Source organism: Cervus elaphus, chromosome X (assembly GCF_910594005.1).
Source record: "Cervus elaphus chromosome X, mCerEla1.1, whole genome shotgun sequence".
NCBI classification, from domain to species: domain Eukaryota; kingdom Metazoa; phylum Chordata; class Mammalia; order Artiodactyla; family Cervidae; genus Cervus; species Cervus elaphus.
Window position 1 is genome coordinate 136542829 of NC_057848.1, and position 288358 is coordinate 136831186.

At 41.1% G+C, this 288358-nt stretch overlaps 2 protein-coding genes, 1 non-coding gene and 2 pseudogenes across 3 annotated transcripts; 4 read left to right on the forward strand and 1 right to left on the reverse strand.

The window, feature by feature from the left end:
• Positions 1 to 46015: 46015 nt before the first annotated feature.
• On the forward strand, positions 46016 to 50048 carry LOC122690497 (annotated as a pseudogene).
• Positions 50049 to 76517: 26469 nt separating this feature from the next.
• TSPAN7 (tetraspanin 7) lies at positions 76518 to 203920 on the reverse strand. Its single transcript, XM_043895691.1, has 8 exons — positions 203778 to 203920; positions 100776 to 100964; positions 96485 to 96559; positions 93574 to 93669; positions 91561 to 91716; positions 85585 to 85668; positions 77732 to 77804; positions 76518 to 77480 (listed from the first exon to the last, which is right to left on the reverse strand). Exons 1-7 carry the CDS (start codon positions 203856 to 203858, stop codon positions 77736 to 77738), a joined length of 750 nt encoding a protein of 249 aa, XP_043751626.1. The 5' UTR covers positions 203859 to 203920; the 3' UTR covers positions 76518 to 77480; positions 77732 to 77735.
• Positions 133828 to 133900, forward strand: TRNAG-UCC. The gene has a single exon. It is a non-coding gene; the product is annotated as a tRNA-Gly (tRNA).
• Positions 203921 to 209109: 5189 nt separating the features above from the next.
• On the forward strand, positions 209110 to 209726 carry LOC122690498 (annotated as a pseudogene).
• Positions 209727 to 272456: 62730 nt separating this feature from the next.
• LOC122690192 (ferritin light chain-like) lies at positions 272457 to 273815 on the forward strand. Its single transcript, XM_043897221.1, has one exon. The coding sequence runs from the start codon at positions 272495 to 272497 to the stop codon at positions 273029 to 273031; it is 537 nt and encodes a 178-aa protein (XP_043753156.1). The 5' UTR covers positions 272457 to 272494; the 3' UTR covers positions 273032 to 273815.
• Positions 273816 to 288358: the final 14543 nt, after the last annotated feature.

Below are 288358 nucleotides of genomic sequence, written 5' to 3' on the forward strand. Positions count from 1 at the left end.
TATTATTCATATTTCCTGAGTCCTGCCAGTATATTATATTTCTTACTCAGGACCTTATCATCCCTTACTATCTCTTCCTTGAGCCCCTTTCCTTTTCCTCTTTAAAGACATGTAACTTTTTAAAAAACATTTTTTTGGAATATATTTTATTTACAGTGTTGTACCACCTGAAACGGTGTACAGCAAAGTCAATCAGTTATACATATACACATGTCCACTCTCCTTTTAGATTCTTTTCCCATATAGGCCATTACACACTGTACTATAAGGTAGGTCCTTATTCGTTACCTGTTTTATATATAGTATTGTGGAGATGTCAACCCGTCTCCCAATTTGTCCCTCCCTGCCATACCCCATGGTCACCATAAGTTTGTTTTTGGTATCTGTGACTCTACTTCTGTTTTGTTAATAAGTTCATTTTTACTCTTGTTTTAGATTCCACATATAAGCAATATCATATGATATTTTTCGTTCTCTATTTGACTTGTTTCATTCATTATGACAGTCTCTAGGTCCATCCATGTTGCTGCAAATGGCACTATTTGTTCTTTTTTATGGCTGAGTAATGTTCCATTGGGAGAAGGCAGTGGCACCCCACTCCAGTACTCTTGCCTGGAAAATCCCATGGACGGAGGAGCCTGGTAGGCTGCAGTCCATGGGGTGGCGGAGAGTCAGACACAACTGAGCGACTTCACTTTCACTTTTCACTTTCATGCATTGGAGAAGGAAATGGCAACCCACTCCAGTGTTCTGGCCTGGAGAATCCCAGGGACGGGGAAGCCTGGTAGGCTGCCGTCTATGGGGTCGCACAGAGTCGGACACGACTGAAGTGACTTAGCAGCAGCAGCAGCGATGTTCCATTGTATATATGTACCACATATTCTTTATTTATTCCTCTGTCAATGAACATTTAAGCTGCTTCCATATCTTCGCTATTGTAAATAGTGCTTCAGTGAAAATTTGGGTGCATGCATCTTTTTGAATTATGGTTTTCTCTGGTTATGTACCTAGGAGTGAATTGCTGAGTCATATGGTAGTTCTATTTTTAGTTTTTTAAGGAGCCACCATCTGTTCTCCATAGTGGCTATACCAATTTACATTGCCACCAACAGTATAGGAGGGTTTCCTTTTCTCCACACCCTCTCCAGCATTTATTGTTTGTAAATTTTTTTGATGATGACCATTCTGACCAATGTGAGGTGATACCTCCTTGTAGCTAAACATGTAAATTATTTAAAATTATACATTTCTTCTTAATTAAAAACAGTTGTATTTTTCCAGTTGTGTGTTTTTTACTTCTTTACGTCTCTCCTAACTTCCAATTGAACTCATCAATAAATCACTCTGGCTGAAAGTTCAACATATCTCCAGGACATGATTTTATACCCCCTTGCAGCTAGGTGAGGTGAGGTCTGGCCAGTGACACAAAAGATGAAATTTCTCAGTGACTCTCAGGTAAAACTTTGTAAAAGAAAACAGACCATACTGACATCTGCCTTTCACCTTTTTCTATTTGCCCTTCCTCCCTTCTTACCATTGGAATAGCAGCTTCCTGCCTCAGATGCAGCATCCATTTGTCACCATAAGGAAGATAACCATATATGCCTATAATAAAGCATGACTCTGTAAGAAAGGTGTGTGGTCAGTGTTATGATATGTGCAGGTGAGCACCATCTTGAATGATGAACACCATGGATGGAGTATATGTTAGTTTCCTGTGGCTGCCATCACAAAGTACCACAGGCTTGGTGGTTTAAAACAGAAATCTATTCTTTCACCGTCTTAGTGGTCAGAAGTCCAAAATCAAGGTGTCAGCAAGGTTGCTTTCTTCTGGACGTTCTGATGGAGACTCTGTTCCAGGATTTTCTCGTGGTGTCTACCAGCTGCCAGCAATTCTTGGCTTGTACGTGCATTACTTTGGTCTCTGCTTCTTCATGTGGCCTTCCTCTGTTTTTCTGTATTGTCCTTTGCTGTCTCTCATACAGACACCAATCTTTAGATTTAAAGTCCATCTTAATCCAGGATGACATTATCTTACAGATCCTTACCTTAATTATAAAGACCTTTATTCCAAATAAGGCCATATCCTGAGATACAGAGTGGATATACATTTGATGAGGGGTACTATCTAACTCACTACATGTGTGTGTGTGTGTGTGTGTGTGTGTGTGTGTGTGTGTAGTGTAGATGGGATAATATACATGTATTTTTTGTTTTAGAGCAGTCCTTTCATTTATGAATTTATTTCTTTATATTTTACTTTTTGCTTAATTCTCCTTTTCTCTCTTCTGACATTAAACTTCATCACACTGATAATCCATAAATCAGGTTAGACTATTGTAAATACTTTTATTTTATTCACAGAGATCTAATCCTATGCAAACACAATGTATATACACAGATAAATGCACACACACAGTATTGGTCAGCTAATCTGCATAATGAACTACCCCAAAACTCAGTAATTCAATATGGCAGCTACATAATATTGTAGTTCATAGCTCATGAGATTGGGATTTGGTTCCTCTTGGGTAGGTTCGCTCATACATCTCAGGATCAGCTAGGGACTCTAGGTTCGGTTTGCCTGGCTTTTATCTTTGCTAGAGTTGCTCTGATTCAAGGATCCCTCATCATCCTCCTAGAATCAGTGAGCTAACCCAGGAATATCCTTCCCATAGAGATAGGAGAAATATAGGCAGGCAAGTTCAGTCACCCAGGCACTTTTTCAAGCGTCTGCTTGTGCCACATCAGCAAACATCCCTTTGGCTTATGTCATAATCAGTGGACAGGGAAATCTGTTTCATCTCTTTTTTTTTTTAAGTTTTGGGGTTTTAAAAAATTTTTTTTAACTTATTTATTTTTTAATTGAAGGATAATGACCTTACAGAATTTTGTTGTTTTCTGCCAAACATAAGCATGAATCAGCCACAGGTATACATATGTATTTCATCTCTTGATGGAAGAAATTGTGAAGTTACATGGCAAGGGCATGCGTACAGGAAGGAGCACAAAATTGGAACCATGATGCTATCTATCTTATACACAGATATGGTAAACAAACATACATGCCTTCATCTGGTGAGTGTTTGCTTTACAAATGATGTTGTTGTTTAGTTGCTAAATCTTGTCTGACTCTTTGCAACCGCATGGACTGTGGTCTGCCAGGTTCCTCTGTCCATTGAATTCTCCAGGCAAGAATACTGGAATTGGGTGCCATTTCCCCGCCCCAAGGGTCAAAACCATGTCTCCTACATTGGCAGGTGGATTCTTTACCGCTGAGCTACCAGGGAAGCCCTTACAAACATAGGTTTACACTAACTTGTTTGCATCTTTCTTTTCTCAGTGATGCTCATGGAAATACCTCCAAGTCATTTTCCTTTCTCTGACTCAATTTTTTTGGCTGCATCCCATGAGCAGTTTGTGGGATTTTTGTTCCCCAACCAGGGATCAAACCCATGCCCCCTGCAGTGGAAGTGTGGAGTCCTAACTACTGGACTGCCAGAGAAGTCTCTCTGATTCAATTTTTAAATGCTGCATATTATTCCACTTTGTAGATGTACTATAATTATTTAACCATTTCTCTCCCAATGGATATTCAATTTGTTTCCTTTTTTCTGGTTATTCATTTTGAATGATACAGAAAAAAAGTCTCTTCTGGGTAAAAGGTTATTTGTATTGCTAATTTTAATAGAAATTTCCAGGTTACTTTTTAAATAAAGCTGCAGTGCTTCAGTTTAATCAACAATTTATGTCATTCTTCCCTACATTACCCCTAAGAAGTGGGGGCATTGCTCTTTATTAATCTTTACCACTTTGTTGTATATAAAATGACTACTGCTTCATTTTTCCGTTCTCTAACTGGTTATGAATTTGAGCATCTTTTCATATGATTTCACCATTTGAATTTGCACTTCTGTTACTAGTCTGTTTATATCCTTTCCTCAACTTTCTATTGAGTTGTTTTTCATTTTCTTATCAATTTATAAGAACACTTTGTATATTATAGAAACTATACCTTTGATTGTCTTATGCCATATAGTATTTTTCTGGCTCTTTGTTTATTCACTTAGTTTTTGGTATCCTTTGTCATGCAAAAGTTTTGTCTGAGGCTGCTTTTACTGTTTAAATACTTATTGAACTAAACGGTTCTAGAAACACCGCCGTACTCACTAAGCCAGTGTAATCATTAGAAGGCTGAGTGGGGGAGGTGGATCATCTCTTGACACTGTGCAGAGCTTCCCCCAAATTCTCAGTGCGTGCAAAAGAGAAGTGAAATAGGGCATTTCAATTATACCTCTACAAAATTGAAAAAGGAGAGAGATAAATGAGAAGTCACAGGCAAAGGACATGTGACTGAAGCCCCAACAAGTGTTATTTAATGGAAGAAAGCCCACTTGGGTTAACTAGACCTGAAGGAGGGGCTCAGCTAGAGCACTGTATTCATTTCCTGGGGCTGCTATAGCAAAGTACCACAAACGGGATGGTTTCAAGCAACAGGAATTTATTGTCTCACAATTCTAAACATCTGAAATCAAGGTGTTAGCAAGGCTGTTTTTTTCTGGAGGCTCTGAGTGGGAGGATCTCTTGCCTCTCTCCTAGCTTCTAGTGGTAGCTGGCAATCCTTGGCTTTCCTTAGCATGTAAACACATGACTTCAGTCTCTGCCTCCATTATCTCCTGGCTTTCCTCCCTGTGTGTCTTCACATGGCCTTCTTATAAAAACACCAGTCATTGGATTTAGGGCCCACTATAATACCAATATCCGCTGGATCATCGAAAAAGCAAGAGAGTTCCAGAAAAACATCTATTTCCGCTTTATTGACTACGCCAAAGCCTTCCACTGTGTGGATCACAATAAACTGTGGAAAATTCTGAAAGAGATGGGAATACCAGACAACCTGACTCACCTCTTGAGAAACCTGTATGCAGGTCAGGAAGCAACAGTTAGAACTGGACATGGAACAACAGACTGGTTCCAAATAGGAAAAGGAGTACATCAAGGCTGTATATTGTCACCCCACTTATTTAACTTGTATGCAGAGTACATCATGAGAAACGCTGGGCTGGAAGAAGCACAAGCTGGAATCAAGATTGTCGGGAGAAATATCAATAACCTCAGATATGCAGATGACACCACCCTTATGCCAGAAAGTGAAGAGGAACTAAAGAGCTTCTTGATGAAAGTGAAAGAGGAGAGTGAAAAAGTTGGCTTAAAGCTTAACATTCAGAAAACTAAGATCATGGCATCTGGTCCCATCACCTCATGGGAAATAGATGAGAAGACAGTGGAAGCAGTGTCGGCCTTTATTTTGGGGGGCTCTAAAATCACTGCAGATGGTGGTTGCAGCCATGAAATTAAAAGATGCTTACTCCTTGGAAGGGAAGTTATGACCAACCTAGATAGCATATTAAAAAGCAGAGACATTACTTTGCCAACAAAGGTCCATCTGGTCAAGGCTATGGTTTTTCCAGTGGTCATGTATGGATGTGAGAGTTGGCCTGTGAAGAAAGCTGAGCACCAAAAAATTGATGCTTTTGAACTGTGGTGTTGGAGAAGACTCTTGAGAGTCCCTTGGACTGCAAGGAGATCCAACCAGTCCGTCCTAAAGGAGATCAGTCCTGGGTGTTCATTGGAAGGACTGATGCTGAAGCTGAAACTCCAATACTTTGGCCACCTGATGTGAAGAGTTGACTCATTGGAAAAGACCCTGATGCTGGGAGGGCTTGGCGGCAGGAGGAGAAGGGGACGACAGAGGATGAGATGGCTGGATGGCATCACCGACTCAATGGGCATGAGTTTGAGTAAACTCCGGGAGTTTGTGATGGACAGGGAGGCCTGGCATGCTGCAATTCATGGGGTTGCAAAGAGTCGGACATGACTGAGCGACTGAACTGAACTGAAGTGATAGTGCATTATGATCACATGTTAACCTAACCAGTTATATCTGCAAAGACCATATTTCTCAATAAAGTCCCATTCTGAGGTTCTGGGTAGACATGAATTTTTCAGGGCCACCACTCATCCCAGAAAAATCTATCCTCTGCCTGCACCCTCTTCTAAAAATATCACATCAGTCTTATGTGCAAATACATACCCAAAAGTCTTGTCACATTTCAGCATTGACTCTAAATCCAAAATATCATACAAATACTATCAATTCAAAAAGTTCAAAATCTTGGGACTTCCCCAGTAGTTTAGTGACACCAAACATTTGGGTAACCACTAGCCAAAATTAAATTAATTAATATAAAACTAATTAAAATTAACTGAAACTTAAATTCTGGAGAAGGAAATGGCAACCCACTCCAGTATTCTTGCCTAGAGAATCCCATGGACAGAGGAGCCTGGTGGGCTGCTGTCCATGGGGTTGCACAGAGTCAGACATGACTGAAGGAACTTAGCAGCAGCAGAAACTTAAATTAATTACATATCATTAAAAATTTAGTCCCTCAGTTGCACTGTCACATTTCAAGTCCTCCACAGCTACATGTGGCTGGTGGTTATCATACTGAGCAGCTCAGAAATAGGGCATTTCCATCATTGCAGAAAGTCCTATTGGACAGTGCTGCTCTAGAGTATGTGACTTTTTTGTTTTTGAGGCTGTTTCTTCTGATGTAAATTCTTCTTCCAACTTGTGTTTTACGTTTATTTTCTTCTTTTTTTTTTTTTCTAGTTTTTCAGGTGCGGGAGTAGAGGTGGTACTAATATTGATATAGGCCATGCAGGGTCCTTCCTTCCTTTTGCTTATCTTTACATGGTGGCAGTTCTGAAAGAGACCACTACTTAATAAAAGCGTGACAGAGCTTTAGGCTTTCATCCATGCCAGACTAACTGGAAATGAACTTAACATCCATCATAAAACACTAAAAAACTGGACAATATATAGGAGACAAGAGTTTGCTGACTTAAGACCACGGGTGGTAGAGATGGATGATCCTTGAGAGGATGGAAACACAGGAAGGGAGCCTCAAATTCACGTCTCCTTTCTGACTTAAGAGTACTTTTTGGATCATGGTGCAGACCAAGCAGAAGATGCCCATGTTACTGAGTTGCGGAGGTCAGAGTTTGGGGCAGCTGGAGCATATGGAATTTTCTGACAGAGTACCAAAGAGAGATCAGAGCAGAACAGGACCTAGAATAGCCAATATAGTCTTGGGATTAAAAAAAAAAAAAGAGTTGTAGTACTCAAACTCTTCAAGTTCAAATTCAAACAGACAAAGGATTAATCTCAAAAATATACAAGCAACTCCTGCAGCTCAATTCCAGAAAAATAAATGACCCAATCAAGAAATGGGCCAAAGAACTAAACACACATTTCTCCAAAGAAGACATACAGATGGCTAACAAACACATGAAAAGAAGCTCAACATCCCTCATTATCAGAGAAATGCAAATCAAAACCACAATGAGGTACGATTACATGCCAGTCAGGATGGCTGCTATCCAAAAGTCTACAAGCAATAAATGCTGGAGAGGGTGTGGAGAAAAGGGAACCCTCTTACACTGTTGGTGGGAATGCAAACTAGTACAGCCGCTATCGAGAACAGTGTGGAGATTTCTTAAAAAACTGGAAATAGAACAGCCATATGACCCAGCAATCCCACTTCTGGGCATACACACTGAGGAAACCAGATCTGAAAGAGACACGTGCACCCCAATGTTCATCGCAGCACTGTTTATAATAGCCAGGACATGGAAGCAACCTAGATGCCCATCAGCAGATGAATGGATAAGGAAGCTGTGGTACATATACACCTTGGAATATTACTCGGCCGTTAACAAGAATTCATTTGAATCAGTTCTAATGAGGTGGATGAAACTGGAGCACATCATACAGAGTGAAGTAAGCCAGAAAGATAAAGACCAATACAGCATACTAACGCATATATATGGAATTTAGAAAGATGGTAATGATAACCCTATATGCAAAACAGAAAAAGAGACACAGATGTACAGAACAGACTTTTGGACTCTGTGGGAGAAGGCAAGGATGGGATGTTTAAAGAGAATAGCATCGAAACATGTATATTATCAAGGGTGAAACAGATCACCAGCCCAGGTTGGATGCATGAGACAAGTGCTCAGGGCTGGTGCACTGGGAAGACCCAGAGGGATCGGGTGGAGAGGGAGGTGGGAGGGGCATCAGGATGGGGAATACATGTAAATCCATGGCTGATTCATGTCAATGTATGGCAAAAACCACTACAATATTGTAAAGTAATTAGCCTCCAACTAACAAAAATAAATGGAAAAAAAAAAGAGTTGTAGTACTCAAACTATTCAAGTTCAAGGATTAATATAAAGCTACTAAATCAAGACAGAAATCAAGGCATAAAGACAATAATAAATTAATAAATAGATTAATAAATCTATTAATAAATAGATTAATAAAACAAAGTATAATACATAAATACATATAGATACCCAGCCAAATCATTTATGATAAAGTGTGCTGTCTGCTAAGTTGCTTCAGTCGTGTCTGACTCTTTGAGACCCTGTGGACTGTAGCCCACCAGGCTCCTCTGTCCATGGGATTTTCCAGGCAAGAATACTGGAGTGGGTTGCCATTTCCCCCTCCAGGGGATCTTCCCAACCCAGGGATTGAACACGTGTCTCCTGGGGATCCTGCATTGCAGGCAGATTTTTTACCGCTGAACCACGGGGAAGCCCTATGATAAACCCTATGATAAAGAGGCCAAGACAATTCAATGGAAAGAAGGAAAGTCTTTTCAAAAAGTTTTGCAGAACAACTATTCATCCCACTAATTTTTTTTTTGCCTCTAGATGAAACATAGACCTAAGCAAACAAGCTAAAACTATAAACTTTTGTAATTAAATGTAGGAAACTATCTTTATGAATTTAAAGAAGCAGGGATTTCCAAATCAGGACACAAAAGAAACTAATCATTAAAAATTGTAAATTTAGTTTCATTGAAAGTAAAAACTTCTCATCCAAAGTAAGTTAAGAAAATGAAAAGGCAAACTATGGTCTAGAAGAAAGTATTCATAATGTATATGTCTCACAAGGGATTTATATCCAGAATTCATAAAGAATGCCTTCAATATTAAAATAAGAAGCAGCCCAATTTTAAAATGCATAAAATACTTGAAAAGACACTTTGCAAAAGAAAATATATGAAGACCAATAAGCATATGAAAAGATATTCAACATCATCAGTCATCAGAGAAATGGAAATTAAATCACAATATGATACTTCTTCATACCCACTAAAATGGCTCAAATCTAAAAGTCTGAAAACAGTAAATTTTGGTGAAGATGTGGAATAATTGAAATCCAGCATTACAGCTGGAGTACAAAATAGTACAACCACTTTGAAAAACTGTTTCTTGTAATGTGAAATACACACCTGTGCTATGACCATTGATTCTACTCTAGTTCATTCAAAGAAATAACTTATGTCCACAAAAAGATTTGTTTAAGATCATTTACAGCCCTTTTTATTCATAATGACCGAAAATTGAAAACCATACAAATGTCTGTTGACGGAAGACTGGATAAATAAATGTGGTATATTCACATGATGGAATACCAGTCAGCAATAAAAATGAATGAATTGCTTATACATGGAACAACATGAATGAATCTTAAAGACATTATGTTGAGCAAGAGAAGCCAAACACAAGCAAGTACATACTCAATGATTATGTTGATATGAAGTAGAAGAATAGGCAAAACTAATTGATAGTGATAGAAATCAGAACAGTGATTGATTGTATTGGAGGGAGGGGAAAGAGGAGTAGAAGTTGACTGCAAGGGGGCAGAAGAGTGCTTTCTTGCATGATAGAAATGTACTATTGTATTCTTGATCAGGATGGGAATTACAGAGGTGTATACATTTGCCAGAACTCATTGAATTGTAAATTTAAGATCTGTGCCTTTTATTGTAGGTAAATTTTACTTCAAACAAACAAAAGGAATATTGTGAGAACAATAAAAGGAAGTATGCTGTGGTAGCCTGCAGCTTTAAATTGGGTATGATGGCTTCGAAAAAACTGACCAAATCTCTCTTTCTTCTATAGGATAAGGGGTAGATACTGTTTACTAGAGAGATTGGTTGGTTTAACTTTTCAGCTCATTGGAATTTTTTCTTTCATCAATTTATGTTTTTCGTCTTGTTTGATTTGGTTTGGTTTGGTTTGACTTTTCTTTGCTATACAACTCTGGCTACCAGCTGCCTTATGGCAAGCTGTTATGACTCCTGCCTCATCTAGTGAAAATTTATCTGGTTTGGGGGAAACAAAAATGGCATATCCATGGTGTTTTTTTGTTTTTGGCCATGTTGCATGGCATGCTGGATCTTTCCTGACCAGGGATCCAGGGATAGAATCTGTGCCCCCTGCAGTGAGAGCACAGAATTTTAATCATTGACCACCAGGGAAGTCCACGCTGTCTTTTCTTTACTGCTGCCTTCCCTGTAATTCTTCAGCATGGAAATAAGTCTACTCAATGATGGTCTCTAGTCCATCATGGCCCACTCACCCCCTCAGCTCATTCACAACCAACCCATTACCTGTAGATGCCTCAAAACCTTCTCACTTATGTGCAGAACCCTGCTTGAAATCTGGAGAGTTATTTCTTAGCTCCCCTCACTCCCCTGGCATTGGCCCATAATTTTGCCCAAGGTTCCCTTTACATGGCAAATATCCTTCACTGTGCTGTATGGGGGCACTATAGTAATCATGTCTTACTTTCAGCATGGGTGGAATTTTCTTTTGTTTTCCTTCATTCAAATCTGCGGGCTTGGAGCAAAATGGTGTAACAAATATACATTTACTTCACCATCCTTTGTTGGAAACTCTGAATCTGGTGTGAGCTTTTAGAAATCCAGATTTGGCACTGCCCCTCCCATGGCAAAAGCCTTTGACTGGCCTCCCAGTGCCAAAGGTAGAGTCTCAAAGCCCTGAGATAGCTTACAAGGCTTGACGTGGCCTGCCTTCTACTTAGCTCTCCAGTGTCATCTCGCTGCTAGTCCCCCACATCTAGGTTACCCCAGTCATTCTTTTTTCCTTTTAAGATAAATTTTACTGTTCTTTTTCAAATGATTAGAGGAACTGCATCCTGTGGTAGTGAATTGGAAATACAGAGAAGTATAAAACAGAAAAGAAAATCACCTTTAATCATGCTTCCTAAAAGATATCACTGATAACATTTTGTCTTATTTTATTCCAGTGTTATTCCTATGCATAACATCCAGATATTATTTTTATGTTATATTATATATACATATATAGTATAAAATTTTAAGGCAATTAGAGTCTTTTAGACTTCTTATTTCACTCTACACTTTGTTATAAGCATATTCCTGTGCTATCATTTGCCATCATCATTATATTTGAAGTTCTAGTGAATATTAATAAGCATTTACTCCGTACCCAGTACTGCTTGGCTAAGTGCTTGACATGAATTTTCTCATTTAATCCTTGGAACCATCTGTGAGGTACTAGGATGTTCCCATTTCACAGAGAAGGAAATAAGGGCTGAGAGTGGTTACATAACTTGCTCAGACTCACATAGCTGGTAAGTGTTGGAGCTGGGATCTGAATCCAGGTAAAGAAAATCTCAAAATTCTCCTGATGTGTCAGTAGAATAGTCTTTTGAACATTGATTAAATATTGAAGAGATTGTTGTTGTGTAGTCACTAAGTTATATCTGACTCTTTTGCAATCCCACGGACTGTAGCCCACCAGGCTCCTCTGTCCATTGGATTTCCCAGACAAGAATACTGGAGTGGGTTGTCATTTCCTTCTCCAGGGATCTTCCCCACCCAGGGATCAAACCCAAGTCTCCTGCATTGGCAGATGGGTTCTTTATCACTGAGCCACCTGGAAAGCCCATTTATATCTGGGCTGAATTCTTTCAATAACCTGTTAAGCAGCATCCTTGTTTCCAGTCTCTTGGCTATATTTGCCACCAATTTGGTTCCTTCATTAAACTGATTTTAATGATCTAAAATATATTTCCATTTCCAAAGTCAAAGTAATTTAACAAGCTGTGTTCAGAAAGTTTCACTTCAGTTACTATTTCCTCCACCCTGCTTCCTTCCTCTCTTCTATAGGTAAATATTTTTCTTAGTTTCTCATTTGTCTTTCCAGTGATTTCTTTTTTTGGCAAATACAGCAAAAATGTGTATCTGGACATATGTTTAGTCATATTTTCTCCCTTTTTAAAATATAAGATAACATGGTAAATACACTGCTTTGTATCTTTATTCCTTAATGAAAAATTCTGGAGATGTATTATGTATAGAAATTGTCTTCATTCATTTTTATGGTGGCTTAATATTCCATTGTGGGGATGAACTGTTCTTTTTCCAACCAGTCTCTGTATTGAACATTTGGGTTATTTCAAATCCTTTTACTGACAACAAATTTAATAAAAATACAATTGGTAGTCATGTCACTCCCTGCTCAGAAACCTCTATGGCTTTCCATTGCTTGCAAAAGTCAAATGCCCTAGGAGGCTTTCTAAAGTCTATCACAATCTACCTTCCCTAACTTGTTTCTCCCCCATCCACCTTGTAATTCTGTGTGGCAGCCACAGTGGAACCTGCCCACTCCATTCTCCAAATGTACTGCACTGAGCATTGTTCATGCAGTGCCCTCAACTGAAATTACCCTTCCCTACTGCCCCTCCCTCTCCACCTCTCCCCTGCACATTGGTTGGAATTTTTTCTCAATCCCTAGAAGGAAAACATCTCTCTGGCACTTCTTCACTGACCCCAAACTTCTTCACTTCCTGTCCCCACCCACACCTTCCCCCAAATGAAATTAATCTCTTCACCATGGTCTTTCCAAAGCATTGTGCATTGGAATAACCTGTTATTTTTATATTTCACTTTTTATCATTTACATCATGCAGTGTTTTCTGGTTATTTATGTACAGTTCTCCCCCCACGCTCACCCCCTTACCTGTAGATTATGGAAAAAGCCATTCCTACATAGAGCTTTTACATAGTTAGGTACTCTATACATCCTCATTGAATTGTTTGTTTTTATTAAGTGTCTGTAAAAATAAAGCACACATAATAACTAGAGCCAACATAGCTTATGGCTTTGAAAAACAAATGAATCTCACTCATCCATTTACTTGCTTTGTTTTACTCCACTGGGTGGTCAGGTGAGGACCCAAAGCAGTTCCTGAAGAAATAAGGATTCTCGGAACAACTGAAGGTTGTTATTTTTGTTTGTACAGCATATTAATGTAGTTTTAAAATTACCATGCTTTGACACATCAACCTTCCTCTTAATAGCTTTTTGCCAGCTACACTAAATTTCAAATTAAGTTAGTTAGGTTCTATCCAGAATGACTGCCAAGCACGTGTAGAGTTCAAGTGGTTTACTGATAACTGAAAATCAGCACTTAAATTTAAGGACATGAATTACTATTTCCCAATGAAATTGATACGGCAGATTCAAACCATTTATTGTTGTTGTTCAGTTGCATTGCTAAGTTGTGTTCAACTCTTTGTGACCACATGAAGTGCAGCACACCAGGCTTCCCTGTTCTTCACCATCTCCTGGAATTTGCTCAAATTCATGTCCACTGAGTCGGTGATGTCATCCAACCTTCTCATCTTCTGTCGCACCCTTCTCCTCCTGCCCTCAATCTTTCCCAGCATCAGGGTCTTTTCCAATGAGTCAGATCATTTATGGGGTCTCTTTAAAAGGTATACAGATCTAATCTCTTGAGAATCCACTAGAAAATCCTTGGAAATATTTGATTAACTTCTTTCTGTTGTAAGAAAAGAATCCTCAAATTTTATTAAGCATAATAAGAAAGCATTATAATGAGCTCTTTCAAGGGAATTTTATAAAAATTAAGACAATGCTGTACAGAGTTTCTGATTCTAGTCTTTTCAGGCTTTCTGGAAGACCTCAAAGATTACATCAACACTGATGGGATTCTGTCAGGTTCTAATTGACATGAATATTTCTCGTTTGTTAAATGTCACTTGTGTGTCACCAATTTAGTCCATGTATAGAACATGAAGTCTATACCTTAAAAAGCTTATAATCTCATTAGATATATAAAACCTCTCAGTGTGAGAACTGTCAAAGAATGTGTGGCCATCTTTAATCCACCACAGACTTGGTCCAGGATAATGACTATGAAAATAAGCAGATCCCAGGCCTAGCTCAAGCACAAAACCCCCATTTGTAGAATTGTTCCTGTCACCTAATATATATTTAGTGACTTAACAAATAGATATTAGAGATATTGTAGAGGAAAAAATTAAACAGCTGGGCTTTGTAGTAAATTATATGTGGGAAGCAAAGGGTAAGACAGAAACAAAAGGGATGAAGTTCTGAATTTGGGAAGCTGATGGGCCCTTTGATAGCAATCTCAAGAAAAGAATATTATCTCATTAATCATTGTGATGGATTAACTTTCAAACAACCACTGAGAGACCATCCCCAGAAATAGTAAGCCTCAAATAATAAAAATAATAATGTTAGATCATGTCTTCAAGATAAGGAGCATAGGGGAAGATTTGGAAATCCCAGAATTACCAGCAATGGTTAAAAATGAAACAAATGATTTCATCCCTGGGAAGGATCGTAGCAGGAACGATTTTAAACAGTCACTGAGCAGCTCTGTTAATGAACACTATTACAAGAACATTTTTGTTGACCTTATAGGGGTTGTTCTCCCATTAGTGGTAGTAGGGGCTCCATAGAGATGGGTAGTAAAGATACCTCAATTCTGAGAAAGAGCCATTTTCCTTCCAGAACTTCAGAGGCTTCCCCAGTTGTCTGTTAAATTTGTTATCAGATGAAATATGGGTGACTCATATTCCATTCCACGTTTCAAGTTTACGTTTTTCCATAAACGTTGATCTGGCTGGCTAGAAGGCAGAGGAAGCAGAAACCTCTTATGAATCAGAGCTGATCTGGCTGAGGTTTATGGAGGGGCCCTTCTAGCCTCGCGTTTAAATCCCTCCCTGCCTTCCTGGAGTGCAAGTTGTGAAGTGCTCCGTCACCCTGTGACCAGGAGAAATGAGAAGCTCTGCGGAGACTGTAATCTCGCTCTAAACAGGTCTCCGGTGAGTGGTGATACATCACGCCAATCACTCCTCTGAAGGCGCCCGGTGTCACCTCCGCGGGGCTCCTCCTCCCAGGGGGGAGATAGAGCATCCAGGGAGCATCAGATTGAGGTCTCCCATGGGCAGCACACACAGTACGTTAGCCACTGAGCCGTGGGCCTGGCCCGCAGCCTAATTATTAACATCTGAAAGTCAGCTGCTGGGCAACTGCACGAATCGCTCGTGTGACATTTAAAAATATGGATTTTTCTCCTCCTTCCTACTGGACAGGCTTATCGCATATTAGTTTCTGGATATACCATCAATGCGTCTGAAGAAGCCATGGCCACTGTGACTTCTGTCATTATTGATTGCAGCTGGGATGGGACACGTTCTTCTAGGGACAATAAACACATATTGGGGAAAAAATGAAAGAAAGATTCATATTACTATCATTATTTAGTACTATTACTAATATTATATTTCTTTAACCATTTAGGTTCTAAATTCTATAACTTCACATCGGGGTGCCAGGGTGTTGTGCCAGGGCTGGGGCTTCAGAGATGGAGAATACCTAGCCCTGGGGGAGAGGACAGTCTAGGAAACACTTGTAGACAAGTAATTAGCACTGAGCCCAAGACTCAGTGCCCTGTGGCTGAGTAAGGCTGCACGGGAGTTCCGGGCAAGCAAACCTCTAGCAAAACCCTATCACTTTACACAGTATCCCTGCCCATAGGACATTTTCTGTTCTGTTTAGATAAAGCAGACAGATGTGTTAGAACTGCAGCCCACACATTCAATCAATAGGCCATGATGATTCATAAATAGAAAGTTCACTGAGAAATAGGACCTCCCAGCCTCTGAAAAAGCCTTCTGAGTTCCAAGAATATGCAACACAAGTATACATTTAAGAGAGTATTTGGAGCTGGATGTATGATTGAATGCTAGAGAATGTGGGTTACCTTTCAGAAAAGGAATTTCCTCCATGCCCTGTCCAACAAATGAACCTAGACTGAACATGGCTCTGGCAAGAGACAAGGGGTGAGTTACGCTCCATGTGACATTTTCCCGCAGTCACTGACAGATTCTAAGATAAGTCACAGCCAGAGTGTGGCTAGCGCTGGCGTGTTGCTCCTTTCTTCAGGGAAGCCAAGGGCCAGCATCCACTGAGCATTCAGCCGATCATGGGAAGGAAGCATCTGTTACAGAGATGCGCCCAGTGAGATGGTTTGGATCCTCTCTTCTTAACTCTAGATCACTCTCTCATTAAGGGCTGGTGCTTGCCTGATCTCCGGCTCATTGATTTAAAAGTCATTTTGTACTGTGGCCACAAGGAGAATAGAGACATGTTCCAAGTTATTCACTTCATTATCCTATGACTCAGCCATTTCACCTGAAAAGCTTAAAAAAAAATAAAAAAAGAAGAAGAAAAATCAGAGGAAGAGTACCCAGCCCAAAGAGGCTATTAAAAAGTAACGAGGGCTCCCCTGGTGCCTCGATGGTAAAGAGTCTGCCTACCAATGCAGGAGACACAGGTTTGATCCCTGGTCCAGGAAGATCCCACACGCCATGGAGCAGCTTAGCCCATGCGCCACAACTACTGACCCTGTGCCCTAGAGCCTGTGCTCTGCAACAAGAGAAGCTCCCATAATGAGAAGCTTGCTCACCACTGCTAGAGAGTAGCCTCCACTCACCACAACTAGAGAAAGTCTATGTGCAGCAATGAAGACCCAGCACAGCCAAAAATAAATAAATAAAATTATTAAAAAGTAATGAACAAATATTTTAAAAAAACTTTCAAGTAAATAGTAATAAAAATAATAATTTACATCTATAGAAGAATTTATACTAGGTCATGCTTTGTAAGTCACATTTATGCATTATATGGGACATTTAAATCTCCAAGCCAACCTACATAGTGTACCAATACCTTATAAGTGATAAATAACTAATACCAGAGCAAAGTAGCTTAAAAATTAACTTTATAGCTGACATTATTTTAAATGAATAGAAAATCATTCTTTTAGTAGTTTAACATTGGCACCAATACCCCAGAAAGATAGACTATCTGACCTTAACTTTAAAGTTGTCTTCATTGTTAATTTCCATAAAAACCTTAACATTTGTCTAATTATAGGGTTCTGCATTCATTGATCTCACTAATTCAACTGTTTTATCTGAGTGCCTCTCTTGAATTGATATAATCTAAATTGCACATTTTCTAAACTGCTAAGCTCAGGAGAAATCTTGAAGGTGGCACAAATGGTTGTTGCATCTTTTGCACCCGTCTAGCACCATCTACTGTAACTTTGTAATACTGGATTTATCGTTCTTTTCTCAAACCCATGATATTCAGATTCCTTTACTCTGTCCTGGCAATCCTCAGTCCACCAAAGGTGTGTATTCATGGTTAAACTGAAAAGCAAGCAATTGGCTGGCAAAACATATAAAAAGGAATTTTTGCCATTAAAATGAGTTTTAATAATCCAGTTGCATTTTATTATCAAGGAATGTCAATGGTGTGTAACCATATTTTTATAAAAAGGAATTTAGACTTCATGGCACTGTGCAGTTTTATCATCAAGGAATACATTTCTCACATCTTGCTTGTCTTTCAGTCTGTTGTGTCATAAGCTATATTTCTGCTACCTTTCTAAAAGGAGTGAGTAGTTACCTACGAAAAAAATTGTGGAGCCCTTGCAATTGCTTTGTCTGGGGAGAATGTGTTCACATGATTCACACAACTTATTGTTTTATCATTTATCTACCTCCCTGGAAATAGCAGGACATAAAGAGAATGAAATCAATATTCTTTTCTACTTGCCTAGCACAAATGGATACTTACTTGGGGTCAATAGTCCTTTTTGAGAGTTTTACGTAATGTTCAAAAATACCTCTACTCCAGGTAGGGAGAGGCCAGAGGATGGAATGATGGGGAAAACATAGAGTGAGCTGTAGTTATTACCAGGGTCCTGGCTTTTGTTTGGAACTGTGGATTCGCAGGTGATTATTTTTCAAACTAACCAAGTAAACAATTTTTTAAAAAACTAATTGAAGTAGACCAGGAATGGACAAATAATAGAGTCCATTGTGGACCAAGGATTATGATAAATCCAGTTTCTTGCTCCCATAATCCATTGTGAAAATAAAAGAAAATATTCCTACTTTGGTTTGAATATTAGAAACTGAAGACTTTCTGCTTAGTAAGATTTTGACAAGTGAGGCAACATCCTGAGTCAGATACTCAAAACTAGTTAGGAGTAGCCCAACTAGTTTCTTGATCTTCCAAGGAGTTTCTTTGTCACTAGTGTCTACATAGGCTACTCCTCATTCAGGTGTTGCTGTGATGCTGCCAACATTAGGAGATGGTATGTGCATCAAGAGACAGGCACAAGAAGGTTCCTAGAAGCACCATTCGTGATGGCCCCAAACTAGAAATAATCCAGATAGCCATCAACAGTAGGGTGGATAAATGTGATATATTTACACACAGGCATACTCCAGAGCAATGAAAATCAATGAATTACAGCTACCACAGCAACGCAGATGAAGCTCAAAAATACACCACCATGTAAGAAGCCAGACACAGGAAAGAATATATACTAACTTATAGCATTTATATACAGTTCACAAAACAAGCAAAATTAAACCATGTTTAAGGAGTGCATGCCTAGGTAGTAAAATTATTTTAAAAACAAAAGGTGTCATTTTCATAAAAGTCAGATTAGTGGTTACCCTAAAGGGGGTGAGAGAATGACTAAAAGGACTCATGAAGAGAGGCCTCTGAGGCACTGGGAACATTCTGTTTCCTGGGTGGTGATTTGAGAGGTGTTTGTTGCTGCTGTTGTTGTTTAGTCGCTAAGTCATGTCCGACTCTTTGCGATCCCATGGACTGTAGCCCGCCAGGCTCCTCCGTCCACAGGATTCTCCAGGCAGGAATACTAGAGTGGGTTGCCATCTCCTCCAGGGGATCTTCCTGACCCAGGGATCAAACCTGAGTCTCTTGCATTGGCAAGTGGAGTCTTTGCCACTGAGCCACCTGGGAAGCCCCTGAGAGATGTTTGCCTTATAATAATTCCCTTAGCTAAACTTATGATTTATACACTTCTCTGAATTTTTATATTTCACAATTACAAAAAGAGTTTAAAGACAAATAAAGGAAAACCCTGCTATGTGTCTCCACTGCCCACACATTGCCTTGTCTTATTCATCAGAGCTCCTCATCTGCTCCCGGTTCCTGGCCTTGTCGGGTCCCCTCTTCTCCTCGTCATGTAATTCATGTTCTGATCATATTATGCTCTTCAGTGACTTTGTACTTTTTCCACTTCTGTGCCTAAGTGGACTCCTTTTCCCAACCCCATTCCCACCAATTGAATTCACACCCATCTTTCAAGGCATAGTCAAACCAAGACTTCCTTAAGGAAAGCGTCCCTGAATTCCTTGGCCAAAGTAGTGTCTTCTTTTGAGTTCTCATTTCCATTTGAGCCTCTGTTACAAAAACTACTATATTCTTGTTGTTCTGGTGGTGTGTGTGTGTGCGCCCTCTTTGTTCACAAGCGAAATGATTTTGAGTTTGAGCACAGTAGGGGTTCAATAAATGTAGAATAAATTCATTCTTCAATAGATGAATGATTATCCATTTGGCTATTTGGGACTTAAAACAGAAGCTTGTCAACGGGAAAAAAAAAAAGTCATTGTTTGTTATGGGCACACTGAAGAATAACTCAACCCCTGCAGGAGACTTTACTGGTTATTATGTGAGCTGGGTTGCACCATTGTGGGAACTGGCCTTCAGCCCTCAACTAGGTTACACAGGTCATTCTGTGCTGCTCATTCGGGGGGCGGGGGGCGGGTGTGTGTTAAGTCACTTCAGTCTTGTTCGACTCTTTGCGACCCCATGGACTATAGCTCTCCAGGCTCCTCTATCCATGGGATTCTCCAGGCAAGAATACTGGAGTGGGCTTCCCCCCTCCAGGGGATCTTCCCGACCCAGGGATCTAACCCACGTCTCTTACGTCTCCTGCATTGGCAGGTGCATTCTTTACCACTAGCGCCAGGTGGGAAGCCCTGTCCTGGGCTAAGTGACCCAAATCAGTTTTGTGGAACATATTTGAAAGGCTCTAGAAGCCAATGGGTAATTCCTAATGCATATATTAAGACACTTTATCTGCATGTGAGTGAACATTTAGAGATCACACAAAGAGCCACCACTTTGTATGTTGGGGGTGGGGGGTGCATGTGTGCAATCACTTGGTAAATCCACAGCTTCCAAATGTCTATGACCTCCACCTTGCCCCTCTCCCCAAAGTCTGTGGATCAGTGTGAGAGGAGGGTGAAACTGGGCAACAGAGAAGACTCTTAAGGCTGCTAACAAAAGCAGTTGATGCCATCCCTGGTTGGCTGTTTGTATGTATACAAGATTCATAAGTTAGGCATTTCTGAGTCAAGAAATACCTACATTATGAGTATGTATGTTTATGTTTATGTGTACATGTTATGGCCGGTACTTGGGAACCTGTTCACTAGCAAACCAGCATCTCTATTTTCATTGCTTCAGAGAATCATGCAAAAATAACTCATGTCACCAGATTTTGAAGGCAGGCTTGTAGTGATACAAATGTTGACTTGGGTAGAACTTAAAGCTAAACAGAAAAAAAAAAACAACAAAGCAATGAATCATTTAGAGAAGATTCTAGAGGACTGGGCTTGGGTAACTTTGAAAGGCTCATAAAGTATCTTTGGATGATAAATCCTGTTAATCTGTTTAGCTCCAGTCAGAATCAATTGTTCAGATTTGGGAGGAAGGGAAGGTTGACCTGAGTGGTTACTGGGCAGGGCCATTGCTAGAGTTATAGGATCACAAATAAGTTAGTTTTACATGTGGACTCCAAATTGCATTATACACATACGAAGTATTAGATGCAAAGTGTAGTTAATGGCTAACAAATGTTTGAAATTCAAAGCTATTCCAGGAAAGGAGGAATGAAATGAGTCCATGTTATATTCATTAAGCAAAAGGCCTCAAAAGAGGATATGTTTTCCAAACATTCTGTGAATTGCTGACTTTAACATGTTGCAATTTTGTTGGTTAAAAAATTATCAAGAAAATTCAATAGGAGTCATCAAAATGATACATGACACAATAATCCATGGAGTACTTTTAACTTAGAAGTCGTAGAATACTCCCTGCGCTTTTTCTCAGGTCCTCGATGAAATATAATTCAGGAAATGAAGTCATGCAATTAAAAAAATATCATTCACTTTCTTTGTATTATGTCATGATAACTCTTCGTGGCTTGTATAGTTTCTTTATAAGTCCCTTCTGCAAACTAGAAACCAAATAATTATTTCTGTTTTGGAAAAATTTGGAACTGCCAGTGAATTTTATCTAGTTGTTCATAAGGAATCACAGAAAAAAAACTTAGATGACTGTTTGATTTTACCTTGAATTTGTTCGTTTAAAAGTATTCCAGCTGCAATTTTCATTGGGGTTCTCTGAAGAAATGTGGAGTTTTGATTTTGAATTTCAAGTTTGTCTTCTCTTTCTTTTCCTTCTTTCTTTCTTGCCATTGTCATTGACTATTTACAAGTATTTTTCGGTTGTGGATGCTGGAGAAAATGAAATAAACTGTAATAAAAATAATTTTGTCCAGGTGGTACATAAATCAGTTGAGGAAATACAGTTCTTTGTGGCAAATAAAAAACATATGTATTACCTAGTGCACCAAAATGTTATTATTCACCAAATGAATGTTGGAGATGTGTTAGGATTTAGAGACGTAAAGAAGAATATTAGGGCAGAACACAGTCATGTTGCATATTTTTGCCTAATGTGGAATAATTGGAAACAAATACGTGGGGAATTTTACATGAATTTGGCAGAGCTGAAGTTCATTTCAGGGGTATACAGGGATTTCCCCATTAGGAAGATTATCTGTTATTTCCTCTTAATTTACAATTTGTTGAATACTGCCGAATTACTATCAAACACCAACTAGAGAATTCAAAAATAGAAACTGCAGTGGATACAGTTTTAGCTAGAAAAATACATGATTATCAGTGTAATCTGGAAGCAATAGGAATGTCTAATTATATGTATGTGCTTGTGTATGTGTGTATGTTTAGAGTGTATATGTATACAATACATCTTTTTTTAATTTGGTTAATTACTAGGGTTTGTGAATTCTTTCTCTAACCTGAGATCAGACATTTCCATCTATGTTTTTTCTACATTTGTATAGACAGATTATGCTATATTATTTTATATTTCCATACTAATGTATTATTTTATAATCTCCTGGTTGTTTTATGTATATTAATTCCCAATTTAGTTTCAACTTAGAAATGATTTGAAGCTTCTTTTGTAACCCCCCCATCTGCTACTCCCATAAAATACTAAATACACAAGACATGTAGGTACTTAAATCTGCTTTTAAACAAAGGAATGACTTATTTTTTTGCTGTTATTTACCATTGAGTTATCTTAGTAGATTATACTCAGAGTTCGAGGAATTGGTGCAGGAATATTAAAAAAAAAAACTTTAGAACACTATAGTTTCCTGGCTTTAGTTACAGCAATCATTTTCATATTTTCTTCAATTGTTTGTGTTTTTGTTACATTTTTATGCCAATATTGCAAGAAAGCTAGATGTTTCAGACTTTACTGAAAGTAAATGAAAATATAATTTTGCTCCTTTTTTATGACATTTACTAAGCAGGAAGAGTCATTTCCATTTTAATTTTTAAAATGCTTTTCATGCACCATTTTCATACTCAAAATACTCCTTGATTTAGTGAGAATCATTGTCATGTATCAGAAAGTCCAGCCTCTGATAACAACTTTTTTAAAATGGAAATTTTTTAGTGGTTTTTCTCTTAAACCCAAATCTATAAATTATTTTGATGAATTTAATGTTGATTAAATGAATACTACCATCATTTACTTTTTTTAATGAACTTAATGTATTTATCACTTAAAACAGAGGTTTGACCTATGTCATGTGTTGATTGAATGCACATTTGTTATTCACAAATCATTTCTTCTTTGGTAATAAATTCCATCTCTTTAAATTTCACCCTCTTTCTCCTTCTCCCCCTCCTCTTCCTCCTTCTCCTCCTGCTTCTTGACCTGCAAATCATAAAGGGGGCAGAGGTAATAGAAATAAATTCTCAGAGGGTTATGAACATTTTGAAAAATAATATGAGTTAGAAAAGACCTGTATGAACAATGACCTAAAACGAAACCAGAATGTTCTTTTTCGTGTAAGAATGTTTTACATTAAGACACATGTTTATTCATCTCAGCACATAGGTCAGACTGTGGTTAAAAAAATATTCCATGATTTAATACAATCAATTAATACAAGTGAAAATGATCACATGCACAAAATTATATCTTCTAACATGAGAGTTTTTTATGTAAACCTATCATGATGTGACAGTTCAGATCTGAGGAACATGTGTAGCCTCTGTGGTTGTCCCTAAGTGTGTGAACATGTCACATGGTCACATATCAAATGGGGACTTGATTGAAATAAATAGTCTCACTTGATTTGTCACATAGTCAACTTAATGTAACACTGGGTTTAAACGGGAAGTCAGCTAAGGGGGAGGGGTTTGGGGAAGGGATAGATGGGGAGTTTGGGATTAGCAGATGCAAACTAGTATATATAGGATGGATAAACATCAAGGTCCTATGTGTAGCACTGAGAACTATATTCAATATCCTGTGATAAACTATAATGGAAAAGAATATGAAAAAGAATATATTTATAACTGAGTCACTGCTCTACAGCAGAAATTAACATGACATTGTAAATCAACTGTACTTCAATAAAAATTTTTTTAAAAACTGAAACTGGGGGGCTTCCCTGGCAGTCTAGTGGTTAAGATTCCACACTGCCAATGCAGGGGGCATAGGTTTGATCCCTAGTTAGGGAACTAAGATCCCACATGCTTCACAATGTGGCCAAAAGATTAAAAAAAAAAAAAAAGTGAAGTCAGCTGGTGATTAGGCTATCTTGGCTGGAGTATTGATCCTGATTCTATTTTAGTACTTAGAATATGGTCAAATGTGCAAAATAAATGAACTAATGTTTGTCTGAGGTGTGGGTCATTTTTTAAAAAAATTAAGATTGGCCTATTACCCTTCACAATTCTGCATCCTTATTTATAAATAGAGGAGATCATCAATTTTGAGAGTGCTTTATGAAGTTGACATTTGGTGTGTATTGTATCATGTGTGTGGGAAGAGTAATCATGACCATTCCATTTACTTTGGGGACCAGAAAAGGAACAGCAAGTGCTTCAAGGAACTTGAGAGATTGAAGAGCTGACAGCTTCTTGGTGGTTCAGGGCTCTCAGATTTTATGACATTTTCAACATCCTCTAGTTCACATAAGAAATGTCACAACATGTCAGATCAGTGGTCCACCAATCTTGTGTTCTCTATCTGAAGGTGATACCACTCCTTTGTAAGAAAACGGCAATTTGCATCCATGACATCAACCTCAGGGGCTAAGGATGTAACTTGAACTTCCCTAATTTCCTCTTAGTGAACTGTTAAAGGTCTGTTATCCATGAATTGGTCCAAATTCTCCTTGACCACATTTACCTTCTCATCCTGCCCTGCTTTGCAGATATAATGAATTCCATGTGTTTACTTGTCACTGCCTAAACAAATTCTCCATGTTTGTTCTGAAACCATATCCCATAAGTTTTAGGGTACATTGTACAGTCTATACTTCCATCGTAAGCTCATCTTCATGCTGGCCATACTTTCTTGATGTCTTACATGTTGATCCTATTCCCTCTGTTTTAGTGGAGAATTGTACAAGGGAATTAAGATGTTCTAAGACAGTGTTTCACAGCTAAGCCCAAATAAAATATATCCATGGCTTCAGAGTTCTGAAAAATTCTTTTAGAATGGAAGTTTTTCAGTGTTAGAGTTTCAAAACTCCTGGTGTGCTTACAATAGATTGGTTCTGTGACAAAGAAGAAGATTTGGTATGCAAACATGCCTAGCCAGAGCACATACTTTCATAATTCACTCAGATATAGCAGTCTAACCCTCAATATGTGATAAAAATTGATTATCCATTTAAAGTTGTTTCATGGTCCATGCATGTGTTTCCACTGGTGTTTTAAGTGGCTTTACACAGAGTGAAATAGCATTACTTAAACAGTAAAGTATAAACATAATATGGCTCGTTTATTAAGGTCCCAATGCTGCAGCTGGAAGGCATCCCAGGCAGTCTTGATGCATAGAAAATGTCAACGTCCTTGGCTTCATAGCTGCTGAGACAATTGAGACACCTCGATGTGGACTGGGACCCTTTTTCCCTCCTCTTCAGGAATAGATGAGACACTGTGCTTTCATCTTTTCCTTTGTCTAATCCATTTCTTGTCAGCTGTGTGTTGTTCACCTGAGTTGTTTGGTAATAAGTATTCTTGTTAAAATTTCAGGTGGATTGAAATCCATTTCAGTGTAAAAGGTTGGAGTCATCTTTGTGAAAAATCATGGATCACATCTTAGAAATATTCCACCCAATGTAGGTATCAGCTGGGGTATTAGTCAGTTTCCATTGTTGACTTCCTGGCACTGGCAGTCTGACTGACAGGTGAACCAAGGAGGCTCTGGCTCCCTTGCCCAAAGGCAAAGAGTTGCAGATGTGATCAGTTGAAGGCCATCTGATTGGCTTGCACAGGAATGTTGAATGCCCAAGGGATACAGGTGGGCCCTAAAAGTGTCAGCTACAACAAGTGTCCTGGTGTTTTGGATACAGCCAAGGCTCACAAGACCAGATGTGGGAAACCTCACTAGGATTTTATGTGAATACTCAATAGTTTTTATTAACCACTTGTTTTCCATGATTTTGCTGACCACACTCCATCCTTTGACAACAACCATCAACAAAGATGACTGCTCAATCACACATGTCTTATTGGGTGTCTCCCCTCCCCCACTTCCCTATTTTTACCCCCTGGAATTCTTGCTCAGAAAAACTCCTTGCTCTCCCATTTATATCAAGGTCTGATTCTAAGAGAATCCAAACTTAGACAACTAAAAATATGTGTATATATATATACACACACATATATATAAAATCTGGTTTAACCTCAAATCAACTGCATCTGTATCTCAGGGAAGTCAGTTGCAATAAATCCTTATTTTTAACACATATAAGTGATCCTCATGTGTAACCCAGTTTGGGAAACACTACATCCGTTCACCACAATCCCTGTCTCCCAGCAGATCTCAACAGTGAGAAGGGAAGCTAGGAACGGCTTCCAGAACATAGCAGCCATCAATGGAGTTGTACTCACAGTGGTAAAATATGGCTTCCAACACCTTCTTCCTGCTAGGAATCCCACAAACTCTAGGGAACTATAGATGAAATTTGGATTGGGGAAACCTGCCCTTGTATTTTTTAAGACTTTTATTTCCACTTGGATGCCATAGGTTAAGTAGAAGGTTCTGAGTTGCCTACATACCAAAATCACCGGGATGTCTTAAAACTGAACCACATGTTTAGAATCGACTCTGGTTCATCTCAAGAAGCAAGATGGTTTTCTACTCTGTCTTTCAAGGTAAAAGTCCTTACTACTTAACAGTGAAGAGTAATGCTAACTGAATTTAGGGGCAAGAACCTCATTGGGCCTGTTAATATCTTTTAGTAACCAGTAGGAAAAGTTACCCAAAGCTGACCCCAAGCCTGTGTCAAACTTCATTCAGGAGTAATGAAGCACTGATGGTTCAGAACTCGTTGAGGTCTTTCCTGACTCCTTAACACTAAAGGTTTTAAAGTAATTTCAAGAAGTCTGAACAAAATCACTGTGTAACCTAAAGAATGAAAATATAGTTTCAATATAGTTTCTGAGAAAAAAATAGAAGGAATTATGTTTATTTAGGGCTTCCCAGGTGGCTCAGCAGCAAAGAATCTGCCTATAATGCAGGAGACACAGGTTTGATCCCTGGGTTGGGAAGATCTCCTGGAGGAGGGCATGGTAACCCACCTCAATACTCCTGCTTGGGAAATCCCATGGACAGAGGGGCCTGGCGGACTATGATCCATGGGGCCAGAAAGAGTCAGACAGGACTTAACAACTGAGCATGCATACATGCATGTTTGCTTACTCTGAAGAAGATACTCCTAATGGGATAGAAGAGTAAATTGTCATCAAACTAGGTCTTGGAGGATCCATAGGATTGTTGTAAACATATATTTTCAGTAGAGATTCATTCATTTAGTTCAACCCGTGCCTTTGTGTTGCTAATCAGGACCAGGTGCTATGTTAGACACAGGGTTCCAAAGGTAAGTCAGGTGCAGCGCTGCCTTTTAATAAACTCACAATCTAGGAGACAAAATGAACATCTCATTTTTGGGGGCATATGAACTGATAAAGTGTTAACATTCCTGTAAGGAGCACAGTGCTATATAACTACAGAGGAGAGAGTAGTTAATTAAGATAATGTATGTAAGAAAAGGTATGCGTAATTGCTTTTAAGCTGTAAAGCACTACATAAACGTTATTATTATTGAGAACAGCTGTGCCTGGGGATGGGCTCCCAAAGAAGATTTCAGAACCACAGTGACTTTGGTGCCGGGGCTTGAAGAGGAGAAGGCTTCCAACAGGCAGGGGAGAAACGGAGGCAGTTCAGGGTGTGGGCCCAGTGTGGCTGCTGCTGGGAAGCTTGTATCTGGGGCCTCTTACTGACTGCCAATCAAATTCTGCAAGTTCTAAACATTTTCCATTCTCTCAAAGACCACCCACTTCTTCCTGCCTCCATTTTTCTCTCCCCAGCATCACAAGACAGCTCTGTGAACTTGCTGACTTGTCTTTCTCACCACTTCAACATCTCCGGATCTTTTTCCACCTCTCCTCACCAACCTCAGTGATGACATGTTCAGAAAGCCTCGACTCAGCCCTCCTGCTCTCCACCATGGAGAGGTATCCTCTGCTCCAAGACCAGCCCCTTCCTCTGTGTCCATGATGTCATTTACCCTGGCCGTTGTGATTTTTGAGCACTCCCTCAATCCTGTCTGTCATCTTAAGTCTTTCCTACTCCACTGATTTTTTGTTTTTGCTTTTTGTTGAATTGCATATTCAAAGTTTCCCCTACCTTTTGAAACAAGACCCTGCACAAACACCATTCCCTTTCTCTTCCCTCTCCTATGAAATGCTAGCCCATCTCCCCAGTCTTCTAGAAAATTTCATCCATACCTGCTGCCTCTGCTTCCATACCCACTCCCTCTGTCATTTCTTGTAACTTCCTCCCACTTCCTCATAACCAATCTTTCCTCATGCCCCTGAGCTGTGCATTCTTTCAGGGCTCACCAGGGACCCTCTATGGGTTTCCTGTCACCATACGAATTGGCGTCACATGCATCTCCCTACTGTTCTCTGGTCTGTCTCTACCCTCAGCTTTAAGGGGTGGAATTCACTCCTTTGTTGACTAAAAATCCTAATTCTACCCTGTCCAGCTTCTCTGCTGCGTGCCAGCTTGATGCATATGCAAATGAGCTTCTTTTAACCTTAAGGTGCTCGCCCTCAGACCCCAACACTCGTGTGAATGTGTTGAAATAAAAGTATGTGCCGAGGATGCCTAGGATGCTGAATAGGCTGTGATTGTCAGCCTGGGTTTGAAGAAGTTTGGGGGATGACCCCCCCAGGGCAGCTGTTGAGTAAATGGCAGTATAGACAGCCATGCCACTAACAGAAGTGGGAAGGCAGGAGAGAAAGCTGTAGTGTGTGGGTGGTGAGTTCACGTTCAGCTCTGCTGAGTGTGAGACGGCAGCTGGCCATTCAGGAAGTCGAACCAGTCCGCCTGGTGCAAGATACCGACCAAAGAAGTAGGTTTGCTTGTCACCTGCTGAGGGGATGGCTGACACCAGGAGAGCTGGCGAGATCACTGGGAGACAGGGCTACAGCAGAAGCAAAGAGAGCCGGGGGTGGGGCTTTGTGGTGAGGCAGAAGACAAACTAGTGATGCTCTGAAGGTGGTGGTGGTGGGGAGGTATCTGCTCTCTCTCCACATCCTCCTCCACGCCATCCTGAGAATGATGGATTGGAAGCACAGATGTGTTCTGACCATTTCCTTCCTTAGAAACCCTCAGTGGCTCCCATGTGGCCTACTAGATAAAACAAACAGAAAACAATATCTCCCTAGCACAAAGCGCTTCAAGGTCTAATCCCTGCTAGGCTTCTCTTGTCTATCACCCCTCCCTGGCAGGGGCCATCCTCTAACCCAGTGGATCTGGACCTTAAACATGCATCAGAATCACATGGCAGGAAGGACTTGTTAACACAGGGACAGCTCAGCCCTACCCCCGAAGTTTCTAGGTCAGTAGCTCTAGGGTGGAGCCTGAGAATATACATTTCTAACAATTTCCTAGAGATGCTAAGGCTGGTGACTGGACCATCCTTTTAAGGACCATTGCTTTAATCCCTGTAGGTTCCCCTGGCCGAGACAGAGCTCTCTGCCTCTGTGTGGATAATATTCTGGGCCTATAATTCCACCTTCAGAGGCTTCCTAAGTGGCTCAGTGGTAAAGAATCTGCCTGCAGTGCAGGAGACACGGATTCAATCCCTGGGTCAGGCAGATCCGCTGGAGGAAGAAATGGCAACCCACCCTAGTATTCTTGCCTGGAGAATCCCGTGGACAGAGGAGACTGGCAAGCTACAGTCCATAGGGTCACAAAGAGTCAGACGCAGCTTACCAACTAAACAACAGTTTCATCTTCTCTTCATCGCCCATTGCAATGTTCTAGAAAACTTCCTGGACCAATTCTCCTCAACAGCTGAACACCTTGATTCCTCCCTCCCTCCTGCTGATAGTTATTCTGCATTTCTGACAAGCAGGGACTTTGCTAGATTTGATCTGCCCAGGCAAATCATGGAGCAATACCAACTCAGCGCAGAGCCCCTGGGTGGAGCCAGTCTTGGTATGCTGATGTGCTGCCTGCCCGGCTCAGGACCCTGGGTGGTCCCACGGCTTGCAGGGGGTGAGGGAGGAAGAAGGGACTAGCAGCTCTAACTGTAAGGCTCCAGAGAATGAATGATTCAGGGTCTGATGGTTGACAGTAGTGGCACATTTGTCTTTTGTCTCCCTCTAGAACACAGATTTCTTAAATGCCAGAAGAAAATTCTCTTTGTATTCTGCACTGCCTACAACTGCCTTGTACATAAGAAGTGCTTATTCTTGAATGAATGAAATGAGAAAGAGCAGTGTGTCCAATTTGTTATTGGCTTCTATGTTTATTTCAACAAAAGAGGCCATGACAGATGACATCTGTGCCATATACATTTGTCACATTTATGTCACATTTATGTTAACATGCAGCTTTTGAAAGTACATTTCGTACTATCTCCATTATCTTCTGTTATCCTCCCGTTTTTATCTGATCAATTAGGAGGTAGCTTTTGACCAGCTGGCCATTAGGCAAAGAGACATATATTTACCTACTTGATAGAGCCTAGGCGACTGAGACTGTCCAAAATAGGGCATTTCTAAACAATGATTTTTTAAAAATAAGATATTAACTCCACATAGAACTTTATTTTCCAAAAATAAACACTGTTTTTTCAAAGGACAGTTCAATGGATTTGGATTTGGGGGAACACTTTTATACCAAGCTTTTTCAGATCACAGCACAGTAACATAGCACCATTTTGCCATCTAGTGTTGCAGGTCAGTATTACCTGTGATGGAAGCACCATGTACTTTGCTTCAGCCTTTATGAAAGCTTGCCAAGACGTCTGAGTCTGTAGGAGGTAAATATATCTTAGAACCCCAAGTATCAATGTCTAAAAAGTCAGTCTTCTTTCTCATCCTTCCCTTCTCAAAGTAAACCAAGTGAACAGCCAGGCTGAGCTAACTTCAGACCAGATGGCAGTTGTGTCCTTAGAAATCACCCACATGCGTCTGCTAGATTTCCTTCTTGACGGGACTTGATGGTGGAGAGGACAGAGCAGCAGCCATGGGAACTGAGCATGGCTTTGGAAGGGAACCTCAGTTGATGAGGAAGCCCGGAGTAAGAGTTTACACAGGTTGCTTCCAGGCAATGCTTTGTTGCTGTCATTCAGTCGCTAAGTCGTGTCCAACACTTCGTGATGGCAAACCAAGTCCCTCTGTCTTCCACTATCTCCTGGAGTTTGCTCAGATTCATGTCCATTGAGTCAGCAGTGCTACCAGGGTTCAAATCCTTGTTCTGCCTTTGGACAAGTCATTTGTCCCTCCTCTGTCAGTTGGGAACCATGATACTGGTTGTGGTGAGTACCAAATGAGTTCATACATGTAAAGAATACATGTTTCCCGTTGACTATATAATCTTGTTTGAATCTTTGGTCTCTTACTTGCTACTTGTGTGGATTTCAGGAAATTTCTTCACCTCTTTGAGCCTCAGTTTCCTTATTTATGGGGAGGATAGCTTTCGGTTCTATGCATCACATACCTATCAATACTTGACACCCAGAGCACATTATTTTTAAATCTCCCTTCCTCTATGGGTTTCCCAGCTGGTGCTAGTGGTAAAGAACCTTCTTGCCAATGCAGGAGACATAAGAGACGTGGGTTTGATCCCTGGGTCAGGAAGATCCCCTGGAGGAGGGCATGGCAACCCACTCCAGTATTCTTGCCTGGGAAATCCCATAGACAGAGGAGCCTGGTGGGCTACAGTCCATGGGGTTGCAAAGAGTCGAACACAGCTGAAGCAACTGAGCATACACTTCCTCTATATGATAAAATTTTTTCAAGTAATAATTATGAAATAAAACAAATGATTATAATGGCCAACAAAGAAACACAGAGAGTGAAAATCTAGCTTTTGTTGAACTTTCCTTCTAATAGAAATAGAAAACTGAATAAAAATAAAAAATAAATTATTAAATGAATAAAGATACAAGTAAAATAAAAATAAATAGTGCCAAAAGGAAAAAGAAACAATTAGTTGGATTAATGTTTTATTTATGTTAATGTACTTTTTAAAAATTTTATTGGAATATAGTTGACTTACAACAATGTGTTAGTTTCAGGGGTACAGCAAAATGATTCAGTTAGACATGCACATATATTCATTCTTTTTCAGATTCCTTTCTCATATAGGTTGTCATACGTTAATGTCTTTTTGAAGGAGGGGGAAACCACATGAAAAAACATGTCCAATAGAGTAAGTCCCTCATGGTTCAGAGTCACTGCCCCTAGAATGACAGATTGAAGCAACTCAACTTCTGTTTCTTCATGTTCACAGTCACAGTGCTATCGTGTTTCTGAATCCCCCATTTGAATGAAGAAATCTGTAGTACCACCAGGACCGGAGACACAAACTCAGCCCAGGTAAGCCCACACAATTTCAAACCAACACAATCTTACTCTAGAATCAAATGTGTGTATAGCTGAGATCACTGTGTCCATCCCCTACTATATAATTGGGGCTCTCTGCATCACCTCCCATGCAGAAAACAATGTTTCTTACAGGATAAGTAATGAAAATGTGCTCATCTGAAGCTTATATATTATTATTTAAAGTTCAACAGTAACTTCAGCAATTTTAGAACTTTAATAAGGTGTTTGGGATATGAGGGGAGGAATATTATGACTTACATTGTTTAGAATTACTTGGACATGTTGATAATAAAAGACGCCAACTTTTAGTAGGTTTTATTATTTTTTTTAAGTTCTCTACAAACAATGAATTCTCTTCTGGCCTGCATATGGGGCTGACTGCTCCCACAGCCCTGCTCTTGTTACCCATTGCCTGCAACCACTAAATGAGAAAAGCAGCCAGGACAATACATCCAATATTGAGTATTTAACACATCCAATATTCTCCTTCCACGAGTTATCTCCTTGTTCCCTTCCTCCTACCCACCCAAAGCCTGCTCTCCATCCTTCCATATATATGTGCATGAACAAATGATTTTGAGCCTTTAGCTCAAGCGAACCAACCAACCCAGTGGTCTATACTGTTTGATGATAAATAATCAACAGCTTAGGTCTTCATTTAGAAACATGGGCCTTCTATGGGTTTCCTCTTGAGACATGTCTCAACGTCAAAAGATAGAGTTGGTCCAAGTTGCCTTGGCATTGGGGTGTGGAGGCAGCCTTTCAGGATGGGGCCCACGAGTCTGTCATTTGCCTCTTTGCTCTCAGATCTCCTCCCAGCCTTCGGTATCTCTACTCGGTATCATGAAGCACTCCACTTCCCTGGCTTCTGGGCAGGTCGGGGCAATAGGAGACCCAGGCAGGAGACTGCAGGGAGAAAGGAAGGAAGAAGCCCAGTGATCGTCTCCTCCCCTTTCCACCTCAGGCAGTGTCTCTGCAATAGCTCTATCTCCTCCACAGAGATACATTTTCTAAAAAGTTAATGAAGCCTAAGCTCCAGGGCCTCTCCCTTGCACAGGCCTCTTCCAATGCCCTGTGTGTATAATTTTTTAACAGCTTTATTGAAATATCATTTATAAACCATGAAAATCACCCATTGTCAGTGTACAGTTCAATGGTTTTTAGTACATTTAGTGAGTTCTGCAAGTGTCACCACAGTCCACCCCCAATTTCCCTTGTGACTTTTCAGTCAATTCTGGCTTCCAGGCCCTGGAAACCACTAATCTACTTTCTTATCTCTCTGGATTTGCCTGTTCTGGACATTTTCATATAAATGGAGTCAAATAGTATGTGGTCTTTTGTGACTGATTTCCTTTGCTGAACAGCATGTTTTTGGGGTTCATCCATGGTGTAGTATGAATCAGTACTTCATTCCTTTTCATTGCCAAATAGTATTCTATTTTATGGCTCTTCCCCACTTTGTTTATTCTTTCACCAGTTACTGGACCTGACCGTGATTTTATATTTGTAATTTTTAATGCTTTATATTTCAAGGGCTCCCCAGATTGCATAAGCTGTGGACCCCCAAACCAAAAGCTGCCTGTGCCTCTGTGGCTACAATCCTGTGATGGGCAGCCTCTAAGATCTTGCCTCCTGCCATTCATGCCCTTGGTGATCCCTTCTTCTTGAGTGTGGGCTATACCTAATGACCCCCTTCTTACAAATAGAATATGGCTAAAGTTTTGCCAATGCAGGGGAGGCAGGTTTGATCCCTGGGTTGGGAAGATCCCCTGGAGAAGGAAATGGCAACCCACTCCAGTATTCTTGTCTGGAGAATCCCATGGACAGAGTAGCCTGGCAGGCTATAGTCCATGGGGTTGCAAAGAGTTGGAAACAACTTGGCAACTAAACAACAACAATCTCTGTGTTGCTTGATGGACCACTCTGGCTTCTTACTCTTCTGTGACCCACATAATCAGCTACTGGTGTTAACCCCTCTCTGTTTGAAATACCTAGAGTGGTTTCTAGCATTGCAGGGGGAAACATTTCATCTTCTGTGACACACAGGCTCACTTGAGCCTTCACAAGGCTGTTTAGAGAGAGAAAGAAATTAGTGTGGGACTGAGAGCCTTGTAGGTCCTAGAATCAGTCTTCATGAGTAAAATAGGTTAAGACAGAAAGCCACCTGCTGAGCTACCACATAGCACAGTAACAGCTCTGAAAGGTGATGACAGAGGGACGGAGCAGCCCTTCTCACATTCCAGTCTGCAGTGAGCATTCTCGGCCGGGGAGAGAGGGTATGTGAGCCGGAGCATGTATTCCCCAGTGGCTGCAGCTATCCTGGGGATTCCCCTTTGCCAAGGCTCCCTGAGGCTCCAGTAGGGTGAGAGGAGGTCTCACAGCTGTGGACACAATCAATCATGATCCTAGGAAGCAGAGCCCACCTCCTCTGGGACTTAGATGGCTTCACTTGTGGGCTCCATACTGCTTACACGTGGCCCAGCTGCCCTGGGGATGGAGTTCAGCCTGCAACGTGTTGAAACCGTTTCTCCAGACTGCTGGAGGACTTGTGCCCTGGCAAAGGTGCTGTCTTCTTTATCCCTACTGGACAAAGAAGTGGCTCTTGGCCAGACCAACCGGGAAAACAGCAGAGAAGCCTTTGGGCTAACTTCCTCATCTCTCAGTCCCTAGCTTGGGCGAGTGCGGGGGCTCTTGGCTGGCAAACTGTTTTCCTGGGAGACTATTTTTGCTTCCAGCCCCTAATGCTGTTATCACGTCTTTTGAATGGGGGTTTGAGAGTAAACTGAGCAACAGACACAGCCCTGGGCATCTTTTGGCCCCTCAGGGGCTCGGTGTCCTGCACAACCAGCTGTCATCCTCCACACACCCTGCAGCCCGGGATTCTCTCCCCCCTGCCTCTTCCCCCTGTGTCCCATGTAGTTTCATGGACCAGCACCTTCACACCCACCCCCAGCTCTGACTGAGGAATTTGCAGGTTCTTTTGACACAGCGGGCTCAGCCACTCTTCCCACTTTGCAAAGGTGTGGAATTGCCCTGGAGTCATCATGTCCCTCTCGAAGGGGCAGACACCCAGGTAACACAGGGACAGAGTGTTGGCAGTTGGCAAGTCTAATGTCAGAAACCCTCCACGGAGTTTGTTTTGGCGTGCACAGAGAGAACAGAGAGAAAGAGTGGACAAAGAAGGAAATTAGGAATAAAATGGCTAGGAGGATTCTAAGATTGATTTCAATCGAGCTGCAACTGTCAGCTGTTAGGGGAATCTGAGCCAAGGCCTCAGCTAGAGCTGGGGAGAAGTTAGAGAACAATGGCTCATAAGAAAGACAGTTCCTGCCTCTACAGACCACTGCTGCTCTCTCTGGCTGGAATAGATTTCACTGAGCAATTCAGTATTGACTCTAATAATTTACATCTTCATTAAATATTAATTTGGTATCCTGTAATTGTTCATTACTTTTCAATCTGGGCTGGATTCAGTGAGACACTGCTGATTTCTTCAGGATGTCATCACCAACGGCTGTTGGGCAGGGGGCTTAGATCCAATGCAGGATACAAGCTCACAAGCAAGGAAGTCCCTCAGTGCCCACCAGTGGGCTTGATGGTTATTACTCCTGTGATGATGGGGAGGGGCGGACATTATACAGCCTCTCAGGGCTCTGCCAGTGAATTACAGATCACTTTGTCCTTTCCCCCGTTAACACATCCATAAATTACAACACAGCATGTGCAGAGCTTATATGGAAAAATACCATTTAAAAAAGTATTTTCTAATGCCTTAATTGGGGTGGCACAAATCAATTAGTCATCATAAACATTTAATTAGTTGAGAAAGAGGAACCATCTCAATTTTGTGGATGAAGACTTGAGGACACTCAGTGGTGAATGTGGAAATGGGTGGGGGTTTGGAAAGGGCCCGTTCCCTTCAGTGGCAACTTCTGCACATTTTGTCCAGCACATTAAAGTAAAACTGGGTTTAGGTTCTATTGAGATACTTGAAAAGGAGAGAGCTCCTTTAATATGTATTAGTTAAGCTTTTGGCTGTAGATAATTATATACCCAACTAAAATTGCTTCACCACTAGGATACTTCTTATTTAATCAGTTCAGCTCAGTTCGTGTCCGACTCTTTGCGACCCCATGGACTGCAGCACGCTGGGATTCCCTGTCCATCACCAACTCCTGGAGTTTACTCAAACTCATGTCCATTGAGTTGGTGATACCATCCAACCATCTCATCCTCTGTTGTCCCCTTCTCCTCCCACCTTCAATCTTTCCCAGCATCAGGGTCAATTCTTCACATCAGGTAGCCAAAATATTGAAGTTTCAGCTTCAGCATCAGTCCTTCCAATGAATATTCATGACTTATTTCCTTTAGGATGGACTGGTTGGATCTCCTTGCAGTCCAAGGGACTCTCAAGAGTCTTCTCCAACACCACAGTTCAAAAGCATCAATTCTTCAGCGCTCAGCTTTCTTTATAGTCCAACTCTCACATCCATACATGACTACTAGAAAAAATATAGCTTTGACTTATTTAATACACACAAAAAATCCAGAGGTGGGTGGGATCAGAGTCAGTTCAGTGGCTCTACAATGACACCAAGAACTCAGACTCCCTTCATCTTTCTGCTCTGTCCCCCTCAGGGTACCTAGGCATGTCCCCTCATGGTTGCAAAGTGGCTGTCATGGTCCCAAGCATTGAGTGCAAACATAATAATGCCCAACTAAAGAAAAGAGATGTTTCTACTCATGAAGTATTTCTTATTCGGGAGGAAGTCTTCCCCAGAAGCCCCCTTCCTCAGTTATCATTGGCCAGAATTGAGTCACATGTCCCTGTCTTAGTTGCAAGGGAGGCTGGAAAGTGAGAAGCTGGCATTTTCAGTCTCTAGGATGAGAGGTTCTCTTCCATCAAGAAAGGAGGAGGAGATGGCCTTTGTGCTGATAATCAGCAGTGTTATTCTACACTTAGATTCAACTTTTATTGAGGTCTTAGCCCAGGCTTCACACGCTGCTAAGCACCTTACATTACTTACCTAGTTAAGCTGTAATCAAGTTAGAATGGTCAACAAATTACCTGTTGGGGTCTTAGAGGCCACTTGTTAATCTGTTTATCTCTGAACCCCTAAGCTGTTCATTGGTGAATGAGAATACTATCCAACCTATTCTAATAATCAAGTGAGCTAAAAATCAGTATTAAAAAGAAAGACTAAAAATTTCCGTTAACATGGGTTCAAACAACCTAGATTGTTAAGACTTGGATTTTCTTTGTTTCTAGCAGGAAGTTAAGCTAAAGAGACTGAACAAGCCACTCCTAACATCCAGAGTAAAAGTCAGAAGCTAAAAGGTCTTAATTCTAATTCTTTTAAATTGGGTCCAAATCAATGTTGGCCCCAGATCTAGACCCACTACAAGAAATGGCTCAGAGATAAAGATCCCAAGCACTCCCATGTTCCAAAATGTATTAGCTTAGGACAATCCCATTGGCTGGGCTTATTTATTTCAGCCAGTGAGAATATACTGCCGTTTACCTACATTTTGCATTGGAGTTTCTGTCAACAAGTAATCAAGTCTCTCCAGATGTTTCACTTGCTATAACAAAGCTACTGCCACAAACAATAACACACAGATGTTCCCTTTGAAAAGCAGATTAAAAATGTTTTTGTTAATGTTTTCAAATTATCTAATGAATTGCAAAGAATATGGATGCAGAATTGGTTGCTGGAATATCTCCTTGAAGCTGGATTTTTAAAAAATTAATTAACTATAACCTCTTTGGGTAAGATTAATCAAACTTCAACAAATAAAGGAGAAAAAACAAACTTCATGTTTTTTTGTCAAGTAGGATTCAAGTGGTTAGAGGGTATGAAATTTGCTTTTCACAAAAGGATTTTATTTCTGTTTGTTTCATTTTCTTTTCTTATCCCCTATTTCTCTTACTGTACTTCACATGGAGTCTACTCCTGTGTTACTTTGAGTCTTTGTTTCTGAAATTTATTTTTTCTTTATCTGCTCATTCGCCCCTAAGTCCTGAAAGCTCTTTTCAGTCCCTCCTTTTGGTTAGCCAGAGCATTTCAGAGCTTTGTCATTTCTGATTTTCACTGCTTTTGTAACTGAGTAGGACCCTATGAGGGTCTTCCTGGGACAGATCTCTCCCCTATATCCTCTGCTTTAGCTCCTCTCTGAAGTACCCAGATAATACATTAGTTATTGTGTTGTTTAGTCGCTAAGTCATGTCCAACTCTTTTTTGACCCCATGGACTATATCCTACCAGGCTCCTCTGTCCATGGGATTTTTCAGGCAAGAATACTGGAGTGGGCTGCCATTTCCTCCCCCAGGGGATCTTCCCAACCCAGGAATCGGATACAACCCATGGCTCTGCGTTGACAGGGAGATTCTTTACCACTGAGTCACCTTGGCAGCCTGATTCATTTGTATCTGACGCTTATTCCCTGATTTTTCAGCTGCTAAAACTACCACCAAATGGAAGAAATTAACTACTTAATGATCATGAGCACCTTGCCTTTAAAAATGTTTTGCTGAAACCCTTCGGGGACTTGCAATCAAAAGAGGAAATGATGGGAAAATCCATACATTTTGAGGTGTGGGGAAGTAATTCTGGCTTATACCTGGTTTAACTTAAACTTTGCTGATCAAAGTAGCCTGTTTTATAGTCTTTTGAACATGCACTGTACATCTGCTTTTGGGCCTTGAGATGGGGAATGCATTTGAAAATCAAAATGGAGTAGCTGTGGTTCAGACATCCCAGGTAAAACTAGGTTGCCATTACGGACATGATTTCTGGCACATTCCTATATTGTTGAGAACTCGAATTTTCTGAGTTGTGTCATACGTAGGACCCCATCAGCCATTCTCAAAGCAGTGTCTGATGGCAGATGGCAGCTGCAAGCTTACAATCTCAAGGTCTTCTCTTGTAACTCTTAAATTTTTAGACAATAAAATTGTTTTGGATCAGATGTTAGCAGAAAAAAGGAGACATGTGTAGTGACCATCAGCTCCTGTTATGTATATGTTAATACCACATCAGAAGTTAAAATCAGCTTAGACAAAAGTAGACAACTGGCTCCCCGGCTACAAGTCTCCCCCAAACTGCCAGGTCCAGACTGGTTTTCAGACTTATTCTCTTGAAGTCTTCAGGAAATGACATCTATCTTGGTGTAAGGTCAGGCTACTCAAAATGGCTGCCATCTTGCTCTCTGTACACCCCCTGCCCAACCAGTGCCTGCTTCACCTATATTAGACCCACATGACTGACATTCCTGTATACTTGTCCCAGACCCCAACTACTGACTGTTCTTATACTGGTTTTCCTGGTAACTGATGAGCCCAGCTGAAGTCAATTACCCTATAACTGGTAATTTACCCTTCTCCCTGGGAGCAAAAACTGCCACCATGCCCTGCCCACCATCTGCTTCACATGGTGGGGTGTTGCTCCAGGATCTTGCCTCAGACGTGTGAGCTCCCCAACCCATTAACCCACTGATGTCTCTGGTGCTGTCTCCAGGCCCTTTCTTCGGTCTTAAAACTGGGCAAGTACAGGCTTTGTAGGCCTGTAGGATGCAGCCCAACACTTGTCTATTAAGTTTCAGTTGTCACTCTTCCAGCTACTTCTAATTGGGTCGGCTGGCTCCAAAAGGGTGGACTAAGGGACTAAGGGGAGAAGGCAATGGCACCCCACTCCAGTACTCTTGCCTGGAGAATCCCATGGATGGAGGAGCCTGGTAGGCTGCAGTCCATGGGGTCGCTAAGAGTCAGACACGACTGAGCGACTTCACGTTCACTTTTCACTTTCATGCTTTGGAGAAGGAAATGGCAACCCACTCCAGTGTTCTTGCCTGGAGAATCCCAGGGACGGGGGAGCCTGGTGGGCTGCCGTCTATGGGGTCGCACAGAGTCGGACACGACTGAAGCGACTTAGCAGCAGCAGCAAGGGACTGAGATTTTAATTATACGAGATGTGGATCTAGGACCTGAAGCTCGGAAATGTTTCCAATTCTGTCTCCATGTTACTGCACCAAACTTGGGTCCACTCACCCCATGCAGTGAAGCCAATCTAATGATACCAGGTTGTGGTGAAGAAAAAAGGAGCATTTATTGTAAAGGTGCCAATACTAGGAGGATAAGCAGCTGGTCCTCTAAACCCCCAAATTCCCCAAAGGGTTTTAGCAAAACATTTTTAGAGGTCAGGTGAGGAAGGGTGTCCCATGGTATGTGATCAACTCATGCACAATTCTCTGATTGGTTGATGGTGATCTATCCTTAGGTTCCAGAAGCTCAGATCATCAAGCAGTTAATTTCTTCCATTTGGTGGTGGTTTTAGCATCTGAAAAACTCAGGAAATATGCATCAGACACTATTATCTAGGTACCTCAGACAGGAACTAAAAACAGAGGATGTAGGGGAGGGGTCTGTTGGGGAAGGCTCCATAGGGTTCTGCTTGGTTACATCCGTTCCCCAAGTTGAGACAGGACTACACCCCATTTGAGCAGGGAGTAGCCAAAGGAGTTCTCTCCCCATCCCCTGAAAGATTTGGGGAAGGATGAAACAGGATTGGAGATTGAAACCGAGTTTCTCTGCCGAGTTTACGATGAACCTCTATCCAAAGTATTATTCCCTTTCTTTATATATATATTTATTTATTTATGTACTTGGCCGCATCAGGACTTAGCTGCAGCACTTCAGTGAATCTTCACTGAATCATGCAGGATCTTTCGTTGTGGCGCACAGGCTTAGTTACCCCCGCGGCATTGAACCTGTGTCCCCTATATTGCAAGGCAGGCTCTTAATCACTGGATCACCAGAGAATTCTCACATTACTCCCTTTCTTGTCCAACACCTGTTCTCCTCGAGATTGAGGGGTACAAAGTAAAGGGAGGAGTTATAACTGAGCAGAACCCTACAGGCCCTTCCTAGGACAGACCCCCGCCCCCACCAACACACACACACACACACACCCTCTTCTGTAGCTCCTCTCTGAAGTACCTGGGTAATAGTATCTGATGCATATTTCCTGAGTTTTTCAGATGCTAATACCACCACCAAGTGGAACTAATTGACTAGTTGACGATCCTGAGCCGCTGGCCCCTAGGCCTTCTGGCACCTAAGTGATCACCATCAACCAATCAGAGAATTGTGCCCCAACTAGTGTCACCTGACCTTTGAAAATGCTTAGCTGCAACCTTCTGGAAGTTGGAGGTTTTTTTGAGCACAAACCACTCAGTCTCCTGCTCCAAGCTCTGACGTTTTGGTTTGTTTGGTCTCACAGGGCGAGGGGCACAAGAACTTCCATTCAGTAACACTTTTCCATAGCTTTATTACTTTCTTTTAACCTCATTTTGTATTATTACCTGAAAGGTTTTGTATCATAATTTTCTGCTGTGCCTTCATTATCTGTTGGCATGTTATTTGATTTTTCTTTTTTCCTTTGTTTCTTTTTTTAAAAGTATTATTATTCTTTTGGCTGCGCTGAGTCTTTGTTGCTACACACAGGCTTTCTCTAGTTGTGGAGCGGGGCGGGGCTCCTCTCTAGTTGCATGTGCGGGCTTCTCATTGTGATGGCTTTCTTTTGTTGTGGAGCATGGGCTCAAGGGCAAGCTGGCTCAGTAGTTGAGTTGCAGGATCAGTCCCTGCGGCATGTGCAAAATTTCCCGGACCAGGGATCGAACCCCTGTCCCCTGCCTTGGCAGACGGACTCTCATCCACTGGACCACCAGGGAAATTCGCCTCTTTTTCCTTATTATATCATTGTAAAAGGTTTGATCATAATCACTGGTCATGTTTAAAGTAGATGGGTTTTCCTGTGTGTTTAGGAGATGCGTGCTAAATAGGGAAGAGGCAAACCAGAGCTGCTTTTCTAGCTTCCCTGCTCAAGGGTTCCCTTTTCTGCTTTGGCTCCAAAGCAGGGCTGGCTTCATGGATATGTGGCCTGTGCAGCCACACAGGGTCCTGCTCCAGGTTTCATGTTCTCCCGTTACCATCTTGAAATTTTTAATCACTTGTGAACAAGGAGCTCTGGCTTTTCACTTTGCACTGTGCTCTGCAAATTACATAACTGATCCTGCCAGGGATTGTTAAAAACCATGGCCTTTCTGTAGCCACCTGCCCAGTTCAGAACCTCTCCTGGCCAGTGTGTGAAAACTTTCTGTCTCCCACCAGTGTTTCTAGCTTGCTCAATTCAGATTCCACTCCCAACAAGTTTCTTTTTCAGAGAGAGTCTCAGTTCTTCTGGATGGGAGATGTTATTGTGTATTTTTGAAGTTCTTATAGGTTTAATTTACCTTAGTACTCTATGACAGACCTTAGTGGGTTCTTGTAGTTCTTTCGGGATTTGCAAATGGAAACTATGAAGATGTTTCTCAGGTTGTTCTCAGATTTGCCTACTGAACCTTCCACTCAAAGTGGAGTACTTCTTTTGGAAGGATTTGTTGACAATTTCTGTGTCCTGGGTCTGCTAAGATGATCAGAACGCCACTTTATCCTCCCTCTATTAAACTCACGCAGCTATTAAACCCATAGGGATCCTGCTGATGTCAGAGTTTGGACTCACTCCCCCATATTCTGGAATTCATGGGTGTACCAGTCACTTGCTTTGCTTGAAGATGTTGCCTGTAGACTTTCTTTTGCTATCCTAGTTGCTATGAGGTGACTTGGAGAGATTAAAAAACTATATTGCCATCATGATCTTGCCCCCAACTAGAAGCTTTGACAAGAATGTCCAGGTTTGATGTATTTATTACAGGATCATTAACCATTAGGTAAGTATTATACCAAATTTCCCAGGACTGCTTTCTCAAACTGTCTTTATCCAGGCATATATTATCTAAGAGGCTGAAGTAAACAATAGGAAAAGTAGTGTTATTGTAACTGGCAGGGCACATGTGCTCTCATTTATATATTGAACATTACAATTTTAAAATTTGGTTTAAAAAATAAAAACCTTCATTAAAGCTTCCATTTATGGGTCTTGTTAGCTGAGAACATAAATATGTCCATTACAGTCTCCAAATCTGGCAGTAGTAAACCCTGGGATAACTAAAGCAGATAAAAGCCACCCAATCAACACCTAGAAAAAGACACACCATTGTTTTAATTTTTTAATTGACATATAGTTGATTTATAATATCATGTAAGTTTCAAGTATACAGCACAGCAATTCAATACACACACACACACACACACACATATACATATAAACATACACAGGCTTCCCTGGTGGCTCAGAGAGAAAAGAATCTGCCTACAATTCTGCAATGTGGGAGACCTGGGTTCAGTCCCTGGGTTGGGAAGATCCCCTGGAGGAGGGCATGGCAACCCACTCCAGTATCTTGCTCGGAGAATCCCCATGGACAGAGGAGCCTGGCGGGCTACAGTCCATGGCATCACAAAGAGTCAGACATGACTGAGTGACTAAGCACAGCACATATATACATATACATACACTTTCAGATTCTTATCCCTTATAGGTTATTATATAATATTGAGTATAATTTCCAGTGCTATACAGTAGGACCTTGTTAGTTATCATAGTAGTATCTGTTAATCCCAGCCTACTAACTTATATATCTCTCCACCCCCCTTTCCCCTTTGGTAACCACTAGTTTGATTTCTGTATCTGTGAGTCACTTTGTGTTTTGGAAATAAATTCATTTGTGTTGTTTCTTTTAGATTCCACCTATAAGCAATATCATATGATGTTTGTCTTTCTCTGCCTATCTTCACTTAGTGATAATCTCTAGGTCCATCCATATAGCTGCAAATGGCATTATTTCATTCTTTTTTATGGCTGAGTAGTATTCCAGTGTGTGTGTGTACCATATCATATTTATCCATTCATCCGTCGATGGGCATTTTGGTTGTTTCCATATCTCGGCTATTGTAAACAGTGCTGTAATGAACATGGGGTGCATGTATCTCTTCAAATTATGGTTTTCTCCAGAAATGTGCCCAAGAGGACACAGCATTGTTTTTTAAAAATTATATCACAAACAAAATGAGGCAGTAATATATAATTTTCACTTAGTATATACAATGATATTTTGACAGAGTAAGACTGTAAAATAGGTACTTGACAGAAAGTGTTTAAAATCAGAATACATGATATCCCAACAAAGTCCTCCTTCAACCAAAATTCAACTGCCATTTATTCATTCACTGATAAATGTGAAATGTACCATGTGCCAGAGATGCTTAGATAAGAAGACAGAGCCTCAGTGGAGTCCTGGACTCTAACCTCGGCCCCTCCTCCTGCACCTTTTGCAGGAGTGCCACGATGTTGGTCCTCAGCTTCTGCAGCTTCTCCTCCGTCTCACGCAGCTTTCTCTCGGAGGTGCGCAGGCTCTCCTCAGAAGCCTTGGCCCGCGAGTCAGCGCGGCTCTGGTAGGAATGGCACAGGTTCTGCAGCCCGACTTCATACTGCTTGAAATTCCCAGTTATCTGGGACATAGACATTAACACAGACGACGAGCTGGATGCCTACATCGAGGACCTGATCACCAAGGGGGACTAGGGCCCGGAGCCAGAGATCAGCTCCCCTGCCCCTCAAGGCAGAGCTCCTGAGGGTGGCGTTTCATTTATGGGTTGATGGACTTACCTTGGTTTGACTCATGGGATATTTGTGCTTTTGGTGGGAAAGAGACTCTGATTCTTTGAATCTTCCACCCTAAGTTTATAAATATTTATTTTTTGAAAGAAAAAAAAAAAAAAAAGAAGACAGAGCCTCTGCTTATTAGAAACCAGGCAGGTAGTCTGGTAAGTGCTCAGAAAATGTGATGGATGCTTAGTTCAGTTCAGTCACTCAGTCATGTCCGACTCTTTGCGACCCCAGGAACTGCAGCATGCCAGGCTTCCCTGTCCATTACCAACTCTCGGAGCCTACTCAAAGTCATGTCCATCACATCAGTGATGCCATCCAACCATGTCATCCTCTGTTGTCCCCTTCTCCTCCCACCTTCAATCTTTCCCAGCATCAGGGTCTTTTCCAATGAGTTGGTTCTTCACATCAGGTGGCCAAAATATTCGAGTTTCAGCTTCAGCATCAGTCCTTCCAATGAATATTCAGGGCTGATTTCCTTTGGGATGGACTGGTTGGATCTTCTTGCAGTTCAAGGGACTTTCAAGAATCTTCTCCAATACCACAGTTCAAAAGCATCAATTCTTTGGCACTCAACTTTCTTTGTAGTCCAGCTCTCACATCCACACGTGACTGCTGGAAAAACCATAGCTTTGACTAGATGGACCTTTGTTGGTAAAGTAATGTCTCTGCCTTTTAATATGCTGTCTAGGTTGGTCATAGCTTTTCTTCCAAGGAGCAAGCGTCTTTTAATTTCATGGCTACAGTCACCATCTGCAGTGATTTTGGAGCCCCCCAAAATAAAGTCTCTCACTGTTTCCATTGTTTCCCCATCTATTTGCCATGAAGTGATGGGACCGGATCTAAGTTTTCTGAATGTTGAGCTTTAAGCCAACTGTTTCACTCTCTTCTTTCACTTTCATCAAGAGGCTCTTTAGTTCTTTGCTTTCTGCCATAAGGGTGGTGGCTTCTGCATATCTGAGGTTATTGATATTTCTCCTGGCAATCTCGATTCCAGCTTGTGCTTCATCCAGCCCACCATTTCGCATGATTTATTCTGTATGTAAGTTAAATAAGCAGGATGACAATATACAGCCTTGATGTACTCCTTTCCCAATTTGGAATCAGTCTGTTGCTCAATCAGGGACCAAAAGAAGGAAAGCTGTATTAGTTTGGGAGGTCAGAGAGGGCTCGGGTCCACACTCTGACTTTGGTTTCTCCTATTTTCTAAACTCAAGCTGCCCTCCAAGCTGAATTAAATCATACTCTTCATCAAGTCTTAGTGATTCTACTTACCAGTTAAGCCTTACCTCCTCAATACCATTTTATAGCAACATTGCCCTTTCTTTGAATTCTGAAGTCCACACACACAACACACAGTTTCATTTGTCTATATATGATTGTAGAACCAGTCTACAGTTGTTTTGAGTGTTTACTTGTATATTGCTTTTCTCCAGCTGAACTATAAGCATTTCCACAAGAAAAGACGGTTGAAGATGTAACTTCTATCTTCTCTAACATAGAATGTGATGCTGGGCACACAATGGACATCTAATAAGTGCTTGTTAAAAAGGGAAGAAATAAGTGAGTAAATGAAGTTAGAGAGCTCAATTGCTGCAAACTAAAAAGTAAGGTTAGTTTATGTTCAATTAAGTTTGGTTTGCTACCTGAAATTTGATTAAATTGTTCGCACATATTTCCAAATGTGGGAGAGTGGAACTGCTTCTGAGATTTAAATGATACAATCATATTGGCCCATATTGGTTTTCTTTTGCAAGGTAAATAAGGATTCTGGTACTGATACAAAATGTATCAAGTGAGTTAAATTCCTACCTCAGAATATACAGCTTGTAGAGCATATAGCAAAATCGTGAAGTAGGAAGAATATAAGCCTTGGAAGAAGGGGCACCTAGAATCAAATGCTGAGATGTCATTCACCAACTAGGTGGTCTTGGAGAAGTTAATGAGCATCACTCAATCTGCCTCATGTCTTTATGTGTATTTTGTGTACAATTACAGGTTTGCATTCTTTTTATGGTCTCAACTCAGCTCAATATAATAGGTTTACAAGTCTCAACATTGTGTATCAATTGATACTGTTACACAATACCACAACAAGTGGTACAATAGTACAATACTATTATACAATACCACAACAAGCTTTGCATTGACATTCTAAAATTGTGTTAGGGCCCCCGAAGTTTCTATAGTTATGGGACAGATCTAGAGAATGTCTTTAGCTTCCTGTCACATAGACGAGGTCTTTCCTCCCAAGCCCCCATCACGTACCATTAGAATATTGTTTGAAAATTGTAACATCTGAAACTTTTTTAAAAACATAGTCCTAATTTTTAAACTTGTCATACATGCAAAGCAGTAATTATAGGCTTCAGAACTGTAGAATTTTGTTCTGAGTTTGATGTAAAAAGGAGCAGAAGCGTCTTCCTACCATATCAATACAGCAACTCATCCTATGATAAAGAAAGAGGTCAGATTCAATTCATTATTTTGTTTGCCATCATTCTGCCAATACAGGTTCTCTTAGGCCATCAAGTTAACAGTTCTAATATCAAGAGAGTATTTAATAAAGAAATCAGTTTCTCTTTTCCAGCTATTTTCTTCTTAGACTACAAAGCTAATGAGGCTGTTTAAATATGTTGACAAGAAAGAAAAAATATTTTTAAGAACTCTAATTTTTGTCTTCTATCCTCCATTTCATCCTGCTACCAAAACTTTCGGTTGAGGTCAAACTGAGAGCTCACAAATTTCATTCATAGATATGTAGAACAAATGTTTCCAACACCACCCTTCTGATGAACAGCTGAAAAACACAATGAAAATAGCAACACATGGATGGTGAATCATACGAGACAGTTATCTCGAGCAAACAGGAAAAAATAACCTTTCTTTTTAGAAAGCTTTCCATCTGTTCTCCAAAGATATGTGCATTTGGTGTATATACACATGCATGTGTGAACAAACACTAAATAAGTCAAATGGTAGATGATGTAAGATAGTGTAATGATTGCTATATCAATTTTTGCCTCATAGTGAGATACTATTTGACATTTTAAATTATTATATTTCTTTTTTGGTTACACTGGGTCTTCCTTGCTGCTTGCAGTCTTTCTCTGGTTGTGGCGAATGGGGGCTACCCTCTATTGCGGTGGCTTATCTTGTTGTGAAACATGGGCTCTAGGGTGCTCAGGCTTCAGGAGTTCTGGCATATGGGCTCAGTAGTTGTGGCACATGGACTTATTTGCTCTGCAGCATGTGGAATCTTCCTAGACCAGGGATCAAACCCCCTGTCTCCTGCACTGGCAGGCGGATTCTCAACCACTGGACCACCATGGAAAGTCCTATTTGACATTTCTGAGACTTTTAAAAAATACTCTAGAGAGATTTTTTATAATTAAGTATGTAGTCAATTTTTGTAAGCAGTCTCCAGTGTTTGAGAAAAGTATGTATTCACAAGCTGTTGGGTCTGGTTCTACATAATCCATTAGCTCAAGCTTGTCAATTGTGTTGTTTGACTCTCCCATACACTTAAGTTTTCCTCTTCTTAATCTATAGCTCTCTGAATGAGGTGTGTTAAAATTCTCCACTAATTGAATAGTTTTAGAATTTTTTAAATTTAAAAAATAGTTTTAAAATTCTCTATGCAGTATTGGCTTTTTCTTCTTTTTTTTGCTTTATATATTTAGAAGATCTGTTAGATGTGTTCCAATTCATGACTGTTATAGATATATACATATATTTCCTTTTTAATACTATGTAACAAGTTACTTTGTCCCAAATAATGCCTTTTTGACTTGAGGATTATTTCATTTGACATGCATATTGTGGATATCTCATTTCTTTCTGTTCCTGGGTTGGCCTATTTTCTTCATCTCTTTTGTCATCATATTTAAAGAATTTTTATTGATTAAAAAAAATCTAAGGTGATGCACACCCTGGACACCATGGGCTTGGCTGAGAACCAGGACCCAGGTGGAGGAGATGCAGGATGTTGACAAGTGCAGTGTGTCCACAACCAGCATCTATTTCCGCATGGTCAGACAATTACTCAGCAAAGGTCCTGTTTCAATGACCAGGAACCCCTTAACTCTGCCTTGTCAGGAGGAGCTGGTGGGGGCTCTGATGAATCTCAGTAAGGTCTTCTGCTTGGTCCCTGGAAGACTGTCCATCTGCAGCTCTGCATGGAAATACAAAGTGACAGTTGCTGAAGTCCTGAGTGACTGTCCCCGCCTGAGTACTTAGATGCATCATTACTAGTAGGTATTCTTGCATATGCGTGTGAAGTCACTTCTGTCATGTCCAACTCTTTGTGACCCTATGGACTGTAGCTCTCCAAGTTCCTCTGTTCATGGGATTTTCCAAGCAAGAATACTGGAGTGGGTTGTCATTTCCTTCTCCAGGAGATCTTCCCCACCCAAGGATCTAACCTGCATCTCTTAAGTCTTATGCTCTAGTGGGCAGGTTCTTTACCACTAGCGCCACCTGGGAAGCCCCAGTAGGCATTCTTAGAAAAGCCAAGTGTAAAAATGTTGGCCAGTCCTTGCAGGAGAAGTTGGACAAAACGAGTTGAATCTTCCAGCCCAGGGACAGAAAACTACTCATATCACCCCTCACATCACCCTCCTGACATCTTTAGTAGAAGGTGAGGCTGTTCGTCTGGCATAGGACTTTGCCCTTGTCTGCAAAGCAGAATTTCCTAGTAAATCCGTGGCTGTAGTATTTAACCAGACCTCATCTCGGAGGACAGCATGTGATGGCAGCTAGGAAGAATATGCTGCTGGCTGCACATCAAGTGTGTAAAGGATTCACAGACCTTCTCAATCAAGACTGAACGCCCAGTGGGAACAACCAGCCCACCCCATTCCTAGAGACCAACATCCAGAACTGCTTGTCTCATTTCAGCTTGATTACCCATGGATTTGGCAACCAGGCCATCTGTGCTGCTGTGTCTGCCCTGCAGAACTACATAAAAGAAGCCCTGAGAGTCAGAGACCATCCTGGAGACCACAGTCCAGCCAATTCCAGCACAACCCTAGAGAAGATGGGGAAGCACGAGAAGTAACATGGTGGTGAACCAAGGGCCAAACAGTCTAGAAGGAAAAGGACTCCCAAACCATCTCCACCAGGGCAGACGGGCACCTCGCTTGCCTGGGGGACAGAGTTGTTATCCACCTTCCTATGAAAAAGGCCTCAGTTGATTTCCAGGTCTTCACATGCCCACCTGGATTCCTTAGTAATTAAGGAGTGCTGGCGTGTCTCCATAACTCTGGACGAGATGTCAGAAGGTGATAAGTTCTGGTTCTTTACCCATTAAGCTTATATTTGATTTTTTGTGGAACTCCATTCTTCCTTTCTCTGAAAGTGGTGGTACAAGTTTTAGAACCTTTGAAATAAATTCCCCGGGCTAGCAAAAACCCACACACACTCGGCTGTTGAAATATCAAATTGATATGATTCAGATCAACAATAACTTTCAGTGTTAAGGTAAAAGTATATAGCTTCTTCAGTCTCATCTTACATACCATAGAAGGCAAGGATCCTATCCACATAAGAAGTGGTTAATAGGTGGTATTTGACGCACTTTAAACCCCTTGTTCAAAAGGGCCCTTTGGGTTTTATGAAACTTGTAGAAACAAAGCCTGCTGATGATTCTATGTTTTCCTTCAAAAAAAAAAAATCTTTGAAAGTTAACTCTTCAAATAGGAGACTCTTTGAAATGACATGTTTTTTTTTAAGGTACAGAAGCTTTATTCTGCATATTTATTTCACAGCTTGGTGTTTCGAAGAAACTTGAAAAGGGAGGCATGAAGCATTGTTTTTTGCTGTCTGTCATGCCCAAGTCCCAGAGGAGGCTCTGTGTTTTAAGAAACTGCATTGAATGTACAGATTTTATTTATGTATAATTTAATGGGGTCTGTAAATAAATGGGTGTACTTCTCATGATGTTTTGAGAAGTGGGATTTGATTTTAATATTAATTTTTAAAGGTGACAGGGTAATCTAAGGTACATCGTTAGGTTTTATTCATGTGTACACTCCTATTAAGAGTTAAGAGGATCCTGGGCTTTGTTCTTGACTCTGAAAGACCTATTTAATTGAAGCTTTCAGTTCACAAAGCAATAACTTTGTCTCATTTCTGTTGGGCTGAACCCAAAGATGTGTGTGTGGGTGAACAAGGAGTTTTAGAATTGAACTCCTTGCCTCTCAGTGTTCCCTAAATAATTGTTGTATATATGAAACCTGTGTAATAAAAAGTATTCTCGATAGAAAAAAATCTGAGGTGAGAAACTATAGCTGAGTTGAATAACTGCATATATTTGTGACTACTAATAGCTTTATTTCTAACATCTTTTTCATTTTCTGTGTATCATGCCTTCTTGTGGTTTCTATTTTTTACTGATTTTTAAAAATTTCTTTCTTTTTTCTCATTTGTAAGTTATCGTTCCATTTCTTTCTTTTAATGCAAACCCTTAAATGCTTAACATGCATACTTGGCCTAAAAAGTATCTTTACCCTCCACCTGAAAAAAAGATCTGGGAACACAAACTCTAAGCATAATCCTCCTATCTTCTATGTTTTTGTTGTCTAGTATTTAGTTGCCCCTTGTTTCTTAACCTCTATTGTTATTGTTTTTATGGTTCATATTTATGTAGATTTGAACTCCATGTTGAGCAATGACAACTCATATTACTCTTACATCCCAGTTCTTTATCTTGGGTTCAGTTTCCTTCTTATTGAAATATATCCTTTAGAGTTTTTTCAGCAAAGTTCTATGCATGCCAACTCTCTCATTCTTTGTTTTTCTAAAATTATCTTTGTTTTGACTCAGTCTTGAATGAACTCAATCTTGCTGACAATAGAGTTGAAGTTAACAGTTGAAGATAGTATTCAGTTATCTTTTGACATTATTGTTAAGTCTCAGTCTAATTTTTGTTCTTTGGTCTTTTTTCCTGTTTTACCATATTTTTGGTATTTTGTAGTTTCACTGTGTTTACCTCTACCCCATTCTCTCTAATCTCTCCTATTGGAATCTTATTAGATGTGTATCGTACCTTCTTATTCTTGCCTCCATGTTTCTTAGTTTTTTTTTTTGGCTATATTTTCCCACTCTTCATTTCTCTTTGCTGGATTATATGTAATTTTCACAGGTTTGTTTTCAGCTATCTTTAACATAGACATTAAATTTCAATTTTGATTACTCTTTTTCAAATAACCCTCTTCAGATACTATTTTTTTCATGTTTTCATTATTGTTTTAACTCCTATTTTAAAATGTCTCACTTTAAAGTCTCCTTTTATGTATAGCTTAAAAGTCAGTGCATTACTCCCTCAATAATAACTTCATTAAGTAGTTTGCTATGTATCCTTCTAGTGTTTCTTTATACAAATATAAGAATTTTTAAATGTGTATTGATTTTTCTCCCTTGTTTACCATAAGGCAACTTTATACACTATGTTAACATTGATCTGTTTTGCTTTTTGTATGTAAAAACATGACCTCACTCCTTTATGCCTTTACGTAGCATTCCATTGTGTGGATATATCATGATTCAGTTCAGTTCAGTTCAGTCGTTCAGTCGTGTCCAACTCTTTGCAACCCCACGAACTGCAGCATGCCAGGCCTCCCTGTCCATCACCAACTCCCGGAGTCCACCCAAACCCATGTCCACCGAGTCGGTGATGCCATCCAACCATCTTATCCTCTGTCATCCCCTTATCCTCCTGCCCTCAATCTTTCCCAGCATCAGGGTCTTTTCCAATGAGTCAGTTCTTCACATCAGGTGGCCAAAGTACTGGAGTTTCAGCTTTAACATCAGTCCTTCCAATGAACACCCAGGACTGATCTCCTTTAGGATGAACTGGTTGGATCTCCTTGCAGTCCAAGGGACTCTCAAGAGTCTTCTCCAACACCACAGTTCAAAAACATCAATTCTTCGGCACTCAGCTTTCTTTATAGGCCAACTCTCACATCCATACATGACCACTGGAAAAACCATTTAATTTAACCAATACCCTACACTTGGATTGTTTTTAGTTTTTGTTGTTGTTGTTGTTTTACACTTAAAGATAATATTGTATTGAATGTCATTTTAAGAGCACTGAACTATATGGGATAGAGTCACAGAGTGGGATTGCTGGGTCAAAGTGTAACTATATTTGTAATTTTAATAGATATAACTCAATTGTTCTTCATAATGGTTAGAACATCTTGTGCCCCACAAACAATCATGAAAGTGCCTTCCTGATTCTCCACAGTATCACTAATAATGAAAGTGTTAATCTCTCAGTTGTGTCCGACTCTTTGCGATCCCATTTACTGTAGCCCACCAGGCTCCTCTGTCCATGGGATTCCCCAGGCTAGAATACTGGAGTGGGTTCCCATTCCCTTCTCAAGGGGATATTCCTGATGCAAGGGTTAAACCCAGGTCTCCCACATTGCAGGCAGATTCTTTACTGTCTGAGCCACCAGGGAAGCCCATATCACTAGCAGAGTGTGTGTCAAATTTCTTTAATGATTAATTTTTTTCATTTTATATTATAGTTGATTTAATAATGTTGTGTTAGTTTCAGGTGTATAGCAAAGTGATTCAGTTATACGTAAATATTCTTTACCACCCTGAATGCCTGATCTCATCTTTAATCATTTAACATACATCACATTATCTCTTTTAGATTATTACAATGTCTCTAGTTCTTAGTATCTTCCTGAATATTGTTTGTGGACTTCTCCCTCATTGAGGATCCTTTCTTCTCATGTTCATAATTTGTGTTAGGGAGCATCTCTTCCTCAGATTTTCTCCCCCCACCTTTTCTGATTATCTATTGCTACAAACAAATTACTCCAGAGCATAGTGGTTTAAAATGACTATGTTGCTCATGTTTTTGTGGGTGAGAAATTCAGGAAGAACTTGACTGAGTAGCTCTTACTTGAGTTCTTTCATGGTTTGGCAGTTAGATGCCAACTGAGCCTAGGGTCATCTGAAGGCTTTACTGGGTTAGACATCCAAGATGGCTCACATTCAGGGCTGGCAGTTGGTTCTGGGTTCTGGTTATCAGTTAACAGCTCAGCTGACATGTAGCGTGGGAGCACCTACATGTGAACTCTCCAACATGGCAGTCTCAGAATGGTGATACTTCTTTATGCAGAGGTTTAGGGCTCTAGCATAAGTGGTTCAGCAAACAAGGTGGTCAGTTCAAGACTTCTTTTTGTTAATTTATTTATTTTTAATTGGAGAATAATTACTTTACAATATTGTATTGGTTTCTGCCATACATCCTCATGAATCAGCCACAGATTTACATATGTCCCCTCCCTCTTGAACCTCCCTGCCACCTCCCACCCCATCCCACGTAGCCATAGCGATCAGAGAAGGAAAAGAAATAAAAGGAATCCAGATTGGAAAAGAAGTAAAACTCTCACTGTTTGTAGATGACATGATGCTATACGTAGAAAACCCTAAAGATACCACCAGAAAATTCCTAGAACTAATCAATATAGTAAAGTCACAGGATATAAAATTAATACACAGAAATCCCTAGCATTCCTATACACTACCAATGAAAAATTATAGAAATTAAGGAAACAATCCCATTCACCATTGCGATGAAAAGAAAAAAATATACCTAGGAATAAATCTACCTAAAGAGACAAAAGACCTGTATGCAGAAAACTATAAAACACTAATGAAAGAAATCAAAGATGACACAAACAGATGGAGGCAGATTCTTTACCGCTGAGCCACCAGGGAAGCCTTGTATACACACACACACACACACACACACACACACAATAAAATATTACTCAGCCATAAAAAAGAATGAAATAATGCCATTTGCAGCAACATGAATGGGCCTATAAATTGCCATACTGAGTGAAGTAAGTCAGAGAAAGAAATATCTCATAGGTAGAATATAAAAAATGATATAAATGAACTTATTTATAAAAACAAAAACACAGACTTAGAAAATGAATTTATGGTTACTGAGGGAAAGGATGGGGAGGGAGGGAAGGATAGACTGGGAGTTTGGGATTGACATTTCACACTGCTTATATTTAAAATAGATAAGCAATGATGACCTGCTATATAGCACAGGGAACTTTGCTCAATATTCTGTAATAACCTAAATGGGGAAAGAATTTGAAAAAGAATAGACACTTGTATATGTATAACTGAATCACTTAGTTGTATACCTGAAAATAACACAACATTGTAAATCAACTGTACTCCAGTATAAAATTAAATTTTTTTTAAGAATGAAAAAAAATAATGTAGCATCACTTCAGCTGTACTCTGGTCAATGCAGTCATGAGCCTGCCCAGAATTAAGTGGAATATCAAGAATATTTTGACCAATATTTTTCAAGCCATCACGTTTCTGAAGACCCATGTGTCCTGGATTGTAGAAGGATCCCTACAGGATGTGTTTCCATTTCTTTCAGCCAGGTGGCTTGGATTTTATTGGTCTGAAGCAAATATTGATTTTTCAGCTCAGGGATTCTCATACCATATAAGTAGTGAAAATTCATACTACATATCTAGCAGAAACCTGTGGCTTCATTTTCTTAGAAACTTTAAATCCATTTAAAGTTGTGGGTGGAGACCACCTCCTTGTTAAATCCTTGAGCCGATCAGGGTTCTTCTACCCTCAGTGAAGGGACCACTCTTTTGGAAATCTGGTTTTAGAAAACAAAAGACATTCCATCTCATCTTTCATTGACCCAAGGCCATATCTTCTGTCCCTATATGGCCATTAAATCCCAGTACTTGGCCACAAGGAACTTTAGCTGGATCAGATGCTGTACCCATCCCCAGCCCAAACCCGTGGAGCCTTGTTTTCGATTTCCTCTTAGTTTTGCATTGTAAGAATTTGCTTTCCTTTATTTGAACTAAGCTACATATTTGCAAGTTATTGTTCATTTATTCTATCAAGCATCTCTGTGTGTCTGTAGTGAGAGGGTAATCTATAGTACCTCAGTCCAAGATGGTCCCCAGAGGTCCTCAGTTCTCAAACAAATTTCGAGGTTAGAAAAAAGGAGCATTGTTGAATGATTGTCCTTGAAGGTAAGTTTAAGAGGTCATCATTAGTGGACAAGAACAAGCATTTTCCCTCCACTAGCCTGCTTTTCTGTAAAGGCATCTCTTTCTTACTTTCTGATCTAGATCAATGGGCAGATGCTATGTTAGCCAACCTCAAATGGCAGCTGAAGCATGTGTAGTCACTACCTTTTTGCCATCCAGCGCAGCTATTCTTCTTGTCATAGATTTGGCAGGATAATCAATAGGACCCAAATGGCAATCAATTTTATGTGATTGCACTTGGTTTCCCATCGATTTCAGTGCTGACTCTATGGCAGAATAATGAGGAAAATCTGATGCCAATCATTGCCTGTGAATGCCACTGCACATCTTTCTAGGTGACTGAACAACGTCAAAGAGAATGGGAGACGGAGACATGCTGGCAAAAAACAGAGTGAGGACCAAGCAAGCCTCTGCTGAAGATGAAGAAAAAGATGTTAATAGAGATGTGAAAAGGAAAGCTTGACTTATGATACCCCTCTGATCCAGAACACCATTGTAAAACCTGGGTTGGTACAGTGGAGGATAAAATCAGCCTCAGGGCCACATAGTCTGAAAAAGATTTCAAAGTATGTTTCCCTAACAATCATGATGTTTAGTGGCTTAATCTTAGAGAGGAAATCCTGGTTTTAAGTTCACACTTGGAAATGATTAATTGCTTTTTGACCATCAAATGTCACTTTCTTGAAGCCAAGAATCACATTTTTATTTACCCACAAAGTACTCAGCTGTCCTATGCCATATAAATTCTCAATGAATAATTGATGGAAATCTATGTTATACATTTTATAGGTAACTTTTTATAATCTTGGACCTAATAATGTACTATAGTATTCCTCACACTTATCCAGCCAATATTGACATCGTCGTTTGACATATGTCAGAGCTATCACACCAAGCAAAGGATCACAAAAGATCTTAATAAGAAAGCAAAGTTAATAAATACAATGAAACACATTTTACTTGGAGCTTATGCTTTAGAAGAAATAGACTCTGCCTTTGTGTTATTTAGCTCTGACTTTGGCAAAAATTTTCTGCAGAGTATGTTTTTAAATGTTATTTCTATTTTTGCAAAGGAAATGCATTCACAGTAGCCAAAAGTTAAAGTAATATGGAAAGACATATATTAAAGCATAATCCCTTCTGCTGTCTTCATCCACTTCTTTCTCACCAGTCCTTTTTAGGCAATCAGTAATCCTACTTAATTGTGTTGCAGTTCTTCTTTATGCAATCACAAGCAAATATGAGTAATTATTCCTATAGTCTCCATTTCTTATACAAAAGGAAGCATACTCTAGATGTTGTTCTGCCTCTCTTTTTTCACAATATAAACTAGAAATTTTTTTCCATATTAGTACATAGAAAATAATACTTTCATTCAATTTGAGCAATGGCATAGTATTCCATTGTGTGGATGTGGCAACATTTATTTAACCAATACCCTATTATTGGACAATTGGGTTGTGTTCAATCTTTTGCAATTACAAACAGTGCTGCAATGAATAATCACGAACATGTATCATTTCTTACATGGGCAATTGCATCTGTGTAATAGGTGCAAAAGGTAAATGTGTTGGTAATTGTGATATTGTCAATTTGCCCTCGATTCAGGTTATAACATTTATATTTCCACATGTACTGTGTGGGCGTATCTGCTGCCCCACAACTTTACCCGTAGAATGTATTGTCAAGCGTTTAGAGTTTTGTCCACCTGACAGGTGAGAAATAATACCTCAGTGTAATTTTAACTTGCATTTCTAAAATGATGACTGAGGTTCAGTATATTTTTACATGTTTTAGGGCCATTTATATTGGGGGGTTTTTTTTGGTATGTGTTAACTGTGTATATTCTTTATTTACCATGTTTCTTGACATGCTTTTATGGTTTTCTTGTTTCTTGCTTACATTTAAATGCTCAATTCATTTGAAACTTATTTAGTTGTACAGTTTGAAATATAGATAAAACTTTGTACTTTTTTTTCAGTTCACAACCCAGTAGTATAAAGTCCTTTATAAGTCTACCTACTAGAGATGATATCTTTAGCAAATACTAACATCATGTACATGGTTTAATTTCTGGATTTCCTAATTCTCTTCCATTGGTCTCATTCTTTATTCAAGCATTTTTTTTTTCTTATTTGGCTGTGCTGTGTCTTACTTGTGGCATGCGAGATCTTCATTGCTGTGTGCAGGATCTTTAAGTTGAGGCATGAGGGATCTAGTTCTCTGACCAGGGATTGAACCCAGGCCCTCTGCATTGGGAGCATGGAGTCTTGGCCACTGGACCACTAGGGAAGTTCACAAGCACTTTTTAAATTGCTGAGACATCCCAGTATGTTTTAATTCTGATAGGGTCAGTGTCCTTTTATGGTCTTTCTCTTTCAGAATTTCACTGGCTGCTCTTGCTTATTTTTAAGTGAGTGTTTCTTATAGTTTTGTTTGTGATCATTTAACCTTGGGTGTGAGGACATGAAAGATGAAGCAAACTTCTGCATATATCATAGAAACTTCTTTATATAGATTATTTTTCTCTCCTTGTATTTTTTTAAAAAACTGAGGCTGGATGTTTTGATGGGGAGTTTTCTTTTGAATCTAAGGTTAAGTTTGCATTGGCTAACATATCCCCAAGGAAGCTTGTTATGAAGAATTAACTTCTCTTACCAAGTAAAAATAGCATAGGTAGTCAGAGTACCATCTTCCCCGGTCCTAGAATGGATCAAGCCAATAAGCCCCTGGCTTCAGGTCTAACAGTCTTAAGGGAAAGGGTTCAGGAAGCAGTTTTTTGGCTCTGAGTGAAAGCTGGGAGAGATGCCTTGACATTTGTGAGTGAATGCTCCACCCAGCCTGGGGTGGGTGTTGCATGCATCCCATACCCTACCTTCAGCCATTGCTTCCTTCGACTGGAAAATGGTGACCCAAGCAGCTGGGCAGGCCCAGGAGGAGCCCATTCACAGCATATCATGTGAATCACAAGCTTTCAACCCGAGGAAAACACGTCTGGGCATACCTGACTGGGGAGGGATCGGGGTTCAGGGTGATCAGGAAAGACATAACAATAAGACAGTGTTGTCCTTGATTTTGATTGACCTTGATTTTGAAGAATGAGAGGGAGTTTTCTGACAGGTGAGATTGGAAAGGGCATGCTGGTGACAGGGGAGACACCTAGCACAAAAACACAGAAGTTCAGGGCTGCCTAGTGCATTCAGGGAGTGGTGAGTAATTTGGTGGAGCAGTAAGGAGATACATGGGGGCATGGGTGCGGCCTATGTGGCCAGATAGATCCTGCAGGGTCCTCTATGTCAATGCCCGGACCCGAAATCTAACTCCTTTCTTTAGTCTGTGGGAAACCACTGAAGGATTTGTTATTTTGCTGTTTTGCAATTAAAAATGGAGAAGGAAATGGCAACCCACTCCAGTATTCTTGCCTAGAGAATTCCATGGACAGAGGAGCCTGGTGGGCTGCTATCCATGGGTTCTCACAGAGTTGGACACGACTGAAGCGACTTAGCAGCAGCAGCTATTAAAAAATCTTGCTTTCATACTAAAAATAGTGCCCATAACTCTTTCTTGCCACACTCCTCCCTTCCAAAAAGACCAGTGCTGCAATTTCTTGTATGTATTTTCTGAGTTTTCTTTCCAGAAACATGTAAGCATTATGGGTATATGCCCTTTTTAAAAGGAGATTGTATTATATTATACTGCAATTTGTTTTTTCTTCTTCTTCACTTAGTTACTAGTCTTTTCTATAACTGCCCTTGAAAAGCCACACCATTTGAGGGAACACTACCTTTTTACAATTGGTATAAAATAATGATTTTCCTCCACAAAACATACTAAATAAATGCAATATAATGAGAATTTTGACACTGTGGTTTCAAAGACATACTCACCAAATTACTTGAATAACACCAGTTTCTAGTTGAAAATGAACTACTTTAAACTGTGTACTGTATTTTGATGAAGCCAAAAGCATCTCGTTTTGTGTATGGGGACCCAGAGAAGGGGATGAAGCAGTGGCACCTCCTGCACATCTTCAGTCTGGAGTTCAGGTGGTCTATTTCCATGTGATCCAAGCACTCTATGTTTTAGCCTTTAGTTCACTTCCACTGTGTTTTTTTGTGCTATGACTTTATTTTTAAGAACAGTCTCAGGGCAAGGTAACTGAGCCACAGAAAAGTGAAGAAAATGGCACAGAAAGCAGAATTTTTAATAGGAATAGCTTCCTTGTGCCCCCTCCACCACCCACCATCCACTATGGGTAAGAATGATAAACCTTAATTATGTGCACACTTCCAAAAGGATGTGTATTATTTCCACAAACTTGCTTTCATAGTTCCATCGATTTCTTCTTTTAATTCACAAAATGTTCGGGGGTATTTAAAGTTAGATTAGAGTACAACACAGTTTACCCCAGTACAATTAACCTAGATACTCTTTCACGAAACAGCTCTTCACTTAGTGGCCAGGCTTTCAGGAAAAAAATCATAGTCTAGGAGGGAGGATGTGATGGGTCTCCAAGACTGTAGATCATAGCCAAGGCCACAATAGCATGTCCTGATCTGTACAGTTTGGTTTATGACTCTCCAGGGCGTCCCTGGTAGCTCAGCTGGTGAAGAATCGGCCTGCAATGCAGGAGACCCTGGTTCGATTCCTGGGTTGGGAAGATCCCCTGGAAAAAGGATAGGTTACCCACTCCAGTATTCTTGGACTTTCCTGGTGCCTCAGATGGTAGAGAATCCATGTGCAATGCAGGAGACCTGGGTTCAATCCCTGCGTTGGGGATATCCCCTGGAGGAGGGCATGGCAACCCACTCTAGTATTCTTGCCTGGAGAATCCCCGTGGACAGAGGAGCCTGGCAAACTACAGTCCATGGGATTGCAAAGAGTCAGACATGACTGAGTGACTAAGCACAGCACAGTGTCTGCAGATAGCATAGTGACTCGGACCAGCCCCCTCTTTTAAGATTTTTTTTTTAATATGGACCTTTTTAAGAAAAAAAAAAGTCTACTGAGTTTGTTACAATATTGCTTCTGTTTTATGTTTTGGTTTTTTGGCCACAAGGCAGATGGGATCTTAGCTCCCCTGCCAGGGATCAAACCTGTAACCCCTGCATTGGAAGGTTAAGTCTTAACCACTGGACTGCCAGGGAAGTCCCTAACCAACCCCCCACCCCCCGCCTTACTAGATGATCTAGATTTTATTTTTTTAAAAAAGTCTACAAAAAATGCTGCAACAGAGAAACTTTTACACATGTATTAAAACCCTTGAGCAATAATATCCTTAGGAGACATCTGGGAGGAGAATTGCTGGGTCAAAGAGTGTTTGCATTTACAATGTGAAAGCCAATGCCAAGTTGTCCTTCCCAGAAGATGCAACAATCTTTAACTGCCATTAACATCGACAAGAGGATGATAGCAAATACTTTCAGATATGAAAGTACCTGTTTTTATATGCATTTCTTTAAATGTTAGTGAAGTATAAGAATGAATGAGAAGCATCTTTCATGTGCTTACAGCTATTTGCAATTGTTTTCTTTGAATTGCCTTGTCATGCCCTTCCCCCACTGTTTCATTAACTTGTTAGCCTTTCTTGAATTGTGAGGCTTAAGGATTAAAATGCAATCATATTTTAGAAAGTTCTTCAGCTGTAAAGCACCCCATTATCACAGTTTAGTCAGGTGAATGATAAAGTACACATATTTAGTGATTTCTGAAGATTATGAGCATAGATTTCTCTGAGGCTGTCTGATGGAGAAAAGCTACTATTAAAAGCATGACGTTTATAAAATCTCACAGGCTCAAGCTCACTGAAATACTATTCTTTTTTTTTTTTCTTCAAGTCTGATGTTTAGGCAGAAAATAACAGTAACCAGTAAACTTGATAACCAAAAGAATTAGGAACTATATCTTCTGGTAAATAGATGAGGAAACAATAGAAACAGTGAGAGACTTTATTTTGGGGGGGGCTCCAAAATCACTGCAGATGGTGACTGCAGCCATGAAATTAAAAGACACTTGCTCCTTGGAAGAAAAGCTATGACCAACCTAGACAGCATATTAAAAAGCAGAGACATTACTTTGCCAACAAAGGTCCGTCTAGTCAAAGCTATGGTTTTTCCAGGAGTCATGTATGGATGTGAGAGTTGGACTATAAAGAAAGCTGAATACCAAAGAATTGATGCCTTTGAACTGTGGTGTTGGAGAAGACTCTTGAGAGTCCCTTGGACTGCAAGGAGATCCAACCAGTCCATCCTAAAGGAAGTCAGTCCTGACTATTCATTGGAAGGACTGATGCTGAAGCTGAAACTCTAATACTTTGGCCACCTGATGCAAAGAACTGACTCATTTGAAAAGACCCCAATGCTGGGAAAGATTGAAGGTGGGAGGAGAAGGGGACGACAGAGAATGAGATGGTTGGATGGCATCACTGACTCAATGGACATGAGTTTGAGTAAACTCCAGGAGTTGGTGATGGACAGGGAGGCCTGGCATGCTGCAGGCCATGGGGTCTCAAAGAGTCAGACACTGAGCGACTGAACTGATACCTTCTGAAAATAAGAATTTGATTTGTCAGACTATTCAAAAGTAGAAAAGAAGAGATACATCAGTATTGTATTAATTTTATAAAAACACTGCTTTCCTTTCTCTATGAGGGTTGGAAACATTTCTTCTTTCTCCTCTTTGGAGAATGCATACTTGGTAGCTGCTTCTTAATGAAGGCAATGTTTTCCTGCTCTGAACTTTCATTTCCCCTGTACACAATCTGCATGACCCAAGTGGTCATTCAGGCATCTTTCAGCCCTGGCTTTGAGCCACATTTCCAGCAGGATCTGTCTCTCTTCTTGAATGTGAAGCGGCTGCTCCATCCACAGTAGACATTACCTTATTGTCTTCTTGGCCTTTGTGGTCAACTTTTCTTTCTTAGGAGAATCTCCACCCTGGCCCCCAAGGTCAGCCAGCTCTTGCTTCTTTTAGAAATCTTGGTTCCCTCAGTCCCACAGGGTCCCTCTAGATCTTGCCCTTCGCAGCTGTTTGCCTCTTCCTTAGGCTTTCACTTCACCTCTTTTAGGAAGTGCGTTTTGTTTTCCCAACTAGATTATGAGGCTCCTGAAGTCAAGAGTCCTGTGGTCGATTTCTTAGTGGCCCCCTCCTGCATGGAGCCTGTCACACTGCTGAGCTTTCAAATAATTATTGACTGGATATGAGGAGGAACTTGGGTGCTTCTAGCCTGTAATCTGAGGTCCTTGTCAGAGCTTCCTACCACAGATGGTTTCTTCTGACCATTTCTTCTCTGCCTCAGCCTGGTGACCCATGTCCTCCACCCATCCCTTCAACCTTGGGGTTCTCTGACCATTCAGTCCTTGCTTTTCTGGTCTACTCATCCTCAGGAAAAATCTCATTGACTCCATATTTTCTGCTAGCAATGACAAGAGGCCTAACCAACCTCTGGAGTTCAACTCAGGCTCACCTGGCTTATAGTCATGTGTTTGTCAGACATCTGCAGGTGGACAGTGCTGAGGCACCTCCAACTCAGCCTATCTAAAACCAGACTCCTTGCTGTCTCCCAGCCCTGATCCTGTGTTCCCTATCACTGCTGGTGGCCCCACTGCCCTCCTCGTCATCCACACTGGAAATCTAAGTGTCATCCGTGATTCTTCCTCACATATCAAACCCTGCCCATTTGAATCCCCCAGTGTCACCTCTTCCCACCCCCACTCTCAGTGCCTTAGCTCTGGAGAATTGTAGCCTCTTAACTAGTCTGTCTGACCTCAATCTCCTGCTTCTCAATTTCTTCCAGAATGATCAAATTTCCCCCATTCAAAACAGTTCCCCAGCTCTCTGTTGCCTACAAGGTGAAGTCCTCAATTCTCAACTGGTTGTATAAGGCCCAGAGAGCTCTGTCCCTCACGACTCCCGCTACACACACAGCCGATGCTATCTGCTCACCCACACCACACCCATGCTATTCTTAGCTCGTCTCTTGTTCAAATGCCTGCCTTGGCGCCAACCTTCTTCCACTTCCCCTTGACCTGGCCAGCTCTATTTGTTCTTTAGCACTGGTCTCTGGGCACTCTTCTTCAGGAAGTGCAGCATTTGTTTATATCTGATCCCTTGTGTTTCAGCCCCCTACTCCCAGCTAAGCAATACCCCATCCAAATCACTGTGATTTCACATGAAATGCAACTTTCTGTTTATCCACGCAGTCTTTCTTTTTCTGTATCTGGCTTCCCATTTGATTGTGAGCTCCTGAGGACAGGGTTTGTATTTTATGCATCTTTAGTCTGACACACATTAAGCACCCAGTCTGCTGAATGAAAAAACAACAGTGTTTATTCCTCCTCAGGATATAAACAATTGCCATGAGTGATATATGGATGAAATTGTTTATGGTGCTTTATAATCCACCTTCTACTGCCTTACAGAACATATGTCTGTGGGTTTATATGGGAGAAAGATTTTAAAATTGGTGTCAATGCCATGTTTTATTACATATATTGGGTACTTGTTTGTTCTTGTGCAACTTTTTCTGGCTACACTTCAACACATCATGACAGAGTGGGAGGCATGAACTCTGCCTGTTATGAAATGACTGTGGTATAGGTTAAATGCGTGTGGCAATAGGTTGCTTATATAATCAAATTTGTCTGGACGTTGTTTCTGGGATAAGAGCAAGTTGCCAAATGTTGAGGGGGTAACCACAAGCATAAGCCAGAATAAATAAAGTGGCTGTCAGGATAAAGAGGACTATAAAACTATAAAACTGGCAATGGAGAGGACAAGAAAGCAAAACAGTAGTGCCTTGTATTCATGTGGCTGCTATCAGTGCTCCTGGGTCAGTATTTCTTATCAAATGGTAACTCTAGCATCAGGATAGAAAAAAAAGAATTAGGCAATTTCATCTCGGTTTCTGGTTCTTAGTAAGGAAATATGATAAAATTTCAGATTCAGCTTAACATATAGGACGCAATTATCAGCAATCTTTCAAGTCACTCCAAGTGTGAATGGGTTCTCAGGGGAACCTGTTGGTCAGCTTCTGTCTGCTTCTGCCCCCTAGTGGTTCATTTGGAGTTGTTGGCACGCTTAACCTTGAGCAGTTGGGGCCCCTTGTGCAGGAAAGGGAAGACAGTTATGCCTAGAAAGGAAGAAAACAGTATCTCTGTATATAGACCCTTGCATTTTTAAAATTAGAATTTATAGAGTATATTTCATTTCTTTTGTAACTATCCAGAAATCACCCACTCCTGAAAGCCTAGTTTAACCTATAGAACAAATATTATCAACCCTTACTTTACATAAGCCTGGCCATGCCCTCAAAAAATATTGTGGCTTCTTGATTCTCGTAGAATGATTGACACATTGATTTTATTACCTTCATCTTGTCTAGAATTATTAATAGTTCATTGTTCTGCTTGATCTTCCTTCCCTGTTAATCTTTGTGAGATTTGTGGTTTGTAATCGTTTTGTAGCCAGCATTCTCAAATAATGTAGTTTTCATTTTATATTAATCTGAAATGGAATGTTATTGGGTAAAATACCCCTTAGGAGTATAATGAAAAGGACGCATTAATTTTCAGGGCAAGAGGGCTAATAACTCCCCTCTCCCTTAAATCTGTATTAATTGCTAATAACTTTTAATAGAATGGAGTACATGAAGCTAATTTCGATTACTTCTTTTCAATGTGCAGCATATCTGAAATGCTTGGCCAGAACAAGAAAAGAAGCTCTAGAAGGTCGAGTACTTAATAAATATGCCTTATGATACTGCAGTTTGTAAATGAGTCCAAATTGAAAGAAATTTGGGGCTTCAAGGGGGAATGCTCATGTTTTTAATTAAAGGGGCATATAATCAGGAGACTTGAACATTTTATGAGCACACATATGAGCAAAACTTCATAGGAGATACTTACCACAGGGGACCCCAACCTCTGGGATCTAATGCCTGATGATCTGAGGTAGAGCTGATATAACGAAAATAGAAATAAAGTGCACAACAAACATAATGTGCTTGAATCATCCTGAAGACACCATCCCCTCCCCAGTCCATGGAAAAATTGTCTTCCATGAAACTGGTCCCTGGTGCTGAAAAGGCTGGAGACCGCTGCTTTATAGCATCATTATAGAAAATAAGCAAGAGGTAGCATAGCATGGTGGCTAAGTGTGTGGTACTGGTTCCAGACTGACTGAGTGAGAGTCCCAACTCTACTGGGTGACCTTGGGAAAGCTGCTTAACCTTCTCATTGCTTAGTTTATTAATCTGTAAAATGGAGATAAAGAGAGTGCTTTCTAATTCATATTGTTGCTGTGAAAATTAAATGGGATAAAGCCTTTAGAACAGTTCCTGACATGAATGTCATCAATCAACATTAGATATTTTAGTACTAAAAGACTTTCTCCTTTTGCATGTCCATGTTCACTGAAGCACTATTCACAATAGCCAAAAGGTGGATATGATCCAGATGTCCATCATGAGACAAATGGATAAACAAAATGTGGTCTACCCATACAATGGAATATTATTCAGCCTTATAAAGGAGGGAAATCCTGTTTCATGCTACAAGATGGATGAACATTGAGGACATCATGCTAAGGGAAGCCAGTCACCAAAAGACAAATACTGCATGAATCCACTTACATGAAATATCTAAAATAATCAAATTTATAGAAACAGAAAGTAGAATGGTGGGGGGAAGAGAAAAATGGAAAGATTTATTTAATGCATATAGCATTTCAGATTTACAAGATGAAAATTTCTGCAGATTGATTGCACTACAGGGCAAATGTACTTAACACTAATGAAATGTACACTTAATAGTTAGGATGATAATTTTTATGTGGTTTTCTACCACAGTTAAAAAAAAAAACTCTCTTCTGAACATGAGTGATTTTCCAAGAAGTTGGGAAAGTTCTATGTCTTGATCTTGGTGCCAGTGATATGAGTGTGTTTACTTAGTCAAAAATCATCAAAAACATGTTTATGATAGGAGTACTTCCTGTTTGTGTCTGACACTTCTATGAAAAGTTGAAAACAAGGATACTCCCTTCAGAGACTTAAGCTTGCAATCTCATAGCCAGGCAAAGCAAACAATTGCTTATGGGAACAGAGTTTTAAAATACTAACATGTACAGAAATGACTATTCAGTCAAATAGAAATGACTGTTTGGCAAAGTAGGTAAGCTCAGAATTCAAAGAATCAAAAAAAAAAAATCTTTGTATAATGTTACAGCCAGAAGAAACTTAAGAAAATGTGACACAAGGAAATGGAGAAAGAATTCTTGCTATTCTGTACAAGGATTTTATTCACTTTTCCAGTCACCCATTCTTGGGGGAAGACTCAGAAGAACTCAGTGACACAAAATATACCTTTTTAAAAATAACAAACAAGCACTTATGATAAAATTTGCCTATTTAAATTGCACAATTCAGTGATTTTAGTATATTCAGAGTTGTGCGACCATCGCCACAAGCAATTGTAGAACATTTTCATCACCTCAAAAAGAAACCCTGTATCTTTTAACACTCTCAGTTTCTCCCCAACATCCATGCCCCCGTCCATCCACCCGTAGGCAACCACTAATCTAATTTCTGTCTCTCTAATTATGCCTGTTATTTACATTTATATAAAGAGAATCATACAACATATGATCTTTTCTGACTGGTTTTTTAGTGTAATGATTTTGAGATTCAGCCATGTTGCAGACACATTTCTTGTGTGATTGTTCTGGCTAGAACTTTCTGAACAAGGTAGAAGAGAAGTGCTAATTCCTGGGATAAAGCACTATGAGTTAAAACATTGTTTTTACATATTGTTGGATTCGCTTTGCTACTGTTTTGTTTAGAATTTTTTTCCATGTTCATTGGGATATTGGTCTGTAGTTTTCTTTAATATCTTGTTTAGGTTTTGGTATAAGAGTAATGTCCTTGCAGAATGATTTGGGAATTATGCAGCCCCCACTTTTTTTTTTCAGCTTTATGGAATATTTTGTGTAGAACTAGTATTATCTCTTTCTTGAAAGTTTTGCAAAATTCACCAGTGAAGTCATCTGGACCTGGAATTTTCTTTGTGGGAAGATACTTTTTTCCCTCCTGCACTCTATTATTAACTTACTAACTGACTTATTTACTTACTTAATTTTTGTGATAAGAACATTTAAAATAAGATCTACCCTTAGCAAAATTTTAAGTAGTCTATGCAGTATTGTTAACTGTAGTCTCTATGCTGTTATTCTAGGAGTTATTCATCTCGTCTAACTGAAACTTTTTATCTTTTGACTAATCCCTCCTTGTTTCCTCCTTCCCCTAGACCCTGGCAACCACCATTCTACTTTACTTCTGTGAGTCTGACTACTTTAAATTCACAATAGCAGTGGTATCATGGAGTATTTGCCCTTCTGTATCTGGCTTATTTCACTTAGTATATTGTCCTCCAGGTTCATCCATGTTGTTGCAAATGGCAGAATTTCTTTTTTTCTTAAGGCTAAAAAATATTACACTGTTTGTGTACATCACATTTTAAAATCCAGGCATCCAATGATAGACATTTGGGTTGTTTCCACGAATTGGCTATTGGGAGTAATGCTGCTATGAACATGGGAGTACAGATAGCTCATTGAGATCCTGATTTCAATCCCTTTCAATACAGACCTAGAAGTAGGACTGCTGGGTCGTGGTAGTTCTATTTGTAAATTTTTTAGGAACATTCGTACTTTTCCCCATAGTGACTGTACCAGTTTACATTGCTACCAATAATAGGTGAGGGTTCATTTTTCTCCACACCCCTGGCAAATATTATGTCTTTAAAAATAATAGCCATCCTAATAGCTGAGATGATATCTCATTGTGGTTTGATTTGCATTTCTTGGGCGATTAGTGATATTGAACACCTTTTCATATACCTGTTGGTCATGGGTATGTCTTCATTGGGAAAATTTCTATTGAGCTCCTCTGTCAATTTTTAAATCAAGTATTTTGTTTTTTGCTATTGAGTTGTAGGTGTGCTTATATATTATATATTTGGATATTAACCCTTCATCATATTTATGGGTTGCAGGCATTTTCTCCCATTTCATCGATTGCCTTTTCTTGTTGCTTTGATGTACTTCCACTTGTTTATTTTTGCTTTTGTTGCTTGTACTACTGGTATCGTATTCAAGAAATTATTGCTGAAGCCAATGTCAAGAAGCTTTTTTTCTGTTTTCTTCTAGGAATTTTACTGTTTTAGGTCTTATATGTAAGTCTTTAATCCATTTTTATTTGACTTTTGAGTAAAGTATAACAGTCCAGTTTTCATACCTGTGCATGTAGATACACAGTTTGCTCAACATCATTTTTTGAGACATTCTATCCCCATTTTATATACTTGGTACCTTTGTCCAATATTAGTTGACCGTAAGTGTATGAGTTTATTTCTTGGCTCTCTATTCTGTTCTATTGGTCTGTCAGTTCCACACTATTTTGATTACCATAGTTTTTTTTTTTTTTTTTGAGGTATAGTTGTAAATATTATATAAGGTTCAAGTACACAATATAGTGATTCACAGTTTTAAAGGTTGTACTTCCTTTATAGTTATTATAAAATATTGGCTATATTCCCTGTGTTGTGCAATATATCCTTGTAGCCTATTTATTTTATACGTAGTGGTTTGTACCTCTGAATTCCCTACCCCTGTCTTGCCCCTCCCATCTTCTCTCTCCCTACTAGTAACCATAAGTTAATTCTCTGTGAGTCTGTTTCTGTTTTTTTTTTTTTTGTTTCTGTTTTTTAAATAAGTTTATTTATATCATTGTTTTTAGATTCTGCATGTAAGTGATATCATATGATATTTGTCTTTCTCTGACTTAGTATTATAAACTCCAGGTACATCTGTGTTGTTGCAAATGGCATTATTTCATTCTTTTTAATGGCTGAGTAATATTCCATTGTATACATATACCATATCATCTTTATCCATTCATCAATTAATGGACACTTAGGTTGCTTCCATGTCTTGGCTATTTATTTCATTCTTTTTAATGGCTGAGTAATATTCCATTATATATATGTACCACATCATCTTTATCCATTCATCTATTAATGGACATTTAGGTTGCTTCCATGTCTTGGCTATTGTAAATAGCACTGCAATGTACACTGGGGTGCATGTATCAATTTGAACCATGGTTTTCTCTGGATATACCCAGTAGTGTGATTGCTGGATCACATGGTATTTCTATTTTTAGTTAAAGAACCTCTGCAGTGTTCTCCATAGTGGCTGTGCCAGTTTCCATTCCCACCAACAATGTAGGAGGGTTCTCTTTTCCCCACACCCTCACTAGCATTTGTTTGTATACTTTTTGATAATGGCCATTCTAACTAGTGTGAGGTGATGTCCTATTGTAGTTTTGATTTGCATTTCTCTAATTAATGATGTGGAGCATCTTTTTATATGCCTCTTGGCAATCTGCATGTCTTCTTTGGAAAAATGTATTTGTGTCTTCTGCCACTTTTGATTGGGTTGTTTGTTTATTTGATATTGAGCCATATGAGCTGTTTGTAAATTCTGGAGATTAATCCCTTGTCAGTCACATTAGTTGTAAATATTTTCTCCTATTCTGTGGGTTGTCCTTTTGCCTATGGTTTCCTTTGCTATGCAAAAGCTTTTGAGTTTCATTAGGTACCATTTGTTTGTTTTTGTTTTTATTCCCTTTAGTCTAGGAGATGTATCAAAAAGGATCTTGTGGCAATATATGTCAAAGTGTTCTGCCTGTTTTCCTCTAAGAGTTATATAGTATGTGGTTTTACATTTAGATCTTTAATCCATTTTGAGTTTATGTTTGTGTATGGTGTTAACCTCAGATATGCAGATGACGCCACACTGATGGCAGAAAGCGAAGAAGAACCAAAGAGCCTCTTAATGAAAATGAAAGAGGAGAGTGAAAAAGTTGGCTTAAAACTCAACATTCAGAAAACTAAGATCATGGCATCTGGTCCCATCACTTCATGGCAAATAAATGGAGAAACAGTGGACACAGTGACAGACTTTATTTTTCTGGGCTCCAAAATCACTGCAGATGGTGACTGCAGCCATGAAATTAAAAGACGCTTGCTCCTTGGAAGAAAGGCTATGACCAACCTAGACAGCATATTAAAAAGCAGAGACATTACTTTGCCAACAAAGGTCCGTCTAGTCAAAGCTATGGTTTTTCCAGGAGTCATGTATGGATGTGAGAGATGGACTATAAAGAAAGCTGAGCACAGAAGAATTGATGCTTTTGAACTGTGGTGTTGGAGAAGACTCTTGAGAGTCCCTTGGACTGCAAGGAGATCCAACCAGTCCATCCTAAAGGAAGTCAGTCCTGACTATTCATTGGAAGGACTGATGCTGAAGCTGAAACTCCAATATTTTGGCCACCTGATGTGAAGAACTGCCTCATTTGAAAAGACCCCAATGCTGGGAAAGATTGAAGGTGGGAGGGGAAGGGGACAACAGAGGATGAGATGGTTGGATGGCATCACCAACTCAATGGACATGCATTTGAGTACACTCTGGGAGTTGGTGATGGACAAGGAGGCCTGGCATGCTGCCATCCATGGGGTCACAAAGAGTCAGACACAAGTGAGCAACTGAACTAACTGGATGGTGTTAAAGAATGTTCTAATTTCATGTTTTTTACATGTAGCTGTCCAGTTTTCCCAGCACCATTTATTTAGGAGATTGTCTTTTCTCCATTGTATAGTCTTGCCTCCTTTGTCATAGATTAATTGACCATATGTGAGTGGGTTTATTTCTGGGCTTTCTACCCTGTTCCACTGATCTATATTTCTGATTTTGTGCCAGTATCATATTGCTTTGATGACTGTAGCTTTGCAATATAGTCTGAAGTCAGGGAGCCAGATTCCTCCAGCTCCATTTTTCTTTCTCAAGATTGTTTTGGTGATTCAGGTTCTTTTGTGTCTCCATAAAAATTGTAAGATTTTTTTTGTTCTAGTTCTGTGAAATGCCATTAGTAATTTGATAGGGATTGCATTGATTCTATAGGTTGCCTTGGGTAGTAGAATCATTTTGACAATATTGATACTTCCAGTCCAAAAACATACTGTATCTTTCCATGTGTTTGTGTCATCTTTGATTTCTTTTTTTTTTTATTTTTTTTTTAATAATTCTTTTTTTTTAATTATTATTATTATTTTTTTCCAGTGGGTTTTGTCATACATTGATATGAATCAGCCATGGATTTACATGTATTCCCAATCCCGATCCCCCCTCCCACCTCCCTCTCCACCCGATTCCTCTGGGTCTTCCCAGTGCACCAGGCCTGAGCACTTGTCTCATGCATCCCACCTGGGCTGGTGATCTGTTTCACCATAGATAGTATACATGCTGTTCTTTTGAAATATCCCACCCTCACATTCTCCCACAAAGTTCAAAAGTCTGTTCTGTATTTCTGTGTCTCTTTTTCTGTTTTGCATATAGGGTTATCGTTATCACCTTTCTAAATTCCATATATATGTGTTAGTATGCTGTAATGTTCTTTATCTTTCTGGCTTACTTCACTCTGTATAATGGGCTCCAGCTTCATCCATCTCATTAGGACTGGTTCAAATGAATTCTTTTTAATGGCTGAGTAATATTGCATGGTGTATATGTACCACAGCTTCCTTATCCATTCATCTGCTGATGGGCATCTAGGTTGCTTCCATGTCCTGGCTATTATAAATCATCTTTGATTTCTTTCATCACCATCTTAATAGTTTTCAGATTACAGACCTTTTGCCTTTTTAGGTAGGTTTATTCCTAGGTGTTTTCTTCTTTTTAATGTAATGGTAAATGGGATTGTTTTCTTCTCTTTCTGGTCTTTCATTGTTAGTGTATAGAAATGCAACAGATTTCTGTGTTTTACTTTTGGATCCTTCAACTTGACCACATTGATTGGTGAGCTCTTGTAGTTTTCTGGTAGCATGTTTAGGATCTTCTATGTATAGTATCATGTCATCAGCAAAGTAACAGTTTTACTTCTTTTCCAATTTGAATTCCTTTTGTTTTTTGTTCTCTGATTGCCATGGCTAGGACTTCCAAAACTATGTTGAATAAAAGTGGCAAGAGTGGACATCCTTGTCCTGTTTCTCATCTTAGAGGAAAAGCTTTCAGCTTTTCACTGTTGAGTATATTAGCTGTGGGTCTGTAATATATGGCCTTTATTATATTGACAATGTTCTTTCTAGACTCACTTTCTGGAGAGGTATTTTTAATCATAAATAGATGCTGAATTTTACCAAAAGCATTTTCTGCATCTATTGAGATGATCATATGGTTTTAATTCATTTTGTTAATGTGGTGTATCACACTAATTGATTTGTGAATATTGAAAAAATCCTTGCATCCCTGGGATAAATCCCACTTGATCACAGTGAATGATCCTTTTAATTTATTATTGGATCCAGTTTGCTAGTCTTTTGTTGAGAAATTTTGTGTCTATGTTCGTCAGTGATATTGGCCTATATTTTTTTTAATTTGTGGTATCTTTGTCTGGTTTTGGCATCAGGGTAATGATGTCCTCATAAAATGAGTTTGGGAGTGTGCCTTCCTCTGCAATATTTTGGAATAGTTTCAGGAGGATAGATGTTAACTGTTCTCTGAATGTTTGATAGAATTCACCTGTGAAGCCATATTGTTCTGGACTTCTGTTTGTTGGGAGTTTTTAAATCAGTTTCAATTTCAGTACTGGTAATTGGCCTATTCATATTTTCTATTTTCTCCTGGTTCAGTCTTGGAGATTGTACCTTTCTAAGAATTTGTGTATTTCTTATACGTTTTCATTTTATTGGTATATAGTTGTTAGTAGTAATCTAAGATTATTTCTGTGGTGTCGGTTGTAACTTCTTTTTCATTTCTGATTTTAATGATTTGGGCCTTCTCCCTTTTTTTCTTGATGTGTCTGGCAAAAGGTTTATCAATTTTATCCTTTCAAAGGACCATCTTTTAGTTTCATTGATCTTTTCTATTTTTTTAGTCTATTGCATTTATTTCTGCTCTGATCTTTATGAGTTATTTCCTACTAACCTTGGAATTTTTCTTTCTCTAGTTGCTTTAGGCATAAGGTTGGGCTGTTTATTTGAGATTTTTATTTGCTAAGATTGCATCACTATAAACTTCCCTCTTAAAACAGCTTTTGCTGTGTCCCATAGGTTTTGGATACTTGTGCTCTCATTTTCATTTGTCTCTTCCTTCAGTGATCCATGAGTTGTTTAGTAGCAATTACAATACATCAGTGGATTAAGTCATCAACTTGTACACTTCAAGCCTATACAATATTATATCAAATACATCTCAGTAGTGTATGCATGCTCAGTCATGTCTGACTATTTGTAGCCTTCCAGGCTCCTCTGTTCATGGGACTTCCCAGACAAGAATACTGGAGGGGTTGCATTTCCTCCTTCAGGGCATCTTCCCAACCCAGGAATTAAACCCATGTCTCCTACACTGCAGGAAGATTCTTTACCACTTGAGCCACTGGGAAGTCCATAAAGCTGGAAAAAAATAATTGACTGTATGTGAAAAATCAAATGATAGGCTGAGAGAAAATATTTGCAATAAATATTGATACATCCAAGTGAGGATTTGCATCCAGAATACATAAAGAATTCCTACAAATCAATTAAGATAACTGAGTTTTCAAAAAACACACAAGACTTGAACACCTCATAAAAGAAGATATCGGGAATTCCCTGGCAGTCCAGTGGTTAAGGCTCCATGCTTCCACTGCAGGGGGCACAGATTCAATCCCTGGCCAGGGAACTAAGATTCCACATGCCACACAGCATGGCCAATAAATAAATAAATAAAGATATCAAAGTAGTCAATGACAAAGTGAATGTTCAGTATTACCAATAATAATGTGAAGTCAAACTGAGATACGTCCATACATTCAGAATGGCAAAAAAACTAAGTCTGAGGATAACAAGTGTTGATGTGAACAAACTGGAACTTTTCTACTCTGTGGTGGGAGTATGAATTAGTATAATGACTTTGGAATAATGTGAAGCAATACCTTTTAAAGCTAAATATATCTTATTTCTGAGTAAGGTTGAAACATCAATACTTTATAGTTTTAAAGTTCAAATAAATCTTAAATGTTTCACACTGAAATTATATAATGGTGAGATCCAAATTCAATTTAAAAGTGTATAGATTTCTTGTTTACCAAAGTATAACAGTATTAGTATACTAGTGAATGCATAGTTTGCAAAAAGGTGAACCATGGATGGGGCTCTATTTAGAATTTTACAGAAAAGCCTCATTTTATTATATAACAAAAGAGAAATGTAAATGAAACTTTGAAAAGTTTTGGGTTATAGAGAAGAGATCTCTAATTCTCTAAAAATGCTGACCTTTTGAAGAGGGAATATCTGAGGGTGTGGGTCAGATATTGTAAGCCTTTTAGGGTTTACTTCCTGTAGAGTTCAGAATAATATGTGGATATAGTTAGAACACCATCTCCATCAGAGAAGATGGAGCTTTCTAGATCTACTTATTTGGGAAAAGATCAATTAATGCTTCTACTAGTTTTTAAGGAAGATCCATTAAGAAGGAATGGAGAAGGGAATGGCAACACACTCCAGGATTCTTACCTGGAGAATTCCATGGACAGAGAAGCCTGGAGAGTTATACAGTCCAAGGGGTCATAAAGCATCAGACATGACTGAGTGACTAACACACATGCACACATATTAAGGAAAAAAATAGATTGCAGATAATATATACTGTACCTATTGCTAAAATGCTCTTTAAATCAAGTATAAGGATTTCATACTTTAGTATTAATAAAAGCCATGGCATTGGAACAACTGAATGGTATGATGTCATCTCTTCTCTAGATTGAGTTTATTCAATCCAGAGAAGAACGAAGGAAGGGAAGAATACATGATCATTAGGAACAATAAGGGGAAAAGTAGATGTTCATTTCCTTTTTTAAAGTGACATTCAGACTTAAAAACTCTGAAATCTTTCTGTTTCTAGCCTGAAATATGAAGATTTTATTTTTGCAGCCAACAATACATCCTGTTTATGATAAATGATTCAAGTTCCTGGAATGTCCATTAAGAAAAAATCTACCCCTTCAATTTTTATACTGTTTAGTGCTATTTAGTGGAGTTGGAGCTTGTAGGGGAGGATGTGTCAGTGTGTAGGGTGGTCCACCTCCAATCCGCTATGGTAGTAGTCCCCAACCTTTTTCATACCAGGGACTAATTTCATGGAAGACAGTTTTTCCACAGACTAGGGGGAAGGCGGGGGGGATGGTTTTGGGATGATTCAAACACATTACATTTATTGCATACTTTATTTCTATTATCATTACATCAGCCTCCACCTCAGATCATCAGGCATTAGATCCCGAGCGTTGAGGACCCCTGTCCTATGGAACAAAATGGAATAGAAATGTGTTTAAAAACTTTAAGAACAAGACCAGAACACAGTAATTTGTAATGACTATTTATTAATACATGTATCACAAATGTTCACAATATCAATGCATTCTTGTTGGCATGCGAGACAGAGGCATTTTTTTAAGATCTTTTAAAAATATCTTGACTTTTGTTCCCCCTTCACACTCATTTTTAAATTGATTTTGATGAGGTCCTCGATGTCTGTAATGTCAATGCAAAGAAAAAATATAGAAAGAAGTAAAATAACACAATAGCAATTAACTGGGGAAAAACAGAAGTCATTATTTCCTTCACAGGAAGCAACAATACAGCTTTGTAACAGGGTTATACAGGCGCACTAAACCCTCTATACGTTCCCAGGCATGTAACAGCAAGGAGCAAGGAGGCCACCCAAAGCTCGATAATCTCCTCTGTGCATGACACATGCCCTTTTCTCCTCAAGGACAATTACAAAGTATTACATGCCCTAGGCAGCCTGAAGAAGGTAGGAAAGAGCCTTAGTAAAAGGGAAAACCCAACCAAAGGAGATTAAGCCAAAAGAACTGATAGCTATCTGCTTATCTATATCTAGGGGGTGTGCAGCGTTTATCAATCATGATCAAGGGCTAACAGGAGCCTCCCACACTACATGCAGGGCCCAGCAGGGCCAGTGATGGTGTGGAGAACCAGTCACCTACAATGAGCTGCAGTTGGACCAAGTACAGATGGAGGAGCTGGCACGCACAGGGCCTTGGGTGGGGTCCCCTAGGACTAGATGCAGGGAACCTGGCTACACTCTGGCACAACAGGGCTTCACAAAATGGAACGCTACGCATGATGCAGGCTGAAAGGTGGAGCAGAGGCTGTGTGGGAGCGTCAGTTGCAGTTGCTCGCAGGGTTGGGTGGGGGTTAGGACGGGTGTATGATGTACTGTGCTCTAACATTCTTTGGAAGTCTTTCAAAGATTGCTGCAGTTCCTTTTGCAAACAGGTCTCTTATTCCGTCATTCTTGAAAGACTAAGAGAGAAATTAAAACACGTAAATGACTCACCATTAATAAGGACTTAAGGTAACAAGTAGAAGAGAACATTTTGATGTTTGCCACGATAGCAATAATCACATCTCTTGCCCAGCACCAGAGAAATGAGGCTTTGGCACATGGCCAAGTGCCACCCAGAACAAGGAGTGAAGTGACCAAGCAGTACCCTCATCCCTTTGAAGGGGGGAGTCCAGGCCCCAAAGGGAGAGCCCTCCCCACCGCCACTCACCTCCTTACACCATCTCATACTGGTTGGCCGTGATGAACCGGGACAAACAGCAGGCCAGCAGCATGCCAATCAGCTGTGGGCAGAAGGAAAAAGACAACAGGCTCGCAAGTCACTGAGGTAACACATTTCTTTGACCTGCCCCCCTCCACCCAGATATAATTTTTATCGGCTGAGGGCTTTTGTACATGAGTGGGGAAAGGGCACTAGGAAAAACAGTCAAGCCTGATTTCAGTAGTGGGAGTGAAGACAGGAAGTCTAAGTGCCGGTGGAGGACAGCTAGAAAGTCTTGAACTGGCCATAAGGTTACAGTTCTAGCTCACTCTGGCCATTGAAAAATGACTTTTGACGTAAGTAATATTAAAATGTGTTCCTATGTTCTGAGCATAATGAAAAAAATTAAGTTACTACAGCAAGGTAGTAGTAACTACCTGGCATTAGTATGGTAGAATTGAATATCAGAATTGAATTTAGAACCATAACCACATGCATTGGGAAGCTGTCTCAGCATAGGCTGATACTCCAGTCATACCTGGCTGACAAGATAATAGTTCTTTCCCTGAGACAATGGGGTGCTATTCTGGACTTGGAGAGTTTGCCAAGTAAGTAAGTCATGAAGTAAGTCATGGTTTGTGAGGTGGGGTGGGGGGTGGGTTTGAACTTCTCTTTATCTCTAAATCATGTAGATATTTTAGGCCTAAATGGGCCCATCTACACCCCATGGACGGAGGAGCCTAATTGGCTACAGTCCATGGGGTCGAGAACGTCGGACACGACTGAGCAACTTCACTTTCACTTTTCACTTTGTTGCATTGGAGAAGGAAATGGCAACCCACTCCAGTGTTCTTGCCTGGAGAATCCCAGGGACGGAGGAGCCTGGTGGGCTGCCGTCTATGGGGTCACACAGAGTCGGACACAACTGAAGTGACTTAGCAGCAGCAGCACACCCAATGTCTACCCCCTGGGTTTTCAGCACAACCAATATCCACCTTCCCAGTCTCCTACCTACTTTGTGCTTTGACTTAACTTCCAACACAAGTGAATCTGATAAAAAGCTGTTACTTCACTGTATCTGTTCTGCTCACTGAAGACCACAGTTCTCATTCCTGACTCAGGAAGATAAGCACTTTTTGGACGGGACTCTGACTGTGCACTTGAGTCTGAATGTCTACAGCTTCTCTTGGCCAGGTGAGGGTCGCTTCTTCTTAAGCAATTGGCCATGTGTTATTGGTTCAGAGGTGGCAATGACCTTGAGAGACAGTCTAGTATAATGTCTAGTATAAAGTCTAGTATAACTTCCCTGGTGGCTCAGCTGGTAAAGAATCCGCTTGCAATTCAGGAGACCCAGATTCAATCCCTGGGTTGGGAAGATCCCCTGGAGAAGGGAATGGCTACCCACTCCAGTATTCTGGCCTGCAGAATTCCATGGACTGTATAGTCCACGGGGTCGCAAAGAGTTGGACATAACTTAGTGACTTTCATACACTTCTGTGGCCCCAGGACCAGCCAAATCAGCATCATCTAGGAGTGGGGCCCAGACACTGATGTTTTAACCAGGCTTCTAGGTGACAGAACCACTCACCCAGTCTATCTGGTCACCCTTATCTTACAGATTACACATTGGGTCCTACTATTGATCAAGGCAACACCTGAACTCTGTTCTTCTTCCTCTCTGCTCAACCCTGCAGGCTGCAGCCCACCTGATTACCTCTCTTGGTCAAATTCCAGATTCTTCTTTTCCTTTATCAAATGGAAATTGTGCTATGAAACCTGCAGATTATAACCTCTGTCAGGTAAGGAAAAGTCACCATCTTATTGGACTCATTTCCTACCAAGGCTCTGGCCATCATTTTGTGCCACAAAATACACAGTACTGTGCCTATACCAAGTGGCCAAAGTAACCATGGCTGTAACCTCCAGAAAAGTGTTAGTTGTCAGTCATGTCTGACTCTTTGCAACCACATGGACTGTAGCCAACCAGGCTCCTCTGTCCATGGGGATTCTCCAGGCAAGAATACTGGAGTGGGCTGCCATTTCCTTCTCCAGGGGATCTTCCTGACCCAGGGATCAAACCCAGGTCTCCTGCATTGCAGAAAGATTCCTTCCCTCTGAGCTACCAGAATATTGTGCCAAATGAGAAAATAAAATTCTCTCCATAAGTACAAGGATTTTGAACCATATAGTTTTTCTCTTTTCATTACATCTGCTATTTTTCAGGACCAACATACACCAGATCACACTTTAGATACTCTCAAAAATCAGATGTCAGCCAAAAACCAGAGGCACACTGAACACTTGGGAATACCGAGTTATTTAATCCCTACTACACACCTGGGCAGTACTACCATCCCAATTTTCCAGATAAGTAAATGGGTTCAGTTCAGTTCAGTCCAGTCACTCAGTTGTGTCCGACTTTTTGAGACCTCATGAACCACAGCACGCCAGGCCTCCCTGTCCATCACCAACTCCCAGAGTTTACCCAAACCCATGTCCATTGTGTCGGTGATGCCATCCAACCATCTCATCCTCTGTCGTCCCCTTCTCCTCCTGTCCTCAATCTTTCCCAGCATCAGGGTCTTTTCAAATGAGTCAGCTCTCCACATCAGGTGGCCAAAGTATTGGAGTTTCAGCTTCAACATCAGTCCCTCCAATGAACACCCAGATTCAGGAGAGGTTAAAGAACCCCCCTCAAACCATACAGGAAGCCCACACAGAGTTTATGGCTCCACCCTCTTCTTCTAACCAAGAAGAGCCCCCTTTCTAGCCTAGACCCTTTCCTCTCCAGAATAACTCCTCTGCCTCTCACCACCAGGGCTCCCTTCCTGCCTTACATTGCAAACTTCAGGGAGAGGGCTTTCAGTGGGCACGTCTTTATTTGATCTCAAGTTCCTAGACACTCCTTTCTTTGTAAAGCTTATTAGCACTTCAGGTTTGTTTTTCACTGACCTCCTGTATGTTTTAGCACTTACAGTAGTCACCATGCCACTTTACAATTTGCAACGCTCCTGTATTCAGTGGTTTGCAGTGCTCTCGGCCCCCATGGCAGTTCATAAGCCACACAGCCAAAACATTCTGTAGTATGTATCAATATTTCTTGTATCTAAAATGCCTGTTTTCAGGGGAATATAGTGTGTCCCTCCACCTTTTTACCCCCAAACAGAAACAGTATCATTTTTAAAGCACTGGTCAGACTTTCTCACAGAAATAATAACTTTAAAAATATAAGTAAAAATAAAAGCTATTTGCTTTCAAACTGTATTTTGTATTTCTAGGGCAAGAACATACCTTCTTCTGTTTGTCCATAGGAGAAGATTTTTAAACAATTTTTAAAAATTATTTTTTAACATCTACTAAGAAATTGTTCCTTAAAAAAGTCCTGAGCTGGGGTATATACAAGCTTTGTGAGAACAGTAGTTTACATATATTGGCTTTTATTCTAGTTAATTCTGGTGCAAGAAAAACTAGAATCTGGGATATGGTGGGTGTTCTGAATTATTTGCAGGGTTACTGATTTCACATTTGCTATAGTGTTTCATCATATTTGAGAGAGAACTTTGATCTCTCATTTCCCTTTATCACCAAATTAAAGGAAAGTGGGGAGGGGGGAACATGCTATACTTAATACCATTTATTAACAGATTATTTCTAGGTACGTAACTGAAAGCCTATTAAAGGTAAACACACAGGCTCTTCCTCAGTCTGAATCAGGACCAAACGCTTGCCACTAGACCCAACTATTCTGTAGATAGAAAAATTCATTCTTATTTAGATGAAACCTTTCTTTAGGTTAAATATATGTAAATTCCTCAAGAACAGAGGTATGCTCTGGGGCTGATGTGTTAAGGCTGGAGTATGTGGGCACAGGGACAAACTTCTGCTTTAAACCCCAGAGAGAGAGACAGGAAGAGGAGAGCTTGCCTCTTCTGCTAAAAAGCCCTCAGGACGGAGATCCAGAGTCACCTCTCCCTCTCCTCCTGGCTGGTGAAATGCCAAATCCCATACAGCCTAGGGAGTTTGAGATCAGATTACTGGTATTTGGTCATCTAAAAGACTTTGTAATTAGCCTTCGTCTAATTGTTGGAAGTAACATTTTATTTCTACCACTCAGCCTTGTCTGTACTATATTCTGCTTTCTTTTGGGTCACGAAAGCCTCTGGGAGGACCTTCACGAACTGAGAAGCTACAGAGGGAAGGAGAGAAAAAAGGCCCTAGACTTACAGAAGGCCGACTCTAGCCTTATCGAAGCTTTCCCACAAAGAGAGCTCCAGTAACAGGGATCGCATCAGTGGGGTTCTGCAGATCCCCAGGAACAGGGTGGAGGCCAAGGGGTAGGGGAGAGGGACTGAGAGAGGGTGGAGTCTAGCTCAACCAAGACCAGGGCTGTCAGAGGCAATGGGGCAGGGGTTATCTTCCCCTGCAATCACCGTGGCCACCAAATGGGCCAGTCCCTAATCCCTGAGGGGCAAAGAGAGGCCAGGTAACAAAGCTATAAAAGACAACTTGCTTAACACTAGGTCTAAAATTTCAATCTTCTCAATTCTTCCCCTGGTGGCTCAAATAGTAAAGAATCTGCCTGCAATGCAGGAGACCTGGGTTCAATCCCTGGGTCGGAAAGATCTCCTGGAGAAGGGAATGGGTACCCACTCCAGTATGCTTGCCTGGGAAATTCCATGGACAGAGGAGTCTGGTGGCCTATAGTCCATCGGGTCCCAAAGAGTTGGACACAACTGAACAGCTAACACTTTCACTTTTCATAATGCCTGTAGAGATTTTATGTTGATGGCCTAACTGGGAAAGTAAATAAAACTTGCCCATCTTTAGGAACATGCCAAGGAATCCGATTTAAAACAAAACCATATAAATACTTTTAGGGACTGTTTCAGAGCCTGAAAACAGTAGGGGAAGAGGCAAAAATTCTGTTAGCCTTATTTGGCCATGTCTCATCGAGGCTACTGACAGCTTTGTCTTGTCCTAGATACAGAAAAGATAAACAAGTCCTGGAAAAGAACCCCTGGTCCATAACAAATCGTGGCAGCAGCCTGTGGGCCCTGGAGGAGGCCCTGCAGAGGAGAGGGTTGGGCAGGACAGGGATGGGTATTTTTTGATGAGTACCTTTCTCCTTGCAATTTCACAGACTCAAACACTTTCATTATAAAGGCACAAACTGCCTTCCATTTAGGTGCTATGTAAGTCAAGAACAAGGGTTATATTTGGCCTAAATGTTGAATGCCGTGGACCAGATGAGATCATCAGAATTGTAGTGGATCTACACTAGTCACCCAACCTCAAGCAAGCCACTCAACTCTCCCTTCTGGAAAACAGCTCTCCTATCCTTACTCAGGACTGTAACATTCTGTGCTTTGGGGGAATTAATCCAGTCTAACAGTTTCCAAGTCTAGTGAAACTGATTACATCAGAGACAGAAGTGCTAAAAACCAAGTTCCAACGCAGTATCACAAAGTAATACCAGTGTCTGGACTTGGATGCTTGGCTTCCAGTTCATGTTAGGGGTGAGGGAGGCGATGGTGTGTGTGTGTGTGTGTGTGTGTGTGTGTGTATGTGTGTGTGTCTGTGTCTGTGTGTCTGTGTGTGTGTCTGTGTGTTCCATCCCCAAGCCCCCTCGAATAAAAGAGTAGCTGCCAAAGATGCAAGGGAGGAGGTACCCTATCAAAACACACTCAACTACCTGCTATAAATTAACAGGGCAGCGGGACCTGCCCATCAAGTCTGGACAAACAGGCTTTGCCTTGAGAGGGTAAAGGCACCTGGGAATTTATGGAGAGAAGTAGTTAATGCCTGCCAAACCCCTACTGTCCAAAACCAGCACTCAAGGTCTTTAAGTTAGCTAAGTTAGTTAACAGGGGACCGAGCACTCACAAGTCTATTAAAAGGCTAGACTTCAGCTTGTCCACTATACCACATTTAGGTACATTATACCACACTTCTGTTTAATTTCTAAGACAAAAGGTATGCAAGACTGGTTTGTTCCAACCAAGGACAGCATGGATGTCATGAGAGCAGCTGAGGAGAAGGGTAAGGAGAAGGTGGGGGCAAGTGAGCAGTCAGGGGGCGGGGGTTCTATTCTTTCCTACCTACTTTGATCTCCCTGTGGCCTCTACTCAGCAAAGTTCGTTTTATTACTGGAAGCTCAAGACATAGGCCAATATGATTGATTTAGCCAACATTTATTTGCTAAGTGTCACTATGACACTTGTCCTAAAATTTCTGAACACGTGTGGCTGAAGCTTTGGTGCCAGGTCAGTGACCAGGATCAGGAGGGCTGGTTCTTCTTGAACAGGCATCTGCTAAGTGGCCACCATGGTCCCAGAGAGGCCCTGGATCTACTGGCATCTGGAAGCCTGCGTTAGCTTCCAGGTTCCCTGAGGCTCCTGGCACCATTCAAAGCTGCAGCTCTCAGTGCATCTGACTACCAAGAGCCACCCATGGCCATTCCTCTCCCTGCCCCAAGGTGAACACGGCAGATCTCAAATCTCTGCACTTGACCAGCCACGTGGGTGAATGCTACTGCCTCTGTGATGCTCCTGGGCTTTGGGTTTGTTTTTTTTATCCCAACGACTCTGGAGTACCTTGATGAGACCTAAAGTCTCTGTGGAGAGAGTCTGTTTCAGGCTTCCTTGGGGCTTCCCTCTCTCACTGCCCACAGGGCCACAGAGCCAAGTCAGTGAGCCCCGCATCAAGGGTTTCTCCTAGGCAGCACAGAAAAACTGTTCGATTTACCTCAGGCCAGGCCCTCCATATGCAAAAACTGCCAGGCTAATGTGCTATTCCTTGATGGTAAGTATACAGATAGGCTCATCTTGTGATAACTTATTAAGCTGTATACTTACAATGTCTGCACTTTTCTGTACATGCCATATTTCAATAGCGAAGTTTTAGGAACAAATTTAAATAGGATTAAAGTGTATCTGTATTGGTTCGGCAAGAAGGAAAGAAGTCTGGGGACTGCGGGGGCAGGGGGATAGTAATTATAGTCTGGGAGGGCTGACGTAGAATTCAGGCAGGTAAAACCAGAGCCATGGCAACATGACTGAGGTGACATTAACTGGGCTTTGTTGGAAAAAATGATCTGTTCATCTGAAAAAATTCTGCATTATATTTTTTTGTTGTTGATGTTAGGTATATATGCTCTATCATTTGACTGGGAGATCAGAAGCCCATGGGACAACACACTGCCTGGTGGAAGTGGGCAAAATTTTGGATTTCGCTTAATCATGTTCCATTCTTGAGTATATGTGGCCTGCTTAGTTTGCTTAATTTCTTCTCTCATTCTTTTCTGGAGGCCAAGTGGAGATAAAGGGATATAACATTTTCTATATACAAATTCAGTTTCCTCTTAAGAAACAACAATCAGACCTTCAGATCAAAATAATGATCACAAGATGAAGTTGGCTACGTTTTTGGTGTTTTTTTTTAAGGACGAGATCTCATTCACAATTCCCAGGAACTAAGAAATCAAAAAGGGACAGGTCAACCAGGAAAAGAGCCTCTCCCCTCTCCCCTCAAATCCAAACCAGCCATTTGATGTTTGGAGTTGTTTATGCTCCAATTAAGGCAGCACTTTGTTCAGCTAACCTCCATTTGACCTACAGAAGAAACGAGTTGTTTTTCTGGAGCTAGTCATTAGTTGAACTGTAACCGATATTCCCTCGATGGCAAAACTTCATTTAAGTTGAAAAAGGAAAATCAATAAACAGATGACCTGAGGACTAATGAGCAAGGAGTTCTGACCCCATCCATCAGCCTTTCCCCAGGCACAGGGAGGCCGCCAGAGAATCTGCAGACCAGGAAAAGTGAGCAGGAAACAGAGGAAAGGCTAGACCCGACCACAGGATTACCTGGGAGAATGCAATCCCAAAAGCCACTCCAGCGATGATTCCCATGTTGGTCTCCATGAAACTGGTCACCAGATCATAACAACCCTGAAAACACAAGAGACACAGTCTCAGAGACATGTTTTATCCAGGCCAAATGGGCCTGGGTTATCTTGCCACACTCACACATACATCCCAATCTTCATTTCACAAATACAATGAAAAATTTCAAACAAACAAGAGGAACAGAGAGTGGTACAACAAACTCCCAAGTGACCCTGCCTCTAACATCACAATGAACATATGGTCAGTCTTGTTTCACTTCAATTGCTTCAAAACTCATCCCCTGGCTGGAGTATCTAAAAGCAAATCCAAGATATACGCTTTCATTCACTAATGTTTCCATCATAGGATGAAATTGAACAAGAAGGCTGTAAGATCTATGAGACCAACGCTGTAGGGATCCAGAGGCAGATTTGAACAGATGAAAAACTATCCTGCATCCTTGATCAGGAAAGCTCAGCATGATAAGCAGTTACTAGCATTTTCACAACAAATGACAAAATCGCAGATAAAGTAAAATCTGGTTAGAAGGAGGTGGTTGAATGCCTGCCAACTTTATGGCACTTTAGGGTTCTTCATACAAAGATTGCTACTTTTTTTTTAGTAGGGAAAAACCTATGTTCTAGAGTCACTTTTTCACAGATTTACTATGTGACCTTGAACAAGTCACTTTCCCTGTCAATAACCTCATTCATAAAATGAAATGAGTGTCCCTTTACCATCCTGTGAAATCTCTACATGTTGTGATTAAGCTGCTGCATTCCCCAGCTGTGTTGTGCTCAGTCGTGTCCAACTCTTTTGCAACTCTATGGACTGTAGCCTGCCAGGCTCCTCTGTCCATGGGATTCTCCAGGCAAGAGTACTAGAGTGGTTTGCCATTTCCTGCTCCAGGGGCTCTTCCTGACCCAGGGATTGAACCTGGGTCTCCTGCATTGCAGGCAGAGCCCATGTTGTGATTAAAACCAACACCAATTTTACCAATTTCAATTGTTTAGTTTAAAATGGATATAATTCAATTTCTTTAAAACAAATGATATGATTTTGATTTTTTCTGGAACTGGGCCAAATCAACCAAGACTTCTGAAGTGATGTATTCAGCTTTGGAAAACGTGGTCTTTTTCCAGTTCTCTAGAAAAGGGCTTCAAACTTGAATGCATGAAGCCCATGAAAAATCAAGACATTCATTTCAAAAGCAGGGTGAAGAGGATTGTAGTTTATCAAGAAAGGCCCACTGAATTGTAATAACATCTGAAGAACAAGAACAATGAAAAACATAACTCCCATTTTTAAATTCAAAATGTAATGGTTTAACATTTCTCACGGAGCCTAGGAAAATCCCACCAATGCTGTATCTTCTAGTAAGTGATATTTTATGCACTCATATTCTGTTTGCAAAGAAAGATGCATTTCTTTAGCAGCAGTGCTTTGACACATGTTTTCAATGCAATGAATAAACTATGCTCCTCAGTTACCTGGTGCAAATTTGAAGGCCAGGGCAGGGGCAGGAGGGGCAAAGGAAGTGTATTGTTGCTCATGGGAAGTTTCAAACTGTGATTCTCTCTTTGTAAGAGAAGCTTGCTCACTAATTTCATTTCTACTAATGAAATTATACATAGCACTCTTTTCCAATAGGTATCAGAAAGGAGGTTGGTTCAGGTTAAGAAGAAGTCAAAGCAAAAAGAGAGGTAGATATTCTATTCATAATAGCACTAATAGCACTTTCTCAAATGGCAACAGCTAAGATAGTGTTTTTCTGTGCTGGTCATTGTTCACTGCTGTATCTCCTCCCCACAGTGATGTGGGGGAGGTGGGGAGATGAAGTTCAGACCACCAGTGTTACATGAGCTCAAAATATAGAAGCACAAGCCCAATAATAGAAACCAGAGAGAAGTCAAGTGGTCTATTTTCTTACTCTGCAAAATATTTTGGAAAAGGTTTGTTTTTAGAATAGAGTTTTGTTTTGTTTTTTTCTGTGAACTTCAGTTCTACACATAAGGTGAATATGTTTTCCTTGGAAGGAAAGTTATGATCAACCTAGACAGCATATTTTAAAGCAGAGACATTACTTTGCCAACAAAGGTCCATCTAGTCAAGGCTACGGTTTTTGCAGTAGTCATGTATGGATGTGAGAGTTGGACTATAAAGAAAGCTGAGCGCCGAAAAATTGATGCTTTTGAACTGTGGAGTTGGAGAAGACTCTTGAAAGTCCCGTGGACTGCAAGAAGATCTAACCAGTCCATCCTAAAGGAGATCAGTCCTGGTGTTCATTGGAAGGACTGATGCTGAAGCTGAAACTCCAATACTTTGGCCACCTCATGCGAAGAGGTGACTCATTGGAAAAGACCCTAATGCTGGGAAGGATTGGGGGCAGGAGGAGAAGGGGATGACAGAGGATGAGATGGCTGGATGGCATCACCAACTCGATGGACATGGGTTTGAGTAAACTCCGGAAGTTGGTGGTGGACAGGGAGGCCTGGCGTGCTGCAATTCATGTGGTCGCAAAGAGTCGGACACGACTGAGCGACTGAACTGAACTGAAAGTATGATTTCTTCTCCATTCAGTCAGTTACATTATTTTTGATAAGCCCATTCCAACCGGTAAGAGAAACCAGAAAAATGAAGTAAGGGCTTTGCATTAGCACAACTGTGGCAAAATCATTCCTTTTAAATCTGGCTCCTCAAAGTGGGGTTTTCTATGAGCAGCAGCAGTATTCCTGGGGAATTTGTTAGAAATGCAGAATCTGAGGCCTCACTCCAGACCTACTGAATCAGAATCAGATCCTGGGGTCACTCATTTTTAACAACTTTTCACGAATGTTAACAATACCTCTAGATGTTTCACATGTCCATTAAAGTTGGAGAAGCACTCTTCTCTAAGTTCCCCCACTACTTTTCACTCCAAAGAAAGAACCAATTAAATTATAGCAGTAAGAGAGTTAGTTAAGATGAGAAGATGAATGTGATTAGCTTCTTTGTTGTTTAAACAATACAAGACCCAGGTTGCAGTAAATGCTTTCTGTCTCCAGTTTTTTCTTGTCATTCACTCTGTGGACCCACAAGCCCAGTTCCCAGGACTTGGCCTAGCTCTGCCCAAACTGCTTTGATCCTACAACCCCGGTGCATGTTTGCCTTCCACCTTAAATTCTCCGGGAAACCACGATCTTATCTGTCCATAACGATCTCATTTCATGTCTTAAAATGAAAGCCTGGTTGTCCAGTGTGAGATCCAGCCACAGAGACCTGCTAAGTGTCCTAAGAAACACCCAGAAACAGCACAGGTAATTTGCTCAGCCTCTCAGCAAGTCTAAATCAACAGGGTCTCTGATGGGAAACACCTGGAAGTAAAAGGCATTTCGGTAGCAAGAGTAGACAGCTGCTACCAGGTAGGCTCTGGGAGGAGGCATCTCAGAATAACTTTCTGTCTTCCTCTTGCCCTGGAGGCTTTAAAAACTGTCAAGGAATTCCTAGGTGGGAGGGGCTTGGTCAGTGCTATTAGCTAACTGAACCTGTGGACATTTCATCATCATGTGTAGCAAAACCAAAACTGTCCTCAAAACAGTAAATATCCTGCTTAACTGTTCTCACCTTTTGCTTGCTCTCTTCCAGTGATTTGGACAAGACTGTCCCACCCCATATGCATCGCCTTTAAAAAAATATTTATATGTTTATTTGGCACCATTGGCTTCATTGCGGCACATGGTCTTTAGCTGTGATGTGCAGGCTTAGATGCCCCATGGCACGTGGGATCTTAGTTTCTCTCAGTTCCCCAACCAGGGATCAAATGCCTGTGTCCTGCATTGGAAGGCAGATTCTTAACCACTGGACCACCAGGGAGGTCCCTCGCCTACCTCTTATAGATAAGGTGTCAAGAGACTCAGACCTGGGAAGTAATTTGTCTGAGAAGTTCAAAGTTCAGCTGGGCATTCAATGAGAATACCTAATGAAACTTAAACTAGGCCAATTTCAGTTGTCACTCACTTTTCTCCAGAGAGGGAGCCAGATAGGAGAGTAAACAGGAAGTGAGGGAAAAGTACCTCTTCGAGGTATCTTGAGATGTTCAGGAAAATGTAAAGTAGGATTGGGGGGATGGTGCTGAGAGCGAGGTCAGTTTGTAGGTTGTCAGTAGAGTGAAAAAAATGCTCCCCAATCTTTCTTTCTGGAAATCACTGTCAGGATTAGAGAGATGCACTATAGAAGCTGCCTCTAAACTTGCTTTTGAATACAAACAAAAGACCCTGGCTCCGAGGACCTGCTACATCATTTCTAATGAAAGGCACAGTGTGGTAGAGTGCAAGATAGATGTCACTGTCATTGTCATGACATTGACACCACAGCTACCATTTAACATGACAGTTAAAATGTTCTTATCCTTACTCTCTACCATGAACTGTGCTTTAGACACTTTATCTCATTCAATCCTATCAACCCTAAGGGGCAAGAATTATTCTCTCCATTTTACAGATGAGAAAAGCAAGGCTGCAGTAACTTGATCAAGATCACACGACCAGCAAGTGGCTGAGACAGAACTTAACTGCAGTCTGATGCCAGCCCTGTGGTCCTGACTTCGAAGTCCTCAACTTTCACAAAAGAAGTAGTTTGAGTGAAATTTTTTTTTAAAAAAGGCTTTTCTCAAGAGTGATGACTGCTGTATCTCCAAAGGATCTCCTGAGGCTCTGCTGTACCAATATCTCATGGCCATAAAGCACATCTTGTCTTTTATACATTGGAGCATCCACTGAGGGCCGGGTCGGCTCAGCACTGCATACAATGGCAGCATAATGACAGATAGGTGATTAGTGGAGGCGTCCAGGAAGAAACCAGGAGTCACCTCACTGTCAAGAGGTGAGGAAAGCCTCAAAAATTCCAGTCAGAACAGATGTCCTCTTAGCTCAGACAAGCAGCTGTCTGTACGGAACATCTTACCTCACCACACCGACAGAAAGTAATAAGCCCAGAATGACAAATTGAGCTTCTAGAATGGCAACAATACCTTGTAGCACTTCTGCTACAGGTATCGACATTACATGGGTAAATTATAGAAACTATCTTTCTACATTCAAATCCTGAAAGGATGGCTATTTTCTGTGAATTATTCAGTAGTTGGCCCAGATCCCATAGGATTTTGAAGATCTTCACTTGACCTTAGTAAGAAAAGAAAAGCTTTACCTGATGGTGGCATAACCATGGATAAACTCAACAGTAGGGTTTTTCTCCCTTTTGTTTCACCAAAACATATTTTCTATATGGCATTTCTCTAAATCTTTAAAAACAGAGATGGTCCTCACAGCTGTACCATGTCCTCAGAATGGAATACAGAATTGATTTTCCTTTTCCTCTGACTACCTAAATTTCATTTCCCTCATTTCTACTATGTACTAACTTTCAGATTTCTCTTAGACAGCTTTTTCCTCTCTCTAATTTCTTTAGGAGTCAGGATGTTGACAGTGAGCTGAATTGAAGTCGTTGATTTCTTTTCCTATAGCAGTGACGTCCCTAAAATCAAGCCCCCCCCTTGCAGAACCACATGCTGTCTGTCAACTCGACTCCCTCTTTCCGCTGAGGACTGGCACCCAGCTGGGAACAATTTCATGTTTTGAAGGTATATTAAGCAGAAGACAGACACCCAGAAAGAAGAAAGGCAGTGTTCCCTGACATCAGCATCAGGGTTAACAGGAACCACTTGCAAACCCTTCCTAACTATGCCTCGGAGAGTCTTGCTGAGGGACAGGAATGCGAGGCGAGCAGAGGCACAGCTTTCTCCTTCAGAAGTGGGGCGCCCAGGGCCTCTCCCTGCCCAGAAAGAACCACAGAGGAAGATTCTTGACTCTCTCCAAGATGACCATTTCTAACCTATTTGTCATCATGTCACAGAGACAAAAAAAGCCCTCTGCAGATGTTCACCACTGAGTCCCATTGGGGCCGAGAGGGAGCGAGTACCTTCTGGTTCACTTTAGTGGCGGCGACAGTCAGGTTGTGCAGATCCTGGGGGTTGCAATCGGTGTCATTCATGCAGCAGCTCGGGGGGATGCCGTGCTCCAGGAAGTAGGGGCTGGGGCTCCAGTTGGTATAGTTCTGCACGCCACAGCAGCTCAGCTGTTAACAGGGAAAGGAAAAGAATTAAGGGTGGCACATCAAAGGCACTGTGGTCTCCGCACTTAGCGCCTTGCAGCTTTTAAAAGAAAAACATGGGCCCAGGCTCTGCGGCGACAGGCACAGCTTTGATGAGCCAAGATGTGCTGAAACGCCGCTAACAATTCTACTTACTGACCAGCCCGTGTGAACTCAGCGAAGGAAGTGAGTTCTAGATGATATGTCATGTTGGTTTCCTTATGACCTCCACAAAGCCAAAGAGCTGCTCTCTGGCCTGGCTAAGCACCAAAATGAGCTAGCGTGTGACTGGGCACTGCTAAAGAGACTGATATAGAGATCAACTGAATCGAGATGGTCGATAGGGAGCTGAGACAAAAATCTTTTACAAAGCTGTCCCCCAGGATCTGCACTAACAGGTACATAAGTGGTTTTGAGCAGAAAAAGATGCACATGGAGGAAGAGAGCTGGTGTGGGTAAACCACAACCCCCCAGCTACCTGGTCTTATAAATCAAGTTTTATTGGGACACAGACATGCCTATGTGTTACATGTTGTCTGGGGAGGCTTTCGTGCTCCAAAAGCAGAAGTGAGTGGCTGTGATGGGCTGCATGGCCTTCAAAGCCTAAAATAATTCCTGCTTGACCCTTTACAGCAAAGATATGCCAACTGCTGACACAGAAGATAGGGAAGCACATGGAGCAAAACATATCATCAGTTGGTGAATTTGGGTAAAAGGTGTTCAGCTCCTTGTACTATCCTTGCAATTTTTCTGGGTAGATTTGAAATCCTACCAAAATAAATAACCAGAAACATAAAAAATAAGAACTTCTCTAAGTGATCCTGATGGGACACCTACTTTCCTCATATCCCCTGTAAAGATCACCACTCAGCCTAAGCCATTCACATGCGTGCCAGATCCCCAGTTTCTCTGAGATCTCCCCACCCCATGCCCACTGTAGCCCCCAAGCCCACGAATGCAGCTCAACTGAGTTCTCTGCCCAGCCTCAAGACACCATTTCCAGAAGGCTGGTCTTAGGGAGGCAACTCAAAGTAAGGTGGTTCTACACTGAGTGCCTACCTCCTTTCCAAGGCTTAAGATGTTTTTTTAATTTATTTTTTAATTGAAGGATAATTGCTTTACTGATGCTGATGTTGAAGCTCCAATACTTTGGCCACCTGAGGCGAAGAGCTGACTGATTAGAAAAGACCCTGATGCTGGGAAAGATTGAAGGCAGGAGGAGAAGGGGACAAGAGAGGCTGAGATGGTTGCATGGCATCACCGACTCAATGGACATGAGTTTGGGCAGGTTCTGGGAGTTGGTGATGGACAGAGAGGCCTGGCATGCTGCAGTCCATGGGGTTGCAAAGAGTCAGACACAACTGAGTGACTGAACAACAATTGCTTTACAGAATTGTGTTGATTTCTGCCAAACACCAACTTGAATCAGCCATAAGTATACATATGTCCCCTCCCTCTTGAACGTCCCTCCCACCTCCCATCTCACTGCACCCTCTAGGTTATTTCAGACCCCCTGTTTGAGTTCCCTGAGTCATGCAGCAAATTCCCATTGGTTATCTATTTTACATATGGCAATTTTAAGGGCAAACTAGCTCTGCTCTCCTTGGGATGCTCACATCCTTACAGCTGCAAAGCAAACCAGATAGGAGTGCTCCTTGATACTAATTACCTGGATCACTGGACCCTGAACAAGTATGGATGTCCACTCTTGGAAAGGGAAGTGAGCCAAGAGGTGGGGAGTGGGGATCAACCGCAAACACTGCCGGTCCAGTGTCACCGGCAGCCCACAAGTCCCCCAACCTCGCAGGCAGTTGCAAGCCCCACTTCCTTGCTGGAACTTACACTGCGCTGCACGTGGTCCACCGCCCGGCTCCTCTCATCGTTGCCATTGTAATTCTGCATGGCGTCCGTGTAAGTCCTCAGGAAGGTGTCCTTGATCTAGGGAAGACAATGAGGGATGGGGTTCTAGTCTACTGCGGCCCAGGTGGACATAGATTTATACCAACTTACACCCTCAAAATAGCTTCTTCTGAATAAATGTAGGCCAGGAAGGGGATGCCTTTTTTCTGAGATAGAAGAGCTCAGAAAATTCACCAAGAGGTTTATCAGCTCAGGAGTTTAAACAAATTGTTTCCATTACCCCCAATTCAGAGGAACCCTGCCTAGTTAAATGAGCCACTGAAAGTGGTCAGTCAGATTCAGAAAGGGCTCTGATGGTTTTTTAGTTATTTTCTTTGAATTGGTTAATGACTATCCTTCTTTCTATGACTTTTTTCTGCCCTTTCTCAGAAGAATGACAAAGAAGCCATTGGCGGGGAAGGGGTTAAGGAGAGGTGGAAAGACTGATATTTTGACTCAAATCAGACCCCTGGTCTCCCATACAGGAGTGAGGCAAAACCAGCTTTCACTTACCTGTCTTTACTGAAATAAAAAATAAAGGCTAAAGGACATGGACTTTACTTGTTAATAAATAGTTAACCAAACCCTTTCTCCTCTGTGAACACATTTGACCTTGGGTTAACTTTCATGTTCTGTTTCCCTGGAAACAGGGAAGGTGGAGCATCAGACTGTGTTACCAAGCAACCCTGCTTATGGTAAAAAAAAAAACTGCCCCCTGATTGGTGAAATGACTCAGGCCTAGAGGAGAGCAAATGACAATTATTACCTGGCAGGAAGTTTAGGGCTAAACATGGAGACTCTTCTAGCAAGGCATGTTCCTTGCTGAAATACTGGACACTATGCCCATGGGACAGTTACAAGAGATTAAAAAAAAAAAAAAACTCCACAGGGAGTTCCTAAGTCAAGGCGGTCGCCACATCCAGTTGTGTCCTCTTGTTTTACTGCATGTGCACTGTCTCTGAGGCATGGGCATGTCTACACAGGCTTGAGCCTGGACCATTTTGAGGACTCCTGATGAAGAAACAACCCACTGCTGCCCTGCCTGCACATTGTACTTCCTTTACTATACCCTTCTCAGTCAACACCGCCAGGTTGTGACCTATTCTCATCATATGTGTTTGCCTATGTGTTCACCATGTGTATTTCACATTCATCATATGTGTTTGCCAAACTGAAGACCACTACTGGTGACCAAAGAGTGGTGTTGCAACCCTCAGCCACCCCTTCCCACTGTATTTTTTTTTTCAGTGAAAAGAGTTTAGGCAGCTGAGCAGGTTCAGGTCCTACATATCAGGAACCATGAGGGGTAAACCCCTACATGGAACCCAGTCCCAACAGCACATGGGAGGGAGCTGGGCCTGGGGTTCACACAGGCATTGGGGGCACCTCTTGGGCTGTCAAGGCTGAAATTCAGGTAGATGAATTCAGGTAAAACCTGAATTCATCAGGTTTTACCTCAGCTGAGAATAAGAATGGGGGGTCGAACTTTGAATGCAGCACCCACATGAAACAGTTCTAGAAGTCCGCCTTGGCATCTGAGAGGCCATGTCTGGTAAAGGCGAAAGCAGGGCAGTAGGGGAAAGGCATGGGCAGTGCCTAAGGCAGGCTCACCAGACTCGGCCAAGCACAAAGGCAGGGCCTGTGAGCAGCTGATGCCAGAATTCAGGAGCCCCAGAAACATGCCACCTCACTGTCTTTCTCACCTCCCTCTTGCTATTTCTTTCCATCCTAACACAGGTATAGCTGCTTCTATCTATACTGTTATCTATAGTAGGGGTCCCCAACCTCTGGGCTGCGGACTGGTACCTCCTGTCAGATCAGTGGCAGCATGAGATGAGAAATAAAGTGCACAATAGATGTCATGTGCTTGAATCATCCTGAAACTACCCCCCTAACCTCAGTCCATGGAAGAACTGTCTTCCACAAAATCGGTCCTTGGTGCCAAAAATGTTGGGGACAGCTGGTTTAGAAGGGACAATAATGAATTTGGGGAGGGGGGTTAGAATCAGAATTTCTTGTAGCATATACACTTTCTGACCTCTCATCAGCATATACACCTGAAAAGTGATACTGCAGTGGCTACAGATCGTATGAGGGCATCCCGTCTCTGCATTAGCATCTCTACATTGTCTAGAGCAGCCTCAGTGATGGTACATGGAAAGACGGCCACACGTGACATAGGACAGCTGGCAGTATCCTTGAAACGGGCAGTTATGATCACCAAACAGGATTTAAAATGATTTTCCACCAGCTGCAGAAATCTCAAATTTTACATGTAAATGGAAAACAAAGTGCAGCTGTAGGGGCTTTCAATCATGACTGTCTTCTCTCCTTTTCCCCATACCACCAAGCAAAGCCACAGGGCTCCTCACCACTGGGGTGTAGACTTTACCCCGGTGGGCAGGGGGCGCTGTGCAGGGACTCTGGGGAGCAGACAGGAGAGCACAGGCTGCTTTGGGGAAATGGAGCACTTTGTCTTTGGCAAACAACTCATCTGGTTTGCCTTTGCCCTCTGAGAAATCCTGATATACAGACACACATTCATGCCTCACTGCAGCAGCTTTTAAGGTATTAAACCTAAATGGAAGGTCACTGTTTTAAAACAAGCCAGAGAATCCTTTTATGTCGCAGCTAAATAAAGAAACAGTGAGGGTCAACAAGTAAGGTTTCAGATTTGGTGAAATTCCTGCATGTAGAATTTTCTGGGTGTTTCAGCTCACAGTAGGTGGCATTTGGAAACTAGCAAATATCACTGGAGATGTCAGCTAGCCTCTCTGTACCCTTTACACATTCCAAGAGGTTTCAAAAGTCTCCCCCCAGAGAGAACTGAGTTCTCCACTTGGTGTATACTCACCTCATGACGAAACACGAACCCTGAAATGCCAGCCACGAGCTCAGCCAGAAACACCAGAGACAGAAACATGGCGTACTGCAAGGCAAGTGGACATGGACACCGTCAGATATGGTGGGAGGGAGGAGACTGCCTCCTTGGACTAAGTTCCTTCTTGTCAGAGGGAATTAGACAAGTTATTCTATTCCCTAGGTGGAAAAGTGGGAAAATCCCCTTCTCCAGATGTCCCCACACGACCCTCCATGTTAGCTTGCATCTATTCAATACATATAAGCATTTGGGGGCACATGGGCATCCAGGGACCAACATCAGGCCTCTCAGGTTGGCTCCACCAGGAGAAATCTGGAAAGGCTTTTTACAACTAAGTATCCATTACTGTGACTCAGATAGCAAAGAATCCACCTGCAATGCAGGAGACTTGGGTTCAATCCCTGGGTAAGGAAGATCCCCCAGAGAAGGAAATGGCAACCCACTCCAGTATTCTTGCCTGGAGAATTCCATGGACAGAGGAGCCTGGTGGGCTACAGTCAATGGGGTCATAAAGAGTCAGACATGACTGAGCGATGAACACTTTCACTTTTCTCATCCTCTGTTCTTCATGTTAGGCTCCTCGAGGTAGAGAGTGCTGGGGGAGGGGGGCATGAGCCCTTTATACCACATTCTTCATCAAGGTCACTTGGAGTCTGCAAGTTGAGAACACTCCCACCACCTGCCCATTGCTGGCAGCGCATTCAGGTTTTAAACTGTTTCGATTGCTAGAAAGCCTTCTTCCCCTTGGCCACAGTGGGCCTCCTTGTAACTTCCACTGGTTGGAGTCAGATCTGCCTTCAGGAGACACCAGAAGCAGCCCAACTTCTCTTCTATGCTACAGCCCTTTGTGTGAGAACCCAGTCACGAAGGGACCCAGCTGCTTCACTCCCTTCGGGCATCCCCTTCCATTTCCTTAAGCACATCTCCTACCAAGTGGCTTCAAACCCCCTTCCTTTGTCAGAGCGGCTGGAATATGCACAGGCGACATGATATCCTTCCTCTCTCTGCCCTGAATGCAGCCCCTGCAGCGATGGGCCTCTTACCTCTGTGTTCTGCGGACTCCATAGCCTTTTGAAAAGCAAATCGGCTACGCTACTGACAAATAATGTTTGCAAGCATCGAAAACCCTCACTGCTTCTTATACATTTCATGCTTCTTGTACTTTCCAAGGCGATTGTGTGTATGTGTGTGTGTATGTGTGTGCATGCACGTGAGCATGCGTGCCCAAGTTCAGGGATATTACACGGTACTTACAAGACATTAAAGCTTTCCATTTTTGTGACTTTGAAAAGCAGATAAAAGGAAAGAGAATTGATTCCTTTCCTACGAGGCATATGTCTTACAATCTGCTTCTTCTCATCCTGAAATGAAATACACCAGTCCCAAATGTTGGGAATGGTCCTTGGTGATGCCCTGGAATTTGGGTACCCTGCACATGGCCATATTGCTTACTTGTAAAGTACACATCTGTGCACAGGATCATAAATTATTTTTCTCTGCTAGGGGCATCTATATTCAAAGGAGGAAATACAGCCTTAAAATGCCAGTTAGTCTCTCTGCACATTGAAAGCACAGGCACTACCAAAAACACAGTAATGAAATGAAGGCTCCATGTATACAACCTCCTCTCTCAACTTGGTACAGTGCACAATTAGAAACACCCTTTACTCTAGGGAGAGTCTCACCCCAGGCCTAGACTCCACGAGACAGTACTGTGAGAGAGTAATTGTTAGGAGGCAGGTGGGAAGAACAACTTTTGACTCTGTGGTCAGAAATCCTCCTGGATTGGAGTCCTGGCCATGTTGTGGAGTAACTGTTAGGCAACAGGCCACTGCTCTGAGCCTCCATAAAGTGAAAATAGTGATTTTTAGTTGTTTTGCAATTAATGAGGTTAAATGAGGACTGTAACATTCTAGAGAGACAGTTAATCAAGTGACTTCTGCTCTGCTCAGCTAGATCAGCAGTTTCGCATCCCTGGGAGCTTCTCTGCTTCTGGAAGCTTCCAGAGAAGAGCTGTTGCTCCTTCAAAAGGTCTACTGGGGACAGCCTGCATTACATTCAGGTGGTAGGGTTCAAGTTTTCTCCAAATGAAAAATACTGCAGTAGAAACAGTCCTGGCTTTGGAAAGAAGCTTTTCTGGGTTCCGAACCCAGGTCTGTGCACATTAGTTGTGTGAACCTGGACAAGGTTCACACACACCTCCAAGTCTTTACCACGTAATATGAAAATACAACCTGCACTTCACAGTGGTGGTGAGGAATAAATAAAATGTAGTACGTCCACAGGACAACACAGCGGGAAACTGGAATCAAGACCAATCCCCACCCCCAAACTTCTCTACTCCCCAAAAGGCTTGCTTGTCAGTAAGCTCACAAGTGTTAGGAGAAAATGGAAGCGTGCTGTGAAACCACCTTCAGAAGAGGCCAGAGTGCAACTGTTCCATTGTTGCATGCCCTGTTCTGCTTCAGTCATAGTCTTTAAGCTGGAAGAAACCTTGGTGATTTAGTCCTATGGTGTTCTTTCATAAATGGGGACAGAGGCCCAAAGAGGTTACATCCTTGCCGTCAAGACTTAAGCCAGTTAGTGTCAGGGCCTGTCAGGGCCTCCAGGTCTCTTCCCTTCTTGTCTGGACAGGTGGAATTGCAGAGGTCTCTCTTTTCTGTGCCTCTGAAGTTAATTCTCCCCTTGCTAATCACTGTACCCAGGAAGAGGGTCTCAGCCCTGGCTGTGCAATAGCGCCCCCCTGGAGAACTTTCAGAAAATATGTGGCCAGACCCTCACCACCAGAGATTCTGATTCCACTGGCTGGGGGTGGGTCCCTAGCAGAGGTGTTTTTAAAAAGCTGCCCAGGTGACTTAGATATGGATCAAAGTTGAAGACTACCAACCCTAGACCAAAGGAAACACTAGTGCCTGTAAGAACTGAAGGTTGACTTGGGGTGCTAGTGGAGGTGACAGCAGCAGAAGTGCCTCACTACGGCTTTTCCACCAACCTGGAGGATCAGTGGTGGCCAGGTATCAGCTTCTTGCATGGTCTGCAGGGCAGAAAGTGGCCAAATCAAGCACAGCCTCCATGAGGCTGTCAACAAAGAGACCAGGAAGATGGGTCCTTTGGAGTGAATCATCTTCACACCATATCTGTCACTAGATGGTATTAAGGGTTACTACAATCTAGGGCTAAACAAGAAAGGACAGGCAACATAGCACTCATGGAATCTCCACTCTCCCTTTTCAGAGAACAAGAAGTCTGAGAGAAATCCCTTTAAATAAAGTTGTCTTTTGAGGAGAGCCTCTTGCGGCCTTTTATCTATGAAAAGTATTGAAAGTGTTAGTCACTCAGTTGTGTCCAACTCTGCAATCCCATGGACTGCAGTCCACCAGGCTCTTCTGTCCATGGGATTTTCCAGGCAAGAATGGGTTGGCATTCTTGTGGGTTGCCATGCCCTCCTCCAGGGGCTCTTCCCAACCCAGGGACTGAACCTGGGTCTCCTACATTGCAGGCAGACTCTTCACCATTGAAGCCACCAGGGAAGTCACTTTTATCTATGAAAACCTTCCATATTAACAGGCAAGAGAGTAGAGAATTAGGCAACTGGTCTACCAAAAAGTTGAGACTTGCAGTAACAGTTTTTCAACAGCCTGCCTTACTCTTTGGGAAACATCACTGCTGTGTTTGTCCTGTTACCACATCCTGGTAGCCAATATTTGGTCCCACATCAACCCTCTATTGAGTGGGGAAGCTCTGGCTTAGTTCAGCTCCCACCACATGGAGCCAGGGGACGCAGATGTAGAGGAGAGCATGCCCGTGCATCCGAGCACAGCCAAGCTCAAGGAGGCAGAAAAGTATTTCTCCACTGGGAACTTGGGCATGAAAGGCTGCTTATGTTCAAGGTGCTGCCTCACCCACCAAGGCTGCACATCACATGCTTTGGGAGATTTCTAAGACTGAATTCAAAACTAGAACAGGCCATCTTGCTATAAATGGCTATAAATGGCTATAAATGGCTTATTGGAACTGCTGGCCACTGCTTTGTCATCACCTATCTCGGGGGACCAGGACTGGATTTTTTGTGCCAGGCTGTGTCTGGGCTTGTCTGTCCCTCTAGGGGACTAAAGGGTAGGTTAGGTAAGAGTCTGGACTAAAATTAGAGTCAATGAATATCAAGGTCTCGTCTGTGGCTTCAAGAAGGGCCACTTCGCTCTCACGTGATTTGCATTTTTACAAAACAGAACCCGAAAGCAGTATTCCGTTGTGACCTACTCACCAGTTTCAGCATCCATGGGCTACCACGGCATGTGGCAAAGCACCCAAACAGGCCAAACACGACGATGGTGGTGCCAGTGCCGATGAGCACATAGGGAGCATTTGTGGAGTTCTCGGCGATAAGGGAGATGTAGGTGCCCAGAGTAAGTTTGCCCCAGACTCCAACGGCCAGCAGGATCACCCCAGTGATCTGAAAAGGGCAGGAGGGAGAAGGGACAGTAAGACTGCTGCTGAGAGACATGAGAATCGACACCGAGCAACGTGGCTAGATTCTGCAGACTCCAGTTTCCGGGAACAAGCAGACACTTGTTGTAGGAGTCCCTGAAGCACTGGGAAAGGCCAGAGGCCATGAGCCAAAGCCATCATACAGGAAAGACACTCTGATTGTGGACAATTAGATCTGCCCCTTACACAATCCCATAGGCAGGTACCATGTTAACTGGAAGTCAAGCCAACATTCAGTTTCAGTTCAGTTCACTCAGTCGTGTCCAACTCTTTGCAACCCCATGAGTCGCAGCACGCCAGGCTTCCCTGTCCATTACCAACTCCCGGAGTTTACTCAAACTCATGTCCACCAAGTCGGTGATGCCATCCAGCCATCTCATCCTCTGTCGTCCCCTTCTCTTCCTGTCCCCAATCCCTCCCAGCATCAGGGTCTTTTCCAATGAGTCAACTCTTCGCATGAGGTGGCCAAAGTACTGGAGTTTCAGCTTCAGCATCAGTCCTTCCAATGAATACCCAGGACTGATCTCCTTTAGGATGGACTGGTTGGATCTCCAAGCCAACATCAAAGAACTTAAAAAAAAAAAAAGCTGCTTAACACATTATTGGACTTCCCTGGTAATTCAGTGGTAAAGAAGCCTCTTGCCAATGCAGGTGGTGTGGGTTTGATCCCTGGGTTGGGAAGATCCCCTGGAGGAGGAAATGGCAACCCACTCCAGTATTCTTGCCTGGGAAATCCTATGAACAGAGGAGCCTGGCGGACTGCAGTCCATAGGGTTGCAAAGAGTTGGACACAACTGAGTGACTGAAAAATAACACCACCACATTATTGATGCCACAGGCATTACCTTCTGTAAAAATCTCTGGGTCAGGTCAATGATGTGTTTGAAAGTACATCCTAATATAGGTCTGAGCACCTTCCCAGGTCTGATCTGAGAGCTGCTGCCCAATACATAGCTGGGCACGGCCGCAGTAAGAACATCAGCTGACCTCTTCAATGGCACATGTGTTCATGGAATATTTTAAGGATATCCTGTATGATGTTTTCGAGAACAAGGTGACCTTCATTGACTATCATGACAAAAATCTCTACAGAAGCAAAATCTTGAAAGTATTTTTGAATCCCTATTGATGTGCTGCCTTCTTTGTGATATTTCATTCACTATAAAACGTCGGAAGAATCTGAATAGTTCCTGGAGTTAGCTATAATATGATTTGTCAAATTGCTCTGATTGGCCCAAAGGAAATCCCCACAGTGTACTAAACCACAGAACCGTCCATCAGTCGGGCCCTTACTTACTTCAGGGCATAGACTTGGGGCTGTGCATCATGTCTGACTCTCCAACCCCTGCAGGCCACGCACCCTGGCAGCCTTAGCTACTAAAGCCAGCTGCTGACTTGGTGTCTCCAGCTTCCCAGTCTGTCTCTCCCTCAGTTTACCAACAGCTGAGCAGCTCATTTGAACTGACATCCCTCCAACTGCCACCACTTCTGACATCTTATAAGGCTTGAAAAGAGGCCTGAGTGTCCAAGGTAACCCTTCTGCACCTTCTCCCACCCTAGCCCCTGATGACCCACAAGTGCTCCCCAGGAGATGCGGGTTCGATCCCTGGGTTGGGACTGAAGGAGGGCACGGCAACATACAGATTCTTCACTTTACTAAATCTATTACCACTTGACAAGTGAGGAGGCAAATAATAAAAAGAATGAACTAATGGATGGAAGTAGAGATGATCATATGGAGTGAAGTAAGTCAGACAGAGAAATCTGCCTGCAATGCGGGAGACCTGGGTTTGATCCCTGGGTCAGAAAGATCCCCTGGGGAAGGAAATGGCAACCCACTCCAGTATTCTTGCCTAGAGAATCCCATGGACAGAGGAGTCTGGTGGGCTACCGTCCATGGGGTCGCAAAGAGTCGGACATGACTGAAATGGCTTAGCAGGCAAGTAAGCACAGATAGGTAGATAGACAGACAGACAGATAAATAGAGAGTGAGGAGGCAAGATGAGAAACTGAAGAAAATCTGTATGAAATAAATCAATACCAGCCTCTCCAAGGTTTCCCCTGTCAATTAACATACCGTTCCTTAATGTCTGTAAGTGAACACAGGCTACACAGCAAATCAAATGCCTGGACCAGTGGATCTCCGGGACTTTCTCTCTTGACACTTCCTTCTACAGTTTAGAGCCATCAAGCTCCACCATCAAATTGTTTCCTTGTGCAGGAAAAAGAACAGACCCTCCACCTTTCCCCATATCAGCTGACAGTGGGCTCCAGCAGTTTGGGGAATGGGATCAGTGGAAACAACCGGAGCTTGTTGAATCTCCCCTACCCCTACTCTGGAGAACCATCACTGTAAAAGACAGAAATAAAATCTTTAAAGTAGAAAAAGGTCAAGAAATTTGTGCTACTTTTATAAGGTGAAGGAATGTGATGCAATTTTGAGGAGAAAGTGTTTGACACTAATATTTGGGAGACAGCGGCCCAATGGAGGTCTACCGCCTTTGAAAAGTCAAAAGAGGGATGGCCTTAGTGAGTTAGGAAAACCAAGAACACATTTGTTGTCAAGAGTTCCAAGTCCTCTACTGACACCTGGTGGTTGCTAAAGAAAGTACCTCCCTTGAACACCTTTTCTGCCACACTAATCCAAAGGGAAACAGAATGCTTTTCATCCACTAGAATCAAAATGGAAGATTCAACCCTACTCCTTAGGGGTAACAATTCAGTGAACAGTAGGTAGTAAGGACAGTGCCATCTTTTATTACTCAATGCTTAGCACAGTGCCAGGCACAGAACAAATACTTAATATTCATTGACAAACACATTTCATTTTTCTGGGTCTTACACCTCATTTTACAATAAAGTCTTTCACATGCCAAACAGTTACAAAACTTTTCCATCAAGTAAATACTGAGAGGTAACTTAAAATGAAACTAAAGAGAATCTTTCTCCCCTACTTCCCTCTTTGGCATTAACTGCCTAAAGATGTAAATATTAATATTATAATGTAAGTGTAATGAACAAAACCAAAAATCCCATTAAACTAGGCACTCTTTAGACTGAATATGTCTCATCCAGACACCTGTGATTTCATATGACTGCTCCCAAAGATTTAGTTACCCTTTATACGTACACTGAGTAGCTGTATTCTATATACTATTATTGCCAGTTATTATTGGAACATGATGGCTTTAATGCAACTGTATACTACTCACCAAGTATAAGAGTTTGATATTATCTTTTACTTCTGTGGCCAGTGATTTCATGAAGTTCACTTAATATCCTAACAAAGATTATATGCAGTATGACAAAGTTAACACAAATCCCGATTTTAAGGCAAACAGTATTAACATTTTTATTCCTTTTCTTTCAAAAAATAAATTTCTGCAAATGCAGTCATTGCTTTGAGTATAAAATGTCTCCTCATATAATATCAACTTGTTAGAATGTTCATATAATGTAAAATATAAAATATTCCTCTTTTAAATTTTTTTGCAAAAGGACTATTTTTGCAGACCTCCAAGGGTACCTCTTAAAGACTGCCACTGGGCAGAAACAAGAAGAAAAGAATAAGCAGACAAGGGGGGGAAAGGGGTTAGGTTGAAATGGACCCGGAAGTGAGTAAAACTGTATTTACTAGAAATAGTGGTGGTGGACTTGAGATGAGCCTTGGAAGAAGATTGCCAGGTAGTTGAAGGGAAAAAAAACACAAGCAAAGTTTAAAGAGGCAATGTGCATGTGAGTGTGTGTGTGTGTGTGTTCAGTCATGTCTGACTCTTTGTGGCCCCTTGGACTGTAGCCTGTTAGGTGACTCTGTCCGTGGGATTTCCCAGGCAAGAATACTGGAATGGGCTGCCATTTCCTTCTTCATGGGATCTTCCTGATCCAGGGATCGAACCTGTGTCTCCTGCATTGGCAGGTGGATTCTTTACCACTGCACCACCTGGGAAGCCCCATAAAACACAACAAACGAGCACTTACTCACATCTTTCCTACTATAATAATGCTTCTTAGCAAGAAAAATAAACATACTATAGGATTTTCTTTCTTTCCTTTCTTTTTTTTTGACCACACCACAGGGCATGTGGGATCTTAGTTCCCCGACCAAGGATCGAACCTGCGCCCTCTGCATTGGAACTGTGGCATCTTAACCACTGCACCACCAGGGAAGTCCCAGGATTTTCTTTCCTTGGATTCTGCTAACACACACAGCAACACTCACCCCTACATGTGCCTTGATGAGCACCCAGAGAGTGCAAAGTAAAGAACAGGTTCTCTTGACCTCTCTCTTATGCACTAGGCTGCAGTGAATAAGTGGCTTCAAAGCTCACCAATGCAATGTTGAGTCTCAGCTATTAAGAGACCTTAAATTCTGAAATCAAGCAGCATGTCACTGACTTGGCTTTCTCATGGAAGTTTTGCTTCCTTTTCAGAAGAATCAATTTGCAAGCAGCCAGTAGCGCGGCCAAGGAGGGGACAGATTAGAGCTGAAACCATGCTGAATGGCCTGGTGAAGGCCCTGCCACCTTCCATGCTCCTACATCGACCACAAACAACGAGGGCAGGCCTGGTGCCCACCACCAGCAGCCAGGCTGAATCTTGGTCTTTTTTTAACTCTCAGCATCTCATGGTGGCTCAATATTTTCTGCATGCCTGCAACACAGCTCAAAATGTACGGGGAGCAGAACACCTCCTGGTACTACTAATTTAGGCTTGGTGAGGAGACTGAGAAAACTGTAATGGTAGCATCAGAGAAGGTAGATCAGAGCTAGAAAAGGTTTGGTGTGATCATTCACATTACTTGAAAATTATACTGAAAGAAAACCATAGATGGGTTTGCCACTATACCATCTGAAATGCTCTGGAAGAGATTTCCTGAGGTTTATGTTCATCTTGAAGTGGATACAGAGGGAGAACAGGTAGCAGGGAGGAATGAGCCCCCTTGCTCCTGACAGGTCAGCACTGCGAACACTGGGAAGTTTCCTCACAGCATCCTTATCCTCAGAGAGCGGACAGGGACATAGCAGTGCCGTCCATTTCACACACCCAGAGGTGTTTTTTTAATTGTTTTATTTTTAAGATTTGTATTGGGGCATAGTTGATTTACAATATTGTGTTAATTTCAGGTGTACGGCAAAGTGAGTCTCATACATATATCTACTCTTTTCTTTAAGCTTCTTTTCCTATATAGGTCATTACAGAGTATTGAGTAGAGTTCTCTGTGCTATACGGTAGGTCCTTATTATCTATTTTATATATAGGATTGTGTATATGTCAATCTCAATTTATATGCCCACATGTATATGATCTCCCATTTTATCTCTCCTCTACCCCTTACCCCCAAATAACTATAAGTTTATGTTCTGCATCCATAACTCTGTTTCTGTTTTTTTGATAAGTTCATTTGTACTTTTATTAGATTCCACATGTAAGTGATATCATATATTTGTCTTTCTCTGTCTGACTTACTTCACTCAGTATGACAATCTCTAGGTTCATCCATGTTGCTGCAAATCACATTATTTTGTTCTTTTTATGGCTGAGTAGTACTCCATTGTATATATACACCACATCTTCTTCATCAAGAGGCATTTTCTTGAGCCTACTCCCTTTCTGCATGCAGACCACAGACCTCCTGATTAAACTGTAGCCACTCCTCTTGTGCCCATGAAAGGCTGTGCCAGGTTTGGGTTTGACAGAGCAAAGCTCACATATTTTCTTTTTCTTTGACTATAAAATATACTAAATAGGAGTTTGTGGCATCATTAGGATAATGTGAAGACGATCATGTAGAAGGTGGGGATCATAAGCCACGTATTATGAAATTAAGGGGGAAAAGATAACCGAAAATTGAACTATAGAAGCACAAGCTATCTAGAAGATGCACCCTTCCCTAAGAAGCTACATGGGATAGAAAACACAGGATCTGCAACTAACGGAAATGAACAGGCAGAAGAAACCTGTGGGCAGAAAGCTCAGCCATTTTAAGTGAAAGCCACAATTCAATTATCCCAGAGGTTTATAGGTTAATTCACTCCACACGACACCCAGATATGGGGATATGTTCTTCCCCCATTCCAGATGATTCTGTAACTCAGGAAAAAATGCCTGACACAGAAACTCCATACACATCATCAATAATGAAAACCCAGGTCCTTGGAAGTTAGAGTTTAAAAGGAAAAGTATCCAACCAACCCTGCTTTCAGTTCATTCTTACGTCTGTGTGTGTGATGAGAGGACGGCGGGGGAGAGCAAGTCTTTGCAGTTTGCTGACCTGATTTCGGAGAGATGGATAAAGCAATCAGAAAGAGAAGCCAGCAGCTTCCACCCATGAGCTGATGGAAGTTTACTTCTTAAGTGTGAAGAAGTAACAGTGCGAAGCTGTCATATTTACAACTTACGCTATTATTATGAGTTATTTGTGTAAATGTTTAATATGTTCAAATAGCCTAAGGACCAGGATTTATTGGGGTTTTTCAGTGGGCTTGAGGACTCACATCAGATGAGCAGCAGAAAGAGATTCAACATATTTAAAAGGCAGGTGGAAAAAAAATAAATAAAATAAAAAGCAGGTGAATGCAAGAGCTCTAGACTTGGGGTTACAATATTAGCACTTCAGATGCAGTTTTGTCACTAATAAGCTCTGTGACTTTGGGCAGACTGCCTAACCTTTCTGGGCCTCAGTTCCCCCTTTAGTAAGATCAGGAGGTGGGAAAACCTGATTTCCAGGGCTTCCTCCAGCAACTACACTCTGATACAAGTCCGAATTTCAAACTTGACATGCCTATTCTCTCTGAAATGCATTTTCACATGTGCCACTGGGCAAATAAGCACCAGGAAGTTTATTAGTTCCTCCCTGTGACTGTGAGCTGTGGGGACAGGAAGGTCAACTCATTTCTGGATTCAAGGCCAGTCGACTGTTCTGCCAGCTTTCCAAGGTGACAAGTGCTTGCTGGGAAAGAGAAAGAGGGTCATGCACTGTAGTTATACCCAGACATCCAAGAATGCGTAAGGCCACCAGCATATCAACAAGCTTTACTTTTTATACGAAGATGACACTGTCATCTTAAGAGCAATAAGACACATGCATTGTGCTATTTCGGAGCCTGGTGGGCTACAGTCCACGAGGTCACATGGACTTAGTGACTAAACAACAATTTCTTCCTAGGCAAGTATGTTAGCCAATTCAACCCTTCTAATCTGTCACTTTTATGTTTATATGTGAATGGGTGAATGTGTATATGTACAGAAGAGGACACACATTCCATGGCAGGGAGGTTAGTGGTATCATTAAAAAGATTTAGGGAAGTTGTGAAGGGGAAAATAAGAGAATTGAGATGCTCTTAAATGCTGACTTGTTAAGACTGAGTTTGCGAATCAACAGGAAACCCGAAGACCATATGGTCCAGGTCCTGTTTTCTGTGGTGTTTGAGGTGACCAAAAGCCATGCAGGTAACAGGTTCAGAAGGCAGTTGTGGATGTGGGACTGGAGTCCGGGAGGGAGTCTGAGATGTAGGTGAGGGCTGAGGCTAGAAGTGACAGTGAGGGAGGGGTATATCTCAGGAAGTGGAAGCAGACCACACTGGTCAATAGCTTTTACCAGGGGCCGGTGTGGTTGGGCTTTGTGCTCAGCCCAGGGGAGTCCAGCCGGGGACTGGTTCATGCAGGTGGCTGGCTGGAGACTGAACCATCTCTCTAATGTCCTAGAGGCGCAGAAAGTGGTGGAAATGGATCAATAGGGTCACAGTGATTTCTGAATTAAAAACTGGGTCTGAACACATTAGAGACACCTAAAATAGGCCTATTACAGAAAATCAGGGCTCTGCCACTGCTCAACTCATAATAAAGACCACTTTATCAAAATACAGCCTTTTACTAGCTGAAAAACTCACCCCCTTTGAATTCAGCCCAAGCAGTTCCACCTGATACTTACTTCCATTATTCAACAAAGGGTCATGGGAAATTTGCAAACATGTTATTAGGGACTCTGTATATCCCATTAGGAAATGAGAAAGAATGGGCAGCCCTGAATTGGTTTCACATTTCCTGGATATTATTCTAAAAGATTCTGGACTTTAGGTCTCCACCCTCTTAAACAAATCTCTTAAGGAAGGCCCCAGAATAATAATAAAAAAAAACCCTCCATGTTTATTAGCACATTGAGAAACATTCCATTATATCAGGCAGCTTTTTCTGAGCCTCTTGGCGTGGCTTTTTATTGGTAAGTATTACTGTTCCTGTAAATGTTTAAAACAAACAAGTTTTTTATTTACACTAATAGGAAGCATCTCACTCTGACTTCCAGTCGCCAGGAGCATGTAAAAAGAAGTGAGCAAACCGGAGGTTAAGACTGTCTGGATGTAGTTCGCACCTCTGGTTTCGCCAATGACTCAGATATTTAAATAGATAGCACATAGGTGAATGCCTGTTAAGAATGGGGGCCAGTACTTACAAGGAGATTTATGTGCTTAGAAATCAGGACCAGCTGCAGTGGCTAAAGTGACAGAAGCTCAATGTTGGGGGGGACTCCCTTTATGCCAGGCCTCCTCCATGGAACCCCCAAGTTGATCTCACTCATATTTAAAATCTGCTGGGCCAGTTCACACACAGAAAGCCGAGAGGGTGGCAGGAGTCCCAAACCTTAGCCTCCTTAGCAAGGGCCAACCAACCAAAGGAAAAGCTGTGGGCAGACACCACGTCCCTTACTTCCATTTCTCAGGTGATCTAGGACTGGATCAGTGCTCTGAAAATAGGGATCAAATTCCACGCTAATAAGAAAAGATATGTTAAAAGAAGTTCACATAGGGTTAACCGTATAAACAAGAGCTACAAGTCTATTATTGATGCGTGTTGACAGACAGTTGGTGCTGACCACGCATTTATCTTGTTGTATTGTATTGCCCTGTATTGCCTTGTATCTTGTTGTGTTGCCCTGTATTGTTAACTGTGTGTCCATCAAGATTCAAAGGGTCTTATGGGAGGAAATAAGGTCCTTTACCTCCTTTGTCTCCACCAAAGCCTCACCCACATCCTGCGCCTGATTTTCCCGGACAACAGGTCAATCAGACATTCTGTCCCAAGGCCTTGGGAGTCACCGCATGGGAACGAAGCCGGCTAAACTAGTCCTAACAATGATTCCTTAAACACAACCCAGAATGCCAATCTGTGACTGAAGAGCACACGTCTCTCTCAGGATTGTGTTGTTGAGCAGATGTAGCTTTGTGGGAGTTCCTTTTGTTTTTTTTCAAAAGTGAAAACATTCTTTGCATAATTTCTATATGGGATCATCATCTTTCAAACATCTACACCTATCCATGTGCCTTATGCTGCTGCTGCTGCTAAGTCGCTTCAGTCGTGTCCGACTCTGTGCGACCCCAATGACAGCAGCCCACCAGGCTCCCCCGTCCCTGGGATTCTCCAGGCAAGAACACTGGAGTGGGTTGCCATTTCCTTCTCCAATGCATGAAAGTGAAAAGTGAAGTCACTCAGTCGTGTCTGACTCTTAGTGACCCCATGGACTACAGCCTACAAGGCTCCTCCATCCATGGGATTTTCCAGGCAAGAGTACTGGAGTGGGGTGCCATTGCCTTCTCCGCATGTGCCTTATACATACAGGTAAAAAGGAAACAGAAGAAGCTGGAAGTCAGTTGGTGAAGAAATCCTGAAAGCCTGTGCTCTATCTGGCTATGTGTTGATGGGGGTGGAGGGGGTGGGGTGTTAGAGGGAACTCATGCCTCTTTGCAGGTGAAATTGGATAAGACATCATGCCAGAGGACCTAGTATTAAATGAGTAAAAACATCATCTGTGGGAGAAATGTGCATGTGGTATTCAATAACAAGATTCTTACATCAACGATGAGATGGTGGTGTTCTTTTAGTGGTCCTAACTTCCTCCTGAGATGATATATGGGGGAAGAAAAAACCCACTCCTATTAGTGATTTAAGTAACTTTCAACATCAAATATCTACACTGTACACACCAAATAAGACACACAGAGAGGGGACTTCCCTTGGTGGTCCAGTGACTAAGACTCCACACTCCCAACACAGGGGGCTGGGGTTCAATCCCTGGCCAGGTAAATAAATGCTGTATGCTGCAACCAAGAGTTCACATGCCACAACGAAGACACAGGCAACCAAATAAATAAATATTTTTTTTAAAAAAGACACACAGGAAAACTTCAGAAGTGGAGCAGAGTATTGTGGGGGAGGGGGATTAACCTCAGTCATCTCAGAAAAGTACAAAGAGACACTTTGCCATCTCCAGCAGTATGACTTAGGCTAAGCCACCATCTCTGCTGTCTCTCCTTGCCTCCAGCTTTGCCCCCATGCTCTCTTTTCAACCCAGTTGGGGTGATCTGTTCAAACCGAAATCCTTTACTCAAAACTCCTCCCCTTCCAATTAAAAATAATTTTTTTAAAAATTCAACAACAAAAAAATTCTTCCAGACATTCCAGGTTTCAGAACCAAAGCCCATGTTCTCAGCCTTGACCTGCAAGGCCCTACTTGACCTGCACCCCTTGATACTCCTCTGACAGGACCGCCACTGGCTTCTCCATGCTTACCACACTTCAGCTCCACAGGCCTCTTTGCGGCCCCCACCACTCCTGACCTGGTTCCTGCCTCTGAGACTTTGAACTTGCTCTTCCCTCTGCCTGGACTTCCAAGATCTCTCATTCAAGTCTCTGCTCCTTGGAGGCCCTTCCCTGATGACTCTTAAAGCGAGAACCCTGGCCTTCCAGCGTTCCTCACTTCCTCCTTTCCCGGCTTTATTTTTCTCCACTGTACTAATCTCCTTTGAACACTGATTAATTTACTCTTTTTTATTTATTTTTTTGGTCACACTGCATGGTATGTGGCATCTTAGTTCCCCAACCAGGAATCAAACCTGCACCCCCTGCAGTGGAAGCGTGGAGTCTTAACCACTGGACCTCCAGGGAAGTCCCTTAATTTACTTTCTCAGTCTGTCTCCCCAAAACGAATGCAAGCTCCGTGAGCACTGGGAATTGGGCCCTGTTTTATTCATGTAGCCCCAGAGCCAAAACAAATGCCTGCTCATAGTAGGTGCTCAGTAAATAGTTAAGTGATTGAATGTAGGATGACAGGCAGGTGAGCAAGGGGGAGCTTCGGAGGCCATGAGATGGGTCGGCACTAAGGAAGCCGTGTGGTGGACTTAACTCTTACAAGGCCCGGGCAGTTGCACTGGGATACAATTCAAGTCTTTGGCCCATTGGCTTCTTATCCAGCACATTGCTTCATCCATGTCTGCTTTTGATCACAAGGGGGCCTAAGTGAGAAAGCATGGAATAGTCCCACCTAAATCCATCACCACTAATGGAAACATAAATCAAAGCCCTAACATCCTGTAACTCCATGAGGTCTATAATTGATGGTTGGGAGTCGAAAGAATGAGCAATGCTTATACCAGCAAAATTTCTCTCTCTTTTAAAAAAAAAATGTACTACGGCAGGGGGTGGGAGAGACGAGCGCTTACTATGTGCTGGGCACGGGCACGAGGCTAAGTGCTTTAATGCTTTATCTAGCTCAGTCCTCCTAATAACTCTATGAAACTAGCCTGAGGTGGTCACCACCAAGTGGCAGAATAGGTACTCACAGTCCTGGCCCTCAACCATTGCCTTCCCTGCACATCCTCTTAAGCGGCCTGCTTAAGTTTCTTTCTCCCAAACCCTCCACACTTAACAAAGAAAAGCTCACAAACTAGTATCCTGCATCCTGGCACAGAGGCCAGGCTGGATTCTCAACCCTGAGAATTTGGCTGCTACAATTAAAAACTCAAGTCCGCAGGCTGGTTTCCAATTTATTTATCTAAAAAATGCTGTCCATTATTTCTCCCATTTCAATCAGGAAAAGCTAGAGAAATGGAAACATGTTCTGTTCCAGCTACAGCTTGATACTTTGAAAATCAGGAGGGGGGGGGGGGGAAACCAGATGTGTATATGGGAATGAGCCAGAAAGGTTAACACTCACAAACATCAGATACAAATCTACATGCTGAACAAGCTGAAGAATCAGTAAAGCTTGACATGCAAACAGAGAACCATAGCATGTTCTGGGGAAAGTTAAGGTACTTTTGGGTTTGGGTTTCCCCCCAGAGAAGAGGAATGAGAGACCATGGCTGAAACACACATGAAGAGAACCACTCTGGAGCTGCGAAGTCATCTGATTTTCAAAGTAGGCGTGACCCAAAGCGATGGGCTGAGTCACCAACTGGGGCAGCGGTATCATATCTGACTGCCCCACAGCCCAGAAGGGGGATGTGATCAGTCCTTCATGAACTAAGGGCACAGTCCAGAAACACACTTAACTGTGTGTACAGGCCTGTGATGAATGGCATTTGCTGAGTAGGTAGTGCAGTGGTAGAAAATCTGCCTGCTAATGCAGGAAACATAGGAGGCATGGGTTTGATCCCTGGGTGGGGAAGATCCCCTGGAGGAGGAGATGGCAACCCATTCAAATCTTCTTGCCTGGGAAATCCCATGGACAGAGGAGCCTGGAGGGCTACAGTCCATGGCGTCACAAAGAGTCGGACAGGACTGAGCGACTGAGCACACATGCATTGTGACGACTGTAAAGGGTTGTCACATTTACTACTCATCTGTTTTGCAGATAAACAGCAGGCTGTGAACACTGAGGCTCTGAAAGGTTCAGCAATGTGCTCAAAGCCACAAAGCTAAGTGGTACAGGCCTGAGTTAAATTCATCTCTGTCCTACCTCAAGGCAGTTTCCCCAGCCATCACCATCTCTGCCTCCTGTGGTGGTATGAACAAAGTGGACCACCTTCTAGAGCATGGGTCCTCTTGGCCCAATATTACCCAGTCCTTGGTCCTCCCCTCCAGGTGAATGGGTGATGGAAAGAGAAGCCTGGTTTTCTTTACACTGCCCCAGGTAGGTAGCTGGAGATCAGTGAAGAAATAACTCCAGAAAGAAAGAAGGGATGGAGCCAAAGCAAAAACAACACCCAGTTGTGGATGTGACTGGTGATAGAAGCAAGGTCCGATGCGGTAAAGAGCAATATTGCATAGGAACCTGGAATGTTAGGTCCATGAATCAAGGCAAATTGGAAGTGGTCAAACAGGAGATGACAAGAGTGAACATCAACATTCTAGGAATCAGCAAACTAAGATGGACTGGAATGGGTGAATTCAACTCAGATGACCATTATATTTACTACTGTGGGCAGGAATCCCTAAGAAGAAATGGAGTAGCCACCATAGTCAACAAAAGAGTCTGAAATGCAGTACTTGGATGCAATCTCAAAACGACAGAATGATCTCTGTTTGTTTCCAAGGCAAACCAGTGCACCTTAAGAGGGCATGATGAGAAAACCAGCTTTCTGAACCAATTTCCACGAGCTTTTTAGGCAATTTCTAATGTTCAACATACAGGAAATATGGGGAAAGGCATGGATGGGAAGAGATGGATCTTACAGACTGCCCCTGGGAGTAATGGTCTTCCCCTTTCTTCTTTCTTAGGGCCTGGGCCTCCCTCCCCTAAGTCCCCTACTAAGCATGTTCCAATGGATGAATGGGGTTGCATTGCAGAAGATTATTGATACACTACTTGTGTGCAACTCAGAATGCATTTTCTGTTGGAAACTGTGTTAGACCTGGTGCCTGTGTTTGCAGGCCAGTCCTCAAAGGTCTCTATTTAAGCCAGTAATGGGGAAAGTTGGAGGGAAACAGACTGTTGTCTCCACACAAGGAAGTCCTATGGATGGGAAGCCAGCAGCAAATGCAGAATTGCCTGAAGAGTCATTCTGAGCCTGCCTAGTGCCCTGGAAGCCTTGTGCTTTTTCTGGCTGATTACCTCCCTAGATTTTCATACATGAATGAACAGTACCTGCAGCAACACAGGAACCAGGGCAACCACTTTCCCAGACTCCAAGCAACCTTTCCTTCCTTTTTTTTTTTTTTTTAAAAGAAGTCTTTTTTTGTGTGTGGACTTTTTTCTTTTTTTTTTTTTCGGTGTTAATTCTAGAAGATCCTGTAGGTCTTCACAGAACCATTCAACTTCAGCTTCTTCAGCATTAGTGGTTGGGGCAGAGACTTGGATTTATTGTGATGTTGAATGGTTTGCCTTGGAAATGAAATGAGATCATCCCAACCATTTTTAAAATCTTTATTGAATTGGTTACAATATTGCTTCTGTCTAATGTTTTGGTTTCTTGGCCCCAAGGTATGTGGGATCTCAGTTCCCCAATCAGGGATCGAACCCTCACCCCCAGCATTGGAAGGTGAAGTCTTAACCACTGGACCACCAGGGAAGTCCCACAACATTTCCTTTGATCTGCCAGCATAAATGCTAGGCCACATACCTCTGTCACATGAAGAGCAAAAGCAATACCTGCTCAGTGAAATGACATCACAACTAACATGAGCTGTGTTCTTTAAAAAGGGGAAATGGCAGTTGAAGGAAGGTTTGCTCAATTATTCTAATCCCACCATCTTCCCCAGGCAAACAGGCACTCTCTCCACAATTTCTCAGCCAGGCATTCCTGGCTGGTTTTCAGCACCAATGAAGCTGGTTTTAAGATAAATGTATAAAAGCTACAGAGGAGGCAATCCTCATACTTTTCACATAGAGGCAAAGATTCTTTTAAAAACCTGACATTGAAAGTAAAAAAAAGAAGGTGTCCAATAAAATGTTACTAGTAATGGTGTATTGCATCAGAAATCTTTTCTCTCTAAAGTAAGTACATAGCTCCTCAGAAGAGCTGTGTGATTAGGACTTGGTTATGTGCGGACAAATACAGCTCCACTATTTACCTGAAGCTCACCCTTGCCTGTCACAGGCTGCTTCTGTGTGCTTGACCCTCCTGCCCCATCATTGCCCAGCCAGGCCCTCCGGGCCCTTCAAACACAACTAAATTGCCCTTTGCACCCAGAGGCCTTCCCTGATGCTCCAAGATAGTAATCATTTCCTTAACACGATTAGGATTCACCATCTATATCATATGACTGCCATTTCACTGGGTTGGCCAAAAAGTTCGTTTGGGTTTTCTATACCATGGTAAGAAAAATGCCAATTTTTTTTGCCAACCCAGTACCCTGCACCCTAAGCTTCTGTGAATACCTCCCCACTGAAGGTGGGAACCCCTTCCCACTGGAAGGAAGGGCTGTGAGCCGGCTACCTGGGTCAGCCTTACTTAAACACTCTGTGGACCTTGCGGCACCAGAACATTCTGCTGGCGACCAAGTCACTGCCCCATTTCCAGCCCAACCCCAGATGTGTCCCTCGTGTGTTAGTAACTATGGCATTGAGCACCTGCTTTCGATGACTAAATGTGATCAGAGAGAGTGCTTTCATAGCACAAGCCTCATGGAGGACAGATCAACAGGCACCTGACCTTAGGTCCTGAGGTTGCTGAGAGGACCTGGGATGGGTGAGGTGGGTGGGGGTCTGGACAAATAAAAAGGACTGAACACACACTGACAGTCAGGTGTGGTACCCGCATCAAATGTTACTGCTTGCCTTCATGTTGTGCTTAGAAACAAACACGACTGCCGTGGGCTCTGGCAAATGAGCCGTTCCGAAAAGTGACCAGGCACCCCAAACTCAGGGGCCACTAATCTAAGTCCCCTCTTTCCCTGACAGTCACCATCTACCTTCTTTTGAAAACTAGGCTTCCCATATATGGGAAAAGACTCTTTAAAAAGAGTAGATATATGTATAACTGATTCACTTTGCTATACACCTGAAATGAACAATAACACTGTACACACGCCAATAAAAATTAGAAAATACAAAAAAATGTAAAGGCTTCCCAGCAAAAAGCAGAGATTCTTCCCCACTGACAGAGTACTGGCTGAAAATGACTGCAAGGAACGTGTAAGGGACGAGATCAGCTGAGGCCCCCATACTCCACATGAGCTAAGGACCAATGACACTCCTTCCTGGGCGCAGGGGAAGCTGTCAGACCTTCTATGTTGGCACTCAACGTCAAGAGCCATTGAAGGCTTGGCACACACTGTGAGTGACTGCCTTGCTGCCCGCGTGGGCCAGCAGGCACCATGGGTATATTGTGACCTCTGAGCCCAATGGCTATTGTTATTTTTGCTAAACTCTTCTTTCAACTCATCTGACCTTGCATTGTTCAACCAGAAAGTATCACAACCCTGGACTACGAGGTTGCAGGGAAAAGTGTTACCAGCCACTTGGAGCAAAAGGGGGGGTTTCCTTGAGGGCCCTGGGCACCCTAGGGGGGGCAGCTCTGAGGACAGGTACCAGGGAGGTGCCCTTTCCCTCCTCTAGAAGCAAGCACTTTGGCTTGTGCCTCCGTTGTACATTTGCCACATTCTTCTCCCTGTGTGTAGACTGGGTCTCTCCACACAGTGACAAAAGCCTCCCTTGAGAACACCACCTAATGCGAACATCCAACAGAGATTGAAGGACACTGATTTCAAATCTGTGGAGGAGAGAATGTGAGGGACCCAGAATCAGGTCAGGTGAACTCTGACACAACCGGCTGTGACGGGGGCAAGACCATGGCCCCATGCCTCATCTTATCTGAGACTTTGAACTTGCTTTTCCCTTTGCTTGGACTTCCAAGATCACTCATTCAAGTCTCTGCTCCTCCGTGGGCCCTTCCCTAGTGACTCTTTAAAGTGAGAACCCTGGTCCTCCAGCATTCCTCACTTCCTTCTTTCCCTGCTTTATTTTTCTCCACTGTACTTATCTCCTTTGAATGGTGCTTACTCTTTTTTTTTTTTTTTTTTGTGACCACACCACACAGCATGCAGGATCTTAGTTCCCCAACCAGGAATCAAATCTGCACCCTCTGTGAGCTGGGCAACCCACTGATCAGCCTGGCCTTCCCCTTCCTCAGGGAACAAAAGAGAGGGGCTGCAACACAGTCTACCTTCTTGGCCTCGCTTTAGATGCTCTATAATCTGTGCAGCACCAGGACATTCTGGGGGAAGAAAAACCAAGTCACTGCCTCTTAAGAGGGTGCCATCGCCAGCACAAGCCTTTGCCCAGAAGAAGCCCTGGGGTAACCTCAGTCAGGCAGCCAGAACCAGCTTACATGAGCGTTAAGTCCTGACCCCCAAACTGAGGTGCCTGGTGGGGAGAATACACTGTTGGCAACTCCCAGGAGGTCAGATGCTGCCCTAAGCTCCTCCCTCAAAATGTGGCTTGGGCCCTTGACCACACCTGAGGCTCACTGCCAAGGGACCTCAAATAAATGAAGTAACAACCCTAATGTAACCTGTAGGTTCCAGAACAGACTCCACTCTATGGACCGAAGCCATTCTCTATTAAATCTTCCAATGGGGCTGGCGGGATCCTTCGGACACCCTCACGTCTACACTGCCCCTATCGCTACATCGGGTTAAAACCCAACCCTCATCTGACTTGCCAGTTCAGCTGACAGTGGCTCCCACTTCTGCAGCCGGGACTCTACCAACACGAGGATGAGAGCTTGGCTGCTGGGAGAGAAATGGGTAACTGTGGAGAATACTGTATAGGAAAAGGCATCCCGCTGTGTCACAATCTGTTAACACAACCATTTGGGAAGATGCAAGAGCCTGAGGATCAAGTACATGTGAAACAAGCACCTTCCAAAGTGCTAGAGGGTATCAATTTTTTAAAATTTAAGTAAATGATACAGTAAAAAAAAAAAAAAAAAAAAGCAGACAAGTCTGAGATTGCACCAGGGACCCCCATTACACCACAGGGATAACATAATATTGGCATCTGTTGATTCTTCAGTCATTTAAATCACAAGAGCCTAAACTAACCTACATTGATAGTGATCATAAGAGTGATTATCCACAGAAGGGATGAGACTAACAGGAGGGGGCACAAGGGGGTGATAGAGATGATCTTTATCTTGATTGAGATGTATTGTGAGGAAGGACTGCAAAGCACAAGGAGAAAAAGAGTAGGGAAAGAAATGGTGTTATATAATCATTAGAGACAGCAGGAGGAAGAAAATGGCTCCTGGATCTTATGTAGGTAGTAACATTAAAATATCACCTCATGTCTGAAATGTGCTTTGCCATCTCGAAAGTATTTTCATTCAGAAAATTCCACTGAATACTTGTAATAACCCCATGAGGCACACACATTTGCAAGAGGCCATTTGCAAGATGAAGGAGCAGGTGCAGAGTCCCACGTTCTGTAAGGGACCAGTTCCATCGCTCAGTCGTGTCCAACTCTTTGCAACCCCAAGACAGAGCTAAAACCCAATGCCCTGGTTCAGAGGCCAAGTCCTTTTGATTATACCATATTAGTAACTTTTATAAAGTAACTTGCCTGACACTTAGTTTAATTCATTTTATTTTGTGTATCTGACTTGGGCCTGAGTTGGTTCTCCAAACATGAAGTTCCTCTTAAGTGAGTTTATTAACAACATCACCCTAATGTACAGGAATCAGGGTTGACAACCTGCTGCCAACTATAGAACTCCATCTGTGCTGAAATCCAGTGTCTAGGGCTCTTGAGTAGTCAAACCCTGAGAATAAAGACTCCAAAGCAAAGAGTTAAAATAAAACCTATTCGATGAACACTGCTACAACCATGTCAGTTCATAAACTGTAGTTTCGATCTGTCTTGAAAGTTTCCAAGTGTCCATCTTGTCATTTTTTTATCATGTCATATAATTTCATTCTTTTCTCTTTTTTTATATCGAAGTATAATTGATTTACAATATCATGTTAATTTCAGGTGTAAAGTGATTCAGTTTTACATATGGTGGTGGTTTAAGTCGCCAAGTTGTGTCCAACTCTTATGACCCATGGACTGTAGCCTGCAGGCTCCTCTCTCCATGGGATTTTCCAGGCAAGAATACTGGAGTGGGTTGCCATTTCCTTCTTCAGGGGATCTTCTCAACCCAGGGATCAAACCTGGGTCTCCTGCATTGCAGGCAGATTCTTTAGCTACTGTGCTACCAGGGAAGCCAGTTTTACATATGTATGTGTGTGTATATATATAAACACACACACACACACACAGAGACATACATATATGCTTCTTTTCAGATTCTTTTCCTTTATAGGTTATCACAAAATACTGAGTACACTTTCCTGTGCTTCAAGGTAGGTTCATGTCGGTTATCCATTTGATATATAGTAGTGTGTGTACGTCAATCCCAACACTTTGTCATCTTAATAACGTGCAAGCAGTGGTGGTCAGGAACTAAGCCACTGTGTTTTACATTTCCCGTAGCCCCCACTATGGCACCCTACTTACAGTACCCACTGAAGAAATGCTTGTTCTATCAACAGATTTGGTATCTTTTCGAAATTAACAGTGTTAAAAACAGAATCTTGTGACACAAAATTCTGTATCACAGAAATGTACTTCAGTAAAACTCAGGACAAATTTACTATGATGGTTTGTGTGTTAATTGTGTGTGTCCTCTCCCTTTAATCCAGGTGGGAGAATAATTTGACAGAGTATAACCAAAGGACTCTAGCTGGTGAAATCAACCTGTCAAAATTTCTGTGTTAGAACAGCAGTGAGGATAATTTTTCAAATGTTTGCATTTCTAGCTGAGCATCATCAGAAGAAAAGCTCTAGTCAGGACAGCCCTTTCCAAACTTCAATGCCTATCTTTTCCTCGGAGCATCTTAATTCTCTCTGAAGGGCAGATGGCTTTGGGGTTGAGTTATCTTTAAGACACACATCAGTTTTGTTCTTTCTAAGTGGAGCACACAGGGATGTAAGTGACCCTAGTAAAGAACTCTGAGTTGCAACAAGCTGCTCTCCCATGGGTATCAATCTCTGGCAACGAATATTCTGGAAGTAAAGAGAGCAAGGATGTTGCAATGGTGCCAGCTCACTTGCTCTCTCTGAAAGGTGAAATTTTTAAAATCGAGTAACACCCCATTCAAATTGCACTTGAATGCAATATTAAAAATTTACAGACATTTCAGTCCATAGGAATGCAAATAATTACAGCATATAAATCACATCATTATGTGCTTAAACTGTGAAGCCACTGGAGCATCTGATCTTTTAAAATTATACTCCTTTTGGCAAGCACAAAAAAGCTCACGCCCTCCTTTAAGACAATCTGGAATTTCAAAAACTCTTCCAAGCAATGGTAAGTGTGAACTTTTCTCCAGCTACACTCATCACTCTCGTCTGGTTTCTGATATCTCTGGTTGAGGCCTCCTATTTTACACACACCCATCCCTTCCCAATCCTTCCACTTAAAGCCACTACCACCTTAGGGAAAGAGTAAAAACAAATGAGTGCTCAGTCGCTCAGTCGTGTCTGATTCTTTGTGACCCCATGAACTGTAGCCCACCAGGCTCCTCTGTCCATGGGATTTCTCAGGCAAGAATACTGAAATGGGTTGCCATTTCCTTCTCCAGGGGAATCTTCCCAACCCAGGCATTGAACCCACGTCTCTTGTATCTCCTGCTTTGGCAGGAGGGTTCTTACCAACTGTACCACTTGGGAAGCCCAAAAGCAAACGCCATCTTCACAAAACCACACAGCTCTACATGTTAATTTCTATGAGCCAACTGGTCACACCAAATTTACTAATAAGATCCACAGCCACATTCCATTCTCCACAAAATTGTGGGGCTTTTCCTTTCATTAGTGAACATGCAATACAAATGCTATTAGAGCAAAAGCTCTATGGTCCTGTATCCATATTTTTTGCCAGAAGACTTTCCCCAAAGCTTTACAGGCTTCATTTGAAAATGCACCACCGATGGCCAGATGAATGACCAATAGTTATAAGCTGCATGAGCTGTTTGTGAATTTTGGAGACTAATCAATCCCTTATTGGTCATATCGTTTGCAAATATTTTCTCCCATTCTGTGGGCTGTCTTTTCATTTTGTTTATGGTACCCTTTGCTGTGCAAAAGGTTTTGGGTTTAATTAGGTCTCATTTGTTTGTCTTTACTCCCATTACTCTGGGAGATGGATCAAAAAAGATAATTGCTGTGATTTATGTCAGAGAGTTTTCTGCCAAGATGTGGTACACATAACACAATGGAATATTATTCAGTCATTAAATGAACGAAATGATGCCACTGGAAGCAACATGGATGAACTTAGAGACTGTTATACTGAGTGAAGTAAGTCAGACAAAGAGAAATATCATATGATATCGCCTGTATGCAGAATTTGTTGAAAATGATACAAATGAATTTATTTATAAAACACACACAGACTCACAGGCTTAGAGAACTAACTTATGGTTATGGGAGGGGGCAGGCAGGGGAAAAGGATAGTTAGGGAGTTTGGGATTGACACGTACACACTGCTATATTTAAAATGGATAATCAACAAGGACCTACTGTATAGCACAGGGGACTCTGCTCAGTGTTATGTAACAACCTAAATGGGAAAAGATTTTGAAAAAGAATAGATACATGTATATGTATAACTGAGTCACTTTACTGTACATCTGAAACTAACACAACATTGTTAATCAACTATACTTCATTACAAAAAAGATTTTAATTAAAAAATAATTTTAAAGTCCATAGTTTTAAGTCCATTTGGCTAATAAAAAGTCTGAAACTTGTCAGTTCAGTAACTCGCTGCCAGGTGACAGACACGCAGTACTCTAAGTTGAACAAAAATTGGGCAGACACCAAAAAACACAACCCTACACTTCCGAGCTCTTCACATGTACAATGGCTCTATTATTTCATAAGGTTGATGAGTGGCTGAAACAGACAATATGGCTAATGTACTCAGCGGCCATTCACGCCTGATAAGCAGGAAATATTATACAAAAATCACATCTATTCCATTGTTATTCTATTAATATTGATCTTCTTAACTCTTTCAAATATTTCCACAGCCATGAATGCTACCAAGAACCTGGACTGCCTAAAATCCTTTTACGTTTCAAATTGCCTCTTGGAAGAGTCTTTCATTCTGTTAAGCATCTAGATAGTTATGAATCCAGAAGTCTGCTCTGGCTTTTAGGGGAAAAAATATAGTTTTTGCAGCTAGAGAATACCCATCTCCTCATTTTCTGCATGGCCAAATTTCTGCCTTCTCGAGAAAAGGCTTGTTTTCATTCAATTTCAAATCCGTGCTAACAAGTTGTTTTAACCTGAGCTCTTGGAACAGGCACAGGGTCTGGAAGCTCCTTCCACAGCAGGTCTGCTTGGGAGTCTTCCACGGGGATTCTGGTCAAGGGGGGTTGGACTCAGCCAGGCAGCAACGGGCTTCTAGGGCAGCAGGACTTAAAGTTCCTAAAAGAACCAGCATCTCAAGAGATGCCACACATCAGGGGAGCAATGAGCCGCCAGAGCGGATTCAACCTGGGATTGTCAGAGGATGAGTGCAGATGAGTGGGGTGGCTTCACTACAAACACTTGAGGTCAGGACGTTTCCTAGCCCTCTGCCCACCGGATACCACATTAGAAGTCACCTATGTCAGCAGGGAAGGAGTGAGAGGCTGGCGGTAGTGGTGGCCATGAGAACAGGCTCAGGGGCAGCTTTCCTGGGTTAGAATAATCATGTCTACATCACTTACCTTCTGAGAGATTTGTTTCAAGTTACCCAAGTGTGTGGCAAGTTACCTGTGAGGTGAGGGGTGATAGTACCTCCTTGACTGCACTGACGGGAGAATTGGGTTAAGATGTATAAAGTACTTGATGTACTTACCTGCTGCATCAGAAGCTTTCAATCGATGTGAGCCATTAACTTCATCAATATCATCACCTACTCTAACTCCCACAATTTGATAAATGAGAAGACTGAGGCCCAGAGAACCAAAATGTTTGCCCAAGATCACACAGCTAGTTAGAGACTGACACCAAAAAACAAAACCCAGAGCCAAGACTAGAATCCAAATCATTCATCAATCCATCCAGACACCTTCAAAGTGTCCCCTTTAAAGGCCTCTAAACAATTTCTTTTACAGAGGTGGGTGTAAGAGAGTTTCTGGAGAACATGGGTAGATTTATCAGGACTGTGTATAGTGATTAACATTTCATATACTCTGAAATTAAAAAATCATCAAGAAATTGCAAATGTCACAAATTAAAATATCAGGACTGTGTACAGTGATACTACTTCATTTACTCTGAAATTAAAAATTTATTAAAAATTGAAAACATCACAAATGTGAAAAGGATTACCATATGTAAATAGGTGGCCAGCGGGAGTCTGATATATGACACAAGGAACCCAAAACCGGTGCCCTGTGATAACCAGGAGGGATGGGGTGGGGAGGCAGGTGGGAGGAGTCACATGTATACCTATGGCTGATTCATGTAGATGTATGGCAGAGGCCATCACAATATTGTAAAGTAATTATATTCCAATTAAATTAATAAATTTTTTAAAAAGACACATTGAATTAGTGAAAACCAAGCTATGGGCATACTGTACAAAGATTTCTTTTGATGTCAGTGTGATTTCTCCCCATTCCCAATCACTGTCCTGCAGTCACAGAAGGTTGTAAAAAGAGATTATATATCTCAGAATCCAAGTCATTATATATCGTATCCCACTCTTTGCAACCCCATGGACTGTAGCCTGCCAGGCTCCTCTGTCCATGGAAATTGCCAGGCAAGGATACTGGAGTTCCCTTCTCTAGGGGATCTTCCCAACCCACAGATTGAACCCAGGTCTCCCACATTGCAGGTGGATTCTTTACCATCTGAGCGACCAGGAAAGCCCATGGTATCACAGACCACCACCAGAGTAACAGTGCTGCTGCTTCTTAAACTCAAGGTCAGAAGCATCAGAGTTTCTCAGCAAAATGATCCCCTAAACAGGTGACTCAGAATAATTTTAACCTATGTGTCACCCTATTGAATCCAAATCTCTCTCCTGTGCATAGTTTACTGAGGTCAGCACAGTCTGAGAAAAAGCAGGGAGTAGTCTGGGCTCCACTCATTTTATCACACCCACTGGAGGCATCCATCCCACACCAAGAGCAAAATTCATACTACTGGAGTGAGAGAAGCATGGAGCATTCCTGGGATACTGTGAACTCTGGCGAGTTACCTCGTTGGTCTTTTATAGCAAAGATACCAAGCAGCCTCTGCCCTTACTTCTAACCTTTCATCATTACCAGGAAAGCAAAACTGGCTTAAATTCCCAATTTTCCCTCCTTAACCTGTGCTTTGTCTTCTTGTCACCAAGTTCTTTCCTCTCATACCCAACCTCCTTCCCAACAATTTTCCTTTCCTTAGTAAAATCAGGGAAACTCAAGTTTATTTTAGGCTATGTCTCAATTCCAAAGATGTCACAAAGAGTCAGACATAACTGAGCAACTGAACTGAACATCTCAATTCCACGTTTTAGCATGAAGTCCTTTCTCCTGAGACTTAGCAACCAACCACGTGGCTGGAAATGTCCCTCACTTGCGATCTTTTTGGTATATTCTTTTGTATTTGAGCCAACAGCCTCAACTCTATTCCTTGGCTCATACACTCTCTGCAACCGGAAAAGCACTCCTTCCTGCCTATCAATATTCTAGCCATCCTTTAAAGCCCAACTTGGGTCATAATTTCTCCTAGGGTTTAAATCCCCTACATTTAAATCTGACATTTAAGTTCTAGGGAGCTGCCCTGTTTTCGCCCTCACAGAGTTATTAGCCAGGGCTGCACACCATGTCCAACCAAGTCAGGGCACACAGTGGGGAATCCTTAATACTTTTCTTCAACAGGCCCTAGAGAGTAGGGGGAGTGGTCTCCTGGGGCCCACAGGACTGACATAACAGCCAGCTGGCCCACTTGGGGCTGGGGCAATCCATTACCTCTTGAGGGGCCTGCAGCATACCCAATCCTGACATGTCCTCTGCCTCATGATAAGACTCAAACCATGGCAACATGAAAAGCGGTGGGTTGTTGTTTTTTGGGTTTTTTTGCATCACTCAACTGTCACAATGTCACTTCCCAGGTGGTGCTAGTGGTAAAGAATCTGCCTGCCAATTCGGGAGAGGCAAGAGAGGTGGGTTCCACCCCTCTGTGGGGAAGATCCCCTGGAGGAGGGCACGGCAACCCACTCCAGTATTCTTGTCTAGAGAATCCCATGGGCAGAGGAGCCTGGTGAGCTATGGTCCATGGGGTTGCAAAGAGCTGGACACGACTGAAGTGACTTAACATGCATGCAGGTGATGCCCTAATGTGTGACCTTGGGCAAAGCCCGCCATCTCTCATGTGTCAGTTGGGGATCATAGACTTAGCTCATGGAGGGATAGTCAGGATGACGTGAAATACGGGCTCACAGGCTTGGGACCCTACCTAAAAGGTAGAAAGTGCTCAAGAAAGGACTGCTCACTGTTGTGATTTACTCCAGAGCCGAGTCTGTCTCAACTCTCAGGCAGGTCTTCTGCTTAATGTAATTTGAGAAGCATGAGGTGGGATCCTGCTCTAATCTTTCCTTCCCAGATAAATGTCAGAGTCCCTGAAATGTCACTTTAAAAGGCATATTTCATAGTTAAATTTTGGCATTAAGGGAGAAAAAAATACCCTTAACAGGCAATAAAACAGCAATTCATCTCAAAAGTGCAAGTGATTTGATCAAGTCAGCCTTGGCAAGGGGGTGGAGAGAGCTTGTTCAGGAGAGACTCACTGAAAGAGTCTCTCTCTTATCCCACACAGAATACTCCAGGGCTTCTCCCTGAACAACAAATGCTGCAGACAAAGAACTTTGGGGATAGGGGGGTATGCGTGTGTGCACAGTGCTCAGTCATGTGTGACTCTTTGCGACCCGAGGAGTCTGCTAGGCTCCTCTGTCCACGGGATTCTCCAGGCAAGAATACTGGAGTGGGTAGCCATTCACTTCTCCAGGGGATCTTCCTGACCCAGGGATCGAACCCAGGTCTTCTGCATTGCAGGCAGACTTTTCCGCTGGGCCACCTGGGAAGCCCAGGGGAAGGTGGGCCTGGAGTCAAGCCAGCTTTATCAGATTGGGGCCGATGTACCCTTGTGCACCACCTCACGGAGCCAGCTTCCATCCCTCTAAAAACAGTGACAAGATGTGATCTTGGGAATGGCCCATTTGTTCCCATATTTTGTTCTTAATGCTGCTTATGAGTTTTCAAAGGTGGGTGGGGGGAAGCCAGAAGGAGCAGAAACACATTGAATGTGGAGCCAGCACAGAGCAGGGGCTCAAGAAATTATAGCTTTCCTTACCTTACAAAGAAAGCTCTCTAGACATCCAATCCTGGTGAATCAAGTTTCAATTACCTTTCAGACTTTCAAAATGCAAAAAAAATCCAGTTTTGATACTGGCATATTTAAACCTCCTTCTATTTTTCCTGCCTTCCTCTCCATTCCCTTTCAAAACTCATGAATATATGTTAACAGCAAAAAGTGGACCAGATCTGTTCATTTTTGCTTGGGTATATATTAAAAAAAAAAAAAATCCCAGTACAGCTGAAGTTCCTAAAAGAACTGGTCTGACAAATACAATCATAAAATCAATGATTGTCATATAAAATCACTTCATAGTGATTCCTGTGAGGTGAAATATTCTCATCCCTCAAGAACAAGAATCATATGAGAGGAATTGAGAGGTTGGGATTAGTATATACATACTATTGATACCATGAATAAAATAGATAAGTAATGAGAACATGAGGGGCTTCTCTGGTGGCTCAGATGGTAAAGAATCTGCCTGCAATGCAGGAGACCTGGGTTCAATCCCTGGGCCAGGAAGATCCCCCGGAGAAGAGAATGACTATCCACTCCAGTATTCTTGCCTGGACAGAGGAGCCTAGTGGGCTAGGCTCACATGGAGTCACAAAGGGTCAGACATGACTGAGCATGAGCACAATGAGAACCTACTATATAGCACTAGAGGGACCTCTACTCAGCATTCTGTAGTCACCTAAATAGGAGGGGAATTCAAAAAATAGGCGATATAGGCATGCATATAGCTGATTCATTTTTCTGTATAGCAGATACTAACATTGTAAAGCAACTATGCTCCAATAAAAATAAAAAATAAAAAAACAGATCACCAGCCTAGGCTGGATGCATGAGACATGTGCTCAGGCCTGGTGCACTGGGAAGACCCAGAGGAATCCGGTGGAAAGGGAGGTGGGAGGGGGGGATCGGGATGGGGAATACATGTAACTCCATGGCTGATTCATGTCAATGTATGACAAAAACCACTACAATATTGTAAAGTAATTAGCCTCCAACTAATAAAAATAAATGGAAAAAAAAAAAAAACAAACACAAGGATCATTGCTCAGAGATGAAGGAAAGGTGGAGCCTGAACTTGAAATTGCCAAAGCAGGCCCCACTGAGGAGGAAAGTGGGTACTTCCTCACTGAAACCAAAGCAGCAGCCAGAGAACCATCCACTGAGAACTGCATTGTAAGAGCAGGTACTACATCTGACAACAGTAAGTCAAACACGCAGCAGAATGTGCCATGCCACGAGAAGGACAAACCCATGCCCCTGTGGGTACAGAGAACAGGAAATCGCTTCACAACAGTTAACATTCAGGCTGGTGCCTGCCAGATGGAATAGATTCTGACAGCAAGGGATAAGCAGGAGAGAACATTCCAGACGAAGGGACTATACAATCAGTATAAAGAGGCCACCCTGCTCCCCATGGCATGTGAGTGCTGGCTTAATGTGCTGGGCTTCCTGCTTTGGCACTCAGGCGTGCAACCTTGGATGTTACTCAATTTCTCTAACACCCAGTTTTCTTTTTCCTCAAAGGGGGATGATGACAGCCACCAAGGAGGGTTGTTAAGCGGATCTGATGAGATAATATGAACTAAGTCACTTAGGCCCATGCCTAACAATCAACACCCAAGCAACTGCAACTGCCACTGTTCTCATTTCATTCTCCTTCTAAAGACTAAACAAATATGTCTTTGAGGATACTTTCTAGATGTGGCTCGGAGGAGCTTGCTAGAACAATTCCTTACCTATGTTCTGGGTCAGAGGCCCAGGGTATTGTACCACTCCTACTAGGAAGGCCCCGCCTATCACAGCATGAACACCAAAGGCGCCAAGGCCTGCCCTTTCCCCAGAGAAGGTCCCGGCCTGCTGCCCACTTTACCCTCCTCCTGGGTTCTAGGGAGACACGCCAATGAACCAAAGTGCTTCCAGTGTTGTGTTGGGGCCCAGTTTTCTTATTAACTGAGAATTAATAGAAAAACCAATGTGTTGTAACTCATAAAAAAAATCTTAAGTCCATGAGTATATCTTTCGCCTCAGAGAGTACAGTGTGGCCATGATTTAATCTGTCTTTGATGATTTAAGACCTAGCAGTGCCCCAGGTTGTATAACTAAGACTGGTTCTGCACAGTGGAGGTTTTGCAGGAGAGAAGCTGGGCCACTTGGAAAAGCAAGTTGATGGGACAGTCAAAGTGTTAGTTGCTCAGTTATGTCCAATTCTTTGCAATTGTATGGACTATAGCCCACCAAGACTTCTCTGTCCATGGAATTCTCCAGACAAGAATACTGGAGTGGGTTGTCAATTCCTTCTCCAGGGGATCTTCACAACCCAGAGATCAAACCCAGGTCTCCTGCATCTCAGGCAGATTCTTTACCATCTGAGCCACCAGGCACTCTGTTTATGGGAATGGGAGACAATTTGAGATTCATCTCACAGTCAAGGGCTTCAGACTTGACCATGATCAATCTATGTAAGATATAAGATTTATATCGAAACCCTGTATATACAATGTAAATGAGGGTTTCTCAAAACAATGCTTACCCTCGCTCTGAGCATGTATCCAAGTGTTTTCTATTCTACTGAAAAACTTTTTTATAAGTAGCACTCCTTGTACCCCAGAGGGTGTCCTGCCCTCTGTGTTTTTAGAGAGTGCACCACATAGAGTTAAGGACAAAACTCCACACAATTTCAATCAAAAACTAGAAGATCAGAGGCTACAGCATTTTGCCAGAACTGGGGAGTGAGAGGGGAGAGAGATTCAGCTCCCAAGGGTGCCCAGTTCTAGAGAGCTGCCCTGTTTTCGCCCTCACAGAGTTATTAGCCAGGGCCCTATGCCATGTCCAGCCAAGTCAGGGCACACAGTGTGGAATCCTTAATACTTTTCTTCAACAGGCTCTAGAGAGTGGGGGGAGTGGTTTCCTGGGGCGGGGTGTACAGCACCAATGTAACAGCCAGCTGGCCCACTTGGGGCTGGGGCAATCTATTACCTCTTAAGGGGCTTGCAGCATACCCTAATCTTGACATGTCCTCTGCCTCACAATAAGCCCCAAACCACAGCAACATGTAAAGCTTTTTTTTTTTTTTGCATCACTCAACTGTCACAAATGTGTGTGGGAACCCCAAGCACAGCAGAGGAACTTCTCCACAAAGAAGCATCTCTCAGTGAAGAGCCTACTGTGCCATGGGCCCCCTGTGTGGCCCAGTCCACCATCCAGGGAAAATCAGCTGCTCGCAACTAGACAAAACCATTGGCAGCCATCGATGCTGGCACAATGCCACGTGCACATGGAGAGATTTCCTATCAGCAAGGGCTTGCTCTCCTGTGGGGAAAGATGGCAGCCCTTCAAGAGGCAACCAGGAAGGAAAATCTGAGTTCAGTGTCCTCAACCATAACAATCATAAAGCAGTGCGTGAAGGAAAACAAGCTCTACTGAACTGGGCCACCCTAGGGACTCAGAATGGAAACGAGGCAATGCCTGTCATGATGTTTCTAAGTCCAGGACCAAAGGTGCAAGATTACATATCTCTTAGATATAGACACCGCCTTGAACATGTAAAATGGAAGCCAACTGGGGAAATCTTGCTACTGCTACTGCTAAGTCACTTCAGTCATGTCTGACTCTGTGCGACCCCATCCCTGGGATTCTCCAGGCAAGAACACTGGAGTGGGTTGCCATTTCCTTCTCCAATGCATAAAAGTAAAAAGTGATAGTGAAGTCGCTCAGTCATGTCTGACTCTTCGCGACCCCATGGACTGCAGCCTACCAGGCTCCTCCGTCCATGGGATTTTCCAGGCAAGAGTACCGGAGTGGGGTGCCATTGCCTTCTCTGGGGGAAATCTTAGCGGAAGCAAATATGTGCCATAGTGTATGAGGTTTAAAGCCACATCAGAGTAAGTGGATTCACGGGAACTCATGGGTCATAGGAATTAAAAACTGCACTTTGGGGTTTTTTTGTTGGTTTGTTTGTTTTAGTTGAAGTATAAGAGACTTACAAGCACTTTTGGAATTTGACAGGAAGGAAATCTGCCCATTAGGATACCCAAAGGCCAGTTGGCAGGATAAAGCAGCAGTAAGCTGAAATCACAGCCAGGACACAGGAACTCCCAGTGTGGCCAGCTAAGGAAAATCCTCTCAGAAAGTCAGGATGCAACAATGATGTTGAGTTATGAAGGGGTAATTTCTTACAGGCACACGCTTTGTGACAGCTTGGCAATGTGCCCTGGGATGTTTCTACAATAGGACAATAGTCTGATGAGAGAAGGAATGGGGAAAAAAATCCCTGCCTGGCCCTCATCCTGACTGTTGGTCACAAGGGGGTACAAGGCCTGGGAGATCCCCGGCCTGGCGCATTCCAGCAGGTACCTCAGCATTGACCTCAATATTGATGTCATCAATGGCCTTGGGGCTAGAGTTTCATCTTTTTCCACATTGTTCTACTGTCTCTGTGTTAATTCTCATCCAAACACAACCTTGGAGATTAGCCTAGTGGTCTCACAGATCCTAAGTGTGTTAAAACATTTGACTGGGAACAGCAACAACTCTTTGGAACAGAGCTTAATCTGCAGTGTTAAATGTTTCTCTACCAGGAAAGGGTGAATAATAGCTATTCACTCAGAGTACTGGTTATGAAACAATTTGAGCAAGGGGAAAAGAAAACAAAAAAGAAACGGCTTCTGTCTTATGGTTAAGTGGCTTGACTTATTCAAGTGTGAAGAGGGCAGATATTCTTAGCTCAGCTAATCAACAGCAAGAGGGTTTTGCACTATTTGGCTCAAATGTGGCCTGTCTGAGGCTAGAGTACAATCTGTAGAAGTTTGGAAAATAACCTCCTAATTAGCAAGTATGTACACAATAGTAGGGCTTCCCTGGTGGCTCAGTGGTAAAGAATCTGCCTGCCAATGCAGAAGACACGGGTTTGATTCCTGAGTCAGGAAGATCCCCTGAAGGAAACAGCAACCCACTCCAGTATTCTTGCTGGGAAATCCCACGGACAGAGGAGCCTGGTAGGCTATATTCCATGGAGTTGCAAAGAGTTGGTCGCAACTGAATGACTAAACACATGCACGCATGCGCGCGCGCGCACACACACACACACATTAGTGGCGCTTTCAGCAAGGAATTTTCAAAGTTTTATCTGGAAATGACTAATTGAATCCTTGACCAGAAATAGGAAGCTTGGCAGTGAAATTTATGAGGGTACTAGTCACCATCTAAGGTCTGTATAGCCCCTCTCTGGAGTTTGCAATGGGGGAGTCACACACTCTCTACCTCAGTTTCCTTTTCTGTTAAATTACTATCTAAAAAGGTAGTATAATGCAAGGTTCTACAAAGGATTAAATGAGATGACACAGTGTGGAGCATACAGTAAGTTTTCAACAAACATTATCAGTATCACTTTTCTCAAGGTTTCCTAAGCCTGCTTTATTTTTCTTTTCTTCCTGGCAAGGACATTTCTAAAAGTGAAATATCATTAATTTTCATCAATAAAGGATGGGAAGTGGTGTCAGTTTCACAAGTGATTTAACCAGAGACCTACACCATCTTTCTCAGGAAAATGGAAATAGTTCAGAAGCAACATCTTTTTCTGACATTGCCTCTGCCCCCAAAAGTCATGCCAAAATTCAACAAAATTTAACAGAAGAGATAGTCCACGACACTTTACTTTCTTTAAAGGTGCCTCTGCTGGAAAATCCTTCCTCCACTCAAGTTTGAGTACAAAATTCAAAGTAGGTCTTGGGGCATGTTTCCTTTAAAATTAATCTAAAATTGGGACTTCCTTAGTGGTCCAGTGGTTAAGATGCTGCACATCCAATAAAGAGGGCATAGGTTCGATCCCTGGTCAGGGAACTAAGATCCCACATGCTGCATGGCATTGCCAAGTAAAAATAAAATAAATAAAATTAACCTCAAATCGATTTCATTGACTAGATTAATTAGCTCTTTTCCAAACTTTGGGGTTCAGGGTAAAGATGTCCTTTATTTTTGTAGTGGGAAATCATAAATCATAGTAGGTTGCCATTTCCTCCTTCAGGAGATCTTCCTGACCCAGGGATCGACCCTGAGTCTCCTGCATTGCAGGCAGATTCTGTAATGCTTGAGCCATCGAGGAAGCCCCAGAAATCGTAGAAGGACCCTCTGTGGAAGGTTGCTATCAAACCAGGAGGATCAGAGAGGGCAGTAATAGAAGCTGTATGGAATCCAGTCAGCAGATATCAAAGTTCCAGGACCAGACCGTGACCCCTGCCTGCATGTTCACGGTGGAGTCAGAACCAGGGCTATGGCCCTGCCTGCTGGACCACACCCTGCTTCTCTTGTGGCCTTTGTCTGAGCTAAGTGTCCTCACCTTTGTTCAAGTGAGCAGAAGGGCTCACTTCCCAGACCCCTCCTGACCACAGCTTCTTATCAGCTTATATGACAGGCAGCCGAGGGTTAGCAGCATCAGACAGCTGACATTCAAGTGCTAGTTTTTACACCTCTGAGTCTCAGTTTTGTGATGTCGCTGGCCTATCTCACAAGGCACCAAGAGGCTGGAAAGAAGTTTTATGAGGACCCTCTGGATACTGTAAAGAGCTGTGTCAATAAATGTGAGGCCCCTCATGAAGGAAAGGGGGCAAGAAGGCAAAAACTCTGGATGCTGAGAATAAGTCCCCAAGCAGACAGAGGAACTAGGAATGCTGCTATCATGGAGACTCTCTCCTGCCCATTCCTAAAAGCCAGTCAAGGGACTTCCCTGGTGGTCCAGTGGTTAAGACTCTGCACTTCCAATGTAGGGGGCACAGGTTTGATCCCTGGTCAGGGAACTATGATCCCACATGCCACGAGCCGTGGCCAAAAGATAATTTTAAATAAAAGTAAAAAAGTGAGAATGACTCATTCTAAATATTTTGATTAGCTTACTTTCCAAGTATTAACCACCATGAACTAGGATAATAGTGCTATCTGACATCAATCTTTTCCTAATATGACTGAACGAGTTCTGACATAGGCATCTGTAAGTCATCTCAAATATAATAAAATTTGAAGGCAGGAGTTAGGTCACAAAATTTAAAAATATATATATTAGCAAAGAGGTAGATATCTAAAAACCCAGAATAAAACATCCTTAAAAATGATACGCATTTTAAAAACAAAACAACAATACAAACTATAGGTATTAAATATATGTTTCCTATGGTCTGCATGAAAGTGAAAGTGTTAGCCTCTCAGTCCTGTCCAACTCTTGACAACCCCATGAACTGTAGCCCGCCAGGTTCCTTTGTCCTGAGGATTATCCCAGGCAAGAACACTGGAGTGGATTGCCATTCACTTCTCCAGGGGGTCTTCCTAACCCAGGGATTGAACACAGGTCTCCTGCATTGTAGGCAGATTCTTTACCATCTGAGCCCCCAGGGAAGACTACTTCATCCAAATTGAGAAAGTATTTGGAAATATAAAAGGAAAACAAAACCTAAGAGACTGGATGACACTAACTCATAAATAAGAAATGCTCCATTAGCTATATGACCCAATAATTAGTTCACAATGACATGAACAAAATATCCAAATTTCAAATTCCATAACAAATGGATAAAAAGAAAAAAGTTTTTTTTTTTTAAAGTCAGAGAACATACTTTCTTTGTGAATGTTGAAGAAATTTCTCACGATGAAATTCACCATCTAGATTTACTTGGAGAAGTAGCTGAATCTCTACCTCAGTCAACACTATAAATTCTATACTAATCAGTTAACAAAAGTTTTCTGATGTAAAAATTACTTCACTGAAAAACATCAGAAGCACTTTTAAAATTTAAATTTATTACCATCTATAGGAGAAGGCAATGGCAACCCACTCCAGTACTTTTGCCTGGAAAATCCCATGGATGGAGGAGCCTGGTGGGCTGCGGTCCATGGGGTCGCTAAGAGTTGGACACGACTGAGCGACTTCACTTTCCCTTTTCACTTTCATGCATTGGAGAAGGAAACGGCAACCCACTCCAGTGTTCTTGCCTGGAGAATCCCAGGGATGGGGGAGCCTGGTGGGCTGCCGTCTATGGGGTCGCACAGAGTTGGACACGACTGAAATGACTTAGCAGCAGCAGCAGCAGCATAGGAGTACTGGTCCACTTTGTAACCACCATTTGTGTACATAGCTTCTATTACTGGACTATGGCTCTTAAAGCCAAATTCAGGTATTATTTAACTTTGTAGTAAGGTCTTATTCAAAGGATGTACTCAATAACTAGCTGATGGTTGAATGAATGAGGATGACCTGCTTCTTAGAAAACTAAAATACATCTTCTCCTTAACAGTTTAAACTGAGCTGGCTTTAGCATCAGGAAATCATTAAAGATCTCTTTTAAAAAATTTTTTATCACATGCAAATACAAGTGAACTTATTCTGCTTTGTACCCCAAAACAAAACCAAGACCAAAAATATAAATGTTTTAAGAAGGCATGTTCAAGAAAATGTCTTTGCAAAATTCTAATTCAAAAAGATACATGCACCCCTATGTTCCTAGTAGCACTAAATACAAAAGCTAAGACATGGAAACAATCTAAATGTCCATTGACAGATGAATGAATGAAGTTGTGTGTGTACACACACACACACATATATATATACACACACAATGGAATATTGCTCAGCCATAAAAAAGAATGAAATAACGCTTTGCAGCAACATGGATGCAACTAGAGCTTATCACACTTAAGTGAAGCAAGTCAGAAAGAGAAAGACAAATATCATATGATATCACTTATATGTGGAATCTAAAAATACAACACAAATGAACCTATCTATGAAACACAAACAGACTCATAGATATAGAGGACAGACTTGTGGTTGCCAAGGGGGAGGGGAGGGAAGGATTGGGAGCTTGGGATTAGCAGCTGCAAACTATTATATATAGGATGGATAAACAACAAGGTCCTACTGTATAGCACAGGGAACTATATTCAATATTCTGTGATAAATCATAGTAGGAAAGAATATGAAAAAGAAAAATTTTTTGCTATACAGCAGAAATTACCAAAACATTGTATAATAAATCAACTATACGTCAATCAATTCTTTTTAAAAGAACAAAACAATAAAATGTCTTTGTAAATAAACCTATAGTACATTGCCTTAGACTACTTCATGGGGTTATATGTGCCCCATCTCTGGAGGTTGGATTTTCCTTGATCCAGGAAACAGTGGGAAAGACTTCTTCAGTAAAAGAAAATCTAAACCAAATGACTCTAGTCTTCTCTCCCTATGTGGCTGAATACCCCCCTGAGGTTTGCCCTCCTACAGATGATTTTTCTTCCTCTTTATCAGTTAACAATCTGGTTTATATTCTTAAATAGTAGAGCAAAATTTTTTCTCATTAATAGTGATGACAATAATGAAATCACTCAATATTCAAATCTTCAAAGTGTCCCCTCCCTGATAAGAGCTATTCACACGTGTCACACTTGGTAGAGATAGCTTCCTGACAGTGTAACACTGACAAATGACAGTCAACGACTATTACGGCATTCAGTCATGAAATCAAACCGGACTTCAACCTTTTCCAAGATTAATTAAATGCCAAAAGGCCAACCATTTCAAACCTTCCTTTCTAGCTGCCAGCAGGCAAATGGAAGTGAACTCTGGAAAGTACAGTAACTCAACAGAATTAGCAGCTAAAATGAACTCTGGCTCTGCTTGTTAACACAATTTTCTTTGCCCCCAGCTCAAACTTACTATTCTGATTATTCTACTTTGTAGATTATCTTGTAGCAGCATTGCTCAGAAATAAAATGGTCTAAAAAGGGTTAATAGCCACTGATTTGGATGTAAAAGGAGAGTCTTATACAAACCAACCAATGAAACACTATTCTGGAATCCTACAGCCCTGTGCTGTGGAATTTTACCAATTAGCATCATCACTGCTACAGATACAAAATGAAGATCAATTGTCTGGGGTGACTTCAGAATGCCAGACTGATGAAACCTTAATGGTATTAGCTCAATTAGATGGCAAGCAGTTTACACCAATTAAGGTAGGTGTAATTTTAGAACCAATTCACTAGAGAATGTTCTCTAACTGATGTATCTTCTACATAGTCCTAAGACTACAGATTTCATTGCTTAAGATACAGCACAGATTTATTAGATCTGCAAAAGCCTTTGGAAGTGTAACACCTATTGGAACCATTATCCTGGACAAGTAACATCATAACACCAATGAAAGCTGAGAGTTTAGGCAAATAACATTCAACTTTATCCTAAGGTATAACAGATCATGTGGGCTTCCCTGGTGGCTCAGTGGTAAAGAATTCACCTGCCAATGCAGGAGAAGCTGGTTCAATCCCCGAGTCGGGAAGATCCTCCGGAGACGGAAACGGCAACTCATTCCAGTATTCTTGCCTGGAAAATTCCATGAACAGAGGAGCCTGGCGAGCTACAGTCCATAGCGTCACAGAGTCAGACACTGAGCGACTAAACAACAATGACAAATAGATCACACAGCCAAGAAGTAACTGCTCTTTCTTCAACCTGCATCTCCCAAGTTAGGAGAGCAATAGAGGTGATGTCTTAAAACCATAGCAACCTCCCCATTTTGGAGAAACTTCCAAACAAAGAAACAATGCTCACTGAATGATCTCTATGCAAATAGGTGGGGAAGTGAAATTTTCAAAAGGACTAAGGCAATTCAAAGGCTGATCCTCACCAGTTCACCTTTAATATGTTCACCCAAGCTTCCTGCCACAAAATGCCCTGAGACCACCACCATTAGGAGGCTAGAATAAAAAATAAACTCATAACTGATGTTTAAAGACTCAGATGGAAGATACTTCTAAGATCAGTGGATTAAAAAAAAATAAGAAAATTTAAAGCAGTTTGTGTTTAAAAAGTTCTTACACCTATGATTAATAAAGAATCTAGCAAACTGATCACTTACTTGATTTAAAGGGAAAAAAATCATAAAATTCAGAAGCAAAAATGCCAGGGTTGGGGGGAGTCTAGCTGTCTCACTTTGCCCCTAAGAAAGGTATAAATGAAGATGAATTCAGCTCTTGGTTCTCCTGCTCTTGCACTGTGTACTTATGGACAGGAGCACTACTGACTTGTCACAGATGGGACATTTCTGCATGATAGCGATGCAGTGTTATAGTGGTCTTCTCCAGGTGACTCAGGAATAATAATAGATCATCTCAATCTACTCTGTGTGTGTGTGTTAGTTGCTCAGTCATACCTGACTCTTTGCGATCCCATGGACTGTGGCCTACCAGGGTCCTCTGTCCATGGGATTCTCCAGGCACGAATACTGGAGTGGGTTGCCATTCCCTTCTCCAAGGGATCTTCCTGACCTAGAGATGGAACTCGGGTCTCCCACATTGCAGGCAGATTCTTTACCATCTGAGCCACCACAGAAGCCCAAATCTATCCTCAGTTCAGTTCAGTCCTTCAGTTGTGTCCGGCTCTTTGCAACCCCATGAACCGCAGCACGCCAGGCCTCCCTGTCCATCACCAACTCCCGGAGTCTACCCAAACCCATGTCCATTGAGTCAGTGATACCATCCAATCATCTCATCCTCTGTCATCCCCTTCTCCTCCTGCCCTCAATCTTTCCCAGCATCAGGGTCTTTTCAAATGAGTCAGCTCTTCGCATCAGGTGGTCAAAATATTGGAGTTTCAGCTTCAAATCTATCCTAGACTATACCAAAAAGAAAACTATAAAAAGCAGAAGGAAAAAATCAGGGGGATTTAGAAGGACAGAAATGCTGGCCCCCTAAATGGTCTAAAGGTATATTATAAACATAAGATAACCGTTTTATCAGAACTGTTGAACTATGTGCAAAAACTGCCCTATATATATAAAGTCCCCATTTAAAGACATATTTTGGTTTTAAACCACATTATATTAAGGATATTGCTACAGCCAGAAACAGTCTTTACCCAAGCATACCACTGTGGCATAATCCTCACTATTGGGCCCAACTTTGAGTCTAAATTAGGGTAAATGTGGTCCTACCATGGGAAATGGAAACACAAACTAAAAGTAAAACAAAACAAAAACACCAAACCCATTTATAATAATATTTCTTAGGCAAGCCCGTGCATTTACCACCCTTTAAACCCACAGTCTGTTGATTTTTAAAAATCATGAATATAAAATAGCTATAGACCAGAGAGGTATATCTGATACCTATTTTCTCCTAGAAACAAGTACACGTTCAGCCATAAATCAAAATCACAAACGTAACAGAGCATCACAAACGTAACACATTTTAGACTAGAGAAAGGACACAACCATTTTCTAAACTGACTTGGACATTGTGGATTGTGTGTGTGGACACACACACAACCACTAAGTCACTTCAGTCATGTCCAACACTTTGTGACCCTATGGACTGCAGCCCGCCAGGCTCCTCTGTGCATGGGATTCTCTAGGCAAGAATACTGGAATGGGCTGCCATGCCCTCCTCCAGGGGATCTTTCCAACCCAGGGATCAAACCTGGGCCTCTTATGTCTCCTCCATTGGCAGGCAGGTTCTTTACCACTAGTGCCACGTGGGAAGCCCTTGTGGATTGTAACTGGACATTAACTAGCTAAAAATGATCGCTTTTTGCTCTTTTCTCCTTTGTAACAAACAATCCAAAGCTTGAAAATGCTTCATTCTTTTTCTCAAGCACCACCACAAGAATCCTAAACCTACCATAGTACAATATTGCAGAAGCTAGAAGTCAGACTCATAACTCTAACTCTAACTATAACCATAACTATATAGTTAGACCAATTCCTGAGTTCTTCTGGCCTCTCCCTTTACCAAAAAAAAAAAAACCCAGTGACATTTATTTTTTCCTCTAGTTCCTTGTGCTAGATGGTAGGTCCTCATTGTTTATTTACTTTATACGCAATAGTGTAGTATATGTTAATCCCAAACTATTCCTCCCCCCACCAATGCCATTTAGAGGAGAACGGCCTGGTTTCCAGCTCTAGAGGAAACTCTACCACCATTGTACAGCAACAAATACTAAATTGAGCAGAGATCTAAAGATGAAACAAGTCTGGGTGGAAAAGCGGCCATTTGAGAAGGGCCAGATTTCAGAAAGTCCTACCTACACGTGTACTACTAGCTTCAGGGCACTGTAGGTCCTTAGGTCAGAGCAGGATTAAGCTACAACAAGTTCTAGTGCTTTTAGATATTTTTGTGCTGAGTATCACACCTCCTGCCCAATTTCCTAAGAGAAGTAACTATAGCCTTGAATCTGTAATCATGCATATGTGGCCACATGAATGCAGTCCTGCATCACAGTGAGATGAATTATTTCTGATTAGCTTTGCCACTCCAAGGTTCTTTCAGAAACAGCAGTGGTTTTCCACAAGATCTCCTCCAAACCTATTCAAAAAGCGACAAGGTGCTGAAGGATAATCAAATGAACGGTGTGATGACTACGGACGTAATTGAGACACTTGAAATGTATCACCCCAAATTTAATCAAAACGATTCAGTTAACAGTAACAAAATATGAGAGCTGTGGTTAAAGGTTCTCCACATGACACACCACCCTCTTAATACTGTCAGGTCTGCGCTACCCATTATAGGAAGAAACACCAGCCACCGTGGCCACCACGCACTTGAAACATGGCTAATGCAAACAGAGATGGGCCATAAGTGTGACCTACACACCGGGTTTCAGAGACAGACTACAAAATAAGAATGAAAAACATTTCATGCATTTTACCTCTTTTTATCTTTCAATGTGGGCAGCAGAAAAATGAGGCTCACATTATATATATATATATATATATATATATATATATATATATATATATATTTTTTTTTTTTTTTTACTTTTTAAATGTTTTTGAACAAATTTTATTTTGCTTATTTTTGGCCATGCTGTGTGGCATATAGGATCTCAGTTACCAGACCAAGGATCGAATCCATGCCCCCTGCAAGTGGAAGCATGGAATCTTAACCACTAGACCACCAGGGAAGTCCCATTTTTTGACATTTTTAAAAATCAAAGTACAGCTGATTTACAATGTCGTGTTAGTTTTGGGTGTACAGCACAGTGATACAGCACAGATATATATATATATACACACATACATATATCTGAATAACTGAATATATATATATTCAATTATATATATTATTTTTCAGTTTGCTTTCCCTTATAGGTTATTAGAAAATATTGACTATAGTTCCCTGTGCTATACAGTAGGTCCTTGTTGGTTATTTATTAGTATTTTCACGTTCTATTTCTATTGAACAAAACTGTTGCAAACTTTAGTAAGAATATAAAAGAGAAAAATTTGAAATACACAGCATAGTTCTTGTCTATATTTAGGCTTCTTAGCCCAAGCCAAAGATTATCTAAGACCTAAAAGTGAATGGCCATCAAAAACAGCTATAAAAATGCAAAACATCCCTCATTCCACTAATTTCCTTAGGTCAGAGGTTCTCATTTGTATTCGGCCACAGGCAGAGGTGCTCTGGGTCTCTCCCAGTAAGGCTCTCATAACCCTCCTCCGCTGCTGTTAGTCCTGTCTCCCAAGAAAGCCAGGCTTCCCAGGTGGTGCTAGTGGTAAAGAACCTACCAATGCAGGAGATGTAAGAGATGTGAGTTTGATCTCTGGTCCTGGAAGATCCCTTGGAGAAGGACAACAACAACACAACAACCCAATCCAGCACAGCAACCCAATCCAGTATTCTTGCCTGGAGAACTCCCATGGACAGAAAAGCCTGGTGGGCTACAATCCATGGGGTTGCAAAGAGTTAGAGACGACTGAAGTGACTTAGCATGCACGCACCCAAGAAAGCCACTCTGGCAGGTGGTCTAGAAAAACAAGTGGGGACAGAATTTAGCAATGTACAGAATTTAGGAAGAAGAAAGCACACTGGGTCAGAGTTCTCAATCTATGCATCTTGGAGATGTTAACATTTTTCAGATTGTCAAAATCACAATGAGGTAATACAGTTGAAAACATCTTGTGAATGATGAACTTAGGGTGTGGCGATAGGTGTGCAGAGATCACCGGCTAACCGGCTAACCACCTGCAGATGAGTAAACACAGCCAAGATTCTCAGAGACATGTTGAGGCATGTCAGGGCCAGATTATCATGTAAAGTCTGGATGTCTCAAACTTATACCAATGCTTTAGTGACTGCAACTGCAGGTCTCCTGGGGCGGGGGGGGGGTAGTCTTCTCAGTGAAACTCAGCTCCTTTGTTAAAGAATAAGCTCCTCTCCCTGGAATGTCCCTTTCAACTCCTGCCCTCTGCAGAACCCAGCTCTCCTCTGAGGATCCCATGTCTTCTGTGGCCTCTGCTCCTATACCCAACACACTCATGGCCATGAAGCTTCTTACAATCTTTATTATGACCCAACGCCACTTCCAGGCCATTGTCCTTCCACTTGTGAACAGCTGATGCTCAGACCACACTCTACCTCTTCCTATAGAGTACCAATCTCTGTATGTTTTTAAAGATTGACAAGTGGTTCGCAGTTTTACTCTCCACTCCATGCCCTAACGGGGCTTCCTTGGTGGCTCAGATGGTAAAGAATCCACCTGCAATATAGGAGACCCAGATTCCACCCCTGGGTCGAGAAGATCTCCTAGAGAAGAATACTCCACTATTCTTGCCTGGGAAATCCCATGGACACAGGCTATAGTTCATGGGTCACAAAAAGAGTCAGACTCGACTGAGTAACTAACACCCACCCACCCATTCCCTATCATCCAGGGTGGTTTCTTACTTTTAGCATCTCAGGCCTGAGGTATCCCCCAACGGAAATGGTCTTTACCTCCATATCACTGCTGCCATCTACTCCTGTGGCCATAGCCCAAAATTTGTCAGCACCTGGAAACACTCACCATCCAGAAGACTAAATTAATATCCCACTCTGTGTCCATACCCTCCCATTTTCCCATGTCTCACTTCCTTAGTGTTACTAATTTATTCATTGGTAAGTCAGCCATTTATTCAAAATCTGCCAGGCACAATGCTGAGCACTGAAAGAAAAACTAGTAGTGAGCAAGAAACACAGTGTGCAGTGACACTTTCACATACTTTCCATCCTTCATGAATTCTTGACACTACCTCTATTATCTCCCTAGTATCTCTTTCCCACTCTCCACAAGGGTTTTTTTCAAACATCCCCTCAAACCACCCACCCCGCCTCATGAAGTTCCCACAGATAACTTATTTCTTAATAGAGCAAGTCCCCTATATACGAACCTTCAAGTTGCAAACGTTCAAGGATGCAAACGTGTGTTCACATGTCCAATCACATAAGGTCACATATCTGGTGAACATTGTCACGTGCATGCATCCTCTACAAGTGGTTGTGCTTTTATGGACTTGACTGCACGTTACTCCATAGAGTACAGTTCAGTTGCTCAGTCGTGTCCGACTCTTTGTGACCCCATGAATCGCAGCATGCCAGGCCTCCCTGTCCATCACAAACTCCCAGAGTTTACTCAAACTCATGCCCATCGAGTCGGTGATGCCATCCAGCCATCTCATCCTCTGTCTCCCCCTTCTCCTCCTGCCCCCAATCCCTCCCAGCATCAGGGTCTTTTCCAATGAGTCAGCTCTTCACATGAGGTGGCCAAAGTATTGGAGTTTCAGCTTCAACATCAGTCCTTCCAATGAACACCCAGGACTGATCTCCTTTAGGATGGACTGGTTGGATCTCCTTGCAGTCCAAGGGACTCTCAAGAGTCTTCTCCAACACCACAGTTCAAAAGCATCAATTCTTCAGCACTCAGCTTTCTTTATAGTCCAACTCTCACATCCATACATGACCACTGGAAAAACCATAGCCTTGACCAGACGGACCTTTGTTGGCAAAGTAATGTCTCTGCTTTTTAATATGCTATCTAGGTTGGTCATAACTTTCCGTCCAAGGAGTAAGTGTCTTTTAATGTCATGGCTGCAGTCACCATCTGCAGTGATTTTCGAGCCCAAAAAAATAAAGTCTGACACTGTTTCCACTGTCTCCCCATCTATTTCCCATGAGGTGATGGGACCAGATGCCATGATCTTAGTTTTCTGAATGTTGAGCTTTAAGCCAACTTTTTCACTCTCCTCTTTCACTTTCATCAAGAGGCTTTTTAGTTCCTCTTCACTTTCTGCCATAAGGGTGGTGTCATCTGCATATCTGAGGTTATTGATATTTCTCCCTGCAATCTTGAGTCCAGCTTGTGCTTCCTCCAGCCCAGCGTTTCTCATGATGTACTCTGCATAGAAGTTAAATAAGCAGGGTGACAATATACAACTTTGACGTACTCCTTTTCCTATTTGGAACCAGTCTGTTGTTCCATGTCAAGTTCTAACTGTTGCTTCCTGACCTGCATACAGGTTTTGCAAGAGGCAGGTCAGGTTGTCTGGTATTCCCATCTCCTTCAGAATTTTCCACAGTTTATTGTGATCCACACAGTCGAAGGCTTTGGCATAGTCAATAAAGCAGAAATAGATGTTTTTCTGGAACTCTCTTGCTTTTTTGATGATCCAGCAGATATTGACAATTTGATCTCTAGTTCCTCTGCCTTCTCTAAAACCAGCTTGAACATCTGGAAATTCTCGGTTCATGTATTGCTGAAGCCTGGCTTGGAGAATTTTGAGCATTACTTTACTAGCGTGTGAGATGAGCACAATTGTGCGGTAGTTTGAGCATTCTTTGGGATTGCCTTTCTTAGGGATTGGAATGAAAACGGACCTTTTCCAGTCCTGTGGCCACTGCTGAGTTTTCCAAATTTGCTGGCATATTGAGTGCAGCACTTTCACAGCATCATCTTTCAGGATTTGAAATAGCTCAACTGGAACTCCATCACATCCACTAGCTTTGTTCATAGTGATGCTTTCTAAGGCCCACTTGACTTCACATTCCAGGATGTCTGGCTCTAGGTGAGTGATCACACCATTGTGATTATCTGGGTCATGAAGATCGTTTTTTGTACAGTTCTTCTGTGTATTCTTGCCACCTCTTCTTAATATCTTCTGCTTCTGTTAGGTCCATACCATTTCTGTCCTTTATTGAGCCCATTTTTGCATGAAATGTTCCCTTGGTATCTCTAATTTTCTTGAAGAGATCTCTAGTCTTTCCCATTCTGTTGTTTTTGTCTATTTCTTTGCATTGATCGCTGAGGAAGGCTTTCTTATCTCTCCTGGCTATTCTTTGGAACTCTGCATTCAAATGGGAATATCTTTCCTTTTCTCCTTTGCTTTTTGCTTCTCTTCTTTTCACAGCTATTTGTAAGACCTCCTCAGACAACCATTTTGCCTTTTTGCATTTCTTTTCCATGGGGATGGTCTTGATCCCTGTCTCCTGTACAATGTCACGAACCTCCATCCATAGTTCATCAGGCTCTCTGTCTGTCAGATCTAGTCCCTTAAATCTATTTCTAACTTCCACTGTATATTCATAAGGGATTTGATTTAGGTCATACCTGAATGATCTAGTGGTTATCCCTACAGTAGCACAGTTTATTTCAAGGCCAGGATATCTGGAAGCAAGTGTAAAAGCTGTGGTGTAGCTGGTACTTCTGTACCTTTCAAGATATCACACTGTAAGATTAAACACGTTTATTTTTTGTTTGCTTTTTATGTATTATGTATGTGACAAGTATTATAAACCTATTACAGTACAGTACTATATGGCTGATTGTGTTACTTGGGTACCTCCGTTAACTCTGTTGGACCTATAAATTGGACTTCCGAACATGCTCTCAGAATAGAACTTGTGCCTATGTAGGGGACTTCACAAAGAACAATGGAAGTCATCAGAAATAAAGCTCACCGTAACTTCCTGCCAGACCTCTAAAAGTTCTTGTAACCACACTGCTCCTTCCTCCCTAAGATGTGTCCTTCCACCTGTTCAAGACTAACACTTCCACCTGTGCTCTGAGTCCCCCGTCCCAGTCTGTCTACTCCATTCTTTCTCCCATCCACTTAATCTTCAGTCTTTCACTGAGTCATCAATGCACCGTAGCTACCTTCATGTAGACCTAGCTGCTCATACAGTTAAGCCCCACAAATGTCTCCTTTAACATTATTTTTCTTGTTCATGTGGAATTATATGGTGGCTATTTAGCAAAGATGTCCTCTCTTGCAGCCAGCAGATGGGGAACAACGGAGGATGATATGGGATCAGGGTTCAAATGTCAAGTCTGCCACTTACCAACTAGGTGATGGTGAGCTGGTCTCAGGACTTACACACATTATGGGAGATGCTAATAAGAACCTCTTACACTGAACAGGGCATGAAATGTATCTGCTCCATGCCATGGGAACTGGTGATGGACATGTGGCTAGTGCTCCAAAGTCTACAAAAGTATCATGTTTACAGGTGACAGGGAACTGTTTTTCATTTTCATATCTCCCACAAATAAGTGAAAGATCTGGAAAATCCCAAGGAGGCTCTGTCTCCTCCTGAAAACAAAAAATTAGGACAGATGTCTACAAAGTATTTTTAAGTCCCTCTTAGGAGAATTCTCAACCCTTGGTTGCACATTAGCATCACATAGGGCTCCCCAGGTGGTGCTAGCGGTAAAGAATACACCTGCCAATGCAGGTGATATAAGAGACGCAGGTTCAATCCCTGGGTCTGGAAGATCCCCTGGAGGAGGAAATGGCAACCCACTCCAGTATTCTTGTCTGGAGAATCCCATGGATAGACAAGCCTGGCAGGCTACAATCCATGTGGTCACAAAGAGTGGGACATGATTGAGCATCTGAGCACATGGGGAGTTTTCAAAAATCCTGATGCCTGGTTACCACCCAAAACCAATTCAATTAGACTCTCTGGGGGGTGGAACCTAGGCAGCAGGGTTCCCCAAGCACCCTGGGGACACCAGTGTGCACCCAAGGTTGAGAACCATCACCTGCAATGACTGGCCACTTATTATATTTTTGCTTTTTAATTTGAGTAAGCAAGCTACAGAAAGATTAAATACAGTACTTATAATCAAGCCAGATTCTGCCTTGATTTGTTTCTTCTCACCTTAATCTTTTAGGGTCTAGGAAATATTTCTAGGCAACAATTTTTAGTTCAGAGGCCATTAATACTGAAACCTACTTCTAAGGTTACTCAGAACTCACAGGTCACTGTGAGCTTACTCAGTCCTATTGAGACCCTAGTAAGAGCAGTCAACATTTATTAGTTGGAAAGCAGAGAAATATCTCCACTGCTAGCATGCATAAATAATTTAATAACCTGAAAATAAATATAATAATTTGCCCTTCCAAAGCACCTTGCATCATGAAGCTGGTTTTCAGGGTCTCAAGAGATGTACCTGGTCAGAAACCATCTGGCAACATTTCCTCTGGCTGGTAGACTTGATACAGCTTTATGATTCACAGTTTTAAATAACAGCACTCTTGAGGGCTGAGGATTGTGGTTGACTGGAGAGAAAATGGAAATGCTGAATGGAAAATTATGGCTGATATATTATTTGGTTGCACCTCTTTCCTGGAGCCAGCCTGGGCTATTATGACTCTATAAATAATTCCATTGAGATGGCTGGGAAAGGTCCCACCCCAAAGTTCACACAGCTGTTTGCTGAGAAAACAAGAATCCATGATACCTGGGTGGGAGACCCTGGACTTGTGGCCTCAGCCTTCAAATAAGTGGGTGACAACGTGTTTCAATTCTAAAACTGGGATACCTATTTCTCCTTCATGTCACCCTTGGTGAGGAAGGGGAAGAACATGAAGAAATATCTAGAAAATAATTTGGGAAAGAAAGAAGTGGGAGCTTAAGGAAGGGTACAACTGCAAGTAGAACTGGTTCTTGGTGGGTCTTTGTTGTTGAAAGAAGAGGATCAGGTTAGACTGGGGACACATTGAGTTGGAGACATTGAAATAGATAAGGCAGCGGGACAGGGGTTTGGATTTCAGGAGAAAGTCTGGGAATTTGGGGGATTTACTTAGTATTTAAAAAGTCGTGACATAGAATAAGGTCACTGAGGGAACTACTTTCAAGAAAAGGGGCACACACTGAGATCTGGGACCCAACTACATACAGATTGAGGAGCAGATGACCTACAAAAGGAGGCTGAGCAAACCAGTGAGTTATAAGGGAAAGCCAGAGAATGGGGTGCTTTGGAAGCCAAGTTAAGAAAAATTCCTAAAATGTATGGCAAGATTTAAAACTCTCAGCCACTGAAGTTCAGTCCTATTCTTGCTTAACTGGGGGAAAGGAAGCTGAGCTCCAGGAAGGCCTTTGATCTTACTCACCACATGCCCTTCGCTCCAGTAACTTATCTCGTCATTCCAGTGAAAGCCAAGCTTCTCAGAAATCATCGGGTCTGCCAGTCACACTTGCAAAGGGGAATAAATAAAATGAACCATGATCTTGTACAACACAGGGAATTCAGCCAATATTCTATAATGACTTTAAGTGGAATATAACCTTTAAAAACTGTGAATCGCCGTCTTGTACATCTGAAACTTCTACAGTATTGTACATCAACTATCAGTTCAGTCGCTCAGTCATGTCCGACTCTTTGCAACCCCATGGACTGCAGCACTCCAGGCTTCCCTGTCCATCAACAACTCCCAGAGCTTACTCAAACTCCTGTCCATCAAGTCAGTGATGCCATCCAGCCATCTCATCCTCTGTCATCCCCTTCTCCTACTGCCTTCAGTCTTTCCCAGCATCAGGGTCTTTCCCAGCAAGTTGGCTCTTCGCATCAGGTGCCAAAGTATTGCAGCTTCAGCACCAGTCCTTTCAATGAATATTCAGGACTGATTTCCTTTAGGAATAAGTGATTTGATCTCCTTGCTGTCCAAGGGACTCTCAAGAGTCTTCTCCAACACCACAGTTCAAAAGCATCAATTTCTTCAGCGCTCAGCTTTCTTTATGGTCCAACTCTCACATCCATACATGACTATTGGAAAAACCATAGCTTTGAATAGATGGACCTTTGTCAGTAATGTCTCTGCTTTTTAATATGCTGTCTAGGTTTGTCATTGCGTTTCTTCCAATGAGAAAGCATCTTTTAATTTCATGGCTACAGTCACCATCTGCAGTGATTTTGGAGCCCGAGAAAATAAAATCTGCCACTGTTTCCACTGTTTCCCCATCTATTTGCCATGAAGTGGTGGGACCAGATGCCATGATCTTTGTTTTTTGAATGCTGAGTTTTAAGCCAGCTTTTTCATTCTCCTCTTTCACTTTCATCAAGTATACTTCAATTGAAAAATGAATGAATTAAATAAAATTTAAAAAAAATTTTTTTTGAATGACCAGGGTCACACTTCAATGTTTACAAAGTGCTATCTCACACAGTCTCCCCGTAGAACCCTACAACCTTCCTGTGACATAAGAAAGGGTTGTCCCCAAATGTGCAGATTGAAATTTAAAAAAAAAAAAAACTAATTCCATTTCAATTTGTTCAAAGTCAGCCATTTAAGACTAGAATATCTTGATAAGAATTTGACTCCTCTGACCTCAGATCTCTGGATTCCACCTCCCAAATCACATTGCTTGCTGTGTAAATGAGGAAAAAAACCAGCTTCTTCTAAACCTCAGTAGGCAAGTTTCTCCCAGAAACAGAGAAGTACACAACTATTATTTGCACACTGCTTAATGGATCATGCTATCATGTGCTCATTACCAAAGAAAGAAAGAAAAGAACCAAGCCTCAACTGAATGAGTTATTGAAAGCAAAATTAAACAGATGCAAGAAATATGGCTGTTTTTCTTTGCCTCGCCATCATCTTACATTACACTCTACTGAAGGTGAATTGCCAACATGGTTATCATCTCTACTTTTCCAGAGCTTCCCCAGTGGCTCACAGGGTTAAGACTCTGCCTGCAATGCAGGAGACGTGGGGTCGATCCCTGGGTCAGAAAGATCTCCTGGAGAGGGGAATGGCTACCCATTCTAGTATTCTGGCCTGGAGAATTCCATGGACAGAGGAGCCTGGTGAGCCCCAGTCCATGGGGTCGCAAAGAGTCAGACATGACTGAGCAACTAAACACTTCACTTCGACCTTTCCAAGTAGGACTCAATCCTGATCTAAAGCAAGATATCATGTACTAGCAGAGTCTTAACCAAAGTTACAGCTTTTTATTTAGTATCAAGGAAATTCAGTTACTTGCAGCCTTTCAGTCCCAGGCAAATTAAAGAAAGTTTAGATCCTAGAAGTAAGCAGGAAAAACTTCAAATTCTTTTAAAAAACTAATTTCAAGACTGATAACCGATATACTGGCCAAGGCCTGCAGCCTGAAAATTTTAGGACTTGCTTCAAAGATCTAGAAGCAGAGTACTACATCTGTTTGTTGTTTAGTCACTAAGTTGAGCATGTCTGAATCTTTGCAACCCCATGGACTATAGCCCACTGGGTTCCTCTGTCCATGGGACTCTCCAGGTAAGAGTACTGGAGTGGGTTGGCATTCCCTTCTCCAGGGGATCTTCCTGACCCAGATATTGAACCCAGGTCTCCTGCACTGCAGGCAGATTCTTTACCATCTGAGCCACCAGGGAAGCCCATTGGTATCTACAACCCCCCAATAAAAAGATGATGTATACAATGCAGGACAGCCCCAAACAATCCTAAAATTCCATTCTTCAACTGTATACAATTTTGCAGTTGAGTCTCAGTATGCTGAGCCAGCAGTCCATGAATACAGAACAGAGAATAAGAACACAGAAGGTGGAAGTCACAGAGCTGCTTGGATTTCCAGTCCAAACTAGGAAGTAAGGGTTCCGAATCTCAAAGGACAATCTGTCCTGCCTGGAAACAGGCTCCTGCCTTTCCCACAGCTATCAGCTCCTTCTCAACTTCTGTGGTTAACTCTAAAATTAAGTGGCCAAGGATCATTTCAGAAACAACTCAAAGACTTTTTGAGTCACTTGCTGAGAGGGACTCAAGGCAGAGGGCATGCCTTACTGAGGTGAATAACACTGATCACCCTTCCCATCCCAGGTGCCCTGGAGTGGAAACAAAGTGAGGGCAGGCAGAATAACCCCTGCAAAAAGGGAACAGCACACTTGCCGGGTTCTTTCAGGAGGCACCAAATACTGTGAGCAAAGCGAACATAGCAGGTGCTGGGTGGCAGTCTGCGGGGCATACACAGGCATCCCTGATCCAGGCAGGGCAGGCCCTGGTGCAACATTCCTGGTAGAAGTAGGGCCCAGACAGCTGCCATGGCTGCTGCCACCTCTGCCTCCTGCTCAAGCAGGAGACCTGGGATAGCCCAGGGGCAGCAGTGCCTACGGCCAGGGCATTCTTATCACTTAAGCTCTTGACACTCATATCTTTGGCTTAGACTTCAGAGTGAATAATAACTCGACATTGCCAGCAACACAGGCAAGTTCTGAGATTTACTCTCAAGAAGACAAAATAGGGATGAAACTCTCAATAAGATGCAGGTGTTGAAGGAGCATACTGTGTTCAAAGCCAGCATTTAGACACCAGGAAGTAAGGCCATTCAGCTTGCAGTATCACCAACCCCTTGTCCCCAGTGTCTGCCACCAGGAATGCCTTCCACCTGCCACCACCAACTCCCAACTCCACACAGCCATTTTCCCCTTGTGTTCCCTGGTGTCCCTGTGGCCCTTTTCCCTGAAAGCCCCTGCACATCATCTTTCGGAGAATGAGGGGATGGGAAAATGTCTGCCCTTTAAATGCTGAACTCACCAAGCTAAGGAATTCACATGAAGGCTCTCCCACTAGCATGAAATGATATCATTTCCAAGGTGGCTCTGGGACTAGGGCTCCAGTCTGAGAAGCTTGAACTGTTTGAATGAAAGACTTTGAAGGGGCAGGGGACACTGAACTCCTCTCTCCCACCTTCACTTTGATATACTGGAAAGCAAGTCAGAGGGAAATTCCATCTCAACCACCCTCACTTGCTGATAATTTCCAGATACTCTGTATCAAGGACACCCACCCATCCGCCCCTTTGCTTTTTCAGACAGGGAGAAAACTTGGCCAAAAGGAAGTCAGCTTGCTGACAGTCTGATTTTTCTGGACTTCCCCATCCTCCGGAAACTCAGAAGACAGGTTCGCTGGTCTGGCCAAAGAGGAACAGCATCTGATGGACCAAGACAGGGCTGGCGGTTAAAGATGTGCGGGAAAGCAAACGTATAAACGAAGGCCAACTTAATGCGTTCTGAGTTCCCTAATGTGTTATTGAAGTCTCTGTACTCCTGATTGTTTAAAACTCATGCTTCCTGCTTTCCCAGTCTGTGTCCACCCTACAGCCCTTTCCAGCACTGGCCTAATTCTCCCAGCCTCTCTCTACCTTCCTCCAACTATACCAAGAGCATTCAAGGTTCACTCATCCTCTGTGGCAAGCATCCTTTCCTTAGTTCCTCCAAACTATTTTTATTATCAATTCAGGTTAAGTCTCCCCCTCCATCCTTTCAGTCCCTCTCCCTGACATGAGCAAACAGTAAACATCGAAGATGAGAATGAATGTTGCTCAATATCCAAACTTCCCCTGTCCCCACTGCATCCGACAACAACAACAAAAAAACTATTTGTCACCTGTCTGGTCAACTGTATGGGAGAACCTCACAAGATGGGGTTGGCTTCCCTAAATCAGAGGAGAGGAGCATGGAGCAGAAAAAAGGAAAAAGAGCAGGCGAACAACAAACCTTCATAGGATGTTACTCAAAGTGTGGTAGGAAGTCTTCCTGCTGGACCATCACTTTGAGTATGCAGATTTCTAAGCATAACACAGAACCTACAGGACCAGTCTCCTGGAGGTGTATGAAATACGTGTTTCAAAGGAGAGCTCTGCATTGTCTACACATGGCACACCCCTTCAGATCATCATGTTCCAAGCTCTCACTGCCCTTGAGCTTTTAGGGGTGTGTGGATGCTCACTCACTCTGTCACTCAGTTGTGTCTGACTCTTTTGCAACCCCATGGACTGTAGCCCACCAGGCTCCTCTGTCCATGGGATTTCCCAGGCAGAAATACTGGAGTGGGTTGCCATTTCCTCCTCCAGTGGATCTTCCTGACCCAGGAATCAAACTCAAATCTCCTGCGTCTCCTGCATTGCACGCAGATTGTTTATCACTAAGCCACACATGCAACTCTTTAAATGATAGGTGACTGGTAGACATTACAATGGTCATTGTCCAGTTTTGACTGACTTCCCTCCCCACCCTGCAGGAAAAAAATCAGATTTACCGCCATTATGCAATTCAATCCCTTCACTCAATATACGCGTATGCTTTTTGATTTATTCCCTTTGAATTGCTTACAGTGTCTGCCGAATTCCTTAATCCAAGTAAAACAGAATTGTTAACCTGTGTTCCTTTTCACAACTGTGTGAGAGAAATCATTTTACTTTTTCTGAATATCAGCCTTTTACTGGGGTAGCACCCAAGCATCTCTATCTAAAAAGGTATGCCTAGGCACTGCAAAGCAGGGAAAAGCGCTGCTATGTAGCAGGGTTGACAAAAGACAGCTCTCCTGTCAAATGTGGCCAGCCAGCTTGTTTCTGTAAATAAAGCCTTCTTAGAACACGGCTGAGCCCATCCATTTATTTATTGTCTGTGGCTGCTTTCAACCTACAACAGGGAAGTTGTGACAGAGACGCTATGGTCTGCAGAATTGAAAATCTTTACTGTCTGGTCCTTTATAGAAACACGGGGCCAGCTCTTGCTCGAGGGGTGCTGCTTTCAAAGATCTGTATTTACCAAGTGAATCTTTCATAGTCCCTTCAAGGCGATTAGATTCAGGTTGGCTATGGGGACCATCTGTGCTGCAGGAAACTCAGTATAAATGCTGATGCGGGGTTTGGAACCAGCTCTCTAAGGTGAAAGGAGGTGCACAGGAGAATTGAGTACGGGGCTCTGAAGAAAACACATTTTGTGGAGGAAGCGTGGACCTCCAGAAAAAGTTCCCATCTTAGTAAGTTATGGAAATTCCTTCACATACTCATTCAACAAGCACTTATGGGGCACCTACTGTTGTTGCATACAACATGCATTTACTAGCTCTATAACACAGAGCACACAAAACTCTCCGGGCCTCAGTTTTCTCATCTGTAAAAGGCGGATGTTAACATGTGTGCCTCAGTTTTCTCATAAAATGGGGATATTAACATAATATCTATCTTAGGAGGTTTTCATGAGGCTTTAAAGAGTTACACATAAAACCCTTAGAACAGAGGCTAGTAGGCAGTAAACACTGTCAATTACTGCTATATTATGACTAGAGCTCCCAGTTATATACCAGTTGTTACAGGAGACTCCCCATGTGCATTCTCTCTAAACTGTACAGTAACCATGTAAGTTGAGATTTATTTCCATTTTACTGCTGCAGAAACAAGCCCAGAGAGGTCAAATGACATTTCCCAGAATGCAAGGTATGGGCAGAATTGAAACCTACAATTCCGAAGTCTAGGCTTTTTTCAGTAGAAGCTCCCTCCTGCAAGGTCTAAAGAGATGATGACCTCAGGATTGCAGGTCTATGCTGACAAGATGTTCTAAATTTCTCTTCTGATTCAAAGTTTGGCTATAGTATAGCAGATGTTTCTGATATGAGACATCTAAATATTTTCCTTTGGGTAATAAGAACAGAGGAGATGATATTCCCATGATGAAAAATGTTTAAAAGAAGAAATCAAAATATAAAGGTAAAACTTTATTACTCCCAAAGAAAATATTCAAGGCGTATGTTATCCATCATTTTCTCTCCTAGGTAAAGTTGTACTTACATTTGAAAGCCAATACTGTAAAGCAGTTTACAGAGTGCCCTTAAAATGTTCTTTTCTTTAGAACTTTAGAGAACACAAAAAAGGCCCCAAATGTGCATTTTAAAGCAACTGAAATTGGTCCAGCATTCTTTTAATCCCTTTAAATGAAAAGGGTTCTCTCCACAGAGACTAAAAATAATTTGGCTCAAAATGCTGTATTAAAATGTAACCCCAGCTAATTTCAAGGGTTCATAGGCAGAGGCAGGTTAATAGTGCTTTGTATTTTTTAAAAAACCTATTTCTGACCATTTGTGTTTTATATTACATTCTTCTAGACAAAGGACTACCTTTAGTTATGGGAAAGAATACAAACAGAATCGTGTTCTTATCAAGCAAGCAGCCATGTTTAGAAAGCTCACTGAAGCTGAAACCAGCTACAAGAATGACAACACTCTCCACATTTGGGGAAAAAGTCTCATTGCTTACCAATATTTCTAATACTTTAATATGCAAACCTATCAAGCCCCACCTTAAAGCTTTAGGCAACACTTCAGCTCTGAAGTACACTTCTTTGGGACACATAATTTGGTCTGAAAATTCTGGTTGGAATAGGGGTTGCAAAAAACCACAATAAATAATTAAATCTGTACTTTAAAGCTTCTATTTCTGGCTGCATGTCTTTTCCAAATCAATGCCTTCATAATGCTGCAGAGCAGTAGCAAAACTGTCAATAAGAAAATGAGATGCTGGTGCTCAGGACACTGAATGGACAATAGAGTTACCCAGACTTGGGGCTAGACAGAAAAGAAGCCCTTGGTCACCACAGAGTCTCACCAGAGGACACACCTTCTCCTGGGTGGGCCAGAAAATCATGTATACTTTGTTCTACAGACAGATGGTACAACAGTGCCCATGAAAGACCTTCAGCCGCACGCCCAGCTATCCAGGAGGCATGAGGTGCTATGGCTGGGGAAAGCAGATGCTTCTCAGGCTTTGTGGGTGCCCCCCTTCACTTTTCAAAAGCCCAGGCTAGGTTACTCAGCCCCATACATGTCAAAATCTTTTGCTCCTTCAAAGTCCAATGAACTCAGAGCTCCTCATAGAATTCACAGGCATTCGTTCCTATCAGCTCCTAGGATAAGGAAATTACTGGGCTTGTTAAAAACTTTCACAGGGTTTCAAAAAGCAAATCTTGGACTGCACTCAGATCCCAGCACTGCCACTCTTTTAGCAGTGACCTTGGGTGCACGGGCTGAAGCTGAGGTCAGTTTCGTCTTTTGTAAACTAAGGATGACAGCCATTCCTACTTGGATGTCTACACATGCCAAGCGCTGGATGGCACCTGGCACAAAGGTGTTGGCTGAATGGTCAGAAACCTTGTTAGTGGACTTGGCCTTTGGCAGGATGTGTACTGGATCCAATGATGTAAAAAAAAAAATGACAAGAAGTTTCAGCTTAAGTTGATAAATTGGTAAACACATGCATCTAATTTCACTCTCCTATAACCCCATCAAGACCACATAAAGGAACTGCTGTTTTAAAAATATAAGTTTAGGAGAAAAGAGGAGTAAGGAGCAACAAAGTTTCAGAATCTGCAAAGCAGAGAGAAGAGGGCTAAGCGATTGAGGAGGCAAGGAAAAGAAAATGATCTCAAGCCATTAGGGAGGAAAGCTGAAAATGGGCACCCCGCTCCTCCAGAGCTGGGGAAACAGAGGACAGCAAAAGTGCAAAAGGCCGGAAAGAAAGCTGTTTTAGAAGCTATTAACTTCTAGCTTCTCATCCCATTCGACGGAGTGACTGCCCCTTCCCCACCAAGGCAAACATTCAGGGAGATTTATTTCCTGAAGAGGATAAAATATAGGGCCATCTGGCCTGGGAGGCATCATGAGGCCATGCGTAGTCTGGTGAAAATAGGGGTGTCATTGAGCAGACATGCACACTGAACCCTGAACAAAGATAGCGCTCACCCCAGATCTCTTCCCCCCAGAAGCTGCCAGGCTGAACTCCAGATCCACCACTCCCAGGAGGAGACTGGAAGGTTCTCTAGGACATCAAAGTAGACCAAGGGGGAAGGCCTAAAGAGACCAACATTGGGGTTTTCCACCAAATACCCAACTTGGATCATTCTATGGGGAAATAAATTTGACAAGGTCCACCCACCTGCTCAGAACTTCATAACAGCGTTCTAGTCCCCAAGCAACCAAGGATTATCAAACACTTGTGAAAACCTTCTGAAAGTGAAAGTCAGTCAGCCTTGTCAGACTCTTTGCAACCCCATGGACTACACAGTCCATGGAATTCTCCAGGCTAGAATACTGGAGTGGGTGGCCTTTCCCTTCTCCAGGGGATCTTCCCAACCCAGGGATCAAACCCAGGTCTCCCGCATTGCAGGCAAAACCCTCTACAAAGATCAAAACAAGCAAAAAAGAAGGGAGCAAGGTGGAGAAAGCCTGAGCTTCAAGCAAATGTCAGCAAATGTGTATTAATGATATTCTTAGAGAAGATAAAAGAGAAAATAAAAAAGTGAAAAATAACAAAATCCAGAAAATTAAAAACCAAAAAATTTTCAGAATTTAAAGAATATTATGAGAAATTTAAAAAAGAAGTGTTAGAAGGTATCTTCTAAAAATTCAAGTATAAAGAGATTGAAAAGAGGAGAAAATGAAAAATCAAATAACTGTTATGGAGAGTCCAGCTCCTGAATGCTACCTGCAGGATGAAAAGAGAACATGGAGAACAAAAAGAACATTCCCACCAACAGTGTAAGAGGGTTCCCTTTTCTCCACACCCTTTCCAGCATTTACTGCTTGTAGACTTTTGGATTCAAGAAAGATTAGCAAAACGGAAGGAATTGAAGTGTCAGAGGGAAATGGCACATAGTATGTCAGAGACCATCTAGCACAATGAATGAAAAGAAACCCATGTCTTGGCCCATGAGTGTGACATTTCAGATCCTTGGGGACAAAAAAGACATTACAAGCTTCCAGAGAGGAAAAAAAAATCAGGTCACAAGTAGCCTATCAGAAATCAGAAGAACTTAGTACTTTGCAACAGAAACAATGGAACCAGAGAACAAACAGCAATGTGTTAATTTCCCTTCAGGACTTGGATTTCAAACTTGCAATTCTATTTTCAAACTGCCAATCAAGTGTGATGGTAGGACAGACATTTTTAGGCCAGCTGGGCTTCAAAACATTTACTTCCCATGAACCTTTCCTCACAAAGTTACTGGAGGATGTGCATTACCAGAATAAGAGGAAGACAAGATCGAAGGAAAAGCAACTCTAGGGGACTTCCCAGTGGCCTCGTGGTTAGGATTTGGCGTTTTTAGTATGGAGGCCCGGGTTCAATCCCTCGTAGGACTGAATCATCCCGCATGCTGTGCAGCATGGCCAAAATACAAAAATAAACAGATTTTTTTAAGAAAGCAACTCTAACCCAGGAAAGGTCAAGTGAACCCAAGATGAGAGAGAAGGAGGCGCCCAGGATGATAACCAGGCATCGAAAGAAGTCCAGAGAGGAGCAAGGAGACTCCAGAGATTGGCACACTGAGGGCTGTCCTCACTAGACCCTTGCTGCCGTTAAACCTGAGGACAGAGTGAGCCAGCAGGGCTCAAATCCTCAGATCCTGTGTTGCTCTTCCTGACCACTGGCTGATGTCAGCCCCACTCTACCCATCAGGCACTCCCCAGTAGCGTTCTGCTTTGATCTATTACTGTGCATTGGGAACAGGCCCCAGTGAGCTAAGAAGAAGAAAATGCTGAGGTGCCCATCTCCCCCCAACTTCCTACTGAGCACCTAGTACCTGGCCCTATACAACAGCACCGTCAGGGGTCCTGATGTGGAGAAGCCCCCATTATTCCTCAGATTCATTCGTGGCCTTGCCCATCAACTTCCCCAGAATAACTTCATGGAACCTAAAGCCCAACTTCTCACGGAGGCCTGGCTCAACTGACCCCCACCCTCACCCCCGCCTTGGGACCTTCAGTGACAAGAAGGGCGGTCTCCCTTTCCTTCCACAGCTAGGTGTGTGCACACTACTTGGTTTTCAAAGCAATACAGTGTATAGGGAGACACACACACACAGATACTAAAAAATAAGAAAATGGCAGGACAATGGTTATCTCTGGAAGGAAGGGGGTACCCACACAGATACTAAAAAATAAGAAAAGGCAGGACAATGGTTATCTCTGGAAGGAAGCGGGTACCATGCAGCTGCAGCAGGGCAGAGGGGAGAGGTCTCTAGGTAACTGCTAGGGTCCCATTTCTTAAACTGGGGGGTGGGCACGTGGCAGATTATATTCCAGTTCCAGCTATGAAATCGTCTTCTGTATTTAGCATATATCTTGCCATTTAGGGAACTCCCCAATGGCTCAGGGGTAAAGAATCTGCCTTTAATGCAGGAGATGTGGGTTTGACCCCTAGGTTGGGAAGATCCCCTGCAGGAGGAAATGGCAACCCACTCCAGTATTCTTGTCTGGGAAATCCCATGGACAGAGGAGCCTGGTGGGCTACAGTCCATGGGGTCGCAACGAGTCAGACACAACTGAGCTCACATGCACCAATCTTTGCCATTTGGGAAATGATTCAGGTCACAGATTATATGACAAATCCCAGAGAATCTGTATATTGTTTGTCTCTGCTAAACAGTGGTAGACAGCATCTATTCCCATCACCAGCATCCCTTTTATATGCCCTGAGACAGCTGTCACACAAATGCAATTCTCGAAGACACTTGGACAACAGGAACAAAGAGAAAAAGGCCCCTGTGTAATTAGCTTTTGTGTACAGCCATGACGAGAAATGCCCTAGCTCGCCTCTACCAGTGGGATTCCCAGCGTGCCTGATGGACTTCTGAGACAAACTCGAGTGTCCAGGCGAAATGACTGTGCTCACCATTTCCTCGACAGATTTCAGTCTTGTTTGAACAGGCTGCCAATTCTAAAATAAATGCCCCGACCCACAGGTTCACTTTCCCAGCATGATTCAGATGGAATGGCAGCCATGTTGACCATTAACTATTGACCCAGCGTTGGTAGATTTCCTTAAATGCTATGGATGCTCTGCTCACCCCGCCATGGCTGAAAGGCATTATTCTTGAAAGGCTATTCAATTTCACAATGTCACTCCAACAGAAAACCTCTTTCCGATTTCTCACCTTCCCTTTTCTGGCCAGTTAAAGAAAGAGTACTCCAGCTTTTCACAGAGAGCAGAAGAGGCCACAGCCTGAGCCTCTTGCTGTTCTGCCATCTGCCTGAGACCTGGCCTTCCTTCCCAACTGCCACTGATTTTGTTCCTTCTTGTGAGATTCAGCTGGAGGAGATCAAAACCAACTGGGCTCGGATTCAAGTAAGGGCATCGATCCCACTCACCCAGGTAATAAAGTGAAACAGCTGGCTGAATTATATGACCACAGATGGATTCACAGCCCCCTCCCCAGACTTGTTTCAAATAGTGTCAGAACCAGAATCTTCAGAAGGAATCATTCTTTCCCATGCTCAAACTGCCTCTGCTTGAAACAAGACTGCTCTTTTGTGAATAAGCTCACCTCTGGAGCAAATCAAGACGTGGCCGCAGTGCTTCTTTCATGAGATGTTTCGTGAAAGTCATGGCCATCAGTAATGTATCTTCTCCTAGACCCGGGCTTCTCAACTTTGGCTGCACATTGGAATCACCTGAAGAGCTTTAAAAACTCCCAGGCCTGGGTCCCACTGATTTCCTGGGTCAGAGGTGTGGCCGGGGGCTCCTTGAATTTGAAAAGCTCCCCAGGTGACTAAAGTGTGCAGCCAAAGGTGAGAACTACTAGTCTATTAGAGAATAATGGTGACCAGTTTCTTCCTGTCAATAATAGAGGCTAACATTTCCTAAAACCCATCACTGTTGTTTACCTGCCAGGCAGCACAGCTAAGGGACCAGGAGTCAGGCTGCCTGGCTTTGCCTCCTGGCTGTATCACTCAGTATTCTTGGGCAATCTATTAGGCTGCTCTGTGCCTCAGTTTCCTCACTTATGAAATGAACTAATGTTAGTACCCAGATCTCATAGGAGGATGGGTAGTATTGGGTTGGCCAAAAAGTTCGTTCGGATTTACCATACCATCTTACGGATGAATCCGACTGAACTTTTTGGCCAGCCCAATAAATTAGTTGATTTTTTTTTTTTTTTACAGAATATTTAAAATGCTAGTTATGACACAGAAAAGGCTGGGGTAGAGCACAAAGAGCTCAGTTCAGTGGCCTAGAAGGGTGGGATGAGGTGTGTGAGGGAGACTCAAGAGGGAGGGTATATATGTATACATATATCTGATTCACTTTGCTGTAACAGCAGAAACTAACACAGCATTGTAAGCCAATTATACTCTAATAATAAAGTAAAATGATCCTTCTACACCAAGGAAATGTTTGTTTAATAAAATATCAAGCCAGGTTTCTGTCAAGGCCTCCTCAAGAGAAACTAAAAAAGAAACTGGCAATTGTGTTAACTGAAATAATTCAGAATCAGATAAACCTTTCTTTGGGATGCCAACTGCACATTCGGGGGACAAAAATTCCTAAAGTTGTCTCCTCTTACTTTTATAAAGAACTTTATTCAGCTCTGGTGAAAGAGGCATTTCTGAGGTCAAGTGGGAACTTTAACATAACACGGCAAGATTCTCTCTTGCCATGTCCACCCTTCTCTTCATCGTTTCAGACATCCATGTCTTTGTTAATAAGCTGATGTGAAATCTGAGCTCTGTATTTGCAGGACTTGGCAAGAGGGGCTTTAGAATTCCAAGTTTGTCTTTTCAAAAGGAATACATCCCTGCCTCACTCAAAAGATAAAGCAGTATTTTTTCCAAAGGGTTCTCTGCACTGCTGTAGGAAAACAGGTCCCTGAATTTTTTCTATCTACAATTTTTTTAAGCTGTATGCCAAGCACCATGCACAGGAAACCATTCATTCTAAAAATATATTTAAAACAGGAGATCAAGACTGAATATAGTCTTAAAATGTATGTGTGAACAGATATTGGGCTGCACAAGCTTTTTAACTTCACAAATAAATATAAAATAGTATTTGAGGAAAGATATTTTCATACATGCAGCTCCTAAATACAGAGGAAGCCTGATGAGTAAACATCTCAGAGTCTTGCCCACTGGCTTCTACTAATTAATCAAGACTGCTTCATCAAGGCAGTGCAAAAATGCTGCAGAAAGACTGTGTGAACAGAAAGCTCCAAATGTTATTCACCAGCAATACTTCAAACGCATTCAGCTCGCTAAAGCTTTCATTCAAGAACCATCACTTAAATTCTCTAATGCCATGAAGTAGCTTCTTAAAAATAATTTAAAAACTCACTTTGAAACATGCAGATTACTAACCAGACACTGCTGAGAGTATGTGTAAAGGGAGCCAACATCTCTACTGCGCAATTAGGCACTAGGAATCAAAAGCATGGAAAGACTGTACATCCTGTGATCCAGGATTCAGCTTCTAAGGATTTATCCTTGGGAACTAACTGGACACACATGTAAAAATGCACATGCCAGGAAGGTTATCACATTGCTTAATAGCAAAAAGGGTGCAAAAGTATCATAGAGCACTGGTTACCTAGAGAATGATATATTCACAATGGAGTCATGGGGCATAGACATGTATTGAGCTAGACAAAAAAATATCTGCAATAAACTTAGCAAAAAGAGGTGGTTAAAGTATTTGAGTAGTCAAACTCCATTTCCGTAGAAAATATGGCAACTTCATTTTCTAGAAAATATGGCAACAAGTCATAGAAAAAAACATGGTGGACCTAGATATTATCATACTAAGTGAAGTGAGTCAGAAAGAGGAAGACAAATACCATATATCACTTAAATGTGGAATATAAAATAGAACACAAATGAACCTGTATATGAAACAGAGAACCGACTTGTGGTTGCCAAGGGGAAGGGGAATAAGAGAGGGAAGGATTGGGAGTTTGGGGTTGGCAGATACAAACTACTGTACGTATGTATGAATGAATGAATAACAAGGTCCTACAGTATAGCACAGACAACTATATTCAATATCCTGTGATAAACCGTAATGGAAAAGAATGTGAAAAGTCACTTTGCTGTACAGTAGAAATTAACACAACACTGTAAATCAACCATATTTGAATTAAACCTTAAAAAAAGAAATTTCAAAAAAGTATGAAAGGCTTTACACCAAAATGTTACAGTAAGTTCTCTCTGATAAATAGGATTGTGGGAATTTTTCTTTTGAGGAGTAATTTCTGACTATTTTATTATGTATGGCTTTTCAATTAAATAAATGAATAGAATACGAAACATTTTAAACAATAGACAGTGAATAAAATAATATAATAAAGAAGAGAGTAGACCACTTTTTAACTTTTCTCCCATTTCACAAGTGCTCTTATATGATAAGCCTCAGGAATAACAACTAGGAAAGGAAAATATCACATGGCTCTTATTCACAAGAAAAGGCCAGAAAAGACAGACAGTTGGAATGAACATTTCAAACCAAATACTATCTTCTCAAGTGAGGGCTTTCCACACTGGATTTTGCTGCTGGGGTGGTTAGCAGCCAAGTTTTTCTGGAATGTCAAGTTCCCAAGACCCTAGCTGTGACAAATGCTAACAGTTCAGCTACCCTTGCTTTCTTTTCTTTAAATGGCATCTCAAGAACTCTCCCGGGGGTGTGAACTGTCTATAAGAAACAAATATTTAAAGAAACTAAAAGCTTAGTGTCCTCAACTTACTTTGACTTATTAAACTCTTTGCCCTCTTCATCTTCCCTTTTATTTCTCCAATTCTCCCATATTTTCCCATAGGTGGGATCCTTTCTTACCAAGGACCAGGAACTTAAGTCAGGGAAGATTCAGGTAATGCCAGAATTTGGGGATGCCTGGGAGGCAAAAAGAGAGAACACGGAAGCCATTCAAGACTCACATGGTAATCTTAATTCCAAGTCAGAATTGGCTTGTCCCCTCTTTTTCTCTCAAGGCTAAAATAAGACCGGAAACCAGTCTGTCTGTAGACCCTAAGCATGGCCATGATTTGGTTTCCGCAGGGTCAGCAAGTGAGTCCTAAAGATGGTTGAGCAATTCAATGATCAGGCAGTTCTCACGCCTCCTGTGTTGAAACATCAACTTACAGAACTGTAGAGCTGAACTGGGCCTTCTCAATTTTACAGGTGAATGTGACCGAAAGTGTGGGAGTTCAGCAGCATTGCTTGGGTATGAATTCACAGGCTTCACCACGGGCCTTTTGAACCCAAAACTTTGGGGTGGGGGGTCCAGGTGTCTGCAAGTTTATGAGCTCTCCATGTGCTTAAGGATCATCTGGGGAAAATGAAGAGCAAAGGGCTTCCTACTTGGCTCAGCAGGTAAAGAATCTGCAGTACAGGAGATGCAGGTTCAATCCCTGGGTCAGGAAGATCCCCTGGAGGAGGCCATGGCAACCCACTCCAATATTCTTGCCTGGGAAATCCAATGGACAGAGGAGCTTGGTGGGCTACATTCCATGGGGTCACAAAGAATCAGATATGACTGAGCGTGCACAAGTGAGGGTATAATTGTTTGTCTTCACAAAACTAAGAGAGAAAAAGCAGTTGTTCTAAGTGAGACATCCAAATAAAGCTATAATCCCATTTCAAGATCCACAAATATTGTACCTACAGGTCTCTAGATTATCTCTGTGTCCTAGCGATCTTTTCCCTTTTCCATCACTACACTTAGAGAAACTGAGGTAACCAAGACAGAGCAGCCCAATGCCGTCTCTGGGGCGTGAAGAAGCATTTAATTCAAACTCTTTTTACAAATCGCTGGTGGATGGTGACGGCGAGGAAATCACATTTAACAAGCTAAAGAGCCGACTTCTACATCAGCTCCCAGAACGTCGGACCAGCAAACACTAAAACAGGAATTTGATGATGCACGAATCTACCAAAAGAACGGCAGCTCCTTATCTTCTTTTCTCAGGCTGTCCTCCTCTGGATCCACACCAAGCCTCAGAGAGGAGCTGGTGTGGTAGGAGGTTCTGTCTCACAAAAAAGCCGGGTTCCCAAAAGATCGTTTCTAAACCAGTTATTTGAAACCTGGACACGTTTCCTCATACAATGTTATGCATGGACTTAGCTATCTAATCACAATAGATTTACAATAAAGCTGCTATTATTTAAATAAATAAAAATAAAGTTCTTGGTGAAAATGTCTTTTTATTTAAAACTGAATGAACTTTTTGGCCAAGCCAATATCAAAATATCTTCTACTGCTTTCCAGCTCAAGTCATACAGCCGGCTTTCCCACTGCTTGGTGTTAGCCCAGGACCTTATTGGGCTCTGACCTCAGCTTGACATGCTTCTAGAGCACATGGGCTGTGCCCTCAGCTCATTCAGGCCTCTGCTCCAATGGCACCAGCTCAGAGAGGCCTGCCCTAGAATTGCAACTCCTCACCCCAACCTCTCCATTCCCTTGCCCCTCCTTTATATGTTGTTGTTAGTTGCTCAGTCATGTCTGATTTTTTGCAACCCTATAGACTGTAGTCTGCCAGGTTCCTCTGTCCATGGGATTTCCCAGGCAAGAATACTGGAATGGGTTGCCAGGCAAGAATACTGGAATGGGTTGCCAATTCCTTCTCCAGGGGATCTACCCAACCCAGGCATCGAACCCCTCCTTTATATAACTGCTCTGAAAAGACTTCAGGAATTGATATTTGTTTGTCAGAACCTTAAATTTGTTTGCCTTTCTTTGATCACTGGTTGACATGAATGTTTTCTTATCTGTATACTGCCAGCCATGTGTATATTTATATTTCTTCTTTTGTAAACATCCTCTTCATGACTTTTGCTGATTTTTTCTATGGACAGATTTGTCTTTCTTGTTAATTCTTAGAGTTATTATCCCTTTGTCTATTGTCTATAATTTTCCCAGCTGTATTTTCCTTATTCATTCACAGCACTTGCCATATAAGAGTTCTTCATTTTTATGTAGAGAATCCATGAGTCTTTACATTTATTCATTGCTTTGGGGGCCTTATTTTCAAGAATAAGCCAAAGGATTTGGTTTTATATTTCAGAGACTTTCCAAATAAATCCATTTGCCAGAGTGTCACATCACCCAGGAAACTTCATCTTCCTCTCTCTTCAGCTCTCACATCCTTCAGCACAGCAGTGAGAAGATCTGCTTCCATTTCACCGAAAGCTTTTGGCTCAAAATCCTTCCCAAAGTCCACTGTGGGAGAGAATGACATTCACACCCCCAACAAGTCACACCTCCCCTATCCAAGCCCCTGCGTAAGGTTCCCTCCCACAAGGCCTCTGAGTGTGGTGATGGGATTTGCTAGGGTGAGTGGGACTCTGGTAAACATAAGGTAGATCCAGGCGTGAAGAGTGCTGGTGTGTTACTGCCAGTAACTCTCCTGCTAAGATGCGAAAAAGCTCAAGCTGGTCCCCTGGAGGACAGGAGAGAATGAGGAGATAATGCCTATTGTTATTAGAAAGAACATAGAGCAGCTTTCCTGCTAATTAGGGGGGGGGAATCCCTTTAAGTTAGAAATTACCCAAATTCAATCAGGCAATAAGTCTATGACACTTGCTGGCTGCCCAGACAAGAGTAATGAGGCTTGGAAAACACAAAACCATTGCTAAATTATGCTCTCTCGGGCCTCCTATTTATAGAGAGGCAAACAGTTAAGATTCCCCTTTTAGCTGGGCTGGACAGACACGACAGAAACAGCATAATATCTCTGGAGGTGACAAACAGCTGGCAGAGCTTAAGAGCTTCCCTTACAAGAGGGAAGAAACAGAACAAAGGACGAAAGAAGAGATCGGCAGCCAGTAAGCTGAGGTGCTTTTCACAAGAGGGCCTTCCATTTCTGTGCTTTACAAAAAAAAAGAAGAAGAAGAAGGTAGGGGGTTGGGGAGAAAAACAAGATCAAGGGAAACTTAAGACCCTTTGTCTGCTTAGGCTTCCCAGCTGGGTACACAACTCACCCAAATATCTATCCTCTCCTGCTGTTACTAAAAATACATGGACAAACTATTCCAGGAGGAAAATGGTCACAAGTCACCAAGGAGACAGGAAGACCCTCATGATATAGTTTTACAAATGACTTTGGAATCCAAGCAACGCTCAGTTCCTCCCTCTGGATTCTGCCAAGAGGACTAACGAAAAGCTCCTGCTGAAAGAGAGAGAGAGAATTCAGATAGAATTTTGTCTGTTCGCATCAGATCCTGGGAATCAGCTGAAATCTAAAGGGCCTTAAAATGAGCTCATTGTGAAGGCAGACATTCTGGCAGGAAAACTCGAAAAGGCTGCCACCAAAATAAATGTGCATTGTCTTGTACCAACTGCTACTAGAAAGAGATTTCAAGGATTGTAGCAGAAAAGGGAATGTAAGAGTGACGAGAAATTGCACACGAGAGCAAGTACTGGTGGGAGAAATGTAAAACCAAATCATTTTCAAAGGAAGGACATTTCTCAGAAAACTGGAAGACAAGGCTCTTTTTCTGTGGTCTGCAATGGGCAAAAGATAGGATGCGTGTTTTTGTTACAAGCCTCACACAGTTGCTTTTCTTTGAATAGTGCCCTTTGCTTGCTTCCTGCTGCCAAGAAAATGTAGGACAAGCTAATACGAACGCCACAAAATGAGGGACGGCATTAAAGCTGATTGCAATTCATCTCCACATCTCCAGGACTTGATTGACTCAAATAAGACAGGGTCTTTGTGCCCTGTTCCCTTTACTTACTCATTTTCATAATGCTTACTGTCTTGTTAATATTCCATTTTATAATCATCATTTTATTCACCTTCTTCCCCATATGCAATACTTAAAATTCTTACGTATGTGCTTGATTCACCTTCTAGATAGGGTAAAAAGGTGGAAGCTTCCCTAACATTTCCAAACAGGGATTTTTTTCACTGTAGAACTCAGGTAAAGAGAACTGGATAAGTCATATTAATCAAAGTCTTTAGTTCCTGACCACTCATCATGGCCTTCTTGTTTATTAGCGTTTATTATATTCACACACACCCACACACAAATCCACTACTTAACACAGAAACTAGAACATAGACATTAACTTATCTCTTTCTACATAGTCATTCCTCTCCCCTCCCCACGCCTCCCTCCTCCCAAGGTAACCACTATCTGCAATCTTATATTGAACACTGATACACACACACACACACATATCATGTAATCTTGAGGGACTTATTTTCATTTATTTCATCAATAAGATTCATCCATGGTGTTCTATATAGCAATAGTTCGTTCATTTTGACTGCCATATATTACTCATTGTGTGAATCAGGGAAAGGAGGAATTAAAATCTAGAGTGTATCAATGCTCTGTTACATTAATTCACTCTATGTTCTTCTTGAACAGTTGCTACACTAAACATCCATCACATGTTTTAAAACAACTGACCACATAAAACAAGTTGCTACTGTTTTAATTTTACTTTATAGCTAATCTCTCCACCCTCTTTTTTCTTTATTTTCCAGGACTGAATACCCATTGTGGATTTATTCTGTGCTGGGTTTCCTTGAAGATAAGTGATAGGAGAAATGGGCTGCTGGTACAAAACTAGTTTGTTATGATACTAATCAGATCAGACTCCTAAATTCTCATTTATTCAATACTGAGAGAGACCTCATGGCCGGATACTCTTATGAAAGGGAAAGTGACACCTAGCTGAACATTCCTTTCCATCAAGGCTCTAACAGAGAAGCGAATTTTTTTTTAATTTCTACAATCCCGACACGAGAGGTACTTTTCAGCATCTTAGACTCAAAGGCGACTTCCTGGTAGATGAAGAAGAAAGGGAAGCAGAGAGACAGAGGTCATCTCTCAGAGAATCTTGAGCATTATCCCAAGGTAACTGGGAGTCACTGAGAGATTTCACAGGGAGAAGGGAAAGTGATCTGATTGACTATAGTAGCAAGTGGGCTGCACTGGGAACTGGACTGTAAGGAAGCGCATTTGGAAATTAGTCTAGGGTCCAGGCAATAAAAGATGTGGATCTGGACTGAGGCAGCCACATAGATCATGGATGCAGGAAGGAAGATATGGATTTTGAAAAAGACAACACAGACCCAAAACAAAATGAGCTTAACACACAAATTGGTGGTCTGAAAGTAGCTGTAGTACAATTGACTTCACATGCCACGCCTCAAAGAAGGCAATCACACTCACAGGAAGAGAAGCCTCCTTATCACATTGCCTCTGTCCCAAGAAACCCTCCAAATACTGATGAAGTGGGTTTCTGTAAACTATCAGGTGTCTTTACTCGAAATTACACTCCCAGAATACAATTAAAAATTTCTTATTATAACAAGTTAGTCTTGACACCATCCATAAAAGAGAAAATGATGCTCAGCTGGAAGCCTAGCCTAATTGATTTTTCAACATACACTCGATGCCCATTATTTGCAGCAGTTATGTTCTATTAAGTCACCATAAACACTGAATTTAACAAATACTGACCTGTCACTTCTAATGGAAATATAGAGTTTGCTTCCTAAGAACTTTGGGTCACAACAATTTGAACAATCAATCAACATATAATCTTGATTTATGTGTGTTCCTGGTTTTTAACGTCTTATTTTGTATTGGAGTATAGCCAATTAACAATGTTATGACAGTTTTAGGTGAACAGCAAAGGGACTCAGCCATACACATACATGTAATCATCCTCCCCCAAACTCCCCTCCCATCCAGGCTGCCACATAACATTGAGCAGAGTTCCCTGTGCTATACTGTAAGACCTTGTTGGTTATCCATTTTAAATATAGCACTGTGTACATGTCCATCCCAAACTCTTGTGTTTCTGCTTAAAGACACTTATTTTAAAATATACTGTTGGTTCACTAACATTAACTCATTGCCAAAATCACTAGGGCCCATGCCTGAAGGAAGCTTATCTAACACACACATTTTCTCTGTAAGGCACATCACAGCCTTCTTATGCTGAGGGAACACTAGTCAGCACTTCAGCAGTATACTTGGGGGCCATGTTTAAGAAGTAAAATCGCCAACAAAAAGCACAAAAATGGGAACAAAGTGGTACTTAGTAGACTGCAAAGAGGACACTTACTTAAAATATGAGAGCTGAAACAAGGCCAAGCACTGCATCCTTCAGCCTCCAATGGGAGTATGTGTGGCAAATGACTCAAACTTTTTGCAACTCTGCATGTCCATGAATGACTGTAGAAGCGCGGCGAGTATTGATTTGGGAATTACAAATGGATTTTAGGAAAAATTCGAAAATACAGAATCCATGAAAAATGAAGGCTGACTACATCTCCAAGGGATCATTCTCAACCTTAAGGTATCAACAGGGATTCAGGAACAATGTGAGATCTTTACTTTTTCCACCATTTCCCAAGTAATTTTATTTTATTTCTTTTAATTTTTATTGGAGTATATATAATTGCTTTACAATGTTGTGTTTGTTTCTGATGTACAGCAAAGTGAATCAACTATATATATATATAATCCCTTGTTTTGGGGATTTTTTGGGTTTTTTTTTTTTTAGTTCCTTCACAACGCCAAATCTTTAGCTATGTACTTTCCCCCAATGAGTTCAAATGTGTCTCTTTAGACATTATATCAAAAATGATCTTTTTGTTCATCTCCTGTGAGCCAGGAAAAACCCAATTGTAAATCAGGTTTTTTAAATAATATTTTTGGCCACATTGCATGGCATGTGGGATCTTATTTCCCCAACCAGGGATAGAATCCATGCCCTCTGCATTGGAAGTGAAGAGTTATAACCACTGGACCGCCAGGGAAGTCCCTATAAATCACTTTTTAAATGTCAGAAAAAGCAAAACTTTGGAGAATTAAGAAAGATGTTCTTGTTTCAGAAAAAGAAAAATGAAAAGAACTAAGAAGAAATTCTTGATGCCCTGATGCCGCAACAAATTGTTCATCTTCTAAGTTAGTGCTTCTTGAATTTTTCTGCACTCATGAACTCCCTGGGAATCTTGTAAATAATGTAAATTTTGATTCAGGAGGTCTGAATTCTTTATATCTAACAACTCCCAGATGATGCCAAGGTTGCACATACTTTGAGCAGCAAAATTTCTTTCTACTCAAGAAATTCATCAGCCCCACCATGGACCTACATTCAACAATCATAATTTAGATTAAAAAAAAAAAACAAGCACTTCAGTTTAAGATTATGATTACATAGTAAAATGTAACTAACTTTCAGTATATCAACAATGCTATATGTTAAATGGTCTAAACAATGGCATTCAATTTCCTACCCAAGTCTATCAGTGTTGTAGGGAAATTAAAAGAGTATTAGAATCTCTGAAGGGCTTCTCAGGTGGCGCTAATGGTAAAGAACCCACCTGCTAATTTGGGAAACCTAACAGACACGGGTTTGATCCCTGGCTCAGGAAACTCTCCTGGAGAAGGGAATGGCAACCCACTCAAGTATTCTTTCCTGGAGAATCCCATGGACAGAGGAGCCTGGCAGGCTACAGTCCATGGGGTCACAGAGTCAGACACAACTGAGCAACTGAGCACACATATTAGAATCTCAATGTTGCTTTCCAAATATGACCTCGGATTTGGGGGTATTTTTCTCTTCTTCCAACGGACCATTAGTAGCATTAAGGAAGTAAAGGAACAGTCATCTGAAAGATACAGAATGCTTCATCTCCTAGCAGCTGACTTAAGTGGGCAAAGTACCACTTGACCATTTTAACATGCAGCTAAGGGCTAGGATTATTAGGAAGCTGTTATCTGCAGATAAAGGCATTTGCTTCTCCTTGCCTTTGAGCTCTTACCCCCAGATACACACTATCAATCAAAGATGACTTTGTGAGATAAAGGACAGCAGAAGTGTATATCTGGTGACCTGTCATTGTGGAAGGAAATCTGGCACCAAGGAGCCTGCGAGGAGAACAGTGTGATGCAAAAGCCCCAGTGGAAATTTGGCTCCCAAGATAGAGTTCAGAGGAACATTAGTCTCCCACAAAGATTTGCAAAGCTGCAAAAATAACAGCACAGCAGATAAAAAGAAGAGTGGGTTCACTGGTGCTTCAATGAGTGAAAATTGCTCCGTCATGTCCGACTCTTTGTGATCCCAAGGATTATAGAGTCCATGGAATTCTCCAGGCTAGAGTACTGGAGTGGGTAGCCTTTCCCTTCTCCAGGGGATCTTCCCAACCCAGGAATCGAACCAGGGTCTCCTGCATTGCAGGCAGATTCTTTAACAGCTGAGCTATCAGGGAAGCCTGCTTCAGATGGGCAGACATTAATGGAAGGCAGAGAGTAAGAACTGCCTTTGGGGCTATTCAAGACTGATCCTTCCAGGCTACTGATTGTAACTTGATACTTCGCGTTTAAAAATTTAAAAATTCCAAGTTCCATTTGAGACCAAGCTTAGGGTTCTCCATCAGGTAAGCAAGTCTGATTTTCCATGCCACTTGAAAACTATCCATAGCGGTCTTTTCCCTTTAAACCAAGTTTCTTTCAGCACACATGGCACCAGATGCAACTAAGAAGAAAAAATTACTATCTTCAATTGACTATCATGATGGTAACCCCAGTTTTGTTGTATTTTTAAACTTGACAAAATGCAGATAATTATACTTCTAGGAGTCAATCCCAGCTTTGGCTACGAATTAAGGACATTTCAGAACATACATAAGAGAGCTCTAGGAAAACAGATATTTAAACAAAGAGGGAGGAATGACTACAGGAATCTAATGCTCAACGGATGAAGATTAGACATTACAAGGGGTGTATCTGAAATACCGACTCTTTGTGACCCCATGGACTCTATGTAGCCCACCAGGCTCCTCCGCCCCTGGGATTCTCCAGGCAAGAATACTGGAGTGGGTTACCATTTCCTTCTCCAGGGGATCTTCCTGACCCAGGGATCCAACCTGGCTATCCCGCATTGCAGGCAGACTATTTACTGACTGAGCCACCAGGGAAGCCCTATTTGAAATACCAGACATATTAGATAAAGTCCTCATCTACACGCCTATACAAATTTATTTTTGGTTCACTCAAAACCATGAGAGGAAGGAAATGCAAAGTCAGGCTACTATTTTCTGATATTAATGAGAAATTCTTCAAGCAGACAGAAGGACAAAAGGGGATATTGTGTTCCATGAATCCCACTTCTAGGAATCTATACTAAGGAGACATCTCCAATACAAAAATACTTAGGCAAAGATTACTCATTGTAAAATCATTGTAGTTACAAAATATCAGAAGCAACCTAAACATCAATACACAGTTGAGTGGTTAAATAAACTATGAAACAGCCACACAGCAGAGTGTTTTGCTACCATAAAAAAGAATAAGGAAGATCTCCATAAATTGACATGGAATGGTTTGCAGGATAGACTATTAAGTGAAAAGGCAAAATGGAAAAAAAAATGTATCTGTGGTTACACTACACTTCATGTAAGAAAAAAGAGGCTATAAGAAAACACTCATGTAGCTGCTCATTTGTGCAAAAAAATACAGTAAGGCTAACCCAGAAACTAAAGAAATTGGTTATCTAATGAGATGGACAGGAAGGGATGGAAAGGGGAGCAATGGGAAGAAATAGTAGGGATGAGGAGGGACCGACACTTGTGAGTTCACCCTTATGTGTAGCTCTGACTTTGAGAACCACGGTGATGTTGACATACCAAAAATATAGATAATTAAAATCAACCAGCATGTGTGTGCTTTAGGGGGAGAGAGCAAAATGGAATGCAAACACTAAGAATTCAACTGTATCACAAGTGAATAATGTAACCACACTGAAGAGGATGAGGAAAAAAAAAGAATTAGTCTTAGTAACTGGAAATAGTATCTTAACTTGAAACCGTTAAGACCAAAAAGAAACTGTGCCTAGAATTGTACTCTAACTAGTAAATGTGTTTCCCACAAGAGTTTGGGTTAGAAATTCTCAAACTACGTTTGTATACTAGGATTAAGGAAGTTAGCAAATATATTTACATATATTATAGATAATGAAGAGTCTTAGTTCTCACATCAGAGAAAGAAGGCTAGAATAAGCCATGGATTAGAATCAGAGGTATCAGAATGAGCTCGTGACTGGATAATAGATAGACAGAACAGACACACAAAAGAATGAAAGAAGATGGATATAGACACACGTGTTTGCATGGTTAGTTATGTCTTAACCCTTGGGAGGGCCTAGAAGCAGTAACATTCCAGTACCACATATGGACACTAGGACCCTGGCCCTAACTTCTAAATACCATTCTGCAATAAAAGGAAACAAGAAAGGGTAGGGACAGAAAAAAGATTTCTAGAAATATTGCTAATAAGCCAACAGATGAGATAAAACAGAATCATTAAGAAAGGGTGGGGACAGAAAAAAGATTTCTAGAAATACTGGCTAATAAGCCAACAGATGAGATAAAACAGAATCATTAAGAAATAATCAAAAGTAAGGCAGAATCAAGGAATAAAGAAAAGGTGGGACAAACAGGAAACACTGCAATATAATATATAGATTTAAACCTAATCATATGAATAATCATATTAAATGTAAGTAGTTTAAACACCCCAATAAAAAGGGAGAGATTGTCAATTTGGATAAAAAAGCAAAGTGTGTATCTTGTATCCAACTATATGCTGAATACAAGATACATACTTTACATATAAAGTCACAAATAGGTTAAAAGTAAAAGAATAGAAAATATATATCATACAAACACAGTCAAAAGAGAACTGGAATAGCTATATTATTATCAAAGTACATTTCAAAGTAAAGAATATTACTAGGGATAAAAAATGTCCATTTCATAATGGAAAAAGTGCTCGATTTATCACAAGGACACTTAAGAACAGAGCTTCAAAATACATGAAGCAAAACTGACAGAACTTCAAGGAGAATTAGACAAGTCCAGAATTATAGTTGGAGATTTCAAAAGAGTATTTCAATTGATAAAACAAGTACTGAGAAAACTAGTTAAGGATAAATTTGACCATTATCAATGTTGACATACATAGAACATTCCACACAAGAGAAAAATACATATTATTTTCTAGCACACATGAAACATTTGCCAAGACCTTATTCTGGGCATTTTAACGACTTTCAATAAATTTTAAATGGTTTCAAGTCATATCAAGTATGTCTTTTCCCACAAAGAAATTAATTTAGAAATCAGTAAAACACATTCCAGCTATTTGGAAACAAAGTAACACAATTCTAAATCATCCATGAGTTAAAGAAGAAAATCAGAGACGTTTTAGAAGAAATTTTGAACTGAATGAAAATACAAGATATTACAAATTTGGGAATGCAGCTAAAACAGTATTTAGGGGGAAAGCTACAGCATTCAATGCCTATATTAGAAAGGAAAAGATCTCAGATCTCAAATCCATGATTTCATCTTCTACCTTAAGAAACTTGGGAAAAAAACATTGAACCCAAAGTCAGTAGAAGGCAAGAAATAAGATCAGAGCCAAATCAATAGAATTTGAAAAAGTTAAAAAACAATAGAGAAAAATCAATAAAACAAAAACTTGCTCTTTCAGAAGAGCAATAAAGTTGATAAAACTCTAGCAGACTGATCTAGAAAAAGAGAAGATACAAATCACAACATGAAGATAAGAAAAGGAAACATCACTATAGAGTCTACAAATATTGAAAGCATAATCATGGAAGAGTATTAAAAAGCTTTATGCTGATAAATTTGATAACCTACATGAAATGGACTAATTCCTTGAAAGATACAAACCATCAGAGCTCACTCAAAAAAAAAAAATTAGATAAACTGAATAGATTTATGTCTTTTAAAGAAATTGAATTTATAGTTTAATACCTTCCTGTAAAGAAAACTCTAGGCCCAGATGGCTTCACTGGTGAATTCTATCAAATATTTAAGGAGGAATTAATACCAATTTTGTATGATCACTTTCAGAAAATGGAATAAAAAGGAAGAGCAATCAGGAGGTTGATTATAACACCACTTGATATTAAGCATTATTATAAAGCTTCCGTAATCAAGGCAGTATGGGGGTAGACTAAGTATAGAAAAATGGATGGAGCACAAAAGAGAGTATAGACATGGACCTATACAAATAGAGAACTGATTATCAACAAGGGTGCATAGTCCGTTTAGTAGAAAAAACAGTCTTTTCAACAAACGATGTTCAAACAGCTAGACACACATATGCAAAAAATATATAAATGTACTTGGATCCACACTTTTGTACTATACAAAAAAATCAAACCAAAGTTGATTATAGACCTGACTGAATACAGAACATAAAAGTATAGAACAGCTAGAAGAGAACACGGGAGAAAACTTTAGTGACCTTGGGTTAGGCAAAGATTTCTTACATATGAAACCAAATACATGATCCTTAGAGGGATAAACTGATAAAGATCAAAAACATAACCTCTTTCAAAGACACTGTTAAGAGAATGAAAAATAAGCCACAGACTGGGGGAAAATATTTGTAATTCACATATCTAATAAAGGACATATATGGAAAAAATATAAAGAACTCTCAACACTCAACTTAAAGAAAATAACCCTTCAAAAACTAATGGGAAAAATATCTGAATAGACATCTCACCAAAGAATATATGTAGATGCAAATAAGCACATGGAAAAATGCTCAATATCATTAACCATTAGGGAAATACAGAGGAAAACTACAATGAGATATCACTACACATCTTTAATATATATAAAAATTGTAAAACTTACCATGCCAAGCGTTGGTGAGGACATGGAGAAACTGGAACTTTAGGTGTGAATATAAAACATTATAATCATTTTGGAGATCAGTTTGGCAGTTTCTAGAAAAGTTAAACAGATACCTACCGTATGATCCAGTGATTCCACTCCTGGTATTGACACAAGGGAAACGAAAGCATATGTCCAGAGAAACACTTGTACATAAATATACATAGCAGCTTTATTGCTGACTGCCAAAAATTGGAAAAAACACAAATGTCTGTCCATCAACAAATGAACGAGTAAACAAACTGAGATACAACCTTTTAATGAAAAACTACCCAGGAATAAAAATGAATAAACTTGAAATTTAAAAAGAAATGAAATAAATACACATTGCCTCAAGATGAATCTCAAAATAATTTTGCTGAGTGAAAAAAGCCAGATTAAAAAATACATACTGCATGTTCCAAGTATATAAAATTCTGGAAAAATGTATATTATAGTAATGGAAAAGAGATCAGTAGTTGCCTGGGAATGGGGAGTGGCATGATAAATATGCTCACTTTCTTAACTGTGGTGATTCCCAGGTATGTATGTATGTATGTATACACCAAAATTTAAATTGTACTCTTTAAATATGTTTAGTTAACTGTATGTTTTTAATGATATTATTGAGATATAATTGACAATCAAACAAACAAAATCCTATGTTTTATTTCCATGTTTATTTCATGCCACCCACCACTGGAATATAAACTCCTTTAAGAGCAATGAGTATGTTAGACATTCATGTCCAGGCTAAAAGACATGAACCATTTCCAAAGCCCATGACACTGTAAAAACTAAAGGGAAATTTCCCTTGAAATTAAAAGACAGCATTTATTAGGTAACTTCAATCAATGACTCAAGTAGCAAAGATTAATAACTTTATGCAATTAAAAGTAATGACTTTAATACAATAGAATAAAATTTTAATCCAGCTCATGAGGTATGAGACAATTAGGAAAAAATGGGTGAGAGGGGCATAAAATTGCTTGAGAAAAGGAGAATCCAGACCAGACCAGAAGTGCTCATCTATAACGACTTAGGACTATGACCAGTTGGATCACAGAGAAGTAAATGGACATTTATGCCAATATACAATACAGCATTATAGCTATATATGAGTTTACTTTTTATTTTATCAAATTCATAACTTATATGGCTGCTACCTCATAAATTGGAAAGGAATGACAAATTAGGTAATCTGCAACAACAATAACAAAATGGATTGATAGCTTTACTCTATAAACACTCATAAAACAATAATATGCTACTAACAGAAAGACAGTCAGATAAAAGAACAGACGATTCATGAAGAACAAATATATTTTCAAAGTGTCACTTTATAATTTAATATATTTATATATAATTTACCATTTTTAATCTATGAATTCTAAATTTTTAGAAATATTTATCAATGGCAAAAGAGTACTGTAATTGACATTTTCTTACACATTTAGCAGAGGGATATTGGCAAACATCTTTCCTGAAAGCTCTTCAAGCCTAAGTTTTTAATATTTAAAAGCATTTATATTTACTTCTACCATAAATAAATTAGCTTAAGCAAGTAATGAAATGTAAACCAAAATATTTAAATGGAAAGTTACTAATCATCATCTTCTATTAGCAAAAAACTAGAAACAACCTATAAATGCAACAGCAGGGAAACTTCTAAATAAATGAACCTCAGGATGGAAAAATACATGGCCATTTAAAGCTATTTTTAATGAATTTTTTTTAAAACATGGGAAAATTCTGATTGAATGAGAAATATCTGGACACAAATCTGTTTAGAACAGCATGATTCCAAATCTCTCACTCCTCCAGATTTTGAAAGTTTTGCCCTGTTCTTTAAGTACTTTCATCAAATTATGATCTTTTAGTGGCTTACTGCCAACCATATGACTAACCAACTAAAGGCCTGAGCATCATCAAACAAAAATTCTGAACTCAGAAAATCCAATCCATCCTTCTAATGCTAACCTGGCGTCAGTCTAGGGGTTAAATAACCACAGATTCATTAACAAAACACCCTCCATGTCAAGAGGGACAGGAAATAAGCAGTGAAGAAAAATAGGGGCAAATGGGAAATTCAAATGCCTGAGATTTTTGCCCAGACTCTAGTCCATTATCAAGAATAATCTGGGATCATTCTGTAACATTAATACCCTACTTCAAACAAAGGTAAGGTCATTCTAAAATATAATATCACTTCTTCCAAGTGAATATCACACATTTCCAAGAGTGATAAAAAATTCACTCTTGGAACTCAGTTGCCAAAATGGCACCACCTTGGGCTGAGAGGCCAAGGAATAAAGGACTGAGGACAAACATTCCCACAGAAAAATCTTTTCTTAGCATTAGAAATGTTGTTTCAAACAGTCCTGATTTTCTCAAGTCAGAAGCCTTTTCATCCTGAGTATACTGAAATACTAAGATTACCATAAGGGATGACAGAAATGATCCCAAGATTACATGGTGGAATTGGCAGAATTATTCAATATGACTTTATCCAACAATTTTTTTTTTTAATCCAACAATTCTTGATGGGCACATAAGAGAAAGGGAAATTAGCAAACACAGCATTTTCAACTTGGGTGTACATTTCTTTCCTTTTCACAGAGTATCATTTCAGTGCTGTTGATAGTTTGCCTAAAACAAACCCACAAATAAAACCAGCAAGATTCCTATGGTCGTTCCAAGCCATAGCCTATAGCGTTAAAATAAAGTTAAATACCTACTAAATGTTGCAATGCTCCAATCCTTACCTCCTTTTTTATTATACAACAATTGTTATATTCTCATTAGAGCACAATATGACCATAAATCAAGAGTAACTGCTTACACCACCTTTCCACCTAACTTTTCCGTTTTTCTCTTTGAGACATGTGGACAAACTCCCCATGAAACCTGAAATATGAATACCACCTTTACTAGAAAGCGAACTAAATGGGAAAAGTGAAAACACTAACCAAGCACTCAGACTCACTTATCACTCCAAGTCGCATCTCAAACCATCTCCCAAACTCCAATTTCAGCAATTAGTGGCCAAGGCAAAACTCCCCCTCTAAGAATGTGGTTCAGCAAAATAAGCAAGGGTTTCCATTCGCTTTACCGCAGACAACTGCTACTACTTACCAAGGTTAAAGTAAACCACCAAAAGAACCAACATCCTGGAAATTAGCCTCTAGGAGAAAAATGCATATTCTGTGTTTGCTTTTAAACACCAGTTTTATTTTAACCTGCATGAACCAAAAAAACACTACAAAGTGCAAAGGGAATCCAGAAAGTTGTAGACCATAAAACTCAGTACTAAAGATGGAAGCGAATATAGGTTTTCTGTTTTACACTGAAGCAACTATTATCTAAGCCAGTCTTTCAGAGGTCTGAAAGTGACTCCTCCCCCAGTAAAAATAAAGCACCTACTAGATTCATATTAAAATAGAATGAAATTCAGAACTCAGCTCAAGGGCATTATCCTTCACAAACTACCGTATACATTCCACCCATTAGCGATGAGCTATTCATTAGTACTTGAATTACTTTAAGTTTCCTTCTGCCCTGGAATATAGTATCATTTAATAAATGTATATTTGAAGCTACAGAACTAAAATTTAAACACATTAACCATGATTGCAGTGGTGGTTGCACAACTGTATACATTTGTCAAAATTCCCCAAACCTTACACTTAAAATTGGCAAATTTTATTGTATAAGTGTGTGTGTGTGTGTGTGTGTGTATAAAATCTCTCCAACAATATGAATCATATTAGAGCTCCATGGAACATGAATGTGAACTGATAACTCACTCATAAAATATGGATATAACAGTGACTGAGAGGGAAAGAGAAAAACTAATTTATACTACAGCAGGACTTCTCAGCCCCAGTATTACTGACATTTGGGGCCAGATGCTCCTTTGTTGTGGGGGAGTAATCTTGTAGGATGTTTAACAGCATCAGGGGCCTCCACCCACTGGATACCAGTTGCATCTTTCCCCCTTTGATTGTGACAACTGAAAATGTTTCCAGACAAGGCCAAATGTCTCCTGGGAGGAAAACCACCGCCTGTTTGAGAACTCTGCATAGCTCCTTTTTACAAGATCTATTATGTAAATTCAGCTAAAGCTAGAGGTGAAAGGTAACAATCACAGAAAAAGAAAAAAAAACGGTGAATGATGATGACTTAGGAGTTATACAGGACACTTTCAAATATAGGAAATGAATACAACCAATGCCCTCCTCCATAGCTAAAGACAGGTAAATCTGAAAACACTTCAAGTCCATTTTTCCAGTTGTTGTTAAGGTTTCATAGCTATACATCATCACCATGGACCAACTCTCTCAATAACTTTGTAAAGTGGTCATTTGTTCTAGTGGAACATAAGGGAATTAAAGAACTGATTACACACTCTGAGGACAGAATGCAAATAAGCCCCAGACTTCCAATGAAAATAGCTAGGACATGGAAGCAACCTAGATGCCCATCAGGAGACGAATGGATAAAGAAGCTGTGGTACATATACACCATGGAATATTACTCAGCCATTAAAAAGAATTCATTTGAATCAGTTCTAATGAGATGGATGAGACTGGAGCCTATTATACAGAGTGAAGTAAGCCAGAAAGATAAGGAACATTACAGCATACTAACACATATATATGGAATTTAGAAAGATGGTAATGATAACCCTATATGCAAAACAGAAAAAGAGACACAGATGTACAGAACAGACTTTTGGACTCTGTGGGAGAAGGCGAGGGTGGGATGTTTCAAGAGAACAGCATGTATATTATCTATAGTGAAACAGATCACCAGCCCAGGTGGGATGCATGAGACAAGTGCTCGGGCCTGGTGCACTGGGAAGACCCAGAGGAATCGGGTGGAGAGGGAGGTGGGAGAGGGGATCGGGATGGGGAATACACGTAACTCCATGGCTGATTCATGTCAATGTATGACAAAACCCACTGCAATGTTGTGAAGTAATTAGCCTCCAACTAACAAAAATAAATGAAAAACAAAAAGAAAAAGAAAATGACATTTTAAAACTCAAGTCCTTGAATTCAACATTTGGTGACATTCAAAGCCCGAGATGTCCATTGACAGATGAACAAAGAAGTTGTGCATACACACAATGGAATATTACTCAGCCAGAACATTGAACACACTTGACTCAGTTCTAATGAAGTGGATGAACCCAGAGCTTGTTGTACAGAGTGAAGTAAGTCAGAAAAAGAAAGACAAGGTATATTAATGCATATATATTGAATCTAGAAAGATGGTACTGATGAACCTATCTATAGGGCAGCAAAGGAAATGCATACATAGAGATCAGACTTGTGGACACAGTGGGGGAAAGAGAAGGTGGAACAAACTAAGAGAGTAGCATTGAAGTATATACATTACCATATGTAAAATTAGATAGCCAGTAGAAATTTGTTGTATGTTGCAGGAAGCTCAAACCAGTGATCTGTGACAGCCTAGAGGGGTGGGATGGGGTGGGAGGGAGGTTCAAGAGAGAGGGGACATATGCATACCTATGGCTGATTCATGTTGCTCTATGGCAGAAACCAACACACTATTGTAAAGCAACTATCCTCCAATTAAAAATAAATGCATTTTAAAAAAGAAAAAAAAATTGACACCACCTCTGCCCACAAAGGAAACTAACAAAATCCCTATTAAATAAGGCCATATGTGAGACACACTAAGTAAATAACTAGTTTGAACTGTTCACCTCCTAACACAAGAGAGAACAAGGTTAAAAGAAAGAAACTGCTTCATAATTCCATGTTTGGAAATATGTTCCAAGGAAATAATCCCCAAAAGAAGTTAGATCGCAAACATTCAAAGCATTGCTGATAGCAATTATTGCACAACTCCCAGTGCTGCAAACTAAGGCAAAGCAACAGACATAATACTTCATCAGACACACAGATGACGGTTGAAAGAAACCTGAGTTTCTAGTCCAATGCCTGGTCTCCAAACCACTGAGGAGACCTGAAGGTACAAAAGAGGGCTTACTGGCCAGTTCCAGAACTTTTTTTTTTAAAGTAGTACCACCAGTACCATCCAGGTAGTGGTGCTAAGCTGCAAGATTCAGAAAAACAAAGAAACAAGCACAGTCAGATGGATAAATGACCTGGTTAGCCATGACATATTTTTGTACTGCATACAAATTATTACTTGTATGCAAATACTATATAATATACTGTATATAAACATGAACAATTAGATCTATAAAAACAAAGTATGATTTGTTAGTCAAAAAAAATCTTTCAGATTACAGAGTTAGGGAAAAAATGAGATGCCTTTTTATAGGGAAATGAAATATGGCCCCAGAATCGATATAAGAATCAGCAAGAAACATGAGAATATAGACTTGCTCATTATTAACCAGGGGAACACAAATTAAAAGCACAGTGATGCTATTAAACATCCAGCAGATTGGAAAAATGCTGAAGAGTTTAACAAGATCAAGTGCTGGAGAAGATGCAAAATAATTAGAAGTCCCACCAACTTACAACCACTTTTAAAAAGAGTTTATTTTGTTTGGTTTGGTGTATTTATTTTTTTTTCACACTACACATTGAATGAAAACCAAAAGGGAAGTTTCAGGAAATGGCAGGCAGGCTCACCCTAATTTTATTTGCTCATTCCAATCACAATTATATTTAACACCAGAGTGCTTTATATCATGTTGCTTGTTGTTGTTTAGTTGCTAAGTGGTGTCTGACTCTTTTGCGACCCCATGGACGGTAGGCTCCAGGCTCCTCTGTCCATGGGATTACCATCTCTTAATTTCCCAGGTGTAAATTAACCAAGACAGTCCTTTTCCATTTCTACTCCATAGTTTATATACCTCTCTTAAAAATAAAGTTAAAAATCAGGTTTGTGTTTTTCCATGCTAAAAGAATAATTAGGAATACAAATCTGGTACTGCTGGGGGGCAGTGTCAGTCACTCAAAAGAATAAATTTGCTAAATTACCTACTTCAGCACATGTAACTGGACTGATCAGATTAACAATGGTCAGCAAACAGCAAATAACACACTGAATTTTGCATCACCCAAATGCAAAATTCTGGGTCCTCCTTTTTCTTTGGGACTCAGTTCAAACGTCACCTGCTTAGGGAGGCTTTCTGCAATCACTGTATCAAGTAAGCCCCCATGCCACTGTCCCATGAATTCTGCCCTTCAGAGAACATATCACTGAAAATGTCATCTCTGCTTTCTTTTTATTGTCCATTTTCCTCCCTTCCTAACAGAGTATCTTGTTCATTCTGTTAAATCCCAGAAACTGACATAGAACAGGCACCCAATATTCCTAGAAAATTTCTTGAGCAAATGCAATGAATAAATAGGGAAGGCTGGCAGGTAAGCAGGTAAATGATTATCATATGAGTACTGTCAGCAAACACACACAGACAGACAGATAAATCTCACTTAGGCAGGTAACATGAAAGAACTACCAGTTTTCAGCAGATTGTTTTGTTTCAGAACAATTGCCTCAACGGAAGAGACGGGATGTAACGAGGAGATAGGGAAAACAGGAAAATGCTGTAGAGGTGACAGAAGAGAAAAGACAGCGGTAGTAAGATGGAGAAAAGGAAAGTGACACGTGAGCTATTGGAGAATCGGAGCATAGTGATCCACAGGATAAGAGTGAAGGTGAGGCCAAGCAAAAATCCAGCATTTATAACTTAGCCAACTGGAAATAACAAATACATATATAAGCAAAGAAGATTTGGGAGAGGTAGGAATGAAAGGGGGGAAAACAAGACTAACTCCATTCATTAATTACTGGAGGGGGTTGTTGGGAGGCTCATATACAAAAGACAACATAACTTGGAATAAGCTGCTCAACCTGGACTTAACCTGAATGCAGCTTTTTCTGTCTCTCTGATCAATGGCCCCATCTACAAACAGATTTTTTTTAAAGAGTCCTCCAGAATCTTCATTAAACTTTACAACTGTAGGGACCTGATGCAGAGGGAAGTGAGAGGGCCCCAGAGCAGGGTCAGAAAATGTTGCCATGGTTACACAGGAACACTAGACTGAAGACGGGTCCCTTGAAGCTGGGCCCCAAGTCAACAGGCCCCAGGCCCCAAGGTTCAAATCACTTCTTCTGCCACCTGATTGATCTGGGACGGTGATCTGGGATGGGAGAACAGTATCCCAGTTTGGATGATGGTAGTAGAGCACATGCGCGTTAACTAATAGAGTTCAAGGGCTAATTTCTGTTAATTATCTTTGTAATGTATGACAGGTTATTATCACTGGTGTCTGTGTATGGTGGATCTTACAAGCAGAAAAGGAGGCCCATCTACTGGATGTGGTTTAAGCAGCCTGGAAGGGACTTCCTTTTAAAAACTAGATCTTCTCCAGTGCACTCCAATGTCTTAAATTCTTTTCATAGGAGCGAAGATAGCTAATTACCCTCATATAGACAAGAATTCCTTTTGCCACCCATAAGGAGTAAAAATGACCGGTCAGATTGCTGCCTGAAAGCAAGTTCAAGGGAGGAAGCAAGATCACTGTAGCTAACAAACTTTTACTTGGTAGGTGCCTGTGAGCTTTATCTGTGTGTCTATTTGTGGATTAGATAACTGTATTTAAGCTGGTGTCAGTGCCACAGGAAAATGCCTGATATTGCCCACTACTTTCAGCTTTGTTTCCTTAAAGCAAAGAGAAACTGCATCTCCATCAGTTTTTAATGCCTTGGCTTCCATCTTGTTCAAAGTGGTTGGGAACATAAAAGACAAGTTCACACCCTTGCCATTCTTACCAGCAGCAGGAGAAATTATATCCCTGCAGTTTGGCCCAGTAATTTGGAGCCTTTCAGGCATTATGATTTTTTTTTTAAATGAGAGTGGACTCTCAGGATTTCTTATGTCTTGACCACACAAGTCACCAACTATAAAGGGGAAAGACATTTACAGGTTCAAACCTTTGGAAGTGAATGGGCAGTTGCCCAGCTGTCTAGGGAGGAACCCTGAGCCTGATATTAGGATCCCTTAGACAGTCTTAAGCATCCACTATCTGTAAAACAGTATAAGTCTCACTTGGGAAACTGAAGTTTTGAGGCGGTAGAACAGGAAAAAATGTGACAAGATGGCCCTGGCTTCCATTTTCTACAAAGGAATCATGTGGGATAACTACTCCCACTGAAGTTGTAAACGTTGACCTTTCTGGAAAACCTAGACTCCTCCTTTGTGTATGAAGCCTTGACCAGCCTGTGGGAGCCAAGGCTGAAACCAATGAGGCGTTTACTTCACAGTAGTGTGGATTCTCAAAAAATACCCTCTAACCCATCTACCAAGGTCGACCTCGGAGAACTGTGCCCCTGGACATTGAGCATCAGGCCAGGGCAGGTGGAGAGGTCCAAACCAAAGCCTCATGTGAACATGACCTTGGGCTAAACTCTGAATCTCAGCTGCCTCTTCTCAAAATGAGGCATGGCAATTACTACCTCAACAGGCTGTTAAGAGGATTAAATAAGATAATTCACATGAAGTGTTTATCCTTATCCTTTAAGAAATGCTCAATAATCATGTAGCAACTATTAATAGTACCAACAATAATAACAACATCACCACAACCTGAATACACTTAAGTGCATACAGTTGGTAGTCCCGTGTTGCTACCAGGACCACTTTGTAAATCTTGCTTTGCTCCATCTGGACCACTCAGCACTCTTCCCTCTTCCAGCAGTAAAAATTCACTTTTAGAAAAACCATTTAAATCAAGAATTAAAATATATTTTCCATCTTAAACCACTACATAACATACTTATCAGCTACAGGGCTGGTAATCCAATCTGCCTTGGATTATTGCTTGTTTGTTTTGCTAAGTATGAAAAACACACCAAAATATAGTAAAAGCTAAGTTGTTCCATGATCCATATGCCACACTAGAAACCCTTTCAAGTCACATGGTAAGAAGATAACTATATATACTACTGTTCACCAAAACACCATTTCTTACAAGTAAACAGGAAATAAGTGTCCACAGGCAGGAAAATGGATAAATAATGATATATCCATACAAAGAATGGACTAGATAACGGGTCAGCAAACTTTTTCTGCAAAGGGCCAGATAGTAAATATTTTAGACTTTCCAGGCAGTACAGCCTCTGTCACAAACTCTGCTGCTTGGTGTGAAAACAGTTGTAAATAATACATGAAGTTTATTTACAAAAAGAGGTTTGGCCCAGAGGCCACAGTTTGTTAATCCCTGAACTTGAACCACATCCATCAAAATGGACACACGTCGAGCAATGTAGAGCCAAATATGCAAGTTTCAAGACAATATGCATGGCATGATTCATTAACACAAAGTTTAAATATCTGAAGGCACTACTTCCTAATATTTGTGTGTATGTGCATATTAGTAAATGTATAAAAACAGGCTCAACTGATAAACTCTTGAGTTCATGACATAGAGATGTAGGAGAATCAACTGCAATTTTTTTTTATATTTCTTTAAAAGCCACATATCCAACTCCAAAGCAAATAAGGCATAATGCCAAGACCTGATAAAGCTGGGTGGGAGATATTCTCTGTCTTAGGATTATACTTGAAATACATACCAAAAATTTATTTTTTAATGTTTAGTAAGAACAGGCATTTCCCTTTATTTTGAGGAGACAAGGCTTAAGAATCAAGTTAAATGTGTTTTTGCTCTGCATTAATCTAATCCAATCACTAAAACAGAGGAGTAAAGAACTGCTACATTATAAAGGAGACCAGGTGTAAAAACAAGCACTCTGAGAAAGAAAACTATGTACTATAAAACTCCTAGAAAAAAGTTGTTTTTAAAACAGTATTCACTGTTTTCTTAATTATAAAAGAATTCATGTTATGTGTAAGAGGAGAAGAAAAACTCTGAGGAAAAATAAAACAAAGAAAAATGTCACCCATGAATTACCCTATCACCCAACCATAACTATTAACATTCTGATGGGAGTAGCTGTCTAGAATTTGTTATGTGCATTTTTTTTACTTACAAAAATGGTACACCGTATATACATTCTGTTTTGTAGACAGTTTATTTGAACAGCTTTTTTATTAGAATATTCATGGATGCACCTCTCTTTTCCTGGATTTTTATCTCAAAATAGTACACATGCTATATACACAGACTTCAGTCCTGACAGCTTAAAAGACTTTGATCAGACTTGTCAGCCAAGTGGAGAAGTGCATTTCACCTCCATTTGTCATCTAGACCAAATGGAAGCTTCCTCAAAGCCCTCACTGAGTCACCACTCAGAACTGCTTATTCTAAGCTATTTATAAAAAATGTCAGGTTAGCTACCACTGCTGTAGACCAGGACTATCTAACAAAAAATACAACCTACAAAACTATTGCTTGTTGATCGTGAAAACATCTCTGAAGGATAAAAACTAAAACAACTGCCAACCTTACTTTGCAAACAAGAGCAGCTGCTGTTAGGAGATTAATAAGTAACTTGCTCGAATAACTTGCTCCTACCCTATAGCAGAACCTTCATCCCTTGAACAAGATTTACTGGAAACTCAGGGTTCCATTAAGCCAGAGTTAATGGCTGCTGGCTGAATGCTGTGCTACATCTACTACACTTCTTATCAGCAAGTAATTTAGCATCAACTGCACTGGAGCCTCCTGGGAAGCTGGAAAGAATATTGTTTATAATCTCATGCCTCTTACATGAACAAATTGAGCTTTTCTCAACTTTGCATCTTGACAAAAACCTCCTCTTTTCATCCCAAACCTGCCTTTCTAACAACTCCAAACATCCACCTAATCACCCTTCCTGCTTGGCCATGGAACATTACTGTTAGGAAAAAGAAAAAGGAGGAGGGGAATAAAGAGGAAAGGAATCATACCCACTTGGCCATGCCTCACCAGAACCTAGAAAAGGCACTCTTCCAGGCTGTAAAGGAAAAGTATGAGATGCAGCAGATATGCCCAGGAATCTATGTAGTCTAGTGGCCAGGAGTTCACTGATCCCACTCACCCCTCCATCACTCCCACTGACGTACTTTAAACTTTTTCCCTGTGACTTCTCCCTGTTTCTTTCTCTTGTCCCTACACCAGCTGTCTCTCTTGTATCTCAAGTTCAAATGCCTAAAAAAGAACTGCTCCATTTGGATCTTACCAGTCTAATCATCTCAAGTTCCACTGACCAGCCAACAAGCAAATAGCCAAGTTCAGATCCTTTTCCTCGATCAATTAACTGCAACCGTGGTGGATGGTGGGAAGGATCAGAAGTACAGAGACAGCCAAATCTAAAGAACTGTCTGGGCCACTTTTGCCAGCAGAAGACTAAAGTGAGCAAGCTTCTGAGAGCTGGCTGGTCTTTTAAAGCTACTGGTATCTCATGCTGAACATATAATAGTCTCAAACCAACTTCTTCTAAGGTCTGCATTTCCATGAAGGCATTACCAATAACCAGTTCATCAAGCACGATAACTGGGGTTCTCATTCATTCAATTCATTCACAGATATCCTTGCCACAATATAAAGTGGCTTTTCACTGTCCTCTATTCTCCATTCCCATTTCACCCTGTATTAGACCTTTGGTCTTTCTTAGTTAACCTGGTTTCACTGTTTATTGCCTTTCTTATTCCAACCCAATCTGTTTATTTTTTCCTAGCTTAGATCTATAAACAACTTTCAAAGTTACCACTCCCTGCTCAAAGCTATGTCTAGTCATCTCATCCCCGTTCCCTCCCCTGCTGGCAGCCAAAATAGGTCCAAACGCTAACCCGTGCAGACGACCCACAATAAGGCTTATGCCTACTTCCCAGACTCATCACATGCTTTGTCCCTTATTACAGCTAAACTCACTTCTGTCCCAACACACAAACCATTCTGTGGTCTCCAGACCTCTCTGGATAACACTTCCTCCATCTGATAGCATTTATTACCCTCCTAGGGCACCACTTGCCAAAATCCTGTCATTCTCCAAGGTCAATTCTGTGCACATGACCTTTCCAAACTCCCCAGCAAAATGAGCTCTCTCCCTTGGTCTTATAGCACTTAATTGAAACTTCTATTACTTCTAGTCCAGTGCTGTCCAGTAGAGATGTGTCTAAATGTTCTAGTAGCTACATTCAAATTGAAAAGATGAAATTTAATAATATTGAACACAATGTCAAAAATACTACCATGTCAACATGTAATCAATATAAAAAGTGAGATACTTTATATGTTTCCATATTACAGCTTCAAAATCTGATATGTATTTTACACTTAGAGCATATCTCCATTGTGAACTAGCCATATTGGAAGTGCTCAAGTGGCTGTCTTTTTGGATAAGGCATGACCAGCTCTTTCAAGCTAAAGATGGTGTTGCTTCCTTCATTCCCACTCCATAAGCCCATGTTAAGACTTTAAACTTTTAAGACTTTTTTTTTTAGTCCCAAGCTTCTAATTTATCACTCCTCCTCTTCCCCCTTTGGTAACCATAAATTTGTTTTCTAGGTCTGTGAGTCTGTTTCTGTTTTGTAAATAAGTTGGTTTGTATCATTTCTTTTAGATTCCACATATGTGGTATCATATGATATTTGTCTTTAACTTCACTTGGTATGATAATCTCTAGGTTCATCTGTGTTGCTGCAAATGGCATTATTTCATTCTTTTTATGGCTGAGTAATATCACATTGTGTGTGTGTATATATATGTGTGTGTATATCAATATACACACACCACATCTTTACCTATTCATCTGTTGATAGATATTTAGGTTGCTTCCATATCCTTGCTACTGTAAGCAGTGCGGTTATGAATGCTGGGGCACATGGACCTTTTCAAATTAAAGTTTTCATCTTTTCTGGGTATATGCCCAGGAGTGTGACTGTTGGATCATATGGTAGCTCTATTTGTAGTCTTTTAAGGAACCCCCATGCTGTTCTCCATAGTGGCTGCACCAATTCACATTCCCATCAACAGTGCAGGAGGGCTCCCTTTTCTCTACACCCTCTCCAGTATTTGTCATTTGTAGAGTTTCTGATGATGGCCATTCTGACTGGTGTGAGATGCTACCTCAATGTAGTTTTGATTTGCATTTCTCTAATAATTAGCAATGTTGAGCATCTTTTCATGTGCCTGTTGGCCATCTGGATTCTAAACTTTAGTTTTTCAGGCTATTATACCTTCCTTATATTGGTATCCTCTAGAGCAGAAGTCAGCAAATTAAGGCCTAAGAGTCAAATCTAGCTGGCTACCTCTTATTGTAAATAAAAGTTTTATTTTAATATCTTTGCTTATTCATTTACATTTGTCTATGCTGCTTTCACAGGACAATGGCAGAGCTGAGGAGATGCAACAGAGATCGCATGGCCCACAAAGCCTAAAATATTCACTATCTGGCCCTTTACAGAAACAGTTTGCTGATTCCTTCCACAGAGCAGTAATTCACAAGTGTGGTCAGTAGGCCAGAGCTGGTCAGCAAGCCATTATAAGTCTCAAATGAGAAGGAGGTTCCATCAGAATGTAGATTTTTTTTCTATAAGAAGATCTTCTTAATGAAGAAAGCAGTATATTAGCTAATAGTCTGGCACTCGGTCTGCATCTCACCATAATTGTTTAATTGATTTGATTGTACTTATGTCATATAATTTAAAAAACTGTATAGGCAAATACAGTGATTTTTTTTTGTAAATAATACATTTATTTATTTATGGCTGCACTGGGTCTTCATTGCTGTGCCTGGGCTTTTCTCTAGTTGCAGTGAGCAGGGGATAACCCTCTAGTTGTGGTGCACAGGCTCTAGGGTACAGAGACATCAGTAGTTGCGGCTCATGGGTTCCAGAGCATTGGCAAGGTAGTTGTGGCACATAAGCTTAGTTTCTCCATGGCATGTGGGATCTTCCTAGACTAGGGATCAAACCTGTGTCGCCTGCATTGGCAGGCAGATTCTTAGTCACTGGACTACCAGGGAAGTCCAATTTTTTAACTTCATTGCTTCTGAGGCTCTAACTTGGATAAAGAAGTTTCTCTGATTCCTGCATTTACATATGATCTCTATACTTTCTTACAGAATTTTGTTTTGTGTTCATATCTAAGCATTTAAGCCAACTAGACTTTTTAATAAAATTCAAGTAAGGGCTCCAATTTTATTTTTTCCAAATATACAGTAGTATTAGAATCATTTAAACCTACCTTCTCTAAAATGAATGTCCCTTTTCATATATTAAATTATATACACTAAAAATAAATAAATTATATACACTAGAATTTATTACTGGATTCTCTATTATTCCACTGACCCACTTGTCTCTTTATAAGTCAACATCATACTGAATTAACCAGGGACTTTATAGTTTTATTAATGGCAACCCACTCCAGTATTCTTGCCTGGAAGATCCCATGGACGGAGGAGCCTGGGAGGCTGCAGTCCATGGGGTCGCAAAGAGTCGGACACGACTGAGCGACTTCACTTATAGTTTTATTAACTATGCATTGCTATGTAACAATATTACAATAAACGTAGAGACTTAAAACAGCACACAGTTACTATCTCAGAGTTTCGGTGGGGTCAGGAGTCTGGGCACAACTTTACTCTGTCTTCTGTTTCAAGATCTCATTAAACTTCAATCAAGCTGTTGAATGGTTGCAGTCTCATTTGAAGCCAAAATGAGGAAGGATGTGCTTCCAAGATCACTTGACTGATGGATTCATTTTGTTGCTTGTGCACTGTCAAACTGAGGGCCTCAGTTTCTTTCTGTCAGCAGAAGACTGCCTTCAGTTCTTGCCACGTGGTCTTCTCCATAGGGTAGATCACAACAAAAGAAACTTGTTTCTTCCAAGCCAGCCAGGGACAAAGTCTCTCAGGAAGACATTACAATCTTATCTAATATAATCATGTACATGTATTCACACACATTGAAACACCTTTGTTTTAAAAAAAAAAAAAAAGAACCACCTTTGTTGTATTCTCTTAGTTAGAAACTAGTCACAGGTCCTGCCCAAACCCAAATGAAGGAGATTACACAAGAACATAAATACCAGAAACGAGGATGATGACAGTGGCCATCTTATATACAATAGTATATTCTGATAACACTGGTAAGGCATAGACTTCCTTCCCCCTGTCCCATATGTCTCTTGCCTTCTCCAGCATTTATTCTTCTACATAAACATTGCTTTTATCAAGTGCCACTCCCTCCCCCCAAAAAATTCCATTGGGACTCTATTTGGAATTACATTAAACACATTTTAAACTGATAATTTTATAGTACTAAATCTCCCCACTGAAGAACACAATGTTCTTTAATCTGTTCAGATCTTATAATCTTCAATAAGATTTTAGTTTTCTTCATATAAGAGCCTTACTTTTTTTTAAACTATTCTGAAGTAGTCATGATTTCTATTGCTACTGAGACTGAAATTTTTTCTCCCTTTTCTTTTCTAAGGCTTATGCAAAATAATGAAAAGCAATTAATTTTTGTATTTTTATCTTGCATCTAACCACTTTACCAAATTCTCATATTAGTTTATCTTTAGACTCTATTAGGTTTCTTCTGATACAATAATTGCATCTGTGAAGAGATAAACTCATCTCACTGAGAAATAAGCATTGGTAATCTGAAGCAAGAATAAAAGTCTCTATACTCCTGGGGGGGAGAAGATTGATTATTCAGTAGGCATGGTAACTACCAGCACCCACTTCTAAACTGATTCGATCAGTGGCAATTCAGCTTAGTCTAATCATCAGTGACAACTCACCTTGTTTCAGGGAACATACCTCTAGAAGCTAATTACAGCGACAGCCTCACACAACTCAAGGTCAACCAATCAACAGTACAGCAGTGACTATGCTTCCCAGAGGCAATCAACAACAGTCTCACCCAAATAGCCATGATTCTAAGGCCAAGGGCAACCACTCCTTCTTCTGTAACCAAAGCAACCATCAAACACCACCACGCTTCCCCAAAAGATCAGCAATCTGTTTCACTCATAAACTCTGCTTGACTAGTACTAATCTCTTACTTTGTTAAGTAATAAATTCAGGGTTTTGTTTTACACTTTGCTGCTGCTGCTGCTAAGTCACTACAGTTGTGTCCAAGTCTGTGCGACCCCATAGACGGCAGCCCACCAGGCTCCACCGTCCCTGGGATTCTCCAGGCAAGAACACTGGAGTGGGTTGCCATTCCCTTCTCCAATGCATGAAAGTGAAAAGTGAAAGTGAAGTCGCTCAGTCATGTCCGACTCTTCGAGACCCCATGGACTGCAGCCTACCAGGCTCCTCCGTCCATGGGATTTTCCAGGCAAGAGTACTGGAGTGGGTTGTCATTGCCTTCTCCTTACATAATGAATAATAGTCTAATCTTGATAGAGGGAAAACTAAGACTTCCTAACTTCTAAGTGCAACTATAAACAAATACATTCCCCCTAAGGAATGGAAACTACTCCAAACTCCAAGCATCCAATTGCAGACACATGGAAGACACCAATTCAGTGGGTGAGAAAAATACTAGATTGGCTGCATCTTGCTTATGGAACCTTCTCCTCAAACTAGCCTCATGGTACTACAGATCACAGGAAAGCATATGTTAAGAATTTATTTATAACAAACTATCACAGGCCAGAGTCATATCCCAGAAATCAGAATCACCTTAGGAATGGTTTAAAAAAAATACATACCCAGGTCCCTCTCCAGATCAATTAAAACAGAAACCTTATGAGATAGGACCAAACAACTGTTTTCAAAGCCCTTTAGTGATTCTGATGAGCACTCCTCTAGTTAGGAAAGATTAGCAAGGTCTCCTAAGAGTGACAAGGCCATTTTGGTCTACTAAGAGATACTGGACACCTAGCCTCAGACTTTTGAGCAAAGCAGACCAAATCAACAGGCCCATGCTAGATACTCAATAGGGTTTCCCTGGTGGTTCAGTGGTAAAGAATCTGCTTGCCAAGCAGGAGATGGTTCCATTCCTGAGTCGGGAAGATCCCCTGGAGAAAGAAATGGCAACTCACTCCAGTATTCTTGTCTGGGAAATCCCATGGGCAGAAGGAGCCTGGCAGGCTACAGTCCATGAGGTTGCAAAAGAGTTGGACACGACTTAGCAACTAAACAATAACAAGCTACTCAATAGCTAGATATTCCCTAGCTATCTCCAGATCCAAGATGAACCAGGCCTGCTATTACACAGTTCTCCCTGAATCAGTGGCTCTCAATCCTATTTGCACAGCTGAATCACCTGGAAGATTATTTTAAAACTATGAAAGCTGGCACCCTCCTCCAGGCCAAATGAATCAGAACCTCTTACCGTGAAGTCTAAGCATATAGTATTTTAGGGCTCCTTAGGCAACCCTGATGGGCAAATAGGATTGACCACCATAAATGTAGTTTGCTCACCTGACCCAGCCCATCTTTTATTTCAGTACAAGGCAACTGCAATTTCCCCTACAACAAATGATGATGAAAAAGCCTATCACAGCTTACAAAAAGCATAAAGAAAATCTTCCACAGTAGAACTGGGATCCTTAATTCTATCACCAAACTCTTTCACAGGCTTACAAGTTCAAGTGATCAAATAACCAAAGGGAAATCAAGACAAAGAAAAGCTCTTTTCTATCTTCCCCTCTTTATGTCATTTTCTTGATGAATATTGAGACTCTACATCAAAAGGTACAAAAATGTTCAGCCAAGAATGAAAAGCATTCTGTCAAGGCAAGTAGGATAACAGCCAAAAAAGGAAATTTAAGAGCAGTAATCCAACGATCTGCCTGTCATGTGGAGATAAGCCAAATTGGAAGCTGCTGTAATGGGTTCAAAGGAGAAAAAGACATAAGAATATATTTTTTACAGTGCACTTCAAATTGCTTTAGTGGTGCATTAGTCACCCATGTCAAAGGTTTAACATGTTTAAACAGAGAAACACAGTCACAGATGACTTTCCATTCAAAGCACCTTTTTAAGTGCTTCCTTAAAACAGTACATAATGCTGAACAGTCAATGAATCATCAGGAATGGAGTCCACGGTAGGGTCAAATCAAGAACTCCAGCTGTAATTAAAATTAAGCAGAGTGTTTCAATCTATCTGGATAAAAAGTCAGCTTTTTCTAAGCAACTACGTAGTGGAAAAAACTTAATGTTCCACAAATGCTATAAAAGGTAGTGCAAGTGGCCTAACTGCACGTTCATATAGGAAGTAAAGTGAATTAAATAAGAAAAAAAAACTCTTCAGATTATAATGCACAAGTTGTATAATAAACACGGAGGGTTATCATTGTGGTAACAGAAAAATAGAAGAGCCCTGACCCATGTAACATCAAGTTCCCCACCATACTTTGAAACTCTGCTGCTTCCACATTAAATTAATCCAGCAAGGTCTGAATTAGATCAGAAGACACATGGGGCTCCACTTGATGGGAAGAAATTCGATGAGCAGAAAAAAACAGCAGCAACCTTCAGAACTTCGTTCCCATTTATCCAACTCCATTCCCTGATGACCAGATAACCTTGAAGAGGATGTGGTTTAGTAAGCCTGTTCCAACCTAGAACACCCCCCTTAACACAAAAGCTCTTAAGTTGAAAAGTAGGTACCAATATCTATTAGAAGATCCCAACTGTTGCCATCTCAGCAGATGCTCTATTCAATCACTCACAATCAACTCCGTATTTAATTAGTTACATGCAAGGTAGAGATACAGATATAAAGGACTTCCAGTTAAAGATGATGGATTGAACACATTCATTTACCTTGGCTAGCTACCAAAAGTCCACTGAAATGACTGGATTTTTTTTTAAACCCTCAATAACAAAGAGAATGGAAGAGGAGACAACCACAATGACATTTTGGAAGCTGAGAAAAAGCCAAATCTTATGGCAGCTGTGAGCAAATCCAAGAATAAAATATTTGCACACAAGCACCCCCAGAAGGCAACTCCATGCACTCTTGGGACCAGGCACAAAAGGGAGCTAAAACAAGGAGAATCTGGGAAAAGCTTTTGGAAAAGCAATTAGATCCCCTCCAACTTCCAGTCTCTGCCTTCTCCCCCATTCTATCATGGGTTCAGAGATTTACTATCTAGGGAGAAGGAACTAGAGAACATAAGCACAGTGGACACTGGATTCTACACTTGAGACAGGAGCTTAAGCAAAGGTGTATTTATATTGCACATGGAGACATCTATAAACCTAACCTTGTTTATCCGGAGAGAAGATCGGAAGATTCTTCCATAGGAAATCTGATTAGACCAAAGGAAAAGACTCAGTTCCAAAACTCAACGGCCCAGCTAAATCACCCAACTTACAAACTCTCATTTCATGCTAAGAGGCTCCAGTCAGCATTTCCAGAGCTCCACTCTTAAACATATATAGAACAGAGAGCAAATGGTTACCAGAAATTTGAGGTCAGTCTGTAGTATGCCAGATAACACAGAAGCTGGGAGGAAACTGCAGAAAGAAGCAAACTTTTTTTAAAAAAACCATCATTAATATTGTCAGAAGGATCTTAAAATATTACATTTATGAAACAAGAGTGGGATACTAGAGAAAGAAATGCTCAGACCTCAAAAGGGAGCTCCTAAAAATCAACATATAAAACACATGAAAAATGCAATAGCAGGCAAGGTAAACTGGGAGAGATCTTCCAGAAGGCAGAACAAAAAGACAAAGAATTAGAAAACAGAAGGGAGGAAAATTAGAGGATCTAAGAGGTCCAACACTAAAACAGACACAACAGAGAAAATGAAAGGAAATTTAAAATAAAGCAAAACAAAACAAGAAAACTTCCCCAAATGGAAGGACCTGAGTTTGCACACTGAAAGGGTACAGAGGAAAGATAGAAATAAACATATGGCAAGAGGTAGTATTGTGAAAGTTCAGAGCACTAGGAACTAGAAAGATTCCAGATACTTTCAAAGAAAAGCAGAATTTAAGAAGAAGAATATTAAAAAAAAACTCATTTGGATTTCTCAACAGCAACAAGAGCAAGAGGCCTGGGGGAGAAGAGAAAGTGACAGAAAAATTCTGAGGGTAAATTGATGTATGAACTAGAATTCTATACTCAGCCAAACTATCAAATTATGTGCAAGAGCATAATAAAATGTTCATACCTGCAAAGCCTCAACAAATTAACCTCTCATGAACTCTTTTCCATAAAGTTACTAGAAGGTTTGCTCCACCAAAATGGATGAACAAAAAAGAGGAAGACAGGACATCTAGGAAACTGAAGACTCAATGTAAAAGGAGACAAGATTCCCCAGGATAATGGTAAAGGGAGATTATAATGATGTCAGCTGTTTCAAAGGCCCAGCAAACACTAGCCTACTCTGGGAGAAACATCTCTAACAATATTAATGATTGTTTTTTAAGAATAGGAAACTGACAGGATACACGACGTGTTTCAATACACTAAGTGAAGATTTGCAGTTCTTCGGGGAGAATACGGGGATAATTTAGTGGTGAAAGAAGAAAATTAACAAGTAAAGGATAAAACAAGGCAACTTTTAACTGAAAAGGAAAAGCTGTGCAAGCAATCATAATAGACACTACAAGGTTTAGCTGTGAATCAGCTTACCTAATTAATATGATCACTGAAAAAAAAATATATGATCACTGACTACTGCTCTAACCAAGTTGATATGATACTGATAAAAGATATATTAGGGTCTACCCAATTTAGGAAAGATGTGAGGGAGGGAGAAAGGAGTAAGAGAACTAGATCATGATCTTCCATAGTAGGAAGACAATATATAACACCTAATACTGAAAAGTAATAGATTAACTGCTTTGTTTAGAAACGAAGGTAACACGGTAAAAGCAGCAGCTAGTAAACGTTGGTAAACATTCTATTGAAATACCTAGCATACAAGACATTCAATGAATGTTTGGTGAATTCCAAAGACACACAAAAGGATAGTGTAGCCTTAAGTGTGTGCCCAAATTCAAACACTTTTGTAAAACGTTAGAGGCTGTTAAGACTTTCCCCCCTCTATTTAATCCAAGTACCTAAACTTTCTGGATGACAAAAGAAAAGAAATGTTCTGACCATTATTTCTTTTAATCTTCTCCCTAAAAAGATTAGAGATGCTTCCAAAATTAAAAAAAAAAAACACTGATATTTCACCATAAGAGAATTTGGTATCAGAATTGATCAAGCGAATTTCCTCTTTGGATCATCAAAGAAGAAACGAAATCCAATATACACTGGAATGAAGCTAGGATGTTTCTCTTTACCATATTATTTAGTGGATGTAACTATAGTGGATTTCAATCTTGGCTTAGAACTCAGATGAGTGTTTAAAATACATTAAAAAATTTTCTAAATCAAAATAATTTACCTTGTAAGCATCACATTTATAGTTTTCCTGTTTGTTGTTGAAAAAACTGTATTTGTCATGGAGTTTTTTTTTTTATTAGAGTAAGATATCTTTTTTATTCAAGCTTAACAAATTCCAATTAAAATTTTAGATAAGTACAGTGGCTGGCAAACTAGCTGATCATAAAAATATAATAACCGAACTATCATTAGAAGATCAAGTCTTGTAACGTTCTCTATTCCACCTTTTCACGCATCACTGTCAGGAACACGTTTAAACCACCACAGGTAGACAGAAAATATCGCTTTTAAAAACCCTCCCAATTGAGGTGAGTTGAAATAAATACATGAGCCCAAGAGTAGTTAATAAAATTTCATTTATTCATCCATTTGTTAAATACTTCCAGAGTAAACCTTCTATGTGTCAGGCACTGTTTGCTAGTCTTAAAGCTCAGGATAACTTACTACTAGGTGTATTTTTCCCTCCTCTGAAAATGAAACATACAATTCAAGGACCATAATGGAGCCACTTACCTAACATTCAGGTGATACTATTTAACTGGAGGATCATCCCATCTATTTCAATACTATTACATAAAGGACCACCTACCTTTATCTCCAAATAAAAAGGAGAATGTTTCTCTTCTTACTTGCGATTGTGTTGTGAGTGCTTGGGTATAGTGGTTCCAAACAATAGTAAATATAGGGAGTTCTGCATAAGATTCTCTTTTTCTACATATTAACTTATTACTATGTAAAGTCCACTAGTGCAGAGGTTGTGGGCCCTGTTGACATTTTGAGCCAGATAATTCTTTCTTGTGAAGGGTTGTCCTGTGCCTTATACTATGCTTAGCAGCACCTGTGGCCTCTACCAATGAGATACCAGTAGCACCCCACTCCCAGCTGTGACCAAAATATGTCTGCAGACATGGCCCAATACTGGTGGGGGGAGAGGCAAAACTGTTTGCTGCTGAGAACCACTGCTTTAAAGGAACATCTCAGAGAGGGAGAGTGACTATAGATAGAAGAGGAGGCCAGATAAAACAAGATCTTTCTTTTTTTTATTTATTTTAATTGAAGGCCAATTACTTTACAATATTGTGGTGGTTTTTGCCATACATTCACATGAATCAGCCATGGGTATACATGTGTTCCCCATCCTGAACCCCCCCTCCCCCCTCCCTCCCCACCCCATCCCTCTGGGTCATCCCAGTGCACCAGCCCTGAGCACCCTGTCTCATGCATCAAACATGGACTGGCGATCTGTTTCATATATGATAATATACATGTTTCAATGCTACTCTCTCAAATCATCCCACCCTTGCCTTCTCCCACAGAGTCCAAAAGTCTATTCTTTACATCTGTGTCTCTTTTACTGTCTCGCATATAGGCTCATCATTACCATCTTTCTAAAGTAAGTCAGAAAGAAAAATACCAATACAGTATATTAATGCATATATGAGATCTCTCATATCTGTAGGTACATCCATCTCTTGATGCTACTGGTCTACCACCGTTTTAAGCTCAAACGTCTTCTAGTCCTAAATCCGAGGTATGGGAAGAGAAGTAGTCGCATTAAAATGATTCAAAGAAAACAGGAAGGAAAAAATTCTGCCTAATCTTTTGTCCATCTTCCACTTAAAAGAACACCAAGATCATCCTTCTTGTAAATTACCTAACATAATCCCAGAAGTTTTGACAAATATTTGAGTACCTACTACATGCCAGAGAAAGATACATTTACCAACTGCATTTACTGAACAGGCAAATCACTCTTATAGACAGTATTTTCTTCATAAACTCCTCATTTGGTGAAAAATTCTTAAATATGATACTAAAAGCACAAGCAACAAAAAATAGGTAGATTGGACTTTATCAAAATAAAAAAACCCTTTGTACGTCAAGGGACACCACCAAGAAAAGTGAATAAACAATCCATAGAATCAGGGAGACCTGGCGTGCTGCAGTCCATGGGGTCACGAAGAATCGGACGTGACTGGGCAACTGAACAACAGGAGAAAATATTTGCAAATGATGTATCTGATAAGAGACTTGAATCAAGAATATATAAAGGACACATACAACATACAACACATACAACAATGTTTAAAAAATAACTGAAATAAAAATTGGGTAAAAGACATAAACAGACATTTCTTAAAGAAGATATACAAATGACCAATAAGTATATAAAAAGATGCTGGGTATCACTGCTCATCAAGGAAATTCAAATCAAAAACCACAATGAGATATCTACTAGCATGGCTAGAATTTTAAAAGTCAGATAATAACAAATGTTGGCAAGAACGTGGAGAAATACTTTAAATCACAGTACTCATACACTGCTGGAAGGAATGTAAAATGGTGCAGTCACTTTGGTAAACAGTCTGGCAGGTCTTCAAATGATTAATCAGAGTTACCATATGACCCAGCAAATCCACTCCTAGGTATATACCCAAGAGAAACAAAGACATACATTCACACAAAAACTTGCACATAAATGTTTATAGCACTGACTCATAATAGCCACAAGATAGAAATAACCCAAATGTCTATCAGTGGACAAGTGAATGAACAAAATGCGATAGTGTATAAGCATGCAGTGGAGTATTATTTGGCCATTAAAAGGAATAAACATGAATGAGAACATTATGCTAAGCAAAAGAAGCCATTCACAAAGACCACATGTGCTATATGATTTCATTTAGATGAAATGTCCAGAAAAGGGAAATCTATACAAAAAGTAGATTAGTGACTGCTTAGGGTGGTGAGGGTTATTGAGAGCAGAAAAGAGAATGATAGCTAAAAGGTATGGGGTTTCTTTTTCAGGTAATGAAAATGTTCTAAAATTGACTGGGGTGATGGTTACACGTATCTGTGAATACACTAAAAACCACTAATTTGTACACTTTAAAAGGGGTGAAGTATGTGAATGAGATCTCAATAAAGCTGTTTTTTTCATTGCCATTTAAGGTATAATGGAAAACACAGCATTTGTACCATGGTTTATTCACGAAAATGTCTCATTTAAAAATTCCCTTGCATCTGGAGAGATCTCATTCGTTGGTTGTGAAGTATGAAGTGATTATTGAATGCTATTTGAACTATTAAACTCATCAGGTAAACATTTAAGAGACTACAGAAATCTTGAAAGTAGGAAAAAAATGAAAATGCAGGCATCAAGGAACTTCAGAGGGCATAAAATGTTGTGCTTAAGATGTATTAGGGTGCATTAAGGAATTGGATTCAGGAGGTTGGGGAGGGGAGGGAGTAAACAAGAAGAGTTAAAAAGCTCCCATGAAAAGTCTTCCTCTAGAAGGCTCCCTTCTTTACCAGCAAGCAGAGATGCTGGAAGATTTTTCAGGAAGCTAAAAATAATTACCCATATGATTTACTCCAGGAACAAATAGGAAGTCAAGTAAATAGGAAGGGCCAAACACAAAGAGATATAATGAAACAAACAAACAAAAAAGCTTAACCAGTTCCCAGGAAAGCTTACTGGGAAGTTTCAGCAACCAGCATGCATTCTTGCTTTTTCCAAGAAGAACATAATATAGGATCTGGGCAGAGCTCACAATTCCACTACTGAAATTTCAGCCCAAGTAAAGTCCATTTCTGTGGTAGCCTGTGTGATATACCAGTTAATCTATCTTATCTCATTGCAGAGTTCTTGGTATGCCTGATCCCCAGAGTCCAGTTTCCCGACCTGAAAAATCGCCAATGACAAGGAATGTCCGCAGGGGGCGGGGGGCGCATTAGGAATTTTTTTAATCCTTAATAAATCTCAGTTCCTGCCTTGGTCATTACAAACAGCCTGTTTCACCATCAGGCCGAGTCTGAGTACCTCATAAAGCACTGTGCCCCACTTTCAAACCAAAATTAGGGCTAACTGGGGGGGCGGGGGGAAAGGCAAAGAGAAAAACCACCAAAGACGGGGATTGGCTTTTTCTGCAAAGCCTCAGGTTTCAAAACGACTGCCTTGAAAGCTGAAGTGACCCAGATTATTGGGGGGTGGGGGGTGGGGGGTGACATTCACTGTCCTGTAGGGTGGCTGTGGCTTGGTTCAGGAAAGGAAAACTTGGGGAGAAGGGAGTCATCTACACGGATAGAGAAATAACGGGGAATGGTCTTTAGGTACCACCTACTTCAAATGAATCACTGCAGTGTCAGCCCTGCACTGATTCCACGAATTGCCAAACAGGATGAGGTAAGGCACAAGCCTGGAGTCCGCCCCCCCACTCCTCCAGCGCGCAGAGGCTTCTGCTGAGGGGCTGACGTCACCCTTCTGCATTGAGGTTCAAGGACCGATAGCAGCACCAGTTAGATGGGGAGTAGAGTTGGGGCGCTATTGCTGTCGCCAAGTGGTGGGGGTCCTTCCCTGGGGCTCTGCGGAATGGGTTCACGCAACGACAGAAAGATGAGTGTAAGGGTGCAGGCGAGTGGGCAAAAGGTCCTAAGACCTGGGTCTCCGAGAAAACGCAAAGATGCCCCTGGTTTATGTAAGACCCTCTTCCCTTCGTGCGTTTCGGCGCGGCGGCGGCGCCCACCCACTATCAGTGCGCTTGGGGGGGTGGGGGGGGCCTTTGATCTCCCTTGCCCAGCCAAGCAGCTCACGGCTCCCGGCGCCTGCCTCTCGCAGCCCCGCGGGGTCGGGAATAACCGGGAATCTGGGATCAAACCCTGCGCTCTCGCGCCTGCTCCCAGCCGGCCACAGGTTAGCGCCAAGAGGCGCCGCGAACCGGCTGTAAAGGAGGATGGGGAGGGGGATCCAGAGAGGAAAACAGCCGAATAAAACCGCAACTTTCCCCAGAGGCTGACCCTAACCCGCGAGCTTAAAAGAACAAGTCAATACATTAAAATATTTTGGAAAGGTCCCTCGCAACCTACACCGGGCGGGGTGCAGGGTCCGAGCAGCCCCAAGGCTGCACCCTGCCATCCTGCAGCCCCAGCCCTGCGCCTGTCTCCGTAAGGAGGGCTCACAAGATTTGATTTTTGCTTTGGCTTTTTTCCTCCCCCTTCTCTTCCCGGAGCATCACTACACTGACCGATGGACGGCAGCACAGCCGCCGGTCCGGCGTGGCCACTCACCCAGAAGACGAAGGAGTAGATGATGAGGAGGGTTTTGAGACAGGTTATCACAGGTTTGGTCTCCATTCTCCTCGATGCCATACTACAGAGCTCCGGCGGCGGCGGCGGCGGCTGGAGGCGGGCGGGCGCGCGGGAGGGGGGAGGGGGTGGGGGCGGGGCGGGGCGGGGCGGGGCAGGGGCGCGTGCGGCTAGAGGCCCCGTGCGCGCGTGCACGCGAGACTGCGCGCGTGCTTGAGCGCGCACCCGGCAGAGCGCCCACTTAAGGAACCGAGCGGCGGAAACTGCGCATGCGGAGGAGGCCGTTCGCCCGCGCGAGTCCGCACAGGCTCAGCCAGCCAGCCGAGGAGTGGGGCAGGGCCTCCGAGAGTGAGTAGGAGAGTTTCTGCTTTGTACGCAGTAGGGCTTTCCATTGGCAGGATCGTCTGCACCTGGTTTATTGCCATCCCCGGAAAGCAATCGGATTCCTACTTTTGGACGGCCCACCAGGCCATCTGAGATGGAAGTGGCCCAGTAGTCGTGTCCTTGGAACAAGCTGGCCTTGTCTGTGCCAGTAACAGACTGTGACAGGTGGCCGGAGATACAGCTGGAGGGATGGTTAGGAACACGGGAGTTCAGACAGACACCCCCAATCCTTGCCACCACAGGCAGTCCATGCTTTCTTGACATTTTCAAATGATGAAGCTGAATGACACGGTTCTATATGAAAGTACCATTCATTCTTCACATAAAATGTATAACAGGAAAAAAAATGTTTAAAGTCCCTGAGACTCATATTCCCCACCCTAACAAGTACAGACCAGCTCACACTCAGGAAAGAACTGTTTTAAGGTCAAAAAATAAGGTTGGAAAACAATTCAGAAGTTCCTCAAAACGTTAAACACAGAGTTACCATATGACCCAGTGGTTCCGCTCCCAAGAGAAATGAAAACATGTCCACACAAAAGCTTGCCCATGAATGTTCACAGCACCCCAATGTCCATCACTTGTGAATAGATGAACATAATGTAGCACATCCATATAATGGAAAATTATTTGGTCACACACACACAAAAACAACGAAACACTGATATTTGCTGTAATATGTTTGAGCCTTGAAAATATGCTAAGTGAAAGAAGCCAGACACAAAAGACCACATACTGAATGTTCCATTTATAGGCAATGTCCAGAATAGACAGATTCATAGAGACAGAAATAGATTAGTAATTGCAGGGGGGCAACAGGAATGAGGAGGGACTGTTGATGAGTAGGGGGTTTCTTTGGGGAGTGACAAAAATGCTCTGGAATTAGATTGCATAATTTCGTGAATATACTAAAAACCACTGAATTGGACACTTTAAAAGGGTGAATTTTATAGCACATGAATTATATCCCAATAAAAAAGCAATGTACACCCCACCCAGATTTCCTGTGGCTGGTTTACAGAGGAACACACAGTACAGATTCTGTGGGAGATTTCGCTGGATTCCTAAGAGACTCTGCAGTCAAAACAGCGACACTATCACAGGCTAACTTAATTGTGGATGATGCTAAGGATGCCTTTTGTGAAAGAATGAAAAACAAAGTCAATAAAGCTCAAAGAAAGCCTGCCAAGGTCAGTTACAAGAGTAATTATTACCGCCAGTGGGTTCTACTTGGTCCCAGGTCAGTGAGGTCATTGTATAAACAGGACACAAACATGAGGAAGAGGAGAACTTGCTCAAGGTAATGACCAACCATGACAGAGAGGTAAGCGGGCATAGAGGGGAGTGGAGAGGAATATGGGTACAGGTGGAAAAAAAGATTAGGGACAGCTTGGCAATGTTTCTCTTATAAAGGAAGATCTTGCAGAGTGATTTTCTACTCTGGTTGCTTATTTGCATCATGTGGAGAACTTAATCACTAACAACAAAGCCTTGATTGCCTGTGCCCAATCCCAGGTAGCCTGAATCATTTGATTTGGAGTGAGGGTGTGGCAGTTTTCAAAGTTTTTCAGGTGGTCCTAACGGGAATCAAGAGCTCAAACCACGACATGCTCAAACCCACCCTCAGAAAGGCGCCTTCACCTCCACTTTCACAGTCCCTGGGCGGCACAAGAAAAGGATACTGAAGACTTCAAACCCAGTGAGTATTCTTATCCAAAAAGATCTTTCCCGTGCATAATTACTCTGTAAAGGGGTCAAAAATCTCAGTTTTCAACCCAACTGGGCCAAGGCTGAGAATCATAGATAATTTCATGAGTTAATATATGATATTCACATATGGCGCCCATGAACTCAACTAAGTCACCATTTCACAGTTTGTCTGAAGCTTTCTGGGGTCAAGATTCTTGAAATCTTGGGCTATTCTAGCAAAAAATAATTTATTTAAATATAAAGATAAGAGTATTCAGTAATGTAATTAATGGGTAAATCACCATAGTTCATAACTAGAGCCTTGCTACTCAAAATATGGTCTGTGATATAATAGTGTGACAAACATTCTAGTTTTCCCAGGACTGAAGGGTTTCCTTTAACTCTGGAGTTTTATTGGTAAAACCCAGACTAGTTGGCCACCATATCAGTGAACCAGCAGCACTGCTAGCAGCTGGGAGAGCTGATTGAAAATGCATAACCTCAGGCCTCACACCAAGCCCGTGTTTACAAGATCCCCAGGGGATTCAGAAGCCCAGAAATGTCTGTCAGTTTGTCATGGATTGAATTGTGTCCCCCAAAACGATATATTGAAGTCCTCACCCCCTTTACCTCAGAATGTGACTTTATTTGGAAATAGTGTTGTTGCAGATGTAATTATTTAAGAGGAGGTCATACTGGAGTAAGGTGGCCCTTAGTCCAATATGACTGGTGTCCTTAAAAGAAAATAAGACCCAGGAAGAGGGCCACGTGAAGACACAGACACACACAGGGGAAGGGCCATAAGACTGACTGAAATGTAGCTGCAAACCAAAAGTGCCAAGGATTGATCGTCACCACTAGAAGCTAGGAAGAGGCAAACAAGGATTCTACCTGGTCTCAGAGGAAGCCTGGCCCTCCTGACACTTTGATTTCAGACTTCTGGCCTTCAGAACTGGGAGAAAAGAAATTTTCTGCAATTATTTTAATTGTACTTTGTTGCCACAGCCACAGGAAACTAATCCATGTGGAAAATCCACTGATCTCGTTTCTCAAAATATGACCACAGCTACCATATCACGTAGCAGTTCACTGCTAGGTATACACCCCCAAGAATTGAAAGCAGGGATTCTAACAAAAACATGTACATGAGTGTTCACAGCAGCACTAGTCACATTAATTAAAGGGTGGAGACAACCTAAACAAATGTCCATCAACTAAGGAATGGATAAACAAAATATGATAAATCCATGCAAGGGAATATTATTCAGTCATAAAAAGGAATGAAGTACTGACACATGCTACCATATGAATGAATCTTGGAAACTATACTGAGTGAAAGAAGCCACAGTAATACCACATATTGTACTCATTTTTGTGAACTGTCCAGAACAGGAAAATCCATAGAGACAGCAGATTTATGATCTCCCAGGGGCTGAGGCAGGAGGGAATGGGAAGTGACTGCTTAATAGTCCAGTGTTTCCTCCTGAGATGATGAAAAAATTCTGGAGCTAGAGAGCGATGATGACATTGTGAATATCCTTAATGCCACTGAGTTGTATACTTTGAAATGGTTAACATGGTAAATTTTATGGTATGTATATTTTGTCACACATGCAAATAACATATAACCACAGCAAGTCCAAAGGTCCTGTGGCCTGCTACATTAGAAGAACTGACAGAAGGTCAGCAAGGCTCAATAGCAGGGACAAAGATGGTGTACAGGAGGCTGGAGAGAGGTCAGCCCATCCAGGTCCTGTTAGATGATAATAAGAATTTTAATATTTTGCTTGAAAACAAGGGGAGCTTTTGATTTGTTATTTGTCTTAAATGGAGCAAGTACTTCAAGGAAAACCAGACTGCCACCAAAGCACCTACCTGGTCCCTGCTCCAACTGTCACCCCCAATGTGTTGGTCCCACAGCAACCAGAGTGATCTTGTTCAAACACAAAGTACATCATGTCACTCTCTCACTTAAAGCCCTCCAGTGGCTTCCCATCCATTGCCCAAAGAATCAAATTCCAACTCTACACCCTGACTTAGAAAGCATATGTGAGCTGACTCCAACTTCATCTCCCACGGCTCCCCCTTCACCCCTGTGCTTTAGCTCCTCTGCCTTCTTCTAGCCCTTCAATCAGACTTCATTTCACCTGAAAGCCTTCACAGTGGCTGGTCCTATCTTTAGAATGCATTGCCCCTTAAACTCTGAATAGCTGGTCCCTCCCTTCCTGTCATTTAGATCTCAGTATAGATGTCACCTCCTCCGAAAGGCCATTTCAGATGGAAATAGCCACCCAGTCAAAAATAGCCACCTAGTTGCTATATGTTCCAATTCTCTGCAACACACTTACCTAACATTTTCTTATTTGTGCACTTGTTTTGTTGTCTGCCTCTCCCACTAAGCTCCACCAAGCAGGTAATTTTGTCTGTCTTATTCACTGCCATATCCCCAATACCTAGATATAGTAGCAATTCAAAAAACATACTGAGTAGACAGGTATATAGTAGCCACTCAATAGACAATTGTTGACTGATAGAAGAAGGATGTGGTATGTGAAATAAACGTTGAAGTAAGAAGAGGATAGTGGTGGTCTTTGAGCAGTGGAAGACCCAGAGAAGGAAAGGATGCAGAAATGTTGGTCGGAGGAGGATCTTGCTCAGGCCAAGTTTGACTCTCTTGTTTAGGAAGTTGGGGAGTGACGTGATCTGACCCATGTTTTAGCAGTTACTTCCCAAAGAAATTTGGGAAGCAGTATGCAGGAGTGGAGGTTGCAGAAGAGAGAGACTAGAAACAGGAAGAGAGGGGCTTCCCAGGTGGCTCGATGGTAAAGAATCTGTCTGCCAATGCAGGAGATAAGGGTTCGATCCCTGGTCCAGGAAGAATCTCTCACATGCCATGGAACAACTAGGCCCATGCGCCACAACTACTGAGCCCATGCTATTGAGCCCAGGAACCTCAACTATCGACCCCATGTGCCGCAGCTACTGAGTTCACACACCCTAGGGCCTGTGATCCTCAACACGAGAAGCCACTGCAATGAGAGGCTCACACACTACAACTAGAGGAGGCTAAGAATATACCATTTTGCCATTAGCAAAAAGAAAAGCCTGCACAGTGATGAAGACCCAGCACAGCCTAGATAAATAAAGAAAATAATGTACAAAACAGAAACAAGAAAAGAGTTAGGAGGTAACTGCAATAACCTGATTGGGAGTTGATCAGGGCTGGGCCTTGGGAAGTGGCATGGGGCTGGAGGAGGGGCTGGGGCAGTGCATCTCAACTCTGGCTGTATTAAAATTCACTGAGGAGAAAACCTCCGCATCCAGGCCACTGGAGAGGCCCGCCCATCCTTTAGCCAGTCCCCCTGCCCCGTTCACGATACAGCCTGCTTCTGCAAAGGGATCCGATCCAAGGGACTATGTCTTCACTGAATCTTGTGTTGAAGACAGTCAAGATGTTAATGTAAATTTTGAGAACTCCAAACTTACATTCAGTTGTCTTGGAGGAATTGATCATTTTAAACATTTAAATGACATTGATCTTCTTCACTGTATTGATCCAAATGATGCCAAGCATAAAAGAATGAACAGATCAATTTTATATTGTTTATGAAAAGGACAATCTGGCCAGTCATGGCCAAGGTTAACAAAAGAGAGGGCAGAGCTTAATTGGCTTAGTATGAACTTCAATAATTGGAAAGACTGTGAAGATGATTCAGTTGCAGACATGTCTAATTTTGATTGTTTCTCTGAGATGATGAACAATATGGGTGGTGATGAGAATGTAGATTTACCAGAAGTAGATGGAGCAGGTGATGATTCACAGACAGTGATGAAGAAAAAATGCCAGATCTGGAGTAAGGAATGTTGTCATCACTGGATTTTGAGAAAGAAAAATCACTTCTCTGCAAGATTCTGTAATTGAGAGAATTCCTGAGTTGACAGTTCTAAAGGCAGATACTATATTTGCCTCCTATAACCCATTTTTCAACCTGTTTGCTTTTTTAAAGGTTTCGCTAAGGGTTGGTATGTAACATTGTACTGGGCAATTTGGGGGCATTCCTGGTGACTCAGTTGGTAAAGCATCTGCCTGCAATGCAGGAGACTTGGGTTCGATCCCTGGATCAGGAAGATCCCCTGGAGGAGGGCGTGGGAACCCACTCCAGTATTCTTGCCTGGAGAATCCCATTGTCAGATGATCCTGGCAGCAGTCCGTGAGGTCGCAAGAGTCGGAGACAACTGAGTGACTAAACCGCCACCACCATTTTTTCCATGATGCTGTTGAGGTCCTAGGCAATTGATAAAGCAGGTGTGATAAAAACATTTCACCAAAGTCTCCTTTACTTCACAACCTAGGAAGCACTTAGCTTAGGGAAAGGAACTAAATTTTAGATTTTAGAACATGGATTCAAAGTGGCTGAAACAATTGGTTGATACTTTAAACTAGTAATATGTTGATATCTTTCAGAATTATTTCACTAAAGTTTTACTTTTCAAAAAATTTCCTTCACATTATTGTACATAAGTGACCATTTGTCAGTGTTCCAGATGTATCTTGACTAAAACTAGCGAATGCTGTAACTTAGACGGTTTTGAAACTTATACGTTTGGTATTGCTTGATCCTTAAATCTCTACATTTGTTAGCACAGAGGATGAAGAAAGGCTGTACACTGTTGCTTGACAGTCTGTACATTTAGACCAAATTTGTATTTGCACTGTCATTATGACAAATGAGTGGGAAAAAATGTTAATGCACTATTGAATTTTTTCCATTCCTTTCTTTCTTTTTTTTTCGATTCACCTTGTACCTGGGCTGAAAACCTCAATATATGTCCTGGCAGTGGGGAATTTTTAAAAAATGTCTATATTCTTTCTAATAAACCGTTGGAAGACTTCTTGGCTATCCTTTCAAGAGTCTGGTTTACTGTAATCTCATGTATTGCCATTTACTAGAATGGAGTTTTTATTTTTACTTGAGGAAAAATTTGGGCATATTCCTCTGTTTGAAAAATAAAAGCTTGCTGTAATGTCACAGAAAACCTTTTAAAAGTGGATCTGTAATAGAAAATTGTAGATACACTTTGCAATAGTTGGAAAAGAAAGTGTGATTTGATTGAAATAAAACTAAATGTGTTGTCCTCCTCTAAAAATTCACTGGGAAGCTTTTTGACTTGTGGATACCTGGTCTCCATCCCCCAGAGATTCTGATTAGCTCAGTCTTTGGTGGGGCCCCAGCAATCATTATTTTTTAAAGCTCCCTATATGTTCTAGCTGGGATTGAAACCACTGAGACAGGTAAAAGAAATTGTTCAGAAATAGAATAGACAGCCCTCAAAACGAAGTGGCTTTGGGTAATGAAGGAAAAGGAGGAATTGAATATGACTGACTTCTGGTGTGAGTAAACTTGGAGGACGGCTTTTAAAATACCATATGATCTCAGTAAATGGTACATCCAAACGAGGGACTTGTTTACAGTTGTTAGCAGGCATGTAGATGAAGAACTTTTTTAGTCGCAAAGGGACGTTTTTGTTATAATATTAAGGAAAAATATAAAAGTAGAAAAATATATATGTACTATGATCTGAACCAGGTAAGAACATATAGAAAAGAAATTGGAAGAAAATATGTATAAAATTTTCACACTGGTAACTCTGGGAGTGGGGGTTATAGGTGATTTTATTTCTTATGTTTTGTATTTACTTCCTTTCCCCAAATTTCTAAATGATCATATATAACAATGATCATAAAAAGGATATTTTTATAAAGGAAGCCCTCTACATAAAAGGTTAAAGTATTAAAAATTTTAGGGCTTAGAGGGGGAAAACCTTAACTGTTTTGAGAATTTGCTGAAGTGAATTTTGAGCATTTGTCCATTCATCTAAATTTCTGTATTTATTAATATATCTGTGTGTTTCCAGGAGTTCCCACCTGAACACCACAAATGACTTTTACCCTGGGATTCAGAAACATCTACAGGACAGACTGGACCTGCTGAAGGTATGTCTGTGAAAGTCACTCAGGAAAGCACTCAACCAAAGAGAGGAGAGAACTAAGGTTTGCAAATTTAGTCTAAGGAGCTTTAATGTGAGCATCAGAGGGTTTGTTCTGAGGACAGCTCAATATATATTATACATGGAATGAATGAGGCAGGCCCTTGTATGTCTTCATTGGGAATTTACCCCTGAGCCTTGGGGGAAAGCAGATGTTCCAAAAATAAAAAAAAAAAATAAAAACTAGATAAGAAAAAAAAATTCAGAGAGATATCGAGAGCACAAAGTTTTACAGCCAGTATAGCCTGCTTAACAAAAAATTGCAGGGACAAAGGGTACTGTTCTCATTTCCACAGAATGACAGCTGGATGTCTCAGAACATGGGGTAGAAACATGAGACTCGGATTACTTCCCCAAGCAACACAAGCTAAAAAGAAGGAAAAGACCCATGCTACTTTGTAACAGGACTAACATTTGTGAAATGGTACTGGCAGGTCTAAGTAATAGCTAGGAAGACCAGACTTGTAAATACAAGTGCCATCTCCCTTCTCACTGGGGACTTCCTGAAAATATTGGGATGAATTTGAGAGGGGTTGAAGTGCTTCCATTTTTTTGTTTGTTTTGGTCTTGGCAATGCATTCAACATATATTTATAAGATTGCTAATTGCCAAATTCATTGTTGGAATAGTGAAAGATGGAGAACAATATGAATATTCATCTTTAGTGTTTTGCTATTTAGTCATTCGTTCTACACAATTTTGAAACATCTGCTATTTGCCAGGTGCTTGTCTAAGCATTAGAGATTCAGCAACCAAACCAAACCAGGTTCCTGTCCTCAGGGAACTTGTACTCTACTGAGGAAAATGAACAATAACATGAATTTTAGCATATCCATCCTATAGAATGCTGTGATATGGTTTTTATATATTATGTATATTTAACTGTATTAAAACAAAAGGTTCATCAAAATATAATACATAATATATAATCTTTTACTTGCAAAGGCAATTTATAGAAGAGAATTGTAACCTGTGACTATAATAATAAAATGTATTAGAGTGTTCATAGGAAAAACTCAAGATGAAATGTACATGATAAATCTTTGAATGCTATTAGGCTGGAACTTCACCCCTGAAGACACTTGTTTGATTTTTTTACAAGCAGTATTACATTTATAATAAAAAAAATTAGTAAAATGAAACACTGTGTACAGAGGCTAAACCTTAGAAATGCTGTTTGCAACATTGCCATTGGGATTTTATGTTTATCCTGTGACTATTGGACATAGGGAAATGCAGCTAAAGCTTTTGCATACAATGGTGTTTTTTGGATACAAAAATTATAATCATAACTTCAGAATATTTCCTTTACACCTCAACCAAATGGGAATGCAATGTGAAGGAAATAATTTTGGAGGTAAACTGTGTGATGATAGCTCCACATGGACAGAATTCTGGTGTTCATCCTGTCTCGAAGACATAAATCTACCCTTGGAGGGACAGAGCAGAGCTACTCTGAGCCATTCTGTTTTATGTATCATTTGTTTATTGCTGATCTCAAGGAGGATACATCCCTTCTTGAATGCCTTTCTTAGAAATTAAATATCATTGTCCATTGGGTTCAGAAACTATCCCATTGATGGCTTTGCTCTCCACATTTATGTTGTATTTCCAAAGAAATAACTAAATGTCCAGCAATGGGGGATTCATTAAATGGATGATATTATTGTACAGTCACTTTTCACTTGAGTCTCAGCTATACTTTTGATGCTCTTCTCTGTATCACAGGTGGTTAGAAACCAGTAAACTCCATTTTGCAGGGTCCCTTTCAGCTTGCATCCCATTAGGCTTGCTACTGGGAGGCACTGGTGGGGAGACTGTAAGGTGGAAAAGAGAATAGCCTTTTAGTTTGTCTCAAGGGGTCCTCTAGAGGCAGCAACAATGACTACAGGCAACTATTTGTTCCCAAAACATCTGTGGCACTTTTAACAGATTCATAGGGTTATAAACTCCTAGGTTTGTACTCAGTGATAGCAGTACCTCCAAATGAGGCAGCAGCAGTACCTCTCACAGATCAATATTAAGTGCCACAAGTGCCATCACCCACTTATGGGCTCCAGCCCCAGGGATGGTGGCAGCTTTCAGGTTTCCTAGGTAAGTCACACTGTCATTAGTCATTTGCAAAACTGGCCAGAACTCTTTCTCTCCCTGTTTCCATGCCCTTGTGCAATGCGACTTTGCAACTTTCCACATAAAAAGCGGAATCTTTCTCTACTCTTCGAATCTGGGTTGGCCTTGTTCCTTACTTGGAATAGTAGAAGGCAGAGAAAAAGGCACTGTGGTAGTCCCAAGCCTAGGCCCCAGAAGGACCCTCTGGCTTCTGCTCTTTCTCTTGGAGCCCCTTGACTGCCATGGAATACGCCCACGCTGGCCTGCCAGAGAATGACAAACCATGTGGGTCTGTCTAGCCAGTCACCTTGTGCCAGCTGAAATCCCCAAACATGTGGAAGGAGCCCAGCCAAGATCAGCAAAGCCAGCCCACAGCCAACCATAGATGCATGAGAGCCCTCAACTGAGACTACAGAAGTGCTGAGATGAACCCAGCCTAAATTGTTAGCCACAGAATTTTTCTTAAATTCTGGTTTTACACAAGTAAGTTTGAAGTGGTTTGTCACACAGTGATAGCTCACTAAGACACACCGTTCTCCTTTTTTCTTCTTCAGCACTTTTTATAACTTTATAGCAAAATACTAGCATTAAGTCTGTTTCTGTATTAAATGTATAGAGTGGTTTCTGTTTGCCTGCTGGATAGTGACTGTTAAAATGCTATGTCCATAGACTGGAATTCTGTGCAGTCATCAGAGTAATGTTCAAGTAGAATATGTTGACACAGGAAAATTCCTGTAGTATATTTTTAAGTGAAAATATGAAATTATAAAAAGTACATATAGTATGATGCTAATTTAAAGATAACATATCACATATTAATAGTGATCATTATTACCTCATGTGATCTGATATCTGATCACTTTGTGATTTCTTTCCCTTTACTCTTACATTTTCTGCATTTACTACATGTTTTATAAAAGCATCTGTTTCCTTTATAATTAGAAAAAATTTTCATTTTAATTTCCATTATTGAAATATAGTTGATTTACAATGTTAATTTCTGCTGTATAGCAAAGTGATTCAGTTATATATATATATATTCTTTTTCCTATTCTTTTCCATTATGGTTTATCACAGGATATTGAATATAGTTCCCTGTGCTATACAATAGGACCTTGCTGTTTATCCATCTAAATCTACTAGTTTGCATCTGCTAATCCCAAACTTCCACTGCATCCCCCACCCCTTGACAACCACAAGTCTGTTCTCTATGTATGTGAGACTGTTTCTGTTTCATAAATAGATTCACTTGTGTCCTATTTTAGAGTCCACATATAAGTGACATCATATGGTATTTGTCTTTCTCTTTCTGACTTGCTTTGCTTAGCATAAAAAGCAACTCTATTTTTTTGTTTTCTGAGGAACCTCCATACTGTTTTTCACAGTGGCTGCACCAATTTACATTCCTACCAAGAGTGTGAGGGTTCCCTTTTCTCCATAGCCTCTCCAGTGTTGGTTATTTGTAGACCTTTTTAAAAAATTTTAATTGAAGTATACTTGATATACAATGTTGTCTTAATTTGCTGTATAGCAAAGTAACTCAGTTATACACATATATACATTCTTTTTAATTTCTTTTCCATTATGATTTATCACAGGATACTCCATATAGTTCCCTATGCTATGGATTAGGACCTTGTTGTTTAACCATTCTAAATGTAATAGTTTGCATCTACCGATCCCAAACTCTCAGTCTATCCCTCTCCCACTCCCCCTGCACCAGCAACCACAAGTGTCTGCTCTATGTCTGTGAGTCGCCTTCTGTTTTTGTAGACAGGTTCATTTGTGCCATATTTTAGATTCCACATAGAAATAATATCATATGATATTCGTCTTCCTCTTTCTGACTTACTTCACTTAGTATGATAATCTCTAGTTGCATCCACATTGCCGCAAATGGCATTATTTCATTCTTTTGATGGTTCAGTAGTATTTCATTATATATATGAAGATATATGTACTATATCTTCTTTATCTATTCCTCTGTCAGTCGACACTTAGGTTGTTCCCTTGTCTTGGCTATTATTGTAAATAGTGATGCTATGAACATAGGGGTGCGTTTACCTTTTCAAATTGTAGTTTTGTCTGGGTAGATTCCCATGATTGGGATTGCTGGGTCATATGGCAACTGTATTTTTAGTTTTTTGAGATACCTCCATACTGTTTTCCACAGTGACTGTACCAATTTACAACCCCACCAACAATGTAGGAGGGTTCTTTTTTCTCCACACCCTCTCCATCATTTGTTATTTGTAGATTTTTAAATGATGACCATTCTGACTGGTGTGAGGTCGTACCTCATGGCCCTTGATTTGCATTTCTCTAATAATTAGCAATGTTGCGCATCCTTTCATATGCCTGTTGGCTATCTGTATGTTTTCTTTGAAGAAACATCTACCTAGGTCTTCTGTCCAGAAATAATCTTAAATTGTTAATTTTTAAGGACATCTAGATTGATATTTGGTTTGGGGGAGTCATGGTGTTTTATGTAACTCTCTCTTTAGCAATATATACAAAATGACTTTTAAAAAATAGGTGGCAGGAGAACAGTGTTTAATATCTGCTAACAGTATCCCAAGCTAGGTTGCAGTCACTGTTATTGCCCTGTAATTTCTCATCACACAGTAGCATATGAATTGGAGCATAAACCAATTTTTCTTGCTTCTTTCTTTTTAAATCCTGTAAGTCACCTGACAACAAAGCAGCTGCTGAAATATCTTCCTGACATGTATCCTCTACATGTGTCCAGCTCTAGATAATTCACTCAGCAGGTGTATAAATCTTTGATCACTGATAATCTTTTATTAAAAGGATGCTATGCTTCTATACTGACTTTGCTACCTGTGATAAATGCTGTATTTATCCTGTGACATGAAAGATATGATTGATGGAGAGCCATGTAAAATGGCTCAGAGGAATTCAGCCAAAAAGATAATAGTTCCAGGTATCCAGATTCTGTGCAGTGTTTTTCTTTCTTTCTTTCTTTTTTTTACCATTTTAATCATTTATATCATAATGTTTATTGACCCTATTTTTAAAATCCAGAGATTGATTACTGTTCACTGACTTCAGTAGGAATATCCTATACATAATGGTGACTAATGTGTTTTAGTTAGATTCATTTATTAGAGGAGTACTTTAATAAAACAATACATAAAAATGAGTATGTTGAAATTCCTTCTATCTAGTTACAGGGAGATAAACTCTAGGCATTCAAGCATGCAGATGTTATATAACCCAGGCCAGAGCCCCATCTGGTATAAGTGGCTAAATTTAAGATGAAGACTAGGCCAGTGTGGCTGAAACAGAGCAGAATATCGAGCTGATTATCAATGACTAACTTCTGAATTCAGTCAATATACATGACCTTGATCCTAAACTTCCTTTTGTTAGAACTGTCCCCATCAGTGAGCTGTTGGCTGCCAATGATTGTAGTATATCATGATCATCATTGCAAGTATTTATTGATCAACCACTGGCATCAGGATTTGAAGCCAGTCTCACTTAGGAGCTGGTTTTGAAGTCAGACTGCCTGGGTTTCCTCCTGGCCTCTGCCACTTACCAGTCTTCACATCTGTAAAATGGGACTGTCAATAGTTACTAACTTATTTGGAATAGTTATGGCATAGTGGGTGTTCAGTAAATGTTAGTTATCATTGTAATAACACTGTGCAGTCTCCTAGTTACAAAGTTTGATCTAAAAGGGACCTCAAAGATGATTAAGTTCACTATTTTTCAACTGCAGGTCACAACTTGTTAGTGAATTGTGAAATCAATTTAAGGGCTCACTTCCAGCACTTCATAAACCAAATAAGAGTGTAATCAAATAGAAATTATCAAAGTGCATTGCCTGTAGTAAGAGTAAGTGTTGTTTCATGAAACATTTGTTTTGGAGAGAGAGCAGACATGATTGATCCCCTGCTCACATCACCTCAGGTCTCTTGCTGGTTCTGCCCATCCTCCAGTGTTTTTGTACTTCTCTCCTAAAGAATCTTCCCTGTAGTTTTTCATCAAACTTTCCTTCAGCTACTGGAAACACTGTAGCCTAATGTATTTGTATTGTCTATCTGTTGCCGCATAGCAAATTTTTCAAAAACCTAGTGACTTAAAATGACAGCATTTGTTATGTTACACGATTTCTGAGGGTCAGGAATCCAGAAGTAACTTATCTGAGTGATTCTGGCTCAGGGAGTTTCATAAGATTTAAGTAAAGTTGATAGCTAGGGCTGCGGGATCTGCCTTCAGATTCACTCCTGTGCTTGTTGGCAGGCCTCAGGTCCTTGCTGGCTGTCAGCTGAAGGCCTCAGGTCCTTGCTGGCTGTCAGCTGAAGGCCTCAGGTCCTTGTTATTAAGAGTCCATGTCAAAAAAATTAATTAATTAATTAACTTTAAAAATTAAAAAAAAAAGAGTCCATGTCATGGGGTTCTTTATAGGATTGCTCATAAAATGAGACCTTGCTTCCTCCAGAGACAGAAAAGAGAGAGTCCGAGATGGAGGCCACAGTCTTTCATATTTTAATCTGAGAAGTGACATACCATTACTTCTGCTGTATTTCATTGGTTGCAGTGACCAGCCATGGAACAGCATAGGTGGAAACTACACAAAGGTGTGAACTGTACAAAGCAGGGATCATTGGAGGCCGTCTTTGAGGACTGGCTACCGTAGGTACCATGAGCTTCAGTTCCTGGGAGGTTACACCTGCTGGGGTGGCCTGTAACCAGCTCTCTTGCCTCAGGGCGAGTCAGTCTTAGGTGTATTTTATGCTTCAGAGCTCCCCCATGAGATTAGACTAGGGCTGAGACTTCACCTGAAATCTGACCCTTGGTTGATTTCTGTGCCTTTCTTGCTCTGCCTCTTCTATTCCCATACCACTTTCTCCTGAAGGCATCTTTGATTAATCACTCACACTCAAATCCTTATCTCAAGGTGTGATTCTGGGAAACCATGGTGTTTGTGTGTGTGTATGTGTGTTTGCAGAATGGGTCAATATAAAACATTTCTTACTGTAAGTCATGGTCAAAAATGTTGAAATTTTTTAAGTTTGATCTATATCCATTCCTTCATTTTACAACTCAGTAAACTGTAGCCCAAGCAGGTAAAGTCATTAACTCAGTATTACCCAACCCTTAGCAGTTAGATGAGCCCTTAGTTTTATTTATTCCTATGCTTAGCCCTCTGGCTATAAAATCACTTCCATTGGATTGAACTTCAACTCTGCTACTTGATAATTGTGTGACATAAGACAGTTCAGTCCTTCTGGGCTTTAGTCCCCTGATCTGCAACATGAGAGTAATAATGGCTCTGAGTCATAAAAAAAAGGTTGGATCAAAATGAAATCAAATTCAGGCTTCACAATTCAATGGCTTTTTCCCTGCAGTTTTTTTTTTTTATTGTGATGAAATACAAATAACAATGTACCACCTTAACCATTTTAAGTATAGTTCATGAGCATGTGGGCATGCTCAACTCTTTACAACCCCGTGGACTGTAGGCCACCAGGCTCCTCTCCCTATGGGATTTTCCAGGCAAGAATACTAGAGTGGGTTGCTGTTTCCTTTCCCAGGGGATCTTCCAAACCCAGGGATCGAACTCACATCTCCTGCATTGGCAGGTGGATTCTTTACTGCTGAGCCACATGGGAAGCCCTCCGTGGTATTAGGCACATTCATAACGTTGTGCAACCATCACCACCATCCATCTAAAGAACCCTACAGCTTTGCAAAAATGAAAGTCTGTGCCCATTAAACAATAGTTCCCCATCTCCCTCCCTACCTAGCCCCTCAGAATCACCATTCAACTTCCCATCTCTAAGATTTACCACTCATTGGCTTTTTGACCTTGAGCAAACAATGCATTTTCATTTCCCTCATCTTGAATGAAAAGAAACTAATACTTTATAGTGTATGTGCGTGTTAAGTCGCTTTAGTCATGTCTGATTCTTTGTGATCCTATGGACTGTAGCCCGCCAGGCTCCTCTGTCCATGGGATTCTCCACGCAAGAATACTAGAGTAGGTTGCCATGCCCTCCTCTAGGGAATCTTCCCAACCCAGGGATCGAACTCACATCTCTTACATATCCTGCATTGACAGGCAGGTTCTTTACCTCTAGCGCCACCTGGGAAGCTAGGGAGGTCCCATTCTAGGGTACAGTTTATCAAAATACCTGGTTTATATAATCAACAGTGGGTTTCCCTGGTGGCTCAGATGGGAAAGAATCCACTTGCAATTCGGGAGACCTGGTTTCAATCCCTGGGTCAGGAAGATCCCCTGAAGGGGAGGGTATGGCAACCCACTCCAGTATTCTTGCCTGGAGAATCCCATGGACAGAGGAGCCTGGTGGGCTACAGTCCATGGGGTCACAAAGAGTCGGACATGACTGAGCAACTGAGCACACATATAATCAACAGCAGCTGGAATTACTGTCATGTACATGGAAGTGCTTTGTAAACCATAAAAACGTGAGCCGTTGTGGTTATTGTTTTAGTACTACACATTAATAGGACATTATTATTATTAGGACCTGCTTATTCATATAGGGTTATATATCAAAGCATTATGAATTTTTGATCAACCTCATGTCATTATTTTAAAATTAATAGTATCACCAAACTTGTTTTTTTTTTTTTCTCTGAAAAAAATAAATTTTTCCTTGTGGGAAAATTATCAAAAGATCTTTTTCTAAATGAGTGATATAACATTTTAAGTAATTTTTAGGTATGTGGAAAAACATAAAAAGATAAATTATAAATAAGTGAGGGGTTTTAGTTCTTTGTATGTCACAATCTGGTAATATTTCTGACAGTAAGGGAGAATTTGATGATGTTTAGCCTCCAGGGACATTTCTTCTTTGAGGAGAGAAGTGTAGTGACTTTATAGTCTGTATTAACATGAGTCTGTATCTCCATTTGGAGCTGCTACCGCTCTGTCTTAATGGATCAAATATTTCAAAATTTTAAGGAGAAACAGTTAAGTGGATCATGTAAACAGAAATTTTAGCAGAAACCAGAAGAAATGATGTTTTAAAATATAGTAACTTGAAGCCTATATTTAGAAAAGAACCTATTTTCACTTGGGTTAGCCTCTCTGTAGATTAGAAGAATGAATTTGCCTACATAGGGAAAAAATAAAGCCTGATTCTGGCCAAGGGACTGTAAACCTAGTTTTTATTTTAATTTTTTTTAGTTAAAAAAAAAACAGCTGAGTTCATTGAAAACTATGGCCTTCTCTGTAAAGAAATAAGCACTCATGTACTTTCTTGTGGAAAATAGTATATCTTTTATGAAAGGCAATTTGGCAGTATTCATCAAAATTCCATATGCAGTTTGGACCCGGAAATTCTTCTGGGCATGTACATGTGTGCACATATGTGTCACTTATTCTGTCAAGTGTTTCTTTTGTAGTTGAATAGATTATATAGATAATACAGGATCTCTAAACAGACCTAGCAAGACTTAGAAATTTTTTACAGGCATCAAAATGAACATTTACTTACCGTTTGTGTGCACACACATATATAAGAAAATTTATATGCGATGTTGTTCATTATAGTGTTTATTTTTTTAACTCTGGTAATAGATGAAAGTTTGGGAGCCATCCAATGTCTGTCAATTTAGGATTGGTTTAAGAAATTATGATACACCCACATGGTAAAATGCTTTGCCATTATGAAAAGACTGAGGTTGCTTTTTATGTGCTGATGTAGTACAAATTCTAAAATATATCATTAAGTAAAAATGTCAAGATGCAATGCAGTACATATGCTAACTTTTATGTAAAAATGGAAGAAATATTAATATTTATGTTCAAACACTGGTAGGATAAACAAGCAAACAGAATACCCACTTTCTCAAAAGTAGAGATAAAATGCATATGTTCAGTCCTCCCCTTTGCATAAGGAAATGTACCAATAATTGAAAAAATGGTTTCTCAGCATTTGAACTTGTCTCTGAGAGGGTCAGACATCAGTCTCCCAAACCCAGAGGCAAGTGTGAAGCCAAGTGGGCCCCTCAAAGCATTTATGTCTTCAAAAAAGATGATGTGCTAAGGATCGAAAAATGTTGTTTTTGTTCCATCCTCTTTGCAATACCTCGGGCACAGGAATGTATTTGGAATATTGTTTTTCTCCTCCTTTGGGGACTCAGCCGAAACTGAGGCAGAAAGAGTTTCATTTTTATATCTTCTTATACAATTTTACTCTTCACTAGCAGAATACAGAATTGAGCTTATCAGTAGTAACTCCTAAAATTTTCCTGCATGTCTCAACACTTGTGCTATCTGTTACCTTATTTAATAAACCACAATTGAACAATTATTCTTGTCCTGATATTCCATGCCTCACCTAGCACAGGGCCTCATTTAACAGATGCTTAGTAAATGTTTGCTGAATTAAGCCACCTGTTTTATTTTACATTGATAAAATCACCCACATGCAGGGAAAATGTTAAAATGACTTGCATTTTGGTTGTGAAATTAAAATCCAAAACCATGACCTTCCTTTTGAAATACAAATTGCTTATCTCATAAAAACCCTTTGTCTATCATTTTGGAAAATATGCTCTTGTACTTTGATTCCCAATCCCTAGATAATTGAGGCAAAACAGTATTCAGTGCTACTGGAATTTAAGCCAGTGGTAAAGACATGTATTAAATGTATTGATTTGTTTTTTTCCCCAGCATATATTTAGTCCCCTTGTATGTTGTTTCTTTTTCTCCTGATCCAAGTTGGTGGTCAGGATGTAATTTACAAGGTTTCTAAAGTAACTAAATTATTGCCAGCTATTGGACAACTGCCTTTTCAATTTCAAGCCTTAGAAAAAGAGCTCTACCAAAGTACAACTCCCAAATGATATTTGTCTTTCTCTGTCAACTTATTTCACTGAGTATGATTATCTCTAGATCCAACCATGTTGCTGCAAATGGCATTATTTCATTCTTTTTCATGGCCAAATAGTATTCTATTATATATATTGTATGTACCACAGCTTCTTTATTCACTCATCTGTCAATGGACATTTAGGTTGTTGCCATGTCTTGGCTACTGCGAATAGTGCTGCTGTGAACATAGGGATGCAGACTGGATAGTCTTTCTATAGTTGGAGAATATGATGATTTTAAAACCTACCTGAAAGTTTTTGATTCCTCTCTCCCATCAAAAGATGGAGTCTCTCCCCCTGATTCTTGAACCTGGGTGAGTATTTGTAGTTATCTCAATGACTAGACTGTGGCAGAAATGATGCTGTGTGATTTTGGACCTATATTGTAAAAGGCTATATCACTTCTACATAACTCTCTCTTTGGGGATGCTCACACCTGAAACCTAATCATCATGTTATAACCAAGCCCAAGCTCCATCATATCAAATACTAGCTTTCTAGGTATCACACTGATAAGAGAAAGCTGAGTATTTGTTTAAAACACTACCTCATGGAGTCTGAGGGAGTCTCAGAGAACGAACACAATACATCTGGTGCTATCTTGAGAGTTGGCAGGTTGGCGTTAAACTGGATCTTTCCATATAGGGGCCTGATTCTGTTTGGGTAAGTATCTTAGGATTGGTGGCCACAAGCTGAGTATTTTGAGGTTAGAGGCTCAAAGACTCTTGGCATGAAAACTCTTCCACTGAAGAGTGGTAAGTCTTTCAGGAAGTTCCTATAAAGAAGAGTGATTTTATCTGCAACTTTTATCTTCCTGTGTAACAGGAAGTTAGGCTAACAATTACAATGGAATAGCAAAATCAGTTGAATGTAGAAAGTAAGCTGTGTAGGGGTAAATAGTTTGGTGTTTTATGGAGAGGAGATGTGTAGCTGTCTGGCCAGTGCCCCAGGTAAAGTCACAGCCTGAAAGCCATCATCAGTCAAGAGACTTGTGAGTGAGCCATCAGATGATTCTAGCCTGCAGTTACACTGAGTCAAACAGACCTTACCCACATTGCAGATTTGTGAGCAAAATAAATGTTGTTGCTTTAAACCACTGAATTTTTGGATGGTTTACACGTACCCAAGCATAACCAGAATGAGGAAATTACCATATCTGAGTCCAACTTTTCCAACATAGGAGTAAACACTCAAATTTACAGCCCTATTTGCATCTAGGATATAGAGATGGGACCTAGACCCCTTCAATCAGAGGCGCCCATGTGAGACATCTGTTTAGAAGTGAACAATCTGATGCTTCCATTTCTTCTGGAGACATGTCTAGCCTCTAGCGGTGGCAACGACAGTAGTTTCTTGGTGGTTGCAATTGAGTTCCTGCCACAGATCTGGCATCAGGATAGCAGCAATGAGAGCTTCCTCTAGGGATCAGTGGCAGTAGTTTACCAAGTCTGTTTTGAGGTATAGTTGCAAGTTCTTTTCCTGGACAATTCTGCAGCCCTCCAAGCAACTGGGAGAACTGTGGATGAGTGACTTTACTGCTTAATAATCAACTTGATCAAGAAAATGGTACAAGAAATGGTCCCAGCAAAGGATCCTCAGGAAAGTAGGGGGAAATCTCAGGTTGATTATCTCTTTTCATTGTTGCTGATGTCTCTGAAAACCTGACTGGTACTGAGTCAGTCCAAAGCATGCATCAATCAAATAGCTAATTAAATTATTACCTGTTCTCGCTAGGGATAACATGCTCATTTGGGGTAAGGTTCTAAGGTATGCAGAGGCAGTTGTCATAGTATAATATGCAAAGCTTAAGAAATACAAAATTTGTGGTGGAAGGTAGTTGCTTCTACCTGAACATCACAGTTTAAAACAAGATGAGAGCTCATATCAAAGAAAAAGCAGAAATTTGTGGAATTTCTATGATTTTACTCAAAGAATCTCCTGTCACTTGTAGCCACTGGGCTGACATAGCTAAAACAAAACTCAAATTTTGATTCTCAGGCTGTTGTATAAAAACATTGATTTACCAGATATTTTACATAAAAGGTAGATTTCATTGAGAGAGATTGGGATCCCAAAAATGGGAATGGAGGGACTTCCCTGGCAGTCCAGTGGTTAGGACTTTGCCTTCCAATGGACAGGGTGAGGATTCAATACCTGGTCGGGGAGCTAAGATCCTATATACCTCACAGCCAAAAAACCAGAATATAAAACAGAAGTAATATTGTAACAAACTCAACAAAGACTTTAAAAATGGTCCACATTAAAAAAAACTCTAAAAAATAATTGGAATGGAAACAGGTGGGACTCAGGTAACTCAGTACTTGAAACCCCATAGAGTTTTCTTTCCTCTCCTGGTTGATGAGGCTGTTCATCCCTTGAAGAGAATGTAACAGCCTTGGGAGAGTGTTTGAAAAGGAAAGAAAATTCTTCTGACTCTTAGCCCACTCCTTCTGACTATTGCCACACCTAAACTAGAATCAAGTCATGACAGGCTCCAGTTGGCAAACTGCGAATTTACTAATGTATATTGGCAAAAATCGGAATAGGTTCACTGAGTGCTATACTAAGGAAAGCAGAACAAAACACTAGATCAGGCTGAATTCATTACTTAAGAAGCATTTATGAGGAGATTCTGATTTCATTGTGCCAGCTTAGGATGCTGGAAGGGAATTCAATGGTTTGTTCAGCTGGACTCAATTAAGGTGCCTGGAATACTTGCCTGGAGAATCCCATGAACAGAGGAGCCAAGCAGGCTGTAGTCCATAGGGTCGCAAAGAGTCAGACATGACTGAAGTGACTTAGCACACACGCACAAGTAAAGGAAGCTGAGATGCTGAAAGTTTCTTAGTTTGATACAGATGAAGGAATCCAAAGATAGGAAGGTAGAAATTTTGTAGTGGATTGGTTATACATTACCCATTCACTCATTCTTGGTACTTTACACTTAGAACTTCTGCCATATTTTCTTCCAGTAGTGTGTGAAGTGAACTGAACCATACAAACATAGGAAGTGCACCATATTCTCAGTTTAACATTCAATGTTAAATTTGAAAAATGATTAGCAATAACCCAGGACTCATTTTTCTGACCCTTTTCATATACAAAGTAACTAACACATCCTTTCCAAGAACAGAATTCACACACTGAAGAAGTGTGCTTCATCAGTGAGTGGACAGCTAATGCCCACTGGTCTTGGGTGGTGGTGGGAAAAGTATTTGACACTGCTTTGCCCCTGGTGGCCACTAGGAGTACCAGTCAGTTGTGGTATGTGTTAAGCCATACCTTGCAAGGTGCAGGAAGCTGGCAGGTCCTAATCGGTGGGAAATTATAGGTTAGGTCGGTGATTTTTGCCCACTAGAGGGTATTTGGCAATGTCTATAGATATTTTGGGTTGCTGCAAATGGGAGGGTGCTACTGGCATCCAGGGAGACCAAGGATGCAGCTAAACATCCCATAGCATACAAGACAATCCCCAATTCCTCAACAAAGTATTATCCAGCCACAAATAGCAATAGTCTCAAGGTTAAGAAACTTGGGGTTAGGTACACTTAGAATATATATAAAGCAGAGACATTACTTTGCCAACAAAAAGTCCATAAAGTCAAAGCTTTGGTTTTTCCAGTAGTCATGTATGGATGTGAGAGTTGAACCATAAAGAAGGCTGAGTGCCAAAGCACCAATGCTTTCAAACTATGGTGTTGGAGAAGACTCTTGAGAGTCCCTTGGACTGCAAAGAGATCAAACCAGTCAGTCCTAAAGGAAATCAATCCTAAATATTCGTTGGAAGGATTGATGCTGAAGCTGAAGCATCAATACTTTGGCCACCTGATGCGAGAGCTGATTCATTGGAAAAGACCCTGATGCTGGGAAAGATTGAGGGCAGGAGGAGAAGGGGACAGAGGACGAGATGGTTGGATGGCATCACTGACATGAGTTTGAGCAAGCTCCAGGAGATGGTAAAGGACAAGGAAGCCTGGCATGCTGCAGTCCATGGGGATCACAAAGAGTTGGACACCACTGAGTGACTGAACAACAACAAATACTTAAAATATGTACAGGAAATAGAAACTGACCAACTCTGCTGTGTTGTATATAGAGATTGGTAAACATTTTCTTTAGCGGGCCAGGTAGTAAATATTTTAGGCTTTGTGGATCACATAGTCTCTGTTTCAACCGTAGACAATACTCAGAAATGAAAGGGAAAGTCTATGTTCCAATACAGCTTTATTTCACAAACAGGTTGTAAGTTGGATTTGGTCCACAGATACAGAGGAATAGCCTAAACATTACAGCTACAGTTGTTTCGTCCTTTATTTTATGATGCTGATCAACAGCTCTTTTGTTTAGTGATGCTTTTTATTTTGTAATAAATCATTTCAGTTATAATAAGCTTTAAAAAATAAAGTGTGATTATTAATGGCAGATGAACTATTGAATTTCCACTTCTCAAGAAAGTTGTTCATGGACATGTAAATTGCACAAAATTTTTGGAGACATTTACCATCCACCCTGGGAGCCAAAATAATATGATTGATTATGTAAAATCCTGAGACATAAATCTGTGAGGAATACATATCTGTTTTGAAACTTAGCAATTTATTTAAGAAGCCTGAGCCTGAGGTCAGCAGTTTAACATGTACATCATGTCAGAAAGTGTATTTCTATACACATTGTGAAGCATGACTTTTAATTTTGATCAGTCATTTACTAAATTAATGCCATTCATTTCTACTCCAAGTTTTCATGTGCACATATTAAAAGTGAAATGATAGATGCTACTGTGTTAACACCATTAGCAGAAAGAAGAACTGCAAAAAAGAATTAAATGAGGTCAGTTTTATATCAGTAATATTGGAAACTTCAAATGGAAAATCTGGTAATCTCAATGATGGTTTAATTTTATTTTTACTCAGTTCATGGAATAAAAGTGAAGTTTTTAGAAGTTCATTCTGTCAAAGGGGAAAATATGGCATTATTATTAATTCAATTGAAAATTCAGTTAAAAAGTTCAGCATTGACGACACGGTTCTCTTTTATGATACAGAATGAAAACAACACTTTGTGAAGCTCAGTGTCATGGCAAAAAGATTTTTACAAAGTGAAGATGGAGCAGAAGTGTACTTGGAATTGGTTGACATGCACGAATGACACAAAACTGAGTCTAAAAAGCTATGATATTATAATCTTCAAAATTTAAAAGGCAGTTGTCAAAATTCACAAAGACTTTATACATGCACACATTAACTGAACTAAAAAAACTATTGCAATTAAGTTCATACTGAATATAAAAATATTTTAGCATGGCTATACATGGTTTTTCTCAAGCTGAGGAAAATTCATATAGGAAAGACTGGTAAATTTTTTTAAATTAAACTTTGGATATATTGCAATTTTCAAACTGATATTTTGGTCTCTTTCCTTAGAAGGCTGTAGTGGGCAACAGTTCAGTTCAGTCACTCAGTCATGTCTGACTGTTTGCGACCCCATGGACTACAGCACGCCAGGCCTCCCTATCCATCACCAACTCCCAGAGGTTGCTCAAACTCATGTCCATTGAGTCGGTGATGCCATCCAACCATCTCATCCTCTGTCATCCCCTTCTCCTCCCACCTTCAATCTTTCCCAGTATCAGGGTCTTTTCAAATGAGTCAGTTCTTCACATCAGGTGGCCAAAGTATTAGAGTTTCAGCTTCAGCATCAGTCCTTCCAATGAATATTCAGGACTGATTTCCTTTAGGATGGACTGGTTGGATCTCCTTGCAGTCCAAGGGACTCTCCAGAGTCTTCTCCAACACCACAGTTCAAAAGCATCAATTCTTCTGCGCTCAGCTTTCTTTATAGTCCAACTCTCACATCCATGACAAATAGATAGGGAAACAGTGGCTGACTTTTATTTTTCTGGGCTCCAAAATTACTGCATATGGTTATTGCAGCCATGAAATTAAAAGACACTTGCTCCTTGGAAGGAAAGTTATGACCAACCTAGACAGCATATTAAAAAGCAGAGACATTACTTTGCCAACAAAGGTCCGTCTAGTCAAGGCTATGGTTTTTCCAGTGGTCATGTATGGATGTCAGAGTTGGACTATAAAGAAAGCTGAGCGCAGAAGAATTGATGCTTTTGAACTGTGGTGTTGGAGAAGACTCTTGAGCGTCCCTTAGACTGCAAGGAGATCAGTCCTGGGTGTTCATTGGAAGGACTGATGCTGAAGCTGAAACTCCAGTACTTTGGCCTCCTGATGCAAAGAGCTGACTCATTTGAAAAAAACCTGATGCTGGGAAAGATTGAAGGTGGGAGGAGAAGGGGATGACAGGGGATGAGATGGTTGGATGGCATCACCGACTCAATGGACATGGGTTTGGGTGGACTCTGGGAATTGGTGATGGACAGGGAGGCCTGGCGTGCTGCTGTTCATGGGGCTGCAAAGGGTCGGACATGACTGAGTGAGTGAACTTAACTGAACTCACATCCATACATGACTACTGGAAAAACCATAGCCTTGACTAGATGAAACTCTGTTGAAAAAGTAATGTCTCTGCTTTTTAATATGCTGTCTAGGTTGGTCTTAACTTCCCTTCCAAGGAGCAAGTGTCTTTTAATTTCATGGCTGCAGTCACCATCTGCAGTGATTTTGGAGCCCCCAAAAATAAAGTCTGTCACTGTTTCCATTGCTCCGGTGGAGGCGTGGGTTGGTGGTAGCCTGCTGCAGGGTTGGGGGCATTGAGTGTGTAGCAGTGTGTGCATGGGACCTTTTGAAGGAGGTCACCATTATCTTCATTACCTCCACCATAATTTGACCACAGGTAAATAACAGAGAGGGAACACAGCCCCGCCCATCAACAGAAAATTGGATTAAAGATTTACTGAGCATGGCCCTGCCCATCAGAACAAGACCCAGTTTCCCCCTCAGTCAGTCTCTCCAATCAGGAAGCTTCCATAAGCCTCCTATCCTTCTCCATCAGAGGGCAGACAGACAGAAAATCACAGTCACAGAAAACTAAACAATCTGATCACATGGACCACAGCCTTGTCTAACTCAGTGAAACTATGAGCCATGCCATGTAGGGCCACCCAAGATGGATGGATCATGGTGGCAAGTTGACAAAACCTGGTCCACCAGAGAAGGGAATGGCAAACCACTTCAGTATTCTTGCCTTGAGAATCCCATGAACAGTATGAAAAGGCAAAAAGATGGAACACAGAAAGATGAACTCCCCAGGTCGGTAGGTGCCCAATATGCTACTGGAGATCAGTGGAGAAGTAACTCCAAAAGAATGAAGAGATTGAGCCAAAGCAACGACAACACCTGTTTGTGGATGTGACTGGTGATGGAGGTAAAGTCCGATACTGTAAAGAGCAATATTGCATAGGAACCTGGAATGTTAGGTCCATGAATCAAGGCAAACTGGAGGTGGTCAAACAGGTGATGGCAAGAGTGAACATTGACATTTTAGAAATCAGTGAACTAAAATGGACTGGAATGGGTAAATTTAACTCAGATGACCATTATATCTACTACTGAGGGCAAGAATCCCTTAGAAGAAATGGAATAACCATCATAGTCAACAAAAGTGTCTGAAATGGAGTACTTGGATGCAATCTCAAAAACGACAGAATGATCTCTGTTCATTTCCAAGGGAAACCATTCAATATCACGGTAATCCAAGTCCATGCCCTGACCACTAATGCTGAAGAAGCTGAAGTTGAATGGTTCTATGAAGATCTACAAGACCTTCCAGAACTAACACCCCCAAAAGATGTCCTTTTCATTATAGGGGTCTGGAATGGAAAAGTAGGAAGTCAAGAGACACCTGGAGTAAAAGGCAAATTTGGCCTTGGAGAACAGAATGAAACAGGGCAAAGGCTAATAGAGTTCTGCCAAGAGAATGCACTGGTCATAGCAAACACCCTCTTCCAACAACACAAGCGAATACTCTACACATGGACATTATCAGATGGCCAACACCGAAATCAGATTGATTATATTCTTTGCAGCCAAAGATGGAGAAGCTCTATACAATTAGCAAAAACAAGACCGGGAGCTGACTGTGGCTCAGATCATGAACTCCTTATTGCCAAATTCAGACTTAAATTGAAGAAAGTATGGAAAACCACTAGACCATTCAAGTGGTGGGCAACACCAAAGTAATATTTCTATGGAAGTAAAACATTTATTCATGACAAGTATGTGAACTGAAAATTAAATTTCTCTGTATTTCTTTCTACTGATGACTAAAATGTGTATCTTACTAGTACAGTTGCTTTCCTGTAATTTGGGCAAGAAGTTGCCCTATTTTTTAACATTCATATATGTAAAATATGTACCACAATATAACACTCTTCAACATTGTTCTAGGTGTCTTGCTAATCTCCACAGAAAGCACTTAGACTCTTAAGAAATACAGTGAGATACTGAACAGGTCAGTAATAAGAGAAATTAGTGGTCTCTCTCTGCTGCTCAGAGCTGTTGTTGAAATGAATTTAACAATGGGATCACTGAAAAGGTCATTAAGCTCCAAATACAGTCAATTAAGAACCTGTCAAGAAGGGAAATGGGCCCTCTCCTGGCCCTTCACTACTCTGTGCTGTGTTCTCTCTGGTAGACATTTGTTGTTTGCAATGCCCAATATCCACTGCCAATTCCCAAGAGTTCACAAGTTTTCTTTTGGGGAATATCTCTCCCTTTGTTTTTTTGTTTTGTTTTGTTTGGTCTTTGTTGTTTAGTTGCTAAACTGTGCCCGACTCTTGGTGACTCCATGGATTCTAGCCCACCAGGCTCCTCTGTCCATGAGATTCCCAGGCAAGAATACTGGAATAGGTTGCCATTTCCTTCTCCAGGGGATCTTCCCAAGCCAGGGATTGAATCCTCATCTCCTGCATTGGCAGGTGGATTATTTAGCACTGAGCCACCATAGAAGCCCAAACTGGTCTTGGTGTAATATAATTCCAGGTTTCTGCCTCACTGTTTGGAAAGCAAAGGCATTTGATCCTTCCTTGTCTTGCCTACTTTAACAACCAGGATGGAGGAGTTGATCTGAGCTTGGCTAACATGATGTTGTCTCCTAAACTTGAATCTTGAACAAATGATGCACAAAAACAATTTGAGATCATCCACTAATTAGCCACTTCCTGCTTTGTGTCAGTGGCTATAGAATGCAAGGCCTGTGTCTATAGTGACCCTGGTTTCTACAGACTCCCAGACCTGACTTTCCAACCTCTATCTTCAGTTAAGCAGAGTTTGTGTGGGTTACTGGTCAGCAGAGAACTCTACCTGACACATCCTTCTTTAGCAATGCTTTTTCTTATATCCACTGCAAGTGAATTACTCTATAACCTGCCCACTCTGCTTGTCTGTAAGGAAGACATTTCTTCCTAAAGGTAATTTGCATGCAGGTGTTAAGGACTTAGTGTGTTACTCTTCCTAAGAGTCTCAGAATGGTGAAAGGATCTTTACGGAGAAGGCAGTAGACAAGCCTTGAAGGATAGATGTTCTGACATTTGATTTCCGTAAGCCTATTGCAGAAGGCAATGGCACCCCACTCCAGTACACTTGCCTGGAAAATCCCATGGACGGAGGAGCCTGGTAGGCTGCAGTCCATGGGGTTGAGAAGAGTCAGACATGACTGAGCGACTTCACTTTCACTTTTCACTTTTATGCTTTGGAGAAGGAAATGGCAACCCACTCCAGTGTTCTAGCCTGGAGAATCCCAGGGATGGGGTCGCACAGAGTCGGACACGACTGAAGTGACTTAGCAGCAGTAGCAGTATAGAATGAAATGCTACTGTTTATTGAATACTTTGCCATGTACGTATCATTGTGCTAGGTAATCCCCATGACAACACCTCCAAGAAGGTATTATTATGCCTATTTTATAGATGTGAAATGAAAGGCTTAGAACAGTAAATGAATCTAAGGTCACCAGGTAATATTTGGGCTTCCCTGGTAGCTCGGTCAGTAAAGAATCTGCCTGCAGTGCAGGAGACCTGGGTTCAATCCTTGGGTCGGGAGGATCCCCTGGAGAAGGAAATGGCAACCACTCCAGTATTCTTGCCTAGAAAATCCCAAGGACAGAGGGGCTTGGAGGGCTACAGTCCATGAGGTCGCAAGAGTCGGACATGGCTTAGCGACTAAACCACCACCACCAGGTAATATTTAGGGAAGCCAGAATTTGAATCTATGCTATTTGTTTAAGTCTCCTTTTACTCAGCCTAATGTTTTTGAGATTAATCCATTTTATTGGATCCATCCTAATTCATTCTTTTATTGCTCGTTAACTATATGAATATACCACAAAGTTTTTCACTGATTCATTTTCCTGTCAGGATATTTTGTTAATGGCTAGTCTGAATAAAGGTGTTCTGAACATTCTTGTACAGGTCTTTCTATAGATGTATGCATTCCTTTCTTACAGTAAATGTATATTTAGAAGTGGAATGGCTGGGTCATGAGGAAGGAATATACTAAATTTTATTAGAAACTAGGATGTACAATTTTACATTCTATCAGTAATGTTTGAGAGTTTCAGTTCCACATATTCACCCACACTTGGTATTTTTGATCTTTTCCATTCTAGTGGGTATATAGTTTTATCTCTTTCCCCAATGATTAATAATGTTGAGAACCTTTTCAAATGCTTGTTGGCAATTTGGATACCTTTTGTGAGTGCCTATTCAAGTCTTTTGTTCACTTTATTGTTGTTGGCTGACTATGAAAATCTGTGACACCATACTTGACTGACTACACAGAAAATCTGTGATTCTATACCCATGTCAGAGAACATAACCACCAACTCAGTGACATTCACTGTTTACCCAAAAGTGACAAAGCTGAGCTTTGATATAGAGAAAAGTCATATTTTTAAAGATTATCTCGCATTACATGTTCCTGCCTATGTATCAAGGCCACAGGTTTTCAACTGACAGTGGTAGGCCAATTTTAACAAGCAGAACTGCTTGCTAAGCCAGTATTTTAACTGACATAGTTGCTAATTTTTTATGAGGCGATAACTCCAGAAAATCAGACTCTATTGCCTCTCTTAAAAAATTGGAAAATCTGAGTACATTGGGATTTTACCGCTTTGGCAAACATCAGCTAAAACTGAGCAGTAGCTGCCCTCTTAGACAAAGCACATGCTTTCCAGTTTAGCACAGCCTCAGCACCATCCTTCCTTGTTATCTTAGTCCCAAGTTGTTTCACTCACAGCACCTATGTGGCCTCTGTAAGCATGGGTGAATTTTCATCCTGGCCTCAGAACCAGGCTTGCCTCTTTTGAGCTACCAGTTTATTAATTCCTTAGGATTGTTGTAAACTAGATCACTTCCTGCATCTCCCTCTAAACTCTGTAAATGCACAGGCGAACCTGTGACTCAGTTTCAAGAGACCTTATGCACTTTGTATATTTAACCTTATTCCAGATTTAATCTTTTCCCAAGCTTATCTTTCTTTATCTTTAACTTCCCTGGTGGCTCAGATGGTAAAGCGTCTGCCTACAATGTGGGAGACCCGGGTTCAATCCCTGGGTCGGGAAGATCTCCTGGAGAAGGAAATGGCAACCCACTCCAGTATTCTTGCCTGGAGAATCCCTGAACGGAGGAGCCTGGTAGGCTACAGTCCATGGGGTCACAAAGAGTCAGACACGACTTAGTGACTTCACTTTCACTTTCCTCAGCAACTTAAAATATCTTGTTGTAGAAAGTTTATTTAAATCTTTTAAGTGATGAATTCTGCCTCTGCATTGGTATTAGGGATGACTTCTAAGAAAATAAAACCAGCCATTAGCTACAGACCCCAAGTAACTCATTGTTTTGTCCATTTCAGAGAGGAGGATCAAGAGGGAAGAAGTGGTAGTGAAAAAAAAGAATCTTCTCCCACCATTTAACATGGGTGCAAACAGGAGGGGACAAGAGTTCATATACATCTGGCCAAATCATATTATAAAATATGTTATTATATCACTATATCACACCTATCGAATAACTAAAATTCAAAATAGTGATAACACCCAATTCTAGTGAGGATGCAAAGGAACTGGATCACTCAGACTGCTGATGGAAATGTATGATAGAGCCACTCTAGAAAAGAGTCTGACAAGTCTCTTACAAAACTAAACATGTGCTTACCATACAACCCACCAGTTTCATTCTTGTACGTTCATCCCAGAGCAATGAAAATGTATGTTCACATAAAAAAAACTGTACGTGGATGTTCAAGAACTATAATCTCCCCAAACATAATCTCCCCAATTGTTCTTTAATGAGTGAATGCTTAAAGAACTTAAAATGACATCCATACCATGAAACACAACTTGGCTACAAAAAGGAATAAGCTAATGATATGCATAACAAGCTGGATGGATTTCTAGGGAATTATGCTGAGTGAAAAAAAGATAATCTCAAAAGTTTACATACTATATGATTTCATTTATATAACATTCTTGAAATGACAAAAATCATAGAAATGGAGAACAGATTAATGGTTGCCAGGGATTGAGTCGGGTGGTGGGGTAGGAGGGAGGTGGTTGTTGCTATGAAGGGTGGAGAAGAGATTCCTGTGATGGAATTGTTCTGCATCTTGACTCTAATGAGTGTCACATGGAACTATATGTGTGATAAAATTGCATGGAACTAAATACACACATACACACATTATGTATAAAACTGGTGAAACCTGAAGAAAATCAGTCAGTCGCATCAATCTCAATTTCCTGGTTGTGATATTGTACTCTAGTTAGGGAAAATGTTACCACCATTGGGATAAACTAGATGAAGAGTATCTGTGATCCGTCTGTATTATTTCTTAAAATTGCAGGCAAATATACAATTACTTCAGGATAAACAGTTTAAAACATACCCTTATTTATTCACCAACTTGATAGACATGAGTTTGAGTAAACTCCGGGAGTTGGTGATGGACAGGGAGGCCTGGCGTGCTGCGATTCATGGGGTCGCAAAGAGTCGGACACTCTGAGTGACTGGACTGGACTGAACTGAACTGATTAAAAGGGGCTTCCCTGGTGGCTCAGATGGTAAAGAGTCTGCCTGCAATGCAGGAAACCTGGGTTTGATCCCTGGGTCACGAAGATCCCCTGGAGAAAGGGAATGGCTACCCACTCCAGTGTTCTTGCCTGGAGAATTCCATTGACAGAGAAGTCTGGTGTGCTACAGTCCATGGGGTTGCAAAGAGTCGGACATAACTGAGCTACTAACATTTTCACTTTTCACTGATTAAAAACTTAGCTTCAAGCTGATGGGTCCAATATTATAGCAAAGGGATTTAGGATATAATAATGTAATCATATCCCCTATCGGTCTGGCACAGAGCCTATTTCGGTTACTAAGGCTGTATAACAAATTACCCCCAATCATGGGTGGCTTGAAATAATGACATTTATTTTGCCTCAAATCTGCAATTTGAGTGAGATTCACCTCTCTGCTCCATTTTGGCATGAATTTTGGGGATGATACTTGAAGACTAAGGGCTTCCCAGGTGGCTCAATGGTAAAAAATCCACCTGCATACATTGACACGAATCAGCCATGGAGTTACATGTGTTCCCCATCCCGATTCCCCCTCCCACCTCCCTCTCCACCCGATCCCTCTGGGTCTTCCCAGTGCACCAGGCCCGAGCACTTGTCTCATGCATCCAGCCTGGGCTGGTGATCTGTTTCACCCTAGATAATATACATGTTTCAATGCTGTTCTCTCAAAACATCCTGCCCTCGCCTTCTCCCACTACAATATTGTAAAGTAATTAGCCTCCAACTAATAAAAATAAATGAAAAAAATAAAATAAAATTTATAAAAAATAATAAACAGTAAAAAAAAAAAAAAAGAATTCACCTGCAATGCAGGAGATGTGGGTTTGCTCCCTGGGTCGGGAAGATCCCCTGGAGTAGGAAATAGCAACCTGTTCCAGTATTCTAGCCTGGGAAATGCCATGGACAGAGGAGCCTGGAGGGCTACACTCCATGGAGTTGTAAAGAGTTGGACATGAATTAGTGACTAAACAAAAACAACGGATTCAGGAACAATAGTCAAATAAAAACAGAATTTGCCCAAGACAAACTATTTTATTAAATTGTATTCTGGCATCTTTAAAGTAATGCTAATAATAATAATTAGCTTTATAAGCAAGTAAATACAAATTCTTAGGTTCTCAAATATTTTCTAACCTGTTTTTGCTATGAAGAGTACACTTAATTCTCTTTCCTGGGTTTGAGAGGCTCCTTTGGGGATTGAAGCAATTTGCTGACTTATTCAAAAAAACACTTTCATTAGCTGCTTGCCAAAAAAATAGGTAAGTAAAACTAATGGCGATAAAGCTGAAGTTAGTCTGCTTTTCTAATCACTAGAATAAAAACAATGGAAGGAATGGAGATTGCAAGTGTTGAACATACTGAGGTCATTAGTTTCCTGTAGCTTCTTAGCAAACTATCCACTCTGGTATTCTTGACTGGAGAACTTCATGGACAGAGGAACCTGGCAGGCAACAGTCCATAGAGTCACAAAGAGTTGGACATGACTGAGCAACTAAACAATAACAATGATGGCTTTGCAATGTGTCAACCTGCCTAGGCTGAGCTCCATATTCCTTTCCTTTATGTCTCTGATTATGGTGGAACACAAGAGAGATTTTGATATGAGACTTGGAGAGAGAAGAAAACAGCAGTCATTTTGTAGCTCACACATATTGTCACTCATTTGTTCTCTTACCTCCTGGGAGTTAGAAAGCAGCTGGGTTTTCCTGCTCTACCTTCCCCCAGCTCCTCCTCCAGCTGCTTCCACTCCTTGGCTAGGTGTGTGGGGTTTAGCTCTGTGATGAAGGGTCCCAAGCTTCTACAAGACAACCACTCTACAAGGTCAGAGGCAACGGGTTTCAACCCATCCTTGTGGTCTTCAGCTGGTGCTTGTGGGTTCCAGCTCATTCTTGCTTTTCCTCAGTTCATATCCATCTTCCCTTTCCCTATCCCCACTGCCTGCTCTGTGGGCTTTAAGCTCCAGCATCAGAAACAAAGACAACATCCTTACATAGACTGCTTAACTAGCTTCCACAATTGTGTAAGGTCAGGTCCCTCTAACAAATCCCTTTTGTGTATGTAGTGGTTTTGCTTCTCTGATTGAACCCTATATGATACAGAATTTGAAATCAGAAGTTTCCAGTTCAAACATGCAAGTTCCTATGAATTGATCTTTTAAACAATATGTGTGTGCTTAGTCACCCGGTCATGTCTGACTCTTTGTGACCCCATGGACTGTAGCCCGCCAGGCTCCTCTGTCCATGGAATTCTCCAGACAAGAATACTGGAATGGCTTGCCATGCCCTCCTGCAGGGGATTTTCCCAACCCAGGGATTAAACCCAGGTCTCCTGCATTGCAGGTGGATTCTTTACAGTCTGGGCCACCAGGGAAGCTTTAAATGGTATATTGAGGTGTAATTGACAAACATATTAGTTTTTCACTCATCCAGCATTCAACAGATATTCTGTTGAGCCTCTTCTATACCTCTATTCATCTAATCTTTTTATTTTTAACAAAGACTATTTCTTTAAAAGTAAGACTAAGTATAATTAAACTTTTGACGTTCTGGAAAGACCTGTTAAATAAATAGATGAGAAAATAAATTCTTGTGAGAACCCAGATCTCCTTTTTTTTTTTTGTAGGGGAAAAGGTTACCAGAGAAAGAAGTATTTATGGCTCATCAGCAATAATGTCGTTTATTTGGAGACTCTTACAGACAAAAAGGAATGCTGGGATTTCAAGCTGTAGGAGAGATGTTTTGGTCTTAGGGATCAGGGGAGGAACACTTCTGCACATTGTATTGTTTAGCTTTCACGTATGCTGTGTCTCAGGCACTACCTCCTGACGAGCTTGAGGGAGAAAAACAGAGTAAGAGAACAAAGAGCCTCTTCATACACACAGCCCCCCTCACCCATTCCTGGGGTTGGGTATTCTTTACTCTTCTGCTCTGAGGAAGGGGAATTGAGTTGATTAGGTAATTTGTACAAAGTGGTCTCCATCAAACCACCTCATGAGAGTCTTCCTGACAAGGTATACTTAGCTGCTTTTCAACTGCATAAATCACAATTTAAAATCTGTTGCACAGAGGGAAACATTACAGTGACTCATTTTTCCTTGAAGACGGATAAGCATCAGCTCATGCATTTTTACAGAGCTCACATTTCTGTGTCGATACGTGCATTTTTAGAGAGCTCACATTTCTGTGTTGATATTTCTATTTTGCAATTTAAATATTTCATTTGTATGACTGATATTAAAAGTACTGTAATGCCACTGGAGGTGTGAGACCCCTAGAATTTGGTTAATTATGAGTATACCTGGAAGTAATTTCGTGATGCCTCAATTTTACAAGATTTAAAGCACATCACTTTGCCAGAGACTCGTGAGTCTTCACACATCAGAGGATTCCAATAAAGAAAAGAACTATACCTTCGTTTTATCTAAATTAGACCAAAGAACTGTATAAATGCAAGTGCTACACAAGTGGGACATACTTGGATGACTGTCCCAGTTGTTAACATATTTAAAAACTTCCATATTGGTTAGTGAAGAGATGCTGTTCTGAGCTCCACAAGCTCCCCCTACCTGCCACCCCAGTCACCTCTGTCCAGAACCCTCCAGAACCCCAAACACCATTCATTGATGCAGCAAATAAAGGATTATCACCCACCACAGTCGGGTATCTTCAGGACTCAACACAAACACTTGGGTGGGCTTTCAGTCTGGTGCCTGAAGTATGTACAGCTGTGAAATCTTTCTAATATCTCTCATGCACACAGATGGAATGGAGAGGGGGCTGACATTGACATTGGGAGATTTCAGGCAGGGTCCTTGCTTAACCTCTCTGAGCCTCAGTTTCCCCCATTTATGAAATGGGCAGTGTGGCCAAGACTATAGCTAATGACCCTTTGAGTTCTATTCTGGGATTCTATGATTTAGAAACATCTGAATGTTTTCGATTTTCATCTTAGAGGTCTGGGGTCTTGCAGGGGGAGAAGAATGGCTAAAAGTAGTTGGATAGCTTGTTCCAGGAGGCTGGGCTAGCAGTGGGAATGACACAGTGAACGCTGGAAAAGATCCCTGAACAACCCTGCTGAGTAAACCATTTGCAATTCTCATTCTGAAACTTCTCAAAAAAATTCATACTGGAGCTAGAAAGTGCCCGGAAAACAGCAGCTAAAATGACCAGCAAAACAGAAGGTCTATTTGAAGGCAAATGAAAAGATTTCTTACTCTTCTGCCTGGAAAGGCAACCTGGAGTGGGAGATAGAGTCAAAAACTATACATTTCTGAGACATGGAGTGATGAACACCAGCTTATTCATCAAACCTATTCTAAGCAGCTCTTGAAGATTCAAAGGACTAAATTTAGAGGCCTCTCCCCTCTGTACCCATGATAGGAATGTAAAGTGGGAGTGATGAGTTTATGAAACGTGTCACTCCCAAGCAGTCCTATGAGCAATTTATATTGATTCAAACAGGATAGGTATTCTTTCATGGTAACAAATCTATAACCTAGGTAGAACACTGATACTCAGGCTACATACGGCAAGTAAGGTCTGACCTCTTCTAACCCAGTATGGCCACTGTCACACAGAGAATGTAGGCTCAAATGACACTGATAGGCTTCCAGAAGGACAATTCACTTCATCTTTTTTCCTTTTTTAATTTTCACTATTTTGTTGTAATTGTTTTAGAGAAGTAATGAATGGGCACTTTCAAAAAGGAAATTCAAACAGTTCAGAAGACTATGAAAAGTAAAGTAAAATTTCTCCTGCCAACATCCTTCTCCTTACAAGTAATCACATGAATAGCTGTCAGTCCATTTCCCCTTGTTAAAAAATATATATGTACATATACATATATATAGTGATAGTGTGTGTGTGTGTGTATATATATATATATATATATATATTTGTTGTTCAGTTGCTAAGTCGTGTCTGACTTTTTGTGACCCCATGGACTGCAACACACCAGGCTACTCTGTCCTCCACTATCTCCCAGAGTTTGCTCAAATTCATGTCCATTGAGGCACTGATGCTATCTAACCATCTTATCCTTTGCCACTCCCTTCTTCCTTTGCCTTCAAGTTTTCCCAGCATCAGGGTCTTTTCCAGTGAGTCGGCTCTTCACATCATGTAGCCAAAGAGTGTGTGTGTGTGTGTATACAGTTTACTTTTAAAATATCTTTCTATATTAGTACATATAAACTTAACTTTTATTGGCTGCATAATATTCCATTGTGTGAATAAACCATAGTTTATTTAACCTACTAGCAAACAGTTAGGATGTTTCCAGCCTTTGCCCCATTTACAATGTTACAGTGAATATTTCTTATTCTCACATATATTTTATACCTTGGTTCACTTGTTTGTTAGGGTGTTTCTATACAATAACTTTCTGGAAAAAAATACCACTACATTAAATTATATCACATGATGGTTTGATGAAATGGTCAAATTTCTCCTCCAACTTATGCTCTCACCAACTGTTTATGAGGTTTCCACATTTTTACTGCTGCTTCTCCCAGCTACATAGAAACATATTCAGGGAAGTATATGCCTACTCTCCTAAGAGCACAGATGTTATGAGGATAGCACAGTGATATAAATAAGCTTGGGGAGTTGGAGAAATGCCATATAACAATATCTCTGTTGGCCAAATGGATAAAATCAAATCATGAAGAGTTTTTCCAATGAATTTCATCTCTAGCTTCCAAACAGGGGATTTGAGCAGAATTTTATTTTTAATGTATATTTACTATGTATTTCATCCACAGAAGAGAGTACACCTTAGAAAGTATAAAAAGTGAACACCTGTGTAGAATCTTCTTTCCTTATGTCAGTGAGAAGTTGGATTGAATGGAATAACGGCAGTTTTCATTTCCATTTACCTGATCATGATGGAGGTCACACAATCTCCCCTTTCTGTATCCTTCTTTGCCTAATCCTCCCCGTGTGTGTATTCAGTAACATGTAAGCAATTAATAGACCTTACTCATTTTAATTTTGTGATTATTTTAAAGTAATTTCAAAGAACATCATGGGTTTGTTTAAATTCCAAAACTAAGGGGTTAAGGTGTGATACATCCCAGGATTATATGCATATTGCTAAGAAACATGGCCTTACACCAAGGAATAGATCCCTAGTTGTGAACTTTTCAGCATTAAAAAGCAGATGGGAGTGTACATGATAGTGTGTGCCTGGAGGGAGACCTAGGTGAAGGTATGTGTGCAATGGGGCAGTGGGGCAGTGGTCCATATGCTTCTGAAATATACCTGCTGTTCCCAGTTATGCAAATTGATGAAAAAAGGCCAGAGCTGGGAAGCTGGTGGATGGTAAGAAATAGCTCCTCTCCTCCCGCTTAGCCTACAGCATATGGACGGAGAGGCTATGATGGACAGAAAGAAGCCAGTTCTCCCTCTCTTCTACCCTAGCTGCATCTTACATCACAGAAACACAGGCCTTTCTGTGTCCCTTCAGGAACGTGTGATGCTCAGTGTTGATTCATTTTTGTTGAAATCTTTTAGGAAAGGTTTCTGATGGGAAATCTTTAATTATTAAAATCCAGCCACTACAACCATTTAAAATTATAATGCCTTGAATATCTGTACTGCTTTAATTTGTTTCATTAATTTAATGTAAAGGCAGCCTCTAGGGACATGTTTACAAGGTAAGGAATATTATAAAAATGCTGCTAATTCTCTTTGGATAGTTCTAAGTCTGGATATATTCAAATATCTGAATAATTACTTGAGTCATTTTAATTTAATTTTAGTATTTCTCAATATACAAATAAAATATGAGATACAATTTTTTTTAAATGAAGATTTTTTTTTCAAGCAAGAATGTGGCGCCTGGGGTAGAAATTTCAGCTGGCTTATAGATCAGGCATTGGTTTGCTACTCCCTGACACCTGGTTATTATTAGTATGGTAACACCTCCCACACCCTGTGACCATAGGCATTTACTGGCTTCATGTTGCTTTTTTATTTGAACACCATACAGCATGTTTTAAGCCCCAGTAGCCAGAGGTATTTGTTTGCAGAACTTAATTCCTGTACAAAATAAATAAATAAATAAAAATCACTTCCTCTTTTGCAAGTCTGCCAATTTGTGTTCTTCAAGGGGCAATTATGTTAGTGCAAAAACCACAGTGATAAATAATCTCCCTGTATTTGAAATTTAAAATGAAGCCCTCCAGAGGGTTAGGTCAGAAAAAAACAGTGATAGCTTACTTTGCTGGACTCAAGTTCAATTTAAAATTCACATGTTAATAAAGAAAACGTCTTCCTTTCTGTTTTGGACTGAAAGAGAGAAAATAATGATAAAAACAAGTTAAGACTTACCTTAGTAATTAGGGAGTCCCAATGGATCAGACTTGCTAATAGGAACCCAATTAAAACACATTTTTGAAGGATTTTTGTTAGAACTTATAAACATCCCAGAGCAAGTTCTAGAATGTCAGCTTTTTTTTTCCCTTTTAAGTTTACAATTATGTTTTTATTGTATGTTGCATACCAAGTAGGGCTAGGAGAACCCTCTGTCTATTAATCAATTTTGAGACAGTGCATTAGACTCTAGCACATCAGAGCCAGACAGGGAAACACAATTTCTTTGTAGCCCACATGTCAGGGCCTAGCCTTCTATTAGAAAAGCTTGTCATTAATAAAGAATCTACTTTGCATCATTTGTGTCTGAAGATCAGAAATTGCTGAACTTAGTTCACAGCCTCACTGCCAATGTACAGGCACCTGCCAGGTTGAGAGGGTACAGCCACCCAGGACAGCTTGGAACAGAGTGAGGAAAGCTTTTTCAATTTGCCAACATAAAATGAGCAAGATGGGACCAAAAAACGAACGCCCCATCTACCCACCTACTGTTCTTGATCTAGAAATCACGCAGTCCTTTGGTTATTGTCAAGGAGCATTGGGAAGAAGACCCATTTCACAAATCCACATGGCTACAGAGATTGCTCAGTGGATATCATCACCACCCACCACCCCCTCCCCATGCCTCTGGGTTCCTGTGCACTGTTTTTTTTTTTTTAATTAGTTGGAGGCTAATTACTTTACAATATTGTAGTGGTTTTTGTCATACATTGACATGAATCAGCCCTGTGCACTGTTATATGGTTCAGTTGACTCTGATTCACCAGCACACGCTGCTATAAAGCAACTTGATGTCCTCATTGTAGATACATGAGGGTTTGAGAGTGATGGATCTGAGACAGAATGGCTGCCTTGGGCTCACTGCAGGTGTTACCACTCTTGGTTTTACCCCGGTGCAAGTCAGAAGACTGGAATGGTAAAGTTTACACATTGAACCCACTGCACTGTCAGTCTGAGAATATAATGAAATGAGCCTTTTATTGACTCTACTCAGGATCCCAGGAGTCTTTCTGCAGGATCTTCACGATGTCAAAGCAATGAGTGTTCAAGTCAGTGATTAATCGGCCAAGCTGGTTGTCTCAGTTTTGCTTCCCCCAGAAGCAAACCTGAAGACAAGTATCCAAATGCAAGTAGCTCATTTGGAGATGATTCCTGGGAAGACGGTTAAGTGAATGCGGGAGTGAGACAGGGCAGATAAGGAAAGTGATATAGGGTGAATTTCCCAGCAAGATGTCACTATGGAATCCCCAAGGGAAACTGCAACAACTATAGCACCAGGGATTAGCACTCTATAACCCATGAGCCAAATCCAGCCTGGTTTTATACAGCCCATGAGCTCCAAATGGTTTTTTACATGTTTTAATGGTCACAAGCATCAAAAGAAGACACATAAAATATTGTGAAATTCAAATTTCTGTGTCCATAAATAAAGTTTTAGTGGAACATAGCCATGCTCATTCATTTACGAATTGTTTATGACTGCTTTCACTCTACAAGAGCAGAGTTGAAAAGCTGCCATAGAGGGGGCCTCCCTGCTGGCTCAGTGGTAAAGAACCTGCCTGCCAAAGCAGGAGACATGGGTTCGGTCCCTGATCCGGAAAGTCCCACATGCCATGGAATAACTAAGCCTATGCACCACAACCATGCTCTAGAGCCCAGGAACCACAACTGCTGAAGCCCGCACACCCTAGAGCCCGTGGTCCACAGCAAGAGAAGCTGCTGCATCAAGAAGCCTGCATGCTGCCATTAGAGAGTAGCCCCCTACTCTCTGCAACTAGAGGAAAGCCCACGCAGCAATGAAGACGCAGCACAGCCAAAAAGAAACATAAATACATAAATAAAAATGTTTAAAAATAAAAATAGTTGCAGTAGAAACCATGTGGTGGCAAAGTCTAAAATGTTTACTCTCTGGCTCTTTACAGAAGTGGTTTGCTACCCATGGTGTAGAAAGCACCTCTGAGGTATCTCACCTCAGAGGCTTGAGAGCTGGCATCCTATCCACCAAGTCCCACTGTCAGTGCACGGGGGCTGATCCTGCAGAGCTTTCATCTCCCAGCACCTATAGCCTGCCCTGCAGAACATTCAAGTGTTCAGAATTCTGTGCTAGTTCATTCTCAACTCCAAATGACATAAGTACATAGTTTCCTGATTTTACCAATTCCTAGTTTTCTATATTCATGAGAAAACTCAGTTCCATTTTGAGCCCAAGAGTGCAGAATAAATGAAATGTTTCTACCTCTGTTCCAATGGATTTAATTAAGCAGTCTATATAATCTAAGTTATATAGGAGAGCATTAGGCTCAAAATACATTGTCTTTGTGGAACAGAGCTGGGGGCATGAAGTGGTTTTCTCAATTGACAACAACTCATGCTAATGGGTAAGTTGGAGCTGAGAATGCGTTTTTCTTCTATACACCCCCACCAAGTAGCTAGTTATTTCAGTTAGAATGGTATGAAAACCTAAATGGAGATTAAGTTACATATTTAACTCCATAATTAATATTTTGCTTGTAAATAACTGAAACTGATGAAACGTAAAAGGTAGAAGCATTGTCCAAGTAGTCGTAAAGCAAAACTTGCTCTTGTCAAGGTAAAACTTGGATTCTAGGCACCAATTTTACCAAGACTGTCCTGTATATCTTCTGCAAAGGTGCTATAGATATATATAATGTAATAAATATTATGGGCTTCCCTTGTGGCTCAACTGGTAAAGAATCCACCTGCAATGTGGGAGACCTGGGTTCGATTCCTGGGTTTGAAATATCCCCTGGAGAAAGGAAAGGCTACCCACTCCAGTATTCTAGCCTAGAGATTTCCATGAACTGTATAGTCCATAGGGTCACAAAGAGTCAGACATGACTGAGCAACTTTCACTTACTTACTTAATAAATATATAAATATGTATATTTATATATAAAATGAAGCCTAAACATAGCAATTTCATATGACTTTATGCACTAACTTTTCATAGCCAATCCCATATAGCCTTATGCACTAATTTTCTTAGATGGTCAAACATCACCAAACTCTCTCTCTTTAAAAGTGACAATAGCAGCATGGCTTAAAATCCAAAACAAACCATTCAGAAAAGATTGAAATTGAAAACAAAAATCAAGTTTTATTGAGAAACTATTTCAAGTTCATCTCTGCTTACTAAAACTAAGCACAATTGTTTCCTTCAATAGAGTTGTTAAAGGGTGCAGAATTTTAGATGTTTTTTATCTCCCAGCATACCAGTGTATTGTTAAAGAGGGAAAAGCCTATTTATCCCTTCCCAGATTTGAAATTAGAACAAACTGTACACTTTAATGATCCTGTGCATGACCCTTATATTTCTAGAGAACTCGAAGATTAAGTGCTGCCAGATTTCATCATGCCCGCATAAACCTCCCCCTGCTCATTGGAAGGTTAACCTCCTGTCTTGGGATTCTCCCACTGACAGACAAGCCTTCAGTGCAAAGCTATCCTAGTTTTCCTTTACTAGGAAGAGAATGTTTCGTGATAGCAGGATAAGAAAACACTGGCCTTAAATACAGTGGCCTGCATCTATTTTTCTGGCTTGCTGTATTCATTTTTCCAAAGCCAGAAGACATTTTCCCCCAAAATTCCACTCATTCATTCATGTGTTTATTCATTTGATAAATCTTTGAGTTCCAACAATATATCAGGCAATATCCCCTCAAGTCCCCCTGTCCCAACACCCCCAACTACCACACATGTATCCCTTTGACTCACCTCAGGTAAAGCTGATGGAAGGCTGGAGGAATGTATGTACTGTGCTGGGATCTTCCATGTTACCCCAGCTACCAGACCACATGACAGATTGTCACAACTTAAGATGGTACAGTAGGGATTGGCTCCAGGGTTGTGAAATTCTGGGTTGAATTCCTTGAAAGAACTCTTCCAGGAAACAAAGTGATTTCACCAGAAAGATTTACCTTCTGGACCCTAAAGGCTATTAGGCAGCTGAGTAGGTTTGGCTATCAAAAGAAGTAAAAGTTATTAAGCATGGCAAAGGGATCAGAGTTGCAGCAACGATTTAGGCAGTATAGTTCTGGTTAACAAGATGGCTCTGGAAGTGAATGATACTTGCAGTTCATCTCTTTGCTTATAAAATCGGCTTTGTAATCAATATTAGAAGAATATTACCTATGTGTTCATTATGGTCATAACAATATCAATTCTGTTTCCTCTCTCCTTTAAATCACACCTAAATATTTTCCTTAGGGTTCTAACCTTAGGCCAGTGGATTTGAAAAAAGCAAACAAACTACCTATTCTTAATGTACCAGTGTTAGGTCTTTCCCTCTTCTGCCAGGTCTTTTTCTTTTGAACAATAACTAGCCCCTTATTTCCATATTCTTGGAAGGGGTCCATTATATTAATATCATGCACTAAATCTCGCTGATACCTGTGAGATTGTATATGCCTTGAATATTAAAATATTAGATTGCCTTTTTATTGCTTTTAATTATAAAGATTGCTTGGGTTGTTATAAAGCAGGAGTAGCAAACACTTGGAAAGCATGCTCTAATCCCTGCTTCCTGCACAGGGCAGGCATTGCTAATCAGATGTAGCCCTCTGAATGCAGCTTCAGAATATTTCCCAACACAAAGTTCAGAAAACCTCTATCAAGATGAAGTCTATTTGCCATTCTTGGTATATTAAGCTATGAATCCTGTTCTTTGGGGTTAATGTCAAGAAAATTACTTTTGAGATAGGTTTGAGCCAGTTTTTAATTTGGAAGGGATGAAAAGAAAGAAAGAGAAGAGCAAATAGAGCACTGCTCATATAAAGCAATGTTTTTCCGAGGAGAATGCTTATCGGATTTAATTTCCATTCCAGCAGATGGATTCTAACGTTTAAACAGAATCTCTTGGGTTTGAAGAAACCTCTCGTGGGTCATTTAGCTCATATCTCCGCACAACCAGAAGATAGATCTCATTATTTTTCTTAAATCCTGTCTTAAAAATAAATGGGTGTCTAATGAGTCTTTAAGTAGTGATTTTACTACCTTCTCTGGATGCATGTGCCATAACTTCTGTATTCTAATAGCTTCCTAGCTTCTGTATTTTAATAGCTACTAATTCTTCTCTAATATTTATTTAAAAATTGTCCCATAGCATCACAAGTCCATTGCTGCATCCTGTATACTCATTATGCTTTTAACCTTTTAAGCTCATCCAGTAGCCAATCACAGCTAGCGGCTACTGAATAAGAAACATGAGCCATGGATGTTATGGACGGACTGGTCACCACAATCCCCTTGGACTTAACATTTGTTCCTGACCAGTTCCCATTTTTGCACCCCACCTCCCCTAACTCCCAAAACTTGGAGGATAATTGGCAATCATGCATCCAGCCCTTTGGATTCAATTGTTGTTGCTCAGTCGCTAATCGAGTTTGACTTATTGCAACCCCATGGACTGTAGCACACCAGGCTCCTCTGTCCTCCACTATTTCCCGGAGCTTCCTCAAATTCATGCCCATTGAGTCGGTGATGCTATCTAACCATCTCATCCTCTGCCACCCCCTTCTCCTCCTGCCCTCAGTCTTTCCCAGCATCAGGGTCTTTTCCAGTGAGTCAGTTCTTCACATCAGGTGGCCAAAGTATTGGAGCTTCAGCTTCAGCATCAGTCCTTCCAATGAATATTCAGGGTTGATTTCCTTTAGGATTGACTGATTTGATCTCCCTGCAGTCCAAGGGACTCTCAAGAGTCTTCTCCAGCACCACAGTTCGAAAGCATCAATTCTTTGGCACTCAGCTTTCTTGATGGTCTGACGCTCACATCCTTATAGAAGTGATGTCACTCAGTTGTGTCCAACTTTTGCAACCCCGTGGACTGTAGACTATCAGGCTCCTCCATCCATGGGATTTTCCAGGCAAGAGTATTGGAGTAGCCTGCCATTTCCTTCTCCAGGGGATCTTCCCAACCCAGGGATCAAACCCGGGTCTACCGCACTGCAGACAGACGCTTTACCGTTTGAGCCATAGCTTGGATTTAATACTGTTACTTTGAGTCTTGGCCTTTTTTCCCTTACTTGTGTCTTCATTTCTTTGTACCCAAGGGCTACTTTGGCCCAGAATCCCTGCAGTGCTTCTCCCTGTTATTCAACCCTGATACTCAAATAGGGGGTGATTCAGAGAAATTCTTCCAGAGCTTCATTTAGAATGTTGACATTAAAGCATGATTATGTCTAGACTGTGCATGCCCAGGTCTATTAATTAGGGTCCTTATCACTCATTGATGGAGTGGGACGTTATCTTTGTGGTATGATTTGAGTGAGTAGCCTCAGTAATCAAAGCTATCTTCCCTACTCAGGAAAAGTGCTGGAAATTCAATCACTGGAGAGCTTTTCTCTTGATTAATCCTAAGGCAATCCAAGACTCTCTATTAATGATGACCTAGGAGGATTAACCCATTAGGTCAAAAACCCTTGAGTATGAATTGGGTCTTTTGTAACCCACTTCCTTCCCAAATAGGTGAGCATAAGTAGTATAATGGAGTCTTTGGAAGGTGTGATGCTGAAAGGGAAGGAGAGGCAGAAATGCCATGTTGGAAAATCACCAAAGGAAAATTCTGCCTGCTTCACCACATAGTTGTGGGCTAACCTGAAGTCAGCTCTCACACCAACACAAGTAAGATGTTTTCATTGTGTTTCCTTAAGGCTAGGTTTCAAATCAGTATCTCTCCTCCTTATCCAGTGTTCTTTATTCATTAATCCTACCTTTGGTTGCCTGAGACTTCAAAGATTATCTTCATCCCATCTTATTACCAGGCCCTGGGAGGCCTTCTTTTTTACTGTCTGTCAAATCTCAGCTTCCCCTCAAAGCCAAGATCATTACATACCCACCATAAAGCCTTCCCTGAAACTTCAAAGCTGACATGGTATCTCCTTACTTTCAATTTCTTTAGCAAAAATAACTCTAGGGAATGAAAATGAAGAGGAAGCAACCTATGTTCATTGAGTACTCACTATGGGCCAGGCACTATATGCTAAGCACATATCATAAGGTATCTTTTTTTAAAAATTTAATTGAAGTATAGTTGATTTACAATGTTGTGTTAATTTCTGTTGTACAGCAAAGTGACTCAATTGTGCACATATATATTCTTTTTCATATTCTTTTCCATTATAGTTTATCACTGGATATTGAATATAGTTCCCTCTGCTATACAGTAGGACCTTGTTATTTATCCATCCTATATGTACAAGTTTGCATCTTCATAAGGTATCTTAATATTCACAACAACCATATCACATAGGTGATATTATCTCCATTATATAAGGGAAAACTGAAGTCATAAAGGGTCTGTAACTTTCCAAAATTTTGGAAACTGGGTCCCAAATCCATATCATTTCTCTGTCTATCATTCCTATGGGAAGTTAAAATACATAGCTCTATACTGATATTTATTTGTGAGTAAATCCCTGTATATAATATTTGCTTTTACTTTACATTTTTGAAGTGTTAAAAAGTGAAAGGGATTAAGTACAATTAAGCAGAGAATTATAGAAACTCAAAGGAAAACTCACAGTGACTGCTATAACAAGAACTTACATTTTGTGTAAAATCGTTCCCATCCTTCTGATTGCAGCTTTCCACAAGTGAGTTACAGGTGTGGAAATATATTGGTTCCCCATGGCCTTCAGGTTAGCTCAGTGCAACATAGAAGAACTAAAACCCCTCTGGCCAAGGAGCACTCTCCTGTTCTTGTCCCAAAATGTCTTACAAATATTATCACTTTCTATGTGTGCTGTGATATATAAAAGGTAGAAAATTCTTCTTCTAAAGAACTGTTCTTACTTTTTATTCTATACTGGAGTATAGTTGACTCCAGTGTTAGTTTCAGGTGTAACAGCAAAGTGAGTTAATTATACATATACGTACATCTATTCTTTCTCAGCTTCTTTTTTCATATAGGTTATTACAGAGTATTTAGAGTTCCCTGTGCTATACAGTAGGTCCTTATTGATTATCTATTTTATATATAGTAGTGTGTACATGTTAGTCCCAAACTCCTAATTTATCCCTCCCGTTCACGTTTGGTAAGCATAGTTTGTTTTCAAAATGTGAGTCTGTTTCTGTTTTGTAAATCAGTTCATCTCTGCCATATTTTAGATTCCACATATAAGTGATATCATATGATATTTGTCTTTCTCTGACTTAGTATAATCAACTATAAGTCCACCCATGTTGCTGCAAATGGCATTATTTTCTTTTTCTTATGGCTGAGTAATATTCCATTGTATACATGTACCACATTCATTATCCATTCCTCTGTCAGTGGACATAGAGATTGTTTCCATGTCCTGGCTATTGTAAATAGTGCTGCAATGAACATTGAGGTGCATGTATCTTTTTGAATTATGGTTTCCTCCAGGAGATTTCCTCTGTTTCTCTCTGAGCCTCAGGAGATCTCTTTCCTGGCCTTCCAGACAGAACTAGAGGGCTTTTCTCTGTCCCTGCCTAGTATCCATTCCTAGCTTTGGGCTTGCCTTGATTTTAGGCCAGGGATAGCAGAGAAAAAAGAAATGATAAACTCAGGACCAATTTGGTAGTGCTTTGGATTCGGATATGTCTTCTTTCCCAATCTGCAAGCAGTTTACTTTTCAGAGTCCTCAAATAGCTGCCCTATGCATTCTGTCCAGGTTTTACAGCTGCATTGAGTGAGATAGACAAGGCAAAGTTAGCCCATTTTACCAGAACCTCCTATTTCTTTCTTGAAACCTATTTCTTACTTGAAACCAGAACCTCCTATTTCTTTCATATCTTGCCACAAATATGTCTCTCTTTATTCATAGAATCTCTCTTGTAATTTTTACAATTTTTTCTTTTTGGAAAATCCTCTCAATTCCTGAATAGCAATATTGCCTTAGGTAATGGAGAAGCAGGTAAGGAAACTAGGATTCTCACTGAAGGAGTGTTCTGAGGAGAAACCTTTAAGGAAGGAAGGGGAAGAAGCAGGAAAAGCTGGAGAAGAAGCTAAGCAAAGAAGTGGTTTCAGCAGAGGTCTAGCGTCGGCCTTGATTCCATAGAGAGCTCTAGAGCAAAGATGGCACCAGAGTTGTCTCCCTTGAGGCAAAGGGGCTGGCCTTGTGCTCCTTAATACCAGTCACTCATTGGCTGTGTTGGTGGGTATATGACCTCTTAGGCATCTCTGAGGCCTCACTGATGACTCAGTGGTAAAGAATCCACCTGCCAATGCAGGAGACTCAAGAGATTCTGGTTCGATCCCTGGGTTGGAAAGATCCCCTGGAGGAGGGCATGGCAACCCACTCCAGTATTCTTGCTTGGAGAATCCCATGGACAGAGAGCCTGGCGGGCTACAGTCCACAGGGTCACAAAGAGTCAGACGTGACTGAATGACTAAACAACAAGGCAAAGGCATCTCTGAGTGTGGTGGGTTCTGTCAGCAGAGAACACGTCTCTAGAGAAGAGTGCAGCTGTAAGCCATTAGCAGCCAACACTCACAGATGCTAAATATAAAATAAATAGAGCTGATCTTGGTTCTGGGGAAGATGGAGTCAGGAGCTGGGGGATAGGATACAGTGGTAAAGGAGCTCTGGGTGGGGCATCAGCATCATTATTATAATGATTAATACATTTCAGTGGTGATCATCGCTGAATGCCCGATTTCTTTCCAAAACATAGAGGACCACTAACTAGCAGTGGCGTTGCAGGAACCATGCCCAGGCTAAAATAATCAGCTTCTAGGGCCATGGTTATCAACATTTAGTGTGCATGAGAATCACTTAGAGAGCTTGTTAAAGATGCAGATTCCAGCACCAGTGCCTATATTTGTATTCAGTAGATCTGCGAGAACTGCATCTTAACAAGGAACTCCGTGATGCACTCTGAGATTCTGAGTGGTCATACAACCCAACCTGTTTCAATGATGGCAAACATCACTCTGTCTTAATTTTGTCTCCCTCAATACATCTGAAGCTTCTAAGGGCAGATGTTAAACTTCAGTAGTTTTTCCTATAGCGATGTTCACAACTATATATATATTTTTTTATACTGGATGTTTTTTAAAAGCCCTTTCACTCTGTATAATGGGCTCCAGCTTCATCCATCTCATTAGGACTGGTTCAAATGAATTCTTTTTAATGGCTGAGTAATATTCCATGGTGTATATGTACCACAGCTTCCTTATCCATTCATCTGCTGATGGGCATCTAGGTTGCTTCCATGTCCTGGCTATTATAAACAGTGCTGCGATGAACATTGGGGTGCACGTGTCTCTTTCAGATCTGGTTTCCTCAGTGTGTATGCCCAGAAGTGGGATTGCTGGGTCATATGGCAGTTCTATTTCCAGTTTTTTAAGAAATCTCCACACTGTTTTCCATAGCGGCTGTACTAGTTTGCATGGAGCCCATTATACAGAGTGAAGTAAGCCAGAAAGATAAAGAACATTACAGCATACTAACACATATATATGGAATTTAGAAAGGTGATAACGATAACCCTATATGCAAAACAGAAAAAGAGACACAGAAATACAGAACAGACTTTTGAACTTTGTGGGAGAATGTGAGGGTGGGATATTTCAAAAGAACAGCATGTATACTATCTATGGTGAAACAGATCACCAGCCCAGGTGGGATGCATGAGACAAGTGCTCGGGCCTGGTGCACTGGGAAGACCCAGAGGAATCGGGTGGAGAGGGAGGTGGGAGGGGGGATCGGGATTGGGAATACATGTAAATCCATGGCTGATTCATATCAATGTATGACAAAACCCACTGGAAAAAAATAATAATAATAAAAAATTAAAAAAAAAAGCCCTTTCAATTCACTGTTCCAGTGATCCCGGTAACTGCTTTATGAGAGCCTGAAATGAAGTGGTTATATCTATCTAGGGTGCAAAAACAATCTCAGAGCATGAACCATAGGAGTCACAGAATCCTAGAAGGCAATAGAGGCGGCTGGCGTCATCGGCAGTGAATCATAGAGTTTTAAAAATAATCTTCAGGCAGTCCAGGAGTCTCGGAGGCTGGCTGACACAAAATGCCCATCTCTGCCAAGTGCCCAGCACCAGGAATCAAAACATATGGCTGGGGTGGGCCTGGGAGAGAAGCATCTGTTTTTACCGTTGTAATTGTCCATACAGATTCAGGTCAGCATCAATTACAGCGTTTTTCACAGAAAGGACAGAATACTGATCAGTACCTAAGCCTGCCTAACAGTACCAGCTTCATTTTGGGTATCTTGACAGACTCTTAAATCAAAAAACGAAATGATATTTCCAAAGGGCCATAATGCAACAAAAATGAATATGAGAAACCAATAGACTATCAAGTGTTCCTTTAATTTCTTTGTAAGAACTAGGCTGCATGCTGGGAGAGGAAAGGATTTATTAGGAAGATCTGCTTAATAAGATAAAGTATCTTTCTACAGAAAATCTTAAGAAAATAAGCGGTTATACTCTACTGCATTTTCACCCTTTATGATTTCATTATCTTATCAGACACACAGGACTGCACACTTAAATAGGGAAGTTATTTTTTTCTGTTCTTCAAGACCAGATGGAAGGTTTATCCAATTGTAGTTTAGGAAATCTGACATGTAAGGAAGCATGTTATGATTTTACGGACCATTAAAGGTATAACTATTTTAATGATAACTCAGATCAAAATGTCATTTATGGTCATGACAAATATGTATTTTGGGATCTGTTATTCCCAAAGGAGGTATCAATGAAGCTGACCCTTGCCCTAGGGCATGCTTATAAATATATCAGCTTTACAAAACGGATGAAGCGCCTCGTTGTTTATATTCCCTTAATGACTGACTCTCTGCTTCTGATGTATAGTCACACAAGCTTGTTGTTTGCTGACAAATCCTCCTAGGACTCAATAGGTCAAAGGAAAGGACCAGTGTTGTATGCATCCTGTGATCATCTATCTCACTTCCTTGAGGAACGAAAAGCTCTGAGCTGAGGCAATGTACAGTAGTCAGAACATTGATTAGTAGGCATCAGGAAGAAAGATCATTTTCCTGACTTCATTTATATGCTTGTGTAAGCAGGCAAGCTTCTCTAGCCACGCCTCTGAGCAAAAGTAAAACATGATGGGGGATGAGTTGGGAAACTATCCAGGGAGCTGTGATTCTGGGAGGCCATTCTGTGTCTTGGGTTTAATAGTTTCTGGAGGACTAGAGATCATGACACAGAGTGTGAGTGAATCTGGCTAGACCTGGTGTACTGTGGGCTGGGCTTTCAGGAAAGCTGACTCTGAGAGCATGGAGGCAGGATTCTTCTTGCACTGTGCTCTTGAGATCAACTCCTGGGGAAAGGAGGGGAAGGAGGAAAGAACGGGCAGAAGAAGCCGAGCTGTGACGTGGGCCCAGCAACAGCTTCAGCTGACCCACAAGCAACTTGAGAGCTAGAATGGCCCTTCAGAGTTGTCCTCAGCTAGGCTCAAATGGCTGGAATAGGATATTTCTGCACCGAGCACTGGATATGAACCACCTCAGAAAGTCATCAGGGACACTGCCTTTGGGTCTTGTGGCTCTCTGCACCTGAGGCAGTCCCCGAAGAGGCAGAGCACTCAGGGTTGTCACCCCCAGGACTCCTAGCAGCTGGGACAACAAGGACTTCATTGAAGGAAGAACTGAGCAGTGCATGAAAGTGGCCACCACACCTGGTCGGTCATATTTGGGCTTGTGGCTTATCTGAGTGAATTACCGAGTTAATGGCAATCCAGAAGGACTGCAAGGCTAGTTGTCAAAGACAAGTCATGCAGCCTGAATTTGGTTCCTTCTGCCTGTAAGAATGGTTTTCTTTTGAGATTTTACTGGGAAGAGCAGAAGTGATTAGTTGTGGATCCGGCCCAAGTTCTGTCACAGCTTAGAATGGAGTCAAGCCATCAATATAGGACATCCAAAATGAAACAGGGACTTCCCCGGTGGTCCAGTGGTTAAGACTCTGTACTTCCAATGCAGGTGACTTGGGTTCAATCCCTGGTCAGGGAACTAAGATCCCACATGCCACGTGGTGCAGCCAAAATATTTTTTTTAAAGAAGAAAAGAAACAAAAATCGGATGGGGGTAACACTTGGAAGGTCATGCACTGGGACAAAAATGTTAACAGTGGCTTTATAAAGCCAAAGAATTGATGCTTTTGAACTGAGAAGACTCTTGAGAGTCCCTTGGACTGCAAGGAGATCCAGTCAATCCATCCTAAAGGAAATCAGTCCTGAATATTCATTGGAAGGACTGATGCTGAAGCTGAAACTCCAATACTTTGGCCACCTGACGTGAAGAACTGACTCATTTGAAAAGACCCTGATGCTGGGGAAAATTGAAGGCAGGAGGAGAAGGGGACAGCAGAGGATGAGATGGCTGGATGGCATCACCGACTCAGTGGACATGAGTTTGAGTAAACTCTGGGAGTTGGCGATAGACAGGGAGACCTAGTGTGCTGCAGTCCATAGAGTCGCAAAGAGTCGGACACAACTGAGTAACTGAATTGAACTGAACTGTGTGGATCAAGGACCCTGCTAAGCACTTAATACATACACATTATCTCATTTCCTGTTTGCAACTCTGTATGGCAGGCATTATTATCTCCATTTCCATTTTTATAGGCAAAGAAACAAATTCAGAGAGGAACTTAATTAAAATCACATGGCTGGTAAGTGGGAGAAATTCTGGAGATAGACTGCCTGGGTTCGAATTCTGGCTCCTACTAGACATGTGACCTGGGGCAAGTTGCTTAACCCTTCTGTTTCTTAGTATCATCTTTAAAAAGGGGAACAATAATAATAATAATACTTATCTCTTACAGCTGTTGTAAGCATTAAATGCATTAGTATCAATAAAATACCAAGCAATTGCATTGCTTAAGAGCTATGTGGTTGTGTGGGAACTAAATGAATAAGTCAGCCTAATTCCAAAGCCCATGTTCTTGACTATTATGCTACCCTGGCAGGATGTAGATTCTCAGGACATGGAGAGAGAGACCTAACCAGCCTAAGTACTAGGAAGTAGCTAAGATATTAGGCAACTAATCATTCATTCATTCACTTATTCACAGATATTTACTGAGTACCTCTATATATGTGTGCTAGGCATTTTTCTAGGTAGTGGAGATAAAGCTATGAACAAGATAGCTAATGTTCCAGCTATCCCAGAGCTCATATTCTAGTGGGGAGATACTCAATCAACTAAGTGATAGACAAATATCTAAATCATGTCAGGTAGTGGTAAATATTATGAAAATAATGAAGGCAGGATCAGGGCACTGTGGAGGTAGGCTGTGGGGAAAGGGCAAGTGTGTGCTACTTTAGAAAAAGAACTCAGGAAAAGCCTTTCTGATGATGTGACATTTGAGCAGAGGTATGGAAGTGTCAGGGAAGGAGTCAGGTAATAATCTGGAAGACAAACCCAGGCAGAGAAAATAGTGAGAAAAGCCCGCCCCTTGGAGCTGTGCTGAGTTGGGAGATGTGGGCTATCTTCAGAAGGAGAGGAGATCTGGGGCAGGGCAGTGGTCTTCAGCAGAGGCAATCCCCAAAGTGGGCTGACAGCTGAAGGCTGCCCCCCCTCCCCCGGCTATGTTCCCAGCAGCCCAGGGAATAAGTGTTTCATTCCTTAAGGGCTTCCCAGGTGGCGCAGTGGTAGAGAATCCATCTGCAATGCAGGAGATGCAGGAGACGTGGGTTCAATCCCTGGGTCAGGAAATGGCAACCCACTCCAATATTCTTGCCTGGAGAATCCCATGGATGGAGGAACCTGGCAGGGCTACAGATCCCAGGCCATGGGATCGCAAAGAGTCGGACATGTCTAGCACACACACACACACACACACACACACACACACACACACACAAGGGCCATCTGGGTGGCACATCTCAGCTTCCATCACCCTGTTTGTGCTTCAGTTCCTTGTCCTACCGTTTGGCTTAACTCCTGGAAAAAATGGATCTTTTTCACCAGAGAATATATGCTAAACATTTTGCACATTTCATCGAAGTTGCTATGCAAAAGCACCAAGGTTGAAATGTTACTTCGGACATAAGTAGCTCCAAGGACAATGTAAATGTTGGAATGCTGATTCCCGAATAACACAGAGGGAAAGAGCAAAAGCCTAAATCTGCCAGTTCTCTGGAAGGGAGTACTTGGCAGATGGATGATTTAAAAATGCGGTACCATGGATCCTTTTGCAACTTGATCAGCACTGCCCACATGCTCTAGAAACCATGTGAACGAAGAAGGCTGTCATTAGAGCTGGAAATTGCCTTGTGATTTTTAGCAATGGTTTGCTCCTAGGCCAGGTTCCGATTTCCCAGTTTCTGAATTCTAACCAGTAATTGCTGTTATACTGTGTTGGGGTGATGGCTGCTGGAGATTGTGGCAAGAAGATAGAATTCAGTTCTCTCCCTTTTAAGGCATCTTAATTATGATTTGGGCAGTATAGGAGCCCTCAACCTGGTTAAACTGAGCAGCCATTTCCATAGCAGAGAAATAAGCTACTGTTTGACCCAGACAGGGAGCTTTCGGCTGTTGTTTGTTGACCTGAGCCAAGGGAAACAAGATGACAGATTGGACAAGCAGCACACCATGCAATTTATGCCCTTCACGGACTGTCAAACATTAATTTAATTTAATTTTAATCATTGCCATCTGGTGCTTATATAGAGCATCAAGCCCAGATAGATATTTCCTTATCTTGAACTGGGGAATAGTGCTGTGTCTTGGCCTGAAGCCATGTCCAGGCACCCTGAGGAGGGAGGCAGGGGGAACGTGGGAGGAGAGCTTTGTACCGATGCCAGACAGGTAATCATGCCCAGCCCCCAAAGCTGTAAATGGGACCTGTTGTTGGTGCTGGTCCCACTGTGGGTTGGTGGCCTCTTCTTCTGCCCCCCAATTATAGAGACATAAAATGCTGAATCATGTCTTTGAATACCTGGACATTGGCAAAAGGGACTGGCCGGGGATGGTGTCTAGGTGAACTGGGACATCTGACTGTGGCTCAAACTTCTTGAGCAGCCAACATGACCAGTAGTCACATTTAATCTGTTCATGAAGTAATGGCTAAGCATTGACAATGGGGATAAAGACTGGGATCAAGTGACCTTTGAGTCTTCATCACCCTTGAGAATTTGTGACTCTTTGTGTCCATCACAGTGCCAGGCCCAACAGGAAATAAGGAAGAAGCATAAGGCAGCAACCCTGCCCTACAAGTCACCTCAGTCCCAGAGGGGATTCTCTTTTCTTCTCAGTCCCTAGACTGAACCACAGGTTACTGGTGGCTAATAAGGGGTAAAAGGACTACCAGTGAAGTCCCAAGAGAGGAGGAGAGGCGACATGAAAAGAGACACCCTTCATTTTTCATTTTTCTTGAATTTTAATTTCTCAAATGCAAAGTACAATAGCTTGATACTTACAAGGCTGGAGGGTGCCATTCATCAAGCCAGCTCTGGCTTCAGGAGACAAACAGTGAGTCCTGTTCATTGCTTTGTGGACCAAGAGCACATAACCTACTTGAAAGAGGGGGAACAAGTTTTCCTTTTTCCTTTGAAAATAGAAACATGTCTTTAATTCCTGAGTGTTTGGAAGTAATTTTATTTTTTTAATTTTTAAAAAATTTTATTGAAGTATAGTTGATTTACAATGTTGTTATACATGTTTATGTTCTTTTTCATATTCTTTTCCATTATGTTTTGTCACAGAATATTGAATATAGTTCCCTGTGCTATGTAGTATGACCTTGTTGTTTATACATCCTGTATATAATAGTCTGCCTCTGCTAATCCCAAACTCCCAGTCCTTCCCTCCCTCACCCCTTCTTCCCCTTGGCAACCACAAGTCTGCCCTCTGTATCTGAGAGTCTGTTTTTTGTTTCATAGACATATTGATTTGTATACATTTTAGATTCCACATATAAGTGAAATCATATGGTATTTGTCTTTCTCTTTCTGACTCACTTCACTTAGTATAATAATCTCTAGGTCCATCTATGTTACTGCAAATGGCATTATTTCATTCTTTTGATGACTGAGTAATATTCCATTGTGCTTATACCACATCTTCTTTATCTATTCATCTGTCAATGGACATTTAGATTGTTTCCATGTCTTGGCTATTGTAAATAGTGCTGCAATGAACATAGGGGTGCATTTATCCTTTTGAATTAGGGTTTTTTCTGGGTATATGCCCAGAAGTGGGGTTGCTGGATCATATGGCAACTCTAGTTTTAGTTTTTTGAGGAACCTCCATACTGTTTTTCATAGTGCTGCACCAATTTACATTTCCACCAACAGTATAAGAGGGTTCCATTTTCTCTATACCCTCTCCAGAGCTAGTTATTTGTAGACTTTTTAAAAAAAAATGTTTTTTTTTTCATTTTGAAAAATTTATTTATTTATTTTTATTATTATTTTTTTAATTTTTATTTATTTATTTTTTTGGTCATACATTGATATGAATCAGCCATAGATTTACACGTATTCCCCATCCCGATCCCCCCTCCCACCTCCCTCTCCACCCGATTCCTCTGGGTCTTCCCAGTGCACCAGGCCCGAGCACTTGTCTCATGCATCCCACCTGGGCTGGTGATCTGTTTCACCATAAATAGTATACATGCTGTTCTTTTGAAATATCCCACCCTCACATTCTCCCACAGAGTTCAAAAGTCTGTTCTGTATTTCTGTGTCTCTTTTTCCGTTTTGCATATAGGGTTATCGTTACCATCTTTCTAAATTCCATATATATGTGTTAGTATGCTGTAATGTTCTTTATCTTTCTGGCTTACTTCACTCTGTATAATGGGCTCCAGTTTCATCCATCTCATTAGGACTGATTCAAATGAATTCTTTTTAACGGCTGAGAACTGAAGTGTGGTTGATTTATAGTGTTGTGTTAATTTCTTCTGTACAGCAAAGTAACTTAGTTATACACATATATACATTCTTTTTTATATTTTTTTCCATTATGGTTTATCACAGGATACTCGATATAGTTCCCTGTGCTATGGATTAGGACCTTGTTGTTTATCGATTTCAAATATAATAGTTTACATCTACCAATCCCAAACTCTCAGTCTACCCTCTCCCACTCCCCCCACCAGCAACCACAAGTCTCTGCTCTATGTCTTTGAGTCTCCTTCTGTTTTTGTAGACAGGTTCATTTGTGCCATATTTTAGATTCCACCTATAAATGGTATCATATGGTATTTGTCTTTCTCTTTCTGACTTACTTCACTTAGTATAATAATCTCTAGTTGCATCCATGTTGCTGCAAATGGCATTATTTCATCCTTTTTATGACTGAGTAGTATTCCACTGTATATATATATACATCTTCTTTATCCATTCCTCTGTTGATGGACATGTAGGTTGTTTTCATGTTTTGGCTATTGTGAACAGTGCTCCTATGAACATTCCGGTGCATATGTCTTTTTGAATTATAGTTTTGTCTGGGTATATTGCCAGAAGTGGGATTGCTGGATCAGGTGGTAATTCTAGCTTTAGTTTTTTAAAGAACCTCCGTAGCGGCTGTATCAACCTACATTCCCACCAACAGTATAAGAGGGTTCCCTTTTCTCCACATCCTCTCCAAGCATTTGTTATTTGTAGACTTTTTAATGATGGGCATTCTGACTGGTGTGAGGTGGTACCTCAGTATAGTTCTGATTTGCATTTCTCTAATAATTAGCAACGTTGAACATCTTTTCATGTCGACAGTAATTTTAAATACATGCTCATTGCCAAAATAATTTGGATAGTATAGGAAGGTAGAAAGTAACAAATTGGTCACAGGCAGATACAGACCACCATTAACATTTTGGTATATGTCTTTACATCTACACCCACACACACACATGCACACACACACAAATGAGCCATGTTACGGATAATGAAAAGCAACATCTCTTGCTGAGTGATTCTCTTCGCCAGCCAGATGTCAGCATGACCAGAAGGAACATCCAGGGGCTTCAAGCAGGAAAAGGGAGAGTGTCATTGCAAAAGTTGCCACTTCAAATTTCAAGGCTGGATGTTGTTTCCAGCACAAGCTGTGTCTGTCCAACCCAATTCTTGGCAACCACCAAGGACTGGCTTGCCAGCACTTCTGAAATAGGAGGCCACCTCTATTCAGAATGTGAATCTTGTTCCATTCTATGAAACATTACATTTTTCCCTTTGAAAATGAACAGAAAGCACTTCTCATCATGGAGGGCTAAGGGGCAAGTACAGGTTCGCAGAAACACTTGCAAGAGTTAAAATGGAGCATGGTAAGGAAAGAAGAAAAATCATTTTGTGCCTTCCTTTCTTGACTACACAGATTTTTTTTTATTACAGTATAGTTGATTTACAATGTTACATTAGTTTTGGGTGTACAGCAAAGTGATTCAGTTATATTTATATCCACTGTTTTTAAAATTCTCTTCCCATATAGGCAGACTTTTTTGTTTTGGTTAAAAGAGAACACTATTCCATACAGATCCCATTTTGATGCGCATGGATCAAAATTAAAAGGACATGTGTTGTCCCAGGTAAGGAGGTAGTTGAAGCTTTCTCCTTGGGGGAACTCGACTCCCTTCTGGAGAGTGACTAGAGAACAGAGGCCCACAGAGCTAGACTGTAAGAAGTGGTAAAGGAAGCCAGCCAGGCCTGTTTTGAGGGAGAAGGGAAATCTTATATCAGTGGGAAAGTGGGCTGGACTTACTTTATATTCTTCTGGAAGCTAGAACAAGAATGAAAGGATCAAACCTATTGTGAGGCAGGCAGCTGATATATGAGACTAGAGAGGATGGAGAAGGAAAAGCAGTGAAGGCAGCTCATGTTAATTTTAGCACCTAATATGTGGGTGATTGCAGCCATGAAATTAAAAGACGCTTCCTCCTTGGAAGGAAAGTTATGACCAACCTAGATAGCATATTAAAAAGCAGAGACATTACTTTGCCAACAAAGGTCCATCTAGTCAAGGCTATGGTTTTTCCAGTGGTCATGTATGGACGTGAGAGTTGGACTGTGAAGAAAGCTGAGTGCTGAAAAATTGATGCTTTTGAACTGTGGTGTTGGAGAAGACTCTTGAGAGTCCCTTGGACTGCAAGGAGATCCAACCAGTCCATCATAAAGGAGATCAGTCCTGAGTGTTCATTGGAAGGACTGATGTTGAAGCTGAAATTCCAGTAGTTTGGCCACCTCATGTGAAGAGTTGACTCATTGGAAAAGACCCTGATGCTGGGAGGGATTGGGGGCAGGAGAAGGGGATGATAGAGGATGAGATGGTTGGATGGCATCACTGACTTGATGGACATGGGTTTGAGTAAATTCCCGGAGCTGGTGATGGACAGGGAGGCCTGGCATGCTGCGATTCATGGGGTCACAAAGAGTCGGACATGACTGAGCGACTGAACTGAACTGAACTGATGTGTCAGAAGTTGTGCTAAATTCCTTGTATTATCTCACTTAATCTTTACAGTATTCTTAAGAAGTAGATAAATATGACTAGTGGTATTTTATAGTTAAAGAGAGTAAGATTCTCTGACCTGTTTGGTTCTCAAGCAGCTCTATTTTCCCACATCATGCTCTGAAAATGGAATGCATATCCCTTATGAGCTAGTGTGTCCCTGGTAACCTGGGTGGATTTAAACAAAGACTAGATGATCATTTGTCAGAGACATTCCTAAGAGGCGATCCATGTATTGGTACAGAACTGGAACACACGATTTCTAAGAATCCTTCCAATTGCCTCTCCTAATGAGGCCTCTCGAACTAAAACATATCATGACTGTTTATCTTCTAGGACATCTACTATAGTCATGATTAGAATTACTTTTTTGGCTAGGGCATGTTCCTCAGAGAAAGCCACTTAAGATATATCCCTGTGAGTGTTTGCTTGGAAGAATAACTCTAGCACATATTATTGGCACCCTACCCAATTCTCAGCACTCACCATTCCCATGCATGCCCACGGGATTCTGCGACAAGCACCAAATGGTCCCCATGAGGGGGTTTTCTTTTGGTTCTTGAAAGGTAGGCTGGAAGTGCCAGAAACTTAGCATGCTTGGGAGCAGTCTTCAGCTAATAACAGATGGGATTTGGAAGATAAATATTTTGGCTTCCTTGTCCTTGTTTGAAACAACTCTGAGGTATGCCTCCTTGAGTCTCCTAGAGTTCCCCAGGAGACCTGAGTCCTAGTTGCCCATAGGAGTAACTGGCTCTTTAACACACTCTATTGATTTTATTCCCTTTCTTTGTCTCATTTACCCTCTCACTTACTGGTGCTTTCACCATCACTCAGGCCAGTTATACTGAAATCCTTATCTCCCGGTCTGCTTTGCAGGAACCCAAACCAAGATACCAACATTATTTACCCATTAGCATGGGCTTTCACAACTTCAGCACTACTGACATTTGGGGCTAGAAAATTCTTTGTTAGAGGGATAAGCAGTGGTTCCTGTGCACTGTGACATGTTCAGCAGCATCCTAGGCCCACTAGATGCCAGAAGTACCCTCCCCCTAGTTATGACAACCACAAATGTCACCAGGCATCGCCAAATGTCATCTAGGAGACAAACTCAGATCCACTTGAGAACCCTTGCTTGTCTGAAGTGTCCATGGGAAGCACAGAGAGAAGAGGCCTTATGAGGCAGACCTGTTAGGGTAGGCTGTTGCCAAGCTTCCCAGTGAGCTCTAGAGTTTAATAGATGGCACAAGTGGGATGAAGAGGAGGCTGTATGGGGGGTGTGTATTTGGGGAGAGCAAAATGATGAACCCAGTCCTCCTGTGCCTGGTAGCAGGTGTCCCTTGTCCAAAGTAGAGGAACAGCTCAAAACTAAGTTGTACCTGTTTACAATTCCTTTTTAAAAAATGACAAGCGTACAAAGACAGTTTTGCTGTTTGTGTCCCATCTGTTTTCAGGTGAGTTCAGTTTGGATGACAGGTCCTTAAGCAGCCATTTCACAGTCTCTCAGTGTCTGGATTGCTCGTGCTGTTTTGACTTGTCAGTAGTTTTGTGCAGCTATTTAAAAAATCAATATGCAGTTCCAGTATGGGGAATGATGTCCATGAGAGTAGAGGGTTCAATAAAAGATGCAAATGCTTTCTTAGTTGGAGCTTTGGGTCTGATTTGGCCGGATATATAAACATGCAAATGTGACCCCTGAAGAGAGTTACAGATTTTCAGATCTCGGCTTGCCTGGTGGCTCAGTGGTAAAGAATCTGCGTGCAATACAGAAGACACAGGTTCGATCCCTGTGTCGCAAAGATCCCCTGGAGAAGGGAATGGTGACCCACTCCAGTATTCTTGTCAGGAAAATCCCATGGACAGAGGAGCCTGGCGGGCTACAGTCTGTGAGGTTGCAAAAGAGTTGGACATGACTTAGCAATTAAACAACAAACAACAAAAAGGAGATTGCAGTATAGGCTCCCAAAGCCCTGTATTCCCTGTAAATAGAAGTAGCAAAGAGGTTAAAAACTATGAAAAAGTCTTCATTTTATCCACTGGATTCCTGGCTAAGAGTACTAATTGGGGTTTCTCATTTCTACTGTACTCCAATACCATCCAAGGTCAAGTGGGGAAGCAAGTTGGTGGTGTATACTGTCTGATCCCTGCCCAAATCCTAACAGATGTGCTCCGCACTCAGCCCAGTGTGCTTTTCTTTTAATGACTAGCACCCGTGACTTTCTTCACTGTTCTCTTGGGCTACTGAAGTTGCCTAACCTGTACACAGACCCTGGAATCTATATCCACCTAGAGACATCCATAGCCAATGGATGGGAGTATAAAAGTTCAGTTCCCTTGCCTCATGTTGAAATAAACTTTAGGTATAATTTATGCTCCAAAGCTACACCGTGGGATGATTCTGAAGCTAAGCACTTCCTAAAATTGCAACTTTGCTTCTTGGATTCCTTTCTTTCTCTTTCCTGCTTCACCACTGTCTTTTGGTCTCTCTGGGAGCACTTTCCCAATAAATCTCTTGGATAGGAATTCTCATCTCAAGGTCTGCATCTGGGGAATCTGACACAAGACATAAGCATTCCACAGTCTATATTTGAGTGGTAGAAGGTGAATTCTACCTTTTGCATGGGACGTTCTATAACCTTATCTTCTCCTGTAAAGTAGGCATTCCTTAAATGTTTCTTACCGTAGTGACCATCTTGAGCTGGAGAACTGAGAACAGAAATAGACCTCTGCCATCTATGCACTGCTCCCCTCCCTCTGCAGCTGGCAGGGCCACAAAGGACCTCAGGAGGTGTTGCTGAATCTCACTTAGCCCAGGGAAGTCAGAGAACCTGGCTTTGCTCGTGCTTTAAATGAATTTGATCTTGACACCCAAAGCTGTGCCTCTGTGCTTTCATAATTGAAAGGACATAGCCACAGAAAAACAAGTGATGCAGCAAAACAGGTCTGCAGTGAGGAAAGTGTGTTAGTCGCTCAGTTCAGTTCAGATCAGTTCAGTCGCTCAGTCGTGTCCAACTCTTTACGACCCCATGAATCGCAGCACGCCAGGCCTCCTTGTCCATCACCAACTCCTGGAGTCTACTCAAATTCATGTCCATCGAGTCAGTGATGCCATCCAGCCATCTCATCCTCTGTCGTCCGCTTCTCCTCCTGCCTCCAATCCCTCCCAGCATCAGGGTCTTTTCCAATGAGTCAACACTTCGCATGAGGTGGCCAAACTACTGGAATTTCAGCTTCAACATCAGTCCTTCCAATGAACACTCAGGACTGATTTCCTTTAGGATGGACTGGTTGGATCTCCTTGCAGTCCAAGGGACTCTCAAGAGTCTTCTCCAACACCACAGTTCAAAAGCATCAATTTTTCAGCACTCAGCTTTCTTCACAGTCCAACTCTCATGTCCATACATGACCACTGGAAAAACCATAGCCTTGACTAGATGGACCTTTGTTGGCAAAGTAATGTCTCTCCTTTTTAATATGTTATCTAGATTGGTCATAACTTTCGTTCGAAGGAGTAAGCATCGTTTAATTTCATGGCTGCAATCACCATCTGCAGTGATTTTGGAGCCCCACAAAATAAAGTCTGACACTGTTTCCACTGTTTCCCCATCTATTTGCCATGAAGTGATGGGACCAGATGCCATGATCTTAGTTTTCTGAATGTTGAGCTTTAAGCCAACTTTTTCACTCTCCTCCTTCACTTTCATCAAGAGGCTTTTTAGTTCCTCTTCACTTTCTGCCATAAGGGTGGTGTCATCTGCATATCTGAGGTTATTGATATTTCTCCCTGCAATCTTGAGTCCAGCTTGTGCTTCTTCCAGCCCAGCATTTCTTATGATGTACTCTGCATATAAGTTAAATAAGCAGGGTGACAATATACAGCCTTGACGTACTCCTTTTCCTATTTGGAACCAGTCTGTTGTTCCATGTCCAGTTCTAACTGTTGCTTCCTGACCTGCATATAGGTTTCTCAAGAAGCAGGTCAGGTGGTCTGGTATTCCCATCTCTTTCAGAATTTTCCACAGCTTATTGTGATCCACACAGTCAAAGGCTTTGGCATAGTCAATAAAGCAGAAATAGATGTTTTTCTGGAACTCTCTTGCTTTTTCAATGATCCAGCGGATGTTGGCAATTTGATCTCTGGTTCCTCTGCCTTTTCTAAAACCAGCTTGAACATCTGGAAGTTCATGGTTCATGTATTGTTGAAGCCTGGCTTGGAGAATTTTGAGCATTACTTTACTAGCGTGTGAGATGAGTGCAATTGTGCAGTCATTTGAGCATTCTTTGGCATTGCCTTTCTTTGGGACTGGAATGAAAACTGACCTTTTCCAGTCCTGTGGCCACTGCTGAGTTTTCCAAATTTGCTGGCATATTGAGTGCAACACTTTCACAGCATCATCTTTCAGGATTTGAAATAGCTCAATTGGAATTCCATCACATCCACTAGCTTTGTTCACAGTGATGCTTTCTAAGGCCCACTTGACTTCACATTCCAGGATGTCTGGCTCTAGGTGAGTGATCACACCATCATGATTATCTGGGTCGTGAAGATCTTTTTTGTACAGTTCTTCGGTGTATTCTTGCCACCTCTTCTTAATATCTTCTGCTTCTGTTAGGTCCACACCATTTCTATTCTTTATCGAGCCCATCTTTGCATGAAATGTTCCCTTTGTATCTCTAATTTTCTTGAAGAGCTCTCTAGTCTTTCCCATTCTGTTGTTTTCCTCTATTTCTTTGCATTGATTGCTGAGGAAGGCTTTCTTATCTCTCCTGGCTATTCTTTGGAACTCTGCATTCAAATGGGAATATCTTTCCTTTTCTCCTTTGCTTTTTGCTTCTCTTCTTTTCACAGCTATTTGTAAGGTCTCCTCAGACAGCCATTTTGCTTTTTTTTTCATTTCTTTTCCATGGGGATGGTCTTGATCCCTGTCTCCTGTACAATGAGAACCCCATGAACAATATGAAAAGGCAAAACGATAGGATACTGAAAAAGGAACTCCCCGGGTCAGTAGGTGCCCAATATGCTACAGGAGATCAGTGGAGAAGTAACTCCAGAAAGAATGAAGGGATTGAGCCAAAGCAAAAACAATACCCAGTTGTGGATGTGACTGGTGACAGAAGCAAGGTCCGATGCTGTAAAGAGCAATATTGCATAGGAACCTGGAATGTTAGGTCCATGAATCAAGGCAAATTGGAAGTCGTCAAACAGGAGATGGCAAGAGTGAACGTCGACATTCTAGGAATCAGCGAACTAAAATGGACTGGAATGGGTGAATTTAACTCAGATGACCGTTATATCTACTACTGTGGACAGGAATCCCTTAGAAGAAATGGAGTAGCCATCATGGTCAACAAGAGAGTCCGAAATGCAGTACTTGGATGCAATCTCAAAAACGACAGAACGATCTCTTTTCATTTCCAAAGCAAACCATTCAATATCACGGTGATCCAAGCCTATGCCCCAACCAGTAACGCTGAAGAAGCTGAAGTTGAATGGATTTATGAAGACCTACAAGACCTTTTAGAACTAACACCCAAAAAAGATGTCCTTTTCATTATAGGGTACTGGAATGCAAAAGTTAGGAAGTCAAGAAACACCTGGAGTAACAGGCAAATTTGGCCTTGGAGTACAGAATGAAGCAGGGCAAAGGCTAATAGAGTTTTGCCAAGAGAACACACTGGTCACAGCAAACACCCTCTTCCAACAACACAAGAGAAGACTCTACACATGGACATCACCAGATGGTCAACACCAAAATCAGATTGATTATATTCTTTGCAGCCAAAGATGGAGAAGCTCTATACAGTCAGCAAAAACAAGACTGGGAGCTGACTGTGGCTCAGATCATGTACTCCTTATTGCCAAATTCGTATTTAAACTGAAGAAAGTAGGGAAAACCACTAGACCATTCAGGTTAGTCGCTCAGTCGTGCCCAGTTCTTTGCGACCCCATGGACTGCAGCCCATTGGGCTCCTCTGTCCGTGGGATTTTCCAGGCAAGGACACTGGAGTAGTTTGCCATTTCCTGATCCAGGGATCGAACCAGGTCTCCTGTGCTGCAGGCAGATTCTTTACCAACTAGCTACCAGAGGAAGATAGTGAGGAAACGTGGATCAAAAACATATTGGGATATGCTTCTGATACAATAGGGCTTGACAGGGCCTCTACAATCTTATTACAAAATCTGATTGATGACACAGCACTATTTTGGGGGGTGCTTTCTACTTGTTTGGTCATTTTTCCCCATCTATTATGTCATTGATCCCTTGTGGTATGCTTGTGAAATGTTAACATTGACGTTTTATAGGTGAGAAAACTGAGGCCCACCCAGAGAGGTTATGCTACCTGCCTAGGGTTACACTTGTAACAAGTGGCAAAGCCGGGATTGGAGCCCACATTGCTCTGATTCTGACAACTATGTGCTTAACCATCCACCAGAGTAGTTTCCACACTGGCTTTCCTCTCTCTGAAGTGATGAGGGGAAGATTTATAAACATTTGCACAAGGCAGAAAATGATCCCATCTGAGAAGGTTTATATAGACATTTTTCTTTTCCAAGTAAATGTATGGGAAACTGAAATATATTAAATGAGCCTGACATCCTGCCATATATAAAGTATGTTATATGGTGAGGTTTTCTCCAGATTTTGCATTTTCTTGTTACAAGGTCAATACGATGATTAATGGTTTATGCACACGGTAGGAGATGATCATTTTCTTTGCAGTTATTTGGAAGGTATGGCTTCTAGTATCATTTCTCTCCTATTTGGGGATGTGCTAGGATTGTTCTTGGATTTGAATTTCTGTTTTTTCCCCTCCTCTTCACCCCCAGCCTCTTTTTGGCCAGAGAACCAAGGCCAGAAAGGCTGCAGAACTACTCCTGTTTTACCCAGTGAATTCCCTCCAGGTTTGAAAAATGTGCTATTCCTGAATTCTAACAGTTTTTGCAAACTTCAAATGCAATCTGAGACCACTTTGGGATAACAGCATTTCATGAAAAAAGTGGACGATGTATCCTGTATTTAGATACAGGAGATGTATTCATATTTTAGCTTAAGCAGTAAAAGGAGACTGCAGATATCTTTTTGAAGTTTTAACATGTCAGTTTTCAACAACAGAGATAGTAAAATTGGAAGGCAGCTGCAAAACAGTGGATTTTTATTTTCATTCATACCTAGATCCAAAGTTTAGAGCAAAATTCACCTCTCTGGGGTTCAAATATTGTTTACCCTGAATAGAATATGCCTTCCTGTTCGACAGAAAACACATAAAAGTGTTCTAATTGTGCAACAGCCCCAGGCAAGTGGTAATTCAGAAAAGAAAATGCTAAGCATGGAATCACAAAGCTGGAAAAGCCCTTATGAAAACGTCTAGTTTTGCCCTCATCTTCTGAGAATGACTAACCCATCCTGTATGGGATTTTTTTTTTCTGTTTTGGTAGGATTTATACGTCTACATTTTCATCTTTAATGCCCATTTACATGACGTGTTTCAGTTAATGGTTGAATATCTGGGTAATCACAGGAAGCCACCAGTACCTAAGAAAACTGAAGGAAAGTTACACGGCTCAAAATAGCTTGGAGTTAAAACTCCCCTCCAGGTCCTCCCCACCATTCTATGCAAAACAAAGAACTCTCTCACCCAAAGGGAAAAAAAATGAACATTAAGGTTGATTACGCCCAGCTCCCAGCTGGTCCAGCCTCTGGCCGATCTCCAGAATTCCTTGCCCCAGCCCCTTAAGAGATAACTACTCTGAACAACCTTGGAGAACAGGCCCCCTTAAGACAGTAGATTTCCACATGTATGCCTATATATACTTACTCTTTTCCTGGGTTAGGGCAGCAGCTCACTAATCTGACTGCTGCCCCTTCTCACCTCATTAAAGGTGATCTGTTCCTGTAAAGTGCCGGTCTCATTCTTTTTCTGAACCTCCCTAACTCCTTACCCTACAAAAACACCTGGCACATAATCAGTATTTAGAACTTTTAGTAGAAGGAATAAAAGGATCAACAAATTAAAAAATGAAGACTGAATAGTAGAAAATTTATGATGGGATTCTTACTGGTCTGATTAATTAGTACTGTGTCTTGTAAATGCTACCATTTCACATTCCATAGTGTGGATTTTGTCTTTTTCAATCACTAAGGTGACTATGTAATGTATATTCCAAACAAGGACCCTTTTGAGTGTGAAAGGGAGGATACTATTTTTTAATTAATTAATTAATTTAGGGGGCACTATGAATAACTATATCAGGACAGCAAGACTGCTCTGGGCAAAGTGGAACTAATAGTCACCCTCTCCATCAGGGATCAGGAGCAGGGGGAAATCTAGTCAAACAGGCTGTAAAATAAAAACAAGCGAGTGTTAAGTCACAAATGAAGATTGGGAGAGGTTCACTATCAATTCTTTTGAGGTTTTTACCTTGGACGTTCTTATCTCGTCTTGGAGTTATGGAAAGAAATGGGTCAAAATGATAAAGACTCCTTTCCAATAATTAGGAAAGAAAGATACTCTTCCCAAAAGCTGGAGTGAGAGACAATGCACCTGGACGCCTCCTAGATCAGTCTCCTGCTTCAACAACGTTTGGACGGAACAACCTGCGTACTCCCACCCGGGCCTTGCCTCCCCCTCCCCCTGCCTCCCACCACCCTCTAGCCCCACCCCTTCAACCACAACTTCCGGCACCATCTTCTGGACTCACTCCCCACTTCCGAGACCAGCGTCACAGGACAGTTTGTGGAGAAGTCCTCCTCACTGCTGACTAACCATGAGCACCCAGATCCAACAGCGTTCTCCTGAGATGGAGGCAGCAGTCAGCCGCCTGATCAAACTGCACCTAGAGGTCTCATCCACCTACCTCTCCCTGAGCGTCTACTTCGAAGGCAGCGAAACGGCTCTGAATGGTGTGGGCCGCTTCTTCAGGGCGTTGGCTAAGGAGAAGCAGGAGGGCGCCCACCTTCTCTTGAAGATGCCCAAGTCCTCAGGTGGTGGCACCCTGATCCAGAGTGGACAGATGCTGTCCCCAGGGAAGTGGAATACTGGCGTGGACGCCATGGAGGATGCCATGGCCCTGGAGAAGAGCCTGAACCAGGCGCTATTGGATCTGCATGCCCTGGCTTGTGCGAGCGCTGATGCCCAGCTCTGCGAGTTCCTGGAGCGCCGCTTCCTGAAGGAGGAGATGATGCTCCTCAAGAAGATGGGTGACCACCTGGCCAACCTGCGCAAGATGACCAGCCCTGAGGCTGGGCTACAGGCCGGGCTGGGCGAGTATCTCTTCAAAAAGCTCTCCTTCCAGGGCGACTAGGAGCCTCCGAAGCCCGGCTGCCGCTGTGGGACCCCTCTGCCTCCCGTGGCCTCGAGATCTCCGCTCCAGCCTCTTGCTCCAGCCGGGACGCAACCTGAGCCAAGGCACCAAATGGCAACAAAAAAGCTTCTTTTTGCAGAGGGGGGGAATAGCTAAGTTGTAAGAAAAGTATTTGAATAGCATGTATAATTTGTAGTCTGCTTAATTCTCTAGATTATCTAAAGAAATGGTTCCTAACTTGTGTGTATCACCTGGGCACGTTGAATATCTGATAAAAACCTGTGTTTTTCTCTGTCAAGAAGATTCAGAAATTGTTGAAACAGCTATTCTGAAAATGTTGCAGAGAATTTTAGGGGTTTCCGGACTTCTCTGGAGTCACTCTGGGTACTGGGTTCAACTCTCTTGTTCTAAAATGTATCTGGCTTCGCCGAGCAGAGAACGGAGCACCTGGACCATGTTATATTGTGTTCTCCCCTCAACCCCCAGACTCGTGATAAAATCGTTTTTCCTGGTTTTCAAATTGCTGTGATGCCATCTGCCTGTGTGGAAGAGGGAGCCCTATGAAATTCATCTTTGTGTCTCCCATTAGGTTGTTACTGAGAACACTGATTGTTACATCATACACTGACCTCTTCATGAAGCCTCTTAAGAAAAATTTCTTTTTGGTCTTAATAGTAGGAATAACAGTGCTTCGCTTGGGTAATTGGTTTGTTTTTGTTTTATGGACATTGTAAATGATGTAACTAATTAAGTTTCCTTTTCTGACTGCCTGTTAAAAAGGTTAGAGCAAAATTTGTGGTCCATCCAGAACAAACGAGTAGGATTGTTTAAGCAGTTTGCATAGTTTCATTTCTGATTCTTCTGTTATAATTAGTGTACTTTATGGTTTCTTTCAAGCCACCTTAAACCCATTCTGGAGCAAGGTTATGTATAAACAGATAAATAAACTTTAAAATGCAGATTTTAAAATGGCTGTGTTTGTTTTTAGTGAAAAGAGAAGATAACTTTAAGGAAGCACAAAGAGAGCCAAAATGATTAGAATGGAGATGGGTCAGATGGAGGTTACATTCCAGAAGCCAAGAGGAGAAAGAGTAAAATGTAGCATTCTTTTAAAAATGTGTTTCATTTTTCTGGTGAGTTGTTTCCTACTAAACTGCTTCATTTGTGTCCCACAAATAGCAATCTAATAATTGTGTATTATTTTCCTTGCACCTTGAAATGCTGGAGTTATAACTTGTTCTCAAACCACAGAAGTGGGAAAAAAAATCAGTTCTTCTCCTACAGCAACTTTCCTTCCCAGAGAAGGTAGACCAAAGGCATATTATCATTTCTTTTATCTTAGAAGGGTCAGAGACATAGGAAGAATATTTTACAGAGATTGGGACAGCTGTTTTGCTCAGTTAAGAAGAAAACCTTATCTTCCTGTTTTTGTGCAAAGTCTTTTGATAAAAAAGAATGTACTGGAAAAATCATTCCTACAGAAAAGAGTTTTGCCCATTTGCTGATGATTAATTGTTGTAAGAGACATAAGGAAGCAGCTAACAATTTTCAGCTTTGGATTAAAACTTGGATCTCCATACTTAAAGTATATACTTAAAATTATTTTCAAATTAGCATTCATGTAACCACTGAATGAGAAAAATCATTCTCATTCATAAATCGGAATCATTTCTCACTCATAAATCTGAATGAGGAAATAAAAAACACCTAATAACTATCAGGCTGATTGAAAGACTATATTTGATAGATTATTTGGGAATAAAGATATGAAATTTTGTTCCCAAATAATGGCATATTTGTCACACCTTTACTTACATGGGTGTCTTTTAACATCAAGAATGGGGCTATAGGAGAAAGCCTTATTAAAGTCTCCCAAATAGGCTGAATTATTCTTTGGCAAACAGTTACTGAAAAACAAGTGGCTGGTCAGACAATAAATGATTCAAAGACAAATGGATGAAATATTAGTTTAGCTTTTAAAAATGAGTTTAAGCTTCTTAGCAAATACATTTGTAGAAAATAGGGATTTGATGACAATAAACTTAGAGAGAGTAACTCGGAAACAAATCCCATAGTGATTTTCTCTATTGCTAACCACTGTACGTATATGTGAGTGTATGTGTGTGAGTGCACTTGCACAGAATTGTAATAACTGATTCCTTTAGGCTATGGCTAAATTCCTTATACCAGCCTTCAAGGCTTTCCTTGGTCTACCATGTCTAGTCTACTTTTTAAATTGAATTTTGCACTACTTCCCTATTATTGGAAGTTTGGGGAGTGCCAATTGCTTTCCTTTTGTTCAAGTTCAAATCAATTAGGACACAGGAAGCCTGATGGAAATCAAGATGGCTTTATTGGTGGTAAAACCAAATTGGAGTTGTGTTAGGGTTGCCACATCCTGTTGCCACATCCTGAATTAAACCACCCAGTTCTGGGAACAGAAGCTGAAACAGAAAAGAAAGCAGGCTGGACTGGCTGGAGGCAGGCGCAACCTTTTCTGCTAACTCCATGGAGACTGGAATCTAGGACAGTACTGGTGGCCCAAGGGAAGTGGGGAGGACGTGGCAGGCCCCATTGCTTTGTTATTACGGTGACCTGTACTATGGCTAGCGTGCACCAAAAAAACACCAGGCTCTCAAAGTTCTCCACCTTCATTTCAGTAACCCCCTGTTAGAGACTAAAGTGGAAGTTTCCTCTCTTTTTATAGAGTGTGAGGCTGAGGAATCCTGCAAATGACTGCAGGAGCTCTCTACCATAGCTGAAGTACTCAAGTTTGCCGTCCCAATGCCAGCAATTTTCATGTGGTTCCCTTCGCCTGGAAAGCTCCTCATACTCATCTTCGCTGAATCACTCAGTCTGTTTTTCAGCCTAGTTCCAGTCTGCCTCCTGTGAAATTTCCCTGACCAACCCAAACCAGTCATCTGACATGGATTCCTGTCCTTCTCTTAGTTATCTCTTGATTGTACCCACTAGACTATAGGCAAGTTGGAGTCTGAAAGGCAGAAAGCATAATGGCTGAGCAATGGGCTCTGGACCAGACTGCCTGTATTCTGATCCTGCCTCTAACTCATCTTGATCTAGTCTCTTCACCTTTCTTGGTCCCATCTTCCTCCTCTGAAAATCTTGACATGATCAAAATAAAGATGATAATATCCAACTCAAATCTTTTAGGGAGGGATTAAATGGGATAAGCCATGTAAGATCCCTAAGGCCCAGCACATACTAAATGGACAATAATTGTTAGCTGTTTCCATCACCCGATTGTCTATCCCAGTAGCGCTTAGTAAAGAGCTATGATAGTAACATCTCAAAATAAGCTTGCTTCTCAGTTTTAGGAAATTAGATACCTTTCGATTCTAGAATCCTCCTTAATGATCATTGAAAAGAGTGGAAGTTGCTCAGTCTTGTCTGACTCTTTGAGACTCCATTGACTGTAGCCCATCTGGCTCCTCTGCCCATGGGATTCTCCAGGCAAGAATACTGGAGTGGATTGCCATTGCCTTTGCCAGGGTATCTTCCTGACCCAGGGATCGAACCCAGGTCTCCTGCATTGCAGACAGATTCTTTACCATCTAAGCCACCAGGGAAGCCCTTAATGATCACTCCTCCCTCTAAACAGGCCCTATGTGTAGAAGTGAAATGTAGGCATTTGCTCATTTCTTAGATGTGACATTCAGTATGCAAGAGGGGAAAAAAAGAAAATGAAGAAGGACCGCTCTCTTTAGCCAAATAAATGGAGCCACCTTAATTAGGACCTGGGATTATTTGTTTTAATTACCATTACTGCTAAAAGGAGGCATAACAGCATCTTAACATCTCTCTCAGGAAGGACAAGCCACACAAAGGGTTCATTTCAGAAACTAATTAGCTGCCAGCTGCTACTCTCTACATAGTTTCCAATTCTTGAGAGTCTTCTCTGCCCACTCTTCCCACCCACACATTCTCCTCCTTATACTTCCTGGTAGCCTAGGATGTGTCAGCTTGAGGGAGCAGGCACTAAATAGGCACAGTCAAAAGTCCAGGCATCACTGAAGCCTTGAACTTCTTTTCTTTTGGGAGAGCCTGTTTAAAGCTCCTACTTTTGGAATACTATGTGGTTGACTCTCTCCAGAAAGATGTACAGTCTTAGAGGATTAGGTTTAAAATGCTACTTATTTAGAAAAGGACCACATTTTTACTACATTTATGTAATGTTATTTATCTCCATAAGCAATTTATCCACCTTGATGAATAATTTATTCTTCATGATAATAATGAAGCCGGTGCTAATTCATGAAGGTGGGAGAGGACACACATTAGGAAAGAGTTTCGTATTAATATAAGGTTTCAGCTGAATATAAACACCCCAGGAAGCAGACATCCTCTTCAGGATTTTAGCAATTCTGATGGCTAAGTTAGGGATCATAAGAGGAAGCAGAGAAAAGCCTGCATTTCATTCAGTTCAGTTCAGTAGCTCAGTCATGTCCGACTCTTTGAGACCCCATGAACTACAGCACGCCACACCTCCCTGTCCATCACCAACTCCCGGAGTCCACCCAAACCCATGTCCATTGAGTCAGTGATGCCATCCAACCATCTCATCCTCTGTCGTCCCCTTCTCCTCCTGCCCTCAGTCTATCCCAGCATCAGGGTCTTTTCAAATGAGTTAGCTCTTCGCATCAGATGGCCAAAATATTAAGTTTCAGCTGCAGCATCAGTCCTTCCAATGACTATTCAGGACTGATTTCCTTTAGGATGGACTGGTTGGATCTCCTTGCAGTCCAAGGGACTCTTAAGAGTCTTCTCCAACACCACAGTTCAAAAGCATCAATTCTCCTGCGCTTACCTCAAAGGTCCCTCACCTGCATGAGGTGTCAAGTCAAAATGTGGGAAATGTGGGTAGAGGCAGCCATTCTAGGATTTAAAATCAAATACATATTCCTGCTAAATTTTCATACCCTGAATCTATTAATGAGAAAACATCAGATGGATCCAAATTGAACGGCATTCTACAAAATATCAGGGACTTCCCTGGTGGCTCGGACGGTAAAGCGTCTACCTACAATGCGGGAGACCCAGGTTCAATCCCTGGGTTGGGAAGATCCTCTGGAGAAGGAAATGGCAATCCACTCCAGTACTCTTGCCTAGAAAATCCCATGGACAGAGGAGCCTTGGTAGGCTACAGTCCATGGGATCGAAAAGAGTCTGACATGACTGAGCGACTTCACTTTCACTTTCTACAAAATATCTAGCCTATAATTCTCAAAAGTGTGAAGGTCAAGACATTAGGAGTTTGGGATTAACAGGTACACACTGTTTTATACAAGTACCAACTGTATAGCACAGGGAACTATATTCAATATCTATAATAATAAAGATTTAGAAAATATATATATAACTGAATATATATTTTTTTTACTTTGCTGAACACCTGAAATTAACACAACATTATAAATCAACTATACTTCAATATAAAAGAAGAAAAAAGCAGAGAAACACTAAGGAGTTATACCAGGTTAAAGAAGACTATAAAACAAGACAACTAAATGAATGATCTTAGATTGGACCTGTGTAGGGGGAAAAATCTATAAAGGACATTGAGATAATTTACAAAGTTTAAATATGAATGATAGATTAGATAATGGTATTGTATCAATGTTCAATTTCCCGATTTGGCAAATTTCATGATATGTAGGAGAATGTCCTTGGTTTTAGAAAATGTACACCAGAGTACTTACGGGTACGTGTTGTGTTGTGTTTAGTCACTAAGTCGTGTCCAACTCTTTTGTGATCCCATGGACCCACCAGGCTCCTCTGTCCAAGGGATTGCCCAGGCAAGAATACTGAGTGGGTAGCTTTTCCTTCTCCAGGGGATCTTCCCTACCCAAAGGTCGAACTTGTGCCTCCTGCATTGCAGGCAGATTCTTTGCCCCTGAGCCACCGGGAAGCCCATTTAGGGGTATAGGTGAGCACAGTTTCTCTAACTTACTCGAAAATGGTTAGGAAAAACAGCTGGTGAATCTGAATGAAGGGTATTGATGCAATGTTCCTATAAGTTTGAATTTATATCTTAAATAAGAAGTTTTCCCACAAAGTCAATCCAGATTGTTTAGACCTATAATTACTGCATTTAGCATAGTACCTAAGGTATTTCTTTATACTGGAGAAGGGCATGGCAACCCATTCCAGTATTCTTGCCTGGAGAATTCCATGGACAGAGGAGTCTGGTAGGCTCCACTCCATGGGGTCACAAAGAGTTGGACATGACTGAGTGACTTTCAACTAAGTTATACTAAGTGTTCAGAAATAATTTATTGGATGAATATTGTAATGTCTTTCAATGGCCCTGTGGACTTAGATTTCTAGTCACAGGACTTCATAACCAATTTAACTACCAGAAAATTCCAAATTCTTTTTTCCTTCTTGAACATAAATTCTACACTTTAAGGTTTCTTATCTAGCCCTCATCCCCCAAAAGGATGTCAATAATTTTTTTTAAGAGAATAGCCAGAACATGGAGGCAAGGAAAAGGAAATCCTATTACTTGATCACTACACAAGTGATATTGCTGCTGGATTAAATATTTTAATTTTCCAGACCTTATGGTTGATATCTTCAAAAAATAATCTGTGCTCCTTGCTTTTCTGGTGAAAAAAATTCTCTCAGCCATAATATGCCTTTAATACTATGCAGAGTTTCAGAATTTAAAACTCCTCTCAACCTGAAAAGGTCATAGAAGAGGATTTTCATTTTCATTCCATTCTTTCCAGCTCTCACTCCATACCTGTGAACACTATCAGCACATATACGTACTATAACCTTTCTTTTGGGCTCATCATCTCAAAAAAAAGGAGGCTTCCCTGGTGGCTCAGACGGTAAAAGCATCTGCCTGCAATGCAGGAGAACTGGGTTCAATCCCTGGGTCAGGAAGATCCCCTGGAGAAGGAAATGGCAACCTACTCCAGTACTCTTGCCTGGAAAATTTCATGGATGGAGGAGCTGATGGGCTATAGTCCATGGGGTTGCAAAGAGTCAGACATGACTGAGCAACTTCACTTTCACTTTCTCAAAAAATACATTCTCTGATGTTCAAAACTTACCTGATGTTCACAACTAGACCTCAGTATTATTACAAGCTGGTCAGACTTTCACAGCCAGGTCATCTTGTTCTGTTGGACCTAAACAATCTCACAGAATACCAAACTCAAATAAAGTTACTCTGAGACCATGATAAAATGAAGCAAAACAAGGGCAGTTCATAATTTTTTCTAAGCACAGACAAAATCAAAGTCACTGTGCCTCTCACAGAATATCCAATCATAGGATTGTCCCTGCTATCTGACAGCATCTAATCTAGAGCAAATCTCTGCCTCTTGGTCCCTCCCCCGAATCATGTATCCAAAGCCCAAATCCTATAATAGTTTCTTCCTACATTCTCTCACTGAGACCCCACAGTCCTCATGATGTGTGTTCTTTGTCTGCAGTGAGTAAAATTCTAACTTGTTTTAGCTACAGGTATGTTCTAGGTCGGAGAAGGCAGTGGCACCCCACTCCAGTACTCTTGCCTGGAAAATCCCATGGAAGGAGGAGCCTGGTAGGCTGCAGTCCATGGGGTCGTTACGAGTCGGACACGACTGAGCGACTTCACTTTCACTTTTCACATTCACACATTGGAGAAGGAAATGGCAACCCACTCCAATGTTCTTGCCTGGAGAATCCCAGAGACGGGGGAGCCTGGTGGGCTGCCGTCTATGGGGTCGCACAGAGTCGGACATGACTGAAGTGACTTAGCAGCAGCAGCAGCAGCATGTTCTAGGTTGTCTTTGACTAAAGGGCAAGGGTATGCTATTCTGGGGAATATTCTCCATTCAATGTAAAAATACTTGATAGTTTTATTAGAAATGCCCAGAATAGGTATGTTCAGCCCCTTGTTTCATCTAACCAGGAAGTATTGATTGCTCATGTTCATTTATTCATTCAAAAAATATTAAGCATTTACCCTATACCAGGCACTGCTGGTATACCAAGTGCTGTAGATGAAGAAATATTTATGACACATTTTGCTTTCTCAATGAGTACACACTCTGGTAGGCTAGATTAACACAGAAAAACATGAACTTCAGTACAGTAGGTAAATTATATGGTGGAAGTAAGAGCCAGGTAGTAGCTTGCACAGAAGGGCAGGATTACTCTTCTTGGATGGGACATGAAACATTTTTATGAAAGAAAAATTACTTAGCCATTCTCAAAAGATGATCAGGATTGACCAGTTGAACAAAGGGAAGAGAGTTATTCTAGACATTCTAAATCGAAGGACTAGAGTGCTTGGAATATGAGAGTGGACTGCAAAGAGAAGTCTGGAAAGTGAGTCTGGCTGGGGAAGGCCCAGATCATGGTGGGCTTAGAGGATTTAATCTCCCAGTAGCGAGGAGATCACCACATTTATGGAGAAAACAATACAAAAACTGTAAACTGTGACCCATGCATTCAACAAGTTTACATTCCTGTTGGTGAAATGAAACTCACACATAAGAGACAACCAGAGAGTAACACAGGCAATATAGAATTATAGCATGCACATCCTCTTCCTCCCCCCTGGAAATTGCTTATAAATAGTTCCCATACAAATCTTTGCCAGAGGGCTCTCTGGCCAGGGGAGCATGCTCAGTCTACATGTGGGAGAGTTCAGAAGTGCTGAGTGTTAACTTTTGCCACTTCCCATGCAGTGACCTTTAACTGATAAGGAATGAAAATTGGTCTATAAACATCTTAGTGTTGTCAGTTCTTAGTAGGCCAATTCTGAAACATATTTTATACAATGTCTCAGAAAGTGCCCAGTGAGATTGAGCCCTGGTTTCCTGTAACCCTTTCATTTATACACTTTATCCATTTTCCTTCCTTCCTTCACCCTGAGGATCCGCTTTTTTCAGAACCCCAACCTAAGACAAAGATGAAGTACTAAATTATGTGTTACAGTCTCTATTGGCTCTTGGAACTGCCAGAGGAACCCATTCTGTCCTCCCTGTATCCTCCAAACAGTGTGGCTTACCCTTCTGTCCCCACAACCTTGCTCCATATGTCACTCATTACTTTGCCCCTAGATACCTAACGATCTATCTTCATAGTGTTGATGCTTCCCAGGAAATTCAGTCTGCAAAGCTTCCACTCCCATGCAAAGCTGCTTTTATTCTGGTATCTGCTAGGGAGGTGATTTGCTGCCTTTCAACTTTCAGATAAAGCCATCACATTTTGGGGGCACTGAGATCACTGCCAGTCACTGTAGCTTCCTAAATATTCATAAGTATAAAATAACAGCTGGAGCTTAGTAAACACATTTTTCCAGAGAATGGTCATTTGGAATTCTCTGAGTAATGACAGCCTTAGTACTGGGATCAGCTATAAATGTATTCATCTAAACATCAAGGTCATGGACCCACTGAGACTCAAGAAGAACATTTGAGCCTATTTCTCTGAAGCAAATATTAATGAGCCGGATGTCTATTCTTGAGTCAGCTCACATTCCAATTATTATTAACTGCTTGCATCAGTAAACTTGAATTTAGCATGACACCTGTTGCAAAGAGGATCACTTTTCTTTATGCCTGTAACAACAATTTAAATCTCTAGGAGCAGTCAGTCTTTGACATTGAATCTATTCCTATAACAGCATTGACTGGAAAATCTTTTTGACATGATGGGATAGAGAACTAAAACAAACAAAAAAAATTGGAATGTGACACATTTTCAAATGAATAGCCAAAAGCTGGTAAGAATTGTGGAAGTATGTATCAAGATGGAATGTAATAAATTAGTAGGTTATAAAATCAGTATATACATATAAAAGTCAATAATTGGGATGGTGGTTAAGTGGATATATACATTTATTATAAAGTCCATGTTGTTGCATGTAAATTATACCTTCATAATATTGATTAAAATTAATAAACTTTATATATAGAAGCAATAGCAAGTTGGGAAATATAATGGAAGACCCCATTTAAAATAGCAAATAATAAAATAAGTAAAATATAATACCTAGTTGGAAACTTATTTTTTAAAACTCCAAAACCTATATGAGAGAAACTACAACACACTTCTGAGATACACAAAAATATACATGAATGGATAAAAAGGTACCATATTCTGTTTAGGAAAATGTATTATTAGTAAGATGTCAATTCACCTTAATTTCTTAGTTCACATTCTAACTGAATATTGAATAATATCAAAGAATTATTATTATTTTTGGATGTGATCATGGCATTGCAATTATATTAAAAAGAATTATCTTTTATTGATATATTTTGAAATATTTATGAATAAAATAATATGGTTATCTGGGTTTAGCTTCATAAAACAGTGGTGGAAAGAGGGGAGAAGTGCTTGAAGATATAGATGAAATAAGATGACCATGTGTTGATAAATGTTGAACTGGGTGATGGTGTAAGGAGATTCACTATACTACTCTCCTCTCCTTACTTTCCTGTATGTTTCTAAATTTTCATATCAAGTAGTTAGATTAAGTGTAAAATAGCCTGTTTTTAAATAAATCAAATTGTATTTACAGATATTGCTATAATTTTTTATTTTTCCTCCTTATAATGGTTGACAAGACAAATTAAACCTCAAAAATACAATCAGTATTCCCCAAAACCAAAAGGAAAGGAAACAAAAGGAAAAGAAAGGGAAGGAAAGGAAGGAAGGAAGGAGTAAAAAGGGAAGGAAAGGAGGGATGAAGACGAGGAGGGAAGGAGAGAGGGAAGGAAAAACATTTATATGATAAGTCAGGTTGGAATATATTTCAGATATTTTTTTACTCTTATAGATTCACAGTGCACATAAGCCAGTGATCTTAACCAGGTGAATATCCAAACTATCCAGAGAGTGATATTGTTTCTCTTATTCCCTAGATCTGGGTGGGGCCCAGCTATCTGTAATTTCTAAAAGTTCCCCAGGTGATTCTAATGTACTTTTTGAGTGAGAGTCACTGTAAGCATATCAAATGCCTAGAAAATGTCTTCAGTCAAGAAACTTAGCTTGATATTTCCAAAACATGTGACTAAGGAATTCTTTTATTTTATAACACTTATTAAGATCTCCCCAAACCAGGGGTCTGTAGCAGGCAGCAGAACACAAGCTCAAGCTTCCTTGAATGCTATCTAAACAGCAGGAGCTTAAATTAGATTACCTCCAAGGTAATCTTTTAGCTGTAAGATTTGCAAACTGTAGGACAAGATCGCTAGGGGTAAAAATAACTAACTGTACATTTGTTGTTGTTGTTTAGTCACTAAGTCATGTCCGACTCTTTGAGACCCCATGGACTGTAGTCCGCCGTTTCCTCTGTCCATGGAATTCTCCAGGCAAGAATAAATAGAGTGAGTAGCCATTGCCTTCTCCAGAGGATCTTCCCAATCCAGGGATCGAACTCATGTCTCCTGTGTGGGCAGGCGGATTATTTGCCACTGAGCCACCAGGGAAGCCCAACTTGTACCTTTCTATTCAGCCAAATGATTCCCCCAATCAATAACATACTGATAAATTTAAATGTACTTTTAGTCCATATTTTTGAAAGCTTTGTGTCTTCCTAAACTGCTCCCCTATTTCATCCCCCACCTTTCAGCTTAAATACACCATCTGAGTAAGATTAGGAAAGTCTTTCCAATGTCTTTTTCACTTTTTAATGGAAGAAATAGAATTTATGGCACTACCTTGAAAAATAAGCTCTGCCAATAGGATATTTATAGCTTTCAAAAAGAAAAGTTTAAGAAAATAGCTTTTTATTGACCCTCCAATTAAAAAGCAAACATCAGTGGGAGCAGAGCCCTTTGGGAATTAATCGTTGTTGCTAGGGTGACCAACCATTCTGGTTTGCCAGGGACTGAGCGGTTTCCCTGGACACAGGACTTTCAGTGCTAAAACGAGAACAATCTCAGACAACTCAGAACAGTTGCTGCCAACTGCTGCTTGAAAAGGATGGAGAAGGTGTGCACTTTTCCCCGTGGTTCGTTATGCAATTGCTTTTGTCTTCCGGAATTTTTCTACTCCTACCATCAGAGTGGATTACTATGGTTCAGTGTCAGTCGTTCCATTATTACCTTTTCTTGCTGTGGGAGTTAAAAGGCTGCGTGGTTTTCAATTTTACTTCTATCTTCTCTGAGTTTTAATCTGTCATCCCATGGCAACAAGAGGCAGAGAGAGCTGGAGAAATCATGCTTGGCTGATGTCCATTTACATGACAACTGTGCTACGTGTGGGTGGGGAGACAGGGGCCGGGAGAGGCACACTCTAAAAAACATGATGTTGACTGAGAGGCACCCAACATAACTTTACTCATCATTGTGCAATAAGCCAGCTGGTACCCGATTTGCATTGTCCCTTACTGGTTGGCTGATTGATTGATTGAAATAAGCACAAAACCAAAAGTTTATTTTAGATGCAATAAAAAAAAATCCTTACCCAATCCTCACTCCTAATTTGTTTTTTGTTTACTTTGTTCTAAGGGCACCCAGTAGTGATCACACTGGAAAGTTAATGCTTTTCTAGCGGTTTATGGCCACCATCCTAGCTAAGTTTATTGGATTGTAAAATCACCAGAGATGATAGATTATTGGTTGGAATTTTTATTGGTAAGTCACTGAGCCAGAAGTAGCAAGTGTTACACAGAATAACAAGTATGCCTCTGCTTTAAAGGTAGCAATTTTTTGTTGTTGCTGTTTTGGTTTAATTCGGGCTGGGTTTGGGGTTTTTTTTTTAATGTGCTGTGTGCTCAGTCGTGTCCAAGGCTTTGTGACCCTGTGAACTGTAACCCTCCAGGCTCCTCTGTCCATGGGATTCTGCAGGCAAGAATACTGGAGTGGATTGCCATTTCCTTCTCCAGGGGATCTTCCTGACCTAAGGATTGAACTCAGGTCTCCTGTGTCTCCTGCATTACAGGCAGATTCTTTACCACTGAGCCATCGGGGAAGCCCCCAAATGCCACATTTATTATCTCCCAGTTTATGTGAGTCAGGAATTCAGGCACAACTTAACTGAGTCTGGCTTAGGATCTCACATAGGCTGCAGTCAAGATGTGGAAGGATTCACTTCCAAGCTCACCCACGTGATTGTTGGTAGGATTCAGTTTCTGGCAAGTGTTTGGACTGAGGGCCTCAATTGTTTGCTGGCTCTTGACTGGAAGCCACCAGGAATCCCTTGTCACATCGATCTCACCAACATGGCAGCCTGCTTCATCAAAACAAGCAAGAGAGTATGCTGACAAAAAGGAATTCAAAATCTTGGAAATACCATGGAAGCATCATCTCATCACCATATTCTGTTTGTTAGAGGTGAATCACTAGGTTCAGTCCACACTCTAGGAGAGCAGATGGGTGTGAATACTAAGAAACAGTGATTGTGGAGTTGGGGAGGGGGAGCATCTTAGAGTAGATGCTTCCATTTAGCATAGCAAAGCAAAACTGGTTGACTGAAATGACTCCGAACCCTTGGTTGGATTCCTGGCATTGCAACATAGTAGATATATGATCTTGAAAAAGTTACTTAAACTCTCTAAGCTTCAGTTTCCCCATCTGTTAATTCAGAATAATGACAGTACTTAGCTCTCAGGGTGGCTTTGAGGGTTAAATTTGAATGAAATTACCTAGGTATACCTGTGGCTGATTCATGTTGATGTTTGGCAGAAACCAACAGTACTGTAGAGCAATTATCCTTCAATTAAAAATAAATTTAATTATAAATGCACTTACTTATATACATGTTTAGCATGGTGCCTGGCATGAGGTAGGTACTCTGAAATGTTCCTTGTCTTAGCTAGGGTTTCCTAGCAGCACCCTGAAAGGCAGGCCAATGGGTTAGGGATCAGGGGAGGAGAGGCAGGCAAGCCAGGGTGATACCTTAACCAAAATCCTGTAAAGGTTAACTTCAGCATGATCCTGCAGAGGAACTCTCGGTGTAAGTTAGCCTTCCAAGTGGTATCATCTTGAGGTCAGGCAGCTGTGCTTTCATACGCTTGTGCTTGATATCCGCTGGTCAACACCCAACCACTGCAGGGTAGAGTGGTAGCCCTCTGGCCTGGTGGACAAAGCAACTCTGGTAGCCTGAGGGCAGCTCGCTAAAGAAGAGCCCAAAGACAGGTGCTGGCCTGGCAGTTCCAGGAATGCTGCCATTGTTGGATGGAGGCCACAGAGTAGACAAGTGGCAAAAGGAATCTGGGTGGAGCACAGTATCATCCAACCTATCATCCAGTTGAAAAATGGAGCTTCCAGTTTGAGCAGGGGGATAAAGCAAGTTCACAGAAAACTGTAATTAGATGCCTAATGTAATCGTTGCTGTAATTGAAGTTTCAGATGGGGTCTTGGCAGAATTTTCAACCAGATTTTTACAAGAGAGGGTAGAAGGCATCCATCCAAAATGATATTGAAGATGGGTCAAAATTTTAACAAGCAGAGATGAGGGAGGTCGTATGAAAAAAGGCATGGAGATAGGGAATATGGGGACAGATTTAAGGAGCAAGTAATTCCATTGTCTTGTAGCGTATAGTAGAAATAAAGGGGGGGGGGAGCCAAGCATAGAATGGGTTGGGGATAGATCACAAAGAAGCTTGAATATGGGGATAATAAATTTGTACTTAGAAGGAAGTGAAGAGCCATTAAAGATTTTCGAACAAGTAAGCTATCATCACTCTGCTTTAGGAAATTAATTTGACTTTACTGAATGTCATGGATTGTAACAAAAAAGGCAGGGTAGAGGGAGAGAAATTAGAAGCCTGTTACAAAAGCAACATGATTGTAAGGACTGGGAGTAGAGTAGTGAGAATGGAATAGGGCAGGTGCAGATGTCTCAAAGTCAGAAAGCTTCCAGATTTAGCAATGGACAAAATGAGGAACAAAGGCTTCCAACCTTTGGGAAAGGCGATAATTTGTGGGAGAATGTATGAATTTAACTTGGGACCTGTTGAGTTTGAGACGCTGTTGGGTTATGCAGGGAGTGATGTCCTTCAGGAAGCTGTGAACATAGGAATAGAACTTGAGGAAATCACTGAAGTAAGAAATACAGGTTCGGCAGATGAAAGCATGGACATTGATGAACTCAGGGTTCAAAAGTGGGATAGAACTAATGACCAGTGGCAGTCTTGGAAAGCATTTAGGAACAAGAGGATAAAGAAAATCAGTGCAGAATACAGAGAAGGAGCAGTCAAAGTAGAACAAAGAGATTTCGGTGTCATAAAAGTCAGGAGAAGAGAGAGGCTCAAAGAGAAGAACATGGAAAAAATGGAGAGAGGGGGAGAGGAATAGGGAGGAGACAGCAGTGGGGTTGACAATTAGCAGTTCATCTGTGACATTAGTGAGTGGT

Coding starts and splice junctions, on each gene's coding strand:
- TSPAN7 (XM_043895691.1), bottom strand. CDS start 203,858: ATGGCATCGAGGAGAATGGAGACCAAACCTGTGATAACCTGTCTCAAA. Junction 100,965..203,777: donor TCTACTCCTTCGTCTTCTGG/GTGAGTGGCCAC, acceptor TGCCCTTTTCAG/ATCACTGGGGTGATCCTGCT. Junction 96,560..100,775: donor GCCCATGGATGCTGAAACTG/GTGAGTAGGTCA, acceptor CTTGCCTTGCAG/TACGCCATGTTTCTGTCTCT.
- LOC122690192 (XM_043897221.1), top strand. CDS start 272,495: ATGAGCACCCAGATCCAACAGCGTTCTCCTGAGATGGAGGCAGCAGTC.